Source organism: Capricornis sumatraensis, chromosome 19 (assembly GCF_032405125.1).
Source record: "Capricornis sumatraensis isolate serow.1 chromosome 19, serow.2, whole genome shotgun sequence".
NCBI lineage: Eukaryota > Metazoa > Chordata > Mammalia > Artiodactyla > Bovidae > Capricornis > Capricornis sumatraensis.
In genome coordinates this window covers 11,627,121-11,889,718 of record NC_091087.1, presented here as the reverse complement: position 1 = coordinate 11,889,718, position 262,598 = coordinate 11,627,121, and the positions used below count along the sequence as shown (strand labels likewise).

The following is a 262,598-nucleotide window of genomic DNA, read 5'->3' as shown; positions in this document are numbered from 1 at the left end:
TGTTAAGTAGTCCAGGATCATTCTGATTCATAATTCTTTGTATGTTACCTGCTTTTTATCTCCAGACCCATACAGTGCTCTGAAATTTCATGATTTTGTACCTTGGTGTGGGTCTGTTTTCACACGTTGTGCAAAACATTTGCTGGGCCCTTTCACTCATACAGCACTTATTCTTCAGAGAAGTTTTCCGGAATCATTTTGTTGTTTAGTTCAACACTTTTTTAACAGACTATATTTTTAGAGCAGTTTTAAATTCACATCAAAATTGAACACAAAGTACCCTCCCCTCCGCATACAGTCTCTCCCACTGTCAACGGGGGTGTGCTCAGTCGCTCAGTCATGTCAGACTCTTTGCACCCCCAAAGACTGTAGCCCACCAGGCTCCTTTGTCCATGGAATTTTCCAGGCAATAATACTGGAGTGGGTTGCCATTTCCTCCAGGGGAACTTCCTGACCCAGGGACTGAACCCATATCTCCTGTGTCTCTTGCATTGGCAGGCAGATTCTTTACCCGTGAGCCACCTGGGAGTCTGCTCCCCGGCCCTTGCCCCCAACCCCCCACTATCAGCATCCCACATCAGAGTGGCAAATTTGTTAAAGTTGATGAAGCTTCATTGAAAAACTGTTATTACCCAAAATGCACAGTTAAAATTAGGATTACTTCTGGAGTAGAACGAATATATAATGACACGTATCTACCATTATTGTCATGCAGAATGGTTTCACTGCCCTAAAAAACACCATGCTTTGCCTACTTATCCCTCTCTCTTTGCCAACTCCTGACAACCATAGTTTTGTTTTTTAAGAATGTTGTGTAGTTGGAATTACACAGTATATAGCCTTTTCATGTTGGCTTCTTTAACTTAATAAAATATTTAACATTCTCTCATGTCTTTTCATAGCTTGATAGCTCATTTCTTTTTAATGCTGACTAATATTCCATCATCTTGATGTACCACAGTTTATCTATTCACCTACCAAAGGACAATTTGGTTGCTTCCAAGTTTTGACAGTTATGAATAAAACTGCTATAAACATCCATATGCAGCTTTTTGCATGCACACACTTTTTCAACTCATTTGGGAATGAGAGTTCATGTTCCACATCCTTGACAGCTTTTGGTATTGTCAGTGTTCTGAATTTTGCCTGTTCTAAGAGGTGTGTAGAGGTATTTCAGTGTTTTAATTTACATTTCCCTGATGGCTTCATTCTAGTGGATTATATGGAGCATTTTTGCATAACATCTGAATATCTTCTTTGGTGAGGATTTGTTAAGATTTTAACCATTTAAAATCTGGCTGCTTACTTTCTTTATTGTTGAATTTTAATAGTTCTTCATGTTTTGAGTAACAGTGCTTTATCAGATGTGGGTTTTTTTGGCAAATATTTTCTCCCAGTATGTGGCTTGAATTCTCATTCTGTTAACACTGTCTTTCACAGACAAGAAGTATTCAACTCACTGAATCCCAGCTTATCAAGTATTTCTTTCATGGATCATGCTTTTGGTTTTGAGTCTTAAAAAGGTCACCACCAAACCCAAGATCACTTAGATTTTCTCCTATGTTATCTTCCAAAGGGATCTCCCCTGTGGTATAGTGGCTAAGACTCCATAATCCCAATGCAGGGGGCCTGGGTTCAATCCCTGGTCAGGGAACTAGATCCCACATTCCACAACTAACAATTTCCCCTTCCTGTCCCCCGGTGGCTCACATGGGAAAGAATTGGCCTGCAAAGCGGGAGACCTGGGTTTGATGCCTGGGTTGGGAAAATCCCCAGGAGAAGGAAATGGCAACCCACCCCAGTATTCTTGCCTGGAGATTTCCATGGAGAGAGGAGCCTGGTACGCTGTAGTCCATGGAGTCACAAAGAGTTGGACATAACTGAGCGACTAACATTTTCACTTTCTTCTAAAAGGTTTATAGTTTTTGTTTGTTTTACATTTAGGTCTATCAACAATTCTGAGTCAGTTTTTATGAAAGATATAAGGTCTATGTCTAGATTCATTCTTTTGCATATGTATATACAGTTGTTCCAGTATCGTTTGTGGAAAAGACTATCTTTTCTTCATCCTAGTAACTTAACTCCTTTGTCAAAGATCAGTTAACTATATTTGTGTGAAAATATTTCTGGGCTCTCTTTTCTGTTACACTATCTATTCTTTCACTAATAGCATGCTGTCTTTGGTACTGTAACTTTATAGTAAATCTTGATGTCAGGTAGAGTCAACACTCCAAAATTGTTCTTCTCCTTCAATACTGAATTGGCTATTCTGGGTCTTTTGCCTCTCCATATAAACTTTAAAATCAATTTGTCAATACTGACAAAATAACTTTCTGGGATTTTGATTGAAATTACCTTGACTCTGTAGATCAAGTTGAGAAGAACTGACATTTTGATAATAATGAGTCTCCCTTCGTATCCTAAGAGGTACGAACATGGAATATCATTCATTTAGCTTTGTGATTTCTTTCATCAGAATTTTACAGTTTTTCTCATAAATATCTTATCCCTATTTTGTTAGATTTATACCTAAGTATTTCATTTTGGAGATGTTAATGTAAATGGTATTGAGTTTTAACTTCAACTTCTACTTGTTCTTTACTATTATATAGGAAACTGATTGACTTTTGTGTATTAAACCTATACCCTATAATCTTGTAATAATCACTTATAAGTTCTATGAGTTTTGGGGGGGGTTTCTGAAAATCCAAAATGTATCTCTTTCATCTGATGTCTTTTCCCTAACACAATATTTTTTAGATTCATACATGTATAGCATGTATCTCTAGTTTTATTCCTTTATATTTTTGAGTAGATTCCATTGTATAGCTATGCTTTAGTGTATTTATCCGTTCTCTTGGAGATATTTCCACTGTTCAGCTATTGTATTGGTGTTTTCTAATGAGCAGAGACTTCTAATTTAATATGTTACTTCATGGCTCGTGTTTTTCATGTCCAACCTAAAAATCTTTGTCTGCACTAGAGTTATAAGCATATTTTTGTTTAATTGTAGTTCTATTGTTTTAGCATTCACATTTAAATCTATGGTCCATTTCAGGTTAATTTTTGTCTCTGGTGTGAAAAGGTTTATATTTTTCCCATCTGGTTAATTTTCACAGCATCAATCATTTTTTTAAAAAGCAAGAAAAAGTTCTTTCCCCCATTGAATTGATCTCTCACCTTGATTTTTTAAAGTAATTAACCATATATGTAAGTAACCATGAAATGTGGATACTAAATTTGTCTGGAAGACTCTTCCTCCTCCCACAGCTCTAACGAAGATGAAATCAGCAGTGGGTATCTTCCTTCCTAAAAAGGACTTATGGCTTTCTAGAATTTTGTTCATCTCTGTTTGTATACACAGGCATTTTGATCAGCTTTTTAAAAATCATGGTTTTAAACCATTATTTTGTAGCTTACCTAGCTTCTTCTCATTGTTAGGGTGGAAGTGATGGTCTTTGAAACACTTTACAATTTAGCCAGAAGGGAATTCTCGTAGTTCATGAATTCTTTTCTTGGTGATTGCCTCTCTTTGTTTATTCCGAACATTCTTTATGGAAATCCTACTATTTGGATATTGGACTTCCTGGATTGGTTTTTAGCATTTTCTTAAATATGTCATCCTGTTTTCCAATTCTTTTTACTCTACTTTCTAGAAGATTTCCTTGACTTTATCTTCCAATATTAATGTTTTCATTTCAGCTATTATGTTTTTAACTTTCAAGAACCCCTCCCATTCTCTGAATGTTTCTTTTCTATGGTATCTTGTTCTTATTTAGTCTCTTCTCTTCTGTCTCTAAGATTAATAGGTTTCTTGTTCTTGCACAGTGTTTCCTCCAGTTGCATTTTTGTCATGGTTTCTTTTGGTCCCTATCATCCTATTGTGGGCTGAATTCTGTGCCCCTCAAATTCATGTGTTGAAGTCTTAACACAAATGAGACTGTGTTTAGAGATAGAGTCTTTAAAGAGGATATCAGTTTAAAAGAGGTCGTTGCTGGTGCTGCTGCTAAGTCACTTCATTTGTATCCGACTCTTAGCAACCCCATGGACTGCAGCCTACCAGGCTCCTCTGTCCATGGGATTTAGGATGACCTAATCCAATATGCTGAAGCTGATGCTGATTCTGAAGCTGATGCTGAATCTGAATCCAGACTGATCTTGAAGCTGAAGTTCAGTACTTTGGCCACCTGATGTGAAGAGCTGAATCATTAGAAAGGACCCTGATGCTGGGAAAGATTGAAGGCAGGAGGAGAAGGGGATGACAGAGGATAAGATGGTTGGATGGCATCACTGACTCGATGCACATGAGTTTGAGAAAACTCTAGCATTTGGTGATGGACAGGGAAGCCTGGCATGCTGTAGTTCATCGGGTTGCAAAGAGTTGGACACGACTGAATGACTGAACTGAGCTGAATCCAATACACTGGTGTCCTTACAAGAGATTAAGTTACAGACTTACACTGAGGGAAGATCCTGTGAAGACACAGAAAGAAGATGGTAATCTCTAAGCAAGGAGAAGAGCCTCAGAAGATACCAACCCTACTGACACCTTGATCTTAGACTTCTAGTCTTCTGAATTTGTGACAAGATAAAATTTTGTTGTTTAAGGCACTCAGACTAAACAGCTTTGTTGTGGCAGTATATTAGGAAACTAATATACCTCTCTATGAGGTATTTCTCAGATGTCTCATAATGTTCCCTCATCTGCTCCTAATTAAGAGGAACTAATATGATCACTGAAACTCTGGGTCTGTAGGCAGAACTTGTTGACTTTGAACATCACTGTTCAGTGGTATTACAGGAATATTTGGGGGCAATTTCTGAGGTCAGTATCTTGAAGTCTTTTCCCGTTGGCCTGGTTAGATTCTCCAAAGAAGAATTCTCTGAGACTGTCTGGAGGGTGAGAGTTTGGCTGCCACACTCTGGAGAGAAACAAAGTTTGCCTCTACATTTATCATTCAGTATGCATATGGTCACTTAATCCTTGTTTCGAGTCTGGTGCTCCCTTTCTAGATTTTCTGTTTTACCTGCTCCAGAGAATAAACATGCAGAATTCCATAGGGGTGGGGAGCAGCGGTTGCTTAGGAACATGAACGGGAAGAAGGATCTAGAGATGAAACTGCTCTCATTCATTCATGTTATCCTTATTTTAGGGTAAGATCCTTCTCACTTTTGGGCTTCCCTGGTGGCTCAGATGATAAAGATGCCTGCAATGCAGGAGACCTGGGTTCAGTCCCTGGGTTGGGAAGATACCCTGGAGATGGGAATGGCAACCCACTCCAGTATTCTTGCCTGGAGAATTCCATGGGCAGAGGAGCCTGGCCAGCTATCATCAATGGGGTCTCAAACAGTCAGACATGACTGAGTAACTAACACACACAGTTCTCACTTTCAGCTGCAGAGGTATGCAGAGGTGCCATTTCTTGTGCATTTTAAAGATTCAGCAGGATAATTCAAATCAACTCTTTGTTTTCCCTACTGCTTTCTAGGGGTTCAGTGCTCTTGTTCTTATTGAATCAGTTTTGACTTGTTCATTTGTTTTTCAGCTTCCAAAATGGTGCTGCTATGGACATCTATCTTGCTCTCCCCATCTTATGGGTTTACTTTTTTTTTTTTTTTTAAGAAAACCTACAGCAAACATTATCCTCAATGGTGAAAAATTGAAAGCATTACCCCTAAAGTCAGGAACAAGACAAGGGTGCCCACTCTCACCACTACTATTCAACATAGTTTTGGAAGTTTTAGCCAGAGCAATCAGAGAAGAAAAAGAAATAAAAGGAATCCAGATTGGAAAAGAAGAAGTAAAACTCTCACTGTTTGCAGATGACATGATCCTCTACATAGAAAACCCCAAAGACTCCACCAGAAAATTACTAGAGCTAATCAATTAATATGGTAAAGTTGCAGGATATAATATCAACATACAGAAATCCCTTGCATTCCTATACACTAACAATGAGAAAACAGAGAAATTAAGGAAAAAATTCCATTCACCATTGCAATGAAAAGAATAAAATACTTAGGAAGATATATACCTAAAGAAACAAAAGACCTATATATAGAAAACTATAAAACACTGGTGAAAGAAAACATAGAGGATACTAATAGATGGAGAAATATACCATGTTCATGGATCGGAAGAATCAATGTAGTGAAAATGAGTATACTACCCAAAGGAATCTATAGATTCAATTCAACTCCTATCAAGCTACCAATGGTATTTTTCACAGAGCTAGAACAAATAATTTCACAATTTGTATGGAAATACAAAAAACCTCGAATAGCCAAAGCAATCTTGAGAAAGAAGAATGGAACTGGAAGAATCAATCTGCCTGACTTCAGGCTCTACTACAAAGCCACAGCCAAGACAGTATGGTCCTGGCACAAAGACAGAAATATAGATCAATGGAACAAAATAGAAAGCCCAGAGATAAATCCACACACCTATGGACACCTTATCTTTGACAAAGGAGGCAAGAATATACAATGGAGAAAAGACAAGTGGTGCTGGGAAAACTGGTCAACCACTTGTAAAAGAATGAAACTAGAACACTTTCTAACACCATACACACAAAAAAAAAACCAAATCAAAATGGATTAAAGATCTAAACATAAGACCAGAAACTATAAAACTCTCAGAGGCGAACATAGGCAAAACACTCTCCGACATAAATCACAACAGAATCCTCTATGACCCACCTCCCAGAATATTGGAAATAAAAGCAAAAATAAACAGATGGGACCTAATTAAAATTAAAAGCTTCTGCACAACAAAGGAAACTATAAGCAAGGTGAAAAGACAGCCTTCAGATTGGGAGGAAATAATAGCAAATGAAGCAACTGACAAAGAATTAATCTCAAAAATATACAAGCAACTTACGCAGCTCAATTCCAGAAAAATAAACAATCCAATCAAAAAATGGGCCAAAGAACTAAACAGACATTTCTCCAAAGAAGACATACGGATGGCTAACAAACACATGAAAAGATGCTCAACATCACTCATTGTCAGAGAAATGCAAATCAAGACCACAGTGAGGTACCATTTCACCCCAGTCAGAATGGCTGCGATCCAAAAGTCTATAAGCAATAAATACTGGAGAGGGTGTGGAGAAAAAGGAACCCTCTTACACTGTTGGTGGGAATGCAAACTAGTACAGCCACTATGGAGAACAGTGTGGAGATTCCTTAAAAAACTGGAAATAGAACTGCCATATGACCCAGCAATCTCACTGTTGGGCATACACACTGAGGAAACCAGAATTGAAAGAGACACATGTACCCCAATGTTCATCACAGCACTGTTTATAATAGCCAGGACATGGAAGCAACCTAGATGTCCATCAGCAGATGAATGGATAAGAAAGCTGTGGTACATATACACAATGAAGTATTACTCAGCCATTAAAAAGTATGCATTTGAATCAGTTCTAATAAGGTGGATGAAACTGGAGCCTATTATACAGAGTGAAGGAAGCCAGAAAGAAAAACACCAATACAGTATGCTAATGCATATATATGGAATTTAGAAAGATAGTAATAATAACCCTGTATGTAGACAGCAAAAGAGACACAGATGTATAGGATAGTCTTTTGGACTCTGTGGGAGAGGGCGAGGGTGGGATGATTTGGGAGAATGGCATGGAAACATGTATAATATCATATGTGAAATGGATCGCCAGTCCAGGTTTGATGCATGATACAGGATGCTCGGGGCTGGTGCACTGGGATGACCCAGAGGGACGGTATGGTGAGGGAGGTGGGAGGGGCGTTCCAGATGGGGAACACGAGTACACCTGTGGTGGATTCATGTTGATGTATGGCAAAACCAATACAATATTGTAAAGTAATTAGCCTCCAGTTAAAATAAATACATTTATATTAAAAAAAAGAAATCTGCTATTTTAGTTTCAGTGGACTTTTGAGAAGGAATTAAATTAGATACTTGTGTTCAAGCCAATATTAATACATAAGCTGAGCTCACATTCTTTGTCTTGTATAAAAGGACAGTTTTTAAATACAACAATAAAGTTGATTGTAACTACTACTTATCTTGTTATAAGTGATTCAAATACTGTGCCCAGTGACCAAACCAATCTCATACTACCATGTGGCTTATTTTTAGAATGGAAGATACTCAACAGAGAAAAAAAGCGATCAGAACAAAGGTGTACATAAGTTGATGCATCCGAACATTCCTGAAAAATCTGCATGTAGACTGAATTCTTCCTAACTGAACTGTGCTTTAAAAAGTACAGTGGGACTCTGACCTTTTAAAGGGAAAGCTGCAAGGGAAGTTTTTCTAGAGTGAAGTTTGGAAATTGCCCAGATTTCCCCTTCAGTTAAGTCCCCAGTAGCAGGATTTTCTTCAAATAGAACTCACCTACATTGAGAAAATAAACTTGAAATTTTATTTATCTTCAAATAAAAATATGTGGTGATAGGGATGACTTTGGTGCTATTAGTACAAGCTTCACATGAAATAGGGGAGGTCCTAGGCTAAGTGCTGTCACTTCCGAGCTCAGCTCTGCTATGGAACTGGGTCACTGTATTCATTTATTTCTGACTGTGCTGAGTCTTGCAGCAAGCGGCGGCTGCTCTCCAGTTGTGGCGCAAGGGCTTCTCACTGCAGCGATTTCTCCTCCTGCAGAGCGTGGGCTCTGGGGCACTCGGGTGTCAGCAGATATAGCACATGGGCTCCGTATCTGCAGCTCCCGGCTCCAGAGGACAGGCTCAAAAGCTGTGGTGAAGGGGCTTAGTTGCTTTGCGGGGCCGCAAGTGGGATCTTCCAGGATTGGGGATCCAACCCCTTGTCTCCTGTGCCTCCTGCACTGGCAGGTGGATTCTTTACCATGGAGCCACCAGGGTTTTGAAGAACAGGTGTTTTAAATCTTAACACAGTCCAATTTAAGAAATTTCACTTTTATTAGTGCTTTTCATATCCTCTTAAGAAATACTTGACTATTACCAAGTAATGATGATATAGCCTATGTTTTCTTCTTAAAATCTAGAAAACATTCTGAAAAGCTAGAGAGTGCTCTGAAATCTAGAAATCTTTCTAAAAAATTTATGTTTCCTTCTTATCTTTAACATTTAGATTCATTGCCTATAGAACTAATTTTGCACATAGTGCAGGAATGGGCAAAAATACATTTTCCATATGTATCTGCAATTGAACTGGTACTATTTACCAAAAGTAATTGTACCAGTTATCAGTTCATCGCCTCTCAGCCCCCAGTGCACCTTGCAGTGCACTGCAACAGCAGACAGAGCTCTTTAGGCAGCTCTCCGTTAAGGGGACACCATGGTAACCTTCCAGAGAAGGCAATGGCATCCCACTCCAGTACTCTTGCCTGGGAAGTCCCATGGATGGCAGAGCCTCGTAGGCTACAGTCCATGGGGTCACAAAGAGTCGGACACGGCTGAGCGACTTCACTTTCACTTTTCACTTTCATGCATTGGAGAAGGAAATGGCAACTCACTCCAGTGTTCTTGCCTGGAGAATCCCAGGGACAGAGGAGCCTGGTGGGCTTCCGTCTATGGGGTCGCACAGACTCAGGCATGACTGAAGCGACTTAGCAGCAGCAGCATGGTAACCTTCAGCTTCCCTCATAGCTAATTCGGTAAAGAATCTGCCTGCAATGCAGGACACCTGAGTTTGATCCCTGGGTTGGGAAGATCCCCTGGAGAAAAAAATGGCAACCCACTCCAGTATTCTATCCTGGAGACTCCCATGGACAGAGGAGCCTGGCGGGCTACAATCTATGGGGTCACAAGAGTCCACACAGCTGAGCGACTAAAGAGTGAGAGAGAGGGGGTAACCTTTCTCAGCAGAGAGACAGCTGGAGGGAGACCGCCAGGGAAAAGGGCTGTCCTGTGCCTTCCAGGGGCTGCGTACTGAGTCAGCACTGCGAGGGGGGACACCCAGCAATGCTCACCGAAGCCACACGGCCAGGACGCGTTTTCTTTGGCAACGTGGCAACCCCAGCCCGGCCTGCTTCTCCTCTCCCTGTGGCCTTCTTGGAGACGGCACAGTCCTGGCCTCCCATCTGCGTCAGCACCTCCGCTCCTCCTGCACGCTTCACTCCCAGCTTCAAGCTGTGGCTCGTCTGCCTCCCAGGGTTGCTTTCTGCTGGCTCAGCAACCGTGGTCCAGCTCTGCTCTAGGCAAGGCCGGGAACTACTCCGCCAGGGGTGGGAGCTAGGCTGGGACCTGGGACCCTCTACTGGAGTGCTTGCGCTTGCACACAGATGTCTCCTCCATCTATACTCCAGCAATGGGAAACCGAGAAGCTACAAGGGACTCAAAATAACTGTCTGCAGGCGCAAATGGGGCAATTATGAGCAATACGATTCGAAAAGCCCACAAATCAACTGCCCCTTCTAAGTGCCAGGAGTATGATTCCTGTTTACAGCACCACCAGGAGGGTGTGAGAAGACCACCCAAAGCATTCCTCTGGCCAGGCCCACCAGTGCCCCACCCTCAGCCCATTTAAAGAACCAGCCCACTCTCCTCCAAGACCCAGTTAGGCACCTGTTAACATGTTCTCACGGTGAAGTCTTACCTGAATTGCTCATCAGACCTCTTCATTTCTACTGATTAGAGTCCAAGGACCATGGTTGATAACACTTTCCAGTTTATTCCTCCTTGGGCACTCTTCCTCAGTCCTAGGATTCTGTTGTAAGTTATATTTTCTCTTTTATCATGGCTTAATAGTATAGCTTTATATTAAACTTCCCTTGTTTAAATCACATGTGGTTTCTGTTCCCGACTGGACACTAACTGATATACTACCATCACTTCCTATTGCTGTGTGGCACAGGTCCCTAGATCTGTGTTGGTGATTTCATGGAGTCTGTCCTTGAGCCCCTGCTTTATCATCCATTTTACAATATTTTCAGGGGCTTCCTGGCTGGTCCATTGGTTGAGAGTTCGCCTGCCAATGCAGGGGACACGGATTCAATCCCTGGTCCAAGAAGATCCTGCATGCCTTGGGGCAACTGAGCCCAGGCACCACAATAAGAAAAGCCCCCACAGTGAGAGGCCCACTTACCACAACCAGAGAGAGTCCACACGCAGCAAGGAAGGCCCAGCGCAGCCAAAAATAAACCAACCAGTTAATTTAAAAATATTTTCAAATTTTTGTTTCTAATTTTTCAACCTGGGTTATTTATAACTATAGTCTTTAATTTCTAGGCAGCTGGACATTTTCTAATATATTATAGTTACTGTTTTCTATGAACAAGAACATACTCTGTCCTGTCACAAAGAAATAGACTGTGGCTTTCTTTCTGGCCCAGCATGTAGTTGATTTTGATTTGTGTATTTGATGGGAATGTTAACATTTTACCAGATGTTCTCAGTGTGTTAATTAGATCAAGTTTGTTGATTGTCTTATTCAGATCATCTGTACCTGAATCTTTTTTTTTAAATATTTTGTGGTCTGCTGCTTCTGTTATTAAAAGAGGTGAGTTTTAGTCTTCTACTACAGTGGAATCTGCATTTTAGTTTTGGAAAATTTTTCTGTGGTAAATTATTTTCCATGATTCTAGTCCAAACTTTCTATGTACTTATATTTAAAGTGTATCCCTTGTAAGCAGCTTAGGGATCAGTCTATATCTGGCTCACCTCAGGCCCTAGAATGTAAACATGGAAACTGCTTCTGGCCTTTCCTCTGAGAGCTTGGTGGGTCTTTGTCTCAACCCTAAGGTACTGCAGGAATATCCTCTCCATTTTTTCACTGATTTTTAGCTTAGCATTTTCTTCTGTGCAGTTTAAAAATTTGATCAGTTCTTACCAGGTCTTTCTTCTTGTTGGGCCCTGCTGTCATCATAGGATGTGAGAGCTCCCCCTTCTGGTCTCCTATCCTATTTAATTGAGGTTTCTGTTTATTAATTTTTTTTAACAGAAGATAGGAAAGGAGGGAGAATTCAGCAAACCATAAACAAAGTGAAAAGGCAACCACATATCTGAAAATGAAGTGACCAATAAGGGATTAATCTCCAAAATATACAACAGCTCATGCAGCTCAATAACAAAAACAAACAGCACAATCAAAAAGTGGGCAGAAGATCTAAATAGGCGTGTTTCCAAAGATAGCCACAGAGCACATGCAAAGATGCTCAATATCACTAATTAGTAGCGAAATGCAAATCAAAACTCTGATGAGGTGATCAGCTCACATTGGTCAGAGAGGGTACCTACCTGCTAAGTTGCTTAAGTGTCTGACTCTTTGTGACTCCATGGATTGTAGCCCACCAGGCTCCTCTGTCCATGGAATTCTCCAGGCAAGAATACTGGAGTGGGTTGCCATGCCCTCTCTCTTCCAGGGGATCTTCCCAATCCAGGTATCGAACCCACATCTGTTAAGTCTCCTGCATTGGCAGGTGGGTTCTTTACCACTAGTGCCACCAGAGTGGCCATCATCAAAATATCTTCAAACAATATATGCTGGAGAGGGTGTGGAGAAAAGGGAACCCTCCTAAACTGCTAGTGGGAATGTAAATTGGAACAGCCACAATAGAGAACATTATAGAGATCCCTTTAAAAAACTAAAAACAGAAGTACCATATGACCTCACAATCCCACTATGAGGGATAGATCTAAAGAAAATCGTTATTCATAAAGATACATGTACCCAAATGTTCAGTGAAGCAGTATTTACAGTAGATAGGAGACAGAAGCAGCCCAAATGTCCGTCAACAGAGGAATGGATAAAGATGTACATATATACAATGGAATATTACTCAGGCATAAAAAGAACAAAATAATGCCGTTTGCAGCAACATGGATGGACCTAGAGATTGTCATACTGAGTGAAGGTAGTCAGAGAAAGAGAAATGTCATATGCTATTGCTTGTATATGGAATCTAAAAAAATGTACAAAGTAACTTATTTCCAGAACAGAAATAGAGTCATGATGTAGAAAACAATTTTATGGTTATCAGGGAGGGGAATGGGGGAGAAGGATAAAATGGGGCATTGGGATTGACATATACACACTGCTGCTGCTGCTGCTGCTGCTAAGTTGCTTCAGTCGTGTCGGACTCTGTGCGACCCCATAGATGGAAGCCCACCAGGCTCCCCTGTCCGTGAGATTCTCCAGGCAAGAACACTGGAGTGGGTTGCCATTTCCTTTTCCAGTGCATCAAAGTGAAAAGTGAAAGTGAAGTCACTCAGTCCTGTCTGACTCTTCGCGACCCCATGGACTGCAGCCTACCAGGCTCCTCCATCCATGGGATTTTCCAGGCAACAGTACTGGAGTGGGGAGCCATTGCCTTCTCCACATATACACACTACTATATATAAAATATTGTGGCTTGGCCAAAAAGTTCATTCATTCAGGTTTGTAATATTGTACAAAAACCTGAACAAACATTTTGGCCAACCCAGTAAAGTGAAAGTGAAAGCTGTTCAGTCGTGTCCAGCTCTTTGCGACCCCCTGGACTGTAGCCTACCAGGCTCCTCTGTCCATGGAATTCTGCAGGACAGGATACTGGAGTGTGTAGCCGTTCCCTTCTCCACGGGGTCTTCCCAACCCAGGGATAGAATCCAGGTCTCCTGCGTTGCAGGTGGATTCTTTACCATCTGAACAACCAGGGAAGCCCAAATAGATAACTACCATATAGCACAGGAAACTCTACTCAATACTCTGTAATGACCTGTATGGGAAAAACATCCAAAAAAGAGTGGATATATAAAACTGATTCACTTTTCTGTATAGCAGAAACTAAAATCAACTCTACCCCAATACAAATTTTTTCAAAAACTGAAAATAAGATTACAGAGAATTTATAACAAATATAAATATTATATCAATAAAATAAAAGGAATTAACATGAAATGAAAGTCTTCTGGAAAAGATGGAGTAAGGGCACTTCTCCCTGTTCTTCCCACTAAGCACAGTCATAACCTCTGGATACTATACATCAAATAAGCACAAGAAGACACTGAGAGGTGGAGGAAAGCAGTCAGGCTGGCTGGGACCACAGGACCAAAGAGCAACACAGAGGCAGGTTCCTCGGGTTTCCCTTCTGCCTCCTGTATCCAACAGTGGGAGCTGGAGAAGCCAGCAATCCAGAAATAACGACAACACAGACAGCCCTCCCAAAAGCCTGCTCTGTCTAGAACATGACGTCTAGGTGATAACTCCCCTACTCCAGTCAAGCACTGTGGCAAAAACAAGGGCTTCACCCTACTCCTGTAGCCAAAATATAAGAGGGGCCTAGATGCTCACAAGTTGTGACAAGACACATCCCCACCCTCATTGGGTTGGTGGTGTCAGAGACGCTGGAGTGGGGAGCTGAGACTTTTATAGCCTCCCAACAACAGTGAGTCCTTATCCCACTCTGCAGTGTCAGTGGGAGTATGGAAGCGCCAGGGTGGTGTTTGTGTCAGCAAACATCTAGTGGGGTCCCTGAGCTCTTAGAGTAATGGGGCACCTTCTGTCCCTGGGTGTCAGCACAGGCAAAGTAGGGTGGCTGGACTTCCACCTCCAGCAAGCAGTAAGTAGACACTGATAAGACAGAAGACCTGAATAAAAGCTAGTGTCTCATAACACAGTACTCACAGTGTTCAGGATTCAGTTGAAAATCATTGTCAGAAAATCTCAACTTGAATGAGAAAATACAATTGACAAACACCAATTTTGAGAAGATTCAGAAGTTGGAATTATGTGACAAGGAAATTTACGAAACTAATTTGGGAGAAGATTTACAATACGTAGGGAAAAACGTATAGTACGTCCTCTGTACTCTGTACCCCTAATCCCACAAAGGTAGCATTTTGCGTGACTATAATATCAGATCCATGATACTGACATTAGTACAACCCACAGAGTTTATTAAGGTGTTGCCAGTTGTATAAACAGCCATGTGCATGCATGTGTGTGTGTGTGTGGTTCTATGAAATTTGTCACATAGGAGTTTTGTGCATCTAGCATCTTGAGATCCAGAACTGCTCTGTCACTGCAAGGCTCCCTTGGGCTACGCTTTTGGAGCCACCCCTCCCTCAAATCCTAACTCCTAGAAACCACCCACTTGTTTCTCATGTCTATAATCACATGAGTTTAAGAGACCTGGGTTGGATCCCTTGGGTTGGGAAGAGCCCCTGGAGAAGGGAAAGGCTACCCACTCCAGTATTCTGGCCTGGAGATTCCTGGAGATTCCATGGACTGTATCGTCCACGGGGTCGCAAAGAGTCAGACACGACTAAGCGACTTTTACTTTCAAAAATATTATAGAAATGGAATCATTCAGTATGTAACTTTTGGAGATTGGTTTTTCTCACTCAGCATAATTTCCTTAAGATCTATCCTGGTTGTTGTGTGTAATTTATTCCTTTTTATTACTGAATAGAATTCCATGATACAGATGTACAAATTTGTTTAACCATTCATCCATTGAAGAACTGAATTGTTTCCCGTTGGAGTTATTTTTTTTTTCTTTAAAACATTTTTTATTAAACATCTTTATAGAGCAGCATCCAAACTCCCGATCCAGTGGCCAAGGAGACCGATTTTGCTGTGGGTACCAGCTGGGGCATGCAGGCAGCTCAGGCTTCCCACTCTTCTGTTTAGAGACGAGGGTGGCAGGCAGTGTTTCACCTTTGGCTTCCACAAAGGTGGAAGAGGCTTCTGAGGGCCAGTCTTACCAGTTGGGTCCCAAGGCAGGATGCTCTTTCCCTTGACGCCCAGCACACCCTGTCTGAACAGCACGGGGCGCACGGTAGGCTCAACATAGTAGCTAAGAGGTCCCCACTGTGGCTCATGAGGCCATCTGCATGGACTTAGCCATGCATGGATTCAGCCCTCTGTCCTCAGAGTTTCCCAGACACTACCGCCTCGCAGCCTTTGGCCCCACTCTCCAGGAAGAACTGCAGCGTACCACAGCAGGCCTGCCACACAGGAGGGTGGAGGACCGACCAGTCTGTAACACAGAGACTCTGCCTGGACAATGGCACACAGACCTCCTGTGGCTACCTTTTCAGCATAAAGCTCTACACACTGCCATCAGGGAAGCCAAATCTCTTCTGAACCACAGCAGTCAATTCCCAGAATCCACCGGCCCTTCTCACCAAGAACATTCTGTGTCCTGGTGGCCAAGATAATGATTTCTGTCCTGGTTGGAATAACATAGACCTCACCTCAGCCAGCTCCTCAGTGAAAAACTCATTTAGTTCAGCTTTGAAGATGCCATCAACGACGAACTTCCTCTTCTTAGCCCCAGTTGGAGTCATTATTGATAAATCTACTGTGCACACTTATATATACATTTTTGTGTGAATTGAAGCTTCGATTTCTCAGGGATAAATTCTCAAGTGCAGTTCGTGATTCATATGGTAGTTACCTCTTTAGTTTGTTTTTTGTTTTTTAATTGCTAAACTGTTTTCCAGAATGGATGGTTATTTTACATTCCTACAAGCAATAAATGAGTGATGAAGTCTCTCTGCCTCTTCACTAACATTTGGTGTTATCAATATTTTTTATTTTAATTATTTTGGAAGGTGTGTAGTAATATCTCATTGTGGTTTGAATTTATAAATTCAAATGACTACTGATATTGAACATCTTTTCCCGTGCTTATTTTCCATCTATATATCTTCATGAATAGAAATATCTGTTCATAGCTTTTCCCCATTTTCTAATTCAATTGTTTTCTTGATATTGAATTTTGAGAGTTCTTTGTATATTCTGCATACAAGTCCCTTGTCAAATATATGATTTGCAAAACTTTTTCTTAGTCTGTGGATATGCTTGCCTTTTCATCCTCTTAACAAAGTCTTTTACAGAGAAAATATTTTAATTTTGATAAGATAAATTTATCAATATTTTTCTCTTATGGATCATACTTTTGAGCTTCCCTGGTAGCTCAGAGGTTAAAGCATCTGCCTGCAATGCAGGAGACCTGGGTTCTTGGTGTCAAGTGTAAGAATTCCTTGTCTGAGAACAAGAACCTCAAGACTTTCTCCCATTTTTTTTTTTCCTCTAACAGTTTTTATTTTACACTTTTAAGTCTGTGATTCATATAGACATGATATTTGGGTTGAGGCTCATTTAATGTCTCGTTTCTCTAGCACATTTTCTTGAAAATGCTATCTTTCCTTGTTTGAATGGCTTTTCACCTTTGTCAAAATAAGCTGGACATTTGTGTAGATGAATTTCTGGGATCCCTCTTTGGTTCTGTTAATCTATGTGTCGATCCCCCGCCAGGCTTCCCTGGTGACTCAGTTGGTAAAGAATCCACCTGCAATGCAGAGACCCAGGTTCAACCCCTGGGTCATGAACATCATCTGGAGAAGAGAATGAGAGAGCTAATTCTTAGGTAGGTGGGTAAGGAGTCTGGTGCTCTTGAGGAGGAGTAAAGGACAAACATTTCTTTTCTACTCTCCTTCTCAGTCGAACTTTCCTGGTGTCTCAGACAGTAAAGTGTCTGTCTACAATATGGGAGACCTGGGTTCGATCCCTAGGTTGGGAAGATTCCCTGGAGAAGGAAATGGCAACCCACTCCAGTACTCTTGCCTAGAAAATCCTATGGACGGAGGAGCCTGGTGCAGGCTACTGTCCATGGGGTTGCAAAGAGTCAGACACTACTGAGTGACTTCACTTACCCTCTTACCTCTTCTTAGTCAAGATTTTTTTTCTTAAACTCTGAGTTGTTATGGCAACAATCTATTTCTTCTAAGACTAACTTTCTTTAAGGCCAGAGCTAATGATTACATAATAAAACAACTCATCTTACTGAGGGGTATGTTTTTCCTTAAACTCTGTACCAACAGTTATATAACAACAATGTATCTTGCTCAAGGACACGTTTCTCCTTCTTAAGAACCTTCTGACTAATCCTGTTATCTTAAGATGCATGTTGTGGGAGTGGGTCTGGTAAGACCTTTCTGTTGTTAGTAACCAACTAAAAATTATATAAAAAACCTTGATAAGACAGGCCAGTGGGGCACTCTCCGGCCCCTTCTGATATCTGTGTCTCTCTCTATCCCTTTTTCACTGTGATAAAACTTTTGCCACATGAAGCTCTAAGTGCCTAAAGCCTTGTCTCTGGTCCCAAAGCTAATTTCTCTCCTTCAGAGGTCACGAATCCGACACCGCTCACCGTAAGCTATCAGGAATGGCTCCCCATTCCAGTATTCTTGCCTGGATAATTCCAAGAACAGAAGAGCTTGGTGGGCTATACTCTATGAGGTCACAAACAGTCAGACATGACTGAGCAACTGAGCACACACACACATACACACAGATATCCCTCCACCAATACCACCCTGTCCTGATTACTGTAAAGCTACATAGTAAGCTTTCAGCTCAGTTCAGCTCAGTTCAGTCGCTCAGTCGTGTCTGACTCTTTGTGACCCCATGAATTGCAGCACGCCAGGCCTCCCTGTCCATACCCATCTCCCGGAGTTCACTCAAACTTATGTCCATTGAGTTGGTGATGCCATCCAGCCATCTCATGCTCTGTCATCCCCTTCTCCTCCTGCCCCCAATCCTTCCCAGCATCAGAGTCTTTTCCAATGAGTCAACTCTTCACATGAGGTGTCCAAAGTACTGGAATTTCAGCTTTAGCATCATTCCTTCCAAAGAACACCCAGGACCGATCTCCCTTAGAATGGACTGGTTGGATCTCCTTGCAGTCCAAGGGACTCTCAAGAGTCTTCTCCAACACCACAGTTCAAAAGCATCAATTCTTTGGTGCTCAGCTTTCTTCACAGTCCAACTCTCACATCCATACATGACCACTGGAAAAACCATAGCCTCGACTAGACGGACTTTTGTTGGCAAAGTAATGTCTCTGCTTTTCATTATGCTATCTAGGTTGGTCATAACTTTCCTTCCAAGGAGTCAGCGTATTTTAATTTCATGGCTGCAGTCACCATACGCAGTGATTTTGGAGCCCCAAAAAATAAAATAAAAAGTCTGACACTGTTTCCACTGTTTCCCTATCTATTTCCCATGAAGTGATGGGACCAGATGCCATGATCTTAGTCTTCTGAATGTTGAGCTTTAAGCCAACTTTTTCACTCTCCTCTTTCACTTTCATCAAGAGGCTTTTTAGTTCCTCTTCACTTTCTGCCATAAGGGTGGTGTCATCTGCATATCTGAGGTTATTGATATTTCCCCCAGCAATCTTGATTCTAGCGTTTCTCATGGTGTACTCTGCATATAAGTTAAATAAGCAGGATGACAATATACAGCCTTGACGTACTCCTTCTCCTATTTTTAGTATCAGGTAAAGTTTTTCCTCCCACTTTATTCTTTTCAAGGTTGTTTTACCTACTCTACTGCCATACCTTCCCATATAGATTTTACAAAAAGCTTGTTGATGTCCACAAAAACAAATAAAATTAAGTGGTGGTTTGATAGAAACTTTATTAAAACTAGAGATCAGTTTGCAGAGAATCAACATCTTTACTAAGTTGAGTCTTCCAATCCATGAACATAGGACTTACCTTCTATTTTTAAAGTCTTTCTCTATTTCTTTCTTTGGAATTTTGCAAATTTCAGTATACAGACCCTGAATGTGTTACACTTATAGCTAAGTTTTTCATTTTATTGGAAAACTGGAAATGGCATCATGGTTTCAGTTGGTTTCTACATGTTCATTTTTAATAAGTAGAATTTCAGTTAATTCTTTGTGTGATGATTTTATGTCCTCTGACCTGATGAATTCATATGTGGTAAAATTTTGTGAGGATTTTGTAGATTCATTTTTTACATAGATAACATTATCAGAAAATAAGGAGTTTTTTCCTTCCTTTTTAATCTGTGAGCCTTTTGTTTCTTTTTACTGTCTTATTACAGCAGTTAGAACCTCCAATGCCATGTTGCCAGGTGGTCAGAATAACAGTGCTAAGAGGAGACATCCTTTCCTCGATCAGTTTTAGGGGCAAAGGATTGTTTTTCCTTTAACTATGATGTTAGGTTACTTTGTAGGTGCTCTTCATTAAGTTTAAGGATTTCCTCTATTACTAGATTGATGAATTTTTATAATGTCTTTGATAGATTTTGTCCAATGCTCTTCCTGCATTGATTGACAAATCATATATATTTTTTCTTAACTTGTTCATATGGTTGCTGCTGCTGCTGCTGCTGCTGCTGCTGCTGCTAAGTCGCTTCAGTCATGTCCAGCTCTGTGCGACCCCATAGACAGCAGCCCACCAGGCTCCCCTGTCCCTGGGATTCTCCAGGCAAGAATACTGGAGTAGGTTGCCATTTCCTTCTCCAATGCATGAAAGTGAAAAGTGAAAATGAAGTCACTCAGTCATGCCCAACTGTTAGCAACCCCATGGACTGCAGCCTACCAGGCTCCTCCGTCCATGGGCTTTTCCAGGCAAGAGTACTGGAGTGGGGTGTCATTGCTTAGGGTAATTGATTTTCAAACATTGATCCAGTCTCACATAGTAGGAATAATCACATGTGGTAACGGTATGTAATTAAAAAAACACACAATGCTGGGTTCAATTTGTTAGCATTCTATTGAGGAATTTTGCAACAAAGTCATGGGAGATTTTGATAGATGATTGTATTTTCTTGTACTGTATTTGTGGTAATTTTTGAGGCAATTCTGGTTTCAGAAATGTTTTCACCTTCTTTTCTTGCTGGAAGAGATTGTGTTAAATTGGTGTTAACTTTTAAACATGTTTGGTAATTCTTACAAGTTAAACTGTATGGGATAGCATATTTCCTTTTGGGGGGGCTTTCTAATTAGAAACTCTTATTTCTTTTATAGGTACAGTGCTGCTCAAGTTATCTACTTTACCTTTGCTAAGTAGTAGTAGTAGGTTGGAGAAGGCAATGGCAACCTACTCCAGTACTCTTGCCTGGAAAATCCCATGGACGGAGGAGCCTGGTAGGCTGCAGTCCATGGGGTCACAAAGAATTGGACAGGACTGAGCGACTTCACTTTCACGCATTGGAGAAGGAAATGGCAACCCATTCCAATGTTCTTGCCTGGAGAATCCCAGGGATAGGGGAGCCTGGTGAGCTGCTGTCTATGGGGTCGCACAGAGTCGGACATGACTGAAGCAACTTAGCAGCAGCAGTAGGTTGCAATTTTCAAGGAATTGGTCCATTTCTTCTGAGTTATTGAATGAAATTAAGTTGTTTATAGTATTCTTTTACTGTCTTTTTCAAAGATTCAAGGTCTATAATTGTAGTACCTATGTCATTCTTGATATTGATTATTGTATATTATCTTTTTAAGTCTTTCCATTTTATTGACTCTTTTCAAAGAATCAGCTCATTTCATTGCCTTTTCTTATTGTTTTTGCTTTCACTTTTATTCATTTCTACTTTCATTTTATTATTTGCTTCTTGACAAGCATTTTAAAGCAGTTCTCAATTTTAAAAATGCCTCAAGGAACAGTTACAAACATGCTTGAAATAAATGGAAATGTGAAAAAGTTTCAGCAAAGTAATAAAGACATAAAGGAAAACCAAATAGAAATCTTAGAATTAAAAAATACAATAACCAAAATTTTAAAACTCAGTGGAGTTTTATGTTGTTTCTCTCAACAACAAAATAGAGATGACAGAGTAAAGAATTCATGATCTTGAAATTAATACAGTAAAAATTGTCCAGTCTAAACAACAAAGAGAAAATAGAGTGAATAAAACTAAAACCATGAGCAAACCAAAACCTCAGGGGCCTATGGGAGTCTAATGAAAGTGCTGACATTTGTGTCATTTGAGTTCCAAGTGAAAAGAAGAAAAAGAGGGGGCTGAAAAAGCATTCAAATAAATAATGACTGAAAATTTCTCAGATTCAGTAAAAGACATAAGCATACAGATTTTAAAAGCTAAGAAAACACAATACAGGATAAACCCAAAGAAATTCATTATCAGTACATGTTATAATCAAACTTAAAAGCAAAAAACAAGGGAAAGTTCTTGTAGCAGCAAGACACAAATAATAACTATCAATAGAGTATAAATCATTCAAATCACAGCAGATTTCTCATTGGAAACCATGAAAACCAGAAGGAAGTTGACACAACAGCTTCCAAGTGCTAAAAGAAAATAACTATAATTTGATAGTTATTTAGGTATATATTTATTCTGTAATTCTATATTCAGTGAACCTGTCCTTCAGAAATGCAGGGAAAATGAAAATATTATCAGGTAAACAAAATGAAATATTATAAGCACCTACCCTAAACAATGTTCAAAGAGAGTCCTTGAAATAGAAAAACACAATAAAATAAGGAATCTTAGAATTTCAAGACAGAAGAGAATATAACAAAAAGGGTATGGGTGAGAGCAAATATGTAGCCTTCTTTGTTCAACTTTTCTAAATTAAGTTTGAGGATTGGAGCAAAAATTATAACATTATCTGATGTGATTCTCAAAGTATATACAGGAAATATTTAAACAATTATAAATGGAGGATGGTAAAGAGACAGAGGGAAATAAGATTCTCGCACGTCACTTGAACTTGTAAAAATGCCAAAACCAGTGATCAGTTATGTATGTAAAACGTAATACTCAGAGCAAGCAATAAAAAAAATAAGGGAAAGAGTAAAGTAACAAAGGAGCAAGAAAAGAACCTTCCAAATTTTTCTTTATCAGCTCTACACAATATTTATACAAAGAACATTTAGAACAAAAGTAGAAAACTGTAGAAAAATACTTTAATAAAATTCATTCTAAAATATTTCACAGAATATTAGCAAAAACATATTTTGAGTAAATTTTAAAATAATACATCATGACCAAGAGTTGGTTCCCTGAATGCCAGGCTAGCCCAGTGGTGGTGGTTTAGTCACTAAGTCATGTCTGACTCTTGTGACCCCATGGACTGTAGCTTGCCAGGCTCCTCTGTCCATGGGATCTTCTAGGCCAGAATACTGGAGTGGGTTGCCATTTCCTACTCCAGGAGAGCTTCCCAACCCAGGAATTGAACCTGGCGTCCTGCATTGCAGGCAGATAGCCAGTAGTAAGAAACTAATATGAGATCACATTAACAGAGTAAAAAATGACTAGATCAGCACCCCAAGAAATGTAATTCAATATCCACATCCATCGCTGATTTTTAGGAAGAGCTGAAAATCCATGTCCAAGGAGTGGCGGCTGTGTGGGTGCAGGAGGGCCGAGAGGAGCTACTTCACGTTCAAGGTCAGGAGGGGCGGCCGTGAGGAGATACCCCTCATCCAAGGTAAGGAGCAACAGCTGCGCTTTGCTGGAGAAGCCGTGAAGAGATACCCCACATCCAAGTAAGACGGTGGGTGTTGCGAGAGGGCATCAGAAGGCAGACACACTGAAACCATAATCACACAAAACTAGCCAATCTGATCACACAGACCACAGCCTTGTCGAACTCAATGAAACTAAGCCATGCCGTGAGGGGTCATCCAAGATGGGAGGGTCATGGTGGAGAGGTCTGAAAGAATTTGGTCCACTGGAGAAGGGAATGGTAAACCACTTCATATTCTTGCCTTGAGAACCCCATGAACACTATGAAAAGGCAAAATAATAGGATACTGAAAGGGGAGCTCCCCAGGTTGGTAGGTGCCCAATATGCTTATGGAGATCAGTGGAGAAATAACTCCAGAAAAAATGAAGGGATGGAGCCAAAGTAAAAACAATACCCAGTTGTGGATGTGACTGGTGATAGAAGCAAGGTCCGAAGCTGTAAAGAGCCATATTGCACAGGAACCTGGAATGTCAGGTCCATGAATCAAGGCAAATTGGAAGTGGTCAAACGAGATGGCAAGAGTGAATGTCGACATTCTAGGAATCAGTGAACTAAAATGGATTGGAATGGGTGAATTTAACTCAGATGACCATTATATCTACTACTGTGGGCAGGAATCCCTTAGAAGAAATGGAGTAGCCATCATGGGTCAACAAAAGAGTCCAAAATGCAGTACTTGGATGCAATGTCAAAAACAACAGAATGACCTCTGTTCATTTACAAGGCAAACCATTCAATATGATGGTAATCCAAGACTATGCCCCAACCAGTAACGCTGAAGAAGCTGAAGTTGAATGGTTCTATGAAGACCTACAAGACCTTTTAGAACTAACACCCAAAAAGATGTCCTTTTCATTACAGGGGACTGGATGCAAAAGTAGGAAGTCAAGGAACACCTAGGGTAACAGGTAAATTTGGCCTTGGAATACAGAATGAAGCAGGGCAAAGGCTAATAGAGTTTTGCCAAGAGAATGTACTGGTCATAGCAAACACCCTCTTCCAACAACACAAGAGAAGACTCTACACATGGACATCACCAGATGGCCAACACCGAAATCAGACTGATTATACTTTGCAGCCCAAGATGGAGAAACTCTATACAGTCAGCAGAAACAAGACCAGGAGCTGACTATGGCTCAGATCATGAATTCCTTATTGTCAAATTCAGACTTAAATTGAAGAAAGTGGGGAAAACCACTAGACCATTCAGGTAGGACATAAATCAAATCCCTTATGATCGCTTTCCTCAGCGATCAGTGCAAAGAAATAGAGGAAAACAACAGAATGGGAAAGACTAGAGATCCCTTCAAGAAAATTAGAGATACCAAGGGAACATTTCATGCAAAGATGGTCTCGATAAAGGACAGAAATGGTATAGACATAACAGAAGCAGATATTAAGCAGAGGTGGCAAGAAGTGGAAGTAAGAAATAGATTTAAGGGACTAGATCTGACAGACAGAGTGCCTCATGAACTATGGATGGAGGTTCGTGACATTGTACTGGAGACAGGGATCAAGACCATCCCCATGGAAAAGAAATGTAATAAAGCAAAATGGCTGTCTGAGGAGGCCTTATAAATAGATGTGAAAAGAAGAGAAGCGAAAAGCAAAGGAGAAAAGGAAAGATATAAACATCTGAATGCAGAATTCAAAGGAATAACAAGGAGAGATAAGAAAGCTTTCCTCAGTGATCAATGCAAAAAAATAGAGGAAAACAACAGAATGGGAAAGACCAGAGATCTCTTCAGGAAAATTAGAGATATGAAGGGAACATTTCATGCAAAGATGGGCTCGATAAAGGACAGAAATGGTATGGACCTAACAGAAGCAGAAGATATTAAGAGGTGGCAAGAATATACAGAACTGTACAAAAATCTTCATGACCCAGATAATCATGATGATGTGATCACTAATCTAGAGCCAGACATCTTGGAATGTGAAGTCAAGTGGGTCTTAGAAAGCATCACTACGAACAAAGCTAGTGGAGGTGATGGATTTCCAGTTGAGCTATTTCAAATCCTGAAAGATGATGCTGTGAAAGTGCTGCACTCAATATGCCATCTAATTTGGAAAACTCAGCAGTGGCCACAGGCCTGGAAAAGGTCAGATTTCATTCCAATCCCAAAGAAAGGCAATGCAAAAGAATGCTCAAACTACCACACAATTGCACTCATCTCACAGACTAGTAAAGTAATACTCAAAATTCTCCAAGCCAGGCTTCGGCAATACACGAACCGTGAACTTCCAGATGTTCAACCTGGTTTTGGAAAAGGCAGAGGAACCAGAGATCAAATTGCCAACATCCTCTGGATCATGGAAAAAGCAAGAGTTCCAGGAAAACATCTGTTTCTGCTTTATTGACTATGCCAAAGCCTTTGACTGTGTGGATCACAATAAACTGTGGAAAATTCTGAAAGAGATGGGAATACCAGACCACCTGACCTGCCTCTTGAGAAACCTGTATGCAGATCAGGAAGCAACAGTTAGAACTGGACATGGAACAACAGACTGGTTCCAAATAGGAAAAGGAGTACATCGAGGCTGTATATTGTCACCCTACTCATTTTAACTTATATGCAGAGTACATCATGAGAAATGCTGGGCTGGAAGAAACACAAGCTGGAATCAAGATTGCTGGGAGATATATCAATAACCTCAGATGACACCACCCTTATGGCAGAAAGTGAAGAGGAACTAAAAAGCCTCTTGATGAAAGTGAAAGAAGAGAGTGAAAACGTTGGCTTAAAGCTCAACATTCAGAAAATGAAGATCATGGCATCTCGTCCCATCACTTCATAGGAAATAGATGGGGAAACAGTGGAAACAGTGTCTGACTTAGTTTTTTGGGGCTCCAAAATCACTGCAGATGGTGATTGCAGCCATGAAATTAAAAGACACTTACCCCTTGGAAGGAAAGTTATGACCAACCTAGATAGCATATTCAAAACCAGAAACATTACTTTGCCAACAAGGTCCATTTAGTCAAGGCTATGTTTTTTCCAGTAGTCATGTATGGATGTGAGAGTTGGACTGTGAAGAAAGCTGAGTGCTGAAGAATTGATGCTTTTGAACTTTGGTGTTGGAGAAGACTCTTGAGAGTCCCTTGGACTGCAAGGAGATCCAACCAGTTCATCTTAAAGGAGATCAGTCCTGAGTGTTCATTGGAAGGACTGATGCTAAAGCTGAAACTCCAATACTTTGGCCACCTCATGCGAAGAGCTGACTCATTGGAAAAGATTCTGATGCTGGGAGGGATTGGGGGCAGGAGGAGAATGGATGACAGAGGATGAGATGGCTGGATGGCATCACCGACTTGATGGACATGAGTTTGGGTGAACTCTGGGAGTTGGTGATGGACAGGTAGGCCTGGTGTGCTGTGATTCATGGGGTTGCAAAGAGTCAGACACGACTGAGTGACTGAACTGAACTGAACTGAAAAGCCATTAAGAATACAAGTGGACCGTCAGTCTACACAACTAACATACAAAATTAGTACCATTTCTAAATATTATACATGTGTGTATATATATATACATATATATATATGCCTTTATATGAAAAGGAAGTAAAGATCATATTTTTAATAATAATTAAAAAATATACATTACCTAGGTATAAACCTTAAGGGAAATTTCAGGGTCGATGTGAACAAAATCTCAACTCTACTGAAAGACACAAAAGAGGATTTAACTGAATAGGAATACACACATTACTCCTGGATAGGATGACTCAAAACAGTAACTCCCATAGATAATTATAACTTTAAAGCAATCTCAAAATAGCATACCATCAAGATTTGAAGGGGAGGAATATAACAACAGTTTCTAGCTCGTAATAAAACAAATGTTGGAAATAAAATGGGCCAGTAAATTTTGGAAGTAAAAGAGAAGAGATGGGTCACTGACCCAACCATATTAAAACCAATTTTAAAGTTATTCAAACTAAAACAAGAGAGTATAGGATAAGTACCTCAGAAACAGAATGGAAAGTACACAGATGCAGGAGACACAAAATTTATATGGGAATTTAAGAGTGGCATTTTATACATAAGAAAAAAGAAAATATTCAGCAAATGCCTTGGAAGAAAACCAGCAAGCCATTAAAAAAATATTCCTTTCCATCTTACTTCTTGCAACAAAATAAATGCTAGCTGGGACAGAGAATCAGTGAATCCATGGAAGCTGTAAAAAGAAATATGATTGATTTTTTATGTATTTATGTGTATTTTAATATATTTTTTATGTATTTATTCCTGAATTTTGTTTAGGGGAGACTTTCTAAGGAGGAAACAGATTCCAGAGACTGTTAAGCAAAAGAATGATGTATTTTACTACTGGAAAAATTAAAAGTCATGAATGGACTCCCCCAAATCACCACATATAAAATCATAAGACCAAGGCAAACAGAGAATTTTATGTGACAAATGATAGAAGTCGTTTGTTATCTTTTGTTTTTGGCTTCGTATCTTTGCAAGTCTGTTAGTAGTTTTCAGCATCATTTTCATTTGGGGTTTGATTATTGGCTTGATTGCTCTCTTCTCTTTTGAGTCTTCTTTTTATCTTTTTTTTTCCTTTTTCTTCCTTTTCTCCTTTTCTTTCTCCATGGAAGTGTGTGAATCTCTTTGAGTGGTCTTGCGCTGTTAAGAGTTATTTCACCATTAGTCTAGGGATTCTGTCTTCTATGCTGTGTGGCCTATGGAATCTCGATGCTGTAGGCAGCGGTTGGGCCTGGACCCCAGGGGTGGGAGACTCAACTCCAAGACTTTGGACCACTAGAGAACTCCCAACCCCATAGGACTTTAATAGGCAAGAGCCCTCCCAAAGGTCTCCAACCAAACCCCACCCAAAAGCCAGCAAGGTCTGGGGCTGAATGCCCCATACCAATGCTTAGCAAAACAGGAGCACAACCCTGAACATTAGCTGCCCAAAGCCACACCAAACCCATAGGCACCCTGAAACACACTACTGGATACAACACTGCCCTTCAGAGAGACAAGATCTAACTCAACGCACCACAACACAGGCAGAAGTCTCCCAACCAGGACACCTTCACAAGGCATTGGTCCAACCTCAGCCAAAGGAGGCAGACTCCACAATTAAGAGGAACTACAACTTTCCAGCCTGCAGAAAGGAGACCTCAAACACAGAAAATAAAAGAAAACAAAAAGACAGAGAAGTCAATTTCTTCATAATGGCCTCATAGAAACCTAAGGAAAATGACCCACTAGAAAAATGGGTAAGCAAGTAAAAGAAACAAAAATGTTCCATTCCATTCACATTAAAGAGATGTAAGTCAAAACAACAGTAAGATATTAAAACTTTTAGACAAGAAAAGGTCAAAAGTTGATGATTCCCATTTCAGAGAAATGGCTACTCTCAAACACTGTCAGTAGAACTTAAATTTGTTCACCTTTTTGGAAGGCAATTTGTAACTATTTACATGAAAACTGTGTGTGCCTTGACCCAGCAATCTCTCACTAGTAGAAACTTACCCCATGGGAATTATGAACAGTTGGAAGAGTTGACATTTACTGAGTGCTTATTATGTGAAGGTGGGCTGAAAAATGTCTTATATGTCAAAATGACATAATAAAGAAGGCTCTCTGCACATTTAACAGAGAGGTAAACAAAAGTGAAGACATCAAGAGCCGTGCTCCAGGTTACAGAGCAAATAACAGAGAGGGGGTTTTTAAACCTGAATTAGATATGTCCTCCCAAGGATATTCATGGAAGTGTTATAAGAGCTAGAAACTAGAAGCCATTCAAGTGACCAACAATATAAGACTGGTTAAACACTTGGTAAATTTCTAAGGATTGCTGGCAACTGTTATAGAAATGAAGGAGATCTACATGTGCTGATAGGGAAAGATCCCTACAATGCACTGGTGAGAAAAAAGCAAGGGACAGATCAGTGTGTGGACTTCAGTGCAGACTCTGGTGTTTCAAGAGTATATTTTACAATGCGGCCAACTGCCTATATGGAGCCTTAGTGCAAATTAGTTAAAGGTGCCCCCTCTGGGTGTTCATAGTCTCTCAAGACCCAGCTCAATAGAAAACATCCCGAGATAGTTTAAAAAACTGCATAAAAAATGTATGACTCTTTGAACCCCTCACTCCAAAACCTTTTCCTGCTGCCTTTGACAGTCCTAAACTGTTACATGTGTTCCTTAGCTGATCCTAATTAAGTTTTGGCATAAAAGGACCCATAAAACAATCTTAAAATTCTCAGAAATAATCCGACCTTGCCCTTCCCTCACTGCTCAGTGCCACTCTCCTCTAGGTGCTCTGTCTTACTGCCATGGACAATCAGCTTGGTTTGTCTCAAAAACAGGCTGCATTGGGGATGTTTGGGGAGCTGGCATAGCAAAAAAAGTTCAGGCTAAATACTCATGTTTCTGAATGGAATCATAATGAATGTTAAGAGTGCTTCCTTTTTGCAGAGAGCTTTTCACTTTGCATTTAATATTAATACATATTTACATTATTACTGCATTATTTGAATGCTCTAATTACGTACAGGGACTTTCCTGGTGGCTCAGATGGTAAAGAGTCTGCCTACAATGTAGGAGACATGGGTTCAACCCCTGCGTTGGGAAGATCTCCTGGAGAAGGAAATGGCAACCCACTGCAGTATTCTTGCCTGAAAAATCCCATAGACGGAGGAGCCTGGTGGACTACAGTCCATGAGGTCGCAAAGAGTCGGACACAACTGAGCAACTTCACTTTCACTTTCACATTACTACTGCATTATTTGAATGCTCTAATTATGTACATGTATTACTCATTGCGTGCATGTATGCTAAGCCTCAGTCGTGTCTGACTCTTTGTGAACCTATAGACTGTAGCCTGATAAACTCCTCCGTCCATGGGATTCTCCAGGCAACAATACTGGAGTGGGTTGCCATGTCCTCCCCCAGGGAATCTTCCTGACCCAGGGATTGAACCCATGTCTCTTAAGTCTCCTGCATTGGCAGGCAGGTTCTTTACCACTAGTATCACCTGGGAAGCAATTATTTTAGATGTTAATGGGGATTACATGGTAGTAAGACTATGGGATTTTATGTATATCTTAAGATAGGTACTTGTGGTATTAAAATTTATATTACAAAAGAAGAGACTGTCATCTCTAAACATCAGCTGTCTTAGAAAGGTAAGGACTTAAAAGTAGCTGGTTTCTGCTTTTTCATTTTTAACCACTTTCAAGAAGTTGTAATGTATATACAGAACATCATACTAATCCTAAGTGTACAGTTTGCTGATGGATCAAACTGAATGCACGCATGGAAGCACCACCCGCATCAAGAAGCAGAACATCACCAGCACCCAAAGTCCCTTCAGGCCTCATCCAGGCACCATTCCTCTCTTCTCCCCAGAGGTAACCTCTGCTCTGAGTTTTACCATCATAGATTGGTTTTATCTGTTTTTGAACGTTATAAAAATGGAAATATAAATATTTATTTTCCATTAGAGTTTTTTTGCTAAACATGAAGATTTTAAGAGGAAGCTATACTGTTGTAAGTACCAGTTTGTTCATTTTCATTGCAACACAGCATCCCTTAGTGTAAACAGACCACAATATCCACTTTACTCTTGGTGGACATTTGGGAAATGCCCGTTTGAGTTACTATTAACATTGCTCATGTGAACATTAATGTGCATTCCTTTGGCGCTCTTGTGTGTGTCCTTCTGATATGTACCTAGGAATGAAATTCTTCAGTTATATGTGCCTATGTTCAATTTTAGGAAATGATGACAAATGGTTTTTCAAAGCGGTTATAATGGTTTACACTTCTCCAACAGTGTGTGAGTTTCCATTGTTCCATGTGATTGCCATCTGGTACTATGAGTATTTCTAATAATGAGATTGAGCACCTTTTCATATGCTTATTGGTCATTTAGATACCACATTTCATAAAGTGTTTGTTGAGTGCCTTACTCATTTTTTAATCAAGTTGTCAGTATTGGGTTTGAGTAGGACTTCTTCACATATATTGGATATGAGCCCTTTGTCAGTTTTGACACTCCATGGCTTGACTTTCCCTCTCTTAATACTTTCTTGAGAAATAGAAGATCTTTATTTTCATTTAACCTGCTTCATTAAGATGTTCCTTTAGAGACATTGTTTTCAGTTCAATTTAGTTGCTCAGTCATGTCTGACTCTTTGAGAACCCACGAATTGCAGCACACCAAGCCTCCGTGTCCATCATCAACTTCCAGAGTCCACCCAAACTCATGTCCATTGAGTCAGTGATGCCAACCAACCATCTTATCCTCTGCTGTCCCCTTCTCTTCCTGCCTTCAATCTTTCCCAGCATCAGGGAGTTTTCAAATGAGTCAGCTCTTCGCATCAGGTGGCCAAAGTATTAGAGTTTCTGCTTCAACATCACTCCTTCCAATGAACACCCAGGACTGATCTTCTTTAGGATGGCCTGGTTGGATCTCCTTGCATTCCAAGGGACTCTCAAGAGTCTTCTCCAACATCACAGTTCAAAAGCATCAATTCTTCAGTGCTCAGCTTTCTTTATAGTCCAACTTGCACGTCCATACATGACCACTGGAAAAACCATAGCCTTGACTAGATGGACCTTTGTTGACAAAGCAATGCCTCTGCCTTTTAATATGCTGTCTAGGTTGGTCATAACTTTCCTTCCAAGAAGTAAGCGTCTCTTAATTTCATGGCTGCAGTAACCATCTGGAGTGATTCTGCAGCACAGAAAAATAAAGTCAGCCACTGTTTACATGGTTTCCCCATCTATTTCCCATGAAGTGATGGGACCAGATGCCATGATCTTCATTTTCTGAATGTTGAGCTTTAAGCCAACTTTTTCACTCTCTTCTTTCACTTTCATCAAGAGGCTCTTGAGTTCCTCTTCACTTTCTGCCATAAGGGTGGTGTCATCTGCATATCTGAGGTTATTGATATTTCTCCCAGCAATCTTGATTCCAGCTTGTGCTTCTTCCAGCCAAGCATTTCTCATGATGTACTCTGCATAGAAGTTAAATAAGCAGGGTGACAATATACAGCCTTGACATACTCCTTTTCCTATTTGGAACCAATCTGTTGTTCCATGTCCAGTTCTAACTTTTGCTTCCTGATCTGCATACAGGTTTCTCAAAAGGCAGGTCAGGTGGTCTGGTATTCCCATCTCTCAGAATTTTCCACAGTTTATTGTGATCCACACAGTCAAAGGCTTTGGCATAGTCAATAAAGCAGAAAGAGATGTTTTTCTGGAACTCTCTTGCTTTTTCCATGATCCAGAGGATGTTGGCAATTTGATCTCTGGTTCCTCTGCCTTTTCTAAAACCAGCTTGAACATCTGGAAGTTCACGGTTCATGTATTACCGAAGCCTGGCTTGGAGATTTTGAGTATTACTTTACTAGTATGTAAGATGACTGCAATTGTGCTGTAGTTGAGCATTCTTTGGCATTGCATTTCTTTGGGATTGGAATGAAAACTGACCTTTTCCAATCCTGTGGCCACTGCTGAGTTTTCCAAATTAGATGGCATATTGAGTGCAGCACTTTCACAGCATCATCTTTCAGGATTTGAAATAGCTCAACTGGAATTCCATCACCTCCACTAGCTTTGTTCGTAGTGATGCTTCCTAAGGCCCACTTGACTTCACATTCCAGGAAGTCTGGCTCTAGGTGAGTGATCACACCATTGTGATTATCTTGGTCATGAAGATCTTTTTTGTACAGTTCTTCTGTATATTCTTGCCACCTCTTCTTAATATCTTCTGCTTCTGTTAGGTCCCTACTATTTCTGTCCTTTATTGAGCCCATCTTTGCACAAAATATTCCCTTGGAATGTCTAATTTTCTTGAAGAGATCTCTAGTCTTTCCCATTCTATTGTTTTCCTCTATTTCTGTGCACTGATCGCTGAGGAAGGCTTTCTTATCTCTCCTTGCTATTCTTTGGAACTCTGCATTCAAATGGGTATATCTTTCCTTTTCTCCTTTGCTTTTCATTTCTCTTCTTTTCACATCTATTTGTAAGGCCTCCTCAGACAGCCATTTTGCTTTTTTGCCTTTCTTTTTCTTGGGGAAGGTCTTGATTCCTGTCTCCTGTACAATGTCACAAACCTCTTTCCTAGTTCATCAGACACTCTGTCTATCAGATCTAGTGCCTTAAATCTATTTCTCACTTCCACTGTATAATCAAGGGATTTGATTAATGTCATACCTGAATGGTCTAGTGGTTTTCTCCATTTTCTTCATTTTCAGTCTGAATTTGGCAATAAGGAGTTCATGATCTGAGCCACAGTTAGCTCCTGGTCTTGTTTTTGCTGACTGTATAGAGCTTCTCCATCTTTGGCTGCAAAGAATATAATCAATCTGATTTCGGTGTTGACCATCTGGTGATGTCCATGTGTGGAGTCTTCTCTTGTGTTGGTGGAAGAGGGTGTTTGCTATGACCAGTGCATTTTCTTGGCAGAACTCTATTAGCCTTTGCCCTGCTTCATTCTATAATCCAAAGCCAAATTGCCTGTTACTCCAGGTGTTTCTTGACTTCCTACTTTTGCATTCCAGTCCCCTATAATGAAAAGGACATCTTTTTTGGGTGTTAGTTCTAAAGGTCTTGTAGGTCTTCATAGAATTGTCCAACTTCAGCTTCTTCAGCGTTATTGGTTGGGGCATAGAGTTGGATTACTGTGATATTGAATGGTTTGCCTTGGAAACGAACAGAGATCATTCTGTCGTTTTTGAGATTGCATCCAAGTACTGTATTTCAGACTCTTTTGTTGACTATAATGGCTACTCCATTTTTTCTAATGGATCCCTGCCCACAGTAGTAGATATAATGATCATCTGAGTTAAATTCACCCATTCCCGTCCATTGGTTCGCTCATTCCTAGAATGTCGATGTTCACCCTTGTCATCTTCTATTTGACCAATCTAATTTGCCTTGATTCTTGGACCTGACATTCCAGGTTCCTATGCAATATGGCTCTTTACAGCATCAAACCTTGCTTCTATCACTAATCCCATCCACAACTGGGTGCTGTTTTTGCTTTGGCTCCATCCCTTCATTCTTTCTGGAGTTATTTCTCCACTGATCTCCAGTAGCATATTGGGCACCTACCAACCTGGGGAGTTCATCCTTCAGTGTCCTATCTTTTTGCCTTTTCATACTGTTCATGGCGTTCTCAAAGCAAGAATACTGAAGTGGTTTGCCATTCCCTTCTCCAGTGGACCATATTCTGTCAGACCTCTCCACAATGACCTGTCCATCTTGGTGGCCCCACACAGCATGGCTTAGTTTCATTGAGTTTGACAAGGCTGTGGTCCGTGTGATCAGATTGGCTAGTTGTCTGTGATTGTGGTTTCAGTCTGTCTGCCTTCTGATATCCTCTCTCAGTGTCAGCCTTAATCTTTGGCATTTTTGTTTAAATTTACACACAATACAACGTGTGGGGTTTTTTTTTTTTTTTGCATTTATGTTTGCAATAACAATTTTTATTTTTTCCTTTTGATCCTTGTAATTTTTATTTATTAAATATTATATTGACTTAAATGAAAAATGTAATGTTGAATATATTCAGGATGATGGGACTCCTTGCAGATAATGGACATTTTTGTCTCAGTGATAATAATCTCAGGGAGGGTAAATCTCAATATCTCCCTATTATAGGATTATATGATACTGTGTTTACATTTTGTGAAGATGCTGTTTATCAGATAAAGGAAAATTCTTCCTACTTTTCTGCAAGTTTTTTTTTTAAATAAGTGGGGGTGAATTTTATATAAGCCTTTTGAAAATTTGGCTTTTTCCTTTATTCTTTTTAAATGGTTAACAACATAGTTTTTCAAATAGTAAATAAGCCACATATTCCTGAAATACACCAAACTTGTTTGTCATGTACTATCAGTTACGTTGTTTAGAAAATTTACAGCTATGATTCTGAATGACTTAGCTTATGTTTGTTGGGTCTTTTTCTCCTAATATCTTGTCAGACTTTAGTATCAAGATTATGCTGGACTTGCAAAATAAATGTGGAAGCATTCCTTCCTTTTTTCTCTGGAAAAGTTTCTGTAATACTTGTGCTGACTCTTAAATATTGGAAGAATTCACTGGAAAATCCATCTGGGACTAAAGATTTGGGGGAGTAGATTTTTAAAATTCAGATTTGTTTTGTATAGAAGACTATTTGGATATCTATTTCTTCTTGTGCTCATTTTGACAAATTAAAGTTTTTTAATTTGACAAATTAAACTTTTGACATAAAGTTCTTCATCATGTTAGTTGCTCAGTTGTGTCCAACTCTTTGTGACCCCATGGACTGTAGCCCACCAGGCTTCTCTGTCTATGGACTTCTCCAGGCAAGAATACTGGAGTGGATTGTCATTTCCTTCTCCAGGGGGTCTTCCCAATCCAGGGATCAAACCTGGGTCTCCTACATTACAGAAAGATTCTTTACCACCTGAGCCGCAGGGAAGTTCATTGACATAAAGTTGTTCATGATATTCTTATTATCTGTTGAATATCTACTTAATCTATAACAACAGATCCTTTTGATTCCTAATGTTATTTGTGTCTTAATCAGTCTTGCTAGAATTTTATAAATTTCTTTCACTTTTATGATATTCTCTATCATGTGTTTGTTTCCTATTTTACTCATTTCTGTTTTTGAGACATTCAATCATTGATTTTCAACAGTCTTCTTTATTTATAAAAGCTTTTAATATTATAAAACTTCCTCTAAATTTGTCACTAGTTGAATCCCACATTTTATTATTATGCATTTTAAAATGTTTTATATCCATTGTGATTTCTTGTTTGCTACATGTAGAAGTACATTGCTTAACTTAAAAATATGTGGCTTTTTTCTAGTAATTTCACTGTGATCAGTGATTATACTCTATAGATTTAAAATCTTTGAAATGTTTTGGGATTTGTTTTAAGGGCTGTCATGTGGCCAACCTGGGTAAATGTTCACGTGCACTTGAAGAGAATAACTGTCTGCATTTGCTGGGTACAATGCTCTCTGCATATATCAACTGGGTCAATTTTGTTCATTTAATTTTTCACATCTATATTCTTACTGATTTTTGGTCAGCTGGTTTTATCACATACTGAAAGGTGTGTTAAAACCACCCAAACATGATTATGACTTTGTTATGCCTTTTAATTCTGTAAACTTTATATTTTTAAAGCTATATTATTCAGTATCTACAGATTTAATTTTTAAATATTTTCCTGGCGAACTGATCCCTTTCACTGTTATGAAACATTCCTAATACCTGCTAGTTCTTTTTGCCTTTGTCTGATATTAGAATGGCTATGTCGTTTGGGGGGATAGAGTTTGCATGGTATACCTTTCTCCCTCCTCTGATTTTCAGCATTTCTTTTTGCTTATATTGATAGCATATCTCTTACAAGCAGCTTATAGTTGGGATTTTAAAAAATCTAATCTGGTACTCTTTTTACAATGGATGTATTTATTTTTTTAATTAATTATTTTAATTGGAGGCTAATTACCTTACAATATTGTAGTGTTTTTTGCCATACATTGACATGAAAATGCCACAGGTGTACATGTGTTCCCTATCCTGACCACCACTGCCCCCCCCCCATCTCCCTCCACATCCCATCCCTCTGGGTCATCCCAGTGCACCAGCCCTGAGCTCCCTGTCTCATGCATCGAACCTGGACTGGCAATCCATTTCACATATGATAATATACACGTTTCAGTGTTATTCTCTCAAATCATCCCACCCTCGACTTCTTCCACAGAGTCCAAAAGACTGTTCTCTCCACCTCTCTCTTTTGCTGTCTTGCATATAGGGTCATCGTTACCATCTTTCTAAATTCCATATATATGCATTAATATACTGTATTGGTGTTTTCCTTTGACTTACTTCACTCTCTATAATAGGCTCTGGTTTCATCCACCTCATTAGAACTGATTCAAATGCATTCTTTTAAATAGCTGAGTAATATTCCATTGTGTATATATATCACAGCTTTCTTATCCATTCATCTGCCAATGGACATCTAGGTTGCTTCCTTGACCTGGCTATTGTAAACAGTGCTGTGATGAACATTGGGGTACACATGTCTCTTTCAATTCTGGTTTCCTCAGTGTGTATGCCCAGCAGTGGGATTGCTGGGTCATATGGCAGTTATATTTCCAGTTTTTTAAGGAATTTCCACACTGTTCTCCATAGTGGCTGTACTAGTTTACATTCCCACTAACAGTGTAAGAGGGTTCCCTTTTCTCCACACCCTCTCCAGCATTTGTTGTTTGTAGACTTTGATGGCAGCCATTCTGACTGGTGTGAGATGGTGCCTCATTGTGGTTTTGATTTGCATTTCTCTGATAATGAGTGATGTTGAGCACCTTTTCAAGTGTTTGTTAGCCATCTGTATGTCTTCTTTGGAGAAACATCTGTTTAGTTCTTTTGCCCATTTTTTGATTGGGTCATTTATTTTTCTGGAATTGAGCTGCATGAGCTGCTTGTATATTTTTGAGATTGTCAGTTGCTTCATTTGCTATTATTTTCTCCCAATCTGAAGGCTGTTTTTTCACCTTGCTTATAGTTTCCTTCGTTGTGCAAATGCTTTTAAGTGTAATTAGGTCCATTACTCTGGGAGGTGGATCATAGAGAATCCTGCTGTGATTTATGTCGGAGAGTGTTTTGCCTATGTTCTCCTCTAGGAGTTTTATAGTTTCTGGTCTTACATTTAGATCTTTAATCATTTTATTTTTGGGTATGGTGTTAGAAAGTGTTCTAGTTTCATTCTTTTCAAGTGGTTGACCAGTTTTCCCAGCACTACTTGTTAAAAGTTGTCTTTTCTCCATTGTATATTCTTGCCTCCTTTGTCAAAGATAAGGTGTCCATAGCTGCCTGGATTAATCTCTGGGCTTTCTATTTTGTTCCATTGATCAATATTCTGTCTTTGTGCAAGTACCAGACTGTCTTGATGAATGTAGCTTTGTAGTATAGCCTGAAGTCAGGCAGGTTGATTCCTCCAGTTCCATTCTTCTTTCTCAAGATTGCTTTGGCTATTCGAGGTTTTCTGTATTCCCATACAAATTGTGAAATTATTTGTTCTAGTTCTCTGAAAAATACTGTTGGTAGCTTGATAGGGATTGCATTGAATCTATAGTTTGCTTTGGGTAGTATACTCATTTTCACTATATTGATTCTTCCGATCCATGAACATGGTATAGTTCTCATATTTGTTCATCTCTGATTTCTTTCATCAGTGTTTTGTAGTTTTCTATGTATAGGTCTTTTCTTTAGGTAGATATCTTCCTAAGTATTTTATTCTTTTCATTGCAGTGGTGAATGGAATTGTTTCCTTAATTTCTCTGTTTTCTCATATAGGAATGCAAGGGATTTCTGTGTGTTAATTTTATATCTTGCAACTTTATTATACTGATTGATTAGCTCTAGTAATTTTCTGTTGGTGTCTTTAGGGTTTTCTATGTAGACAATCTTGTCATCTGCAAACAGTGAGAGTTTTACTTCTTTTCCAATCTGGATTTCTTTCTCTTTCTTCTCTGATCGCTGTGGCTAAAACTTCCAAAACTATGTTGAATAGTGTCTTGTTCCTGACTTTAGGGGAAATGCTTTCAATTTTTCACCATTGAGGATAATGTTTGCTGTGGGCTTATCATACATGGCTTTTATTATGTTGAGGTATGTTCCTTCTATGTGTGCTTTCTGGGGGGGGGCGGTTATCATAAATGGATGTTGAATTTTGTCAAAGGCTTTCTCTGCATCTATTGAGATAATCATATGGATGTAATTACTCATAAATTTGGATTTGGTAATTTGGGTTTCCCTGGTCACTCTGTGGTAAAGAATCTGCCTGCTAATGCAGGAGATGTGGGTTTGATCCCTCAGTTGGAAAGATCCCCTGGAATAGGAAATGGAAACCCACTCCAGTGTTCTTGCCTGGGAAATCCCATGGACAGTGGAGTCTGGCAGTCCATGGAGTTGCAAAAGAGTTGGATGCAATTTAGTGACTAAACAAACAACAACACTGCCATTGTACTAACCAGTGTATCACTCTTGTAGTGTTTTCTATTTGCGTTGACTATTCTCAGGTTTCCTTTTCTCCTTTATATTTGGATTTATTTTGGAGTAAATATTCTGTATCATTGTCTATTCTCATTTATTAGCATATGAAACTACTAGTAAGACATAACAGCATGCATGCAAAGTCCACACAGGAATAAAACTAGGTGGGGGTCACACAGAATCCTGATTGCTCTTTAGAAGTACCTGGGCTTGGTTAAAATGCAGTTTTTTTCTCATCCCAAAAGTATGAAATAAAATGTGGAGCAGGCAAGGTGTGTTTTAAACCTCAACAGGTAATTCTGATGGACAGCCAGTTGAACCATCAATAGACCCTATTTCCTCCTCCACCTTTGACGGGTAGGTACAGAAAAGGGGACTGAGAAAACACCTTTAGGGCCACGCTCTTCAGCATTTCCTCAGGGCCTTGCGTCACAGGGCTCAGGCTAGTCTCCAGTCCACAAGTTGTTGTCTGTCTGCACTGTGCACAGCTGAGAGGCTCACCCTAGTCAGGCCTGATCTGCATGTCTCCTTGTCTGGTGTTTGTATCCCAAGGCCAGTGGCCCTCGGTCCTAACTTGGCTCTGGTCTCCTCACTGTTCCTCCTGATTCCCTGCAGGGTGTTTCTAGAAGACTGGCAAGTCTTTGTTTCCACCACTCAATAAGACCAGAAATAATCTCTAGGAAGCTAAGCTGAATCTACTCAATCACCACACACACAGGGCTCTGTCTTTGTTTTATTGTAAATTATTACCATTACAATAATACTGGTGGCACAGTGGACTACATTTTTATAAAGCCATTTCGTGTATAGTATGAGCTTTTGTTTCCTGTAAAAAGAGAGGTCAGCCTTAAAATTAACCACAAAAGCCCTAAAAGATGTTACAAAACATGAATCTCTACCTCTTCGGAGGTAGTTTGGTGCTTCCAGCTTTCCATAGGCAGTTGGAGTTTGCTTATCAATTGTACTTTTGATGTTCAAATAAGAAAAAAAAGAACTGGAGGATAATGCAACAACTAAACACTTTTTTACTTCAAGCAAGAAGATATTTGGTACAGAGACCAAAATAAATCAAGGAAAATGTTTTTGTTAACTGGAAAATAAAAATAATATCTTAGTGTGACCTTTCACCAAAAATATAATAATAATAATAATTCAACAGCTATGCTTGAACAGCTGTAACTGGAGGTATTTGAGATTTATAATATACGCTATACATATAGTGTTATTGTACTCATAAAAGCAGATATTATACAGAGAAACCCGACACATTTTTTCTGTTGTTCTAACAATTCCTCAAAAAGAAATTTTGTTGGGAACGAATTCTGAAGGTTAAAAAAAAATACTTTTACTGGAAAAAAAAAAACAAAAAACTGCCAACACCTTTACCATATACAGTGTCATTTGTGCTGCAGGGGCTGTGGCCCCCATTGGTGGAGTCTGTGTGGGCGTTACTAGTTCCCATGGTCTCAGCTTCCACTTACTTGGCTTTGTAATATGGACCCTCAGCAAAACAGGGTGAAGATGCAAAATGTGACCAAAAAATATGAGAGACTGGGTGGGGGAAAGTTGCATATTCTGCTCAGCTCTTCCCCTGTAAGGTTCTGCCTCTCCTCAGTCAGCCACCTGAGAATGCCTGAGGTGCCTGCATGTGAGCCTTAGGAGAAGCACCCCTGTGGGGGCTGAGAGGTGGCTACTAACCTACCAGCCCCTACCTGTCCTTCCAAAGAGGTAGGTGGCCCAGGAGGTGACGCTGACTCAGGGGCATTCTCCAGACTTTCTCTTGTTCTGCATTACTGCTTTGCACTCTGGTTGGCTTGGATTGCAGAGATTTATAGTGCAGCATCACCTTCTGTTTCCAAGACTTTCTTCACTCAGGAGCTCAGGTGCATGCTGCACCCCAGATGCTGGGCTTCTTGAGTGTTGGTGACTCGGGGAGCAGCCTGACCTGGGTCCAGTGCCCTGATGGACCCCATGGCCTGCTGGGCAGCTCTGCTGGCTGAGGGGGTGGCTCAGAACACAACAGGGACGCATCCCTCTCAGAGAGGAAACGAGAAACCAGCAAAACACAAGGAGTGGGGCCCGAACTCCGTTCTCTTGGCCATGGAGTCTGAGGGACGAGAACCTGGGGGACATGAGAATTACCTTTGGGGAAATAAAAAACAGTCACCAAATAAAGTGGAAACAGCTTTCTGGGTACTTGCATTTCTAGGTGTCTCCAGACACATTTAAAAGGAATTCTTCAAGACTATGCCTTTTGTTCAGGCCCATTCAGTGTCAAGTTTCACCAGGCTGCTCTCCCAAACAGGGCTGGGATCACAGTGAAAGGAGGGCCAAGGCTGGGGTCAGAGTGGAGAGAGGGTCAGGGCTGGGGTCACGGTGGAGAGAGGGTCAACGCTGAGGTCACGGTGGAGAGAGGGTCCGGTAACAGGAACACCACAGCCTACAGTATGCACTCTCATGCCCATTATTATCTCATTTGATCCTTACTCCATCCATGTGAGGGGAAAGGGCATGTCTGGGTCTTCCCATTGGAGAGACGCAGCACACAGCATGGAAGGCTTAAATACTTTCCACAGCAGAAGAGAGCTTGTGAGCCCTGAAGCCTGGCCCCTTAGTTTGGTCCTGCCACCACTGTTCCTTTGGTAACTCTAGCTCACTTTTGGGAAGTGAGTTATTTCTGTGGCCAAAAACACCTGGAAAAGGTGGGTTGCCTTAGCACTTCTCAAATCATCATAAACACAGGCAAGGTGGCAAGGGGAAGGCCCACAACCAAGTTGGCTCCAAGTGTCTCAAATGCATGAACGGGCACAATTAGAACTAGAAGGGTTCTCTGGAGAAATCTTTGAAGCCTGAGTCCTAACTCCAGTAAAATCCACTTGTATGCTTATAGTCAACATTTTAACACAAAAACAACATTTTGTTAAATACATCTTAGGAGAGGGGAAGGTGGTGATAAAGAAGGAAGGGCAAAATCTGTGGTCCCTCTGGGTCCTGAGGCCACAACAGTGGAGGAGGGAGTACGTCCCACTCCCAGCAGCCCTCACGGTGTGCTGTGCACTGGGAGCTACGTGGGCTTCAAGCTAACGGCCATGCTGACTATTGGGGATGAGGTGCCTGTTGGCCCCAAGGCTGTTTCAAACGGTCTGCCTCTTTGCCTTCCGTGGCTTCTTCCTTCTCCTCTTCCTCCTCTTCTTCCTCTTCATGCTCACTCTCAGTATCACTTCTCACATCCCGGATGCTCTGGACAAAGAAAACAATGGGCTGTGAGTAACAACTTTACAGAAAGATTCTTAGGTGAATGAGCAAACAAATGGGGCCAGTTCAGAGGTATGACTCCCTTCAGAGAAAACACATATTCATTCACACAACCAAACATTCACCAAGACAGAACATATAAGGAATCATAAAACAAACCTTAACAAACTTAATCGAAATTATGAAAAGTATCTTCACGTCCTAATGGAATTAAGCTAGAAATCGATATCAAAAGATAATAGGAAAATTTCAAAACATTTGGAAATTAAACAACACCTTATAAATAAATCAAGGGATCAAAAGAGTAAGTCTCAAGGAATACTAGAAAATACTTTTAATTAAAATAAAAATACAACACATTAAACTTGTTAATGTAGTTAAAATAGTGCTTAAAAGGAAATGTGTACCTTATAAATGCTTATATTAGAAAAGAAGAAAAGGCTCTATTGATATGAGCTTCCAACTTAAGAAACTAGGGGAAAAAAGAAATGAAAAATAAGCCCAAAGTGAGCAAAACGGAGGAAATAACAGAGATGAGAAATCAACGAAATTGAAAACAGAGGTTACCTGAGTAGTCTTAAAACCATGAAAAAAAATTAAATATGTAGTTTAAAATCTTCTGAAAAAGAGTATCATCAGGAACAGATGGTTTCACTGGCAATTTCCATGAAACATATAAACGAGAAAAAACACCAAATCTCTTCCAGAAAAAAAGAAGAGGGAACACATCCCAAATTACTCTATGAGGCCAGATTACCCTGATACCAAAACCAGACAAAGACAGTATAAGAAAATACAACTACAGACCAATATCTTTAATGAACACAGACTTTAAAATCCTCAATAAAATGTTCCAAATCAAAACTAGCAATGTATAAAAAATAGTACACCATGAGGTTTGTCCCAGTAATGCAAAGCTGGTTCAATATTTGGAAATCAATGAATGTAACCCATCATATTAATAACATAAAGAAGGGGAAATGATTACATTAACTGATGCAGAAAAATCATATGACAAAATTCAACATCCATTCATGATTTAAAACAAAAAACTTTGAAAACTTCTCTGCAAAGAAGGACTACTTGATGGTGAATGACTGAATGCTTTCCCTCTGAGACTAGGAACAAGTCTGGATGTGCACTGTCACCATTCCTATTCACACTGCATTGGAAATTCAATTCAGTGAAATAAAGCAGGAAAAAGAAATAAATAAAAATATCTTTATCTGTAGAAGACATATTTTTTTTTTAACTTTTTACTTTTTTGCTCATGCCACATGGCATGTGGGATCTTAGTTCCCCAACCAGGGGTCGAATTTGGACCCCCTGCTTTGAAAGTGTGGAGGCTTAACTGCTGGACTGCCAAGGAAATCCCCAGATGACATAATTATTTACATAGAAAATATAAAGAATCAACCCCAAAACTCCTAGAATTAATATATGAGTTTAGCACTAAGGCTACAGCATAAAAGGTCAACATACACAATCTATCCCTCTGTGTGTCTCTGTTTCTTTATGTCTCTGTTCTCTGTCTCACACACACACAATCTTGATTTCTAAACACTAACATAAATGTAGTAAATGTAAGTAAGTTAAGTCGCTCAGTTGTGTCCAACTTTTTGTGACCCCATGGACTGTAGCCTGCCAGGCTCCTCCAACTGTGAGATTTTCCAGGCAAGAATACGGAAGTGGGTTGCCATTTCCTTCTCACATAGTAAGCTGAAAATGTCCTCAAAAATATTATGTCTTAATTCCTGTAATCTGTGACAGCTAACTTACATGGTGAAGGTTTTTGCACATGTGATTAAATTAAGGATCTTGAGATGAGAGATGATCATGGCTTCCTAAGAGGGGCAGAGGGGATCTGACACAGAGGAAAGGAATATGAAGACAGAGGTAGATTGCAGTGATATAACCACAGGCCAAGGAGTGCTGGCAGCCACCAGCAGTTAGAAGAGCCAAACTGATTTCCTTCATGTGTGAACACAGACCTGCCACACAGTTTTGATTTCTACTCAAAACTGATCATAGACTTCTGACCTCCAGAACTTCAGAAAGTAAAGTTTTGTTGTTTTAAGCTACCAAGTTTGTGGCAGTTTGTTACACCAGCCATAGTAAACCAACATGACTAGAAATTTCCAACTAAAACAGAAAGTTAAAAATGAGGAACATTTACAATAGTTTTACAAAACAAAACACTTAGGTACAAGTATAACAAAACTTGTATAGGATCTTCATGTAAAACTCTGATAAAAGAAATCAAAGATCTAAATAACTAAAGAGACATACTAAGTTCATGACTTGGAAGTTTTAATACAGTAAAAATGTTAATTATCCCCCAATTTATGTATAGATTCCACATAATACCAATTAAAGTCTTAGCAAGATTTCTTATAGATAAGCTGATTCTAAAATTTATATGGAGCTGCAAAGGAACTAGAATAGAGATGGCAACTATGAAAAAGAAGAATAAAATTGGAAAACTTGAATTACCCAATTTTAAGACTTGACTATAAAGTTACAGTAATAAAGACTGGATGGTATTAGCAAAGGGGTAAACACATAGATCAATGGAACAGAAAAGAGAATCTAGAAATAGACTCACACAAATACGGCCAATTGAGTTTTGACAAAGGTACAAAAACAATTCAATGGAGAAAGGGTAGTCTTTTCAACAATTGATGCTGAAGCAATTAGAAATCCATAGTTAGAAAGTAAATTTTAACCTTAACAAATGTTAACATAAAATGAATCATAGCTTTAAATGTAAAATATAAAACTACAAAACTTTCAGAAGAAAACATACAACCTAGGGTTGAGTAATGAGTTCTTTGACCTGATACAAAAAGCATATTCCATTAAAAGAATGATAAACTGTACTACATCAAAATTAAAACTTTTGCTTTGTAAAAGAAACAGTTTAGAGAATAAAAATACAAGTTGCAAACTGGGAGATATTATTTGCAAATCTTATATTTAACTTGTAGGATAATAAAAAATTCTCATAACAATGTGAAAAAAAATTTTTTTAATGGGAAAATATATAAAAATAGACACTTCTATGAGGATACAGGCTGTCCACATGAAAAGATGTTCAACATCATGAGCCATTAGGAAAATGCAAATTAAAATCATGATTAAATTAAAAATGTAATTTAAATTAAAATTTAAAATTAGAATTTTATTCTAAAATTAGAATTAAAATTAAAAATTCTGAGAATACCAAGTGCTGACAAGGATGCAGAGGGACTGGAAGGAACTCTTATACATTGCTGATGGAAATGCAAAATGGTATAGACACTTTGTCTCAGCATTCCTACCCCTGAGGATCTATCCTAGAGACAGATACAATATTAATGTTCACACAAAAGCGAATGTTTACAAAAACTCTATTCATAATTGCCAAAAATTGAAAGCAATCCAAATGTTCTTCAACAAGTAAATTAGTAAGCAGTTGTGCGTCCATAAATAGAGACAAACTTCTGATATTTATAAGACACTGGATGAATCCCAAAGGCTTTAAGTTAAAAGTCTGTTTCAAAAGGTTACCTACCAAAAGACATACTAATGTACTTTTCATGACATTCTTTAAAAGACTAAACTGTAGGGATGGTGAACAGATAAGGGCTGCCATGAGCTGGGGTAGAGAGAGTAGCTATTGGAGTGATAGAATTGTTTTATATCCAGATTATAGCAATGGCTACACAAATCTACACTTGTGTTGAAATTCACAGAACTGTACAACAGCACAAAAATATTTTACCGATGATAAGTTTAAAAACAGAACAGAAGTATTTCTTGTTATAAAGCAAACATGATGGTTTTCCCCAATAAACATCTGCTAAGTAAAGTATTACTCATGTGGGCATTTTGGTTGTCAGGATATTTTTACTTTGAGGGATAGGATGTTTCCTGTTTTCTTTATGCAGGAATGTCCTTCCAAGACAGTTCTTAATAAAGAGTTATATGTTTTTCCTTGGCTTTACAGTGTTCTGAAAGGAATTTTGCCAGGAAAACTCCTAGAGGAATAAAATTGTTCCCAAGGAAGGCAGATGGAATTGTCACAGATTAGACTTCACTACAAAAGATAAAAGATGGTGTGAACTATTAAAACAATACCAAGAACTCAAGTTCTGTGCAAGGCCAGCATTGGACATGATCTCTGACTCTCTAAGCTAGTTCACAAATGTATCTATTAATTCTAATCTAGAGCAGAAAAAAAATATGGAAGGTGAGACTGTTTCCTCACACATCATTTTTCAAAATGACATCTATAACCATAAGGGTTTTCCCTTTTGTGACCTGAAGACTAAAATCGACCACCTCTGGAGTCTGGAGATTCTTGGGGTATGTGTAACCAAACATTTCTTTGTGCAAAGGCCTAAACAACACCACCAACAACAATATACACATTCTGCTGTCTTAATCACAGAAATAGAAATACAATTCCATAGGCCCTTTTTCGGTACATTCTGCTCTTTTCTACAACATAGAAAGGGTCTCAAAATAAACAAAGCTCACTGTAAACCCTGAGGAATAAACTTGGCATCACATCAGTTAAGATGCAACAGACAGGGTGAGGGCAGGATGATATGGGAGAATGGCATTGAAACACGTATATCATATGTGAAATGAATCGCCAGTCCAGGGTGCTTGGGGCTGGTGCACTGGGATGACCCAGAGGGATGGGATGGGGAGGAAGGTGGGAGGGGGGTTCAGGATGGGGAACATACGTACACTCATGGCAGATTCAAGTCAATGTATGGCAAAACCAATACAATATTGTAGAGTAAAATAAATAATTAATTAAAAATAAATAAATAAAAATAAAAATTGGGGGGAAAAAAATCGGATGCAACAGAGAAAGGCAAACTTTCCACAGCTGGCTGGGAGTCAGGATCAGAGTGCAGACAGAGTCCTTCAGGGAAGACCCATGCTTGGTTGATGTTTGCTTTTGTGGACAATGCCCCTTGGCTCTCCTTCTCATTATTTAAATGATTTTTGTAGGGAACAAGGGGAAATCTGAATCAGAACAAAGAAACAAATTTCTCCCTGAAAGTGAAAGTGTAAAGTGTTAGTCGCTCAGTCCTGTCCGACTCTTTGTAACCCCCCTCTACCCCCCGTCATGGACTGTAGCCCACCAGCTCCTCTGTCCCTTCGATTCTCCAGGCAAGAATAGTGGAGTGGGTTACTATTCCTTTATCCAGGATATCTTCCTGACCCAAGAATTGATCCTGGGTCTCCTGCACTGCAGGCAGTTTCTTCACCGTCTGAGTCACCACTGACTCCACCCCTAATTTCTTCTTAGAAGGCATACTAGCATCTTTCCACTCCATTAAAAGGTATTTATTTATTTACTTATGGCTGTGTTGGGTCTTCCTTGCTGCACTCGGGCTTTCTCTAGCTGCAGAGAGCAGAGGCTGCTCTCTAGCTGTGGTGCACAGGCTTCTCATTGCAGTGGCTTCACTTCTTGTGGAGCACGGGCTCCAGGCGCACAGGCTCCAGTAGTTGTGGCACGCAGGCTTAGCAGCCGAGGCTCTCACTCTCCAGAGCTTGGGCTCAGGAGTTGTAGCACACGCCCTTAGTTGCTCTGTGGCACGTGGGATCTTCCTGGACCAGGGATTGAACTTGTGTTCCCTGCATTGGCAGGTGTATTCTTAACCACTGGACCAACAGGGAAGTCCATTTCCACCCCTTTCTCAGGACTTGAATATCTGCTTTAGCTGAGAGATAAATTCATCTTGGAGGATGCTCACCATAGCCTGAAGCCACATCCTACATTCAGTACCCTCACCTCTAAGAAGAGGGCTTGGACCAGATAGGGACTTTGGAAATGTATGACATCCTCAGAGTCAGAAAGATTGACTTTCTGAGCACTGCTGACTTTTAGTGAGCATTGGCTAGGGATGCCATACATCTTACAATGTGCATGACACCCAAATGTCCTGCCAGACCTGCATTTGTAATTATCCAGGCCTGGAACCTAACTCCATTTTACATTCAGGCACAGGAATTCTTGCATGGTTGTTACTATATTCTCAATTCTTCAGGAATGCAGCTACATACATAAATCAAAGGAAGACTATACTTTATTTTGTTCAGAACTTTACAATTTCAGAAAGCCATGTCAAGGATGGCAACTCTACCAGTGGCATTTAAGAATGCATCCACTCCAGGACTCTTGCCTGGAAAATCCCATGGACGAAGGAGTCTGGTAGGCTGCAGTCCATGGGGTCGCTAAGAGTCGGGCACGACTGAGCGACTTCACTTTCACTTTTCACTTTAATGCATTGGAGAAGGAAACAGCACCCCACTCCAATGTTCTTGCCTGGAGAATCCCAGGGGCGGTGGAGCCTGGTGGGCTGCCGTCTATGGGGTTGCACAGAGTCAGACAAGACTGAAGCGACTTAGCAGCAGCAGCAGCATCTGAATTTGCAGCTGCTCCACTCACAGTGAGTCTCCATATAAGCAAACACAGCACCTGTCAACACAGTACATTCTCTAGTGCTCTCATGTACATGTTACACATTAAATGCATATTTAAGAGAAATGTCTTTCATCTTATTTCTTTTTTATTACAGTTGTGGCACTATATTGCTTTTTTGAAATTATGCTTTTGGGTGAGTGCTATTACCTAGGAATTTAAATTCAGGCTAGCGAAGGGATTGTGGGTCCAATAGAATGGAGAACCACTGCCCTTGGTGGTGAAGCTCAGAAAGGATTTCCTATTAGTAAGAGTTGTTAGATGAATGATGAATGGTTGCACATTATACAAACTTTAATAATGTAAATTGGAAATTGAATGTAATGTAAATTGGAACTAAATATTAATAAAACCTCATATTTATTCAATTTCATCTTGTATATGCTACCTGTAATACAACAACAACAATGGCATCCATAAAGGGTTATTTTTTCCCACTGCCCTGAAAATCCTCTGTGCTCTGCCTGCTCATCCTTCCCTGCTGCCTAATCACTGGCAATCACTGATCTTTTTATTTTGCCATAGTTTTGTCTTCTCCAGAATGCCTGTTGTTAGAATAATACAGTATTTGGCTTTTAAAATTAGCTTCTTTCACTTAGTAACAAACATTACTAAATAAAAAGAAATGAGCTATTAAGTTTTTTCACAATTAATAGCTCATTTCTTTTTACTGCTGAATTTATTCCATTGTCTGGATGTACATACCACAGTCATGCATCTAGTCATGTATTGGAGGACATCTTAGTTGCTTCCAAGTGTTGGTAATTATAAATGAAGGTGCTATAGACCCCCACACTATAAATGTCCATGTGCCAGGCACCAAACTAAGCAGTTAGTATGAACAATACCATTTCCTCCTCACAGCAACCCTAGGATATAGCACCCTTCTCTTTACTTTAATAGGGAGGAAAATGAGGCTTAGAGGGGTTGAGTAACTTTTTCAAGGTCACACACTCATGAGAGGCAGATAGGATGAAAACCCTGATCTAAACTTAGACACTTTGAACCACAGTGCTCTACAAACCCCTGCTGGAATACTTGGAGAGACAGGGCATCCAGGGGGTCAGACAGACACTGACATACTTTATTCCATTCTATTTCATTTAAAAATGACACAAAACTGATTTGGCAACCTATTAATGATTTTCAACCCACAGTTTAAAAAACCTCGACTAAGGTGTGCTAGAAAAAATGACGCTTTTCTAAATCAGCTGAAATCCGGAAAGTTTAAGATATAAACTACAATCTATATTCTGCAAAGTACCTTCTCACAAGGTAAATCTTTTCCAGAAATTACAATACTTAATAAAAATAAAAAATAAGTCAAGCAAGCTCTAGGGGAACAAGGAATCTAATAATAAATACTTTCTAAAAGTCAAGCCACAGTGTTTTCTGGAACTCTACCTGTCTGCCTTGATGAGATGAAAAGACTGCTTGTACCAGCAGCAGTGAGACTTCTCTTGGAGTCAGCCAGCTTCCTTTCTTGTATTGCCCTTCTCTTTGCTTGCTCTCTGCATACCAGTACCCCTTACTTCCCTATTTCTTAGTTGTCCCTGAGCTTGTAGAACTGGTCTAATGTAACTCGTTGGCTCTAACTCATCCCACAAATCATTAAGGACCCAAGAAAATCCATGCAAAAAGAAGGATCCAAAAATAGCCAAGGATCTCCTTTGAAGAGTAAAGGGTGAATCTGGGCTTCAGCAACTAAAGGACTGTAGTCACTGGGTGCACAACTCTCACATGTGCTAAGCATGTTGCAGCACACACGCTCCTTATTACCTGCTGCCAGCTGCCCTTGTTTAAGGGTTAGTTGTGTCATTACAGACATATTACTACTCTGATAACGTTAGATAACTTTATGGAATTAGCAAAGATATCTAATATTTAACTGGTTGTTTTCCAAAAATGATGTTGGTCCTCTAGAATACATATTAACAATGTTATTCATTCTACAATTGGAACTTCATGAGTATAATTTCTGCAAGGTCTTTTAAAAGTACCTCCTTCCTCTCCTCAGCAACTCCCTTCAGTTTTACAAAGTGATGGTGAAAAGAATGAAGAACAAGTTAGTTGTAAAAAAGAGAACTCATTACTGGTCTTAATAAGGGCTTTGGAACCCCCACATCACCAGTGGCACGAGTACTGGCAAATATCATTAGCCTGGCACTCCAAAAGGGCAGAGAAGACTTGCATTCAGAGGATGGTGTTGAAGTCACAGTCACTGTGAAGGAAGGCATGCAATTAGTCTGTCTGAGAGCATCCCATACCCTGAGAGAAACAGAAACTCTGCAACTAGGACAGAAATGATCTCCCCTAGATTAAAGGCAAATGAAATCAACTTTCCCCTTTGAAAGACATGTTCTAGGAGCAGGGGCACAGAGCTTAACTGAACCATGTTTAAAGACTCATTCACCCAAGCACGGGAGAATCCTAAAGCAATGGACACACTTCCAACTTTTCCTAGTTATTCTTTTTCTTTGGGAGGGGGGCTCACGAAAAAATGGTTGAACCTATAACATCACATAGTAATTTGCTCTGGCTGGTGTCAAATGTCTCAGACACAGAGTACAGGACCAAGGCCATGTCTCAGCTTCCTTGGTCCTGAGTGGGAGTCAAAGCAGTATTGAAAACATACCCTACAGCTGGCTCATTCATGGCTCCCAATTTTTGGTGACTGGTCTGTATACATAGAGTGCCTCTTCTTGATCTTCAGAACTAGGCTCAAAGGTTGCTTTGCTTTTTAAACAGTCCCAACTCACCAGTTTTCCAAATTTTTTCCAAATTTTTCCAAATTCCAGTTGTGCTGTTTCAAATCCTGAAAGATGATGCTGTGAAAGTGCTGCACTCAATATGCCAGCAAGTTTGGAAAACTCAGCCGTGGCCACAGGACTGGAAAAGGTCAGTGTTCATTCCAATTCCAAAGAAAGGCAATGCCAAAGAATGCCCAAACTACCACACAATTGCACTCATCTCACACGCTAGTAAAGTAATCCTCAAAATTCTCCAAGCCAGGCTTCAGCAATACGTGAACCATGAACTCCCTGATGTTCAAGCTGGTTTTAGAAAAGGCAGAGGATCCAGAGATCAAATTGCCAACATATGCTGGATCATGGAAAAAGCAAGAGAGTTCCAAAAAACCATCTATTTCTGCTTTATTGACTATGCCAAAGCCTTTGACTGTGTGGATCACAATAAACTGTGGAAAATTCTGAAAGAGATGGGAGTACCAGACCACCTGACCCGCCTCTTGAGAAATCTGTATGCAGGTCAGGAAGCAACAGTTAGAACTGGACATGGAACAACAGACTGGCTCCAAATAGGAAAAGAAGTACATCAAGGCTGTATATTGTCACCCTGCTTATTTAACTTCTATGCAGAGTACATCATGAGAAACGCTGGACTGGAAGAAACACAAGCTGGAATCAAGATTGCCAGGAGAAATATCAATAACCTCAGATATGCAGATGACACCACCCTTATGGCAGAAAGTGAAGAGGAACTAAAAAGCCTCTTGATGAAAGTGAAAGAGGAGAGTGAAAATGTTGCCCTAAAGCTCAACATTCAGAAAATGAAGATTATGGCATCCAGTCCCATCACTTCATGGGAAATAGATGGGGAAACAGTGGAAACAGTGTCTGACTTTATTTTGGGGGGCTCCAAAATCACTTTAGATGGTGACTGCAGCCATGAAATTAAAAGACGCTTACTCCTTGGAAGAAAAGTTATGACTAATCTAGATAGTATATTCAAAAGCAGAGACATTACTTTGCCGACTAAGGTCCGTCTAGTCAAGGCTATGGTTTTTCCTGTGGTCATGTATGGATGTGAGAGTTGGACTGTGAAGAAGGCTGAGCGCTGAAGAATTGATGTGTTTGAACTGTGGTGTTGGAGAAGACTCTTGAGAGTCCCTTGGACTGCAAGGAGATCCAACCAGTCCATTCTGAAGGAGATCAACCCTGGGATTTCTTTGGAAGGAACGATGCTAAAGCAGAAACTCCAGTACTTTGGCCACCTGATGCGAAGAGTTGACTCACTGGAAAAGACTCTGATGCTGGGAGGAATTGGGGGCAGGAGGAGAAGGGGACGACCAAGGATGAGATGGCTGGATGGCATCACTGACTCAGTGGATGTGAGTCTGAGTGAACTCCGGGAGTTGGTGATGGATAGGGAGGCCTGGCGTGCTGCGATTCATGGGGTCGCAAAGAGTCGGACACAACTGAGCACCTGAAGTGAAGTGAAGTGAACTCACCAGTATAAAATATATTCTATTTCCCACAGAGGGTGTTTATTTTCATTACATTTGCTGCTATCTATATATCTAATTTCCTTAAGAAATTATTTCACTTTTCCAAGGCTTATAGGCTTTTAAAAATGAACTTCTAAGAGAAAAAGTAAGTTTTAGCAATAGATGGATTTTGGAGAACATCTGGTCAGTCACATTTATTTTCCAGAAGAGATTAAAGCTACAGTAGTTGATCCCAGCCAGCTCAGTGACTTGGTTTAGTGGAGTAGAACTCAGATTATAAAATGTGGCTCTTGATAAAAGTGCATGGATTTCTTTCATATTCTCTATATTACTTGAAAATAAATTTAAAAGACTGTGGTAATCATCAAGCTGTGATGTAGAAAATGATTTGATATCATAAACATACTTTGCTTTGGGGATTAAAACCATTAAAATTAGTGTATTTTCTATACATTCTGCATCCTTTCAACACAATTTTAAATTTAATAGCCTGAAAGTTCCACAACTCTAACTGGGCAAAAATATACAAAACCATTTTGAAAAAAATTTTTAGGATTTAAGTAAGCAACATTTAGGAAATAACCATGAAAAGACAGAGGGTTAAGTATACAGCCCAGAAAATGAGTACTAAAATCTAAATGTTAAAGTTTGTTTCAAATGTTAGCATCAAACAAATAATTCATACGCACCATTAAGGGAAAAAATCCAACATGACAGAAAAGCAGACAAAAGATATAAACAGATGATTCACAGAAGAGATAGCTATTGACAATTATACAAAATGCTCAAGCTTAGTAATAAGAAAAATGCAAATTAAAATAAGACAACAATCTCATGTTCATCAAACTGGTAACTACTGAAATGTCTCATGGCGAGGATGTCAGGCAAGAGAGACTCTTGAAGATGGCGGAGGAGTCAGTGGATGTGGAATACATCAGGAATACACTGCAGGAAGCGCGTGCAGAAGACCAGTTGAGAGCAGACAGGAGGACCTGACCAGCAGAAAAGAATATACAGAACCATGCAAAACTCGGTAGGACAAAGGAACTGGGGGAAAAACAGTATTAGCAGGACTGGTGGAAAAGGAAATGGCAACCCACTCCAGTATTCTTGCCTGGAGAATTCCACGGACAGAGGAGCCTGGTGGCTAATTTCCATGGGGTCACAAAGAGTCAGACATGACTGAGCATGTACACACACACACACACACACACACACACACACACACACACACGGTATAATTGGACCAGCCCTCGGTGGGTGGGGGAACTGAAGCAGGGGTCTGATCCCCACATCGGGGCAATTGTCTGAGTCAGAGGAGAAACATTTAAGGCTGAGAGTGAAACAGTTGATCTATGGCAGTGCAAACTGAATTAGAATCAGACAGTCCTTGCTGCAGCCATACCCATGCCGGGCAGGAATGTGGAATGGACAGCGACTGGGAGCTGGAGTTTGGGGATTGTGGCGCAATCCCAGGGCGAGGGCTGCTGTTAACTGCGGAGAGACAGACTGAGGGGATATGAGGGAGGAGATTGTGGAGGGAAATGCCTGTGGAGGAAAGCCAGGCAGCCACGGAAGCAAGACGATACTGCTCAGTCACGTGTAGGGGGTGGAGCCATCACCATAGCCTCTCTTCCCTGACAGGCCAGTAATGGCAGCTGAACAACAGAGAGGCTGGCCCATCAAACTACTGAGGCACTGAACTACAGAGTAGGACCCCACCCAGGGTGCCCCTTTAAGTGCCTGATGTGCAGATCTGCAGAGTAAGACCCTAATCAGGGGTGCCCTCTATGTTCCTGACACACTGAACAACAGAGAAGGACCCTAGACAAGGGGGCCTTCTAAGTGCCTGAAGGAGCAGAGCTATGGAGAAAGACTGGCCAAAGAGGCCTTCTGATCGCCAGCTACAAAAGGCTTGAATAAAGACTCCGATAGGGCCATGACTCCTGCCGCTGAGGCAGTCCGTGTCCCTGCACACTTGGTGCTGCCAAGGCCCCTGCAAGTCAAGCAGCTGTGCCACCTTCATGCTCAATCCTCACTGAGGCAGAGCTGCCACAGGCAAAAAATGTCTTGCATCTATGGGTGCAGGGTCGCTTCTGTCATGTCGACTGTTTGCGACCCTTTGCAACTCTTTGTGGCCTGCCAGGCTTCTCTGTCAGAGAGGAAGGTTCTACAGGCAAGAATACTGGAGCATATTGGCCAATACTGGTTGCCATACCCTTCTAGAGCACTATATTTCCTGCTGCCCTAGCTACCAACTCCCCCTGAGTACCTGGTGCTGCCAGAACCCCTGCGACCTAAGCAGCTGCACCTCCTCCACACCTGGCCCTCACAGGGCCAAACCCAAGTCCTCCAGGGCCACCTCAGGAGTGGACAACCCACATGTAGAGGTGGAAATAAAACCACAATTGAAACCCAGGGGCAGTGTGGCTAGTGAAAAAGACCCAAATCCCTCCCACCAACTGTATAAGCTGCAGATTAAATCCACACAATCAACTAGGAAGACTCTGTGTTTATGGAATACATAAAACGTCATTGAGAGCTGCCACAAAAGAAAACTCACTCACTAGTTCTGATAGCTGTGGACCTTGGAGGCAAGAACACACAGGAGTAGGACCAGATTGGAATCTGAGCTGCCCCACAAGTCCAGAGATCAGCACAGTGTTGGAGGGCATCCTAGGGAGGTGAGGTGGACTGTGACTCCCAGCGAGGGAAAGGACTCTGACAGCAGTGACTCAAGAAAAACATTTATTATTCTTATGTTTTGACTTGTTCTGTAGAATCTTTCGGAATTTTTTTTCATTCCCCTCTGTTGTAGTTTTTGATTTTATTGGCATTATGAAATCCAATTAAGCTTTTTCTTTTTTTTCAGTCACATTTTTTTATTGTTATAAACCTCTGCCTCTGCGTTGGGCTTTTGCAGTTCTGTGGAGTTTTCCTTTTTCTTTTTTTTTTCTCTTCTTGTAATTTTAATTTTTTAAACCTATTATTATTTTGTCTACATTTATTCGTTTGCTTTTCCTACTGTTCTTTTCCCCTTGCAGTTAATCTTAAACATATATAAATCTTGTTTATCTACCTCTATTTAATTTTGCATCTCTTCTTCCTCTTTTCTTTCTCTCCTTTCCACTCAACGTATTTGTTAGTTTTATTTTCATTGCTTTATTCCCCAGTTGGCACCTTGCTTTAGTTTTGCTTTCCAGTTTGTACTTTAGTTAGTTTTGTTCTGGTAGATGTAACTTTTGGTTTCCTATGTTCACCAGGTCAATCTACTATACTTTATTTTCAATGGACTGTTTTGATTTTGCTTATGTGTGTATATGTATATGTGTATATTCAGTCACACTTGTTATTGTTGTTATAAACCTCTGCTCTACACTGGGCTTTTGCAGTTCTGTGGAGTTTCCCTTTTTTCCTTTCTTCTTCTGTTTTTTTCTTTTCTCTTTTTTATAATTTTAATTTTTTAAAACCTGTTATATTTTTTCCACATTTATTCCTTTGTTTGCCTTTCCTACTGTTCTTTTCCCCTTGCAGTTCATCTTTAATGTATATAAATCTTCTTCATCTACCCTGATTTAACTTTGCATATCTATTTTTTATTTCTTTCTTTTCCTCTCAACATATTTGTTAGTTTTGTTTTCAAGGCTTTATTCCCCACTTGGCACCTTGCTTTAGTTTTGTTTTCCAGTTTGTGCTTTAATTTGTTTTGTTCTTAACTGGTAAATATAATTTTTTATTTCCTTTGTTTGCCAGTTCAATCTATGTGCTTTATTTTTGTTGGACTGTTTTGACTTTGCTCATGGGTGTATATGTATACATTTATATTCCATTATTTTAATTATTATTTTCCTGACTTTTTAACTGCCATTTGTCTGGGGATAATCTTTTGTTTCTCATTTTTGGATATTTGTTTTAATCTCACTTAATGCCATAACAAACCATTTGTGGAATCTTCGTTCCTGACCAGAGATCAAGCCCTGAGCTTTTGGAGTGGGGGCACTGACTCCAAGACCCTAGAATACCAGAAAACTAACCCTCTGCTAAGTCACTTCAGTCATGTCTGACTCTGTGCAACCCCACAGACAGCAGCCCACCAGGCTCCCCTGTCCCTGGGATTCTCCAGGCAAGAACACTGGAGTGGGTTGCCATTTCCTCCTCCAATGCATGAAAGTGAAAAGTGAGAGTGAAATCGCTCAGTCATGTCCAACTCTTAGTGACCCCATGGACTGTAGCCCACCAGGCTCCTCCATCGATGGCATTTTCCAGGCAAAAGTACCGGAGTGGAGTGCCATTGAGGGGGTATCAAATAGTGAGAACCCACACAAAGGAAACCACTTGAATACAAGACCCAGCATCACCCAACTACCAGTAGCACCCTGTGCAGGACGCCTCATCTAAACAACAAACAAGACAAAAATATAAACTCAATCATCAGCAGACAGGATTACCACCTCACTCAGCCTTGCCCATCAGAGGAAAAACAAATAAACAAACAAGTCAGCACAAATCTTACCCTATACAAAGCTCACACAAACCACTGGACCAATCTAAAGTGAAAGAAAGTGAAAGTGAAGTCGCTCAGTTGTGTCTGACTCTTTGCAACCCCATGCACTGTAGCCCACCAGGCTCCTCTGGCCATGGGATTCTCCAAGCAAGAGTACTGGAGTGGGTTGCCATTTTCTTCTCCAGGAGATCTTCCTGACCCAGGGATTGAACCCAGGCCTCCCGCATTGTAGGCAGACACTTTACCATCTGAGCCACCAGGGACATGGCCTAAGAAGGGCAGAAACCAAAAGGAAGAAAGAATTCAACCTCCTTCAAGAAAAAATTCAACTTTTCTTGAAGCCTGGGAAAAGGAGACCTCAAGCACAATAAGTTAAAAAAAAATTATGAAAAGGCAGAGAAATACTATACAAATAAAGGAACAATCTAGAAACACAGATGTCCAAATAAATGAAGCAGAAATAGGCAAACTACCTGAAAAAGAATTCGGAATACTGACAGTAAAGATGATCAAAAACCTTGAAAACAAAATGGAGAAAATGCAAGAAACAATTAACAAAGACCTAGAAGAATTAAAGAATAAATATACAGAGACAAACAACACAATTACTGAAATTAAAAATACTCTAGAAGGAATCAATAGCAGAACATCTGAAGCAGAAGAACAAATAAGTGAGTTGGAAGATAAAATGGTAGCAATAACTTCTGAAGACCAGAATAAAGTAAAAAGTATTAAAAGAACTGAGAAGAGTCTCAGAGATGTCTGGGACAATATCAAACACACCAACATTCAAATTATAGGGGTCCCAGGAGAAGACGAGAAAAAGAAAGGGTATGCAAAAATTTTTGAAGAGATTATAGTTGAAAATTTCCCCAGCATGGAAAAGGAAACAGTCAATCAAGTTCAAGAGGCACAAAGAGTCCCATACAGGATAAAGCCGAGGAGAAACATGTTCAGACATACACTCATCAAACTAACAAAGACTAAACACAAAGAAAGAATATTAAAAGCAGCAAGGGAGAAGCAACAAGTAACATACAAGGGAAACCCCATATGCTTAACACCTGATCTTTCAGTAGGAACTCTGAAGGCTAGAAGGGAATGGCAGGGTATATTTAAAGTACTGAAAGAGAAAAATCTACAACCAAGATTACTGTACCTGGCAAGGATCTCATTCAAAATTGAGAGAGAAATAAAAAGCTTTCCAGACAAGCAAAAGTTAAGAGAATTCAGTACCACCACACAGTTTATGATAAATGTCAAAGGGACTTATACGGTCAAGAAATACAAGAAAAGAACAAAGATCTACAAAATCAACTCCAAACAATTAAGAAAATGGCAATAGGAACATATATATCAATAATTACTTTAAATATAAATGGACTGAATCCTCCAACCAAAAGACACAGATTGGCTGAATGGATATGAAAACAAGACCCATATATATGCTGTCTACAAGAAACCCAATTCAGACCTAAAGACACATATAGACTGAAAGTGAGAGGGTAGAAAAATATATTCCATGCAAATAGGAAGCAAAAGAAAGCTGGAGTAGCAATCCTCATATCAGACAGAATAGATCTTAAAATAAAGAAGATTACAAGAGATAAGGAAGGACACTACATAATGATCAAGTGATCAATCCAAGAGGAAGACAAAACTATTGTGAATATCTATGTACCCAACATAGGAGCACCTCAATACATAAGACAAACACTAACAGACACAAAAGGAGAAACTGACAGTAACACAACAACAGTAGGAGACTTCAGCACCCCACTCACACCAATGGACAGATCATCAAAACAGAAAATTAATAAGGAAACACAAGTCTTAAATGATACATTAGATGAGATGGATCTTATTGATATCTTCAGGACATTCCATCCAAATGAAGAAGAATACAATTTCTTCTCAAGTGCACATTCTCCAGGATAGACCACATCTTGGGTCACAAATGATATTTCAGTAAATTTAAGAAAACTGAAATCATATCAAGCATCTTCTCTGATCACAACACTATAAGATTAGATTATCAATTACAAGAAAAAAACTGTAAGAAACACAAACACACGGAGATTAAACAATGTTTCTAAATGACCAACAGATTACTAAATAAAGCAAAAGAGAAATCAAAAAATTTCTAGAAACAAATGATAATGAAAACAAAACAACTCAAAATCTATGGGATGCAGCAAAAGCAGTCCTAAGAGGGAAGATTATAGCAATACACTCCTACCTCAAGAAACAAGAAAAACATCAAATAGACAACCTAACTTTACGTCTAAAACAACTGGAAAAAGAAGAACCAAAAAAAAAAAAAACCCCAAAATTAGTAGAAGGGAAGAAATCATAAAGATCCAAGCAGAAATAAATGAAAAAGAAATGAAAGAAACAAAAGTAAAGATTAATAAAACTAAAAGCTGGTTCTTTGAGAAGATAAACAAAATTGACAAACCTTTAGCCAGACTCCTCAAGAAAAAAAGAGAAAAATCAAATCAACAAAATTAGAAATGAAAAAGTAGAGGTTACAACAGACAATGCAGAAATACAAAGGGTTATAAGAGACTATTATGAACAACTATATGGCAATAAAATAGATAACCTGGAAGAAATGGACAGATTCTTAGAAAAGTTCAATCTCTCAAGACTGAACGAGGAAGAAATAAAAGTTATGAAAAACCCAAGTACAAGCACAGAAACTGAAGCTGTGATAAAAAAAAATCTCCCAAAAATAAAAGCCCAGGACCAGATGGCTTAACAGAGAATTCTATCAAACATTTAAAGAAGAGCAAATGCCTATCCTTCTAAAACTCTTTCAAAAAATTGCAGAAGAAGGAACACTTCATTTCTGGGAGGCCACCATCACCCTGATACCAAAACCAGACAAAGACAACACAAAAAAAGAAAATTACAGGCCAATATCACTGATAAACATGGATGTAAAAATCCTCAACAAAATTTTAGCAAACAGAATTCAGCAACACATCAAAAGCTCATACACCATGATCAACTTGGGTTTATTCCAGGGACACAAGGATTCTTCAATATATGCAAATCAGTTAATGTGATATACCATATTAACAAATTGAAAGATAAACCATATGATAAACTCAATAGATGCAGAAAAAGCCTTAGATAAAATTCAGCATCCATTTATGATCAAAACTCTTCAAAAAATGGGCATAGAAAAAACATACCTCAACATAGTAAAGGCCATTTATGATAAGCCTACAGCAAACATTATTCTCAATGGCAAAAAACTGAAAGCATTCCCCCTAAGATCACTAACAAGACAAAGGTGTCCACTTTCACCACTATTATTCAACATAGTTCTGCAAGTCCTAGCTACAGCAATCAGAGAAGAAAAAGGGATCCAGATTGGAAAAGAAGAAGTAAAGCTCTTGATATTTGCAGATGACATGATACTGTACATAGAAAACCCTAAAGATAGTATCAGAAAATTGCTAGAGCTAATCAGTGAATTTAGCAAAGTTGCAGGATATAAAATCAATACACAGAAATCACTTGCATTTCTATATACTAATGATAAAAAATCAGAAAGAGGAATCAAGGAGTCAATCCCAATCATGATAGCAACAAAAAGAATTATATATCTAGGAATAAACCTACCTAAGAAGACAAAAGAACTGTATAGAGAAAATTATAAGACACTAATGAAAGAAATCAAAGATGACATAAACAGGTGGAGAGATATTCCATGTTCCTGGATAGGAAGAATCAATAGTGTAAAAATGACTCTACTACCAAATGCAATCTACAGATTCAATATGACCCTTATCAAACTACCAATGGCATTTTTCACAGAATAGAAGAAAAAACTTCACAATTTATACAGAAACACAAAAGACCCCAAAAAGCCAAAGCAATCTTGAAAAAGAATGGAGCTGGAGGAATCAACCTTCCTGACTTCAGATTATATTACAAAGCCACAGTCATCAAGGCAGTATGGTACTGGCACAAAAACAGAAATATAGAACAATGGAACAAGACAGAAAGTCCAGAAATAAACCCATGCACCTATGGGTACCTTATTTTTGACAAAGGAGCCAAGAACATATAATGGGGCAAGATAGCCTCTTCAATAAATGGTGCCGGGAAAACTGAACAGCTTCATATAAAAGAATGAAATTAGAACACTTCCTAACACCATACACCACTTCCTAACACCATATAGACCATTCAGGTATGACCTAAATCAAATCTCTTATGATCATACAGTGGAAGTGACAAATAGATTCAAGGGATTAGATCTGATAGACAGAGTGCCTGAAGAACTATGGATGGAGGTTCGTGACATTGTACAGGAGGCAGGGATCAAGACCATCCCTAAGGAAAAAAAATGCAAAAAGGCAAATGGTTGTCTGAAGAGTCCTTACAAATAGCTGAGAAAAGAGAAGCAAAAGGCAAAGGAGAAAAGCAAAGATATACCCATTTGAATGTAGAGTTCCAAAGAATAGCAAGGAGAGATTAAAAAAAAAAGCCTTCCTCAGCGATCAATGCAAAGAAATAGAGGAAAACAATAGCATGGGAAAGACTAGAGATCTCTTCAAGAAAATTAGACATACCAAGGGAACAATTCATGCAAAGGTGAGCACAATAAAGGACAGAAATAGTAGGGACCTAACAGAAGCAGAAGATATTAAGAAGAGATGGCAAGAATACACAGAAGAACTGTACAAAAAAGGCCTTCATGACCCAGATAATCACAATGGTGTGATCACTCACCTACAGGTAGACATCTTGGAATATGAAGTCAAGTGGGTCTTAGAAAGCATCACTATGAACAAAGCTAGTGGAGGTGATAGAAAACCAGTGGAGCTATTTCAAATCCTAAAAGATGATGCTGTGAAAGTGTTGCACTCAAGATGCCAGCAAATTTGGAAAACTCAGCAATGGCCAAAGGACTGGAAAAGGTCAGTTTTCATTTCAATCCCAAAGAAAGGCAATGCCAAAGAATGTTCAAACTACCACACAATCCCATGCATCTCACACACCAGTAAATTAATGCCCCAAATTCTCCAAGCCAGGCTTCAACAGTACATGAACTATGAACTTCCAGATGTTCAAGCTGGATTTAGAAAAGGCAGAGGAACCAGAGATCAAATTGCCAACATCTGCTGGATCATTGAAAAAGCAAGAGAATTCCAGAAAAACATCTATTTCTGCTTTATTATGCCAAAGCCTTTGACTGTGTGTACAACAAGCAACCCTGAAAAATTGTTAAAGAGATGGGAATACCAGACCACCTGACCTGCCTCTTGAGAAATCTGTTTGCAGGTCTGGAAGCAACAGTTAGAACTGGACATGGAACAACAGACTGGTTCCATATAGGAAAAGGAGTACGTCAAGACTGCATATTGTCACCTTGCTTATTTAACTTTTATGCAGAGTACATCATGAGAAACGCTGGGCTGGAGGAAGCACAAGCTGGAATCAAGACTGCTGGGAGAAATATCAATAACCTCAGATATGCAGATGACACCACCCTTATGGCAGAAAGTGAAGAAGAACTAAAGAGCCTCTTCATGAAAGTGAAAGAGGAGCCTGGAATAGCTTGCTTTAAACTCATCATTAAGAAAACTAAGATCATAGCATCTGGTCCCATCACTTCATGGCAAATAGATGGGGAAACAATGGGAACAGTGGCAGACTTTATTTTGGGGGGGCTCCAAAATCACTGTAGATGGTGACTGTAGCCATGAAATTAAAAGACACTTGTTCCTTTTAAGAAAAGTTATGACTAACCTAGACAGCATATTAAAAAGCAGAGACATTACTTTGCCAACAAAGCTCCATCCAGTCAAAGCCCTGGTTTTCCAGTAGTCATGTATGGATGTGAGAGTTGGACTATAAAGAAAGCTGAGTGCCGAAGATTGATGCTTTTGAACTGTGGTGTTGGAGAAGACTCTTGAGAGGCCCTTGGACTGCAAGGAGATCCAACCAGTCCATCCTAAAGGAAATCAGTCCTGAATATTCATTGGAAGGACTGATGCTGAAGCTGAAAACTCCAATACTTTGGCCACCTGATGCGAAGAGCTGACTCACTGGAAAAGACCCTGATGCTGGCAAAGATTGAGGGCAGGAGGAGAAGGGGATCACAGAGGATAAATTGGTAAGATGGCATCACCAACTTTATGGACATGAGTTTGAGGAAACTCCAGGAGTTGGTGATGGGCAGCAAGGCCTGGCGTGCTGCAGTCCATGGGGCCACAAAGAGTTGGACATGACTTGGTGACTGAACTGAACTGAACACCATACACAAAGATAAGCTCAAAATGGATTAAAGATCTAAACATAAGACCAGAAACTATAAAACTCTTAGAGGAAAACATGGGCAGAACACTTGATGACATAAATCAAAGCAAGATCATCTATGACCCACCTCCCAGAGTAATGGAAATAAAAATAAAACTAAGCAATTGGGACCTGATTAAATTTAAAAGCTTTTGCACAGCAAAAGAAATTATAAAGAAGGTGAAAAGACAACCCTCAGAATGGGAGAAAATAATTGCAAATGAAACAACAGACAAAGGATTAATTTCCAATATATACAAGCAGCTCATACAGCTCAATACCAGAGAACAAATACCCCAATCAAAAAGTGGGAAAAAGACCTAAACAGACATTTCTCCAAAGAAGACATACAGATGGCTAATAAACACATGAAAAGATGCTCAACATCGCTCATTATTAGAGAAATGCAAATCAAAACTACAATGAGATATCACCTCATACTAGACAGAATGGCCATCTTCAAAAAGTCTACAAACAATAAATGTTGGAGAGGGTGTGGAGAAAAGGGAATGCTCTTCTACGGTTGGTGGGAATGTAAATTGATACAGCTACTAAGGAAGATGGTATGGAGAATCCTTAAAAAAACTAAGAATAAAACCACCATATGACCCAGCAATCCCACTCCTAAGCATATACCCTGAGGAAACCAAAATTGAAATAGACACATGCATCCCATTGTTCATTGCAGCACTATTTACAATAGCTAGAAAATGAAAGCAACCTAGATGTCCATCGACAGACAGACGAACGGATAAAGAAGTTGTGGTATATACACACAATGGAATATTACTCAGCCATAAACAGGAATGCATTTGGGTCAGTTCTAATGAGGTGGATGAACCTAGAACCTATTATATAGAGTGAAGTGAGTCAGAAAGAGAAAGATAAACACCATATTCTAATGCATATGTACAGAATCTAGAAAAATGGTACTGAAGAATTTACTTATAGGGCAATAATGGAGAAACAGACATAGAAAACAGACTTATGGACATGGGGAAAGGGGAGGAGAGCATGAGATGTATGGAAAGAGTAACATAAATCTCTTTGTAACATATGGAAACACATTACCATATGTAAAATAGATTGCCAATGGATATGTGCTGTATGGCTCGGGAATCTCAAACAGGGGCTCTGTATCAGCCTAGAGAGGTGGGATGGGAAGGGAGATGGGAGAGAGGTTCAAAAGGAGGGGATATATGTATACCTTGGCTGATTCATATGAGGTTTGACAGAAAACAACAGAATTCTGGCAAGCAATTATCCTTCAATAAAAAAATAAATAAAAAAAGAGAGAGACTCTCATACAGTTAGTTTGGCAAATTGTTTGGCAGCATTTGGTAAACTTGACTCAGGTATTCTACTTATAGAGAAACTCCCACACATTTCACCAGGAGACAGATGGAAGAATGCTAACAGGAGGATATGCAGACTTTAGATTATTCCATGATGGATGCTCTACAGGAGACAAACGCACTGATCCACTGTAACACTGGCTTCCCTGGTAGCTCAGCTGGTAAAGAATGTGCCTGCAATGCAAGAGACCCCGGTGTGATTCCTGGGTTGGGAAGATCTGCTGGAGAAGGGATAGGCTACCCACTCCGGTATTCTAGCCTGGAGAATTCCATAGACTGCACAGTCCGCGGAGTGGCAAAGAGTCAGTCACGACTGTGTGGCTTTCACTTTCACAGTAACATTTGTTAGTATGAATCATGTTATAATGAGTGAAGAAAAAAGTTGTAGAACTATATAAACTAAATCATACCATATATGTAAAGTTTAACAACAAAGAAAGCAATAGTTTAATTTTGGCTATATCCAAACACAAGAAGCATTTAAAAACATGAGTGGAAGGACATCAGCTTCTGTGGCTCCCTCTGCAGAGGAAGAAGGGAGAGAGGAGGGGGTGAAATATACTGGGTTGTGCCATCTCCCTCCTCTAGATTTTCTGAGGTGATGCCATCCAGCACTCAGCAAGCACCTGGTGTACAGAGTGAATGAATGAATCTAGTCCCACAAGATGGGAATCTTAAATACCATCTGAATGCAGGTAATCCCAAATTTGTATCCCAGCATGGACCTCCTTTTAGGCTTCAGACCATTTCCTCTCAGCTGCCTAAGGCCTTGTAATACTCTGGGCTCCATTTACAGTACCTTTCTTTTATTTTTTTTGGCTGCACCACATGGGATTTTAGTTACCTAACCAGGCATTAAACTCATGCCCCCTGCAGTGGAAAGGTGGACTCTTAACCACTGGACCACCAGGGAAGTCCCTTCACCACCTTTTTTCTCTGCCTTTCATGTTTCAGCACATGGCACTCCTATCCAAACAGCTGCTCCAGGCAAAACTGCCAGGTCATCCTCAGTCCAGGCCTTTATGGGAGACCTTGTTTCCCAGCTTATCACATGTAGAGGGGCTCTTTGACACAGATCCCTGAGCTCCTGTCTTAGTGGTTTACAAGTTACATCTAATCTCTGCGGTCACATCCAGATGCTGAGCTGAACTGTTCTATTGGTGGGTCCTGGCCTAGGACCTCAAAACTGGAAGGCAGAACAGTCAGCCAAGTCAGGCAGTGCAGCTGACCCTCTGAGATGCAGCTGCACAGGTCTGGGTCCTGAAAGACCCCTGCTGACCCACAGTGTTCTGCAGCGCTACCTTGCAAGATGGTCACTGCAGATACCTCCTGCTGGACAGTGCTGCTTCTATGGCTCAGAGGAACCAGACTGCTGTTGCTGGCAAGATTCCTGAATAAGGAAAAATGTAAAATATCTAGCCCGCCTTTCTCTATGGATAGAAAAATATGATTTACTTTTAGATAACTCCCACCCACCAGCCAAATTTCAAAAGGAAATACATAAGTGGCTCATAGCTGAGCAGTCATAGTGTAATGGGGTTTTTCTATCAATACACTAGTGTTTCCCTAGTGATGTTCCAGGAAAGGGTTAAAAGATATGCTGAAATACTGACCCTCTCAGGCCTTGGGGCAACTAGCAAAGCCCCAGTCTCCTCCTGCTTCGGGTAGTCCTGTCAGTCCCCCACCCCCACCCCCGCCATGTTGTACAAATGTTAATTTCTCTGGTGCCTGAGGTGAGAAAGCTGGGAAGCAGTGTCCTAGACTGACTACAGAGCTGAATGAAATGTTTTCTTAAGTAGCAGCCTTGGAAGACTCCCTCATAAATGCAGAGGCTTGAATTAAAGATGAGAACCCATGTAGCTCCTAGGAGAGAAAGGTGTGTTCCCAGGGCAGGAGGTGAGAACTGGCTGCCTCCAGAACATGAATGATTCTGCTGGGGTAGACCGAGCATTCAGCAAGGTCAAGAGGAGAACAGTAAGGAGAGAGGACTGGTCACTAGGTGAATGAGCACAGATGAGGAACGCATGTCCGTCACGCCCACCCTGCCTCACCCAGAGTGCCCTTCCCAGCGCACCCCGCACAAAGCCAGTGAGGAACAGAAAGGTGTGGCACCTTCAAAGCCATCATTTTTCTCTCAGTTACACCTAAACAATTGAGCTTCCCTGGCAGCTCAGCTCTCCCGATTCTTTGCAATGCGGTAGACCTGGGTTTGATTCCTGGGTTGGGAAGATCCCCTGGAGAAGGGAAAGGCTACCCACTCCAGTACTCTTGCCTGGAGAATTCCATGGACTGTATAGTCCACGAGGTCGTAAAGAGTCAGACACGACTGAGCAACTTCCACTCATACCTGAACAATTAGTGGCAATCTCATTCTCTCAATCCATCAGAACTTTCCAAATGAAGTCGTCTTATTTCTAAAGGAAATGGTTGGCAGCCATCTGTGATTATAACTTGAGTAATCTTAAATTCCCCAACTTGAAGAAATTCTGTATAGTTAATTATGGAAAGCTAGGCACTCGAGAAACAGTGTGTTTGACAGTTCTTACAAAAACCTAACTTTTCTCTGTATAGGATGACACTGTCAGGTTGGAAAGCAAGACAATTTGGGATTAACACCAACTACAAAATGAAATCAACAAAAGGAGAGAGTTTACCTATTCATTCCAGGGATTTCAGCCTGGGTACTCTTGACATTGTCAGCCAGTTAATTCTATAGGGACTGTTCTGCCCATTGTAGGAGGGTTAATAGTAGGTATTTCTGGTCTCTCTGCACTAGATGCTGGTTGTGACCACCAAAAATGTCTTCATGCATGCTCAGTCGCATCCAACACTTTGCAAACCCATGGACTGTAGCCCACCAGGCTTCTCTGTCCATGGGATTATCTAGGCAGGAACACTGAAGTGGGTTGTGATTTTCTCCTCCACGGGATCTTCCCGACCCAGGAATTGAATCTATGTCTCCTGTGGCTCCTGCACTGGCAGGCTGATTCTTTACCACTGAGCCACCTGGGAATGTCCCGGCAGGTGTTGGTGGGGGCAAAATCATTCCAAGTGAGAACCACTGATTCAAAAGATGTATCTTGAGCCCCTGTGCATTGTGTAAGACTTTGGGGATATAATAGTCCGTCTTCAAATAACTTACACTATGTTCAGTGAGCCAAACCCTAAGGTATCAAACACATATTAATATGTAACCACACATCTGTAAGTATTATGAAGTAGAGAATACATACCACAATGTAAATTGGGGACCTCACTTAGATGGGAAGGAAGATCTTGCTAAGGAAATGGAACTCAAAGGCTGTAACTGGAAGGTTAAGGAGGAGCAGTCAGGGAAGATGGGGTAGGCATTTCATGAAGCAGACATAGTATGTACAAAGGCCCTGAGATGAATGGCATGCTCAGAGAGCAGAAATGCAGTACAGCTAAAACGTGGTAAGAAAGACGATGCATGACCTAAGACGAAATCAGGGAGTATGCATGGACCAGATTATGGATTTACCAGGTCATGTTCAAAAGTTCCAAGTTACTTCTATGTCCAAGTGGAAGCTACTGTGTAGCACTGTTTGAAGTATTAGGAACATATATAATACAAAAGACAAGGTCTGTATCCTCAGAAATCTTCTGCTTTCTGTGGAAACTGGTTTATACATAACAGTATTCTCTGTTGCTGTGTGAAAACAGTTGGAAAAAATCCAAGGTGGCCACAAGTGGAGCACTTAGGAGGCTGTGGTCATAGATCAGGAGAGAAATGTCAGTGGCTTGGACTGGAGTGGCAGCATTTGAGGTGTAGAGGGGCAACTGCATAAGAAAGAATGGTGCCCAGAGGCCTCCAGATTTGGAGGGACTTTTAAGCTCATCTAATTTCTGGGGCTTCCCAAGTGGCTCAGTAGTAAAGAATCCACCTGCTAATGCAAGAGACGCAGAAGATGTGGGTTCGATCCCTGGGTCGGGAAGATCCCTTGGAGGAGGAAATGGCAACCCACTCCAGTATTCTTGCCTGGAAAACCCCATGGACGGAGGAGCCTGGCAAGCTGCAGTCTATGGGGCTGCAAAGAGTTGGACATGTTTAGATCTCTAACGTAAGACGAGAAACTATAAAACTCTTAGAGGAGAACATAGGCAAGACACTCTCCGACATAAATCACAGCAGGATCCTCTATGACCCACCTCCCAGAATACTGGAAATTAAAGCAAAAATAAACAAATGGGACCTAATTAAAATTAAAAGCTTCTGCACAACAAAGGAAACTATAAGCAAGGTGAAAAGACAGCCTTCAGAATGGGAGAAAATAATAGCAAATGAAGCAACTGACAAACAACTAATCTCAAAAATATACAAGCAATTCCTGAAGCTCAATTCTAGAAAAATAAACAACCCACTCAAAAAATGGGCCAAAGAACTAAATAGACATTTCTCCAAAGAAGACATACTGATGGCTAACAAACATGAAAAGATGCTCAACATCACTCATTATCAGAGAAATGCAAATCAAAACCACAATGAGACACCATCTCGCACCAGTCAAAATGGCTGCTATCAAAGTCTACAAACAACAAATGCTGGAGAGGGTGTGGAGAAAAGGGAACCCTCTTACACTGTTGGTGGGAATATAAACTAGTACAGCCATTATGGAGAACAGTGTGGAGATTCCTTAAAAAACTGGAAACAGAACTGCCATATGACCCAGCAATCCCACTGCTGGGCATACACACCGAGGAAACCAGAATTGAAAGAGACACGTGTACCCCAATGTTCATCACAGCACTGTTTATAATAGCCAGGACATGGAAACAACCTAGATGTCCATCAGCAGATGAATGGATAAGAAAGCTGTGGTACATATACACGATGGAGTATTACTCAGCCATTAAAAAGAATACATTTGAATCAGTTCTAATGAGGTGGATGAAACTGGAGCCGATTATACAGAGTGAAGGAAGCCAGAAAGAAAAACACCAATACAGTATGCTAATGCATACATATGGAATTTAGAAAGATGGTAATGAAAACCCTGTATGTGAGACAGCAAAAGAGACACAGATGTATAGAACAGTCTTTTGGACTCTGTGGGAGAGGGAGAGGGTGGGATGATTTGGGGGAATGGCATGGAAACATGTATAATATCATATGTGAAATGGATCACCAGTCCAGGTTTGATACAGGATGCTTGGGGCTGGTGCACTGGGATGACCCAGAGGGATAGTACGGGGAGGGATGTGGGAGAGGGTTCAGGATGGGGAACACGTGTACGCCCATGGCAGATTCATGTTGATGTGTGGCAGAACTAATACAATATTGTAAAGTGAAAAAAAAAAAAAGAGTTGGACACGACTGAGCACACACACTGGAGAAGGCAATGGCACCCCACTCCAGCACTCTTGCCTGGAAAATCCCATGGACAGAGGAGCCTGGTGGGCCACAGTCCATGGGGTCGCTAAGAGTCAGACACAACTGAGCGACTTCACTTTCACTTTTCACTTTCCTGCACTGGAGAAGGAAATGGCAACCCACTCCAGTGTTCTTGCCTGGAGAATCCCAGGGATGGGGGGAGCCTGGTGGGCTTCCGTCTATGGGGTCGCACAGAGTCTGACATGACTGAAGCGACTTAGCAGCAGTAGCAGAGCACACACACACACAATCTAATTTCTACATGATGTTGATATGCCTTTTTTTTTTTTAACAACCAGAGCAGAAGATGTACATTCTCCTGCTTGTGCATTTTCAGTAATTCATTACCTGTTCCTTTTACATATGGTGCTAAAATCTGCCTCTATCTAAAAGGGGTCTATGTGCTTCCTTCAGACATTGAAGTTAACCCCTCTTCAAGCCAAATATTCTCACTTTCTTTAGTTTATCCTCATGTGACATGGCACCAAACCCTTCACTACTCTGCATATCTTACAAGTACCTATTCCCATCCACGGCTACCACCTTACTCTGGACTGTCTATGTGTAACAGACAACACCACTCAATTAATACACAACTTATCACTTTCGTATTCACCCAAAAAAAAGTGAGTACAAATTTAAAGTCAAGCCCTGATGATGTCTATACTGTTAGCTTTATTTTTGTGTAATTTTGTTTCTATCTTAAGATTCCAGAATATATACACCTTTAGGAATTAATCATGATTTATCTATTAGTGAAAGTAAGTAGCTGGCCCTGGTGTGCAGGCCTCAAAAATTATTGCAAGTATTACTGAACAAAATAAACTTTGACGATGAGAAAAAATATGCTAAGAGGATAAAATTATGAATAATCTCTTCCACAGCACTTCCATACACTCTGGGAATGACATCTGCAACCACGGCTTCAGTAAAATTGCAGAGCTGTGCTTCTGAAATGCCTTAACTAAACTCTGTGCTCGGGAACCTGTGGCTTTACAATAATGTCAAAAGCCCAGGAGGTCATGAATGACTCATAATGTCCCACTGCTCTTTGAATGGTTCCACATCGAAATCCACAGTTGGCAGTGAAACAAAGAACTCTATAATAAGCACTTTATGCTGTTTTGAAAGAAACTTTTAGCTTTAACTGAATGAAAAAGTGTACTCAATAAAAGAGTTTAATTTTCTAAACTACTATCAAAATACATTCCTTTCTGTTATATTAGTTCTTATTATCCAAGTTGACAAGGTTACAGAAAAAAAAATTGAGTTTTTCCCTTTTCTTTTTTTCTCTTCAAAGGAGTTGCATTAAATTTATATTGGATTCTCTGAAACTTGGCTATACATGGACATTTCTTATCAGTTATCTGGAATATGAAATTTCTAGACCAGTGCTTCTCAAACTTTAATGCGCATATGAATCACCTAAGGTTCTTTATGAAGTACAGACAGTACCTAGTGGGGCTTGAGAGGCTACAAGCCTCATCAGCTCTGGGTGATCCTGTGGCTGACAGTCAGGGACCACACTGTAGTTAGCAGGTGGTTGCTGAGGTCAAAGACCCTCCCTAGATTGCTGCTCTTTGTAGAAAGAAAAAGTTGAAGTAGAGAGTTGCCTAAGGGTCTTTCACATTTTAAAATCCCAAGATTGCAAACAATTTTGATTTCCTTAACTCTGTATGTTGTGAGTCGTTTTAGTCCAGAAAGGCAATATAAAATTACCAGTATGTCTCACTTTATGTAATAGATGGTTGTTTAAAAATAATTAGTAAGCCACCTTATAAAATGACTCATGTCTTTAATTCTCCAGAGACATATACTATATAGAGAACTCTGGTTTTCTACGAAGGAAAGAATCTCAACGTGCTTGGTGCCTTGTTTCAGCTTTTTATTTGTAAGGATTTTTCAGCACAGAAGATCTATGTAACATGAAGTCTACCACTCTTGTCAATTTTTTGCACAATGGGAGTATTTGCTGAGGACATGGGGAAGAGTACAGCTACCTTTGTTTTTTAGAAAACAGATTCTTCAATTGGAGAAATGTCGAGGGACACTAGTGCAGAGTGGAAAGGACACACATACAGCAGCGCTTCCCCACTTGATCTAGTGGCTCTCAACCCGAGAGACAGAGTAGAATCACTTATGATGAAGGAAGAAGAGGACTATCAGAGTCCCCAGTGTCTGAGTCCAGTCCTTGTAGATTCTAGTTTAGTTGCTCTAAATTAGGACCTGGCCATGAATATTTTTCTTAAGGCTCCACAGGTCAGTTTGGTGAAGTTGTAACTACAACTTCATAGTCAGCATGAAGTAAGCTGAACTGAAACAAAAAGTGGAAATCCTGGAGATCTTTTAGAGTGAGGTCCAGAATGATACTTTATTTTTCAATTATCTTTAATTTGATTACAGTCTTCTCCTGAGCCAAAAAATAACTCCCCCCCCCCCCATGAACTAGATTACATAGGACAGTTCTGAATTCTTTTAATACCCCTTTTGGACAAAAGGTCTTCTGAAACATTTAAGCACCTGTCACCAAATGTCATGCTTTCCCATTCTTAAACAAAAGGCTCAAATGATAAGTTGGTCAAGCAAAATGAAGTTTAACAAGAAGGAATATAACTTTCACAAAGGTCACTATCATCACCAGACAATCCTGAGAGGAAATGTGGCTTGGCTTATGTAAAAAACACTTAGAGGTTTTAATCAATTTCAAGCTCAATGTGAATTAACAGCTAATGTGAACTACCAGCAACTCAAAGTGAAATACTATGCATTGATGCACTACAGTTTTCACAGAAAGAGACATCAGACCTTCTTGACCTTGTATTAGTCAGACCATACCTAGAAGAAACCAGTGCTCATTTAAAGAAGAATCTGTAGATCAACTATACTTAAGAAGAGCTAAACCACTAGGTCTATAATCTTAACCACAGCCAATCACCTTATGGCAGTGATCAGAGTTGTAAGTGTAATTTATTACTGAGGAGATTAACCATTATTGATGTTACAATCCCAAAATTCCAACTCAACTAAGTGTCAATCTGCATCATAATAAATAATAAACAGGCTCCAAATGCTTAAAAAAAAAAGAATCTGGATAAAAAAGAAAAAAATTACAAATTCCAGTTAGCTCTCAAAGTCCTCTAGCTTGTTTCTAGGAAGAGAGCAGGAAGAAGAGGTTGGAAAAACAAGCAGCGTGGGAGTACAGGACTTAGAAGAAGCACAGACAAAATTACCCCCAGAAAGAAAAAGTGAAACCATTAACAACCTGGAAGTTCATAGCCTCTGCTAAACAGAAGGAGGTCCCAAAGTACGCAAGATAGGAAATGTTAGCCTCAGAGTAGCAGAACTTGAGAGGGAGAACTGGGTATAGAGATTAGAGTGGTACTGCCTGGAGATGAGCAATGAGGGGAAAGAAGGAAATAGAAGAAGTAAAGTAAGGCTCCTGCAGAAAAGAAAGAAAAATAAGACAAAGCATTGCTTTAAAAATAACGATCCTGAGAATAGTATCTATCTTCCTTCCCTGCTCACAAACTGGAAAGTTTTTTTGAGTGGAAAGAAAGAGGTACAGCCAGCATGTTACAACTGAATATAACACCAAGGGCCCCATGAGGACATATTCCACCACCTGTTGCATATGCAGTGGTCAAGAAGCATAATTGCTAGTCTAAAGCCAGAAGATATAACACCCAATGCAGCAGCCAGCCATTCACGTGTGCTTTCTGAAGTGTGGTCAGCCCAAACTCAGAGATGTTGTATGTGTAAAATACACCGAATTTCAAGGACTTACTATGAAAAAAGGATGAAAAATATACATTAATGATTTTTCTGTACTGACTGCTAAATGACTATATTAGCTTTAGATAAGAATTATAATCTTCCCCTGATTAAAATACATACCAAACAAAATATACTTTAGGCAAAATTGAAACGATAATAGTTTGCTTGTATAATGTTAAATAGAATATATTTTTAACTATTTTTACAATTACATGACTAGGTAACTTAACATTATGTATGTGTCTCACACCATACTTAATTGGACAGCACTGGCCTTGAGGGGAAAATCAGGAAAAAAGAAGGAATCACCAAATAGTTGTACTTATTTGAAAGGTAAAATAGTACATCTCAGGAAGCATATTAGGTATAGCTATTTAGAAAATAAAATACTATGACTTCTGCTTTTGGCTATTATGGAAAAATTGGGACCAGATTATTCTAGCATGTTAAACAAATAAAAAACTGGATAAAATATGCAAAATAGCAGTTTTTAGACATTGGTCAATAAGCTGCTTGGGACTGTGGTTCCTGAGAAAAGGGAAATGAAGCAGGGGAGCCCCTCAGCTGCCCCAGTCACCACCTGGAGGAAGCTTCCAAAAGCTGAAGCATATCAAGGATGCCAAAGGAAGCCCAGTGGTGCCACTGAGGAGAGGAAACAGAGACTGGCATTCACCAAAGCCAAGGACGCTAGAATTCATGGGGCAGAATGCTGGTAAGAAAGGAGTTACACAGAGAGTGTGCTCCACAAATCTTCAGTGGGGTCCCCTTCAGCCTTTGGCTGAATACTGATTGGTGCATGTGTATAAGGAAACTACTGGAGACCAGGCCAAGGACCATCAGAAGGGAGTTGGCAAAACAACCTCTGGAGCCCACGCTGAACTGGCCATTTGTTGTCTTCTCACCACCCAGAGTGGAAAGAACTCTTTGTATACAGGCAGTAAGGATAATACTATGAAGGACTCCACTTAGTAGTCATAGATTAAAGGCTGTTCTACTATCATCTTCATAAAGCTAAAAGCAGGCTTTAAAAGGATCAAACTTATTACAAGTAACATGGCTTAATGCAAAACTAAAACACACTAGCAAAAAAAAAAAACCCCACTATTTGAAATAATACAACAATATCTAGCATCTAACACAGTAAATTCAAAATGTCTGGAATCCAATCAAAAACTACCAGGTTTGCAAAGAAGTTGGAAAATGTCACATAACTCAGAGAAAATTCAGTTAATAGAATCAGACCCAGAACTATTAGAGATGACATAATTAGTGCACAAAGATGTTAAGATAATTATTATAAATTATGCCTCATATTCAAGGAGGTAGAGAAAAACACTAATGAAAGAAATGGAAGATATAAAAAAGATCAAATTGCAATTTATAGAGATGAAAAATAGAACATCTGAAATTTAAAAACACAGGAGAGGCTTAACTGTGGTTAGACACAGTAAAAGAAAAGATTAAAAATTAAAGATGTAGCGATAGAAAAATTTCAAAATAAAACTGATCAAAAATAAAAAAGTTGAAAATGAACAGAACAGCAATGATTTGTGGGCCAGTAAAGTGGTAATTGAAGTCCCAAAAGAACACAGAAAAAGAATGACAAAAGAAATTTTGAAAATGTTGTTGAAATTTGATGAAAATTATAAACCCCACAGATTCAAGAAGCTTAACAAACCTCATGCATAAAAACATATCAAGACATGTCCTAATCATGAAAATTAGAGCTAAAAAGGAAATCTTAAAATCAGCCAGAAGATACATTATTTAGAGTAACAAAGCTAACAGGATAGCAATATCTCACCAGAAAGTATGCAAGCCAGAAGACAATGAAGCAGCATCTTCACAGTAGTGAAAGAAAGGGGAAAAAAGAAAAAGTAAATAAAAAAGAAAAAATTGAAGATTTTTTCAGACAAAAACTGACATAATTAATTACCAGCAGACCTGTATTACAAGAAATGAGTGTCTTCATGTGGAAAAAAGAACAGGAAAAAAAAACAAAACAAAACAAAACTGCTACCAAATGGATACTTATATTTACAGAAAGGAATGAAGAGAGCCAGAAATGACACATATGGAGGAAAATATAAAATACATTAAGCTTTTTAATTTTTCAATTAATTAACTGTTCAAAGCAGAAAACCAATATGTTATTTATAATACATATAACTAGTATTTACATATACTTGTTTTTTATATAAACATTACATAATTAAAACTATATAGAATTCATATAATTATTATATACAATTAAAATGCTTGACAACAGTAACACAAAAAACAGGAGTGAGTAAGTACATAAAACTGTTTCTGTGCCTGAGGAAGAAAACATGATTTACCTCTACAGAAAGGGGAAAAGGATATATGTACAGATAGGAGGTGATTCCCAACCATGGAGATTTTTACCTGGGAACATTTGAGAACACCTGGAGACATTCTTGGTTGTCTTAACTGTGGGTGAGGGTATCACTAACATCTGGTGAGCAGAGGCCAGGGGTGCTGCTAAAACATCCTACAGTGCACAGGACAGCCCCTACAACAATCGCCTAGCCCAGGATGTCTCTAGTGTCTTCACTGCTGAGAAGCTCCGAGCCAGAGACAGACCTGCTAACCTCACGGATTCCTCTGGAACACATGGGGAAGAGAGGCAGTCAGCACTTACAGGACCTTCTGTGAAGACTGGGAGCAGGAGGGCCACCTTCTCTACAGGTGATGAGAGTGAGCAGATGAGGGACCAGATCTACCAGACTCCAGCACTTGCCTCCCAACAGCTTTATGAAACTTCTTGGGAAGGCTCACTCTGACCCCTGACCCCTTTATGGGGCAGTGTCCAGGGGCTCAGGCTATGCCTACTCACCTGTTCTCACTCCAAAAACCCTCATGTGGCAGGTTTTCTCACCAGACACCTCAGCAAAGTGTTTCAATGCTTCCTGGCCATGGGTGGGCCAGGGCTCTGTAATCTATTTTTCACAGCTCAAAAAGTGTATACAACATGAGAGAAACAAGTGTCTTAGGAGTGAGGGGGGAACAGGAAAATATACTGGGGTTGAGACTGACTTGGAATCATTGCAACGTTTGGTTCCATGATCATGACACTACCACATATTTCTCCACATCTCACAGTGTGGAGAGTAATTTCATTTACTTTTGTTGTTGCTAAGTTGTGTCCAACTCTGTGACCCCATGGACTGTAGCACACCAGGCTTCCCTGTCCTTCACTTCTCCTGGAGTTAGGTCAGATTCATGAGCATCTATCTAACCATCTCATCCTCTGTGCCCCCTTCTCCTTTTGCCTTCAATTTTTCCTAGCATGAGGGTCATTTCCAACAAGTCAGCTCTTTGCATCAGCTGGCCAAAGTATTGGAGCTTCAGCTTCATCATCAGTCCTTCCAATGAATATTCAGGGTTGATTTCCTTTAGGATTGACTGGTGTGATCTCCTTGCAGTCCAAGGGACTCTTGAGAGTATTCTCCAGCACCACAATTCAAAAGCATAAATTCTTCAGTGCTCAGAGCTCTCATATCCATACATGACTACTAGAAAAACCATAGCTTTTATACTGATCTTTGCCGGCGAAGTGAAGTCTCTGCTTTTTAATACACTGTCTATGTTTGTCATCACTTTTCAAGGAGCAAGTGTCTTTCATTTCCATGGCAGAAGTCACCATCCACAGTAATTTTAGAGCCCAAGAAAATAAAATCCACTTTCCCCCCTTTTATTTGCCATGAAGTGATGGGACCAGATGCCATGATCTTAGTTATTGAATGCTGAGTTTTAAGCCAGCTTTTTCACTCTCCTCTTTCACCTTCATCAAGAGGCTCTTTGGTTCCTCTTCACTTTCTGCCATTAGAGTGGTATCATCTGTATATATGAGGTTGTTGATATTTCTCCCAGCAATCTTGATTGCAGCTTGTGCTTCATTCAGCCCAGAATTTCGCATGATGTATGTAAATTAAATACAGGGTGACAATATACAGCCTTGTCATACTCCTTTCCAAATTTTGCACTAGACTGCTTTACCATGTAAAGTTCTAACTATTACTTTTGACTTGCATACAGGTTTCTCAGGAGGCAGGTAAGATGGTCTGGTATTCCCATATCTTTAAGAATTTTCCACAGTTTGTTGTGATCCACACAAAGGCTTTAGCATAGTAAATGAAGTTTATGTTTTTCTGGAATTCCCTTGCTTTTTATATGATCCAATGGATGTCGGCAATTAACTCAGCTTGTATATCTAGAATTTCTCGGTTCACATATTATTGACAACTAGCTTGAAGGATTTTGAGCATTACCTTGCTAGCATGTGAAATGAGTACAATTGTGTGGTACTTTGAACATTCTTTGACATTGCCCTTCTTTGGGATTGCAATGAAAACTGACCTTTTCCAGTCCTGTGGCCACTGCTGAGTTTTCCATATTTGCTGACATGTTGAGTGCAGCACTTTAACAGCATCATCTTTTAGGATTTGAAATAGCTCAGTTTGAATTCCATTGATTGTTCATAGCAATGCTTTCTAAGGCCCACTTGATTTTACACTCCAGGATGTCTTGTTCGAGGTCAGTGATCACACTATCATGGTTGTCCAGGTCATTAAGACCTTTTTTGTATAGTGATGTATATTCTTGCCTCCTCTTCTTAATCTCTTCTGCTTATGTCCTGTATCATGCCCATCCTTACATGAAACGTTTCCTTGATATCTCCACTTTTCTTGAAGAGATCTCTAGTTTATCCCATTCTACTGCTTTCTGCTATTTTGTTGTGTTGTTCACTTAAGAAGGCTTTCTTATCTTTCCTTTCTATTCTCTGGAATTCTGCATTCACATGGGTATATCTTCCTCTTTATCCTTTGCCTTTTGCTTCTGTTCTTTTCTCAGCTGTTTGCAAAGCCTCCTCAGATAACCACTTTGCCTTTTTTCATTTCTTTTTCTTGGGGATGGTTTTGGTTACCACCTCTTATACAATGTTATAAACCTCCATCCATAGTTCTTCAGGCACTCTATCAGATCTAATCCCTTGAATCTATTTGTCACTTCCACTGTATAATCATAAGGGATTTGACTTAGGTCATACCTGAGTGGCCTATTGGTTTTCCCTGCTGCTGCTGCTAAGTTGCTTCAGTCGTGTCCAACTCAGTGCGACCCCATAGACGGCAGCCCACCAGGCTCCCCATCCCTGGGATTCTCCAGGCAAGAACACTGGAGTGGGTTGCCATTTCCTTTTCCAATGCATGAAAGTAAAAAGTGAAAGTGAAGTCGCTCAGTCATGTCCGACTCCCAGTGACTCCATGGACTGCAGCTCACCAGGCTCCTCCGTCCATGGGATTTTCCAGGCAAGAGTACTGGAGTGGGGTGCCATTGCCTTCTCCTATTGGTTTTCCCTACTTTCTTCAATAAAGCTTGAATTTTGCAATAAGGAGTTTGTGATCTCAGCCACAGTCAGCTCCTGGTCTTGTTTTTGCTGACTGTGTAGAGCTTCTCCATTTTTGGCTGAAAAGAAAATCATCAATCAGATTTCAGTATTGACCATCTGGTGATGTCAACGTGTAGAGTTGTCTCTTGGGTTGTTGGAAAAGGTTGTTTGCTATGACCTGTTTGTTCTCTTGACGAAACTCTTGTTATCTGTTGCCCTGCTTCATTATGTACTTCAAGGCCAAACTTGCCTGTTACTCCAAGTATCTTTTGACTTCCTACTTTTGCATTCCAATCTCCTATGATGAAAAGGACATCTTTTTTTTTTCTTTTTGGTGTTACTTCTAAAAAGTCTTGTAGGAATTCATATAACCAGTCAACTTTAGATTCTTCAGCGTTAGTGGTTGGGGCATAGACTTGGATTACTGTGATATTGAATACTTTGCCTTGGAAATGAACTGAGATCATTCTGTTGTTTTTGAGACTGCAAGTAATACCACATTTCAGACTTTTTGTTGACTAAGAGGGCTACTCCATTTCTTCTAAGGGATTGTTGCCCATAGTAGTAGATATAATAGTCATCTGAATTAAATTCTCCAATTCCTGTCCATTTTATTTCCTAAGATGATGATATTCACTGATTCCTAAGATATTGACATTCACTCTTGCCACGTCCTGCTTGATCACATCCGATTTACCTTGATTCATGGACTTAACATTCCAGGTTTCTATGCAATATTGTTTTTTATAGCATCAGACTTAACTTTCACCACCAAACACATCCATAACTGAGCATCATTTCTGCTTTGGCCCAGCTGCTCCATTCTCTGGAGCTATTTGTAATTTCCCTCTGCTCTTCCCCAGTAGCATATTAGACACTATCCAGTCTGGGGAGATCACCTTCTGGTGTCAAATCTTTTTGCCTTTTCATACTGTTTATGGGGTTCTTACAGGAAGCATGCTGGAGTGGTTTGCAGTCCCTCTTCCAGTGGACCACGTTTTGTCATAACTCTTCACTATCACCCGTATGTCTTGGGTGGCCCTGTACAGCATTGTCCATAGCTTCATTGACTTACACAAGCCCCTTTACCACAACAAGGTTGTGATCTATGAGGGAAATTTCATTTACATCACAGCATTTTATCCTTACCACAACCCTGTAAGGCAGGTAGGCAGTTATCAACCTGAATTAGAGAATGTAAGGTGGAGATGCAAATCAAGATGGCAGAGAAAGTGGACACAGAACTCGCCTTTCCCCATGAACATATCAAAAATACACCTACATGTGGAAAAATTCTCCCTGAAATCTAACTGAAAACTGGCAGTAAACCTCCTGTACAACCAAGACTGTAAGGAAGACACATGCAGGAAGGAAAGAGAAGCAATTGCATTTGGACCTGGGCCCTGGAGGGGACTCAGAGAGAAAGGAGATGACATGGATGGAGATGCTTCCTAGGGAGTGAGTGGTTTGAGCCACATATTGGCCATCTCAGCCCTGGGGTGCAACAAAGGGAAGGTGAGACCCCTTGGCTAGTAGAAGGACTGGTAACACAAACAGAAGGTCTGAGCGAAAGCTAGACTCTGCTCATGAGAAGCGTGGGAACACTTGCTTGCTCCAAGGCAGGGTAGAAAGACTGGATTGAGACCACATGGCTGTCTGACTGGTTTTCTGTGACTACCCTAGTGTGCCCCTCAGCCCAAGCTGAGCCAATACCCCAGCACTGTTTGCCTTGTGTTGCAATGCCACACGGGAGCATAGGCAACTACAACCAAGGAAAATCTCAACCGTGAGATGCTGTAGCAGCTCAAATCCAAGTGGCAACTGAGCAGGGAGCAGGCAGCCAGTCCTGGCGATTGCAGACACAGTGCCTCAGAGGCAGATTTCATCTCTGATGGTAGCCAGGCTGCCACAACCCCTGTCCTGACCCTCTCTGAGTACCCAGCCCCTCCTACTCCAACTCTGCTACCCTTATGAGCTAAGGGTGCCAGGGCCGGGACAGAGTACACACTTAGACAGAGCTTCTGCTCCAACAACTGAAGACATGAATCATAAATAATGAATTAATCATTATTTACCCATTAGTGAAAGTAAGCAGCTGGACCTGGTGTGCAGGCCTCAAAAATTACTGCAAGGATTACTTAATGAAATAAACTTTGACAATGATAAAAATATGCTAAGATAAAATTATGAATAATCTCTGCCACAGCACTTCCATACACTCTGGGAATGACATCTGCAACCACAGCTTCAATAAAATTGCAGAGCTGTGCTTTTGAAATGCTTTAACTAAACTCTGTGCTTGGGAAATCTGTGGCTTTTTTACAGTAATAGCAAAAGCACCAACAAAGGGGTGACACCCACTGGGCAGAGGTAGAAGCACTACCTCACACACGGCTTTGGTTCTAGCTCCTCCTTCTCCAGGCCCTTCCTTCCAAGGTGGTAACTGCCAGTTCACCCTGAAGAAAGGCATGACTCGTGTTCATGCCAAATCCAGCTCTGCCAACAAGGCCACTGGGTACACGCAGACTGCATAGGGATGCTCCCACATAAGGACACTCCTTTGAGATTGTGATAGGTAATTATTTTACCTCATTTCATAGAGAGAAGAAGACAAGCAAAATAAGACAGAGGAATTTGTCTCAACTGAAGGAGCAAGAGAACCCCCCTGAAAAACAACACTAATGAAACAGTAATAAACAATTTACTAGATAAAGAATTCAAAGTATTACTAATAAGAATGCAAACTGAATTAGGGAAAAGAACAGATGAACACAGTGAAAATATTAACAAGGAACTAGAAAGTATAAAAAAGATCCAGTCAGAACTGAAGAATACAATAACTTAAATGAAAAAACAAAACACTGAAAGGAATGAACAGCAGACTAGATGATATAGAAGAACACATAAGTGAACTAGAAGACAGAATAATGGAAGCACACAATCAGAACAGCAAAAAGAAAAAACCATTTTTCTTAATGGAAATAGTTCAAGGGATCGTTGGGATAACATCAAGTATCCAAGGAGAAGAGAGAGAGAAGGGGATTGAACATGTATTTAATGAAATGATGGCTGAAAACATCTGAAACCTGAAGAAGAAAACAAATATCCAGGTACAGGAAGCACAGAGGGTCCCAAATAAAATGAACCCAAACAGACACACACCAAGACAGACCATAATTACAATGGCAAAAGTCAAAGAGCCAATTCTAAAGGCCAACAGGAGAAAAACAAAGAGATACAAGGGAACCCTTTGTATATGATAAGGATAACAGCTGATTTTTCTGTAGTAACTTAGCAAGCTAGAAGGGAGTAGCATGATATACTAAAAGTGTTGAAAGGGAAACCCTGCAACCCAGGATATTCTACCCAGCAAGGTTATCATTTAGAATCCTAGTACAATTTTGTGGGGCTTCCCGGGTGGCTCAGTGGTAAAGAACCCACCTGCCAATGCAGGAGACTCAGGAGACATAGGTTCGACTGCTGGGTCAGGGAAGATCCCCTGGCGGAGGAAATGGCAAGCCACTGCAATATTCTTGCCTGGAGAATCCCAAGGACAGAGGAGCCTGGCTGGCAACAGTCCACAGGGTTGCAAAGAGTCAGACACGACTGAGTAACAGAGTGCATGTGCACACACACACACACACACCAAGTGTTTGTGGGACTGTAGATTTATGCAGCCACTATGGAAAACAGTGTGAAGTTTGCTAAAAAAACCTAAAAACAGAGTTACCATATGATTCAGAAATTTCATACTGGGGATATATCAGAAGAAAACAAACACACTAATTTGAAAAGATATATTCACCCTAATGCTCAGAGCAGCATTATTTACAATAGCCAAGACATGGAAGCAACCTACGTGCTTATCAATAGAAGAATGGATAAAGAAGAATGTGGTGTATGTATATATACTCAATGGAATATTACTCAGCCATAAAAAGAATGAAATTCTGCTACTCACAACAACATAAACAAACCTTAGTGAAGTAAGTCAGATGGAGAAAGACAAATACTCTACATTATCACTTATAAGTGGAATCCAAAAGATGAAACAAATGAATGTATACAGTAAAACAGAAAAGGTTTCATAGACACAGAGATAAAACTAGTGGTTACCAGTGGGGAGAAGGAAGCGGGAAGAGACAATATAGGGAAATGGGATTAAGAGACACAAACTACTATGTAGAAAATAAATAAGCAACAAGGACGTACTATACAATGTGGGGAAATAAATATAGTCATTATTTGGTTACAGCCTTAAATGGAATATAATCTATAAAATACTGAATCACTCTCTTGTACATTTGAAACTAATATAATATTATAATCAACTACACTTCAATTAAAAAAAGAAAGAATACAGAGGATGAAAAATAAATAACTTCTTTGGGGCCTCACATCTAAGTGTTTGGGAACCCATACCCTCTGATCTCTAGTCTGCCTCCCTACAGAGGGTAGACGTAGTTCTCTTTGTGGGGGCTGGTGTTAGGTTTGGGGCAGGGCAGGCAGAAATTGGAGGCCATGTCGACCCCACGATGCACAGCCCAGAAGCCCATTCAGGACCACAGCTCTGATTTCCCAGCTGTGAGAGCGTCTAGCTGTGTTCTTCTCTGGTATTACCCTTGCTAAAGGGAGCTCCCTTGACCAGAGTCATACCCCTCTCCAGAGGGCAGCCCACATCCAGTGACAGGTTATTGCTGGGGTACAGAGGTCTGGTCCCACTGCTTTACTGAAATATCTCTGAAGGGCCACTCACCTCTAGCATGCTCTAGAGGGTGGGCTGAGGCCTCTGTAGCAACTGCACCACATTTTAATTTCTCCCTCTGCCCAGTTCAGCTCCCTTTTCTCCCTCACAGGTGTGGAATCCCAGAGAACCCCTAAAGCCTTCTGTATATGCATCCATACACATACACACTCATCCTCACACATGATATGGGGAAGAAACAATGGCTACAGAAAGGAGACAAAGTCTGATTGGGTCTCTTCTATGCCTTCACTGAGTTTACCTCCCCTTCATGATTCTTTTTCTGGATAGCTGAGATCTTGGGGCCTCCCAAAGGCTGGACTTTCTCCACACTCTTCACATCATCTTGCACCCAGAGAAGTGGATAAATTGATTGTTGGGGGTGCAGAAAGGTTGACTGGCTTCTATCAAATCATGATGTAAGCAGCCACCTAGTGAAGCTACTGAGTAGGACCAGTATTCACCTTAGCCTGCAACCTCATTGTGGTCAGGCCTCAAAGCAGTGCTCCAGTGATGGGATTGGAGGTCCCAACCCAGCCAACAAGGAAGAACAGCCAATCCCATTTCCTTAGAAGACCTGACCACAGTTTCCAGGTTCACACCAAAAACATTAGAGAAGCACACCTACAGGCCTGAGCTGCTCACGGCAATGTTGAGGAGATGACAGGTCTCAGGGCAGGCCTGCAAGATACACTTCAGAGCCACAGGAAGCGAGCATGTACCTGGTGCTGCTTGCTTTTAAGATTTCCTGAGCCTGACACGTGTGGCGAAGAGATACTAATCGCAGAAAACAGAAAATAGCTCCCCTGAAAGTCAGAGTTCCACAGATGGCATGCTTGCTATTCCTTAAACAGAACTTGGATAAAGCCATCTGCATCATAAATCATTCAAGCGCTAAAGCCCATATGATAAATCAAAATGAAAATGTTTTAAAAATGAGCGAGTTTTCTCCATATCTACAGCAAAATGAATTTTCAGGAATAGGGTTCCTTTTGTGTTATGTAAAGCCTCTCCTGAGTCTTATGCAGTAGGGGCACGGAGGGGTTAGGGCCACAGAAAACTGCGGGAGAATAACAGGCACAGGACTGGTCAGGCACACTCTTCCTCCCATGTGCTGTGAACGATCTCTCTGGCCCAAGAGCCCATTAATAAAACTTTCACATTCTGGTGTGAATGGGTAGATTTATTAAAAGCCATGAATTGTGCTTGTCCCCTTGTCTAGGCCGATACAGAAACCAAAACTTAAGTTCCATATAAAATATTTGTGTGTGTATGTGTGTTTATGTGCATGTACTCATGCACCTGTTTCTCTACTAACAAAATAAAGAATATCTATTCCTTTTAGAAGTATATAAAAAGCCATTCCATTTTGTGAAATTATTTTTTTAAAATAAGAGTACAAGAGATGTCGGAGTTTCTTTTATCTATTTTCACTTCGATCTTCCCCCAGAGCCCCCCTTCCTTTTCAACTTCAGCAATACACTATGAGGGGAACATCAGGTCAACATTTGGGACAGAGGAACTAAAGGCAGGATTTAAACACCCATTGCTGTCCTCAAAAATACTTCATGGGACAGCTCTCACCAGAACCAGAGCCCTCCTTCTACAACAGCTTCAGTTAACCGCTTGTCCATCAAATAACTTATGTGGTCCAGTACCTCCAAGAACAGCATCTTGATAACCATTGTTAGAAAACAGATAAGACAAGAAACTTAAGGGTACATGCATAGGGAGCCAATACCTGATTAAGTACGGAAAACCACTATATAATTACATAGTTCATGGGCAACTGCAGGAAAGGGAGGTTTGTTATTTTTAAACAGACACCCAGCAGCTGAAACTTCCTAGAGAGAACAGGCCCCACTCAGCTACCAGCACCCAGCTGCTTTTTATGCCTGATTCCAAAGGAACAGAGGATAGCTGAAGAAAACTGAAATAAAATCTTGTTTTTACTTATTTAAAAATCCTAATATAATCTTTCTCCCTCAGAGGTCAGTGTGCTTGGAATTAAGAGCTGAAAAGATACAATGCTGTTGTCAGCCACAGGAAGAGGGGTTGACTCCCAGTGACTGGGTGTGTGCATCTTGGTATATGCCTCCCAGTGATTGTTTTGACAGAAACAAGAAACAGTTTAGGAAAAAACCAACAGAAGAGTTGCCAAGTAGCTTAGAAAACATATTGACCCATGCCAGTGTAAGAAAATGCCTGCATAATGCTATCCTAGTGTGAAAAAGAGGTATTCCCTGAGAAGGATGCTGGTGGTTCCAGTCCGGATTTGCATGGCCTTAGGAAGTCCCTTCCTCCGTCCACGCCTCCAATTCCCCTTTGGGCAGGTGATCCTCTCCTTCCAGTTCTGTGCCACTTCCACCTCCACTGTGAATGTGAGGTTGAGGCTTCTCCCAAGCAACCACCTCAGGGCCCTGGCTGTACGTGTGGGCCTACTGCAGAGGCCTCTCAGTAGAGGGCAAAGCAGCAAGGGTTCCGATGGGGGCATGAGGCTTAGAAGAGGCCAGTCTACTTGTGGGCTTGGCCCTAACTCAAGATATGTTCTCTCTTTTATTATCTTTGACTTCTTTAAACAACTCTACACTCAGGTGTAAAATAAATGTATGACTGATTTACACCAGAAAATCTCCCAATGGGAATTTGCCCTCACTGAGATTTTCTGAAGAGCAGCCTCTATGAAGAGCTGGAATTAACTGATTATTTGCCAAGGTAACCAAGCAAAGTCAATGACAAGATCATGAAGTCTGTGGGAAGTGACCATAAGCCACACTAAACACACACACGTACACTGTTCCTGGGGAGGCAGAGAACAGCATTAACCTCAAGAAGCCCCAGTCCTGGGTGACCCTGGGTGAGGTACATGCATTCCTCACCCAGCTCTCCCCTCCTTCAGACAACAGAAACCACCATCCATGTGGACGTCAGGGGTAGGCAGCAGTAGCAGCACCGTGAGGGGACCCTGGCTTCCTGCCAGACACTTAGTGGTCTCTGCTAGCTCCGAAATCCTACGCGATTCTCAATTTGTGGTTGGACTGAACATCAAGTATAGAAGAACATTCAAATTTGAAATTCTTTGAGTCCAGTAACTTTGAAAAATTATTTTTGTTATCAAATTTTCTAGATTCCACTGTTGTTTCTTGAATAGATTGTTAAACTAACTAATCTACATAATACCCAGACATATGGAAATACAAACCGATAGCATTTTTATAACACTGCACTACAATGGTCAGTCTTTGTGATATTTTTATGATGTTTTGTTCAGCTGTTTTTACATCCAGTATCACTGACTAACAAAAGAGAACTGAAGTCTTCTTGGAAGTTACAGATTTTATGTTTCTTCCCTAAAATGCTGATATCTGAGTGAATGTGTCCAAAGTACCATCTAGAATGTGAGTTGTGAAAGTCAACTGGCAGAAGACAGCTTTGGAAACTGTCACTGGAGCCACCGGCAGAAAGCAAATGGAAGACAGAGCTTGACTGCAAGTAAACTGCCAGGTCACTTGAAACTCACAGGGTCTCTGGGATTCAGCACAAGGAATAGTGCTGCTTTATAACAGTGAGAGTGATGATGGCAGCTAACATTTATCATGTGGCCACTGGGTGCCAGACACTCTACTAAGGGCTTGCTCCTACAAGGCAGGCACTAATATTATCAGCCTCATTTTATAGGTGAGGAAACTGAGGCAATGAAGAGAAATAATAATGCTCAGGATATGAATCTACTTAGAGCCATTAGTCTTAGCTATTACCCTAAATGCTTTCAGTTCAGTTCAGTTCAGTTGCTCAGTCGTGTCCGACTCTCTGCAACCCCATGAATTGCAGCACGGCAGGTATCGCTGTCCATCACCAACTCCCGGAGTCTACCCAAACTCACATGCATCGAGTCAGTGATGCCATCCAGCCATCTCATCCTCTGTTGTCCCCTTTTCCTCCTGCCGCCAATTCCTCCCACCATCAGGGTCTTTTCCAATGAGTCAGCTCTTCACATGAGGTGGCCAAAGTATTGGAGTTTCAGCCTCAGCATCAGTCCTTCCAATGTACACCCAGGACTGGTTTCCTTTAGGATGGACTGGTTGGATCTCCTTGCACTCTAAGGGACTCGCAAGAGTCTTCTCCAGCACCATAGTTCAAAAGCATCAATTCTTCAGTGAAAGTAAAAGAGAAGAGTGAAAAAGTTGGCTTAAAGCTCAACATTCAGAAAACTAAGATCATGGCATCCGGTCACATCACTTCATGGGAAATAGATGGGGAAACAGTGGAAACAGTGTCAGACTTTATTTTGGGGGGCTCCAAAATCACTGCAGATGGTGACTGCAGTCATGAAATTAAAAGACGCTTACTCCTTGGAAGGAAAGTTATGACCAACCTAGATAGCATATTCAAAAGCAGAGACATTACTTTGCCAACAAAGGTCTGTCTAGTCAAGGCTATGGTTTTTCCAGTGGTCATGTATGGTTGTGAGAGCTGGACTGTGAAGAAAGCTGAGCACCAAAGAATTGATGCTTTACTAGGAGGTAAAAAAGTAAAGATTAAAACTCATTTAAAAAATAATCAGAAAACTGTTTTATGCTTTTAGAAAGTTCAAAAATAAATTGAAGGATCTATGTTTTAATCTACTATTTTGATTACTCAGTTTGTTTCTGTACTCACTATTTTTTACTCCATACAACTATTTTAAATTAATTTTCTGGTTATTAATCTTCCCTGAAAAATTAGGAAAGGTTAAGTATTATAGGGCTTCCCAGGTGGCAAGTCTTAATGACCCAGATAACCATGATGGTGTGGTCATTCATCTAGAGCCAGACATCCTCGAATGTGAAGTCAAATGGGCCTTAGGAAGCATCACTACCAACACAGCTAGTGAGGTAATGGAATTTCAGCTGAGCTATTTCAAATCCTAAAAGACGATGCTGTTAAAATGAAGCACTCAATATGTCAGCAAATTTGGAAAATTCAGCAGCGGCCACAGAACTGGAAAAGATCAGTTTTCATTCCAACCCAAATAAGAGCAATGCCAAAGAATGTTCAAACTACTGCAACTGTGCTCATTTCACATGCTAGTAAGGTAATGCTCAAAAATTTTTCAAGCTAGGCTTCAACAGTACGTGAACCGAGAAATTCCAGATGTAAAAGTTGAGTTTAGAAAAGGCAGAGGAACCAGAGATCAAACTGTCAACATCCTTTGGATCATAGAAAAAGTAAGGGAATTCCAGAAAAACATCTGCTTCATTTACTATGCTAAAGCCTTTGACAGTGTGGGTCATAACAAACTGGAAGATTCTTAAAGAGATGGGAATACCAGACCACCTGACCTGCCTCCTGACAAATCTGTATGCAGGTCAAGAAGCAAGAGTTAGAACTGGACATGAAACAATGTACTGGTTCAAAACTGGGAAAGGAGTACCTCAAGGCTGTATATTGTCACCTTGCTTATTTAACTTATACACAGAGTACATCATGCGAAATGCCGAGCTGGATGAAGCACAAGCTGGAGTCAAGACTGCTGGGAGAAATATCAATAACCTTAGATATGCAGATGACACCACCCTTTTGGCAGAGAGTGAATAGGAACTAAATGGCCTCTTAATGAAGGTGAAAGAAGAGTGAAAAAGCTGGCTTAAAACTCAACATTCAAAATATAAAAACAATAATGTTTTTCTTGAGTCTCTGCTCTCAGCGTCCTTTCCCACGCTGGGAGTCAGTCCACCTCACCTCCCTAATATGCCCTGCAACACTGCACTGGTCTCTGGACCTGCTGTGGAGGCAGCTCAGACTCTAATCTGGTCCTGCTCCAGAGGTTCAAGAGAGAGGGGACATATGTATACTTATGGCTGGTTCATATTGATGTCTGACAGAAAGCAGCAAAATTCTGTAAAGCAATTTTCTTTCAATAAAAACTAAACAAATTTTTAAAAATATCTCAACATTCAAAAAGATCATAGCATCCAGTCCCATCACTTCATGGCAAATAGATGGGGGAAAAAATGCAAACAGTGACAGACTTTATTTTCTTGGGCTTCAAAATCACTGCAGATGGTGATTGAAGCCATGAAATTAAAAGACACCTGCTCCTTGGAAGAAAAGCTATGACCAACAGCATATTAAAAAGCAGAGGTGTCCCTTTGCCAACAAAAGTCCGTATAGTCAAAAGTATGATGTTTCCAGTGGTCATGAAGTGATGTGAAAGTTGGACCATAAAGAAAGCTGAGTGCCGAAGAACTGATGCTTTTGAACTGTGGTGTTGGAGAAGACTCTTGAGAGTCCCTTGGACTGCAAGGAGATCAAACCAGTCAACCCTAAAGGAAATCTGTCCTGAATATTCATTGGAAGGACTGATGCTAAAGCTGAAGCTCCAATACTTTGGCCACCTGACGTGAAGAACTGACTCACTGGAAAAGCCCCTGATGCTGGGAAAGATTGAAGGCAGGAGGAGAAGGGGACAACAGAGGATGAGATGGTTGGATGGCATCATCAACCTAACGGACATGAATTTGAGCAAGCTCTGGAAAATGGTGAAGGACAAGGAAGCCTGGCATGCTGCAGTCCTTGGGGTTGCAAAGAATCATTCATGACTTAGCAACTGAACAACAACAATTATAAATTTTTGACTCAGGGTCTTCTAGTCTTGATCTTACCATGCAATTACTGTGTGAATTTGGTTGAGCCTCAGTTTTCTCAGTTTCCCTTATTAGAGTGTTCCTTTCTCTAACTGAAATAGTTCTGCATGTGTTGAAGTGTCATTCTGTGAACTTAAGAGACACTGCTTGTCAAGAGCAGATGGCTAGGGCCAGTTGCCAAGGCACTGGCTTCTCCAGCCTGGCTGTAACAGCTGCAGGCTACAGTCCCACCTCCATGTTCTGGCGATGTACCAGTCTAAGATGTCACAGAAACATGCTTGAGTTGGCCAGCATTCAGTATGATATTTAGAAGAAAGAAAATAAAAACTTAAGAATGATCAAGTTCTAAGTAATATCAAACAAAAGCATGCTATGCTTCTTCTAATTTCCTCTGAAAGCACTTCTCATGTTTGCAAAGAGAGTAAGCTTAATATGTCAGCCCATCATAATTCCCTCCATTTTATAGGAACCAGTTAAGTTTCAATGTCAATTCTTGTTCTCAAAAGCAAGCTGCCTGCTAACCATGGTATGTATATGTTAGTGTCCTGAAATTACAACAATATTGTTAAAGTAGCAAATTTATCATAAGCATGCAGCAATCCCATTGCTTAGGGAAAATAAGTTTTTCTTATTCTTAAAAAAATCACGATTTTTTAAAAGAATAACCACTTTTATCTTTTCAGTCTACCATGCAAATTCTTAGAGACCATAAACAGATTCATAAATTATTTTGTAACTTGCCATCCAAAATACCGTGACTTTTTTCCCAAAATTATCTATTCATTTGCATGTTCAAAATTACTTATTAGGGGCCTGTCAGACATAAAGAACTTGAAAAGACAAACTCAATCTCTGTTATAGGATTTTTAAAAATCCTCCTATTTTGGAGTTCTACAGACCTCTGCAATTCCATTTTATAAATATCAAGAATTAGTCACCTTAGTAACAATTGTGTTGTGTGTTAAATGCTAAATATTTATTAAACAGAATTGAAAACTGACTCGTTAGTTGTCCTCTAAAAATTTCAGCTCCTGCCTCTATCCCTCTCCTCCCCTTTGCAATGCAACTACGCCTTCAAACAGCATTCTTTAAAAGGCGGCTTTATGGCTTTGGAGGAAGAAGCTGATTTCACAGCCAGATTTGCCACTGCTGTGGAAAACAGAGTGCACATGCAAGCCAGCTGAAGTCATAAGGGCTGCAAGGATTAGGGCCGCGGGGGCCTCCACTGCTGCTGTCAAACTGCAATTGGAAACAGCTTTTCCAAAGTACAGCATGAGAAATCAGGAATTCCTGTCCACAGCTCCCCAATCCACAGGGTTTTTAATCAGGCTTGGTATTACCCATTAGAGATCAGAAATATGAAAATCATGATGAAACCAAACAAGATTATTTTCTAGGTTTCCAAGTTTTGTTCTGTCTGGATCTCTTCCAAGCCTGTAATCATTGTCACTCACTATGAGATGTGGGTTTGATCCCTGGGTCAGCAAGATCCCCTAGAGATGGGAATGGCAACCCACTCCAGTATTCTTGCCTGGAGAATCCCATGGACAGAGGAGCCTGGCAGGCTACAGTCCATAATGTTACAAAGAGTCTGACATGACTTAGGGCCTGAACAACAACAATGACCAGTTAAAAAGGGAACTTCTTCTGCCTGGGACAGGAGCTCTAGGAAGGCTGGACCCAAAGGCAGGGCAGGCTCAGTTCAGTGACCTGCCTTCCTTCCAACCCCTGGATATACAGATTGTCTTAACTGCTCTAATTCAGTTACTTCATCTGTACCTGTCACTTAGAGAGATAAAGTAAGTTTTGCAGAGATCATAGAAAAACTATTGAGAACTTTAACAAACTAGAATCATTCAATGAAAGGTTTATTTTCTAAGCCACTCAATGGCAACCCACTCCAGTACTCTTGCCTAGAACGGAGGAGCCTAGTAGGCTGCAGTCCATGGGGTCGCTAGGAGTTGAACAAAACTGAGTGACTTCACTTTCATTCACTTTTATGCCTTGGAGAAGGAAATGGCAACCCTTTCCAGTATTCTTGCCTGGAAAATCCCAGGAACGGGGGAGCCTGGTGGGCTGCCCGTCTATGGGATCGCAGAGTCAGACATGACTGAAGCGACTTAGCAGCAGCAGCCAGCTAAAGAAAAGAATTTTTTCTCAGGAAAACAAGTTCGAATCATCAATTTAGTTTAAAAAATATTCAGGATTTGATTTGGGATTAATCCAGATGTAGACTGATTTCCAATACATTTGTCTAGATTTAGAAGACCTAGAGGTCATTTATGGCAACCTCAATTTCATTTGTCAACTTTTCAATGATCTTTGAGACACAAATGCTAAAGTAGGAAAATAAATTAATCAGAGATTCGATTTAAAAGATGAGCTTATCAGATAAACTACAAACACATCTGTTACATATGTCACTCATTCTGATCATGATACAATGCTATGTTATACAGGGATTAGGTAACACCCAAAAGTGGGCCAGATGTAACTTTCACCTTGAAAGATTCTTAATTAAAATTCCCTTATATGTATGACTTCTAGGCAAGGAAGGAGTTATGACTTGATTTTTTTTTAACTTGCCTTAAAAATTCCAGTCAAATTCCATCTATATAACCAAACTTTCCCTGGTCACCTTGAGTCAATTCCTCTTTTGTTTTTCACAGCAAGTTTCTGGGCCCTCTCTTCGGCACAGGACATTCTATACAACAAATATAGTTGCTAGTAGATGAATATTCCCCAACTAGATTCTGGGCTGTTTCCCCAAAAGGAACAATTGTGTCTTATTCATTTCTTTAAGCCATGTCTTCCCCTGTTCTGAAATTAAAAACTAGAATTCTAAATGAAACAAACAAAAAAATTCCCTTCCACTGTCTAAAATGTATTATTCATTTCTTAGGGAAGAAGATATTTTCAGAAAAAGAGTATTGGCAAATAATGGCCAAAATTTCAGAGAGGAGAAGAAAGCTCAGTGGGAGAACATTATGTATAAACTGGACGATCAGCAAAGGTGAACTAAGGATCTGAAACAGCACTTAACTCTCACCATAAAGCCTGCCCCAAACTGGAGCAAACTTAGACTCGTTAGGACTTTCTTCAAGAAGCAGCAATCAATTCTTGAATAAAAATTTTCCAGAAAATCCTTGTCCTCTAATAAAAGCAATTTCTTAAGAACACCTTGGAAATCTACTTAATGACCATAAACAGATTCATAAATTATTTCATAACTGGCCATCTAAAATACTGTGACTTCTTTCCCAAAATTGTTTATTCATTTATATGTTCAAAATTACTTATTAGGGGCCTGTCAGACATAAAGAACTTGAAAAGACAAATTCTCAATCTCTGTTATAATATTTTAAAAAATATTTTGAAGAAATTCTCATCAAGACGATCAAATCAAGAAAAAAAAATTCTGGTTAACTATAAATTAAGTAGAATGTTCCATCATCTGGGCCTCACCTTTGTTCTGGCAATGAAATCTACTTGCTAAGAGCAATAAAACTTGAACGGCCCTTACCTTCGTGAATATACTTCTTTTGAGCATCTTCAGGATTAAGTAACTCCAGTAAAGATTAAGAACTTGCAGGACCATGAGCTGTAGGTTGAGGAAGATGTATGAAAAGAAAGGTTGAAGGTAGTGCAGAGGCAGAATCAGCGTGCAATATAAAATCCTGAAAAACCAAACAAATGAGAATGTTTCGTTATAGTCAAAGCACTTCTGAATTTTCAGTAAGGAAACAAGTACTTTTTCTCTCAAGGCATACAACATTTATTTCATTTCTAATAATGTTCAGGAAAGACTCAAAAGAAAACAATATGGTAATATCACCTTTTATATCATTTTTGGAAAGTCACAAATGTTCCTCTACCTCAGTTTCCTCTCTGCAAAGAGAACTGTATATCCTTATCCCACTTACCTTCCCGGGACTGGAGAACATGAGATAATGCATGTGTGCATGGGGTTATTATTGCCTTTTGGACACAGTCTCATCTATTTGGCATCAAAAGTGAATGGGAAATTTTACATGAGTAAATTTTCTGGATAAAACAGACTTTTAAAGAAGCAAAAATTCTATTATTACTTTTACTTCCACTTTCTAAAGTGAATTGAATACTTCATTAATTTCATAAACAGACTCCTGGACATAATATGAACTGCCCTCAATGACCAGGATGCACAGTGCTTTCAGATACAACTGCAGTATGAAGGCTATCTGTTGTCTTCCCAAACTGCAAACACTGCTGTTTATACATGTTTGTAAATATAGTTTTTTCACACAAAATTGAAAAATAAGAACGCTGCCCATAAAATTACAATTAAAAACAATAAAACTGTAATTTTGTGCATTCTTCTCTAACTTTTCTTACATATATTTAAATTTAGGATTGGGGGCAGGAGGAGAAGGGGACGACAGAGGATGAGATGGCTGGATGGCATCACCGACTTGATGGACCTGAATTTGAGTGAACTCCGGGAGATGGTGATGGACAGGGAGGCCTGCTGTGCTGCAATTCACGGGGTTGCAAAGAGTCGGACACGACTGAGCGACTGAACTGAACTGAACTGATAGTAAAATTGACTATTTGGGGGTGTGCAGTTCTACAAATTACAATAAAAGCATAGATGTGTGTAACCACCACCACAATATAGAGACAGAGTGGTTCCATCAACCCCCAAATCCATCCCCAGCCCTAACACTTGGCAACCACTTATCTATTCCCCATCCCTTTGTCTTGTCAAGAAGGCCATATAAATGGAATCATACAGTGTGTCAGCTTTTGAGATTGCCTTCTTTCACTCAGCACAGAGCCTCTGAGATTCATGTAAGCTGTGTGGGTATCAATAGCGTGATTTTTTAAACTAGTGAGTGGTATTCTATTGTGTGGGTATACCCATTAGTGACCATTTGCATTGTTTCCAGTTTTTGACAATTGTGGACAGACTGCTATAAATATTTATGTAATATATATGTTTTTTTGTACTCATGAGTTTTCATTTTTTAAGGGTAAATACACACAGGTGGGACTGTTGGGTATCACAGTGCCAAGTATACACTTAACTTTACAAGAAACTGAAAACTTATTTTCCAGAATAACTATTTTGCATCCTAATCAGCAAAGAATGAGAAGGCCAGCTGCTGCTCATCTTCAGCAGCACTTATTATTATTCTGTAGAGACTTTGCCACTGTAGTAAAAGTATCACTCGTGGAATCTTACATTCAGTTTCTTTTAGCTTTAAATCAAAACAGTTTACACACAATCCCTAGAACCTTATTTCTGACAAATAGCAAGGAGATCTGGATCCACAGGTAGGGACAATGCCCACGGTCAGCCTGAAGCAGTTACAGAAGATGGACCATCGGCCCCTCTGCCACTTACAAAGGTTTAAGAGTCCAGACTCCTTGAGGCGGAAATCTTACAGCATGCAGGTAGCTAGATATGAGCAGAGAAAAGGTAGCAGGAAATCACACATCTTGTAAACAGCAGGGGTCCATAGACAGACAAAGCAAAGTAGAAACTTTCAGACTGATAGGAAATTGGGTGATAAGGGTCTGAATAGAAGACAAAGAAAGGTGGGGAAAGGTGGCAATCTCCTGTGTTCAAATGTAACCTTTTGCTCATTATGATCTTATTAAAAATAAAATTAGCCTTGTAGATAAGAAGTACCCATCATGCACTGACACTTCTGATTTAAGCTAAATAAGGACAAAAATCCCTCTTCCTCTCAGGAAAATAGAGCTGGCATGAAAATTGGGGAAGATGCCCCCCCCCAAATGACTCCTTAGTGAATATCCTGCCCCTTCATTAGTATGCCCATCATAACCAGCTTACCAAAGAAATCCAGTGTGGCAGCTCCTCACCTGCCTGCTCAATCTCCCTGAGAGCGTATCCTTACTTAAATAAACCCCCACTTTACGTTCTTAAAAAAAAAAAAAAAGTTTACACTGTTTGAACAATTTGGTGTGTTAGGGGAAGCACAGTGACTGAATCCACCAACCCTGGCCAGGCACCATAGTCACCATCTGCATGAGCTGTTTTATGACAGGAGGTCCTGGTAAAGAACACAGAGCTAGTAAGCCACCACCAACCGGAAGAGACACCACGTGTCTGACCACTTCCCAGAATCCTTGTCACTGGCATCCATCTTGGCGGAGCAATGTAGGCACCACCAGGAAGGACTGTGAGTCAGGATGATTGGTCAGAGACAACCCAGAAACTAATCCCATCACCATAAAACCTGAGACTGCGAGCCATGGGGCAGAGCAGTCCTCCTGGGTTCCCTTTCATGACTGCTCTCCACCTGGATGCCCTTTCCCAACAAAACCTCTTGCTCTGTTAGCACATGTGTCTCCTCAGACAATTGGTTTCTGAGTGTTAGACAAGAGCCCATTTCTGGGCCCTGGAAGGGGTCCCCATTCCTGCAACAAATGGTGACTCTGGTGTGGACTCTTCTTCACTACCACTGACATCCTGACTACTTGGGAAACTCAAATGACCTTCTGACCACTCAGAGTGCGTGGGGACCAGCTTGCCCACCAATGGACCAAACCCAGTAGCTCCAACTGGGACCCTTTTGTCCTTGGTCTCCTCCTGACACAGACAACTGGCCAGGGTGCCCTGACAGGATAAGGAACAAGAGACTTTACTGACCTCTCTCACCTTCCCTTTCTCTTTCCTCTCCTTAACCCTTCCTATCCTACCCTTTTTTCTAGTCCCCCAGTCTTAGACACAGGAGTCTGGTCAAAGGGCCTCAGACTGAGCTGAGGATTGGAGGCCAATCACCTTTGCTTGGCAGAGAACTTGAATTCTGGCCCTGTTCTGGTTTCTGGTTTGAATTCTGGTTCTGTTCTGGTCTGGCCTGGTCTCTGGTAGGGCCAATTTCTAGTCCTCCCTTCTCTGGAAGCCCAGTAGTCCCATAACACCTGGGTATCTGCAGGTGGCAAGAGATGTCTGTAAGGTCACCCCTTTTGCTCCCCCATCCCGCCTCCTTCCCCCTTTTCTTTCAGCCTGATTTCCTTTCTTCCCTTTGAAATCTTTGAAGACTTGAGATTACGTTCATTCACTCTGGTAGAATTTGGATCTGAAGTTCTGTGTCTCTATAGGAGGTTTTCTGAGACAATGTAATCTTGTATTTAAGGGAGTGTTTGATTAGGATGGTTGGGTATGTGTATGTGCTCTGTGCTGTGATTTGTGATGGCCATTTTGCTTTGTGTGGCTGCCATTTTGTTTAGACCTGATGCTGTTTTGTTAGAGCTTGATTTTCTCTTCCTTGCCTTGAGATCAGGGCTCTTCAGTGCAGTTCAGTCACTCAGTCATGTCCGAGTCTTTGCGACCCCATGAATCGCAGCACACCAGGCCTCCCTGTCCATCACCATCTCCTGGAGTTCACTCAAACTCATGTCCATCGAGTCAGTGATGCCATCCAGCCATCTCATCCTCTGTCGTCCCCTTCTCCTCCTGCCCCCAATCCCTCCCAGCATCAAAGTCTTTTCCAATGAGTCAACTCTTCGCATGAGGTGGCTCTTAGGAACACTAATCTAGACCACCTCTAATTCTTAAGACTGAAGGGCAAATGGGAAGAAGCTTTTAAAAAATATTATTTATCCCAACTGTTATTTATAAACTAGTGAATTTTATATTGTAATATCTGATTAATGACTAAGTTTAGAAAATGAAGCCAAATCTTGTGTTGTGGCTCTCTGGATATGTGTGTGTCTCAGTATGTGTCTTTGTCTCTGGATAATATTGTTGAGATTAATTTGTAAATGAGCTCTATTTAAACATCTTAAAGAAATGTAAGTGCTTACAAATCAAACAATTCCAAATTAAGCTAAATGAATTTCAGGTTCATGTGAACTAGGAAATATTCAATATTAAATTAATACTTGGTGATATAGACATGTCTTTAGAACCATCAATAAGTGTAATACTTCTGTTGTACCTAGATTTACTAGAGGTCAAATAAGACTGTATTCTATTTGTTACAAATTTGTTAACAAGAAAAGAAACAAACACAACGTGGGAAAAAAACCTTTCAGGGAAGCGTTTTCAGTAAGAAAAGGTGTGAGAAATGAAAAAGTAGTGAAATGAGTGAGTTATGCATGATCAGGATTTTCTAAGACTGGATTACAATTAGCTGGGAAAGTAGATTTTGTTAGGAATGACTTAGCCACAGGAAAACTGGTTGGAACCAACGAGGCCCAAGATGGCAGAATACACTTTCACTAGACCTTGAGCCTTGGTGTGCACACCCACTGTGACACGTGCAAGCTAAGTGATGCACCCAATAGCGGGGGCTGAATCTGACTGACTGTCCTAAGCCCTTTTGATTTTGGGGGGACAAAATTTCCTAAATCAAATTCTATCCAAGTTCTTTTGACCTCTAGTTAACTTTGGGATGCTTCAGAGGGCCCCTGAAACATCCCAAAGTGAGATATATTAAGCTAATTGTGTTTATTTGATTGGTTAAATTACATGGGAATTATTATCAAATGAGTAATAAATCCTCTTGGGTTATATTATCTGATAAATGTTACTAATATAGGTATCCTAGAACTTATATGGAGTTCCTAAAATTCTGTCATGTTCTGGTATTCTAATGGGAAACCTGATGACTTTACAAAGGTTAACAAAAGGACTGAACTGGTGAACATGCTTATAACTTTTATGGTTTCTATCTGAAAAAATTTATGGGTTTGAATCAGTGTTTCCCAGGAGTAGGGTAAATATTCCCCTCAAGCTAATTATGACATTTGGTAAAATTATAAACAAATGGAAACAATTATCTTTTCTATCAGACCCCTTCAGAGATTGGAAACTCTTAGGTTTCCAATAACTTTATCAGACAAGTTAGGAAGGTTATGTCACTAACAAGTACAGAAATCTCAAGGAATTTTTGAGACCTTGAAAAGTGAAGACTTCAGCCAGATTTGTTAGGCAAAATCTGTGATAAGCCTTTGGCACGACTTTCCTAGCCCTGAAAGATTTTATTTTAAAAGTTTTGTCTGAGACTCAATAAAAGTTTCAGCAAAGCAAAAAGTATATGATCAATTATGGTTATATAAATCATCAGGTCAGGTTTATTCACACCAGAACTATTTTGCAAACAAACTAGTCTTAATTTGGTTACATTTGGTAAAAACGAGGGTGATTTTAGGGAAAAAAAGATGTTTCAATAAATGTTAAACCCCAGTTTGTTAATGAAGGTCTGTATCTACTAAGACCCATTTCCTGAATAGTTCTTTGCTGTTATGGTATATTAATGCAAAATTCACTTGAATTATTAAGAGACACCCTAAGTTTATTTCTGAAGCTTATCTCAGTAATTTATCTTTGGACAAAGATCAGATGCCTCGCAATCTACAACCAGAACTGGAAAAGGACATAATTTAAGGGACTGTCTCCAACCTGGATGGAAGGACCTTTCTATCAGGTACTCTTAACTAGCTTGTTCACAGTGAAATTGAAGGTAAACTGACTCTTAGATTAACTCCCACTTCCAAAGGCCCTTACACTGCACTAGTCTATAGAGAGGACAGCTGACCTGATCTCACCTTAAAATGACACCCAGAGGAGAAACTGCACTACACCAGGATGAGAAGAAGACAACATCAGAGATAGTTTGCCTAAGATGATGCACCTGATTCATATGATCATTTATAATGTTTTCTCGACTTCTGGGACCTTTGTGTATAAATCAAATGCTTTTCTATCATAGGCCTGATCCTATGCTAGTTTTAGAAATCAATCCAATTGTTGGCCAATTACCTGTGTCCAGTTCTGGGTTACCTTGGTGAATTTCTTCACTCTAAGGCTCAAATTGGTTGGCCCTGAGAAAATTTACTTTAAAAGGAAAATTGCAGTCATGTTCAGGTCACTACTGATACTACTGGATGGGATCTCCTCACTTGGCCAATTAATAATGCCTGCTTTGACCCTGGTAATAAATTTGAATTCTCTTCTATTACTCAAGCTCAATCAGAGCAACAAGCAAAGTTTCAGCAAAGGAAAAAAATCTCCCACAATTTCTGGATGGATTAATATAGATAACACCAGGCTACGATGATTTAGGTTTAAAGTCTCCTCTATGTTGGGAACAATTAAGTCTACTAAAGATGTGAAAGTTGGACTGTGAAGAAAGCTGAGCACTGAAGAATTGATGCTTTTGAACTGTGGTGATGGAGAAGACTCTTGAGAGTCCCTTGGACTGCAAGGAGATCCAACCAGTCCATTCTAAAGGAGATCAGTCTTGGGTGTTCTTTGGAAGGACTGATGCTAAAGCTGAAACTCCAATACTTTGGCTACCTCACACGAAGAGTTGACTTATTGGAAAAAACTCTGATGCTGGGAGGGACTGGGGGCAGGAAGAGAAGGGGATGACAGAGGATGAGATAGCTGGATGGCATCACTGACTCGATGGACATGAGTTTGGGTGAACTCTGGGAGTTGGTGATGGACAGGGAGGCCTGGCGTGCTGCAATTCATGGGGTCACAAAGAGTCGGACACGACTGAGTGACTGAACTGAACTGAAGGATAATCAGTCTAGTAACACTAGGAAACTGGGCTATATACCTTATAGACAGTGCCAATATATAATTTCCCTGGAAGATAAGGATTCGTATGGAATAGACTAAGTCAGATGACCTGGGATATACTGGGCTGCATCTAATGGAAGCTCTTAGCTTAATTTTTACTTATAACTTTACTAATACTGCTGGCTATGTTATTTGTATTTTGCCTGTTTTACAAAATTGCTGTTTCTTACATTACCAAGTGTGTGACTGAGCCTCTGATAATATATAGTTTCATATGAGATTGATGATAACAGTGTAACTCTAGATATGGGAATAAGCAACAAGAGAGAATGTTTTCCTGGACCAAGAGGCTAGTAAGACAGGTGGTCCAGAGAATTTTGGATACTGTTTTATGGCCTAGTACAGTAATAGCATATTGAATGGCCTATCAGATAAATATTTGCCAGACCTGGGAATTGTCAGCATTCTCAGTACCGTGGGAGAAAATGGTCAGGAGATGTGCCCCCAAAATCATAGTCAAGCTTAAGACCATGAAGGGGCCCTATCAACTGAAAATTGGCACTTGCCATCTACCTCTACAAAGATCAAATAATGGCCACTGCAGTTGCTGACCTTTCACACCCCTGAAAGGAGTTCAGGGTGGAGATAAAAAAATGAAGCGCTCTGGGAAAAACTGGAAGAACAGTCCTTCAGATAGATATTTTCAGGAAAAGACTTTATGAATCCCAATCCTTGCATCTTCTTATACCTAGAAAAACACTAACATTGTTAATTGTAGTATCTGCTTTGGCTATTAAGGAGAATATCACAATTAAAAATCAAAATAGAGTAGCTATGGTTCAGATACCCATGGAAATGAGTAGGTCACAGTATGGGTGTAATTTCAGACTAGTCCTTATATTGCTAAGAACTTGAGTTTTCTGAGCTGTGTCAGACTTAAAGGCCACCAGACATTCTCAGAACAATGTCTGAAAGAAGCTAATAACTGCAACCTTACTTTTTATAAAACTAGGCAACTGGCTACCTGGCTACAAGTGTCCACAAAGTGCCAGGTCCAGACCTGGTTTCATGCTTATTCTTCTGAAAAGAAATGAGATTTATTCTGTCTATTAAAATTCCAGTTGTCTCTCCTCCAATTACTTCTAGTTGGGTCTGTTACACCAAAATGGGAGACCAAGAGATTGACATTTTAATCATACAAAACTCAAATCTAGGACTTGGAACTCAGAAATAGTTCCAATTCAGTGTCTGTTCTCCAAACTGAGGCAGTCCTATGCCCTATTTTGACAGGAAGTTATCAGTCATAGTTTCACACTTCCCTGAATTAAAACTAAGCAGGATTCTGTGGGGCTGTAGAGTACAGATCTGTTCTGTGTTCTGCATTTCTTGTTTGTAGGATCTAGGCTTCATTCAGCATCCCTGACCTTCCCTGAGTCCCAAAAGGCAGATTCAAACAGTTGCTGATCAGGGAAGGGAGGGGATACAAAAACCGAGAAGGAGCAATCAAATGGTGGTACAGCCTTGAGGCAGGATCCTGGTTTTCATTCCAATCCCAAAGAAAAGCAATGTCAAAGAATGCCCAAACTACCACACAACTGCACTCATTTCACACGCTAGCAAAGTAATGCTCAAAATTCTCCAAGCCAGGCTTCAGCAATACATGAACCGTGAACTTCCAGATGTTCAAGCTGGTTTTAGAAAAGGCAGAGGAACCAGAGATCAAATTGCCAACATCCGCTGGATCATGGAAAAAGCAAGAGAGTTCCAGAAAAACATCTACTTCTGCTTTATTGACTATGCCAAAGCCTTTGACTGTGTGGATCCCAATAAACTGTGGAACATTCTGAAAGAGATGGGAATATCAGACCACCTGACCTGCCTCTTGAGAAACCTATATGCAGGTCAGGAAGCAACAGTTAGAACTGGACATGGAACAACAGACTGGTTCCAAATAGGAAAAGGAGTTCATCAAGGATGTATGTTGTCACCTGCTTATTTAACTTATATGCAGAGTACATCATGAGAAATGTTGGCCTGGAGGAAGCACAAGCTGGAATCAAGATTGCCGGGAGAAATATCAATCACCTCAGATATGCAGATGACACCACCCTTATGGCAGAAAGTGAAGAACTCAAAAGCCTCTTGATGAAAGTGAAAGAGGAGAGTGAAAAAGTTGGCTTATAGCTCAACATTCAGAAAACTAAGATCATGGCATCCGGTCTCATCACTTCATGGCAAACAGATAAGGAAACAGTGGACACAGTGTCAGACTTCATTTTTCTGGGCTCGAAAATCACTGCAGATGGTGACTGCAGCCATGGAATTAACAGATGCTTGCTCCTTTGAAGGAAAGTTATGACCAACCTAGACAGCATATTCAAAAGCAGAGACATTACTTTGCCAACAAAGGTCCATCTAGTCAAGGCTATGGTTTTTCCTGTGGTCATGTATGGATATGAGAGTTGGACTATAAAGAAAGCTGAGTGCATGATTTGGAACTGTGGTGTTGGAGAAGACTCTTGAGAGTCCCTTGGACTGCAAGAAGATCCAACCAGTCCATCCTAAAGGAGATCAGGTCTGGGTGTTCACTGGAGGGACTGATGTTGAAGCTGAAACTCCAGTATTTTGGCCACCTGATGCAAAGAGCTGACTCATATGAAAAGATCCTGATGCTGGCAAAGATTGAGGGCAGGAGGAGAAGAGGACGATAGAGGATGAGATGGTTGGATGGCATCACCAACTCAATGGACATGGGTTTGGGTAAACTCCAGGAGTTGGTGATGGACAGGGAGGCCTAGTGTCTACGGTTCATGGGGTTGCAAAGAGTTGGACATGACTGAGTGACTTCACTTTCACTTTTCACTTTCACGAACTGGAGAAAGAAATGGCAACCCACTGCAGTGTTCTTGCCTGGAGAATCCCAGGGACAGAGGAGGCTAGTGGGCTGCCATCTATGGGGTCGCACAGAGTCAGACACGACTGAAGCGACTTAGCAGCAGCAACTGAACTGAACTGGTAAGGACACAAGCAATTTATCAAAGAAGAGGTTTATTGAACCCTCCAACCAGTACCAACTGGGTTTAAAATTTGCTAATTTAAAAAATAAAACAATTTCCGCTTGCATTATTTGGAACCTTCGACAGTTCCCTTAGTAGTTCTACTTCTTTTTGTGAGTTGTTAATTCAAGATTTTATTCAATAATATGAACTCTGAACTCAATATAATAGTCATCTATCCATTTTACTTATGTAACTTTTTTTTTTAGAAACTTAGGAATTACAGAAAATATAAAGAGGTTAAAGTAAAAATCACTTAAAATCTCACAACTCTCAGGTAATCCAGTACATACTATGTCTCGTAAACATAATTCAAAGCATCTTTCTTAAAAATATATTTTAAAAGTGTTTCTCCCTTTCCTATTACCACATGATCTTATATAACAGGGAGTACACTGTGCTTGTGATTTTATACCCTGCTTTTGGGCTTCCCTGGTGGCTCAGGGGTAAAGAATCTGCCTGCCAATGCAGGAGGCAGAGTTTTGATCTCTAAGTTGGGAAGATCCCCTGGAGAAGGAAATAGCAATCCACTCCAGTATTCTGGCTGGGGAATCCCATGGACTGAGGAGCGTGGTGGGCTACAGTCCATGAGGTCACAAAAAGAGTTGGACACGACTTAGCAACCAAACATGTTACAGAGAGCTTTCCATGTCAATGAACATATTTATAAATTAGGGATCAGCAAATATTTTTTAATAGGGATAAATAATAAATATTTCAGGCCTCTGGGCCATTTGGTCTCTGTTGCAACTCATCAAGTGACCACTGCAATGTGAAACTAGCTATAAACAATGTATCAATTAACAGGTATGGCTGTGTGCCAATAAAATTTTACTAGCTGCGCAGGCACAGGAGGGCCTAGAGGAGTTATCCCACGTTGAAGGTCAGGAACGGTGGCGGTAAGGAGATACCCCTCATCCAAGGTAAGGAGCAGTGGCTGTGCTTTGCTGGAGCAGCCGTGAAGATACACCCCATGCCCAAGGTAAGAGAAACCCAAGTAAGATGGTAGGTGTTGCAAGAGGGCATCAGAGGGCAGACACACTGAAACCATAATCACAGAAAACTAGTCAATCTAATCACACTAGGACCACAGCCTTGTCTAACTTAATGAAACCACCCATGCCTGCAGGGGCAACCCAATACGGGCGGGTCATGGTGGAGAGGTCTGACAGAATGTGGTCCACTGGAGAAGGGAATGGCAAGCCACTTCAGTATTCTTGCCTTGAGAACCCCATGAACAGTAGGAAAAGGCAAAATTATAGGATATCAAAAGAGGAACTCCCCAGGTCATTAGGTGCCCAATATGCTACTGGAGATCAGTGGAGAAATAACTCCAGAAAGAATGAAGGGATGGAGCCAAAGCAAAAACAATACCCAGCTGTGGATGTGACTGTGATAGAAGCATGATCCGATGCTGTAAAGAGCAATATTGCATAGGAACCTGGAATGTCAGGTCCATGAATCAAGGCAAATTGGAAGTGGTCAAACAAGAGATGGCAAGGATGAACATCGACATTCTAGGAATCAGTGAACTAAAATGGACGGGAATGGGTGAATTTAACTCAGATGACCATTATATCTACTACTGTGGGCAGCAATCCCTCAGAAGAAATGGAGTAGCCATCATGGTCAACAAGAGTCTGAAATGCAGTACTTGGATGCAATCTCAAAAACAACAGAATGATCTCTGTTCGTCTCCAAGGCAAACCATTCAATATCACAGTTATCCAAGTCTATGCCCTAACCAGTAACGCTGAAGAAACTGAAGTTGAATGGTTTTATGAAGACCTAAAAGACCTTTTGTAGAACTAACACCCACAAAAGATGTCCTTTTCATTATAGGGGACTGGAATGCAAAAGTAGGAAGTCAAGAAACACCTGCAGTAACAGGCAAATGTGGCCTTGGAATGCGGAATGAAGCAGGGCAAAGACTAATAGAGTTTTGCCAAGAAAATGCACTGGCCATAGCAAACACCCTCTTCCAACAACACAAGAGAAGACTCTACACATGGACATCACCAGATGGTCAACACCGAAATCAGACTGATTCTATTCTTTGCAGCCAAAGATGGAGAAGCTCTATACACTCAACAAAAACAAGACCAGGAGCTGACTGTGGCTCAGATCATGAACTCCTTATTACCAAATTCAGACACAAATTGAAGAGAGTAGGGAAAACCACTACACCATTCAGGTATGACCTAAATCAAATCCCTTATGATTATACAGTGGAAGTGAAATAAATTTAAAGGCCTAGATCTGATAGATAGAGTGCCTGATGAACTATGAAATGAGGTTGGTGACAGTGTACAGGAAACAGGGATCAAGACCATCCCCATGGAAAAGAAATGCAAAAAAGCAAAATGGCTGTCTGGGAAGGCCTTACAAATAGCTGTGAAAAGAAGAGAGGCGAAAAGCAAAGGAGAAAAGGAAAGATATAAGCATCTGAATGCAGAGTTCCAAAGAATAGCAAGAAGAGATAAGAAAGCCTTCTTCAGCGATCAATGCAAAGAAACAGAGGAAAACAGAATGGGAAAGACTAGAGATCTCTTCAACAAAATTAGAGATACCAAGGGAACATTTCATGCAAAGATGGGCTCGATAAAGAACAGAAATGGTATGGACCTAACAGAAGCAGAAGATATTAAGAAGACGTGGCAAGAATACATGGAAGAACCATACAAAAAAGATCTTCACGACCCAGATAATCATGATGATGTGATCACTAATCTAGAGCCAGACATCCTGGAATGTGAAGTCAAGTGGGCCTTAGAAAGCATCACTATGAACAAAGCTAGTGGAGGTGATGGAATTCCAGTTGAGCTGTTTCAAATCCTGAAAGATGATGCTGTGAAAGTGCTGCACTCAATATGCCAGCAAAATCTGGAAAACTAAGCAGTGGCCACAGGACTGGAAAAAGTCAGTTTTCATTCCAATCCCAAAGAAAGGCAATGCAAAAGAATGCTCAAACTACCGCACAATCACACTCATCTCACATGCTAGTAAAGTAATGCTGAAAATTCTCCAAGCCAGGCTTCAGCAATATGTGAACCGTGAACTTCCAGATGTTCAAGCTGGTTTTAGAAAAGGCAGTGGAACCAGAGGTCAAATTGCCAACATCCTCTGGACCATGGAAAAAGCAAGAGAGTTCCAGAAAAACATCTACTTCTGCTTTATTGACTATGCCAAAACCTTTGACTGTGTGGATCACAATAAACTGTGGAAAATTCTGAGAGAGATGGGAATACCAAACCACCTGACCTGCCTCTTGAGAAACCTGTATGCAGGTCAGGAAGCAACAGTTAGAGAACTGGACATGGAACAACAGACTGGTTCCAAATAGGAAAAGGAGTGCGTCAAGGCTGTATATTGTCACCCTGCTTATTTAACTTCTATGCAGAGTACATCATGAGAAACGCTGGACTGAAAGAAACACAAGCTGGAATCAAGATTGCCGGGAGAAATATCAATCACCTCAGATATGCAGATGACACCACCCTTATGGCAGAAAGTGAAGAGGAACTAAAAAGCCTCTTGATGAAAGTGAAAGAGGAGAGTGAAAATGTTGGCCTAAAGCTCAACATTCAGAAAACGAAGATCATGGCATCCGGTCCCATCACTTCATGGGAAATCGATGGCAAAATAGTAGAAACAGTGTCTGACTTTATTTTTGGGGGCTCCAAAATCACTGCAGATGGTGATTGCAGCCATGAAATTAAAAGACGCTTACTCCTTGGAAGAAAAGTTATGACCAACCTAGACAGTATATTCAAAAGCAGAGACATTACTTTGCCGACTAAGGTCCATCTAGTCAAGGCTATGGTTTTTCCTGTGGTCATGTATGGATGTGAGAGTTGGACTGTGAAGAAGGCTGAGTGCTGAAGAATTGATTCTTTTGAACTGTGGTGTTGGGGAAGACTCTTGACAGTCCCTTGGACTGCAAGGAGATCCAGCCAGTCCATTCTGAAGGAGATCAACCCTGGGATTTCTTTGGAAGGAATGATGCTAAAGCTGAAGCTCCAGTACTTTGGCTACCTCATGCAAAGAGTTGACTCATTGGAGAAGACTCTGATGCTGGGAGGGATTGGGGGCAGGAGGAGAAGGGGACGACCGAGGATGAGATGGCTGGATGGCATCACGGACTCAATGGACGTGAGTTTGAGTGAACTCCGGGAGCTGGTGATGGACAGGGAGGCCTGGCGTGCTGCAATTCATGGGGTCGCAAAGAGTCGGACACAACTGAGCGACTGAACTGAACTGAACTGAACTGAGCAAAATAGTTCACTGAACTGGATTTTGCCTATGAGCCAATTTGCCAACCCCTCCTATATACCATTCTATGTAATAAATGCACAGAAATCCATTTATACATAATTTATTTAGCTAATCTCTTATTGATAGACATTTGTTTCCAAATTTTTGCTACATTATGAAGAACACTGTGAGAATGTTACTTGTGAAGACATTTTGATTAAATTGTTCACTTCCTCCCAACTTGCTAAAATTCTGAATCAAAGTGTATATTCATTTTATATTTTGGAGTCTATTGCTAAATGCTTTTCATCAAGACTGCACCAATTTATATTCTTGCACCCAGTGTATGCGAGTGTTCCTGGGATCTTGATCAACACTGTAGTCTGTCAGCTTTTACCTAAAACAACATTATACTGCTTATATATTTACTTTTTTATTTCTTGTGAAATGAAGTTATATATGAGTTTTTAAAAATTATTATTATGATGTGTACTTTTGTGAACTGCTTCTTTGTGGTATCTGTCCAATTTTGGGTGGGGGATGTTTACTTCTGATTCCTAAATGCTCTTCATATATTAATGATAATGCATTACTTTTTAATCATGTTAAATAATATCACATGGTCTGAGTTTTACAACTTTGTTTATAATTTTTCTTGACAAATAAAATTTTAAAACACTTTTGTAACCAATATTATCAACTGTTTCCCTTACAATTGCTTTCTCTGTGTTATGCTTTAAAATGTTTTTCTCACCCCTAACATTATAAAATATATCCCCACTGTTTTCTTAAAATCCTGACTCTATGTAAGCTGAGTCACTTCTTTGTGTGTATTCTAAACTGTAAAATGGAAGCAATGAGTACCTACCTTATTCATTCAATAAATATTTATTAAGCACCGAAATGATAGCAGGCACTTTGTGGGAGCCAGAATGAGTAAAACAGACTGAAATTCCCGCACTAGTAGGACTTACATTTTGGTGCCTGCATCCACAGGGATTAAGGGAAATAATATAATAAAGCCTATTTGCTATTATGATTTTCTGGGTCTTTAAGCAACTGAGTGCCTTATTTTGCACTCTCTCAGTCTAGAATGCCCTTCCTTTTTTCATCTGAAATTCCTCACACCTATCAAAGCATGGACTCCACTACAAAAAAAATCTCTCCTGATCACCTCTTATAACTGCCTTCAGGGCTCCTCTGCTATGAACTTCTTTAGAGCATTGGGCTGATTCACTCTGCCTTACAGTGAAAGCTCTTAGATGAGCTGACTCCTCATTAGCCAGCAAACTTTCCACAGGCAGTGGCCATGATGCCTTCATCTCACATGTATTCTCCCATCGCCTACTCCAGGACCTGGTCCCATACAAGGCCTCCTAATGGGAATTTGTCAATGTCAAAATTAACAAAGGAATCTACTCAAAAATACCTCCTTTATACATCCTATCAAGAATGTAAATATCTACCTAACCATACAATTTTACTGTGGTCCTTGCAAAGAAAAAAAGAAAAGAATAAGGGAGAATATTCCAGGATTTTGACTGAATAGAGATTTCCCTCATCTCTCTATAGCTGAAGGGGAGACAGAGTTAGAGGGAGTGACATGTACAAAACTCTCAGGTGGAGGCATTATGGAAAATTCAAGGGCTAAAAAGAAGACTGGTGTGGCAAGGCGGGTGGGGGCAGGGGATGGGATGGGGTGGAGGAGGGGTGACGTGGGTTGGGTGTGCAAGATGAAGCTAGATTGGTGAATGCAGCCATCTCCCACTGGCCTAGAAAGCCAAGGTCAGAGGTGTGGCCTTCCCTGTAAGAACTTTGGGAATCTCTGCAGGTTTGGGGAAGGAGAATAATAGAGGCCCTTATACTCAAAGCTGTGGTTTTTGCAGTAGTTACCTACAGATGTGAGAACTGGACCATAAGGAAGGCTGAGCACTGAAGAATTGCTGCTTTCGAATTGTGGTGCTGAAGAAGACTCTTGAGAGTCCCTTGGACTAAAAGATGATCAAACAAGCCAATCCTGAAGGAAATCAACCTGAATATTAATTGGAAGGACTGATGAAGCTGAAGTTACACTTTGATCACCTGATACAAAGAGCTGACTCATTGGAAAGGACACTGATGTTGGGGAAGACTGAAGGCAAAAGGAAAAGGAGGTGGCAGAGGATGAGATGGTCAGACAGTACCACCAACTCAGTGGACAGGAATTTGAGCAAACTCCGGGAGATAGTGAAGGATAGGGAAGCCTGCCGTGTTGCATGTAGTCCATGGGGTCTCAAAGAGTCAGACACGACTTAGCGATCTAACAACAAAAACAATACTTGGCCTAGCATCATCAGAGTTGGGCTCTGGGACTGAGGCTGCTATTTTTTGCCTAGCAACCTACACTACCTCCTGTTCCTTGGGTGAAACTAACCCCACCTCTCTGAATAAGAGGCTCCAGAGAAACACAGAGTCATCTTTGCAAACTTAAGAGTTCTAGAAATGGAAGAGACTGCCATTGACAAACAGCCCCAGAGACAGAGAAGCCCCTGCAGAGAGGAGCGGTCAGTCAATAGCACGGGCGCTGGAGCCTGCTACATTTGGATCATGGTTTCCTGGGCATCTACAGCAAGTTATTGGCTTCTCTGGGCTTCAGTTTCTTCTGTAATAAGACAGAACTCACCTCATCAGGTTGTTATGAGGATTAAATGAGTTGACAAATGGGAAGAGCTTAGCATACAGTGAGCACTCAAACATGGTAGTTATAGCTTATTATGGCCATCACTATGCTGAGATGGCTTCCACCACCAGCCCCTTTCCTACTGCAAAGTGCTAGTCAACACCACATGGAGGGCAACACAGTGTCCGGGTCCAGTTTGTAGATTCTAGTTTAACTGGTCTGAATTAGAACCATGAATATTTTTTTAAGCCTCCACAGGTCATTCTAGTGAAGTTATAGTTTACATAGTCAGCATGTAACAAGCTGAACTGAAACAAAAAGTGGAAATTGTGGGAGATCTTTTGGGGTGAGATCCAGAATGATACCTGAAGGACAGTCCAATCTCTCAGCCTTAATTCTTCTTTAACAAAAGAAGAATAGGAAGGAAAAAAACAAAACATATCTGCTCATCTAAATGTTGTGTGGCTCAAATACATGTGTATCAAGTATGTGTCCTGAACACACATGTATCAAGTGTGCAGACATGTGTGAACACACAAACACTTGCACATTTACCTTGTGGGGCCTATGGAATCTCCCTTTTCACAGAGAATACTCCTCAGTTCTGCTCTGTACACTGGCTTTTAACCTGTCCAAATGGACACACTACCATGGTGCCTATGGAGGGCAAAGCTTCGCCTTTTCTCTGTTTTGGGTTTTGTTCCCCATCTTTACACTTTCAATTGCTAAAGTTTACATGGTTTGAAAAAATCACATTGTTGGTATAGTTGGTTTTGCTGGGCTGGATAAGACAGTCACCAAAAGTTGTTTTTTTCTAATAAAAATTAAAGGTCTTTTTTTCTTGCTAATTGTGGGTGTAAGCATTGAGCCTTTCAGGATAACAAATATTGGTTCTATAGGCGTTTAATTTGCCTATCTTACATTTTAGAGATGGCTTATATTTCTAAGTGACCAAATAGTTGAAGAAACTTTCTAAAACTTAGGCAAGGCAGCCATGTCTGCTCTTATCAAATTAAGTAATTTAGTTGGAAACATACCTGTTTTGTGTTTCAAATGTCCTATTTCTGGTCTTGATTCTTTCATAACTAGCAGTGCTATCCTAGAACTATCTTAACTTCTCACGTGAAAAATAAACTAAGTCGCAATACTTCAACAATGTCTATGACACGAAAGGCAAGAAGTACCCAGCACAAGAAGGACTATTTCAGGTGGATGACACCTGAATGCAGAATGTGATCCTGGCCAAATCTGGTAATGAGGGGAAAAAAAGCAATGAAAGGCACTATCAGATCAATTGATAAAACCAAAACGCGGATGGTAGATTGCTACCTTTCTTGAAACTGATGGAAGATTCTGTAGAAGACTGTCCTTGTCCTTAGGAAATACACACTGAACTATTTAAGATTAAAAGGGTGTGATGGTTTCAACTTTGGTTCAGAAAAAAATGTGTGTGTATATGTGCATACATATATAGGCACATATACACACACACAGACATGAGCGTGTATGTGTGTGTGTGTATTGAGAGAGAAAAAGAAAGAAATACAGCAAATCAAGGAAATGTTAACTGGTAAATCTGGGTAAAAGGAACAGGTAAGAGTTCTCTGTAATATACTTGAAATTATTCTGCAAGCTTGAAATGATTTCCATACAGAGAAACAAATAAAGGGGTTGCGCTAAATAATGAATAAGGCCCCTCATTCTGAAGTTCTATGGACTGTGGTAGTTGTCTTTCACAAGTTTACAAGCCGCAGCAGAAGTGCCAAGCCTGTGGGGTGTGGCAGGAGCTCCCCAGCGAGTGAGACTCTGAGCAAACACATGCGATGACTTGTGCTGTCTCCTCCAGAAGCCATGTGACTGGAAAGTCTAGTTCTGAGACAGGCATCTGCAGGGCGGTCCCAGGGAGCAGCAGCAGCTACAACAGAGCCCTCTGGCCTGGCGCAGCCCCGCATCTCCTCTGGTGACTGAGGGAAGGACACTGCCATTCCAGGTAGGCGTGGAAGCTGACGGGACCCAGCAGACCCCTGCCTGCCTGCTCAGAACTGAGGCCTCAGACGTTAAAAGGAAAGAAAAAGACTATCATGTCCTCACTCTAGTCTCCCTCTGATGGACATCAGCTGAGAGCACTGCTGGAGGCTTTGGCTCTGTTGTGTCTCCTTAAAACTGTCCTCTTTTTAACAGCCATTTCAAGGGTTTATATTGTCTCATCGCCCACAAAATTCTTTTTCATATGAGGCTTCTCAGGGAACCATTTTTTGATACCAGTGAGACCTGGATCATCAAAAGATGAAGCCCAAGGTCCCATGAACCAGTGGTGGGGAAATAAAGTTACCACTAGCATATGTATCCTTGGAGGTAAGGAAGTTGTTTGAGTATTTTTCACAGTTAGAAATGTTTTCTTTTTTAACCATTTTTAAAACTGAAGTATGGTTAATTCACAATGCTGTGTTAGTTTCAAGTATATAGCAGTCATTCAGCTATATATATATATGTATCTATTCTTTTTCAGAATTTTTTCCATTGTAGGTTATTATAAGATACTGAATACAATTCCTCTGTAGGTCTTACTTAGTCTTTTACCTATTTTAAATACAGTAGTGTGTATCTGTTAATCTCAAATCCCTAATTTATCCCTCCCTCACTTTCTCCTTAGGTAGCCATAACTTTGTTTTCTACATTTGTGACTCTATTTCTGTTTTGTAAGTTCCTTTGTATCATTTTTTAGACTCTGCATATAAGTGATACAATATGATATTTTTCTTTGTCTGACATTTCACTTAGTATGATAATCTCTAAGTCCTTCCGTGTTGCTACAAATGGTATTATTTCATTCTTTTTTACTTCCAAGTAATATTCCATTGTAAATGTGTACATCTTCTTTATCAATTTGTCAGTGGACAAATTATGTTGCTTTCATGTTGTGGCTATTATAAATAGTGCTGCTATGAACACTGAGGTACATGTATTTTTTTGAGTTAGAATTTTCATCTTTTCCTATATGCCCAGGAGTGGGATTATAGGATTACATGGTAGCTCTATTTTTAGTTTTTTAAGAAGCTTCCATATTGTTCTCCTTAGTGGCTGCACCAATTTACATTCCCACTGACAGTGGAGGAATATAGGAGGGTTCCTTTTCCTCCTCATCCTCTCCAGCATTTATTATTTGCAGACTTTTTAATGATGGTCAGCCATTCTAAACAGTGTGAGGAGATATCTCATTGTAGTTTTGATTTGAAAGAAATGTCTTATTATTTTCCTTTTGGAATATCCAAAAAACACAGGTCAGTATTAATACTCTTCAAATATATGAATAAGGTGGTGGATACAAAAAGATCTCTTCTACTGCCGTCATGAACTCCTGCAGGCGAGGAGCTACACCTCATTCATCTGTGAGCTCCTCACAACATCTAGTGATGAGTTCAAGAAGTGGAGCGATGACACAGGAAACATCAACTGCAACACGCTCCTTCCCTTCAGGTCAACCATCTGGGACTAAATCAGTATCTGCTCCTTTTATTTAAGGAGAAAAACTGTCAGGAGTCAGGGGAATCATTTATCGACCTTTGGAGGATCTTTTTCACTGAATGGGCTTCCCTGGTGGCTCAGTTGGTAAAGAATCCGCTTGCAATGTGGGAGACCTGGGTTAGATCCCTGGGTTGGGGAATGATTCTCAGGTGGTATTTGTATAAAGTAGACAAATACATCCAATAATTCACAAATATAGCAGCCATTATTTTAATACAATAGTTGGGAATACAACGTGAAAAACATAGGCCTGAAATTTAAATGCTTTTGAAGAAAAACGCAAATAAATGATTAAAGCAGTTTGGCCCGTGCCAACTGGACCGTCTACCTAATGTTGACAGTAGCAATGTTTAGGAAATCAAAGCAGTTAACTCTTGCTGACATTGACTGAAAAATGGCTGTAAATAAGTTCCCTGAAAAGAACTGGAGGACACGAGAACTGGCAGCACAGTTGTACAAACACATAAGGAAATTCACAAGGGGAAAGCAAACCTGCTTGAGGCTGAGGGAATAAAGGGAAAGGAGAAGAAAGAGAAAGACACATGTGATGTCAAACTCCTGTTCTTTTTCTCAGGGTTTCAGATCCCTTTCAGATAGCAACACCCAGGAGCTTTCTCCACACTCAGTCCTTCATCTCACCACAAAATGCGTAGCAAAAGCAACTGAGAAGAACAGAGCAGCTAGATGGTGAACCGCCTCCCACAGCACCTCTAAAATGTTTGAATCTTGAAATGGGCCTCTTGTCTGCACTGTGTTTGGTTCACGGTAAATTCCCAACAAATCTGGACTAATAAAATGTCCTTAAGAAGTGAGTCTGCAGAGTTACAAATTTTAGACAGATGTCTGGAGCCAGACTAACAACAAGGAACTGACTTTTCCTCTTTGGCACCACAAGATGGTTGTGTAACAGGTTCAAGCTGATGGGATAGCTATTTAAGCCAGAATAATACACTACAACTGATGCTTTTGAAAACCATGAAAAACCTAGCTCCCAAACTTCCAATAGCTTGTTGAGGTTTTCTTTAACCCTCCAACTGAGGATCAGTCAACATCAGTACAGAAAAAATTTTACCCACAAAAAATTTATATAGTCAAGTCTACTAATACTGGCTTATTTGCAGCCCAAACTCTCTGGAGACAGCAAACAGTGGTATTGGCTGCCCTCTGCAGTGAGCTGGTGAATTCAGCAAAATATCAAGATCAAGAACATGCCAAATGCATGTAACTAACTCTCCTTGAAATCCAGAAATGCTGGCAAGAGAATGAGTTCTTATGTCTAGGGTTTTAGAGTTGAGGGTGTGTGGGAAAGTAACACACTGCCTCCCAGTCACTCAACCCTAACATGATGTTCAACTGTCTGTGAGGCTAGGGTAAGCTTGCCTGTTGATTTTGAGATGTTAAAGTAAAGTTCTAGGTGAGATCCTTTGTTGCTGAATCACAAATCAACCACAGCAGCAATACTTAGAAGCTTTTCAGAGAGTTCTCTAGACTGAGAACTTCCATGGTATGTGTTTTTAAAATGTCTATAAATTATTTGAAACTACTCCCAACAAGAACTGGAAGCTAATTTTCTTTCCCTTAAATATGAACTGGCCTTAGTGACCTGGATCCAATGAAGAAAATGAGGTTGGACGTGACATGCTATGACATCTGAAGTTGAGTTACAAAAGGAAACACAGCATCTGTCAAGCTCTCTCTTGAACTGCTCACCCTTAAAATCCATCTGCTGTCCTCGGAAGAGATCAGGCCAGTGAAGGGGCATGGACATGCAATCCAGCTGCCAGGCCCGCAGCAGTCGCAACCAACAACCAGCATCAACCAGCTGATGTCATGGGTGTCACCTGAACCTTGTGCCTGAGGAAGCCTTTAATAAAACTCCAACTCTGACTGCCCAGCTACCATCTGACTGTAACCACAGGAGTGAAAACCATGGAAATGAGGTCAGTCAACTCCGAGATCCATAAGAGGTAATAATAATGATAATAATGTATTATTTTAAGAGAGAAGCCTGACAACTTATGGCTTGTTGATAAAGTCTGGCCTGTAGAGCGTTTTTCTACAGCCAGTGATCTAAGCTGGATTTGGTACATTTTTAAAGGATTGTAAAAGAAATAGAACAAAACAAAGAAAAACATGCAACAGAGACCATATATGGCTCTTAAAGTCTAAAATAGTTATTCTATGGCCCTTTATAGAAAAAATTTGCTCACTACTGTGTTAAGCCACTAAGCTTTTTAGAAAGTTTATTATACAGCTATAGATAACTGGAACACATGGTTCCTTTGAAACAAAATAAGCAGTGGGCATATGCTAGATTCAGAGCACCATGAAAGTCACACTAAAAAGCCACAACTTAACTGCTATCTGCAAGTCAATTCTTATCCTATCAATACTGTACAATATTCTAATTTCACAAACACAGTTGATCAGCCAAAGTGAAAGTGATGGTAATATGATTCATCAACAAAGAAGAGCATCTTAAACATGCATCTCAGATTTGATTCTGGATTAAACTCCAAATTCTCAGAGACTTATTAATAATTTCAGTAATAAGAGCTGGCATTTACTGAGTCTTTACTATGTTCCAGACACTGTTCTAAGCTATTTAATATTTATTATCTCACTTAAGCCTCATGACAATCCTTACATTTTACAGATGAGAAACTGAAGCAGAGAAAATTGATCTGACCTGTACAAGATCACACAGGTAATGTTTGCAGCAAGGACTGACTTGCACCCATGAAATTCATCACTGCACTCTGCTGTTTCTCTCTAGAAAAAGTATCTAATCAAGACACCCAGTCCTGTGTTAAAGAATGCAGCTGGCTTCCACAGAGTGGCCAGTACCCTTTGAACTCTCTAACCAGTCTTCTGTGTGCTCTCCTCTCACAAGGAATCAGGCCTGCAACCTGGGTCTCCATCTCTTTCCCCTGGAACCTAGGACTTCCAACAACGCCAGTTTTTCTGTTGAGAGTATCTGAAACTCCTAGGCTAGCCCCAGACTACAGTTAGTTTTAAGCTGTTCTTTCCAAACCCTTAAAGTCTTCCTCACATTTTTCCTCTGGTTTCTGTCAATCGACACATGGGAAATTACACTTGCTGAAGGAAAGGCTGTCAGGAGAGACACAACATAAGTTCTACACTGCCAGCTCTTGGCTAAACAAAATCAACAGACTGAGCAAGAGCTAGTGGTCCATACCACTGTTAGGACCAGAGATCATGGAGAATGAAATCAGCATCAGTTTCCTCATATGTGAAGTGGAAATGATGACACTTATCTTTATGGTTTGCTGTATAGCTAGTGCCAAGATGTATTAAGGGCCTAATCCAATGCCTGGCATTCAATTAATGGTGGTTATAACTACTGCAATTTTAACACAGAATTGGCCTCTCTTTTAAAAAGCTGATAACTGACCAATGACATTTCACTGAATAACTGGAAAAGTTGTTAATCACAAAAAAGATCCATGTTCATGAGAGCAGACATAGAGTAAGAGATGCTCCCTTCCACTGGTCACACATCTTTTACCTTCCTTTGTAGCAAGCCTTTCACATTAGAAGGTGTGGTTTTAATTATCTATAAAAATGACCCCTTCACATTCTTCTGTCCAGCTAAACTTGGCACAAATAGCTGGAGATCAGTGTGAGAAAGAAAGGGCAATGCTCCAACCTGAACAACATGCAAGGCCACCTCAGCATAGCGACCAAAGGCATGCGCAGCCCCTTGTCTACTCACCAGAAGGGAAAAATAATGAGGCGACTGATCAAAAACACGGCGGAGAAGATGAAAAACAGGGCGTTACAGGTTTGCTTCCATCCGGCATAAGAAAACATCTTAGCAGACTGAGAAAATAGAAAGAAATTGCGTTCAGATAGGGTGATAGTCGTGTAAAATTAAATATCTATAAATTAAATTATATCTGGGATTTGCTTCAAAATCTTGGTGGGAGTTGGGTTATGGATAAAAAGTAGATGATATAAGATTGGCCACATTAATAACTATTAAAGCTGGATGGTGGGTCCATTGGGCCCATTATATTCTTTACCTTGTCATATGTTTGGAACCTTGCATAATACAATATTTAAAAAATTAGTTAGAATGACTGTAATATCACTCTTGTATTACATAAGCACTACAAATTAGCATAACTCCTTTTAGCATGTATGTTAGCTTGACAGTTATTGAAGTCCTCCATTTAACTGGGAGGAGAGCTAGACTGAAGAAAGGCTGGGATATGAGTGAAGCGCTGGGCTGGGCTGGGCATGCTGCAATCAAGGCAGCTACTTTCAGGCGGATGATACAGAGAGTGGAGTTAGGAGGCAGCCCTCAGGGCCCTATCCTGGTTGGAGCAGAGTTTCAAGCACTTAATTTTTCCTGCTTACTTCATGCTAGTCTGTAGTGTTCATATGATTTGTGTTGAGTAAAAAGAATTACAGAAAGTGCTGTTTAATGTGGTATTAATGTAATGAGGATTCTCTTCCATTATCCAGTGTAGCTCAAGGTTGAATGGGAAAGTGTCTGAAGTTGGGGGTGGAAGCTGGGCAGAAGTGTGGCTTAGGCCTGCCAGTTTTAGAACTGAAATCTCCCAGGAAAGTCAAGGTCCATCTAGAACAAGAGAAGTAGCTTATTACATTTCAGGAATGGTTTACACTGCATTTTCCATACTTTTCCCTACCTACCAAGGGGTAGGAATGTGATCAGACTATGGGGTTAGCAGAGGCCCAAAAGGAAGTAGCCTTCACTGCTGAAATGGAAGGCTGGCATGCCAGCGAGGCCCAACTTGGGTATGGGGAGAAAGCCAGAAGTTTACAGGGCATGGAATAGAGGGGGAGCTGTTTGAAGGGTTGGCAGCCAGGCCCGGCAGGAAGCTGGAGATATGCATAGATGTGAAGAGAGCCACTTGAGTTGGCAAAGTAGCACTTCTTTGCACCCATGCACATGCCACCTATCCTGGACTGTGCCAAGATGGATATCAGACAGTAACCTCTCTTCTTTGCAGTCAAGGTACTGTTAAAGTATTGGGTCCTGGATCCAAACTTAACATGTAGAAAAAGAGGATCATGAAGATACATGAAGAAGGCACAAGGCTGCTTATGAATAAAAACTGTAGATGCTGAAGCTGTTCTTCCTTGCAAACAAAGAACTAAGAAATGACCCAATAACTCTTTTGATTAACAGGAAAGATTAATAGTCTCCATCTTTAGGAAGGTCTAAACAGGTCACCTAGGGAACCTATGTCATATCAATGTCAGGGTAGGCAGGGACAGCACAGTGCTTATTCCCGGGGCAGTTGAACTAGAGAGCTAGAAGAACAGAGTAGCACAAAGTTTTAAAGTCATAGCCAATGTGGTCTTAATTTTCAGGAAGGGTTACTGAGATATGATTGGAGGAGGAGGTGATTATAACAGAAATGGCTATGTTCAGAGAGCAACACATGGAAGAACTGGCATAATCCTCCTTCTGCTAAGTCATTTGCTGCTCTGAAGCACATATAATAACCTTTACCCTTAGAACTGGATTTACATGTCTAATTATGGCTACATACAAGAAAACAAAATTCTGTACTTAGCCAATTTTAACAGTAGTCAGTTGCTTTGAAATGTCTTCAAATGACTTCTGGTTACATCTACAACAGGGTTTGGCAAATCACAATTCAGTCTAGGGATTAAAGCTGCTCAGCCCCTTGAGTTAAGAATGGTAAGAACAGTTTTCACATTTTTAAAGGAGTATAAAAGAAAAAGAAAAACAACAGAAAAACAAGAATATGTGACAAGAGATTGTATGAGGTCCACAAAACTAGATTTACTACCTGGCTTTTTGTGAAAAAGTTTGCTAAATCCAGCAAGGCTATGGTTTGTCCATTAGTCATGTATGGATGTGAGAGTTGGACTATAAAGAAAGCTGAGCACCAAAGAATTGATACTTTTGAACTGTGGTGTTGGAGAAGACTCTTGAGAGTCCCTTGGACTGCAAGGAGATCCAACCAGTCCATCCTAAAGGAAATGAGTACTGAATATTCATTGGAAAACTGATGTTGAAGCTGAAACTCCAATACTTTGGCCACCTGATGCGAAGGACTGACTCATCTGAAAAGACCCTGATGCTGGGAAAGATTGAAGGCAGGAGGAGAAGGGGACAACAGAGGATGAGATGGTTGGATGGCATCAACGACTCAATGGACATGAGTTTGAGTGGACTCCAGGAGCGAGTGATGGACAGTGAAGTCTGGTGTACTGCAGTCCGTGGGGTTGCAAAGAGTCAGATATGACTGAGCAACTGAACTGAACTGAAGTTGCTGAATCCTGATCTAGAAGAACAAGATCTTATTAAATTAAACTCTTCCATATCAACTTATATTTAATTATTAGCCCTTCAAGAGGTTATCCTGAATGCAAATATGTTAGTATCATTTCCCCCAGCTTAGGCTTCCCCTGTGGCTCAGCTGGTAAAGAATCACCTGCAATGTGGGAGACCTGGGTTCAATCCCTGGGTTGGGAAGATCCCCTGGAGAAGGGAAAGGCTACCCATGCCAGTATTCTGGCCTGGAGAATTCCATGGACTGTACAATCCATGAGATCACAAAGAGCTGGACCTGACTGAGCAACTTTCACTTTCATTATAAATGAGTATATGTAAATAATGAACAATGTGGCTCTAAGTATAGCAGGACCCACTGTCTCAGGGTAAACAGAACCAAGACACAACAGAAACACGTAGAGAAAACAATCCTAATTTTGCTTTGTTTCTTATATTTTGTATGGCTCAAGATTAGGAAGACTCTTGTTTTAAAGTCTCCTGCTCTGAAACATTGCTTCCTTAGAAAATAAATATCATTTAAATAAACATTAATTCTCATTCCGTAAAGCTGGAGGAGGAACCTGCAGGGCACTGCAAGCATTCAGTGCCTATTTAACTTTGGCTTACGTGAATATATGGGGCCAATCAGCTTTAAAAATCCACAATGCCATAGTCCAAGTTTTCCTTTTAAAAGATGAGAACTCATTTTTTCTTCAGATACCTCCGCTTACTTCCTAAGCTAATATCTGTGTGCAAGCTGCATAAATGGATTCCCACAAAATAACCCCTCTCTCTCGACTACCATGGAGAAAAACAATTAGAAACTAAAAACTGAAAGCTTTCCTTTCTTTGAGCTTGAAAGATCTGGGGACCTAGAGATATCCACAGACTTTAGGTATTTTCAGAACTGAGAGCTCTGCTAAATCACTCACAGAGAGTTCTTCCTTCCTGTAAAGAGTCACAGTTAACCCAGGACATGGTACTGTTATTAGTTTTTTAATGGCAAACATTTACCTCTAGCCAAATATCGGCCACATCATGTACAATCATCACGAGGGTCCCACTGCGAATATAATTAGCACACCAAGAGAAGCTCATCAAACTGACAGCAGCCAGGTGGTGGATGACAGTCGCTAGAAAATCCTACATAATGAGGGCAAACGGAGACCATTAAGTAAATGCAGCTATTTCCCAATCAGTTGAATAGATAATAACAATAATTTAAAAACTAACAACTTACATCTGTGTATTTTGAAATCTGTATAATGCTTTCACTTTCATTCTTAAACACAATTCTTATGAGAGTGATAGAACAAGTGTTATCCTCACTGATGAAGTTATTTAACTGTGAGATAACACTGAATAGTTGCCATCTAAGTCCTAATATCTGCTGTTCTTCCCACTGCCCTACACCAGATATATGTACACTTTACACACATACAAAAGACATATATATACATAAGCATATTCCTATGTACATTTACCTTTATTGTTAATTCCCTGCCTAATTCCAAGAGAGATGTAATAAAATTACACAACCATTAAAATAAGAGTTACTGCATATGAAATAAGTAACAAATAAAAGTAGAATAACTACATTAGTGAAATATTGAAGTATTTTGCTAATACTAAACAAAGCAACAAACAAAAATAAGCACTGGCTAGAATGCTGAGAAGTTGGAACCATTATACACTACTGGTAGGAACGTAAAACGGCATGGCTCCTTTGTTAAATAGTCTGACAATTCCCCTAAAGGTTATACATAGGACTACTATATAGTACAGCAGTTCCACCCCTTGGTATACATCTGAAAAAAATTAAAATGTATGTTCATGTAAAAATTTTCATATAAATGTTCACAGTAGCATTATTCATAAAAGCCAAAAAGGCAGAAACAACCCAGATATCTATCAATTGATAAACAGATAAACAAAATGTAGTATTTCCACATAATGGAATATTATTCATTAATAAAAAGGAATAAAGTACATGAATGAACTTTGAAAACATCATGCTAAGTGAAAGAAGCCAGATATTAGGTTGGTGCAAATGTAATTGAGGATTTTGTTAATTTTAAATCATTATAACTAGGCTCAAACACATCTTTATTAATCAAAAAAGGAAACATTACAATCAACACATTTTTGCCAGTGAAAAATAAGTTTGTTTATTCTTGCAGCATAAAAATCTGTGCTTCAATTTGTCAAACTGTTGGAAAGCATTTCCTGACTCCTGCTGGTTGTGGAAGCATTTTGCCTGCAAAAACTTGTTGAGATGCTTGAAGAAGTGGTAGTCAGTTGGCAAGAGGTCATAGAATACCATGGATGAGGCAAAACTTCATAACTGAACTTGTTAATCTTTTGAAGCGTTGGTTGTGTGACATTCAGTTTGGCCTTGTCATGGAGAAGTACTGGCCCCTTTCTGTTGACCAATGTCAGATGCAGGCATTGCAGTTTTTGATGCATCTCATTAGGTGGCTGAGCATACTTCTCAGATGTAATAGTTTTGTTCAGATTCAGAAAGCTGTAGATCAGACAGGCAGCAGACCACCAAACAGTGACCATAACTTCTTTTGGTGCAAGTTTGGCTTTGGGAAGTGATCTGGGGCTTCTTCTCAGTCCAGCCACTGAGCTGGTCATTTCTGGTTGTCATATAAAATCCACTTTTTATAACTTGTCACAAACTGATCAATAAATGGCTCATTAAAAAATTTTTTTTCAGTCAGTTCATAAGCATAATCCACTTATCAAGCTTTTTCACCTTTCCAATTCGTCTCAAATGCCAGAAGACCACAGAATGGTCGACACAGTTTTATCAGCAACTTCTCAAGTGTTGTAAGAGGATTACCTTCAATGATTGCTTTCAGTTGGTCTTTGTCATATTCCAATGGCCGGCCACTGTGCTCATGTTCAAGGCTCTCATCTCTTTTGCAAAACTTCTTTAACCACTGCTGCGCTGAAGGTTCGTTAGCAGTTTTCTGGGCCAAATGTGTCATTGATGTTGCGAGCTGTCTCTGCTGCTTTACGACCCATTTTGAACTCAAATAAGAAAAAAATGCTCAAATTTGCTTTTTGCCTAACATCCCTAGTCTAAAATATAAAATAGACAGCAAGTAATAAGTCATTAGCAAAAAAAATAGAGTAATGTGCATTAAAATGATGTATAATATTATCACAATTTATTTAAGAATGTATTCCAATATCAAATGGGAAAGTTCAACAATGCAAAACCACAATTACTTTTGCATCAACCTAATACAAAAAAACATATATTGTATGACTACATTTATATAAAATATCCAAAAGAGGCAAATGCATAGACACAAAAAGTAGGTTAGCAGCTGCCTGGGTCTGTAGAGATTAGAACTGAGGAGCAACCATTAAAGGGTACAGAATTTCTATCTGAGCTGATGGAAACAGAATTGACTGTAGTGATGATTGCAGAATCCTGTAAATATAATTTTAAAAAACCACTGTATTATGTATTTAGATAGAAGAGTTGTATGGTATGTCCATATCTTCATTAAAATGTTTTTCAGTTCAGTTCAGTAGCTCAGTCACGTCTGACTCTTTGTGACCCCATGAACTGCAGCACGTCAGGCTTCCCTATTCATCACCAACTCCCGGAGCTTGCACAAACTCATTTCTGTCGAGTTGGTGATGCCATCCAACCATCTCATCCTCTGTCGTCCCCTTCTCCTCTCGCCTTCAATCTTTCCTGGCATCAGGGTCTTTTTCGATAAGTCAGTTCTTTGCATTAGGTGGCCGAAGTATTGGAGTTTCAGCTTCAGCATCAGTCTTTCCATTGAATATTCAGGACTGATTTCCTTTAAGATTGACTGTTTGATCTCCATACAGTCCAAGAGACTCTTAAGAGTCTTCAACACCACAGTTCAAAAGCATCAATTCTTCGGCACTCAGCTTTCTTTATAGAAAGAAAGCTCGCATCCATACATGCCTACTGGAAAAAGCATAGCTTTGACTATATGCGACCTTTGTCAGCAAAGTAATGTCTCTGCTTTTTAATATGCTGCCTAGGTCGATCATAGCTTTTCTTGCAAGGAGCAAGTATCTTTTAATTTCATGGCTGCAGTCACCATCTGCAGTGATTTCAGAGCCCAAGAAAATAAAGTCTGTCACTGTTTCCATCATTTCCCCATCTATTTGCAATGAAATGATGCGACCAGATGCCATGATCTTAATTTTTTTGAATGTTGAGTTTTATGCCAGCTTTTTCAGTTTCCTTTTTCACTTTCATTATGAGGCTCTTTAGTTCCTCTTCACTTTCAGCCTTTAGAGTTGTATCATCTGCATGTCTGAGGTTATTGATATTTCTCCAGGCAATCTTGATTCCAGCTTGTGCTTCATCCAGCCTGACATTTCGTGTGATGTACTCTGCACAGAAGTTAAATAAGCAGGGTGACAATATACAGCCTTGACATACTCCTTTCCTGATTACAAACCAATCTGTTGTTCCATGTCTGTTTCTAACTGTTGCTTGACCTGCATACAGATTTCTCAGAAAGCAGGTAAGGTGGTCTGGTATTCCTCTCTCTTAAAGACTTTTCCAGTTTGTTGTGATCCACATAGTCAAAGGCTTCGGTGTAGTCAATAAAGCAGAAATAGATGTTTTTCTGGAACTCTCTTGCTTTTTTGATGATCCGATGGATGTTGGCAATTTGACCTCTGGTTCCTCTGCCTTTTCTAAAACCAGCTTGAACATCTGGAAGTTCCTGGTTCACATATTGCTGAAGCCTGGCTTGGAGAATTTTGAACATTACTTTGCTAGCATGTAAAATGAGTGCAATTGTGCAGTAGTTGGAACATTCTTTAGCATTGCCTTTCTTTGGGATTGGAATGAAAACTGACCTTTTCCAGTCCTGTGGCCACTGCTGAGTTTTCCAAATTTGCTGGCATATTGAGTGCAGCACTTTCACAGCATCATCTTTTAGGATTTCAAATAGTTCAACTGGAATTTCATCACCTCTACTAGCTTTGTTGGTAGTAATGCTTCAAAAGGCCCACTTGACTTTGCATTAAAAAAAAATTTTTTTTAATGCTTTTAAAAAAAACATAAAATTTCAGTTTCCTTGTAGCCAATGTAAAACTAATAATAAAATAACAATACCAGCCTAATTTATTGAGTACTTTCTATATACCATAAAGTGATTTATATGGATTACCTTGTTTAATCCTCACAACAACTGGAGGAGATAGAAACTATTTTTAACTCTATATATGAGGAGATTAAGTTTAGTGAATATAATCAACTAGCTTGAAATGTTAATGAGTGGTGAAGACGGGATCTACACTTAGACAGTGGACTTCAGAGCCTGTGCTTTACCCAATTCTTAACAGTTTTTTGTCTCTGAAAGTATGTATTTTTAAATATATGATGTATCAGTTCAGTTCAGTTCACTTCAGTCGCTCAGTTGTGTGTCCAACTCTTTGCGACCCCATGAATCACAGCACACCAGGCCTCCCTGTCCATCACCAGCTCCTGGAGTTCATTCAGACTCGCGTCCATCGAGTCAGTGATGCCATCCAGCCATCTCATCCTCTGTCATCCATTCTGCTCCTGCCCCCAATCCCTCCCAGCATCAAAGTCTTTTCCAATGATTCAACTCTTCGCATCAGGTGGCCAAAGTACTGGAGTTTCAGCTTTAGCATCATTCCTTCCAAAGAAATCCCAGGGTTGATCTCCTTGCAGTCCAAGGGACTCTCAAGAGTCTTCTCCAACACCACAGTTCAAAAGCATCAATTCTTTGGCACTCAGCCTTCTTCACAGTCCAACTCATACATGACTACTGGAAAAACCATAGCCTTGACTAAGACGGACCTTAGTCGGCAAAGTAATGTCTCTGCTTTTTAATATGCTGTCTAGGTGGGTCATAAATTTTCTTCCAAGGAGCAAGTGTCTTTTAATTTCATGGCTGCAATCACCATCTGCAGTGATTTTGGAGCCCCAAAAAATAGTCTGACAATGTTTCCACTGTTTCTCCATCTATTTCCCAAGAAGTGATGGGACTGGATGCCATGATCTTCCTTTTCTGAATGTTGAGCTTTATGCCAACTTTTTCACTCTCCTCTTTCACTTTATCAAGAGGCTTTTTAGCTCCTCTTCACTTTCTGCCATAAGGGTGGTGTCATCTGTATATCTGAGGTTATTGATATTTCTCCCGGCAATCTTGATTCCAGCTTGTGTTTCTTCCAGTCCAGCGTTTCTCATGATGTACTCTGCATAGAAGTTAAATAAGCAGGGTGACAATACACAGCCTTGACCTACACCTTTTCCTATTTGGAACCAGTCTGTTGTTCCATGTCCAGTTCTAACTGTTGCTTCCTGACCTGCATACAGGTTTCTCAAGAGGCAGGTCAGCTGGTTTGGTATTCCCATCTCTTTCAGAATTTTCCACAGCTTATTGTGATCCACACAGTCAAAGGCTTTGGCACAGTCAATAAAGCAGAAATAGATGTTTTTCTGGAACTCTCTTGCTTTTTCCATGATCCAGCAGATGTTGGCAATTTGATCTCTGGTTCCTCTGCCTTTTCTAAAACCAGCTTGAACATCTGGAAGTTCACGGTTCACATATTGCTGAAGTCTGGCTTGAAGAATTTTGAGGATTACTTTACTAGCATGTGAGATGAGTGCAATTGTGCGGTAGTTTGAGCATTCTTTGGTGGCATTGCCTTTCTTTGGGATTGGAATGAAAACTGACCTTTTCCAGTCCTGTGGCCACTGCTGAGTTTTCCAAATTTGCTGGCATATTGGGTGCAGCACTTTCACAGCATCATCTTTCAGGATTTGAAACAACTCAACTGGAATTCCATCACCTCCACTAGCTTTGTTTGTAGTGATGCTTTCTAAGGCCCACTTGACTTCACATTCCAGGATGTCTGGCTCTAGATGAGTGATCACACCATTGTGATTATCTGGGTCGTGAAGATCTTTTTTGTACAGTTCTTCCATGTATTCTTGCCACCTCTTCTTAATATCTTCTGCTTCTGTTAGATCCATACCATTTCTGTCCTTTATTGAGCCCATCTTTGCATGAAATGTTCCCTTGGTATCTCTAATTTTCTTGAAGAGATCTCTAGTCTTTCCCGTTCTGTTGTTTTCCTCTATTTCTCTGCACTGATCGCTGAAGAAGGCTTTCTTATCTCTTCTTGCTGTTCTTTGGAACTCTACATTCAGATGCTTATATCTTTTCTTTTCTCCTTGGCTTTTCGCTTCTCTTCTTTTCACAGCTATTTGTAAGGCTTACCTACAGTTAATTTTTTGAAAGGTGCTATGAACATGTAAATAATAAAGAGAAAGCAACTACTGAAAAAAATCAAAGTCTCAAAAGTGGGAAAAGGATGATTATGGGGTCATCCTACCTGAGTCTGTCTATTAATAGCTTCTAAATAATGATGATTTTCAAATCTATCCCTTGAGAAAATGCCTCAATTAAAACTTGATATATTCTTAGCCTAAACTAAGTTAATAATAATTAAACTATAGCGATCAAGTTTTTTCAAAAAGGAAATCATTTCAATCAGATATTTCACACTATGTTCTTATGGTTTATTCTGTAAGTTTCTTTTTAGATCTTCAGTTGAGTAGCTGACTGTGCCCTTTAGTGGTAGATAATGTACACCATCACTTAAACATCATTTAGTCAAGCCAGATTGGTTTTAGCTCCTTAATACGAATCCCACCTAATTTTATCATACGAATTTTGCTACAAACTGATCTTTTATAGAGAGCATAACATATAAAGTACATGCCAAGAGTATCTGTCATTTGACCTGTACTGCTAGTGTACACGAGGAAATCTGTGACTGCACTGAGAGTCTTATATGATTTTCTGTACCAGCAAACAGCAATCAGTAGCAACCAAACACTCCCTAAAAATACCTCACTTTGTGACCTCAGAGGATGTATTTAGCATGCCTGTGACTCCGTTTCCCTGCAAATAAAGCAAAGCTAATAGTGCCTGAAGCAGTATTTCCTAACAAGAATCTTGGATAAATTAAAGCAAAAAAAATGTTTTCAAAGTCACTGAATACATAAAAGAATAAAGTAGTCTGTAATCAACTAAAAGATACGGTTGTAGAATTAAAACTACTAGCACTTTTCTTCTTTGCTCTGAAGAACACAACATTCCCAAACCAAGAGAAAGAAACAGACATCATAAAGGAGAGTCCTTTTCTCATCAAACAAGAATGGAACTTCAAAGTTAAAGTTTTTATAATATTTCACTTTTACAAATACTGATCAAGTCACCAGAGAATGAACATATTTGCACTATTCTATGTGCTATAAAAGTAAAAAAAAACAAAAACCTATCAACTAGAACTAAGAACACAAAAAAATATAATTTAAAGATTAAGATTTGGGGAAGGGGGAATGAACATTTTTTTTTTAAATGGATAAAGCAGCTTTGTAAATAAGACACTTACTTACCTTCCTCTTGATATCAGAGCCAAGGCTAAATAAGAGAGACCAATAAAAACTCATCTCCAAAATGTAGTACCAGTATTGGGATGGCAGCAAGGGCTGAGGAAAACAAGAGTATTCACTACTTTAATGCCACCATATAAACAACTCATTTTAAGGATTAAAAACATTGTTTATACCTATTTGGCTATACAGTCCATGGAATTCTCCAGGCCAGAATGCTGGAGTGGTTAGCCTTTCTTTTCTCCAGAGGATCTTCCCAACCCAGAGAACCCAGTTCTCCCACATTGCAGGGGGATTCTCAGCTGGATTCTGATACCACCTGAGCCACCAGGGAAGCTTATATACCACAAATTTCTCTCAAATAATAATGGTTTACATTTCAACTTCTGAAAAGGAATTAGAGACAATATTTTGAGGCATTTTCTTTCTAAAAAGGGAGACAAGAATTCCAAAATCAAGTTAAATATTTTGTTTAAAATTTAATAAAACTACAACAGGTGTAACTGCATTCTTTTAGCTGGTTGAGAGTTAAATTAGGTGGAAAAGTTGTTTTGCTGGCTCAACAAAATTGTTTTCTGTTTATTGAAAGGGAAAGGGAAGTCGCTCAGTCGTGTCCGACTCTTCGCAACCCCATGGACTGCAGCCTACCAGGCTCCTCCGTCCATGGGATTTTCCAGGAAAGAGTACTGGAGTGGAGTGCCAGTACTACTCAAATCTGATGTCATAACCTCTTTTCTGGTGACAAGCTGGTGACCCAAATTGGCCCATTCTCAAATGGGACAGTAGTAAAATATATACAATTATTTAGGTAGTCTAAAATGGTCTCCTAAAAAACAGAATGAAATTCCTATAGCTAGAGTTTTCTTTAAAGTAAGGGGTGCTGTGCTTCTTTTAGATAAGCTGAGACATTATATTACTTGGTGTGATGGGTTGTAACATTAATGCCCTCAATGAATCTCACCTCATATTCATGTCCTGGTATAGTCGGCTCCAACATGACCAGGAATTTGAATTCCAGGCATTGGTCAAGGGGACATAGCAAATATGATGCAATCAGAGACCTCATAAGCACCAAGTAAGAAACTTGAGGTTAAAGCTTCTGACTGTGTGGATCATAACAAACTGCAGAAAGCTCTTAAAGAGATGGGAATGCCAGACCATCTTACCTGACTCCTGAGAAACCTGTATGCAGGTCAAGAACAGTTAGAAACCTTGTATGGAACAACTGATTGGTTCAAGATTTAGAAAGGAGTACAACAGGGATGTCTGTTGTCACCCCGTTTGCTTAACCTATATGCTGAGCCCATCATGAGAAATGCTGGGCTGGATAAGTTACAAACTGGAATTAGGTAGGTGGGAGAAACATCAACAATCTCAGACATGTGTATGATACTACTCTAATGGCAGAAAGTGAAGAGAAATTAAAGAGCCTCTTGATGAGGATGAAGGAGGAGAGTGAAAGAACCAGCTTAAAACTAAATATTAAAAAAACAAAGATCATGGCATCCGGCACAATTACTTCATGGCAAATAGAAGGGGAAAAGGTGGAAATAGTGACAGATTTCCTCTTCTTGGGCTCTAAAATCACTGAGAATGGTGACTACAGCCATGAAAACAGAAGACAATTGCTTCTTTGCAGGAAAGTTATGAGAAACCTAGACAGTGTGTTGAAAAGCAGAGACATTATTCTGCTGTCAAAAGTCCATGTGGTCAATGCTATGGTCTTCCCAGTGGTCATATATGGTTTTGAGAACTTGACCATACAAAAGACAGAGTGCCAAAGAATCGATGCCTTTAAACTCTAGTGCTAGAGAAGACTCCTGAAAATCCCTTGGACAGGAAGGAGACCAAACCAGTCAATCTTAAGGAAAATCAACCCTGAATATTCATTGGAAGAACTGATGCTGAAACATTCAGTATTTTGGTCATCTAATACAAACAGCCGACTCATTGGAAAAGACCCTGTTGCTGGGGAAGACTGAGGGCAGAAGGAGAAGAGGGTGTCAGAGGATGAGATGGCTGGATGGCATCACCAACACAATGGACATGAACTTGGGCAAACTTTGGGAGATGGTGAGGGACAGGGAGACCTGGTGTGCTGCAGTGCAAGAGGTCTCAAAACATCGGACACGACTGGGCAACTGAACAACAAGAAACCTGAGCTACCCTACTGGAGGCCACAAAGTAGAGAATCAAGATGTCCACTGACAAAAATACGAATGAGGGTACATGTGCTATCCCCTAACCAGCCTGTGAACTAACTGAAAATACATGAATTAACTCAGTTAACACCACATGGAAAAGAACTGCTTGGCTGCACCTAGCCCAAATTGCTAATCCATATCATAAGCAAATACATGGTTGTTGTTTTAAAGTACTAAGTTTTGGTGATGATTTATTATGCATCAGCATAAACTGACACACCTGAGAAGTGAAGAGTAAGGCTAATACATTAAATGGAATAGATTTCTGATCAACTCATCATCCTTGATAAGGCCATAAAAGAAAGAAAACTTCTGCTTTCTTCTATGACAAACAAGTCTGTATGTGACTAACCCTTCTAGTGAGAACTACTTTAAAAATATGGGAAAGTACAGATAATATCTGTTTGAAGGTACCAAGGAACAACCAAAGCATCTTGAAGCATTCCATGGAGCCAAGATTTCAAAGACAAGAAAAATGAATTAAATGAAATCTTTTATTTCTAGTGCATCCTTAATTCAAGAAGTACTACAGACCCCACACAGGATAACTTCAAAGAAAACCACACCTATGTATAACATAAAGTCCGTGTTTGCTGATTTACAAGCACTACAGAGCCCAGAGACTCTATACACTCTATATTCTCTGAGGTATAAACATTCCTTTATCTTAAAAATATAGTGAAGAGAAAATATCTAGATATTCAAACACAATGTTATTTCAAACATAGAAAATGTGCAATTGAAACAAATGAAAGAGAGTTTCTAGAAAACAGCAGCTCAGATTTCTAAGTAGAAGTTAAGTAGGACTTTTGGCAATCTCATAGTGCAAGGAAGCAAACTAAGCAAACTGATGTTCAGGGCCAGCCAAGGGAAAGGAGTCCTTGTAAATACTATAACCTTTTATTTAAAACCACTTTAAGAGAATGCCCTAGAAATACAGATGAGTTATAAATATATCTGCATTACAAGGACTGGAATTCACATAAAATCACTTCAAAACATATAAAACTTAAGATGATCTGTCTCAACTCTAACTGCTTAAAATAAGTCCACTCAGGAGGTAGATAATATCATTCCTAAGTATAATTTTTTCTATCATTCAACCAAAAGTTATCAAACAAAAGGAAACAGGGATAAGAAAAAAAACAGGTGATCAAGATATTGGATTTATCAGGCTATGACTTTAAAATGACTTTTAAAATTAACTAGGTTTTTAAGGTTATTTTTAAAAATTAGTGAGAATTTTTTAAAATATAAGTTTATTTATTTTAATTGGTGGTTAATTACTTTATAATATTGTATTGGTTTTGCCATACATCAACATGAATCTGCCACGGGTATACATGTGTTCCCCATCCTGAACCCCCTCCCTCCTCCCTCCCCGTACCATCCCTCTGGGTCATCCCAGTGCACCAGCCCCAAGCATCCAGTATCATACATTGAACCTGGACTGGCGATTTGTTTCATATATGATATTATACATGTTTCAATGCCATTCTCCCAGATCATCCCACCCTCTCCCTCTCCCACAGAGTCCAAAAGACTGTTCTTACATCTGTGTCTCTTTTGCTGTCTTGCAAACAGCATTTTTATATGAGAACTGGAATCCATGAAAAAGAATTAAGTGAAAATTTGAGAACTGAGAAATACCATAACGAAAATTGAGAACTCAAAGGATGTGCTTCAGAGCAGATCAGACACTGCTGAAACATGTACTAGTGATCTGGAGGATATGAAGTAGAAAATATTCAGAGCTTGAAGTGTCTCAGATTTTACCCTACTTGCAAGTTATCTTGCCACAGTTTCATGAATGCTGGTAGGATATATGAGACTCCTGAGTCAGAGATAAAGGATAGTTTACTGTTCACAGTACTATAGTTGCCAGAATAACAATATTTGGGCCAGTTCTCCCATTCCAATTCCCATGGCTAAACAAAAGGGTTAGTTCATGCAAAGATGGACACAATAAAGGACAGAAATGGTATGGACCTAACAGAAGGATAAGATATTAAGAAGAGGTGGTAAGAATACACAGAACTATACAAAAAACATCTTCAAAACCCAGATAACAACGATGGTGTGATCACTCACCTAGAATCAGACATCCTGGAATGCGAAGTCACAAGTGGGCCTTAGGAAACATCACTACGAACAAATCTACTGGAAATGATGGAATTCCAGTTGAACTATTTCAAATCCGAAAAGATGATGCTGTGAAAGTGCTGTACTCAACATGCCAGCAAATTTGGAAAACTCAGCAGTGGCCACAGGACTAGAAAAGGTCAGTTTTCATTCCAACCCCAAAGAAAGGCAATGCCAAAGAATGTTCCAACTACTGTACAATTGTACTCTCTCACACACTAGCAAAATAATATTCAAAATTCTCCAAGCCAGGCTTCAACTGTACACGAACTGAGAACTTCCAGATGTTCAAGTTGCATTTAGAAAAGGCAGAGGAACCAGAGATCAAATTGCCAACACCCACTGGATCATCAAAAGAGCAAGAGAGTTCCAGAAAAACATCTACTTCTGCTTTATAGACTCTGCCAAAGCCTCTGACTGTGTGGATCACAACAAATTGGAAAATTCATGAAGAGATGGGAATACCAGACCATCTGACCTGCCTCTTGAAAAATCTGTATGCAGGTCAAGAAGCAACAGTTAGAACTGGGCATGGAATAAGACTGGTTCCAAATTGGGAAAGGAGTATATCATCAAGGCTGTATATTGTCACCCTGCTTATTTAACTTCTATGCAGAGCACATCATGTGAAATGTCAGGCTGGATGAAGTCCAGCTGGAATCAAGATTGCCAGGAGAAATATCAATAACCTCAGATATGCAGATGACACCACCCTTACAGTACAAAGTAAAGACGAACCAAAGAGCCTCTTGATGAAAGTCAAAGAGGAGAGTCAAAAAGTTGGCTTAAAGCTCAACATTCAGAAAACTAAGATCATGGCATCCAGTCCAATCATTTCATGGCAAATAGATGGAGAAACAATGGAAACAGTGACAGACTATCTTGGGGGCTCCAAAATCACTGGAGATGGTGACTGCAGCCATGAAATTAAAAGACGCTTACTCCTTGGAAGAAAAGCTATGATCAACCTAGAGAGCATATTAAAAAGCAGAGACATTACTTTGCCAATAAAGGTCCATCTAGTCAAAGCTATGTTTTTCCAGTAGTCATGTATGGATGTGAGAGCTGGACTATAAAGAAAGCTGAGTGCCGAAGAATTGATGCTTTTGAACTGTAGTGTTGGAGAAGACTCTTGATAGTCCTTTGGACTGCAAGGAGATCCAACGAGTCTATCCTAAAGGAAATCAGTCCTGAATATTCATTGGAAGGATTGATGCTGAAGCTGAAGCCCCCAATACTTTGGCTACCTGATGTGAAGAACTGACTCACTAGAAAAGACCCTGATGCTGGGAAAGATTGAAGGTGGGAGGACAAGGGGACAACAGAGGATGAGATGGTTGGATGGCATCACTGACTTGATGCACATGAATTTGAGTAAACTCCGGAAGTTGGTGATGGACAAGGAGGCCTGGTGTGCTGCAGTCCATGGGGCTGCAAAGAGTCGGACACAACTGAGTAACTCAACTGAACTGACATTTGCACATGCAGTGGGTTTTGTTACCACAGAGAAACCCTGAAATAGGGAACCTAATATCTTTCATAATGAACAATAACATGTATATCTGTTGTTCCAGTGGAGAGACTGCATCCACCTTCCAAGCTTGTTTGCCATACAAACATCCTTCAAAAGACAATACAGAACAAAAGTTAGCCTGCGTTTCACTTCATACGACATGCAGAAATGCAAGAGATCTCTGGAGAACTGCGTTCCTATAGACTGAAGCAGTGAGTCAGAGGATAGAAAATATGAGAAAAAGTATGTAAGAGATTTGGGACCTAGTGTAAAAGTCTAGCATATTAGCTCACTTGTAAATTGAAATTCCAGAAAGAGAGGAGAGAGAAAAAAGAAGAGAAGCAACAGCTAAGAATTTTTCAAAATGGATTTAAGACATCAAGCTACATATTCAAGAATTACTATGGACAATAAGCAGGATAAATTCAAAGAAGATGACATTTATGCCTAACACAATCATACTGCTGAAAGACAAATACAAAATGTTTAAAACAGAGGAATAAAAAGGCATCATTCAAAGAAGCAAAAATAAAACGGACAACCGAATTAAAGAAACTGAAGGGATCCAGAAAACAATGGAATGACATTTTTAAAGTGCTCCAAGAAAATAACTAGTAACCTAGAATTCTATGCTCAGCAAAACTCCTTTTAAAAAATAGGGTAAAATGATGACATTTCCAGACAAGCAAACCAAAGGGGCTTCTTCAGCCATAAGGATAATAATGCCAGATGAAAGTGTGGAAATGCAAGATGCCAAATAATATCAAGGAAAGGGCAAACTGACATTTACAAATCAATTATAGTAGTGACTTGTAGGCTTTTAAATATTTGAAGGAGGAGATAGGCATAGTCTGATGACCTTTCACTGACTGGAAAGAGATAAGAGCATTAATTTGTATCAGACTCTAAGAATTGAAGAATGCAAAAGGTAATCTCTTGGAAAACTACTGAAAGAATGTGTGCATGCATGCTAAGTCACTTCAGTCGTGTCTGACTTTTTCAGACCCTATGGACTATAGTCTGCCAGGCTCCTCTGTCCATGGTAAGAATGGTTCAGGCAAGAATACTGGAGTAGGTTGCCAGGTAACCAGGGGAATCGTCCTAACCCAGAGATTGAACCCATGTCTCTAATCTCCTTCACTGACAGGCAGGTTCTTTACCACCAGTGCCTGTATAACTGAAAAGCTAATATTAGGGAAGAAACAGAGTAATAATTTTAAAAACTTCACTGTCCTATAAAAAAGTGATGAGAGTATTATTTTAAAAAGGAAATGTATCCAGTGCTACAAGTAGAAAATAAATAGTAAGATGGTAAATTTAAACTCAAATAGATAATTACATTAACCATAAGCAAAGTAAAGGAATGAGACAAGTGATGGGTAAATAACGAACAAGAATGAGTAAGCTCCAGTAGACAAAGCGCCATGGACTGCATGAAAGTGGACACAGAGCAGGAAAGGACTCAGACCTAACTCAGGGGGCAAGCTGCTGAGGAGGGGAGCGACTACATCAGGGGACTTACCTGTCTGGGATAGCCATTCCAAACTTCCCACAGGTCATAGACCCAAGGTTTCTGAAAAAGCAAGGAACCAAGAGAAACTGTTCAGAGTCAAGGGCTGATTTCAGCAGAAACCTAAGCCCTTCCTGATGTCTCTGACAGGGAGGAAACATGCACAGTAAGATACTTTCATCACATTCCCCCTCCTCCAGCATTATCTCCCTTCTTCCACAGGTATTTCTACTTGTTCTTATATAATACCTCTGTGACATGCAAGAGTTCTATTGAGTCTGGGATCGATAATAGTCCTGATTCTCAAAGGAAATTATTTATTTCAAACAAGTGCCTCTTCTAATGAAATTGTTTCTGGGCCAATTAGATTACTGCTTCTGTAGCAATAAAAAATCTTGAAATATTCATAGCAATAAAATATCTGAAGCGAAAACTTAAAAGAATCTTTAGAGACATCTCCAAAAGCTAGTTATCTTTTTTTCTGTTAACAATTTACTATTAATTTTATACATCACTTAATGAGATAATCATTTAATAATTATTTTAACAGACAATGCAAAGGGAATATGATATGGAGAGATTTGATTTCTGATGGGCAAGTAATGAAAGTCTTCATAAACAAGTGATTAGAGTGAGTAGAGGTTTAAAAGCTGGCTATCTTATTGAAAGTATATCTCAAGGGATTCATAGGCAGGAATTTTTTAAATTAAAGACAAATTACAGTCAAAGATATATCAGAAAGAAAACTTACATCATAAAGAAATGCAATTCCAGCAATGGTAATAATTAGGTAAAATGTAAATCGCCAGCTGCCAAAAGAAATAAAACACTTGTTAAGGTGACTGACATCTGAGGAGAAAAACATTCTGTATAACAGTTTGGAAAGAATGCACATTCTGGAGTCAGAAAAATCTAAGTTAATATCCTGATTCTGCCACTTGTTGGATGGCTAAAAGTTCAAGTATGTCACTTAACTCAAGGAGCCTTAATTTCTTCATCCATAAGATGAAAATAACAAAACTTACCTCTAAATGTAAAAATATTGAAGATAATTTATGCAAAATTATGATATAGTGTCTGGTATGAAGTAAGCAACCAGTGTTAGCTATCGTTACTACTAATATGCCTAGCCTAGTTCCTGACACACAATAAATGATGTTTGATTATCAGTTCAGTTCAGTGCAGTCACTCAGTCGTGTCCGACGCTTTGGGACCCCATGGTCCCAATACAGCTCCTATTGATAGTACATAGTGGAAATGTGTGACTACATAATATGCGTCGTGGAGGACAATATCAAGGGAGGAGTTGACAATATGAGTCCCCCATGGACTGCAACATGCCAGGCCTCCCTGTCCATCACCAACTCCCAGGGTTTGCACAAACTCATGTCCATTGAGTTGGTGATGCCATCTAACTATCTCACCCTCTGTCGTCCCCTTCTCCTGCCTTCAATCTTTCCTGGTATCAGGGTCTTTTCAAATGAGTCAGTTCTTTGCATCAGGTGGCCAAAGTATTGGAGCCTCATATTAAAAAGCAGAGACATTACTTTGCCAACAAAGGTCCATCTAGTCAAGGCTATGGTTTTTCCGGTAGTCATGTATGGATGTGAGAGTTGGACTATAAAGAAAGCTGAGCACCGAAGAATTGATGTTTTTGAACTGTGGTGTTGGAGAAGACTCTTGAGAGTCCCTTGGACTGCAAGGAGATCCAACCAGTCCATCCTAAAGGAGATCAGTCCTGGGTGTTCATTGGAAGGACTGATGCTGAAGCTGAAACTCCAATACTCTGGTCACCTGATGCAAAGAGCTGACTCATTTGAAAGGACCCTGAAGCTGGGAAAGATTGAGGGCAGGAGGAGAAGGGGACAACAGAGAATAAGATGGTTGGGTGGCATCACTGATGCCAATGAGTTTGGAATGAGTCTGGGTAGGCTCTGGGAATTGGTGATGGACAGGGAGGCCTGGCACGATGCAGTCCATGGGAACACAAAGAGTTGGACACGAATGAGCAACTGAACTGAACTAAACTGGAGGCCATTCCTCAGTTCACACAGCCAAGCAGTGACACAGTCAAGTCAGTAACATAGGTCTTTGAACCCTGAATCCAATAGTGTTTTTGGAAAACTGTCACTGCTTCTAAGCTTCATGATGGTTTTCCTTCATGGCTTGTTTTGATTAAGGAAAAACGTAGGGTTCAATTACTCAGAAAGTTGAACCACAAAGTGAGCCAGTTGAGACTCATTCTCACTTATTTCATTTAGTGTTGGTTCAACAAAGCCACGTGCTTAAATGTACAGAGCATTTCCTTGATCCTTAATTATTCTGGCCAAACAAGAAGTACAAAAATGAGATGATGAGATCTGCCAGACCCAAAGGAAGCCATAAGCGTGGCAGCACATCTCGTATCATTTGTGTCTCTAACATGTATCGATCTCTTAAACCTGTTTCAGGAACCATGCTAAGCATACTTGTGTGACGCCATATTTTCTTCTTTACAACAAGCTTATGAAGAAGCTCCTTTTGTGGGTTGTTGCTTGGTTCTCACAACAACACTAAAATGTAGATGAGATGAAGAGTAAAGAATGCTAAACTTGAGAGAGATCACATAATTTACCCAAGACTGTATAGTAACAATCAGTATTATTGTTCAGTCACTAAGTCATGCGACTCCACGGACTGCAGCATGCCAGGCTTCCCTGTCCACTATCTCCCGGAGTCTGCCCAAATACATGTCCATTGAGTCAGTGATACCCTCCAACCATCTCATCCTCTACCTCTTGTTTCTCCTTTTGTTTCCAATCTTTCCCAGGATCAGGATCTTTTCCAATGAGTCAGCTTGCTGCACCAGATGGCCAAAGTATTAGAGATTCAGCATCAGTCCTTCCAATGAATATTCAGGGTTGATTTCTTTTAGGATTGAATGGTTTGATCTCCTTGCAGTCCAAGGGACTGTCAAGGGATTTCTCCAGCACCACAATTCAAAAGCATCAATTCTTTGCTGTTCAGTCTTCTTTATGGTCCAACTCTCACATCCATACATGACAAATGGGAAAAACATAGCTTTGACCATACAGACCTTTGTTGGCAAAGTGATGTCGCTGCTTTTTAATACACTGTCTAGGTTTGTCATGACTTTCTTTCCAAGTAGCACACATCTTTTAATTTCATGGCTGCAGTCACCATTCACAGTGATACCAGAGCCCAAGAAAATAAAATCTGTCCCAAACAGATGCAAGAGTAAAATCCAAGCTTCACATCTTCCCAGACTAGCCCTATCAGGTGTATTATACTATTCCAGGGGTTCTCAAAGTCAGGGATCTCTGACATCAAACACTTCAACAACGATAATGAAATGTTATTTGTCTGATTTCTTACTCTCATTTTCTCCCAAGTGTCCAGTGGCATTTCCCAGAGGCTACATGTCCTGTGATGGTATCTTTGCTCTGATAGCTGATGACATATGTGCTTGTGTAGTCTTATATTTTAATTTCCATTTCTAGTACAGTAGACATCAATAGGTATAACTCACACAAGCAGATGCTCTTTGGGGTCTGTAATAGGTTTTAAGAGAACAAAGGGGTCCTGAAACCAAAAAGCTTGGGAGCTGCTGTGCTTCACTAATTGTGAAGCAATTGACTAATTGTGCTTCACTAATTTTCCTTGCTTCAGATGAACCTAAGGTAGTAAAATGTCCTTTTTTTCCAGGAATGGCTGAGACAAACATAATTGTGAGGGAGGAAAAAAAAAAAACTTTTGGAAAAAAAGAAATTGACTGGTCAGACACAGACAGCAAAGTTGAAAGATGAAGGCCTGCTGAGTGAGATCAGGGAGGAGCTGGACAGCGGAACCTCGGGCAACATGAGACAGGACAAACATGGCTCTCCACAGTGGCAGGGCAGCATGGAGAAGGTGGCGGACCCGCCCAGTGGGCAGCTGGGCAAGTGGCAGTCCACCCAGCAGGACGACAGTGCCTCCCACCAGCACGAGACGCACCAGGCACTTGGAAACTGTGTGTGTGTATGCTTAGTCATGCTGGACTCCTTGTGACCTCATGGCCTATAGTCTGCCAGGCTCCTTTATCCATGAAACTTTCCAGGCAAGAATATTGGGGCAGGTTGCTATTCCTCTTCCAGGGGATCTTCCCATCCCAAGGACTGAACCTGCGTCTCTTATGTCTCCGGCATTGGCAGGCAGATTCTTTACCACTGAGCCACTGGGAAAGCTCACTTGGAAACTGTTTGGTGTTTAATTAAATTTCTCATTGTTAAAAAGAAAAGTGATCAGTTAATATGGAATCTGATTTTTAAATGAAGGATTCACTATGGATTAAAATCCTGAATGCTATAAAACAGGGCTTAGGGGTCACCCTTGCAAAAAGTAATCAAGGAAACAATACACTGAACTTAAGGTGTTCAGAGATTAACCACCCTGGTATCGTGGATAAGTGTTGGCCTGTTGGAGAATAATTTGTAAGAGTTCTTTGTTGGGGAATACGTTTCCTGAAGAAGCGCGCTGGGCTGCGACGGACCGCACAGAAGCGCGCTGGGCTGCGAATGGACCGCGCAGAAGCACGGCCGAGAGGAGCTACCCCTTGCCGAAGGTCAGGGACAGCGATTGAGAGCGCCAGGCTGCATCAGCACAGGAGCGGCCAAAAGAAGCTACCCCACGTCCTAGGTCAGGGGTAGTGGCCGAGAGGAGCTACCACACGCTGGAGGTCAGGGCGGCGGCCAAGAGGAGCTACCACACGCCCGAGGTCAGGGGAGGCGGCTGAGAGGAGCAACCCCACACCCAAGGTCAGGAGGGGCGGCGGTTGGAGATACCCTTCGTCCAAGGTAAGGAGCAGCAGCTGACATTCCAGGTCGGGGAATGTCAGGTCACCGCCCCTGACCTTCGGCGAGGAGTAGCTCCTCTCGCCACGCTTCTGCGTGATCCGTCACAGCCGACGCACTTCTGCGCGGTCCGACGTGACTGTGAAGAGATACCCCATGTCCAAGGTAAGAGAAACCAAAGTAAGACAGTAGTGTTGCAAGAGGGTATCAGAGGGCAGATACACTAAAACCATAATCACACAAAACTAGCCAATCTGATCTCATGGACCACAGCCTTGCCTAACTCAATGAAACTAAACCATGCCGTGGGGGGCCACCCAAGACGGGAGGGTCATGGTGGAGAGGTCTGACAGAATGTGCTCCACTGGAGAAGGGAATGGCGAACCACTTCAGTACTCTTGCCTTGAGAACCCCATGAGCAGTATGAAAAGGCAAAATGATAGGATACTGAAAGGGGAACTCCCTGGGTCGGTAGGTGCCCAATATGCTACTGGAGATCAGTGGAGAAATAACTCCAGAAAGAATGAAGGGATGGAGCCAAAGCAAAAAGAATACCCAGATGTGGATGTGACTGGTAATAGAAGAAAGATCCGATGCTGTAAAGAGCAATATTGTATAGGAACCTGGCATGTCAGGTCCATGAATCGAGGCAAATTGGAAATGGTCAAACAGGAGATGGCAAGAGTGCACATCGACATTCTAGGAATCAGTGAACTAAAATGGACTGGAATGGGTGAATTTAACTCAGATGACCATTATATGTACTACTGTGGGCAGGAATCCCTCAGAAGAAATGGAGTAGCCATCATGGTCAACAAAAGAGTCGAAAATGCAGTACTTGGATGCAATCTCAAAAACAACAGAATGATCTCTGTTCATTTCCAAGGCAAACCACTCAATATCACGGTAATCCAAGGCTATGCCCCAACCAGTAACACCAAAGAGACTGAAGTTGAATTGTTCTATGAAGACCTACAAGACCTTTCAGAACTAACACCCACAAAAGATGTCCTTTTCATTATAAGGGACTGGAATGAAAAAGTAGAAAGTCAAGAAACACCTGGAGTAACAGGCAAATGTGGCCTTGGAATACGGAATGAAGCAGGGCAAAGGCTAATAGAGTTTTGCCAAGAGAACGCACTGGTCATAGCAAACACCCTCTTCCAACAACACAAGAGAAGACTCTACACATGGACATCACCAGATGGTCAACACCGAAATCAGACTGATTATATTCTTTGTAGCCAAAGATGGAGAAGCTCTATACAGTCAGCAAAAACAAGACTGGGAGCTGACTATGGCTCTGATCATGAACTCCTTATTGCCGAATTCAGACTGAAATTGAAGTAAGTGGGGAAAACCACTAGACCAATCAGGTATGACCTAAATCAAATCCCTTTTGATTATACAATGGAAGTGAGAAATAGATTTAAGGGACTAGATCTGATAGACAGAGTGCCTGATGAACTATGGACAGAGGTTCGTGACATTGTACAGGAGACAGGGATCAAGACCATTCCCATGGAAAAGAAATGCAAAAAAGCAAAACGGCTATCTGAGGAGGCCTTAAAAATAGCTGTGAAAAGAAGAGAAGTGAAAAGCAAAGGAGAAAAGGAAAGATATAAGCATCTGAATGCAGAGTTACAAAGAATAGCAAGAAGAGATAAGAAAGCCTTCCTCAGCAATCAATGCAAAGAAACAGAGGAAAACAACAGAATGGGAAAGACTAGAGATCTCTTCAAGAAAATTAGAGATACCAAGGGAACATTTCATGCAAAGATGGGCTCGATAAAGGACAGAAATTGTATGGACCTAACAGAAGCAGAGGGCTGGCGTGCTGCGATTCATGGGGTTGCAAAGAGTCGGACACGACTGAGTGACTGAACTGAACTGAAGCAGAAGATTTTAAGAAGAGGTGGCAAGAATACACAGAAGAACTGTACAAAAAAGAGCTTCATGACCAAGATAATCACGATGGTGTGATTACTCACCTAGAGCCAGATATCCTGGAATGTGAAGTCAAGTGGGCCTTAGCAAGCATCACTATGAACAAAGCTAGTGGAGGTGATGGAATTCCAGTTGAGTTGTTTCAAATCCTGAAAGATGATGCTGTGAAAGTGCTGCACTCAATATGCCAGCAAATTTGGAAAACTCAGCAGTGGCAACAGGACTGGAAAAGGTCAGTTTTCATTCCAATCCCAAAGAAAGGCAATGCAAAAGAATGCTCAAACTACCGCACAAATTGCACTCATCTCACACACTAGTAAAGTAACGCTCAAAATTCTCCAAGCCAGGCTTCAGCAATACGTGAACCGTGTCTTCCAGATGTTCAAGCTGGTTTTAGAAAAGGCAGTGGAACCAGAGATCAAATTGCCAACATCCGCTGGATCATGGACAAAGCTAGAGAGTTCCAGAAAAATATCTATTTCTGCTTTATTGACTATGCCAAAACCTTTGACTGTGTGGATCACAATAAACTGTGGAAAATTCTGAAAGAAATGGGAATACCAGACCACCTGACGTGCCTCTTGAGAAACCTATATGCAGGTCAAGAAGCAACAGTTAAAACTAGACATGGAACAACAGACTGGTTCCAAATAGGAAAAGGAGTACATCAAGGCTGGATATTGTCACCCTGCTTATTTAACTTCTATGCAGAGTACATCATGAGAAATGCTGGATTGGAAGAAGCACAAGCTGGAATCAAGATTGCCGGGAGAAATATCAATAACCTCAGATATGCATATGACACCACCCTTATGGCAGAAAGTGAAGAGGAACTAAAAAGCCTCTTGATGAAAGTAAAAGAGGACAGTCAAAAAGCTGGCTTAAAGCTCAACATTCAGAAAACGAAGATCACGGCATCCGGTCCCATCACTTCATGGGAAATAGATGGGCAACAGTGGAAACTGTAGCTGACTTTATTTTGGGGGGGCTCCAAAATCACTGCAGATGGTGATTGTAGCCATGAAATTAAAAGATGCTTACTCCTTGGAAGGAAAGTTATGACCAACCTAGATAGTATATTGAAAAGCAGAGATATTACTTTGCCAAGAAAGGTCCATCTAGTCAAGGCTATGGTTTTTCCAGTAGTCATGAATGGATGTGAGAGTTGGACTGTGAAGAAAGCTGAGCACCAAAGAATTGATGCTTTCGGACTGTGGTATTGGAGAAGACTCTTGAGAGTCCCTTGAACTGCAAGGAGACCAACCAGTCCATCCTAAAGGAGATCAGTCCTGGGTGTCCACTGGAAGTACTGATGCTGAGGCTGAAACTCCAATACTTGGCCACCTCATGCGAAGAGTTGACTTATTGGAAAAGACCGTGATGGGAGGGATTGGGGGCAGGAGGAGAAGGGGACGACAGAGGATGAGATGGCTGGATGGCATCACCGACTCGAAGGATATGAGTTTGTGTGAACTTTGGGAGTTGGTGATGGACAGGGAGGCCTGGAGTGCTGTGATTTATGGGGTCGCAAAGAGTCGGACATGACTGAGTGACTGAACTGAACTGACCTGAAGTTTCCTGAGATTTCCAAAATGCCTGGGCTAGGTATGTCTTGCTATGTTTCCTGTAGCATATCTCATACCTGAGGGAATAAAGTGCAGTCCCTACACTATTAAAGAGTTTGGCATTTTGCTTTAGTTTATTTGATCCATAATAACTTTTAACAGTTCACTGGCATAGGAAATTTGTGACACTGCTAAACAATAAGGTAAAGCTTAAATTTCATTTGTGGGTTCACTTCAACCGCCTAAATACACCGTACTGTTTCCTGTCTTTGCCTTACTTAAAATATATATGCTGCCCTCAAATCATGCTTTCTTTTCTTGCGGAAATCTGACCCGTCCCTCAAGGTCCAGCTTTGCCTGACCTCTAGAAAGCCTTTGTCTAATGTACCTAGCCCTGCTGACACATCTCCTCTGAATGCCCAGAGTACACCTGAAGATGACTATAGACCATGTGCCATGTATAGACTATGTGTAGACTGTGGGCTCTGTGTAGACCATGTGCTATTGGATGGAATGGAACACCAGATGTTGTAGTTTCGTAAGTGATAGTCTTATCTCCCTAATTAGTTGCTCTGGGCCAGTGACATACTTTCCACTTCTACTTCCCTCTGAAAATCTACATCTCCACAGGATCTAGGATAGTTCCACATACTATGAAGATGGTCCACACAACCCTCTGCACTGCCTGACGATTGATCATGGCAACTCATAATTCCCTTCCCTAACCTGAACTTTGTGGCTGACTCTCGGTGGACTCACTGTTGAACCCTTCTGACCCAGTTACTTGATATGTGGGGGCCCTGCTTCTGAGAGGTCAGCATTAGGTAGCAGGGGCCACACAGGAGTCAGAATATCTGAGGGCAACAGGTCCCCCAACAGCAGGCAACCTTGAGCAAGTACATAAACTAGATAATGTGCAGGTTCTCATTTCTCAACCAAGGCCAGCCCCACTTTCCCTGACTGCCCCACACTGTGAGAGGCAGGGAGGATCAAACCAAGATCATTTATAAACTGTAAGGCACTATGATTTATAAGAAATTACTATACTCCTTCACTGGAGTATGATTCAGCTCTGAGGGAGAGACTTAGTCCCTGCTTGGGACTTCATTTACGATAAGAGTCATTTGCTAGAGAGGATAAATGATAACAGAAAAACAGGAAGATCTAACGTGAAACCAGTTCCACTTTGTAGTGTTTTATAGTGATCATCAAGAGAGATTTACCTGGGCCAAGCTGACATAGTGGCAACACAGTATTAACTAATCTTGCAAGGGCTAAAACTCAGAGATAAACAGTTAGAAAACAAACCAGGTCATACACCTCCAGCTACTGTGGGAAAGGCAATAGAAGCCCATGATGAGAAAAAAAAAAAAGTTTATCTCGAAGACACGATGAAGAATTGATCTGTGCCTCTAAATATACATCACCAGTCTCACAATTGGATGACTGTACACAGGAATGTATACGTAGTTAAAGAGAGTCATTAAAGTTTAGCCTCTCACAGGTTTGATTTCTTTGAGAGTCTTATACCAAATCCCTATCTGTTTCACCATCAAAACAAATATATCTGGTGAAAGTCATTAGGCAATCTGAGGACCATAAGAAACAGGAAAAATGAAGGAATGCTATTGGTGTGTAGAATGTGGTATCACACACAACCCAACTAACATTTATTGGTCTGGATGTAAAGAAGAACAACAAAGTAATAGCAATGACCTAGACCCTCATTTTGGCACAGGTGTCAGTTTTTGCCACCAAGGGAGTGAACTAAAGTACTATAATCCTCTGAAGAAGAGGAAAAAGCATAATTTTAATAAAGTCAAAAATAAGTGTGATACAGTCACACTGCCCTCAGAATGTATCTGAAGTAGCCAGCTATGCAAAAACTCTATGTGGTGCCCAGCCCATCCAGACCTCCTGCTAAACCACAGGGGAAACTGAGAGGAACTGGTTGTCCAGTCCACAAGCAGGAGTAGGGTAAGAGTCGAGTTGAGACAGAAAGAAGTCCTCTCCACCAGTACTGAGAGAAGAGGACAGCGCCCTCTCAGACCTTCTCTGCTCTTATAATGTGACAGAATAACTATAATGTGATTGGAAACAGGCGATAGTCTGGTAGGGCCAAGTGCTACCCTAGAAAAGATAAACACTAGTTAAGACATTTTTATGATTTTTCTGGACTTCAAGGTAAGTACATAATATCTCCTGTTTAAGTGGGACAGTTCATATCTTACCTTGTTTGATAAAGAAGGAAAGTGAAGCACAAGAGGTGGATGAGTGGCTAGTATCAAACTCTTGATTGACAAGTGGTAGAGCAGGCTCAAACCCTTCTGCTGCTGCAACCTCAGGATTCTTTCTGAGATGACTGTTCTGCTCCATACAAAATGGTACCATTTCAAAAGCTTTAACTATCCTTCTTACCAAGATTCCTGGAATTTCTTCATCTTGCAAGGCCTATCTTGATTCTGCCGACTCCTAAACCATCTTTCAACCTGGCGCTCTGTCAAGTTACACTTCTTTGCCAGTCCATAAATATCATTCTGAAAGGGGATGAAACAAATGAGTGAGTGCTTAAGAGCAGAGTAGGCTGGCAGGCAAGCAAGACACTGAGACTGAGTTACAAGCATTTGTGCACTGGAGATGAGAGAGGTTCTGTATTAAACCTTGCACCAGTGCATTTACCCCTTTTCTTCATGGAGTCACACACACCCATCCCAAAACAGAGAGAATGTTAATTCCTAGAAAACTCAGTTGCTAAGAAAGACCAGTTCTCCATAAGTTGGTAGCAACCCATACATTCAAGTTGCATACATGGCCCACTTCTTCAGCCAATTTTATTTAGGGCCTCCTAGGTTCCACATAGAGTAGTATAGTTTAAGATGTCAATCAAACCCAATCTCTGTATTTTTTCCTGTGAGAAAAATGGGACTCCAAGAGTTTTAACAGCTTGTCCAAGACCTAAAACTAGTAGCAAAGTGAGCATATGAACTTAGGCTCCTGCCCTTTCTGTCATTTCATACAATGTTTCTAATAGATTCAAAACTTTCACATTTAATCATATGCACAGCCTATTTTGGATAAGAAAATGGCAACCCCCTCCAGTATTCTTCCCTGGAGATACCATAGACAGATGAGCTTGGCTGGCTACAGTCTGCAGGGTTGCACAGAGTCAGACATGACTTAGCGACTAAACAATAACAACAGCATATTTTAAACCAACCTTAAATAATTCCAATTGTAAAAAATAAGGATTGCAGATTATAATAATGATGACTGCTTCTCTGGAAGGCAGAAGTTGCAGGTTATGGTTTAAACTGAAAACAATGTGGATGATAGATTTGCTCAAAGATCACAAATGTGAAGTTCTCCCAGGGCCAAACAAGAACCCAAAATGACTGACAGAAGCAGACCTGCTTCCTGGTGGTATTTTAAGCTGTGTTCTTTCAACATGGGCATGTTTTATATGCTAAACCTACAGTACTTTCCACTTCCACATGGAAATAAGCTCTATAATTTTTAAAAGATACCGTCTTCTTGATCTTTCATTTTGCAATGCTGAGTACAAGAAATATTTCAGTTTACTCCTAACTTAATGCATGTTCAGTAGCTTCAGTCATGTCTGACTCTTTGCAACTCTATGACTGTAGCCCACCAGGCTCCTCTGTCCATGGGATTCTCCAGGCAAGCACTGGAGTGGTTGCCATTCCCTTCTTCAGAGGATCTTCCCGACCCAGAGATAACTGCAAGCCTATTACTTAATCTGAAGAGAAAGAAAGCAAAACAAAACATAGACAAGACATATTATTCTATTTCCCTGTAAACTGTCATCTCTAATACTATTATTTTATAGGCTAAGGTTTCACCTCCTGTTCGATGTTGTTTTGGTTCGTTTTTGTGTTTTTGATGGCCCTAAATTGGCAGCTATTCATTGGTGAGTATTTCCTGTAGGCATTGTGTTTGGCACCAAAGATCTGAATGAACAAGATTAGTATTTATGGGCCCTCCCCTTCATGAGGTAAAGCCTGTCTGGTAAGGAAGTCAGAAAATGCAACAAAGAATTCTAATAAATTATGATGAGTGCTGAAAGAGGGGAAGGTCAGGGTACCATGGGACCTAACTTTATGTAGGCAATTCCTGGCAGTTACACTATGCTAAACCCTGAAAAATGTCCCAAGAAGGAGAAGATGAAGAAGGGAAGTGTCCTGGCAGCATGTGAAGTCATCTGGGAATGAGAGCACAGAGGAGCCGGGAGTACTCAAAGGACAGAAAGAGGTCTTGCAGGGTAGAAACATACAGACAGGTGAGGAGGAAAGACGTGGCCAGGGCCACAGCAAGGAGGGCCTTGCCTGGAATTTATCTGTAGGTTACAGGATGTTTGCATTTTGAAGGCTTCCTCTTGCAGTGTGTGAAGTATGAAGCACCAGGAATGAACAGAGGTGGAGACAGTGTTTACTTTGCCCTGTTATCCTTGACCTCTCTCAGCGAGGTCCCCACAGCAAGGACCTCGCACTCCAGATGGGACAAGTTTGGAGGTCTGGATACACTCTCCCAGGCAGCACCAAACTTGTCACAGCCCTATCGCAAGAGGAGAGAACAGGGCAGGTTTTGAGGCAACAGAATGCAGTAGCAATGGTAGGGAACTAAAAACAGAAGATTGAATTCTGCTACTTCCTAGCTCTGCAGCCTGGAGCTGTGTGCTCTGACCCACTGTGGAAAATGGGGCATTGACAATGAGTGGTTGCCTCCTGTCTCGTGGGAGTGATTTAGGATCCTGGGGCTCTATCTAATCATCTATCACGTGCTACATCAATGCTAGAGATTATGGCTGAACACAGAAAGGAGACCATAGACTGAAAATCATTTCAAAAAACAATATTCCTCTACTCCTAAAATAATTTGTAAGCATGAATAGATTCCCCCAAACAGAAGATATAATTCAAATGCTATTGCTTGCACCATAGCAGAACATATTCTGAAACGCAGCAGCACTATATTCTGTACCTTCTAAGACTGAAGCGCTCTGGGTCCAGCTTGACTATTTTAGAAGTTTTATTCATCCGATCATTCGCAAATGTTTACTGAGCCTCTACTCACTAGTGCCAGTCACTATTCTAGGCACTGGAGATTCAGCAATGAGCAAAGTCCCTGTTCCCACAGTAGAATTTTCCCAGATCTGAGAACAATACAATTTTACTACCTCATCATTTCTACAGATACCTGATGAATAAATGCATCTAAAAGATGGTGATCAAACATGATTTGAAGCATTTTTCCTGATTTGGAGCACAAATGAATCTGATTCAAAATCTTGACAACTCTGGCCTCATATATCTACAATATTATTGAGATAGAAGTCCTCTTGCAAACAGAAGTCTTTAGTAGTATTTTGTTATTAATATACGAAACAAACATTTATTGAACACCTACTAGGTACAGAAAGTTGTGTTAAGATATTATGGGAATACAAACAAGCATACTTAGGAGACAACTGATGTTCCCTTGGGATAATTAATGTTGGGAAGATATATTTGAGAACATTCCTGTAGAAGTCTACATGATAGGTATAGCCTATGAATAATAAGAGCTGACCTTGAGTGTGTGCCAGGCAGTATTCTAAGTACTCAATTCAATCCCTGAATTGAGAGTCCTATGAGGTAACTGCTGTTAACACACTCAGTTCACAGAGGTGGACACTGAGGCAGAGGGGTTAATCTGCTCACCTTCACACACAGTCTGTTCTCACAATTCATGTTTTTAGCCTGGACACTATAGAGAATGTGTCTGTGGAAGGGAAAGGCTCTCAGGCAGAACCTGGAAGGGAAGCAGTGTGGCCTAAAATGGAGCCATGAGGCCTGGCTACTTGATGCAAAAACCAACTCTCTGGGACCATGGAGAAGCCACTCAACTTCTTTGTCTATCACATGTCTCACCCATTAAATAAACTGGACTAGAGAGCTAGAGAGCCTTTTGCTCTAAAAATGTTTGAATCCATGGTTGAGACAAGCTAGCAACCTGGAATGCCCCTATGGACCCTTCTCCAACTATGGACCACAATACCTGCTTTATGTCAGTCTTATGGCACCACGTTTTCTTTAAATTACCTTTCAGAACTACACATTCATTTGTTCTGCAATAGTTCTCATTGTGTTCTTGCAGAGGAAAAGGGCTAGCTAATAAGTTCTGCTGCTCTTTCATTTTACCAACAGCGGGAAAAATGATCCGTTGGCCAGAGCTATTGGTATGTTATCATGATTCTCTACAATGCAGTTATCATGATTCTCTCTCTGAATTTCATCTTGAAATTGTCATGGAGATACACATAGAGAGAGATATACAGATATATAAACAGTGGACACACAGCTGCACATACACAGTCACAAAGAAGTGTGTGAAACAGAACAAACAAACTCTCAGTGGCAGTTCACATGTATAGCTTTTTGGACCTCATCAATACCATGTTATATCCTCTGTGCTAACCAGCATAGAATTGATACTGTGTATCTAAAAAGTTTTTGTTTTTTTGGTGCAGTCTGTAGCAGCTGAAGAAGAATCCTTGATTTGTGTCCTCAGTTGTCTTAATAAAGTCAGATGTTATGTACCTGTATTACCACTGCAGTGCCCTGTGACTACAGGCTTGGAATACTTTGTTAGAGGTCATACCCGCCCATCCCTTGAACCAGCACAATTTTTTTTAGTCTTCCCAGCAACTTGTCTTACCTCAGCTATAAATTAAGCAAAAACACTGTCTGTGTGATATTGGCCAAGTTAATGTGTGGAAGTATTGCAGTATCATTTTGTTTCCACATCTGAAACCACTATTAAGTCATCTACTTTGCCTTCTTCTACTATATTCTATCTTCCTAAGTTCTAGTACTTTTATTCCATGGGCATTTTACTGGCCAACTTGTTGTCATCTTGATCTGTTATACAAATGCTACCTTGATTTTGTAATCTATGAGCAATATAAATTAGATGTTTTGCTTATGTCCCTTAATCTTCATAGTTTAGTAGAGGAAGCTTTCTAATACTCGGGGGTTGATATATAACATTTCTTCTATTACCTGTTGCAAACGTCCAAATTATAACTACACTAAGCCATACTGTGGAAAATTCTGAAAGAGATGGGAATACCGGACCACCTAACCTGCCTCTTGAGAAATCTGTATGCAGGCCAGGAAGCAACAGTTAGAACTGGACATGGAACAACAGACTGGTTCCAAATAGGAAAAGGAGTACGTCAAGGCTGGATATTGTCACCCTGCTTATTTAACTTCTATGCAGAGTACATCATGAGAAATGCTGGATTGGAAGAAACACAAGCTGGAATCAAGATTGCCGGGAGAAATATCAATCACCTCAGATATGCAGATGACACCACCCTTATGGCAGAAAGTGAAGAGGAACTAAAAAGCCTCTTGATGAAAGTAAAAGAGGAGAGTGAAAAAGTCAGCTTAAAGCTCAACATTCAGAAAATGAAGATCATGGCATCCGGTCCCATCACTTCATGGGAAATAGATGGAGAAACAGTGGAAACAGTGTCAGACTTTATTTTTGGGGGCTCCAAAATCACTGCAGATGGTGACTGCAGTCATGAAATTAAAAGACACTTACTCCTTGGAAGAAAATTTATGACCAACCTAGATAGTATATTCAAAAGCAGAGATATTACTTTGCCGACTAAGGTCTGCCTAGTCAAGGCTATGGTTTTTCCAGTAGTCATGTATGGATGTGAGAGTTGGACTGTGAAGAAAGCTGAGCACTGAAGAACTGATGCTTTTGAACTGTGGTGTTGGAGAAGACTCTAGAGAGTCCCTTGGACTGCAAGGAGATCCAACCAGTCCATTCTGAAGGAGATCAGCCCTGGGATTTCTTTGGAAGGAATGATGCTAAAGCTGAAACTCCAGTACTTCGGCCACCTCATGCGAAGAGTTGACTCACTAGAAAAGACCGTGATGGTGGGAGGGATTAGGGGCAGGAGAAGAAGGAGATGACAGAGGATGAGATGGCTAGATGGCATCACTGACTCGATGGACGCGAGTCTGAGTGAACTCCAGGAGTTGGTGATGGACAAGGAGGCCTGGCGTGCTGCGATTCATGGGGTCGCAAAGAGTCGGACACGACTGAGCGACTGAACTGAACTGAACTGAAGCCATACTGTATTATCAACTGAGCTAGAATAATTACTTACAAACATAGCTCCAGCCTCTGAAATACAGTTTCAACATCCTGTACACAGTTAAAGACATTATTTAGGCATATTAGAAGCAGCACTTGACAGGGAGTCCTGGGCCAGGGTCCAGGTTTGGATTCAGCCATTAATTAGCTGCATGACCTAGGACAGGTCCTCTGTTGACCTTAGTTTCCTCATCTCAATTTGTAAAGAAGAAAGATGACCTAATCTCTAAATTTCTTTCAGCTTTCTTCACTTTTCTTTAACTGTCAGATGTCTAATTTATCTTCATAGCTGAGAAACTTGATAAGAGCCAAAGTTTCTACATAGACCTTGAGCCTTGGTATATACGCCTATCATGACGTATCAACAAGCTAAACGATACACCCGTCAACATTGACTAAATCTGACCAAACGTTCTAAGCCCTTTTAATTGACTTTTTTGACAAAACTTCTTAAATCGAACTGTTTTGAAGTTCCTTCGACCTCTAGCTAACTTTGGGAGTGCTTCAGAGGGCCCCTGAAATATCCCAAAGAGAGATATTAAACTGTGTTTATTTGGTTGGTTAAATTACATGAAAAATATTATCAAATGAGTAATAAATCCTCTCATGTTATAATGTATTATAAATATTACTAATATAGATATCTTAGGAATTATATGGAGGTCTTAACATTCTGATATGTCCTGGTATTTTATGAAAAACCTGATGACTTCACAAAAGTTAACAAAGGACTGAATGAACCAGCAAATATGCTTATAACTTTTACGGTTTCTATCTGAAAAATTACAGGTTTGAATCATGTGTTTTCCGGGAGTAGGGAAAACCTTCCTTTCAAACTAATTATGAAAATAATTTGGTAAAATTATATGTTATAAACAAAACAATTATATTTTTTTATCTGACTCTTCCAGAAATTTGAAACTCTTTGGTTTCTAGTAAGTTTATCAAATGAGTTAGGAAGGTTATCTCACTAACAGGTACAAAAATCTCAAGGAATTTTTGAGACCTTAAAAAGGGAAGAATTCACCTAGATTTGTTAGGCAAAATCTGTGATAAGCCTTTGGTGTTGAGTTTCCCAGCCCTGTTTTATTTTAAAAGTTCAGTCTCAGACTCTATAAATATTTCAGCAAAATAAAAAGTCTATGATCAGTTATGGTTATATAAATCATCAGACCAAAATTAGTGAGAACAGACCTATTTTGCAAACAAACTAGCCTTAATTTGGTTATATTTGATAAAAGTGAGGATAACTTTAGGGAGAAAAAGATGTTTCAATAACTGTTAAATCTCACAATGGAGTATTACTCAGCTGTTAAAAAGAATACATTTGAATCAGTTCTGATGAGATGGATGAAACTGGAGCCGATTATACAGAGTGAAGTAAGCCAGAAAGAAAAACACCAATACAGTATACTAACACATATATATGGAATTTAGAAAGATGGCAATGATGACCCTGTATGCAAAAAAAAAAATAAAATAAAATTATTATCAGATAATAATTATTCATTATTCTCAGAAACAAAGGATAATAAGGATTCTCTAGGAGAGTCCTAACTTTTCATAAACACAACTAAAATAACTTCCCCTCTGCAAAATGTAAAATGATGCTTAAGCATTATTATCACCATAGGTAACAGCAGTATTTAGGTGAATGACTTCAGTCTTTTAGAGCAGGTAGAAAAAAGGACACACAGAGATGGCTTGTCAGACTGTCCTCCTTTTAGAAAAAAAAAGCACATACAGAAGCTGATGGCAGACAAGTTAGAGACAGTGCTGGCTAGCCATGAATAATTCTGAACATGATGCCTGGTGCTACGTGGTCAGATTTCAATATGCTCATTTGTGCAGGGAGCCCGCCAGACCAGTGACAGAAAGTGTCATAGAAGAAGCAAGTGAATTCAGCAGATAAGTTCAGGACCTTAAAAATCTATCTATCCTAAAACCACATTAGTACATATTTTTGACTTAAAATTACTAGTGAAAGATATCTGTATTTGCCAGAGAAAGTGTGCCACTTTTGGAGAAGTTTTTATTTCATCTTATTTAAATGTGAGGTATAATGAAACTAGACTTTCCTGGACACTACGATTTTTACATAACTTTTACATTAAAGTCTCTTTCTGTGGTGTAAACATGCAGTGCACTGTAACATTTCATCAAGTACATCTTGTATAGAGAAGAGAATTGTGATTCTCCTAAGGATTCCATCCCTGGGGAGTGGCCAGGAGCACAGAGTATTTCTGAGTATTTTGAAGCCTTGGATAAAATAAAGGGTTCTGCTCAGGAAAGCCACCCCAAGAGACACTTTTATAATGTGTGCTGTGTGTATTGACAGTGTCACAGTCATCAAAAATGTCAGATATGGGCTACTCTGCCTTAAAAATGACCCATTTTCATTGGCATACTTTGTATATATCCTACCATTGAAAATCAAATTTTGATCTTTATACCCAAATTGTCAGTGTTCAACACTGTTACTTTATATCATAATATATATTTATATATATATTTTATATTGTATATTATTATTGTGTCACTTTATATTATGCTCAGAATGCTTTATAACTTATCAACAGAGGAAAAAATCCAAATGAAACAAATTATTTGCTGCTCAACTGAAACTAACTTTTTGCATAGATGAGGTAAGCAACAGATGATGGAAATATTAAGAAAGCAGATTTTAAAATCCCAAAACAAAGAATTTGAACTTACTTGAGATGGTTTCCTTGTGGAATGTTTGAAAAAATTCTCTAAAACAGCATTTGGTATAATCTTCTTTTGAACTTCCTCTTTAATGCCAAATGTTTTTGCTAGGGGTGAAGCAATAAACCTATGAAAATATAAACAAAAGAAAGAGTCAGACATGGCTGAGAAACTAACACTTGCTTTTCAAGTTCAAAATCTGAGAATGAATCCACAATGTCGTCAGGAAAGTCAAGCTGTAACTTTAGATTCCAAATGAAAGATGAGTCATTAGACTACCTAAAGCCAAAATCTGCCTTACAGAAATTCAAAGAGCAAAATTTGAGATCTTTATACAAGCAATAACTTAAAATACAAAATACACTTGAGTAAACACACGGGGATGAGGGGTGCTAACAGTGCAATGAGAATCCTCCTCATATAGCTTATAGTCAGCCCCTAGGTAAGTGATTCCTCCTTATTCAAGGTTTCACATCCATGGGTTCAACCAACAGTAGATTTAGCACTGTAGTATTTACTACTGTAAAAAGTCTGCTTACAAGTGGACCCTGCAGTTCAAACCCTTGTTGTTCAAGGGTCAACTGTACTTGCATAGTTCTAAAATCCATTCTATGTAAACTCAAATATATTTATATGTAATATCCAGGAACCAGGATAAACCATTCTATTTAGTTTCATGTTTAAGACTACTGAAGATTAAGATAAGTGTTTTGTTATTATTTTCTTTAGTGATATTATCTTAAAGAAATTATTATGTCCCCTATTTAAAGTTCTAACTAATGAAAAATAGCATGACTCTTGGGTAAATATTTAGCAATGGGATTGATAGGTTGTATGGCAAGTATACACTTAACTTTATAAGAACTTAGTGAATGTTTTCCAAAGTGTCTATACTATTTTACACTTCCATCAATAATGTGCCAGAGTCCCAGTTATTCCATATCTCTGCCAGGAGCTGGTATTGCCAGTCTCTTTAATTTTAGCAATTCTACTGCGGGTGTAGTGGCTTTTATTGATTTTATATTCTAATTTCTATTATTTCTTAACTTCTGCTTGTTATAAATTCAGTTTGCTTTTTTCCCTTGTTTATTAAAGTAGAAGGTTAGATTACTGATTTGAGATCCTTTTTCTTTTTAAATATATGTGGTTATAGCTATAAATGTCCTAGTAAGCAGTGCTTTTGCTGAATTCCATAAGCTTTGGTGTGGTGCTTTCTTTTTCATTCATCTTATAGCATTTTCTGATTTACCTGTGATTTCTCCTCTGACCCATAGGTTATTAGAAGTATCCTGTTTAACTTCCATCTATTTGCTAATTTCTCAATTTCCTTCTATTATGGACTTCTAATTTCATTCAATAGTGGTCAGAAAACATACCTTGTATGATTTCAATCCTCTCACTTTTATTGAGATTAGTTTTAAGGCCTAACACATGGTCTATTCTGGAGACTGTTCCTCGTGCACATGAGAAGAATGTGTATTCTGCTGTTATTGGTGATGGGCTCTATAGATGTGTGTTAGGTCTAGTTCATTTATAACACTGATCAAGTCTATTTCTTTGTTGATTTTTTGCCTAGTTGTTCTATCCATTACTGAAAATGGGGTATTGAAGTTTACAACTATTGTTGTTGAATTGTTTATTTCTCCTTTCAATTCTGTTTGCTTCATGTTTTTGGGACTATGTTGCTAGGTACATATATGTTTGAAGCGACTTAGCAGCAGCAGTAGCAGCATAATATATATTTTCTCATTCTTTCACTTTCAACCTATTTATGTCTTTGAACTTAAAGTGAGTGTCTCATAGAAATTATATAGTTGGATCATATATTAATATTTCTATCCAGTCCCTATGTCTTTTAGTTGGAATATTTAATTCATTTACATTTAATGCAAATTACACTTAATTACTGATAAGACAGGATTTATATCTGCCACTTTGCTATTTACTTTCTATTTTCTAGTGTATTCTTTTAATTCTTTCTCTTGTTTTATTATTTTAAAAAATCATCTTCTTAGTGGTTAATCTAGGGATTACAATTAACATATTAATTTATAATTTTCTAATTTGGATTAACAGTAAAACAATTTAAGCACTATACAAAACTCCATTACCTTCCCTCTCTGTGCTGCTACTGTCATATAAATTATGTACTTATTAACTGTGTTCTCATCAACAGACATTTATGATTATTGTTTTATGCAGCTGTCTTTCAAATCAGACAGGAGTAAAACATATTATCAAAACAATGCATTTATTCTGTTTCTCATGTGGGTCCTTTACTGGTGCTCTTTATTTCTTCCTGTGGATTCAAGTTGCTGTCTGCATCCTCTGCTTTCAGGCAGTAGGACTCCCTTTAGAATTTCTCATAGGGCAGGTCTGCTTAGCAACAAATTCTCCCAGTTTTTGCTTATCTAAAACTGTCTTATTTTCTCTCATTTTGAAGGATAACTTTGCTTGGTTGACAGTTTTTTCTTTCTTGTTATCTGTCCTCCTACTGCCTTTGGCTTCCATGATTGCTGATGAGAAATCAACTCAATCTTATCACAGATCACTGTTATGTGATCATATGCTTCTCTCTCATTGCTTTCAATTCTATCTTTCAACAGTTTGCTTATGATATATCTAGATATCAACCTCTTTAATTAAGCTTATTCTTCTTGGAGTTTGGTTAGCTTCCCAAATTACAGATTAATGTGTGTCATCAGATTTGGGGAAATTTTTAGCCACTTATTTCTTCAAATATTTTCTATCCTGTTCATTTTCTCCTCTTCTTCTGGAATTCCCATTATACATAGGTTGTTATGCTTCATCAGGGCCCACAGGTCTCTGAGATTCTTCATTTTTCTATATTCTTATTTTTTGTTCTGTTCCTTAGACTGCTGAATCTTTCTTCTCCCTGCCCAAAAATGCTGTTAAGACCCTCCAGTGAATTTTTAATATGAGTTATTGTACTTATCAAGTCCCAAATTTCTATTTGATTTTTTAAAATAATCTATAATTGTATCTCTTTACTGATATTCTTAATTTAATGAGACATTTCTTTCCTTAGTTTTTAAGCATGGGTTTCTCTAGTTCTTTGAACATTTTTAAAATAGTTGACTTAAAGTCTTGTCTAATAAGTTTAACATCCAGGCTTTTTAAGGGACACACTCTATTGACTGCTGGGTTTTTTTCCCTTCTGTATGAGGTGTACTTTCTTATTTTGTTGCATGTCATAATTTTTGCTTAAAGGCTGGATGGCATCACTGAATCGATGGACGCAAGTCTGAGTGAACTCCAGGAATTGGTGATGGACAGGGAGGCCTGGCGTGCTGCGATTCATGGGGTCGCAAAGAGTCGGACATGACTGAGCGACTGAACTGAACTGAACTGAGACATGCTTACTAATATAATATGGCAACTTTGGAAATCAGAATATCCCCCTCTTCAGAGTTTGTTGTTGTTCGTGCTGTTTGTTGTGGTCCATTTGTTGTTTACTTTTAAAATCTGATCTGTTAAGTCTATATTCTTTATGTGTGGGCACTAAAGTCTTTAGTAGGTTAGCTTAGTGTTCTACTAACGATTAGACAGAGATGTCCTTAAATGCTTGGAACCAATTAAATCTTCCTGTGTTTGCTAAAGGGCTCGTGTACACCTCAGGGCACACCTTCAACACTCAACCAGGCAGTGGACAACTTTGCCTTAGCCTTCACTTTCTGTTTGCACAAAGCCTTAAGGTCATCCAGAGGTGAGAGCTTTGCACTAACTTCTAGATCATACTTTTCTTGATCATGTGGGTGGCTCTGGGCATGCCCAAAGCTCTACAAATTCAAGTGGCCTTCTAACTTCCAAGAGTATGTCAGAGCTTTTCAAAATCCCCTATGGACATATTTCCCAGCTTATCTTTTAAAAAGGAAAGCTTTTTGTTTATTGTTTGACCCACTAGATATCCACTACCCTCAGTTCAGTTCAGTTCAGTTCAGTCACTCAGTTGTGTCCAACTCTTTGCCACCCCATGGACTGCAACACACCAGGCTTCCCTGGCCATCACCACATCCCGGAGCTTCCTCAAACTCATGCTCATAAACTCGGTGATGTCATTAAACCATCTCAGCCTCTGCTGTCCCCTTCTTCTCCTGCCTTCAATCTTTCCCAGCATCAAGGTATTTTCCAATGAGTCAGCTTCCCATCAGGTAGCCAAAGTATTGGAGCTTCAGCTTCAGCATCAGTCCTTCCAATGAATCCTCAGGACTGATTTCCTTTTGGATAGACTGGTTGGATCTTCTTGCAGTCCAAGGGACTCTCAAGAGTCTTCTCCAACACCACAGTTCAAAAGCATCAATTCTTTGGTGCTCTGCTTTCTTTATAGTCCATCTCTCACATCCATACATGACTACTGAAAAAACCATAGCTTTGACTAGACAGACCTTTCTCGGCAAAGTAATGTCTCTGCTGTCTAGGATGCTCATAGCTTGGAGCCCAAGAAAATTAAGTCTGTCACTGTTACCTATTTCCACTGTTTCCCCATCTATTTGCCATGAAGTGATGGGACCAGATGCCATGATCTTAGTTTTCTGAATGTCGAGTTTTAAGCCAACTTTCTCATTCTCCTCTTTTACTTTCATCAAGAGGCTCTTTAGTTCTTCTTCACTTTCTGCCATAAGGGTGGTGTCATCTACATATTTGAGGTTACTGATGTTTCTCCTGGCAATCTTAATTACAGCTTGGGCTTCATCCAGCCTGACACTTCATATGATGTACTCTGCAGAAAAGTTAAATAAGCAGGGTGACAATATACAGCCTTGTTGTGCTCCTTTCCTAACTTGGAACCAACCAGTCTGTTGTTCCATGTCTGGTTCTAATTGTTGCTTGTTGACCTACACACAGATTTCTCAGGAGGCAGGTAAAGTGGTCTGGTATTCCCATCTCTTCAAGAATTTTCCACAGTTTGTTGTGATCCACACAGTCAAAGACTTTGGTGTAATCAATAAAGCAGATGTTTTTCTGGAACTCTCTTGGTTTTTGATGATCCAATGGATATTGCAATTTGATATCTGGTTCCTCTGCCTTTTCTAAATGCAACTTGAACATCTAGAAGTTCATGGTTCACGTACTATTGAAGGCTGGCTTGGGGAATTTTGGGCATTACTTTCTAGCATGTGAGATGAGTACAACTGTGTGGTAGTTTGAACATTCTTTGGCATTGCCTTTCTTTGGAATTGGAATGAAAACTGATCTTTTCCAGTCCTATGGCCACTGCTGAGTTGTCCAAATTTGCTGGCATATTGAGTGCAGCACTTTCACAGCATCATCTTTCAGGATTTGAAATAGCTTCACTGGAATTCCATCACCTCCACTAGCTTTGTTCATAGTGATGCTTCCTAAGACCCACTTGACTTCGCATTCCAGGATGTCTGGCTCTAGGTGAGTGATCACACCATCATAGTTATCTGGGTCATGAAGATCTTTTTGTATAGTTCTGTGTATTCTTGCCACCTCTTCTTAATATCTTCTGTTTCTGTTAGGTCCATACCATTTCTGTCCTTTATTGTGCCCACCTTTTCATGAAATGTTCCCTCGGTATATCTAATTTTCTTGAAGAGATTTCCAGTTTTTCCCATTGTATTGTTTTAATCTATTTGTTTGCACTGATCTCTGAGGAAGGCTTTCCTATCTCTCCTCGCTATTCTTTGGAACTCTGCATTCAAATGGGTATATCTTTCCTTTTCCACTACCCTCAGGCAGTTCCAAAGTTAATCAATTATCTCTAATAGTTTCAGACAAGTACCCCTTCTCTCCCCAAGGGAAAAGGGAAACAAAGAGTTTATGAGTAGTGCCCTTTCAAGGAACCAACAGACAGGTCAGAGAATGACTATTCTCTGGGAATGATGGTTTGAAGGAGCTCCAACTCTGTTCTGCTTCCTTCAGTGGTTACCAGGCTGCTGGTTTCCACTGAAATTGTGGGCTGTTGGTTTTTCAAAGGTATCAGAGAGGAGGGAAGGTAAGGATAGAAATAGGGCAAGTTAAAATGCCACAAAGCTTGCTGCTCTTTCTAACAGTCAGCTGGTTTTTTTTTTTTTCAGTAACACTCTCTGGATTGCTGCAAGCCTCTGGTTAATTCTGAATTCTGAAAAGTTAATTTGACAATTTTTGCTAGTTTCCTGATGTTATGAAGGAGAAAATTTTCAGAGGTCCTTACTGTGACATTTTTGTTAACTTCCAGTGCACAGTGGTTTTACTTTGCATTTTGGTAATGATTAATGGTATTGAACATCTTTTATGTGTTTACTTGCTATTAATATCTCCTTTGGTGAGATTGCTGCTCCAACTTTTGCCCATTAAAAAAAAATCAAGTCTTTTTGTCTGTTATTGAGTTATGAGTTCTTTACACATTCAGACTTTAAGTCCCTCATCAAATATATACAAAATGTCTTGTACAGATTTTCTAAACTGACTTACCGCTCCATTTTATTGACATCTTTTAAAAATAACTATTAATGCATTTTTACATAACATATAATTCATCATATCAAGTATACTATTCACTGATTTTTTAAAAGTAAACTTACCAAGCTGTACAATTATTACCATGAATCAGCTTTAGAACATTTTGATAATTCCAATATAACACCTCACATATATTTACTTTAATCCCTGCTCCCTGTCAATCATGTCACAGGCAATCACTACTCTACTTTCTGTCTTTATAACTGCCTTTTCTGGATATTTAATGTAATAGAATCATATAATTTGTGGTTGCTTGTGCCTGGCTTCTTTCATTGAGTAATGCTTTTGAGATCCATCAATGTATCTGGACGCAACTGAAGTTCATTCATTTTTATTGCCAAATAATCTATTGTATAGATTTATATTTGCATTAACAATGCCTTCTGAAGAACACTTTAGCTATTTACCAGGAGAAGTAAAAGCATATACCTACACAAATTCTTCTACTCAAATGTTCACAGAAGCTTTATTCATAATAGGCCAAAGCTGTAAACAATCCAAATTTCCATACTAGTTAAAGGATAATAAATTTCAGTATAGCAATATGTTGAAAGACTACTCAGCAATGACAAAGAATCACTGATACATATAATGACATGAAAAAAAACCCCTCAAAAGCATTATGCTAAGTGAAAGAAATCAGACACAAAAGACTATAATATATATGATTCCATCTATAGGAAATCCTAGAAAAAAGAAAATTATACCGACAAAGCATTTTAGTGATGGCAAGGAGGCAGTAGGTAGGAAGAGAATTAACTACACAGTGTACAGGGATGTTTTCAGCCAATTGAAATCTTCTACATCATAACTGTGGTGATAGTTACAGGCATTTGTCAAAATGCATCAAATTTCAGATGAACTTTCTTATATGTAAATCATACCTTAGTAAAGCTGATTAAAAATCACATGTCCCTATTTTCCTCTTAGTTCTAACAAAGGCTCCACTGTCTGATAGGTCAGGCTATTCTAGTACTGACAAGTTTCTGTATGTAATTAAATGCTGGAAATTTAGTTATGAATGATCATTTAACCCTTAAATTCATTTTTATAACCATGGAACTGAATAAAAATTTTCCTAGGGATTTCCGTGGCAGTCCAATGGCTAAGACTCCAAGTTCCCAATGCAGGGGGCATAGGTTTGGTCCCTGATCGGGGAACTAAGATCTCACATGCTGCATGGTATGGCCAAAAATAAAAAAATAAATTTTACTAAAATACTCTGATAAAATGTGTTAGTTAGCCTTAGTGTTAGCTGTGCAGTCGTGTCCAACACTTTGCAACCCAGTAGACAGTAGCTGGACAGGCTTCTTTGTCCATGGGATTCTCCAGGCAAGCATACTGGAGTGGGCTGCCATTCCCTTCTCTAGGGGATCTCCCCGACCCAGGGACTAAACCTGGGTCTCCCACATTGCAGGCAGATTATTTACCACCTGAGCCACCAAGGAAGCCAGGATAAAATGTGTATAAGCCAATCTAACTTCCAGATGGCCTAAGTTCTCCTGGAAATGGCCTATACATTTCAAAGCCAAATAAAGTATAACATTTCCCTCTAGAGGGTCATGTGAGAGATAAGCATACACAATGGATAAAAATACATATCTATAACATACTTGCTGATATGAGGAAAACATCTACAGTCAAAGCATTAATTCAAAGAAAGAGAAACAATAGTCCTGTTTGTTAACTTGTTCAGGCTTCAAGAACAGAAATAACATTTTCAGTAAAACAGAGGACGTATATAAGTACAGTTTGCTACTTTAACATTATATTTCTTTTCAAAAGAATCTAGACAGTCAATTCACCTTTTACTTATGTATTCACTTATACTTATGTAAGTATACGTAAATATGAATAGGTACTTAATTAAAAACTTATTTTAAAAAAGGAGAGAATAAAGAAACACAATAAATATTTGATAAACTGAACTTAAAAAAGGAAGGAGATGACAGGTCTTAGACATGAACATGCCTGAACTTTCATTTTATTGATATGGAATACAAGGGAAAAATCTAACAGGAAGAAAAGAGAATGTGAACTTCTACTCCCATGTAAAATGGTTCAAAGTTAGGTTAATTACCAGGACATGAGTCACAGGTTTGCTACTATTGCACAACTGAGCCCTCAGATGGCCTCGTTCAGACACCTCTTCACTTAGCACTACAACAGTTACCTGTGAGCCAAAAGCCAAGCAATCCCAGAGCACTACCCCACACATACTTTTTTTTTCAATATTCTTTTATGGAATAAAAAAGAAGGCAAGCCTAGGCATTTATTAAACATGTGAGGTTGAAATACTTCTCCTAGACTGAAACAACAGCCTACTGCCATTAAGATTGATTCCCAGTTCCTAAGAATTGAAAGGCTCTATGATCAGAGTTTAATCAGAGGGTTTTATATGAAAGAACACAGATCTGAAGCAATGCAAGTCTCAGATAACATTTAAGTCCAACGTATATATTTTGAGACTTTCAACTGAAGATAGTAACAATCCTTTTTCAATTCCTGTAAACTGCTACACCTACTCTTCTTTAAAAAACCCTTGATGTCCTCATGTTGCTCAGTGGAAATGGCAGAGGCCAGAAATCTATTCATTGTATCATTAAAAGTAAAAGAAAAGGGCTTCCCTGGTCGCTCAGTGGTAAAGAATTTGCCCACCACTGCAGGAAAGGCGAGTTCAATCCCTGATCCTGGAAGCTCCCGTATGTTTTGGAATAACTAAGACCATTTACCATGTCTATTGAACCTGTCCTCTAGAGCCCACAAATCACAACCACTGAGCCCATGTGTGCTGCAACTACTGAGGCCTGAGTTCCCTAGAGTCCGAGAGAAGCTACCGCTGCACACTGCAACTAGAGAGTAGCCCCTGCTTGCCACAACTAGAGAAAAGCCCTCAAAGCAAAGAAGACCCAGCACAGACAAAATAAATAAACGAAATTATGAAAGTAAAAGAAAAAAAGCTTACCTTCTGATTTTACCACCCTTACCCTTGCCTTGGACTCTTCCAGGGCCAAAATTTACACTGAGATAATGTGCTTATTCCACGAGTGGTTAAATTTGAGTAGCTTAGACCCCCTCTAGACCATACTTAAGACACAAAGAAGAATGTACAGAAGAATCTGGAGGTACTAGTTAGTAACTGCTATTCTAGACCCCTCCCCCCAAAATATCAAAACATAAGGCACAAATTAAAGCCTGTAAGGGAACGAAATTCTAAATACAAAGCAAATGTCAGTAACTTTCAAATGAGCCACTTATTTGTTCTTTATCTGTCTGCCTCTGTACTCCTTTCTGGGAAGGGCCCTTTTTCATTTTGAATGGCTCCTAGCTAGGATAAAAATGAGCCAGACAAATCAAAACTCCAGGTCACTTCCTAGAATGAGGAGGTATAACGCAAACATAATGCAGGACAAAAGAAAGCAGCGTTCTTGTGACATCACAGGATATGCTGAAACATGGTGTCAAGCTTACATGAAGTTCTGATAGGAAAGTGCACATTTGCTATCATCCCCTTAAGCCATCTCTTCTACATTCCCAAAGGATACCAATTTACTCTCTTTTGCCATCAGGAGTATCACACTGTGAAAGCCCTAGAAGTTCTGGCTCAGGGGGAAATAACAACTCAGCAACCCTGAATCTGGTGTCACAGCATGTGGGCCAAGTTTCAGGTCTGCTCTTTACCCACTAACCAGGTGACCGTGGCCAGCTCACTTCGCTCTCATTTTCTTGACTGAGATCATGCCAACTATGATTTTATATATCTCTTAAGCTATAAGCTTCTATTCAAACGCAAGGTGTAAGTAATATCTTACAATCTAAGCAGTTTAATCTAATGCAAATTACATAAAAGCCCTGAAAAAATATAAATTTCTACTTCAAAAAGCATGATCTTGCTCTCATGTTAAATTTTCCTTCCTTCTTTTGCGTTAAAAGAGATATGAAAAAAAGAGATATGAGATTAGTGGAGCAACACAGTTTTCTGTAGTGTCATGGGATGGAAAAAACTAAGGGTAAGTTATTGGGAGTTAAAGTTGTAAGGAGCTAGGAAAGACTATACTTAAGCCCTTGAGAAGAAGTAAGAATGGCCTTAAGGATTAAAAGAAGATTTAATTGTTAGGGACCAAACGACGGTCTCTAGGACCTGAGTCATGTTTACCAGAAAGAGACAGGATATGCGCACATCCTGCCTGGCCAATCATGTAACGCCAGCTACTCCTGTAACTGAGACAAAGAACTGCCTGTATATAAGCCGCCATACTCCTTTGTTCGTGGCTCTTGTCAGATTCCCTTGTGTGGGATGAGACTTGGGCCCTAGTGCACTAGGAATAAACAAACTCCCTTCTTGCGTTTGCAATACTGTGGTGGACTTGCTCTCTCGGTCAGTTCGGAGATACGGGCTCGGAGCATAACATCTGGGGGCTCGTCTGGGATCTCCATCCCGCCGGGGAGGACAACTCTCCTGGTAGAAGGGAGTAACCTCGTTAGGAGATAAGAGCTCTGAGCACCGGTGCTAACGTTGCAGAAACCCAGATTAAGTCCGGGGCCTAGTATCTTACTGGGGAGGCATCTGGCTGTAAAGTGCAGAGGCAAGTCAGCGTAAGGCTGGGGCCTGGTTTCGTGCTGGGGAGGCAGCTGGCTCTGATACTGGATTAAGTCAGCGTAAGGCTGGGGCCTGGCTTTGTGCTGGGGAGGCAGCTGGCTCTGTGAACATCCTGCAGGTAAGATTGAGTGCATTGTCGGTGGTCACCTTGTGTTTGTTATCTGTTTGTCTATTTGTGGTGTCTGCGCTGCTCTTTGTGTGCTCTGTTGGCTCCCAATGTACTTTTCTGTGATCATGGGACAAACAACTTCTATTCCTTTATCTCTTATGATTAACCACTTCTCTGATTTCAAGTCTAGAGCTCAGAATCTTTCGTTACTGGTAAAGAAGAGCAAACTGGTGACTTTCTGTTCTGTTGAGTGCCCACCTTTGACGTCGGATGGCCACAAGAGGGAACCTTCAATCCCCAAATTATCCAGGCAGTTAAAGAGAGGGTGCTTACTCCTAGTCCTGCCGGGCACCCGGATCAGACTCCCTACATTCTGGTCTGGCAGGATCTAGTGAGAAACCCGCCGGAATGGCTTAAACCCTTTGTTCTCGCTCCTCCTAAACCTCCCCGTCCCTCTTCCCCAACTCCAACCTCACCAAGCCCACAGGTGTTAGTAATGAAGGCTTCCGAAGAAAAAGAAAAAAAAAAGGACGAAAATCGACCAAAGCCGGTATTCCAGGAATCTTCTCTGTATCCTAATCTGATAGATCTGGAGACCGAATTGTTCCCACCCCCATATGCGGATCCACATCTGCCCTTGCTTTCACAGGTTTCATCGGGAGAAGCCAGGAGGAGAACCGAGCCTTCAGCTCATCCCAGAGAAGGGGGCCCCGCCCAGGGAACTCGGGGAAAAACAAGAGAAATGGCCAATGTAGCGGAAGAAGACTCAGAAGTCCCCTCCTCCACTGTTCACACATTTCCGGTCCGGGCAGGACCAGCCAGAGAGGGTGGAGAGCGGACATATCAGTATTGGCCCTTCTCCACTAGTGATTTGTACAATTGGAAAACCCAGACTCCCTCCTTCTCTGAAAAACCACAGGGTCTTATTGATCTTTTAGAGTCTATCCTTTTTACTCATAATCCCACTTGGGATGATTGTCCGCAACTGTTACAGGTGCTTTTCACTACAGAAGAGTGCGAGAGGATCCTGTCAGAAGCTCGAAAGAATGTGCCAGGGGTAGATGGAAGGCCCACAATACAGCCTAACCTCATTGAGGAAGGATTCCCCTTGGTGCGACCCAACTGGGACTTCGAACGCGCTGAAGGTAGGGAGCGTCTCTGGGTATACCGTCAGACTCTTATGGCCAGCCTTAGAGCAGCCGCCAGAAAGCCGACTAATTTGGCCAAAATAAATTCAGTGAGGCAGGAACCAAATGAGAGCCCAGCAGCCTTCCTAGAAAGGATAATGGAAGCTTTTAGACAGTATACCCCTATGGACCCACAGGCAGATGAGTCACGAGCGGCAGTTATGTTAGCATTTGTAAATCAAGCAGCCTCCAATATTAGAAAAAAGTTACAAAAGATAGAGAGGTTAAATGAACAGTCCCTGCAAGATCTAGTGAGGGCAGCCGAGAGAGTTTTTAATCATAGAGAGACCCCAGAAGAGAGAGAGGACCGCATTAGAAGAGAAGAAAGAGAATTTAGAGCTGAAGAAAACCGTAAAAATCAAAAAGAGCTGGCCCAGATATTTTTTGCTGGAGTTGAAAACAAAAAGAGGTTCCAGAAAGGAAAAAAATTGGACTCAAAAACTGAAGAAAAAACAACAAGGCGTAAGCTTGAAAAAAACCAATGTGCGTTTTGTAAAGAGTTTGGACATTAAAAAGATAAATGCCCCAAGAAAAATCTAAAAGAGGGGCCCAAGAACCCCAAGAACGAGACTCCCTCTCCAGACAGTCATATCCTCTACGCGGGTGAGGATAGCGACTAGGGGGTCAGGGCTCGAAGCCCCTCCCCGAGTCCTGGGTAACTATAAATGTGGAGGGGAAACCGGTTGGCTTCATGGTGGACACGGGAGCCCAATACTCAGTCTTAAACCAAAAAGATGGACCCATGTCTAAGAAAAGTAGCTGGGTGCAGGGAGCAACCGGGACTAAGCGATATGGATGGACTACAAAACGGCACGTGAACCTGGGGGCCCACCAGGTGTCCCATTCTTTTCTGGTGATACCTGAGTGTCCAGCGCCCTTGTTGGGAAGGGATTTACTGTCTAAAGTAAATGCCCAAATTCATTTTGACCACGGACAAGTGTCGCTTTTAGATGGGACCGGGCATCCTCTTCAGGTCTTGTCTCTGGCATTAAAAGATGAATACAGACTCTACTTGCCAGAGGCCCCAGCGACAATAAGCCCCGAAGTACAACCATGGGTTCAAAGATACCCTCAGGCCTGGGCTGAAACTGCAGGAATGGGACTAGCCAAACAGAGGCCCCCTATCATTGTGGAACTAAAAGCCAGTGCTTCCCCGGTGAGGGTACGACAGTATCCCATGAGTCAAGAGGCTCGACAAGGAATTACTCCTCATATACAACGCCTCATAGACGCTGGGGTCCTGAAAAGGTGCCGGTCCCCATGGAACACTCCCCTGTTGCCTGTGAAAAAGCCTGGGGGAACTGATTTTAGACCGGTTCAAGATCTATGAAAAGTCAACAAACGGGTGAATGATATTCATCCTATGGTTCCTAACCCTTACACATTGCTAAGCAACTTGCCTCCAAACTACATTTGGTACACTGTTTTAGATTTAAAAGATGCCTTTTTCAGTTTGCCTCTTGCCCCCGCAAGCCAAGAGATCTTTGCCTTCGAATGGCAGGAAGACGGCGGTCAGACCCCTGTGCAGCTGACATGGACTCGCTTACCACAGGGTTTCAAAAACTCGCCCACGTTATTTAATGAGGCCCTGGACGAAGACCTCCGTGAGTATCGGGTTAAACACCCTACCGTTGTTTTATTACAATATGTTGATGACCTTATGCTGGCGGCAGCTACAGAGAAAGAGTGCCAAGAGGCAACAGGTGACCTTCTCCAAACCTTGGGGACTTTAGGTTACCGGGCTAGTGCCAAAAAGGCCCAGATTGCCAAGCAAGAGGTTACATACCTCGGTTATAAGATAAAACAGGGCCAGAGGTGGCTAACACAGATGAAAGAAACCATCCTCCAGATCCCTGAGCCGGCTAACCCTAAACAAGTGAGAGAATTTCTGGGAACAGTGGGATATTGCCGGTTATGGATCTTGGGGTTTGCAGAAAAGGCCAGGCCCCTATATGAGGGGACCAAAGAAAACAAGGACTGGAAATGGACTGAGCCGATGAAAGAGGACTTCCAAGAGCTCAGGTGAGCCTTGCTAGAAGCTCCTGCCCTTGCCCTCCCTGATCCATCTAAGCCTTTCCAATTATTTGTAGATGAAAATCGGGGGATAGGAAAAGGGGTACTAACACAGAGATGGGGACCATGGAAGCGACCTGTAGCTTACCTTTCCGAGACTGGACCCAGTGGCAGCCGGATGGCCACCTTGCCTCCGTATCATCGCGGCCACCGTGCTCTTAGTCCACGATGCTGATAAACTGACTTATGGACACAGACTCTTGGTCTACAACTCCTCATGCCATAGAGAGAGTTTTAAAGCAACCCCCAGGTAAATGGATTTCTAATGCCCGCTTGACGCACTACCAGGCCTTGCTACTTGACACCCCACGGATTCATTTCCAAACGCCCTGCACTCTAAATCCGGCCACTCTTTTGCCCAATCCGGGGGAAAATAGCCCCCTCCATGATTGTGATGAGATACTGGCCGGGGTAACAGCAATGCGAAAGGACTTAACCGATACTCCACTGGATAACAGTGAGCTAAAATGGTTCACAGACGGCAGCAGTTATGTAAAAGATGGACAGAGACGGGCGGGAGCCGCAGTAGTAGATGACTCTGGACAGACGATATGGGCAGAGGCCCTTCCCCCGGATACCTCAGCACAAAAGGCAGAGTTAATTGCCCTGATTCAAGCATTAGAGAGAGCCAAAGAAAAAAGAATAACTATTTTCACTGACAGTCGCTATGCTTTTGGCACGGTACACATCCAGGGCCTGATATATCAGGAACGGGGGTTTTTGACAGCTGAAGAAAAAGAAATTAAAAACTTGCCTGAAATCCGTAGACTTTTAGAGGCTGTACAGGTGCCTCGGGCTGTGTCAATAGTACACGTACCTGGACATCAGAAGGGTGACAGCCCCACGGCACGAGGGAATTGTGCCGCAGACCTGGCAGCTTGAAAAGTAGCTGATAAAGATTTCATCACCCCTGTGTTGGCAATCGGACTTCCACCTCCAGGTATGGGAACTCTGCCCCCAACCCCTGAGTATTCATCCACAGACTTTGCTTGGATCCAAAAACACACCAACCTTCAAAAAGATAAAGATGGATGGTACCGAGACTCAGACGGCTACTTGATACTCCCTGCTCAGTTGGGATGGCAACTATGTGAGCATTTGCACTTGTCTACTCATCTGGGAGAAAAGAAGACTCTGATGCTCTTTCAAACTGTGTGCCTGTGATTTCCCCAGCACCAGACAACTGTAAAGAACATAGTGCATGCTTGTAAGGCGTGTCAACAGATGAGGCCAGGAAAAGGACATGCAAGACTGAGGTATCGAGGAGAAGGACCAGGGCAACACTGGAAAATAGATTTCACCGAGGTAAGGCCAGGTTGACGGTATCGGGCCTTGGGTGCATTGCAACCACGTACGCCCAGCTGCTTCAGCAGAGCAAGAAGATGCTAAAAAAAAATGGGAAGCATCTCTGCACCCGTCCAACCCCTTGAGGCTAGAGCTTTGAAGGCGCCAACAGGACCAGGACAACTTGGCTGGGCCCTCTTGTGGATGACCCAGTTACTCTGCTCTGGAGTTGCCAGCGTGAACCCGCATCAACCCGTCAAAATCACCTGGAAGCTGCAAAATGGACTAACACAAGAGGTGCTAAACTCCACTACCGCAATACATCCACCAAACACATGGTGGCCAGACTTGTACTTTGACCTTAAGCCGATGGTAAATGTGCCTTGGGCTAGGGGTTATCTCCGAGAACAAGGGTTCTGGGCATGCCCAGGCACACCCAGGCATGACTGGAAGACCTGTGGGGGGGCACAAGACTCTTATTGTAAAACTTGGGATTGTGTTACTTCTAATGATGGACCTCAGCGCTGAAAAGTAGGAAATCGAGATTTACTTAATTTTTCATTCGCCAAGCCCCTCCCTAGGGTCCTGGGAGATCCAACTTTTAGCTGTTAAAGTTGCAATTATGCACAAGTCAGAATAAGGTTCAATCCAGAAAAAAGCAAAAAAGAGAGGACCTGGATCTCTGGCCTATCTTGGGGGCTACAGACGAGGGAATCAGGAGGGTTTGGGGTTGATGGAAAAGGGATTATAGTAGTGAGCCAGGTCTTAGAGCCAATTCTTGTACACAGTATCGGGCCCAACAAAGTAGAAAAGCTGACTGTAACCCCCCGCCTAACGACTTCCATGCCAACATCTTTGGCAGTGAGTCCCGAAGCAGAAGCGCTCGCTGAAATAGATCTCCTATGGAGGCTGATTAGGGTAGCTTATGCCACCCTGAATCAAACCCATCCTGAGGCAACTAAATCTTGTTGGTTATGTTACAACTTAATTCCCCCTTATTACGAAGCAGTAGGCCTCAATGCCTCTTATGACTTGGCCAACAGCACCGATCCTCCTCAGTGTCATTGGGGAGACCAAAAGGTGGGTCTGACGATAAAAGAGGTATGGGGAAAGGGCTTATGCATGGGCACGGTGTTACCAGCAAAGTCTCCACTTTGTGTGCATGTCGTCGGGCCTGATCATTTGCCTGTAGCTAAATAGTTAATACCTCAAATGGGGGGATGGTGGGTCTGTTCACACACGGGGCTAACTCCATGCCTGCATAGCTCAATCTTTGACCCCAAAGAATAATTCTGTGTTATGGTGGCTGTCATGCCAAAGATTCTGTACCAACCAGAAAAAGCAATATATGATTATTGGGCCCAGAAATTAACTCTAAATCCTCCAAAAAGAACTTATAAAGTTAAGAGGGAACCTCTTACCGCCATAACCATAGCAACTATGTTCGGTCTTGGAATAGCCGGGGCTGGAACCGGAATAACAGCTCTGTCCCTGCAAGGCCAAGGATTTAACTCCCTGAGAGCGGCCATAGATGAAGACATTACCCATATAGAGCAATCTATTAGTCATTTAGAATCATCTCTAACTTCTCTATCTGAAGTAGTTCTGCAAAACAGGAGGGGATTAGATCTGCTCTTTCTGCAACAAGGGGGACTCTGTGCTGCCCTAGGAGAAGAGTGCTGTTTCTATGCGGATCATACAGGAATAGTTAGAGAATCTATGGCCAAAGTGAGAGAAGGACTAACCCAGCGTAAACGAGGACGTGAGGCTCAACAGGGATGGTTTGAATCTTGGTTTCAACAATCCCCTTGGCTGACCACCTTAATCTCCACCTTGCTAGGACCCCTGCTAGTACTTTTACTAATGCTTACCTTTGGCCCATGCATTATCAATAGACGTGTAGCCTTTGTAAAGGAACGCATAAATACAGTACAGCTGTTTGTGCTTCAACAACAATATCAAACTGTGTCTCAGGACCGAGAGGAAGATTCCTCTATATGATCTAAGGACAGGGGGGAATGTTAGGGACCAAACGACGGTCTCTAGGACCTGAGTCATGTTTACCAGAAAGAGACAGGATATGCGCACATCCTGCCTGGCCAATCATGTAACGCCAGCTACTCCTGTAACTGAGACAGAGCACTGCCTGTATATAAGCTGCCATACTCCTTTGTTCGCGGCTCTTGTCAGATTCCCTTGTGTGGGATGAGACTTGGGCCCTAGAGCGCTAGGAATAAACAAACTCCCTTCTTGCGTTTGCAATACTGTGGTGGACTTGCTCTCTCGGTCAGTTCGGAGATACGGGCTTGGAGCATAACATCAATTCCTTCCTGATAACTGCTGGAGCGGCCAAGACCAGAACACAGCAAGTTGGTCTCCTCAGCTATGCTGCTTTGGCAAGCAAAACACTTTTCTAGTTCACTGTCTGATCAAATGTTGAAAGTGGAGCTGTCCACACCAAAGTAGGAAATCTGCAAGTGTACAACCTGGATGTCAAGTTCAAAGCTCATCAGACACAGTACTCAAGAAAAGCAAATATTTCAGGACAGCAGAGTAATTTGCTAATTTACAAGTGCAGCAGCACAATTCTAATTTAGGCATTCTTTGATGAATCCAAACACGTGAGTAAAAGCGGAGTTAACTGTCAAAAAGGAAAACACTGTCAAACATTCTCAGCTAGAGTTTAGTGGTATCAAGTGTCTTTCTTTTCCTCTCCCTATCAATAGCACATTTCTGGCCAAAGTAAAGTTGTTAATTGTACAGAAACCTCTTGGACAATCCATGAAACAGAGTTGGTCAAACCCTTGGGATGCTGCTGCTAAGTCACTTCAGTCGTGTCCAACTCTGTGCGACCCCATGGATGGCAGCCCACCAGGCTCCCCTGTCCCTGGGATTCTCCAGGCAAGAACACTGGAGTGGGTTGCCATTTCCTTCTCCAATGCATGAAAGTAAAAAGTGAAAGTGAAGTTGCTCAGTCGTGTCCGACCCTCAGTGACCCCTTGGACTGCAGCCTTCCAGGCTCCTCCATTCATGGGATTTTCCAGGCAAGAGTACTGGAGTTGGGTGCCCTTGGGATGAGAACCCTGCAACTGGTTATAAACGTACGATCTGCACCTCAGTTAGTCTTGGACAAAATGATCTTTATCAGATTTTGTCTTGAACAAAAGTGAAAGTGAAGTGAAAGTGCAAGTCACTCAGTCGAATCCGACTCTTTGCGACCCCGTGGACTATGCAATCCATGAAATTCTCCAGGCCAGAATACTGGAGTGGGTAGCCTTTCCCCTCTCCAGGGGATCTTCCCAACCCAGAGATCGAACCTAGGTCTCCCACATTGCAGATGGATTTTTTACCAGCTGAGCCAGAAGGGAAGCCCAAGAATATTGGAGTGGGTAGCCTATCCCTTCTCCAGCAAATTTTCCTGACCCAGGAATTGAATTTCCTGAATCCAGGAGAACCAGGCTCTCCTGCACTGCAGGCAGATTCTTTACCAACTCAGCTACTGGGGATTCTGTTTTAAGTTTATCCAACTCTTGACATTTCAATATTCTTTTTGCTCCAAAAAAAATTAATGTGCTAATAACAGTTTTTTGAAATAGAGACAACTACCAAAATTATAGATGAACATTTATCTTCAGTTACCATGACACTAGTACAGTTTTAATAAAAAGGTTGGATGTAATGTCTATTTAAAGTAAATTAAGAAAAAGAAAAGGTCATTTTTCCTGAGAAAGCAAATTGATATTTTTTCTTTGACTTCCTTATCCTTTGGAATGAAGGCTTGCTATTAAAATTTTCAATAAACCTTTAAACTATGCTATAAAACAATACTGTTTGGTCTTTAATGAGCCATTTCTGCTATTTTATAGCCATTCTAAAATGATAATGCATCTGCTAGTTATACTCTCCTAATACTGCTGACAAAGGACATGGGCACGCATGTCTATTGTCAGACAACATGGTACGTGGAAGATGAGCTAAGTTCTTGTACCATCATTGACACTAATAAGCTCTGTGATCCTTAACCTTTCTTAATCTCAATTTTCTTCACTGTGAAACTAATGTACTGTGGAGACAGAACTTCTGATTTTTATTTGTTCAGTTTCTAGACAACATTTAGTGTGCATCTGATTTCATGAGCGCCCATTAGTGGTGACCTCTGAGCAACAGCTTAAGATTCTTTAACGATCTTAAGACTCTTTAAGGATCTTACCAAAATTCTTTATTCTAGAGGTGAGGCAAAGGGGGATGGAGAGGAAAGACACACAAACATTACTTACTTTTGAAAAAAATGTCTGATAATTATCAAGACAAAAGCATATGGAATGGTCATATATAAATGAGAGGGCTTCACAAAGATGAGTCCATCGTGATCTTCAAGATCTGACCATTTTATTGTCGGAGGAAGCCAGAATCTTTCCAACCAAAACCATTCTTTAAATGTCTGAAACATTCTAAAAAGATGAAACAAGAATATATTAGACTTATAAAACAAATACTTAAAACTGAGACAACACTGACACCTTTACTCAAAATACCTAAGCTAGAGAGTTCTGAACAGAGGGTAAGAACAAAGTACTGTTATTTAATGGATGTCATGGCTCTTCATTGTATTAAACAGGTATCATTCTGCAGAAACTCTCAGAACAGTTTTGGTCATGGCATGGCAAACTGAAGTTTAACACACCACTGTTCATACTCTTGGGACAACATACATTAATACTGTAAGACTGTATCTTCCTCTTATATATTTCTATCATATGAAAACTAGTTTAACAATAATCTCTACAACTTCAATATGCCAAAGGCCAACCTCATAAAATCTCCAAGTAGGTATCCTAAGAATTTCTCTAGCAGATAAAGGACAAGTATATTTAACTTTGTATTACAATGAAGAATTCAAATTACTCCATGTCAACAAATATTTACAGAGATCCACTATTTGTCAAGCCCTGTGCTAGGCACTGAGGATGCAAAGATGAAAAATCCAGTGTTCTTTCCCTAAGGACCTTATATTCTGTGGGCAGAGCAGGCCTGAATGACTGACATACTTTTTTTTTTAGGTGCAATAAAACAGGTTTGTGGTACAATAAAACAGAGTGCTGTGGACTTCCCTGGTGGCTCAGATGGTAAAGAATCCTCCTGCAATGTGGGAGACCTAGGTTCAGTTCCTGGGTTGGGAAGATCCTCTGGAGGAGGGCATGGCAACCCACTCCAGCATTCTTGCTTGGAGAATCCCCATGGACAGAGGAGCCTGGTGGGCTACAGTCCACAGGGTCTCAAAGAGTAGAACACGACCGAGTGACTAAATACATGCACACATAGCAGGTGCTGTGGAACACAACAATCAGCACTAAGCCCTGCCAGGACATGTCAGGGAAAGATCACTGGGACAGGCGACCCTTGAGATGTCTTGAACAGTGAAGTGAAGTGAAGTTGCTCAGTCGTGTCGACTCTTTGCAAACTCGTGGACTGTACCCTACCAGGATCCTCCGTCCATGGGATTCTCCAGGCAAAAATACTGGAGTGGGTTACTATTTCCTTCTCCTGACCCAGGGATCAAACCCGGGTCTCCCACATTGCAGGCAGACACTATACCCTCTGAGCCACCAGGGAAGCCTTGAACAATAAATGGAAATAAACCAGAGAAAGGCAGGAAAATGGGAAAGAGGAAATAGAAGTTCTAAGGAAAGAAAGCACACTGATCAAGTAACTAGAAACACAGAACATATAGATGCTCCAGTCTCATTTGTGCTGCTGCTGCTGCTGCTGCTGCGTCACTTCAGTCGTGTCCGACTCTGTGCAGCCCCATAGATGGCAACCCACCAGGCTCCCCCATCCCGGGGATTCTCAAGGCAATTACACTGAAGTCGGTTGCCATTTCCTTCTCCAATGCATGAAAGTGAAAAGTGAAAGTGAAGTTACTCAGTCGTGTCCGACACTCATTTGTGCTATGAAAGTTTTAATCTTGACATTTTGCTCTTGAGGATGTTTTGACCTCATCATTCAACAGTTAATCAGAGAAAGAAGTAAAAATGTCCTCAGATTCACTACAGGGTAATCAAAATAACTTTATCAAAATCTCTTGACTGATAAATAACCCAGTGCCCATGGAACACCACCAGCAGTGTGGTTCAGCCACACTGTAAGAATCCAAGGTGTGGAATGTTTGGTCACACATAGGTGCCCAGAGCCTCAGCTTGTTGTCCTGCCATAATTACTAACAGTGCCCCTTCCTTTCAGGAGTGTCCCAGTTTGGGTAATTAACCATACGGTGACTGTCATCAAAAGCCTGGTGAGATAGTTCAGACTTGGTCACAGAGGATCTGCAATCCATGCTAAGGAGCTTGGGCTTTAGCTAATGGAACCAATGAAGAGAATTATGCAGAAGAATAAAATGATCAGATATTTTAGAAAGGCTGCTTGGGCACCTAGGTTCTCTGTGAGCCCACGTGGTGTCTTTTTGCTAACTGGAGGATGGTGTCCCCTCTGGGCAGACTCAGCCCTTCTACCCAGCACATGAGAGCTGGGTTTCAGCCCCCTGAGCCCGCCCTCCTCCCACCCCCAGCCAGGCACACACATGGCTGCTCTCTGGCAGTGTTAAACGATGAACATTTCAGGACACTGGAAGACTGGAGAGCAATTCTGAGTTTGAGGTAGCAGATACAGTTAGAAATGGGAAGGTGCAAAGAGCAGTGGCATCAGGGAGCTGAACATGCTGGTAACAATGCTGTTTGCAAGATTACACGAGATCCAAAGTGGGCAGAGAATAAAGAGAGGCCAAGAAAGAAGTGAGAACGAGGCGAAAAACAGAAAATTCAAGCAGCTGGAGGTCAAAGAACAAGTCTGGTGGGAAGGGGACTAAGCAACCAAAAGAGTGTGAAGACTCTGTGAGAGGTGAGGTTGAGAGTGGAGTATTGACATTGCAGATTTCTGATTTCAGATGAAGAGGAATTCCAGAGTGTGGACTCCAATATCCTTCAGAAAAATCCATACCAAAACAAAACAACTGACGCTGGTGAGATACTCCCTATTTTATTTCATTTCTCATCCACTGCTCAGAGACACACACATTCAAAGTAGCAGGAACCCAGTCACACCCACACCTTCAAGGCTTGAGTGGAGAGAGAGAAGGGCTGCTTTCTTTTTCATGTATTAATCATTTTACTATAACTTCTACCCTGAAGGAGGATAAGCACCATTAATACAGTCACAAAATTGTGCAAATATGGTGGAATAAAGATGATCAAGGAAGATTTACTGAATACTTTCCATCAGTTTTGGGGGCTACAGAAAGGAAAAGGATGATCCCAGACTTTAGGGAGCTTAGAACTGAGAACTGACCTGGACTAGGCTCAGGAAGAGACAGTGTGAACTGATGAAAGAGTTGTTAGGAGGAAAGAATTAACACACTTTCATAAGCGAACGGAGGATTCAGGGAACTGGATGCACTGGTTGCCTGGGCCATCTGACATACCTGACCAAAGACGGAATCAGGAGAGGGAACCTATGATGAAGTGCACAGTCAGATACAGCTCAGAACAAGAGCAGGCACAAGTCTTTGAGTCAGACTGCAACTAAAGTTCAAACTTCCTACAGATCTTAGAAATGAGCGCAGGCAACAGGAGTCTCTCTCATCAAAGACAAGCTTTGTTCCAGGCCTGTGTCCTTCACTGCATCAGAATGAGCTACTCCTGCAAAGGCAAATCTATTTCTTCCTAAAAGTTTGCCTCAGCATGTTCATTACATTATTGGCTCCAAATTTAATAAACTATGACTCAGGAAACAAAGAGCAGTGGCAGTGAGTTTGTTTTGGTGTTATTATAACAGTCTTTATACAAAATAGTTTGCTCACTCCTAAAATGCATCTTCAGGCAGTACAGATTATTTTGCCCAGTGTGCTGCTGCTGCTAAGCCGCTTCAGTCATGTCCGACTCTGTGCAACGGTATAGATGGCAGCCCACCAGGCTCCCCCATCCCTGGGATTCTCCAGGCAAGAACACTGGAGTGGGTTGCCATTTCCTTTTCCAATTGTCCAGTGTGAAACATAACTAAAAAATAGCTTTCAATGGTTATATAGGAGCTGCCATGCTAAATAATATGCAAGTAATAAAATGAGATTTGTTGAAAGCCTAGTAACTTTAATACCCAACAACCAAAAAAAAAAAAAAAAAAAAAAACCACAACATATAAAGGGAGAGAGACAGAACTCAGAGTTGCAAATGATCCCCTGGAAAATGTAGCTCAAACTGAGAAAAAAACTACATTATTTACTATTTCTCCATGTACTGCCACCAAATATCAATTATTGCTGCTTCAGAAGAGTTAAGAATCTCTTCTTCACAGAATACACAAAAATTAACTCAAAATGGAAGCACAGACCTAAATATAAGGGCTAAAATAATAACACTCTTTGTGTTGGAGTAAATCTTCATGACCTTGGGTTAAGCAAAGCTTTCTTGCTTATGACACCCAAAGCACAAAAATAAGAAAACAGATAAATTTGGCCTCATTGAGATTTTGGTTTTCAAACAAACTTTTTGGTTCTCAATGGATACCATCAAGAAAGTTAAAAGAAAATCTGTAGAGTGGAGGAAATATTTGAAAATCATAGATCTGATAAGAGACATGTATTTAGAATATGGCAGAAAATGAAGAGAAACTAAAGAGCCTCTTGATAGGGGTGAAAGAAGAGAGTGAAAAAGCTGGTTTGAAACTCAACATGAAAAAAACTAAGATCATGGCATCCGGTTCCATCACTTCATGGCAAATAGATGGGGAAAAAGTGGAAGCAGTGACAGATTTTATTTTCTTGGGCTCCAAAATCACTGCAGATGGTGACTGCAGCCATGAAATTAAAAGACACTTGCTTCTTGGAAGAAAAGCTATGACAAATTTACACAGTGCACTAAAAATCAGAGACATTACTTTGCCAACAAAGGTCCTTCTAGTCAAAGCTATGGTTTTTCCAATAGTCATACATGGATGTGAGAACTGGACCATAAAGAAGGCTGAGCACCAAAGAACCGATGCTTTTGAACTGTGGTGCTGCAGAAGACTCTTAAGGATCCCTTGGACAGCAAGGAGATCAAACCAGTCAGTCCTCAAGGAAATCAGTCCTGAATATTCACTGGAAGGACTGATGCTAAAGCTGAAGCTCCAACACTTTGGCTACCTGATGCAAAGAGCTGACTCATTAGAAAAGACCCTGATGCTGGGAAACACTGAGGGCAAGAGGAGAAGGGGGCGGCAAACAAAAAGACAGTTGGATGGCATCATGACACAATGGACATAAGTTTGAGCAAATTCCAGGAGATAGTGAAGGACAGGGAAGCCTGGTGCGCCACAGTCCACGGGATTGCAAAGAATCTGACATGACTTAGAGAATGAACAACAATAATGCTACTACATACATGGATGGCTCTTGAAAACATGCTCAATAAAAGGAGCCAGGCACAAAAGGCATATATTGTACGATTCTATTCATGTGAAACGTTCAGAATAGGCAAACGTATGGAAATAGGCTAGTAGTTTCTTGCGGTGTACAAATGGGTGTCGGGGGAAATGGGGAGTGACTGCTAATGGGTACAGAGTTTCTTTGGAGTGATGAAACTGTTCACAAGTTGGGTGTGGTGTTGATTGCATAACTCTGTGAATATACTAAAAAACATTAAACTTCACACTTTAAATGAATGAATTGTATGGTGTGTGAGTTACATCTAAAGAAAAAAAATGTTAAAAACTCTCCTTCTAAGCTTCATCCCCTTTAAACCTTTATGTCTTTTAATCCATGGCTCAGCCTGAACTTCACATTAAAGCCTCCTATCTTTTCATTTAAAGGGTTTAAGAGTTATCTCCCTAATTCACCTAAGTCATGATTGTGTCCAAGGGGACTTCCCTGGCAGTACAGTGGTTAGAGCTCTGACCTTTCATTGCCAAGGATGCACATTAAATCCCTGGTGAGGGAACTAAGATCCCTCAAGCCGCACAGTGCAGCCAAAACAAAACAAACAAACAAAAAACCAATTGTGCCTACGAACTCAGAAACTGAAGTAAATGAAGGAAAGACTATATGCAGATTCAGACTTCAGCATGATTTTAAAGTTAATGGCTTTCTGGAAGGAAAAAAGTTCATGCTTTAAAAAGCAAAAATCAACTAACTCCTCTAAGGAGAAGTGGTTCTCCCAGATGATAGCCCTTGGTACAGACTGTTCAATAGATGCCCACAGGCCAACATTCCAGCTCTGGGCAGTGGCTTTACTCATCCAGGCTGTTCCTCCAGCCAGCCCCTCTACCATGCCTGCTCTCGAGATGCGATCTGGGGCTAACCTACAACAAGCACTTTCCTCCCCCTTCCTGCCGTTTCAGTCTAGCAGCAGAAAGCGGGTCGTGTTCTCTTAGCTTCTCAGCAGCCATCTTAGAGCCACAGGACTGTTCCAGGACTGTGGGCATCCTTCACAGTCAGCCTTCCCTGACTCCAGTGTACAGGATGTGCCATTCTGGAGGGAGCAGGGCACCCAGCCCTCATGATAGCAGGGAAGTCGTTACTGTGTGTGGATCTGGTGCCATGCCTTTTCCTCTGTGAAAGTCAAGGTGGACAATTCTCCATCTGCTGGCTGTTGGCCTGGGATGACCTGGGCTTGGCCAAATGGACGCTTTACCCCGGACTTTGAATCTGGAGCAGACAGGGACAAGTGGGAGTGCAGCAGCAGACGGCATTCTACCCAGCTGCTGCTGCTGAGAAGACAGCTGTCATCTCTCGGCTTCCTGCCCTTCTGGATTGCTGTGGTCTCTCGGTTTCTACTGTGGTCCAGGTTTGACCTACCACCTTTTTTTGGTGCTGTGAGTCACTTTTAGTGAAGTCTTTTTTTTTTAAGATAATAAGAAACAGGTGGCTTCCACTGCTTATAATCAAGAGTTATGACTGATAGACCTAGCATTTTCCTTACCCTCTTTTAGGAGAAACTGACAGCTCCAACTCAGCTGTCTGAATCTTAAACTTAGCAACAGTGCCAGTTCTTAGGGTTGCCAAATGGAGCAGGAACTCCCTTGAAAACTGAGGAGGGGCAGGTGGCTTGTTCAGTTCAGTTGCTCAGTCATGTCCGACTCTGTGACCCCATTAATCGCAGCACTCCAGGCCTCCCTATCCATCACCAACTCCTGGAGTTCATTCAGACTCACGTCCATCGAGTCCGTGATGCCATCCAGCCATCTCATCCTTGGTCGTCCCCTTCTCCTCCTGCCCACAATCCCTCCCAGCATCAGAATCTTTTCCAATGAGTCAGCTCTTCGCATGAGGTAGCCAAAGTACTGGAGCTTCAGCTTTAGCATCATTCCTTCTAAAGAAATACAAGGGCTGATCTCCTTCAGAATGGACTGGTTGGATCTCCTTGCAGTTCAAGGGACTCTCAAGAGTCCTCTCCAACACCACAGTCCAAACGCATCAATTCTTCGAAGCTCAGCCTTCTTCACAGTCCAACTCTCATATCCATACATGACCACAGGAAAAACCATAGCCTTGACTAGACAGACCTTAGTCGGCAAAGTAATGTCTCTGCTTTTGAATATACTGTCTAGGTTGGTCATAACTTTTCTTCCAAGGAGTAAGCGTCTTTTAATTTCATGGCTGCAGTCATCATCTGCAGTGATTTTGGAGCCCAGGAAAATTAAGTCTGACACTATTTCTACTGTTTCCCCATCTATTTCCCATGAAGTGATGGGACCAGATGCCATGATCTTCGTTTTCTGAATGTAGAGCTTTAAGCCAACTTTTCACTCTCCTCTTTCACTTTTATCAAGAGGCTTTTTAGTTCCTCTTCACTTTCTGCCATAAGGGTGGTGTCATCTGCATATCTGAGGTGATTGATATTTCTCCTGGCAATCTTGATTCCAGCTTGTGTTTCTTCCAGCCCAGCGTTTCTCATGATGTACTCTGCATAGAAGTTAAATAAGCAGGGTGACAATATACAGCCTTGATGTACTCCTTTTCCTATTTGGAACCAGTCTGCTGTTCCATGTCCACTTCTAACTGTTGCTTCCTGACCTGCATACAGATTTCTCAAGAGGCAGGTCAGGTGGTCGGTATTCCCATCTCTTTCAGAATTGCCCACAGTTGATTGTGATCCACACAGTCAAAGGCTTTGGCATAGTCAATAAAGCAGAAAGAGATGTTTTTCTGGAACTCTCTTGCTTTTTCCATGATCCAGCATATGTTGGCAATTTGATCTCTGGTTCTTCTGCCTTTTCTAAAACCAGCTTGAACATCAGGGAGTTCACGGTGCACGTATTGCTGAAGCCTGGCTTGGAGAATTTTGAGCATTACTTTACTAGCATGTGAGCTGAGTGCAATTGTGCGGCAGTTTGAGCATTCTTTTGCATTGCCTTTCTTTGGGATTGGAATGAAAACTGACCTTTTCCAGTCCTGTGGCCACTGCTGAGTTTTCCAAATTTGCTGGCATATTGAGTGCAGCACTTTCACAGCATCATCTTTCAGGATTTGAAATAGCTCAACTGGAATTCCATCACCTCCACTAGCTTTGTTTATAGTGATGCTTTCTAAGGCCCACTTGACTTCACATTCCAAGATGTTTGGCTCTAGATTAGTGATCACATCATCATGATTATCTGGGTCGTGAAGATCTTTTTTGTACAGTTCTTCCGTGTATTCTTGCCACCTCTTCTTAATATCTTCTGCTTCTGTTAGGTCCATATCATTTCTGTCCTTTATTGAGTCCATCTTTGCATGAAATGTTCCCTTGGTATCTCTAATTTTCTTGAAGAGATCTCTAGTCTTTCCCATTCTGTTGTTTTCCTCTATTTCTTTGCATTGATCGCTGAAGAAGGCTTTCTTATCTCTTCTTGCTATTCTTTGGAACTCTGCATTCAGATGCTTATATCTTTCCTTTTCTCCTTCGCTTTTCGCCTCTCTTCTTTTCACAGCTATCTGTAAGGCCTCCTCAGACAGCCATTTTGCTTTTTTGCATTTCTTTTCCATGGGGATGGTCTTGATCCCTGTCTCCTGTACAATGTCATGAACCTCATTCCATAGTTCATCAGGCACTCTATCTATCAGATCTAGGCCCTTAAATTTATTTCACTTCCACTGTATAATCATAAGGGATTTGACTTAGGTCATACCTGAATGGTCTAGCGGTTTTCCCTACTTTCTTCAATTTCAGTCTGAATTTGGTAATAAGGAGTTCATGATCTGAGCCACAGTCAGCTCCTGGTCTTGTTTTTGTTGACTGTATAGAGCTTCTCCATCTTTGGCTGCAAAGAATATAATCAATCTGATTTCGGTGTTGACCATCTGGTGATGTCCATGTGTAGAGTCTTCTCTTTGTGTTGTTGGAAGAAGGTGTTTGCTATGGCCAGTGCATTTTCTTGGCAAAACTCTATTAGTCTTTGCCCTGCTTCATTCCGCATTCCAAGGCCAAATTTGCCTGTTACTCCAGGTATTTCTTGACTTCCTACTTTTGCATTCCAGTCCCCTATAATGAAAAGGACATCTTTTTGGGGTGTTGGTTCTAAAAGGTCTTGTAGGACTTCATAAAACCGTTCAGTTTCTTCAGTGTTACTGGTTAGGGCATAGACTTGGATAACTGTGATATTGAATGGTTTGCCTTGGAGACGAACAGAGATCATTCTGTTGTTTTTGAGACTGCATCCAAGTACTGCATTTAGGATTCTTTTGTTTATTATGATGGCTACTCCATTTCTTCTGAGGAATTCCTGCCCGCAGTAGTAGATATAATGGTCATCTGAGTTAAATTCACCCATTCCAGTCCATTTTAGTTCGCTGATTTCTAGAATGTCGACATTCATCCTTGCCATCTCTTGTTTGACCACTTTCACTTTGCTTTGATTCATGGACCTGATATTCCAGCTTCCTATGCAATATTGCTCTTTACAGCATCAGATCTTGCTTCTATCAGCAGTCACATCCACATCTGGGTATTGTTTTTGCTTTGGCTCCATCCCTTCGTTCTTTCTGGAGTTATTTCTCTACTGATCTCCAGTAGCATATTGGGCACCTAATGACCTGGGGAGTTCCTCTTTTGGTATCCTATCATTTTGCCTTTTCATACTGTTCATGGGGCTCTCAAGGCAAGAATACTGTGGCTTGTAGCATCTGTCAATTTCTCCCTCTGGTTAGCCACCAATCTCTCTTGCCCACAACAGACACTCACTGGTCCCCTGTCCTTTCTTTCTCTCCCATTTTTGTTCCTGTTCTGCATACTATGTTTCTAAGTTGACAGTTGCGCTCAGTCATTACTTAAACGTTTTTTGGTTGTTCAGCATAACACAGGCTACTGGCCTCCCTAAGCCAGCCTTAAAAAGTTTGGTGAATGACAAATATTATCTACACAGAGTGGAATGGTACCTGATACTGTGTTAACTAAGTATCATAATATTTAAACAATCCTTAGATGGAAACAAAATGAGATGGAAAGATCCCTGTGTTTTTAAAACCGGACAAGTTACTGCTTAAAAAGTCCTAACCGTACAAGTTACTGCTTAAGAGAAGTCCTAAGCATTTGTAACAGTGAATCTCATTCTGGGACCCTGCCCATGACTCACTCACTTTTGAATACTCTGAGAAGCTCAGTAAATATCATATCAAACGCAGCCCACCGCTCGTCTTTATTAATTTGGCTGAAATCTAGGATTTTCTGGCAACTGAAAATTGCCAAGAGTATTGACAACTCTTCAGTCTTGGCTTAGAGTCCTCTGGGAAGCAAACGCTTGTTCATTTACTCCTTGGCCATTTTTAGTCCCTTTTTTTCTCATCAGCTACTCAAACTCCATTTCCCCCATCCTTTGTACATTCTCTAAGTACTGAAATCCCTATTTACATAAAAAGAATATCTGAAGGAACTTCAATTTTTACGTATGTAAAAAATCTGGAGCTATTTTTTAAAATAGGAAATATTTGCAAGAAAAGTACCTGAAGTTATTTCTTTTTACTTTGGGGAAGTAATGGAGGTGGCATCTTAACCCAGCTGTGTTTTCCCACTAATACTGTGGAAATTTTAAACCCATTTTCAACTCCAGCTGTCAGTAGTTTGTAGGAAAACCATCTAATGCATGTAGGTTTTTATGACTCATTATTTTCTGACCTCATGGATATAGAACCCAGCAGGGTGAAAGAAGCCTGCTGAGCCACTTTCTTAGACACACACTATTAAATCTGACCTTAGGACTTGAACAAATAAAATCATTTGGGTTACAAGTTTATCACTATTTGAAGCAACATTTTTGTAAAGTTCTGAAAAAATGTGTTAGTCCAACTATTGCTGAGGTAAGAACTCTAAATCAGGCTGAGGTTTTGGACAGCTTCGGATATCTATCAATCCAATCCCAACTTAAACACCACATTAGTTGAGAAGATAGCTCTACAGAACATATCTCTTGGATACGAGGGGAATGAAAGAAAGTGTCTCTACAGAACAGAAAATATTGCTCAGATAGAGGATGGTGATGAGAAAGGGGAAGTTAAGAAAATAAGTTTAACTGAAGTAAATTCCTGAGCAATGCAAGTGAAAGAGAGACACTCTTGAATCAATTTTCTTGGTCTTTGAGTATTATTATGGTTGGAGGATATGAAAGTTGGCGAGAGATTTTGAGACTGGGTGACCAGCTGGATTAAGTGGGACCAGGGTTTTCTGGTGAAGAAAAGTCAGCTCCAGAAGAGCTTGCCCAGCTCATTCACTGCTGTATACCCAGAGCTTGCCACACAGTAGACACTATGTAAGTGTCTGCTGAATGAACCAACTGAGGGTTTATACTATGGTCAAAAATGATATCTAATTTAACTACATACAACTTCATTTTTATTAGTTGCAAAACAACTTTTACAATTTGGTGCAGGAGGTCAGGCAAACATGTTTATTTACCTTCAGTCTATTTTTTTTTTCCCTTTGGAACTAACTCAGTCAAAACAACTGGTTTATGCCTTTAAGATAAAACAGAAAGAAAAATATGACCACCTAGTTGCTTCCTATGAACTGTGCCAACTGTAAATTCCGATTCCAAAAGCATTTTAAGTTGTGCCTTTTCAAATGGATAGGACAATGCAAAGGACAGAGCAACTTAACTCTGAAGGATATTTATTATGACTAAGTTAGTGCATAAAAAGTTAATAAATACTTGGGCTTATAGCTTTAGAAAACTGAAGAGAAGGGGGGGGAAGTCCTATACTTTAGGTAAAGAATTAACTTACAACAAGAAAAAAACAATTTTAATTCTGTCATATTGAATTTTACAGTTATATCAATTTAAAGCCTTGAAGAAATTCAGAATAGATTTAGAGACTAAAAGGAAAATTTCTGAGGATCTGTAGCAAACATATGGTATCACCTCGAAGATGCCATTGAGGGGTATCAGGTGTCCTAGGTATCCAATCATCCTGACTTTTAGTTACAGATCCCTACCCTAACCCCCAAGTTCAACCTGGACACGTGGCTGCCCTGCCATGCAAGACAACATTTCCCAACCTCCCTTTAGCACGGCTAGATGTGGCCACGCGTGACTATGTCTCAGTCAACGACACAGGAACGGAACTGATTTGGGTAATCTTCCCAAAGACCAAGCTGCATGCCCTGGTTTCTCTCCTGCCCAACAGTTGGAAGTGGGGATGACAGACCTGGAGCAACCTTTGAAGCCAACCAGCACATTAGCCCCAGTCTACCCATATCTGGACTGTTATGTGCAAGAGAAACAAACTTCTATCTCATGTAAGTCACTGAATTTTGACGCTGCTTGCCTGCTCTGTGAAATGATTCAGGTCCCTTCAGTCCCTTTACCTATTTCCCTTTGCCAGCTGGCCCAGTATGGAGTGGTGGAGAGACACTGCAGGAGCAGAAAGTTTTGTTTTTGGCTCTGGTGTGCTTTCAGTGAAGGCTCCAGGAGCCCCCAGCAGCCAGCAGAACCCACCAGCGCCTTCCTGAGGAGTTTTGTGGCCAAATATCTCCAAAGAGACACTCCTCAATTGACAGCACCCTGGAGAGCAAATTTCTTGCAAGTTCCTGAGGGCTGGTTCCATAGCCAGCCAGTTCTCCTGGTTCCATTAGCAACCCTGTATGCTCTTTCAACTCCGGGAGTTGCTGATGGACAGGGAGGCCTTGCGTGCTGCAGTCCATGGGGTCTCAAAGAGTCGGACATGACTGAACTGACTGAACTGATGCTCTTTCAACAGGGTCTGCACATCAGCCTTGGGGGCTACTTCCTTGTGTACTCTATCTCAGCCCCAGGGGTTGTGACTACTTCCTACAGCTATGATTCCAATAATCTTTAGAGTTCTTCCTACTGGCCAAACCTTAATTTTTTAATGCTTCCTGACTTGATGGAAAAGTCTAACAAACTTTATGTGCTTACTCTAATACCAATTAACAAAAGCTAAATTTATACTGAACAAAAGGCCTCTGAAATTGAAATGAGAAGAAAGAGCCTTCTCATTTTCCCCTTCTGATGCTGTACATAGTTTGCTTAGAGATTAAGGGTAGACTTGAGATTTCAGGAAGATGTGCTTCTGCATTTTTGCTTCCACTGATTCCAAAGCATAGGTTGATGTCTCCATGAGCCAGCTATCACTTTCTACTAAGACAATACTTTTTCACTGCTAGTAAACATTATGGAAAAGTTTCCAGCAGAGCTAATAAACCCTTAAAATGCCAACAGGGCACCTGGCATCTGTACAGGGTCACTCGCTCTCTCAAGCCAAGCCCCTTCCCTGGCGCTGTTCTCTTCAGGCCAGGTTTCTCTTGGCTCTAAGAAAACTGCACAATGCGCCATGATCTAGGCTCCTAACTTAAAGAGCCCCTTCCTAACTCAAACAATGAGCCAGTAACATATAGTTCCTAGAAAAGTACAGGCAGGGTCGCCATTTGCTGTTGTGTGCAGAAGAAACCCCACTTGGGGATGGCTTTGCCTGTGGCTTATTGTCCAAAGCAACTCCAGCTGTGTTTGGAGGCAGCTCTCACTGCCCTTCACCAGTGTGCACTCTCTCAGTGCACACTCTCACACTCTTCCCCAGTGCACACTCTCTCAGCGCACAGTCTCACATTCTTCCCCAGTGCATACTCTCACTGCCCTTACCCAGTGCACACTCTAACTGCCCTTACCCAGTGCACAGTCCCTCAGTGCACCCTCTCACACTCTTCCCCAGTGCACACTCTCTCAGTGCACTCTCACTGCCCTTACCCAGTGCACACTCTCTCAGCGCACAGTCTCACACTCTTCCCCAGTGCACACTCTCCCCCAGTGCACACTCTCACTGCCCTTACCCAGTGCACACTCTCTCAGTGCACACTCTCACACTCTTCCCCAGCATGCACTCTCACTGCCCTTACCCAGTGTGCACTCTCACACTCTTCCCCAGTGTGCACTCTCTCAGTGCACACTCTCACACTCTTCCCCAGTGCGCACTCTCTCAGTGCACACTCTCACACTCTTCTGCAGTAGGCACTCTCACTGCCCTTCCCCAGTGCACACTCTCACACTCTTCTGCAGTGTGCACTCTCAGTGCACACTCTCACAGTCTTCCCCAGTGCACACTCTCACACTCTTCCCCAGTGCGCACTCTCTCAGTGCACACTCTCACACTCTTCCGCAGTAGGCACTCTCACTGCCCTTCCCCAGTGCACACTCTCACACTCTTCTGCAGTGTGCACTCTCTCAGTGCACACTCTCACAGTCTTCCCCCATGCACACTCTCACACTCTTCTGCAGTGCACACTCTCACTGCTCTTCCCCAGTGCACACTCTCTCAGTGCACTCTCACACTCTTCCCCCATGCACACTCACACTTTTCCCCAGTGCACACTCTCTCAGTGCACTCTCACTGCCCTTACCCAGTGCACACTCTCTCAGTGCACACTCTCACACTCTTCCCCAGTGCGCACTCTCTCAGTGCACACTCTCACACTCTTCTGCAGTGTGTACTCTCACTGCTCTTCCCCAGTGCGCACTCTCTCAGTGCACTCTCACACTCTTCCCCCATGCACACTCACACTCTTCCCCAGTGCACACTCTCTCAGTGCACTCTCACTGCCCTTACCCAGTGCACACTCTCTCAGTGCACACTCTCACACTCTTCCCCAGTGCACACTCTCTCAGTGCACACTCTCACACTCTTCTGCAGTGTGCACTCTCACTGCTCTTCCCCAGTGCGCACTCTCTCAGTGCACACTCTCACACTCTTCCCCCATGCACACTCTCACACTCTTCTGCAGTGTGTACTCTCACTGCTCTTCCCCAGTGTGCACTCTCTCAGTGCACACTCTCACACTCTTCCTCAGCGCACACTCTCACACTCTTCCTCAGCGTGCACACTTCTGTGAGTGAGAAACCTGTAGCATGGCCCTGGACCACTGGACCCCCAGTCTGCTTTTCTAGGCTGTCTTCTGCTCCCCTTCCCCTCACTTTCTGATTCCACAAGCAAGCTGGTTGACTTTATGACCCTTAGAGCAAAAGGCAAGCCAACTCCTTTCCTGCCTCAGGGCATATGCATAGACTGCTCCTTTGGCCTAGCATGCTGGCTTCATCCATCTTCACACTACTCTTGCCTCCTTATCCTTCAAGTCTCAATTTAAGTGCCTCTAAGATCTTTATCGAAACTTTCCATGACCCCTAACCCCATCACTCCTACAGCTAGAAGAAACATTCCTGTTTGATTCTTCTATTACTGCATTCTTTTTCTTCATAACACGTATCAAGTTTGTAACTGTATATATGTTGTTTTGATTAAAGTCTGGTTCCCTCCCCAGACTTCACGGTCTACTAGAGCAAGGACTACAGTTGTTTTGCTCACAATAGTATCCGTAAGTTGGCCTACAGAAACTGAAGCAACAGTACGTTCTCAATAGATATTAACAGAGCCAGTATAACACAGTGGTCAATCACATGGATTTTGGAGACAGACTGTCTAGGTTCTGACACTTTAACTAGCTATGTGCCCTTGGACAACTAATGACAATTTCCTTATCTACAAAACAGAAATAATAATAGTACTACACAGATGAGGTTGTTAAAATGACAAAGTGAATAAATATTTGTAAATGACTGTATTATATGCCTGTTAAATTGTAAATTGGAGTCGTTATTAAATACCATGTTGCCCTTCTAAAGAGAACTAAATGAACTTTCACTTCCTAAAATTCTATACATGACACCTATTAAATTAGAAGACAATTTAAAAATAACACTCAGTGCTAACGATGCTGTACATGTTTTATATACATCATTTACATGTAAATATAAAACCATTACATTCCTATGTTACTGGTGGCAACATAAATGATACCATCATCCTGGAATGGAATAATAAATTTTAGGAGTCATTAAAATGTTCAAGCCTACCTAGAAATATGTGTTATCTGAGCAAATAATTTAAACCCTGGTTAATAAATAACACTTATAGTGTTATTAAAAATGGATTTTAAAAACCTGAAATGTTTAAATACATTTTAAAATGTTAATTTTATGTAATAATACACAGTTAATGCTAAAATTTGTGAAATTTATTGGAGAAGGCAATGGCAACCCACTCCAATACTCTTGCTTGGAGAATTCCATGGACAGAGGAGCCTGGTGAACTACAGTCCAAGGGTTGCAAAGAGTCAGACACGACTGAGCAACTAACACACACATGAAATTTATAAATATAAAAAGTATTATAACATGCTTAAAAAAAGAAAATTCAAAATTACATCTATACTATGAGCACATGATAGTGTATGGTCTATATAACGTACTATTTTAATCATATACATATATGTGTGTGAGCATGTTTGTAGAGACAAAATCTAGATGGAAACATGAAAACAATAATTGAAAACATCAAAATTCTGGGTATTTCAGAGTTTTAAATTATTGCTTTCCCAGCAGGCACCCAGCTTCCTATGACTAAACGATGTTATTAAGGTGATTTATTTCACCTTATTTTTTTAAGGGGCTAACTTTTAAGCTAATGTTTCAAACACAAAAACTAATAGCTGATTTGAAATAAGGCAAGTTTGTTACCTAGATAAAACTTATCACAGCCTTTCTATACACACAAACAGGTAACTAAAATTTTAAAGTGTGCTTATTTGGTCAACAGGAAGACAGATTCTTGAGGTCAATAAACTGACTTTAGATTCTGGAGATAATAAAGATAACACAGCAAAAGGCATTTAAGGAGGCAGTAGTCATCAAAAAGTAATTCTCCTGGTTGCCTTTTCACCTTAATCTGGTTCATCTCTGACCTAGTCATTAACTGACAAAGACTGCCAAAGGCCAGCTCAGGACAGAGAGAGGCAAGTTAGTGATGAAGTGTTTTCAGACTGGTGATATGGATAGGAGCTCACACAAACACAGCTATGGCTGAAATCATAAGGATGTAAAGCAACGTTACACAAAAGGTAAGCTTTAGAAAAATGCACATCCTAGGATTCAAAGAAAAGGGGTCCAGATGATTGAGAAGAAATCTATGAGAAAGCAATACAGATTTGAGAATTTTGCCTTCAAAGGTAGAATTCCCTTCCTCTCTTCCCCCTGCCCTGCCCCTTTTAGCTAACTTTAGAAGCCTAAAATACAAATTAAGAGCTGGGTAACCAGAAAATGGTGTTGCAATGGAAAGAAATCTTAACTCAATTAGCATCATGTCAGCCATTTCCTTTCCAGTTGCTGTTAAATATGTTGCTCTTCTCCTCCAAGTCCTTCCTTACAGGCTCTCCTCCCTTGTCTGGTGAGTCACACATCTTGCTTCACAAATTACCCTGTTATTAGTCCCAAGCACAAGTGAGTGATGTAGGCAAAAGCAAGGGAGCTGAGAACCTTGTTGCTGCTAGAGACTCAGAGGAGTCCAAGGCAAGGCCCTCATTCTGTCTCAAGTTTTCCCACTGGAGAAACTGGAGGACTGGCTGGGTGCAGAGCCTGCAGAAGCTCCCGGCCCACTTAGTCTCAGGTTGGGAAGACTACCATACAAATCACAAACCTGCAATCGAAGAATTAAAAAAAAAAAAGGAATGCAGTGCTACATACACCACCTCAAATAGCTCACTGTCTTTCAAATAGCTGAAAAGAAAGAACCTTGGATCTAGAGTCAGATGGCCTGGGTTCACTCTGTCATTTAATAGCTAAATGGTCTTGGACAACTCAGCCTCTCTGAATCTTCATCTGAATTACCGTTAAATGGTGCTAATTCTACAAGGACCTGTTGTGGATTAAGAGTGATTAGGTATGTAAAAAAATACCTGAATACAGTGAAGTACAGAATCAATGTTATATAATGATACTATCTTATTATCCTGACCTTATTGGGTAAGGGCAAGAATCCTTAAATCCTAAGGATTCTTAATAAGATTAAATGGTAAGTTTAAAAAGATTTTCCAAGGGAGAGGAATGGGACACCTCCTGTCCTTCATAGCTGCCTTCCTGCCATGAAGTGCACATCTCTCACTACTGAGAAAAGATAACTGATTTCATATTTTTCTTCCAGTAAAAGAAGCCCATGTAACAGACACAAACTGTGCTAAACAGACAGCCTGAAGACAAGCCCTGAAGAGGCTGTACTGTGTAGCGTCACCTGGTTCCAACCTCCCCAAAGATCACAAGGGGGATGCCCAAACCTCCCCACACACAACACACTGGGACAGAATTTCAGGACAGGATGTGTAGGAACCCAAGGCCTACTGGCCTGTCAAGAATAAGTGTTTGGGAATCTGAACACACATCCTCATCCCTTTAAAGCTATATGATCTCATCTGTAATAACAATTTTTATGTCTGTAAAATCTAGGTCAGGATTAATGAGGCCGTGTGTCTAAATCACTTTGCATAATGCTTGGTATATAGTAAGTGCCCAGTAAACTGCAGGTGTTGGTACTATGGTCACTATTTACATTTCCACCTCAACAGTATTGTGGACTTTCAGCTGGCACCACAGCCACCCATCATTCATTGATTTCCTACAATACCTTGATTGGTATTGAGGTTACTCGACCAAGTGTTAGTTGGGAAATGCTTTTCTGAGGGATAATTCATTTCCTTGACAGGGTAGGTAACTAATTTTCTCAGCATCAGCAGGATTTCTTACATCATGGTACTTGTCCTGTGCAGTATCAACAAAGGAATCTTCTATGACAGAGAGTGAAACCTATAGAAGGGTGCACAGCCACATCTTGATCAAGATGGAATTTGAGGATTTTCCAGGCGGTCCAATGGTTAAGAATCCATCTTGGTCCAGGAAGATCCTACACACCATGGAGCAACTAAGCCCATGTGCCACAACTACTAAAGCCTGCACACCACAGAGTCCTGCTCTGCAATAAAAGAAAGCCCAAACACTGCAATGAGAAGCCCAAACACCGCAACTAGAGAAAACCTGTGTGGAGCAACGAAGACCCACCACAGCCAAAAATAAACAATTATTTTAAAAGGAAGGAATTTGGAACATCTGCCTTTACTCACTGATAAAGAGGAGGCAGGTTACTTTTAGGGAAGGACTTAGTGGCTCACCAGGGAAGGCTTCAACAATCCGCCTGCAATGCAGGAGACCTGGGTTCGATCCCTGGGTTGGGAAGATCCCCCTGGAGAAGGGAATGGCTATCTACTCCAGTATTCTTGCCTGGAGAATTCTGAGGACAGAGGAGCCTGGCAGGCTATAATCTATGGGGTCGCGAAGAGTCAGACTTGACTAAGCGATTTTCACTTTGGTGTTATCAGGGCAACATGATGAAGCAAGCCCCCAATTTTAATATTTAAAATATTTGCTTATGAAATATTTTCTGCTGCTTCTGAAGAAGGAAGCATCCCTTGGAAAAGAACAAGATGACAAAGATTCCCATACTCTTCAGATAAGGGTGGCGTGCGTGGGTGTGAGGGCCTATAGCACAGGACAAGGATGCAGTGAAGAAGTGCAGAAAAATAACCTCAATTACACATTCCCAGCAGCTTTCTTGACTCAGAAATCATTAAAAAAGAACAATAGAAAGGGAGATTTGCCCCTAGCAAGTAGTGCTGGCATGAGATTGGGAAACTGGGCACCGGCTGGCATAGTCACTGTTTCCTCCTTTGAGCAAAAGGGATGGGTCATGTCCCTTCCTCACCCAGAGCAACTTCACTGTCTATGGCCGCCAGCTCTTGCTACTTACTCACCCAAAGGAAACAACTTGTAAGATCTCAAAACTGAAAAGAACTAGTCATTCCTGTCCAGGTCTATCCAATGCAAGCAGTCCCTTAACGAAAAAAAATGCATGTAACACCCAGGTTTTAAGTAGATGGGGGAAAGACAGAGACAGAGAGACGGAGTCAAAGAGAGACATGGGGCGTATTTGCAAAGTCTAGAATACAGAGAAAATATCTCATCTATTAATTATACTTTTGGGAGAATTAATGATTAAAACCATGGCTTTAAATTTACGGATCTTTTGCCTGCAAAAGCACCTGGAGGGAAAAACATCCTGGGTATACTGTATGAAAATGGAACATATTATTTAAAAATAAAAATTTCCCTAGGTTTCTACATGTCTCAAATATATATTTTTTTGAAAAGGGCATCCTTAAATTTCTTTCCAATATATATTTATATGATTTTCATTTGTCTCTTTGATTTCTGCCATTAGCTGCTGTGAATCAAAGAAAATACCACGCTGACACATACCAAGGTCCCAAGTCAGTGCCGTATCAGGTACAGCACCAACGCCTTTTCCCTTGCTGGGGAAGCGCCAACATGTGCCAATTCAACTCTGTCGAGGCGGGAATCCACAGGTTTCTAAGCCTTTTAAAAATTCCTTCCTCTCTAACCTAAAATTTATTGAGTATGTCCTCAAATTTTTTTTTTCTGCTAAACCATACAGTAACCTGATTCTGTAAAGCAGGAGCACTCGGGAACCTAGAGAAAAGTGGTGGAACTGGGACCGGGCTGACCCACGGGCAGGTTGCTGGTTCCATGCGCTGTAAGAGGGGATTCCAAGTTCCCCTGTGTCATCACGTTGGTGAAACTTAATTATAAACGTCTTAAGGTTGAACAAAAAGGAAAAGATACTCGGAAAGTAAACAAAATAATCATGATACTCAATTCCTACTGCACTGAAGAGCACAGGTCCAGAACTTTATTGTTTTACCTGTTACATCCATATTAACACTTAGCTCTTTATACAGTTTGAGTTTAGAAACAAGATTTTGTCCATATAGATATTCAAATGGTCATTCTTTCCTTATAGTATCTATAATGTTATAAATCAAAGGTCCAATATGTATTGGAGTTACTGTATTGTGTCTGATATGTAAAGCAGAGGTCTATTTTTGGAATTTCTAGTCTTTTTCATGGGTCTAGTGTGATTTTGATTTTAATATATATATTTTAAATTCCCTAGTTAAGTCTTCCTTTCAGCTAGTATTGAGAATCACTACCTGCTACAAAGGCTTCCCTGGTGGCTCAGTGGTAAAGAATCTGGCTGCAACGCAGGAGACACAGGAGACTCAGGTTTGATCCCTGGGCTGGGAAGATTCCTTTGAGGAAGGCATGGCAACCCACTCCAGTATTCTTGCCTGGAGAATCCCATGAACAGAGGAACCAGGCAGGCTACAGTCCATAGGGTGGCAAAGTCAGACATGAGTGATACACGCATCAGCTACAAAATTACTAGGTCAGGCCAGAAAGGTTATGCAGTGGAATGGAATAGAAGAGAAAACATCAATACGTATCAAATATTGTTTCGGAAACTTTTTCCAATTAATGTGTGTGTGCATTCTAAGTGGAGATATGAAAGTATTTATCATCAGTGACCATCAAAAAACAAACAAACAAAAAAAAGGTTTGAAAACCACTACTAAAATGTAACCTGTGAAAAAATTACTTAGGAAAACCCAACCTGAATATTATTTCACAGTCATCATCTAGCAAAGTTCCGAAGTTTTTCTCTTCCACAGGTGGTTGTAGACCAGAATTCACAGAAAGCAGATATACTGGAAACAAGCAAGGGAAAGCCAAGCTAATGGCACAGGAGGAGCTCATTACAAGTCCGTAATGCTGGCCCAAGGTCAGAGGCAACAGTGAGCCTGTGATGGGAACATCACACATGAAAACTGCTCATCTGCACAGTTTGAGATTTGTTCAGCATATTTCACAGTTTAAAGTTTTAATCAGATGTCAAGCAAGAAAACAAAAATTGAGGGGAAGAAATAAATTGAAGCCAATTTAGTTATTAAATGATGTTAAGGAATCTTTATTATTGAAGAAAAGGCTCTTGGAATTTTTGCTTGAATCTTGAAATAATTATTGTTCAGCCTGTCAGTCTAACCAGTGAGTATTTATTGACTATCTGCTAAAGTATGTCTGGCCAATGAAATCAAATAAAAGAAATGGGCTTTGTTTTTAAACATAAGGACTTTATAAAGAACAAGTAGATTGTGCCATATGATTTTCCCTTCCTAATTACTTCACTTTAGAATATGGAAATGTAAATAAAAATGATTTATAATCCCTCAATGTAATATTTTATCTTTTCAAATAACCTGAATATATGTATTAGCTGTGAATTTTATAGTTTTCCCATTAATGAGAATTGTATTTGGTAATTATTTCACAATATACACAAATATTAAATTATTATGTAACAACATCTGAAACTAATATGTAAATTATATCTCAGTGTTTTAAAAAGCTAGAAAACTGCTTCCATTTCTCCTTTCTCCAGGCCCAGTGACGACACAGCACATGTTTCAGAGGGCAGAAGGCCCAATTTTTCGCACTCTATGACATGAGAGCTAAACTTTTGCTGCACACACAAAGTATGTATCTTTTGATTTTTATATTATGCACATGAATGTGTGTGGATGTGTGTGTGTCTGTGTCTATGTCATGCGTGTGCATGTGTGTGTGTGTCTGTGTGGGGTATGTTTGTGTATACCAATCCTGACCAGAGGGATTTGGAAATTCTGGTTAAGCATCTCAGTTTCCTGGTATTTCCTGAAGATATAATTCAGGGAAAAAAGGGAACCTTCTCATTGAGTTGGAGTTTCTGTACACTAAACGCCAGCTACACATCAGGTCTCTGGCCAGCTCAGCTCACACTCCTTAGAACACTACACAACTGCTCTCCAAAGACTTGCCAGCGACCACGTGGACAAAAAGTGAATAAATACAGAGAAAATGGTTTTTACAATACAATATTGTAAAGTAATTACCCTCCAACTAAAATAAATATATTTATATTTCAAAAAAAAAAAGAGAAAATGATTTTTAAAGTGAACCAAAACATTTTCTATTTGAGCAGCCTGGGAAATTCTCACTCTCTCACTGCCTAGGAAATTCTAAATCCTCCTACCTGGGAAAGAAGAAATGTGTCCCAAGGTCACATCCCCTCTTACACAGCTCTCTTTCATTTGTTAGTGGGTTCCCACAGACTTTAAGGTCTGATAATAATGAAATTTCAAAATAATTTAACTGTTTTAAAACACAGTGATTGCTGCAGTCCACTTACAATCAAACATCTGTCCCCCATTCACAGAAATCCCTGGAGAGAATCCAGGCTATTATAGTATTATATAAGGTTAAAGATTCTTAATCTCTCCATCCACCTGCTGTTTGAGGGTTTATTACCTAAGCCTGAACTTCATTAGGCTTTTAACTTAGTTTATATTTTCATCCTTTAAAATCCTTGCTACAAGACACAATCTTAAGGCAACATGACCCATAAAATGATGAGACTGATTGTTGCACTGGGCTTACAAAAGTAAGTCTTGCCACTTTAGAAAGCCTTCTTTCATAGTGCCAACTCTCTGGTCTGGGCTGACAGAGTTGTTCAGTCATTTTGGGCCTACCAACTACATAAAAAAAAAAAAAAACCTCAGGGTGTATTAAACCAACAAGGTCAGTGGTATTGGGTATGCAGGTGTTGCCAGGAAAAGGAAGAATACAGTTGCATTGGATTCCAGAGGGAGCTTCCCTGTGTCCCTCTCATCTCTCTTGGATATGATCTGCAGTTTATTGGGATTCAAAGTTAGGGACAGATGCCAAAATACCATTCTTGATGCCAACCAGCCTACTTAACTCCAGGCTTTTAGCTGGTAAGTAAGTCAGTTTCTCTTGCCCCTAGTTTTGTCTTTATAACTGTATATTATCTCCAGTTTAAGCTTTGTCCCTAAATTTACGCTGGGAAGGCCCTGGAAAGCCCAGGGCTCTTGAGTAGATGGAGGACCTAAAGCAAACGAATGGCTGCCACACTACACTCTGTTCCATGAGTTCTTGGAGCCAGACCCTCCTCCCACACCTATCCTGTCAGTAATGCTTCTACTATGGTTTTGTGGGCCCAGGAAAACTCACATGAATTCTGTGTGTGTGTGCGCGCGCGCGTGTGTAAATGTTTGCATAAAAGCACATCCTTCCTGACCTCTAACTCTGAAATGATTAGCAGAACAAACTGACTTTTGTAAAAGAAGTATCTGATGTTCTTGCTTTTTGCTGGATTTTACTATATTTTAGGGGAATCTTAGCACAGGACTTTCATTACCCTGTTTCAGAGGCTATGTCAAAGCCAGACTGTATCCACCATAAAGGGTCTCAATAACCATAATGTGATTTTCACAGAAAGCCAGTCACATGATAATAGAATAAATAAGCACCAGTCAGCTCCATGAGGGAAGGGTCTTGCCTCTGTTGTCACTGCTGATATCCAGCATGTCAAAGCCTCAACAAGTTATTGGAGAAATGACGACTATTACTGATCGAAAGTCTACCATTTTTCAGTCATGCAGATGGCACTTTCATTATTTGTCTCTCTAGTCCTTATAACAAGGCTATGAGATGGACATTATTATAATTAGCTTATAAATAAGGAAATTGAGCTTTGCAGAATTTCACTAACTTGCCTAGGTCACATAGCAGGGATTCAAATCTAGGTCTGTCTAGCCCATGTTCAGTAAACTTCATCATGATTTCACTCCCAGGGCAGAAGCAAATATGGATTGACGCTTGGTCTTTTGCTCTATCAGATATCAAAATTTGCGTATTATTATGGATTCATAAACTCCTCCATGTGACAAGGACTCATAAAGGGCTGATGGAAAAGGATACAGAGGGCTCCAATCATACATATATTCTGTGTGCAGAAAGGCAACAGAGTTCTGGCTCTCTCACTTCCCTACTATGCTGCTATAAATCTCACTGAGACTAAATTTCCTTATCTGAAAATGGCATGAGTCTTGTCTCATTGAATTAAATGTGAAATGCATAAATACACAATAAGGACTCAATTAGTGCAGTTTACTGCTAAATCCAGAATTATCTTCAAACTTATGTAAATTAATGTGATTGCTTTTAGAAATGACAGAAATTTTTTCATGGGAAGACCATACAATTATTATCTGTATCTATTTTCCTCTTCAAGAATCTGTCCCTTTGTCCAGGATTTTACTGATGAAATTTTAAGTGAAAACCCGAGAGAAATGAAAGGTGTTGTGAAAAGTCTGAACCCTCACTTGTAGTGGAGAAAGACCTTGTATTTTACAGATTAATGAATGAATCATCATCCGGCAAGTTCCCCAAATTTCTTTCCCTTGCTCTGTATAAGGCTTTTCAGGAAATAAAATTGCTTAAAAGAATACCCTCACTAAACATGGGTTAGAAAAAAAATAAAGTTTTGCTTTAGTTTTTCTGCACAAAGCTGGAAGTTTTAGAATTAATCAGCTAATGTCTTCTGGACATGACATTATCTCCCTCAAGATGGAACAAGCTTAAAAAAGCCTGTCACTATGAGATGAGCAAGTTCTGCCTTGTTCCAAATTTATGACATTCTTAGGTAGTCTGAAATGGCCTTTTCCATGCTACCTGGAGATCCATGGGCACCCTTTTCATTTCAGCTTAAGTCGAGGCTTTCCAAATAAATCAAGCTACACTGACGGAGCGTTTTGCCTCACGTGATTTCACTCTCTGAACAATTCTTCCTGTGCCTTCAATGAAACAGTTTAAACTTGCCAAGAGCAAGTAATACAGGTTAGAAGTAGAAGTTTGAATTCACCATTTACTCTTCATTACTAAAAACTTATCAAGCAAATGGCTTTGAACTTCGGTTTTCTGTCTCTCTCCTGCATCAGGCCAAAAAACAAACATTTTGATCATCTCTCTCCCTCTCTCATGCACACACACATACACAGAGTCAAGGCCAACTTGGTTTTGAAAGTGCTCAAATAACAACAACATCCATAAGATGGTGCCTACCTTTCTGAAACTTCAGTGCACAACGATGCCCCTGGCTTGTGAAAGCAGTCAGAGCCAGACTCCCAGTGCTCTAGCCAGCTTCGTTCTCATCAGAGAGCAACACACCTCACTGCTGTGTAAGCTCTGACATTCTTTCAGAGACCCACCCTCTAAAGTTGCAGGTCAAGATTTCTGACTGAGGGCAATCAGTGACGTGGGGCACGGCTCCTGGAGGACACCTTCAGGTTCTTCCTGATGCGATGCTGTTTCCTGTTTCACCACTTGGAGAGGAGAAAAGTGGAATCCATTGAGACAGTGAATCACAAATGCATCACTTGCTTCATTGTAATTGCGTTTCGGTGCCCACAGTCATTCGTCAACTACTACACAGGGTAGTCTTGCTCTTTGTATTAAAAGGAAGGGGTTTAGTGGCGGAGAGACACCCAAAACACTGCTGACAGCCCAGTCCTCTGAGCTGTTCTGACAGTGTATTACTCTCCAGAAGCCTGAAACGTGGGCATGGATTTTGCTAGCTAAATCACTACCACACTACAAAACAGTAACTAAGGAGCATCACTCTTAGAAATGCAATTTTTCCACCTGTTTCCTAGCAATTGAAAAAATCCCCTTTCTGAACCATAAAATGACCCCAAAAATCAGGTCACCTTTTTTTTTTAAGAATAGTTAGATGTGATTTGCTTTGTTTTGTGTCTCAAAGAATAATCATCACAGACAAGGAAAGACAAACTTAGTAGCACGATATAAACATTGTTTGCCTGCTTCAGATGCTTCCATTTTAAAGGCAGGTGTCCCTTATTTTACAGAGCTTGAGATGTTACACCTTTTGGGACCATTTTCACTTTCCTTTGTCTGAAGATGAAACAGCTGCAACTGTGGATTATTTAAAGGTGCTCTGACAAGTAAAAAAGCTTCAGCAAGTTGATTCCTGTCCGTCTCATAAGCCGAACCTTGCCTCCCAAGAGGTCTGGGCAGTGCTGCCTCCCCGAAAGCCTGGTTTGAAGCTCTCCTCATTGGCTGACTCCAACCGCTGAAAGACAGCTTTCTTCTTCTGTCAGCTCAATAGCCGACAGCACAATAAAAGTTGACTAGTGGCAGAGAAGGGGAAAATGCCAGTTTGAAGTTCTCTGAAACTTTACAGTTTCTCAAATTTCCCTAATGAATTTAGTTCAAAGAAGGAAAACTGGTCAAGGCCCTTTCATTCAACACTTGCTTATGCAATTCTCCTAGTCTGGTTTTCTCTTCTCAGATTTTTTCTATTAAAGGGTTCATAAATTTTAAAGCTCATTTGGCAGGCAGTGATCTGTGAGCAGAGTGGGCAGTGAATGCACAGACTGTGGTTCAGATCTTACCAGATTTTGCCAGGAGACTATGCAGAATTACCCCACACTGTACATTTCTAGTCTGTTGTTCAGTCGCTAAGCTGTCTCTGACTCTGCAACCCTATGAACTGCAGCACACCATGCTTCCCTGCCCTTCACTGTCTCCTGGAGTTTGCTCAAACTCATGTCCATTGAGTAGGTGATGTCTTCCAACTATCTCATCCTCTGTTGCCCCCTTCTCCTCTTGCCCTCAATCTTCCCCAATGAGTTGGCTCTTTGCATCAGGTGGCCAAAGAACCGGAGCTTCATCATCAGTCCTTCCAATGAATATTCAGGACTGATTTCCTTTAGGATGGACTGGTTGGATCTCCTTGCAGTCCAGGGGACTCTCAGAGTCTTCTCTTGCACCACAATTTGAAAGCATCAATTTTTCGGTGCTCAGCCTTCTTTATGGTCCAACTCTCACATTTGTACATGATTACTGGAAAAACCAGAACTTTGACTATATGAACCTTTGTTAGCAAAATGATGTCTCTGCTTTTTAATACTCTGTCTAGATTTGTCACAGGAGACAACCAGTCCTTTAGAAGCTCCTCTTGCCCTTTCCCACTGCTTTCCAGGCAACAGAAGCAGTCAACGTCCATGCCCGTCCATTGGCTGCTTTCTGCTCTCTCTTGCCTGATGGAAGTCTGACTCCCCTGCCAAGTCCCACGGCTCTCAGCCCACCCTGTTGTGTGTTTATAACGATATTACAGCACTCTACTATTACAACTTAGCTGGTTTTATATCTGCTTCCCCATTACACGGGCTTCCCTAGTGGCTCAACGGTAAAGAATCTGCCTTCAATACAAGAGACACAGGAGATGCAGGTTGGATCCCTGGGTTGGGAAGATCCCCTATGTCTTGGAAGGAAGACATAGCAATCCACTCCAGTATTCTTGCTGGAATAATCCCGTGGACAGAGGAGCCTGGCAGACTACAATCTGTGGGGTTGGAAGAGAGCTGGACTCGACCGAGCATGCTTGCAGTCCCCACTACATTGGGAATTCCTCTGGAGTATGCCTCACACATCCTTATATCCCTGGAGCTTAGCACCATGCTGAGCTGTTCAATACATGTCAATAGTGAACACCCCAACTTGTGGGCAACCAACACTCAGTTTCACTCTGCAGATATCTGGGGAAAAGGATACTTCTGAACTCTACTCTGGCTTCCCTTTGTAAGAATTAAATAAGCCAAAACAGTACTGTAGGACCACATGTTTGTTTGTCAATTGTATAACTAAATATATGTCATCTACTGATAAGATATATGTACAAATCAAAAATAAAGTATTTATACATAGCTCATAGCTTCTCTATTATCAAAAGAATCTCACATCTGCTATATTTCTTGAGTCAAGGACAAGGTATAGTTCCTCTTTAAGAGACAGGTGAAAAACCTGTACAACAGAGGAGAGCGGCTAGAGGGACAGAAGTGAGGAATTCTGGAGGTTTGCTGGTTGTGACTTGGCGGAGTTGTTAGCCTGAGTTCCTCTGAGGAAAATGAACACAAACATGTTCCTTCCAGGACTCCTAAGGTAATGCTTTTCTTTTTCCTTTTTTTTCCTCTTTCTTACTTGTGCCTCATGATAAGTGTATCAGTTCACTGCCAACAGAAAACAGAGAATGCAAAAGAAGCATGACAGAGCAAGACGCATGTGTGGGTGTCACTTCCAGGAAATACTGTTTCATTTTATTAGAAAACTTCAGGACTTAAGACATTAAATCAGTTTTATATATTTGAATCCCCATTAATATATATTAAATCATTTATTAAAATATTAATGATTCACTACATTTTAAAAAGTGAATATTATCTCTGACAATAAAATGTAATCAATTAAGCCTGATAAGAGTGGAGAGATTTCGAGGGGAGTAATAAGACATGTGTTACAAAATGGATGAGTTTTTGTACACAGAGCAATCTTGTCACTAAATGTTACTGAAGTAAGAAAGAGTGTAAAGAATAGTTCACAGTGTAAAAGAGGGGCAGAGGATAAAAGCAGGTAAATCCAATCAGGACTTGGGAGGACTACTTGAGAACTCAGAGGAGGAGCACAGAGGAAGCAGGACATAGGAAAATGGCCTGTAGGCCCTAGTGGGAAGCAGATCCCTAGATATGGGGCCACAGCTCCACTAGCAAGGACCAGAAGGCACCCAGCTGCACATGGTATGGACGTGGAGAAAAGGGAAGCAGGGCAGCTTCTGATATTCTAAGCTGTGTGTTATATTTGAGACCAAACCTTAATTTTCTAGAGAAGAAAATATAAGTTTAATAGAGTTTATCTGCTTTTTTCCTCAAAGGAGAGAATCTCTTTCAAGAAACAGTTATCTGGCTATGTGAGCAGGCTCTCCACAGCCTTGTTTACCAGCCCTGGTGAGGGCCAACCAGACAGTCTCTGCCCTGGTGATGGGGCAGGCCATATCTTAGCTCGTCTCCTCCAGAAAGATTTTGCTGCTGAACCCAGTGCCTCTTTGTGCTCATTGTGTGATCTTACTCTTACTGACTGTGTGACTCCAGACGTGTCACTTAAGTCTCAGTTCCTCGGGTGTCTCAGCTGCAAAATGGGGAAGATAACAGCAATATCTTACAGAGTTAGGAAAACATTAAATTAGTTAATATCCATCAAAGCTCTCAGGAGAGTACCTGACACATAATAAGTACTTCATAGATTTTAGCTATGATTATAATAACAAATATTATTAATATATTTAATCTATATGCTTTATTCCTATGTTTATTCCTAATTGACTTTATTTTTTACACATAGACTTAGAGAAATCCAAGTAAGATGGTAGGTGTTGAGAGAGGGCATCAGAGGGCAGACCCACTGAAACCATAATCACACAACTAGCCATTCTGATCACATGGACCAGAGCCTTGTCTAACTCAATGAAACTAAGCCATGCGGTGGGAGCCCATCCAAGACAGGAGGGTCATGGTGGAGAGGTCTGACAGAATGTGCTCCACTGGAGAAGGGAATGGCAAACCACTTCAGTTTTCTTGCCTTGAGAATCCCATGAACACTATGAAAAGGCAAAATGATAGGATACTGAAAGGGGAACTCCCCAGGTCAGTAGGTGCGCAATATGGTACTGGAGATCAGTGGAGGAATAACTTCAGAAAGAATGAAGGGATGGAGCCAAAGCAAAAACAATACCCAGTTGTGGATATAACTGCTGATAGAAGCAAGGTCCGATGCTGTAAAGAGCAACATTGTATAGGAACCTGGAATGTCAGGTCCATAAATCGAGGCAAACTGGAAATGGTCAAACAGGAGATGGCAAGAGTGAACGTTGACATTCTAGGAATCAGTGAACTAAAATGGACTGGAATGGGTGAATTTAACTCAGATGACCATTATATGTACTACTGTGGGCAGGAATCCCTTAGAAGAAATGGAGTAGCCATCATGGTCAACAAAAGAGTCCAAAATGCAGTACTTGGATGCAATCTCAAAAACGACAGAATTATCTCTGTTCATTTCCAAGGCAAACCATTCAATATCATGGAAATCCCAGCCTATGCCCCAACTAATAATGCTGAAGAAGCTGAAGTTGAATGGTTCTATGAAGATCTACAAGATCTTCTAGAACTAACACCCAAAAAAGACGTCCTTTTCATTATGGGGGACTGGAATGCAAAAGTAGGAAGTTAAGAAACACCTGGAGTAACAGGCAAATTTGGCCTTGGAGTACAGAATGAAGCAGGGCAAAGGCTAATAGAGTTTGCCAAGAGAATGCACTGGTCACAACAAACACCCTCTTCCACCAACACAAGAGAAGACTCCACACATGGACATCACCAGATGGTCAACACCATAATCAGACTGATTATATTCTTTGCAGCCAAAGATGGAGAAGCTCTATACAGTCAGCAAAAACAAGACTGGGAGCTGACTGTGGCTCAGATCATGAACTCCTTATTGCTAAATGCAGACTTAAATTGAAGAAAGTGGGGAAAACCACTAGACCATTTAGGTATGACCTAAATCAAATCCCTTATGATTATACAGTGGAAGTGAGAAATAGATTTAAGAGACTAGGTCTGACATACAAGAAAGCCTGATGAACTGTGGACGGAGGTTCACGACATTGTACAGGAGATAGGGATCGAGACCATCCCCCTGAAAAAGAAATGCAAAAAAGCAAAATGGCTGTCTGAGGAGGGCTTACAAGTAGCTTTGGAAAGAAGAGAAGTGAAAAGCAAAGGAGAAAAGGAAAGACATAAGCATCTGAATGCAGAGTTCAAAGGAATAGCAAGGAGAGATAAGAAAGTTTTCAAAGTGATCAATGCAAAGAAACAGAGGAAAACAACCGAATGGGAAAGACTAGAGATCTCTTCAAGAAAATTAGAGATACCAAGGGAACATTTCATGCAAAGATGGGCTCGATAAAGGACAGAAATGGTACGGACCTAACTGAAACAGAAGATATTAAGAAGAGGTGGCAAGAATACACAGAAGAACTGTACAAAAAAGAGCTTCAGATAATCATGATGATGTGATCACTCACCTAGAGACAGACATCCTGGAATGTGAAGTCAAGTGGGCCTTAGAAAGCATCACTACAAAGCTAGTGGAGGTGACAGAATTCCAGTTGAGCTATTTCAAACCCTGAAAGATGATGCTGTGATAGTGCTGCACTCAACATGCCCGCAAATTTGGAAAACTCAGCAGTGGCCACAGGACTGGAAAATGTCAGTTTTCATTCCAATCCCAAAGAAAGGCAATGCCAAAGAATGCTCAAACTACCACATAATTGCACTCATCTCACACACTAATAAAGTAATGTCAAAATTCTCCAAGCCAGGCTTCAGCAGTACATGAACTGTGAACTCCCTAATGTTCAAGCTGGTTTTAGAAAAGGCAGAGGAACCAGAGATCAAATTGCCAACATCTGCTGGATCATGGAAAAAGCAAGAGAGTTCCAAAAAAACATCTACTTCTGCTTTATTGACTATGCCAAAACCTTTGACTGTGTGGACCACAATAAACTGTGGAAAGTTCTGAAAGAGATGGGAATACCAGACCTCCTGACCTGCCTCTTGAGAAACCTATATACAGGTCAAGAAGCAACAGTTAGAACTGGACATGGAACAACAGACTGGTTCCAAATATAAAGGAGTACGTCAAGGCTGTATATTGTTACCCTCCTTATTTAACTTCTATGCAGAGTACATCATAAGAAACACTGGGCTGGAAGAAACACAAGCTGGAATCAAGATTGCCAGGAGAAATATCAATCACCTCAGATATGCAGATGACACCACCCTTATGGCAGAAAGTGAAGAGGAACTAAAAAGCTTCTTGATGAAAGTGAAAGAGGAGAGCAAAAACGTTGGCTTAAAGCTCAACATTCAGAAAACTAAGATCATGGCATTTTGTCCCATCACTTCATGGCAGATAGATGGGGCAACAGTGGAAACAGTGTCAGGCTTTATTTTGGGGGGCTCCAAAATCACTTCAGGTGGTGACTGCAGCCATCAAATTAAAAGACGCTTACTCCATGGAAGGAAAGTTATGACCAACCTAAATAGCATATTCAAAAGCAGAGATATTACTTTGCCTACAAAGATCCATCTAGTCAAGGCTATGGTTTTTCCAGTGGTCATTTATGGATGTGAGAATTGGACTGTGAAGAAAGCTGAGTGCTGAAGAATTGATGCTTTTGAACTGTGGTATTGGAGAAGACTCTTGAGAGTCCCTTGGACTGCAAGGAGATCCAACCAGTCCATTCTAAAGGAGATCAGCCCTGGGAGATCAGTTCTTTGGAAGGAATGATGCTAAAGCTGAAACTCCAGTACTTTGGCCACCTCATGCAAAGAGCTGACTCACCGGAAAAGACTCTGATGCTGGGAGGGATTGGGGGCAGGAAGAAAAGGGGACAACAGAGGATGAGATGGCTGGATGGCATAATCCACTCAATGGATGTGACTCTGAGTGAACTCCAGGAGTTGGTGATGGACAGGGAGGCCTGGCGTGCTGCGATTCGTTGGGTCGCAAAGAGTCGGACACGAGTCAGTGACTGAACTGAACCGGACTGATGAGTTGCACCAGCACTAAACAGGTGTGAAGAAAGAGGAGGTAGGAAGGAGATGAGTGTTTGAATAAATATCTGGGCCACTGACACCATGTTATTTATACCATACAATCAGGAAACAAAATTCCCCTTATCTATCCGGTCATCATTCATTCAATACATGTATTGTATAAGTTGCTTGAAAGACAAAGATGAAGGCAAGACCCCTGAGCTCAATGAGCTCCCTGTCTATCTTTTCCCTCTCACTCGCCTTCTCCTCTTATCCCATACACTACACACTATGTGCCAACAAAGAAGCAAGAGAAGATGTGCTTGGCAACCTGAGACTACCAAGGATGGGCACCTCTCTTCAGCTTGTGAATTCTTGGGAGCAAGTTTTTAAAAGGCAGGATGGAGTCCTTGATGAAAAACAAGCTGGACTAAATTTCATGATGACAGCAACTAAGATTCATTCCCAAGAATAAGAACTCACACTTCTCTCTCCTTATTTGACTTTGTTACTCCACAGGGCATTAGAAATATAGACCAGGCTTGAGGCAGAGACTGAGCATGTGTGGGTTTGTGGCTGTTGAACAGGTGTGGTCATTTCCAGACCCTCCTAAAATGAAGTTCTAGGACAAATGCATTTCCCCTCATTGGTTGCTTTTGTAAGCATCCACAGTGACCAGAACATTGTGGTGTGACTGAAGGTAGTACTGAAATTCTAGTCCTGGGGTCTGTGTCCTATCTCCGTCTAGTCTCTGAGGGAAAGCTGCCCTCCTCCTTTAGAGCACTCTAAAAACACAGCCTGCAACAAAATACTTCCTTGCTCCAGAACTTACAGCTTCTTTATGCTGGTTACATGAAATCTAACTTCCATGACTGTCTATTTCCTAGCCTCTCCTCCAAAATATGACCCCCAGGCAGCCTATCCCACTTTGCTCCCCACTGTCCCTCAATATCAATCTCCCCTTGGGGTGAGCCAGTGGCTATGCTCATGCCCTGCCTGCCATCCCTCCTTATCCAAGCCCCACCCACTTCCTCTGGGAAACTGCCTCTCAAAGCAACTTGAATCAACCTTTCTCTTTACATTTATCATCCAAGTCACACCATCAGGCCCATTTTGTGTGCAGTCCCATTCTTTAATAGTACAGCACAAAAATCCTCTTGTAACTCAAATTGATCAGTATATTCCTTGTCTCCCCTAGGCTGTAAACAGCCCGTGAGCCCAGATCTCACCCAGAAACACCACTAGGTTCATAGGAGACCCTCAGTAAATACTAGTTAAAGCTTTCCTCTTATGTTTTAAGCTGTATGTACCGTCTGCTGCTGCTCTTCCTCCTTCCATGGTATTTCCATTACTTCAACGATTATTTATTGAGCACCTCCTATGTGCCTGAAAATAGGAAATCACAGTGAACAAGGCAGCGATGGTCCCTGCTTTCTAGTTACTTAAGGATCTCAAACTTTGGCTATTGCTAGAAAAAGCAAGCACATTCCCTGAATGTTAGCAGTCATTTGCTCTATTAACAGATCAACTGAACTACACATTGAGTGCTGGAGTCTAACACTTTGGAAGAGACTAAAGGGATATGAGCAAAATACCACATACCAGACTGATTATAAAGTGCCCCTCACAGGTATCTACTAAGATCTCAATTGAGGAAAAACAATCCCCCGCTCTCTTAACCTCTTTTGTGTTAGGCTGGTTTTGAATTAGAAATTTAGGTATCACTTTACTTGTTTCACTGTTGGGTGTGGTTTGAAAGCGTCCAATAGGACAGGATGATTTCCATTCACTTATCTCTTTTTAAAATAGATGTCTTATCATTTCTCTGGAATAAAACTGCCAAATATTAGTTCCTCTTAAAATAAATCAGGTATAAAAATTGTTTTGCTAAAAACTAATAAGATGTATCTCCGAATGTTTACATGAATAATTTATGGTTATAATGTTCATTAATTCATACATTTGTGAAATTCCTATCATAGAAGTTACCAGTAAGTACAGTTAAAAAAAATAGGTTGCTTGATGATGGTAAACTGTTTGCAAGGTCCATTTGCAAAATAAAATATTAGCCAGTTACAATTAAATGTCTGACTGACACATTAGAGAATAAATTATACACTGGGAAATTAGTTTCATCAACTATAGTCCAAACTTTAAGTTATCTAAATCCTTAAAATAAAAATCAACCAACCAACTAGTCAACAAATAAACACAAATACAAAATGTAAAAATAATTATTATAGCAAGCATCACTGACTGAATGGACAAGAATCTGAACAAACTCCAGGAGATAGTGAAGGACAGGGAAGCCTGGCATGCTTCAGTCCATTCGGTTGTGAAGAGCTGGACATGACTTAGTGACTGAACAACAACAACCATTAAGAGCTTTAAATTTTAGTTAAAAAATTTAAAAAATCTCTTATCAAAGCTGAGAAGAAAAACATCTTTCAATAGCAAAACCCCTTTGACATCAGATATGCTCTGCATCAAGTTTTCAGAAAAAGCAACATCATAATTAGGACAGACCAGAAAACTCTTGGATTATTTAACTTCATTACTGATTTTTAGCAGGGAAAATGTAAAGCAAAGATCTTCATATGGACACACATGGCAACAACAGACATAACCTATAAATCATGCATATTTTCACAATAACAATGATGGTTTATGGTTTCTATTATCAGCAACCACTAGAGTGACTGATCTCATATATTGGAGCAATTTTACCATTCCATTCCTTACACATCAACAACCATCTACAATGAACGTGATGGATCAGATACCCAAATACATGCCATGCTAATCCCATGTAAAGTAATTATAAAATATGGAGCTAATTAGGGCAGAAATACCATCTGACTCTTTCATAGTTTCAATCTTTGCAAATAATTATCAAGATAAATTATTATTACTGCAAGGTTACTTTCTATACATGTAACATATCTGTCCTGATCTAAACCTGTAACAATTTTTAAGATGTAATCCACAATAAGTATACTTTACATTACAACCTAGTACAAATATACCTATTAAATATACATAACTGAAACCTTACTCAATAGTTCAGTGGGTAAAGAGTCTGCCTGTAATGCAAGAGACTCAGGAGACATAGGTTTGATCCCTGGGTTGGGAAGGTCCTCTTGAGGAGGAAATGGCAACCCACTCCAGTATTCTTGCCTGAAAAATCCCATGGACGGAGGATCCTGGTGGGCTACAGTCCATGGGGCCACAAAAGTCAGACACGACCAAGCATGCTTGCTCAACTCAAAGTTTCACAAAACAGAACTTATCCATACTATTTATAATGTACTCTATTGACTATTCTAATCTTAAAAATGCTGGTCTGGACCTACTAAATTTGTTTACTGAAGAATTAATGGAAAATTTGGCACAATTTACAGTAGGCAAACCAACCTAACTGGATCAGTTTACCCTTTCTACAACTTCACATTCCACCTGCCCTCCCATTTCACTTGATTTAAATTAAAATGATTTCTTTTACCCCTCCATTTTCTGATGGGGTAAAAGAAAAACTGGAATAAACATCAAAAATCACAGGGTGATTCAGGCCTACAAGCTATGACTATGAGGAATAGGATGGGTGCCTATCTCATCTTTAAGGTCCCAGCACCCAGATCTCACAACTGGGTGTAAACACATACTGGGTCCTTGATACATTTGGTTGAATTTTAGAGTAAAAAAAGTGCATTGTTAAGAGGTTCCTTAAAGTCACACAGGGATAATAACTTTCACCTGAGAAAAACGAAGCCCCCACAGAAGTGCTGGCCAGGGGTACAGAGGGCACAGCGGTCTGTGAATCGAGTTTAGGCGAGTCCACTTCTGGACAGTCTCCCGGGCTCCCTTACCTTGAACTCCGCAGAAATGTGGGCTTGACCCCTAGTCACCCGAGTGAAAAGATGGAGCCAACCCAGCAATTCACCAAAACCCATGAGGGCAAGACAAAGAGGGAAACCCGCTTCGCACTGGAGTCCTGGGACGAGTCTTACCGACTTTGCCAAGGCCGGTAGGTGGGCTGCACCAAGACGACGGAGACTCGGCCCAGGACTGGGGCCGGACCTGGCCTCGACCTGCGCCTGGAAGGAACCGGATCTGGCCTCGACCTGCGCGGGAAGGGGCCTGGTACACGGCTGACCGGCGGACGGGGCAAGGCCTCGGCCTGCGTCAGCACAAGGGCCCGACACGGCCTGCGCAGGGACCGGACCGGGACAGACCTCAGCCTGCGAGGCACCGGCACGCAGGAGGCCGCGGGCCCCGAGCCACAACCTCCACGCACCTTTCTCTCTCGGGCCTGAGGCTGGGCTCCGTCGCCAAGCCGAGCCAGCCGTTTAGTGCAGTGGTGCATGCTGGGACGCGGGCCAGGCGGCCAGTGCGGCGGTGCATCCTGGGATACGGGCGGCTCGTGGTCGCTGAGTGCTCAGCGCCCCGGCTGGGCGGGGGCTGGGGCCCGCGCAGGCCGCCACCCACCAGCAACGTGCTGCCGGTGGCAGGGACTTCACCTGGGGTGGCACCTCCTCCGACATGCACACTGACATGGTAACAGGGGCTAAGTAACTTGTCCACAGCCGCCACATAGCACAACTGGGCTTCGAATCTGGGTTTTTCATAATTTCAAACCCGGTGCCCTTGCTACTCAACTACACAACCTCTCCAGGGGGCAAATACCACTGTAACTGGCCTACAGACTGTTCACAACTTGGAGCGTAGGGACAGGAATAGGACCCGCATTTGCAGTGATCTCTCATTACAAGGTTGAATGAAGACATAGATCGGAACTGGTAGACAGATAAAATGGGGAGTGAAAAAAAAAAAAAAAAGCTCCAGTAAAAGGGGAGTGTTATTCTTTTGAATATTTTATTAAAATATAATTCTATGACAGTCATTTATAGAGAAGATAGTATAGTGAGGTTAGGAAAATGGGCTTTGGAGCCAGAGAGTCCTGGGTTTAAACTTTAACTCTTCAATTTATTAATTTTGGTTTGTGTGACCTTGCACTTTTTAATATTTTTAAATGCTTTTTTAGACACAGCTGTGTATAACGGACTTTTGGACTCAGAGGGAGAGGGAGAGGGTGGGATGATTTGGGAGAATGGCATTCTATCATGTATACTATCATGTAAGAATTGAATCGCCAGTCTATGTCTGACGCAGGATACAGCATGCTTGGGGCTGGTGCATGGGGATAACCCACAGAGATGTTATGGGGAGGGAGGTCGGAGGGGGGTTCATGTTTGGGAACACATGTAAGAAATAAAGATTTTAAAATAAAAAGAAAGAAAGAAAGGAAAAAAAAATAAATGCTTTTTTCCTCATGAGTAAAATAAGGATAATAATTACTCCTTGCAGGGTGCCTAAGGATTAAATGAGAAAAAAAAGTCTGGAAAGTATTTAGTATAGTATGTGGTAAAAATTAAGCACTCAGAAAATGACAGCTATTTTTACTATTTGAGTGCACAAAAAAATGTAGAAAATAATGTTTTTAATAATAATTTAATTATTGTCTTATTAAGTGTTAAGTCTTATAAGTTCTCCAGGAAATAAAAACAAAAGGCATCAAGGAGCACTCAGGATGAGATAAAACAAGGAGTTGGAATGCAGGTAATATACGAATAGAGATGGATTGAAAGATTACAAGGAAGTAGAAAAATGATAATAATTTAAACCTGCTTTGGAGGTGATGATGAGTTGAACAGACGTTGGAGAAAATCAAATCAGGTATGAATAAGGGCTGCTGCTGCTAAGTTGCTTCAGTCGTGTCTGACTCTGTGCGACCCCATAGACGGCAGCCTACCAGGCTTTGCCGTCCCTGGGATTCTCCAGGCAAGAACACTGGAGTGGGTTGGCATTTCCTTCTCCAATGCATGAAAGTGAAAAGTGAAAGTGAAGTCGCTCAGTCGTGTCTGACTCTTCCCGACCCCATGGACTGTAGCCTACCAGGCTCCTCCATCCATGGGATTTTCCAGGCAAGAGTACTAGAGTGGGGTGCCATTTCTTTCTCCAGTAGAGAAGGGCAGAGTTCAGACATTCCACCAGAATACACAGAAAAGAGAACAAAGTTGACGGTGTTAAGAGAGGAAGTTAAGCACGGAGAGTAGAAAGCAGAAGCTCAATCTGCAAGTAAATGATGATTTAAAAATGAAATGTAAACACTTGCTATGAAGGCACGGCAAAAGGGAACCAAGAGAACATATCTGGGATAATATGTAAGACTCATCTTGTTCCAAGCAAGAATACTCAAAATAGAGCCAGACCTAGACAGAACCTCAGGAAGTTCTTGAATTTCAAGGACAATGTATTATTTTGGACACAGCCATCAGAAAATCAGATAACCTAAAAATAATCAAATAAGGATGGTTTCAGCTTTCTCTTCCAGAAGCTAGGGATAGAAAACAATAGAACAAAAATGGCAACAGTTTAAGAAAAGTTGCAACACAAAACTATTCCCAAACAAGTTGTCATTCAGGTCAACAAAATGAATGGTAATCAAGACATTCTGATACATAATATATGAGGTCTCAGAAAATATATTCCTCTTCCTAGAAAAACTGCTGAGAGGTACCCTAGACTTTCCTCTTGGAAACATTACCCAAGAGGAACCAAAACTGAGATTAGTTCATTGGATACAGTGTGAAACAGAGTTAAGACTAACAAATAAAATGGTGACAATAAAATGGCATCTAAAAGGCAAAAGTAAAATTTGTATAAGTTATATATTCTAGAGGAAGCTAGAAGCTTCCTAGAACTTTTGGGGGAACAGTGGTTAATGAATTCAGATGAAATTAATAATGGCCAGAAAACTAAATGGGGCAAGAAAAGGAAAAGTGGACTAAATTTGGCCCATAATGGAGTCTAGGCTTATGGCTTCAGTCTTGGCTTTGATGATAAAGGAATTTTCAAACATGTTTTTTGAAAGCATAAAAGGTAATGATTTGTATAGTTTAAAAGTAGGTATGTTTTCCAAATAACTACAAGACATAAGTACAAATTACTAACAATCCATTTGCAAGCCACAAGAAAACAGGAAATATTAAGGAAGAATAAACTATCATGGCAAATATGTAATTTATGACAAGAAAAATCATTTTAAGATAAAAACTATGCTACATTTTAAAAAGGAACAACTTTTCAGCTATTAAAAGGGAACAAATTTTTGATTGTGTTTACAATATAAAGTCCATTTATGTATTATCTCCTGATTACAGATGATCAGACCAAAGAACGCACACCCAAAGTTTTAGCTTCTAAGTCACAGAATACATTTGAAACCTCAAACCCTGATCTTGGATGGTCCCAAAGCACTTTTCTTCAGATACCACAGTGATTTTTTCTCATCAACTGGTTCACAAATCAAGTTAGCACAGCCCGGGTGGAAAACACAGATGGCATGAGTTTGAGTGTCATGTATTCTACTTATCCCGCTGCTGTGCTTGTGAGTCCAGCCTCCTACGGTGGGTATGTCACCACTGACCTACAACAACTGGGATGACATTCGTTTGCTGCAGATGGCCCTTTAACCACCCTCCATAACAGACTATTAAAGAACAAAACAAACAATACTGTTAATTAACTTTTTCAATGCTGTTAAAAGAAATACTTCTGATGGAATCTTAGTGGTTTCTTCACTCTGCAGGCTGATCCAGGAAGTGCAGTGCTGTTCAAGGTCCATTCCCAAATTCTCATGCTCACACTGACATACTTTTTACCCAAACAGACATTTCAGAGAATGAGGCTGTTTGTAATTACTCCTAAATGTTACTCTGGTTTCACTATTAGTTTGTAATAAAACTCATTTGTATAGGGAAATGCAGTTGCCAATCAATCTTGTCTCCTAGTCCACCACTCATTTCCCTTACATATAACCATCAAACCATTCATTTCACACATTAAAAGCGACACACAAGTAAGAGGACATGTGCCATATTCAAGCGGAGAATGCTACATGATACCAAAAATGATTTACTTGTCAACAATCTAGTGAGTAAGGGAAATCTTTCCACTTTATTACAGAAAAAAAAAAAATAACTAAACCAGAAAAAAATTTTTAAGACAATTTACAGGAAAATTGGCAGTCAAAAACTCAATTCTATTTTACAACAGTGGGCTATACTACTCTTGTGTTTTACAGACATGAACAAAAAAAAGTCAGCAATTCAGAAATGAAAAATAAACTTCCCTTCTTAGCAAATTAAAAAAAAAAGTTTGGCTGCAGGAAAACTTGTTCAATAAATTAAAAAACAAAGTCATAAGCAATCATAAATGTGCTGCTGGCGTGTTCACTCTGTGGGCCTCCAGAGAGGTGTGTCTGGCAGGAGGTCTAAAGCACTTTTTAAAAAAACGTATGCTGTCATAATGCCACAGACAACCCCAATCCCCACTCCTAGACAATATCTGTAATATAAACCCATATTTTAAACTCTACAGCTTTCAATGATTAGGGAGACACTTATCTCAAACCAGACTAAAAATGCTTAAACTTTTCTCACTGGTAAGGAAATCATACCCTGATAACATTCCATTTCTCAATTCCTCTAAGTATTAGGAAACTATCCTTTCCTTGAAAAAAAAAAAAAGAAATAGCAAAAATCCCAAAGAGGAAAAAAAAAATGCAAGCAATCCATGGTATATATAAATATGTATTTTACCCAATGTGGTGAGTAACTGCACTACAGTTTAGTCAATCTACTTGGAAAGGTTAATGTCATGGCAAATGTAGAAGGGGACCCCTGTTTTTCTATATCTTAAAAAATGTACTAGTGAGATGAATAATTAGGAGGTTAACTGTGAAGGCTTTGATCTGCTTTGTTCAGCTTCACTTTCCATAGAATAATCAGAAAAATTTACAGTTTATTTGCTAGTCTGACCTGTTATTAATAATACAGTTAGAAAAGGCATTTTATCGACCACAATTTTCAAATGAGTATTTTAATATAAAGCAAGATAACTCTATATGGTGTCAAAATTATATAAAAGACCAATTAAAGTTCAGTGTTTAAGGTCACGTTCCCACACCCCTGAGCAGTCCAAGTGGGGTGCCTGGGCTCTGAGGAGGGAGGTGAGAGGCGAGTCCGAGCCCCAGACGGGCTCGATGACCAGACGCTGCCTCTGGGGACAGTGTTCAGATCCATGCCGACAGAGGCATTTCACAGACACCATGACAGATCCTGGTGTTTGGAGGGACAGAGAACACAGATCAGTTGAAAACCACTGTCCTCGTGGTGTCCACCTCCTCTCCCAAGCACGCCTGGGGCCACACATGGTCTCTCACAAGTGACCGACAGCTTCCTGATGGTTAAAACACCCAGAGTCTTCTTCTCAGATACTAAACTCTACATAAACTTCTCTGTTCAAGCCCCACCTGACCTGAGTTTCCGCAAAGCATTTCTTGTTTTCCTGCCCCTGGAATTCTCTCCACTTTCCTTCTTCATCCAGGCCTCTTTCTTCTCCTCTCTCCAGTCTCAGGGAGATCAGACCTTCTCCCATGAATTTCATAATGCTCTACACAAATGACTCCTGCTGTAATGTGGATCTTCTAATTTTCAACACGGGATTTCTGTCTGCTGGGTGTCAACACGTGCTGAAGACTGCCTGAGTCACTCAGCTGAGAGCAGAATGCATTCTCCTTTATGGAGACTGTGAGGTTCCACTTCCCTGTTTATGGGAATAGCAGCAGGAGCATCTCCCACCACACAAATGCAAGTGAGAACGCAGCGCCTGTCTCAGGCTCTCTTCATCCTTTATAAAATTGTTTGTTTGTTTTTTTCTTTTCCCAGTTTTATGTTCATATATGGTTTAAAGACTCAGCCTTTCAGTTCTGGAAATTTTTCCTGGACCACTTTAGTACTTCCCCCTCTCTGCTCCTCCTTTTCTATCTAGAACTTGTGCTATTCAGCTATGGAATCTTGTGAGCTCTCCTCAAATTTTGTTGTTACTATTTTCCAATTTTTTTTTGTCCTGCTGTTATACTTTTCGAAGATTTCCTCAACTTACTACATTTCTATTGAGTTTTTCATTTCTGCTATTATTCATTTATGTTTATTTCTCCTCCTGAATATTCTAAGTATAATATCTTTTACAACTATTTCTTTCTGAAGATATTACTAGATTAATTTCCTCCTTGCTTAGTCTGTCTTGTTTTAGGCTCTGTAATGTTAAGAGACTTTCCACAAATGACTCGTGTTCCTTGGCTACTCACTCCTATGTAAGAATTGGACACATAAATGCCAACTAGAAACTCTCCCCATAGGTGAAGTTTGTGACTGTGGACTTCAGGGTTGGCAGGCTTGGTGGAATAATTTCTTTGAGGAAGCCCCCAGACCAGTCAGTCCTAAAGGAAATCAACCCTGAATATTCATTGGAAGGACTGATGCTGAAGCTCCAATACTTTGGTCACCTGATGATTCACTGGAAAAGACCCTGATGCTGGGAAAGACTGAAGGCAAAAGAAGTAGGCAGAGAATGAGATGGTTATAGTATCACCGACTCAATGGACACAAATTGGAGCAAACTCCCGGCAATAGTGAAGGACAGGGGAGCCTGGCGTGCTACAGTCCATGGGGTTGCAAAGGGTTGGATATGACTTAGTGACTGAACAACAACAGTGAATCTTTAGATCTTTCTCTTAGGTTGGTCAGACTCCACAGACATTTCGTCTAATTTTCTGGGGGAAAATGTAATGGAGCAGGTTGGAAGTTGGCTGTCAACATTGAGATGTGCCTAATTAATCCCATTGCAGTGTGGTATCCCTGTCTTCAGGTGGGTTTGGTGTCCCTCCATCCAAAGACCTGCTAAGACCTTGGCTTTCTTGGACTGTAAATCAGTCCTTGCATGGCGCACTGCTCCTTACTCATGTTTTAATGAGTCTGTGGACGGAGGGGCCTGTTGCTGGAATTCAGCAAGAAGGCTTTGCCCCCCTCCTCCATTCTCATTGTCCCTGACGCCAGCGGGATGTTCCCAGGACTCCTTCCAGTCTTTTCTACTTGTCTGCCTAGCCACTGGTACTATATTGCTATTTAAGTCACTTTCTTCAAACACAAAACCAGTCACTGAGTTGAAAACCACATGGGCTCTCCACTGCCCACAAAACAGTCAAAACTCCTTAGCACAGCACACAGGGTCTTGGATGAACTGGCCCTAAGCTAGCCTGCCAGCAGGGCTTCTCTTCGTACCACTCACTGCACTCACAGCAACAATGTTAATGTTAATAGTGATCACCCCCTGCTTGAAGACAGTCAGTTATGGAGAGGTCGGAACTAGACTGACTAAATCCATTATTTTGATTCTACCACCTTACCAAGTTAATCTCATCTGCAAAACAGGGATCATAACAGTACCTGCCTATTATTATAAGGATAATCCGGGCACTTGGAACAGCAGCTGACATGTGGAAGTGTAACTGATGTACAAGTTAGAGACTTTAGGTTTCTGCACACCTGTCTGCCCCAGGAGACTGCCAAGTCCTTGGAGAGGATCTCTTCTCGTGTATTCAGCACCTGTGGTTGTGTTCATTATAATGGGGCAGACACACTGCTATTCACAAGGGATAATGTAAAGAACAAGGCAAATGGAGGCTGCTGAACAGCTAATAAAACCTAGTGTGATGAATGCTGTGATACAGGAAAGAACACAGTGAAGAAAGTACAAAGTAGGCAGGATCTAATGGTTCAAAATCTAATGGTTCAGGCGGAGGAGTTTTCGCAGGTCCAACATTTAAGATGGGGCTTAACTGAAAACTAAAAAAATAAAAAGACCCACGACAAAAGAAAAAAAGATGGGGCTCGACAAATTTATAAGGTGGTGTTCCTAAGACAGGGGATTGGGGGAGAACCACAGGTGAGGCTAGAGAAACAGGTTGGGGCCAATTACACAAGGTCCTGTATAACCTGTTTCAGTCTCTATTTTGTTTCAACCACTATCAATTTCACCATCCTGGCACACTGGGAGTGCCATATACAACTTTAAGGTGTTATAAGTATTTTGTTTGCTAGTAACAGCTGAAATGCAACTACTTGGCAATTATTTAAAAAACAAATTAGACCATGCTTCCAAATATCATTGAAGAAGCCATATATAAAAGAACATATATTCTATGATCCATTTACATAAAAGACAAAACTAGGCAAAATTAATCTAGTTGTCTCATTTTAGGGTATAGTTACCTTTACCAGTGAGTTATGACTAGAGAGGGTTCCCAGGGGGACTCCTGAGTGTCAGTAATGTTGTTTCTTGAGTTGGGTACTGGTTTCATAAACATGCTATTAGTGAAAATTCAAGTCATATATGTATGTATTTTGCTGTATCTATTTTAAGTTAAAACACATTCATAATTTATTGATTTATAAATTTAAATTAAATAAATCATGCTCACTTGAATGGACATATGTATTTACTTGGAGAAGAGGTGGAGTTACAGACCAGGAACTCATTGTGTATCACTAGTTTTGTGTTCTCCCTTATGGACTAACTCAGGACAGCTCTGGATACTCTGAACAGCCAGGAAAGTTATCACACTGCTGGCGTCAGTCATCCTCACCAATACTAGGGCTTCAGTGAGGGTAGGACAAACTGACTTACACCTAAAGGTTAGTTATACATGTAGCATCTCTGAAATCCCAACACTCAGCATACACATGAGATTGCCTTTTTCTCATTTTACATATAACAAGGGGTTGACGGTTCCTTATTAATCTTATAGAGAAACACAGGTAAAAACCACATCTATATAAGTAGGGCTTTAGTGCATTCAGCATTTATGTACCCCCAGAAACAAAAGAATCAAGTTTATTTTAAAAAAGTAATCTTAACTTAAAAAAAAAAAAAGTATTCAGTTAAAAAGTAAAACAAGATATATGATGAGAAGTCAAGCTTTCTACTCCAGATCTGTTTCCCTGGGTAACTGCTATTAGTATTTTCTTATATGCTGTTACATATTTTACAGACACACAAAAGCATATATAAATATGTTAAGTGTGTGCATTACTCCTTCCCTGCCTTCTTTCCTTCAACAAATGGGACTCTGGTATATTTACTTCTGTTTTTTATTATAGGTGTTTCATTTAACATGAATATAGCCCATTCTTTCCATAAGTATATATATAACTTAGTATATATACGAGTATATATATTTTGACATTTAACCAGATTATTTCTAGTCTTTGCTTTTATAAGTGGAAGATACATTTTTTCACATAGAAGCCGCCCCAATGTATACCCCCAACTCTATTACCAAACTTTTTGACCTCTGCATTTTTCTTTGGTTAATATTAGCATCTCACTTTTATAATGATTAACCATCCTCTATTTAGTTCCATTGACTTTCCTATTTCTACCTGAATGAGTACTAATCTGTTTTATTAACACAGCCTTTAAAATATATTTTAGGCATTCCTGGTGGCTTAGATGGTGGTGAAATTGCTTGCAATAGACCCTGGATCTATCCCTGGGTTGGGAAGACACCCTGGAGGAGGAAAGGGCAAACCACTCCAGTATTCTTGCCTGGAGAATCCCATGGAGAGATGAGCCTCACAGGCTACAGCCCATGGGGTAGTAAAGTCAGATATGACTGAGTGACTGTTTGGTAGGTTCAGTCTCCTTATATTTATCTATAAAAGGATCATTTAAAAATGCTTTAAGGATGACATTTTAGACTGCCTTAATGACAGACTCACCAGCAGAATACAGTTACACTCTCAGTATACAAATCCCTCACAGGGAGACCTTGGAGATACTCTGGACTCAGTTCCAAATTATCACAGTAAATCAAGTATCACAGTAAGGGGAATCACACAGACTTTTTGGCTTCTCAGTGCATATAAACTAGTTATAGTTTGCATTATACTGTAGTCTAGTAAGTGTGCAATAGCATTATGCCTACATACTATAAGAAATAAATATTTATTGCTAAAAAAATACTAACCGTCATCTGAGCCTTCAGCGATGCTGAAGATGTTAAAGCCACTGCTTTATCAACTAAGCTTATAAAATATTTTTAAATCCTTTGTTGTCATTTCAACTATCTTAAGAGAATCTTCACTGGGAGCAGATTTTATCTTAAGAAACCACTTTCTTTGCTCATCCATAAGCAGCAACTCCTCATCCATTAGAAGTTTTATATTTGTAACAAATATAATAATGAGAAAGTGTGAAATATTGCAATTAACAAAATATTGCAATTACAAAAGTGTCACAAAGTGAGCAAATATTTTTGGAAAAATGGCACCAAGACTTGGATGACACAGGGTTGCCTCAAACCTTAAACCTGTAAAAAATGCAGCATCTGCAAAATACAAAGTGAAGCACAATAAAATGAGGCATGCTTGTAATGACGTGAAAACCTGAATTTACTGCCTCCTCTCTAAAAGACAGAATTATTCATATCACAACAATTTTAAACAGGAAAAAATTTTAAATGTCTTTAAAAAATCTTAATATACTTGTGTTCTCATAGATCACATATATACATACACATGAAGCTAATCACTTTTCTTTAAAAAACCACTAAGATGTAAGTTTTTTACACATCACATTACATGTAAACACCTCAAAGGGAAATAATAAGGGTACTGGCTTACAGTGTCCCTCCCAAAATTCAGGGCTACCAAGACCTGTGAATGCAACCCTATTTGCAGAGAGGGTCCCTGCTGATATAATTAAGCTAAGATGAGCTCATACTGGGGCTTCCCTGGTGGCTCAGCGATAAACACTCCACCTGGCAATGCAGAAGGCTAAGTTTTGACCCCTGGGTTGGGAAGATCCCCTGGAGGAGGAAATGGCAACCCAATCCAGGATTCTTGCCTGGAGAATCCCCACGGACAGAGGAGCCTGGCCGGGCTACAGTCCACGGGGTCACAAAGAATGGGCTATGACTTAGTGACTAAACAACAGACAACAAGAGGTCATACTGGATGAGACTGGGCCCTAATCCACTGACTGTATACTTAAAAAGAGGGAAACTGGATGCAGATGGACACACAGGGATGGAGAAGGAAATGGCAACACACTCCAGTGTTCTTGCCTGGAGAATCCCAGGGACTGGGGAGCCTGGTGGGCTGCTGTCTAGAGGCTGTACAGAGTCGGCCACGACTGAAGTGACTTAGCAGCAGCAGCAGCACCAGCAGACACAGAGGGAAAACGTCATGTGAGAACAGAGAAGGAGATTGAAGTGATGTGGCTACAAATCAAGGAATATCCAGGACTGACAGCAATGGCCAGAAGACACAAAAAGGCAGGGAAATCTTCTCCCCTAGAGCCTTAAGAGGAAGTGCAGTCATGCAGACACGTTGATTTTGAACTTCTAGCCTCCAGAACTGAGAAAGAATAAATCTCTGTTCTTTTAAGCCACCAAGTTTGTCAGAATTTGTTACAGTATCAATAAGAAATTAATACAATAACTATCCCAAATTTGAGGAAGTCTGAACTACCATAGATTTCAAATGTTGTACAACTGTATCAAGTGACTTGTTACTTGATGTGTTTTTCAGTCACTAGGCTGCTCCCAAAAGGCAAAAGAAAAGCATGGTTTAGAGAACTCTTTTGAGGTTTATTTATTATTTTTAATACTGTTATCTCAGTAAGGCACAATTATATTGAGGAAAAATAGTTCCTGGAAATAAAATGTCAGTGTTTTACAAAGGGGTCATACTTTTATTATATATTGTCTCAATATGTTTTAACAACTTCAAAAGTGCTGTTGGATTATATGGGAACAGACTTTTCTTCTGCAAACGGGAAATGGCACCTTGTAGCTCTTCAAAGCACTTTACTGTTCTGTAAGACATTCCCACTTCAGAAGCAGTGTTATTTGGGGCTCCATCACAATAAACAGAGAACAGGGTATTAGATTCTTCAGTAACCAGAGGCCTTGACTGAGACTCTGGGCTAAGTTCTTTTTTATCCCCACTTACTCCAAATGTGTCCTGAGTTTTCTTCGTTGCTTCTTGGTGTGAAGATGTTAGTCTACTGTTTACTAAACACAGGCTTGTGGATCCTTCTTCAGAATCATCAGAGCTGTCATAATCTACCAGACTTTGAGAAGCTCCTGGGGTAGAAAGACAATTAGCCTGGAGCTTGGTGTGGGCCTTCTCCAACGTTACATCATGGTTCAGTGGTTCAGAAAAAGCAGCAGAAGTCCAGGAGACCCAAGAATGAGCATTTGTGTGACTACCAAGAACAGCCAAAGGACTAGCTTCTGTTGAGTTGCTGTTTCTATCTTGGACAAGTGAGGAGGTACAACAACAAATATGTATGTTATCTTTAGACTCAGTTACATCAAAATATTTGCAAATGGTGAAAAAATTATCCCAGTCTTTTCGCAATAATTTTAAGTATCTAACAAAATATTCAAGAAAACAAGTTTCTGATGAAATCAAAAAATCAAGAAGAACGGTAGAATCAAATCCTATATTTTTTAATAAAAATAAAAAAATACAGTGTGGATTATAGCCATTTTCATGTGTGTGATGGCTCCACATTTCTGTTTCTTGGGTCAAGCTTTCAGTAGCTTCACATTCTCTGAAAATAACAGACACTCCAGATTAATGACTCTATAAATTTTGACAGATATAATTCACATACCATAAATTCTGCCACATTATTTTTTAATCTATGCTTTATTTTTGAAAGAAAAAAATTCAAAACAATCTCTTTCTCTACAAACTCTATACAAACCTGATCCAATAAAATAAATACCCTTTGACTTTGGTAGTTCTAGTTTGTATCCGTCCAACAAACGTCCTCCATCTTCCTGTCTATTGACATCAGAGTCTCTTATTCCTACAGGTAACTAATTTTACACGGTAAGGTGAGAATTAACCTCCTTCCTTTCCTTCCACACTTGTCTTAAGAGGGGTGGGCATGTGACCCAGGCTAACTAATCAGAGTACCCATGGTCCTAGCCACCATGATTTCAACATGAATCTGTGACTCATGCAGGTTAATCAGATCTCCTCCGGGATTTCTGCTGGCACTATTAAAGATCTTAATTGTAAGGTTGCTGTCAGTCTGGCACTGCTGGTTGCCCTGCTTGAGAATGAATTCAATGCTATGAGACAGAAACAAAGAGAAATAATCAGTGACATGATTTAAGTCATGCACAGTTACACCTGATGCCAACTTGATTCCTTGGAATTCCCAGGAAGTAAATTCCTTTTTTGGCTTAGACTAGTTTATATCGATTTTTATCATTTACAACCATCTTAACCAATTCAGTTACTAAAAAATACATATGACATGAGCACAGGCCTCTGTGATCACACGAAATTCAAGAAAATTAGAAATTCACGTGCAAAATGAATTTAATTCAGAAGCTTCCTCTTTTCCTGAGGCGTAAGAAGTCAGCTTTGAATATGACTATATTCTTCAAGGCATGTGTATTCAGACTGAATTTGTACTTGACCGTTTCTAAGCCTAATTCAAATCACATGCATGCATTCTGTGTTCTTGATTAGAACCTTTTGAAAATTGGCCCCAAACACTTATAGTCTGAAAGCAGTCATTGCCAGAAGTGTCATAATACAAGTAAGAACTGGCAGCACAACACTACACCGACAACCATTAGTAAGAAATCCCTTTCTCTGAAGCCAAGAAAGAAATGGAAATAAAGCAAATACTTTACGGTTTTAATAAAGCAGAAGCAGAAATACTGTAAAAGGTCATCAGTTATTAACTTCATAACCAATTACAGATATTTGCCATAACATATGACCCAAGTACAGATCTTTTAATAAACAGAAATAGGATCAGTATAAAATGTCATCAGTAACATAACTTCACAATCAATTTCAGATATCTGCCTCAAGATATTAGTACCAATTCAAATGTATATTAAAATGAAAATTTACAAGTTCCTTTGATTACTGACAAGTTTGAATTCAGCTTTACAAAGGCAAAAATCACCTTACAGAAGTTCAATACAGACAAGTTAGTCTTAAGGGTGAAAAGAGTTTCAAACATCAATTAAATTGTGACTTAGACAATGGTATTAACTTATTCTTGATCACACAGGTAAAGCAAAGATGGAGACTCAGCCAGAATCCATATTGTCTAATCTCAGTTTAGTGCTGATTCCTAGATCTGCTTAGCCATTCAAGTTTTCATAATGAGAACTCAAATGTAATCAATTTTCATGTAGGGCAGTGTTAAAGGAATTGGAACTTATAAGGAAACCACAAAATTGTTAGGGATTTTTTTCCCCTAATGATGGAAAGTAAACTGTAAGTCCAATACATTATTAAAAATGTTTTCTGCTTTCCTGGCCATGTTAGTTAGTATAATTATTTTAAAATATACAAACCTGGTCAACTTCAGGTAGATGCCCAGCAATGCTTTGGCAGCCTCCAGCATGTCATCATCTTGTTCTATGAAGACCCTAGACAACCACTCACAGAGATTGTGTGATTGCAGAGAGGGCTGAAGGTGAGGCTTTAAGAAGGTCAGCAACTCAGACATGAACCTCTGGTAATCAACTTCAAAACCCGAAAAATTTAAAGAGAAAACAACAGTTTATGAATGCATTTATAATAACTTACCTATTCACATACATTTGTAACATCTAGAGTACTTTAAAATGTATTATCATATTTCACATGTTCAAAAGTTTAAGTTAGGGATTATCTCTACTCTGTATATTAGGAAACTGAGCTTCAGAGAAAAAAGAAAAAGACCTACTTGGTAGGATATAGTTAAAATGTATAGCCAGATCATCTGTTTGCCACAGTGTCAAATAGCTAGTATCTCTGAGAAATAAAAGTTACATGAATTCTTGCTAAAAACATATAAATGGATAAATAGTAGACAACAGAAATTGCTTCACTGGATGCCACAATGTTTGTACTAGAGGCAACAATACAACCAAACAAAAATAATTTGCCTTCAAAATACTAGCAGAAAAAGTTTTTGTTTAAAGTTTTTTAAAGCATTAAAAGAAAGTACTACTATTAAGCACAAAAGTCAAAAAGGTTTTGAGGCGTTTTAACTGCAATTTAAAACTCTTGATTTATGTAACCAACGCCATCTAGTGTTGTAAATGACAACTGCACAGGATTACACCCTGCTTCTGCTGCTGCTGCTGCTAAGTCGCTTCAGTCGCGTCTAACTCTGTGCAATCCTATAGATGGAAGCCAACTAGGCTCCCCGATCCCTGGGATTCTCCAGGCAAGAGTACTGGAGTGGGCTGCCATTTCCTTCTCCAATGCATGAAAGTGAAAAGTGAAAGTGAAGTCGCACAGCCAGTGTCCGACTCTTAGCAACCCCATGGACTGCAGCCTACCAGGCTCCGCCACCCATGGGATTTTCCAGGCAAGAGATTACACCCTACATTAGTTTAATTCAACTCCTAATTATCAAAACTCTGTATTAGTAGATATACCAATTTTGTGAAGGAAAATATGAATAATATACCACAAATATCTGAAAATGAATTGACTAACACTGCTTACTTTGAAGAGACTCAATAATCTGTTTCTTTTAACTACAGTTATTAACTATGTTATGCAAATTCAGTTTAGCACACAAAAATGAAACTTTTTAAAAGACAATTTTTATCTTTATTGGAAGAGAACTTAATAAATTATAACTAGAATAAGATATAACAAGTTACTGAAATTACAGTTCTGAGCTTTGATAATTATGAATAATTTTACTTCAGTAAATAATTATCCATTGCTTTACATACAAAAGGCATTCAGAAAGTTACCTTTCATTTCATTTGCTGAAGCACAATTTTGAAACTTGATTTCTAAGGATCTTATGATAAGTAAGCTCAATGCTCTAAGAATCACATGATCTGGACCAGGGGCATGCTCATATCCAGCTAGGACTTCACCACCTCCAAAGCAGGAATGTTTTCCATGGACAGACAACATCCTCAACAAGCCCAAATCCACAGCTTGCAGAACAGCACTGGCCAAAGCCAACAGGTCCACATCCAAAGGATTATCTGGTGGCATGAAGACAGGGACAGATCCCCGACAAAGGTCTTCACCCACTTTGCACAGAAGGCACTTTTTGATGAAGACGATCAACTTCCTTTTGACAAAAGCCTGAATAGGCCATGTAATAACAGCAAACACACAAGAAGGTTTCAAAAATAAAATCCTCTGGCAAGTGAAATGTAACTTCAGGTAGATTCTAGAGGCTATAAGAAGTTCAAGCAATTCCAGGAAACATATCAAACTGTTTATTAGTTTATTAGAAGCATCTTGGTGGTTTTCAAAATGCTGAGAAAATAAGGAATTGTAAAAGACTTCAAAAAGAGTGTCAAAAGGAGTCAGGAACTGTTTTAGAATTTCTGCAATTATAAAAATAGTAATTATAAGCAACAGGAAAAACAAAGTTTTCTTAAAACACAATTTTACAATTTTTAAAATTATCATTTTGGAAGATGAGAAAATGGATTGGATTATTTACCTCTAACACAAACAAATGAAGATAAACATGCTAACAGCTAATAATCATGGCTAATATCCAGTTTACAAATAGCAGTAACATCAGACTATGCAAAGGACATATAAAAATGAAAAGCTTTAATTTCAATTTTTAATAATAGTGAAAATAAAGTGAAGTCGCTCAGTCTTGTCTGACTCTTTGCAACCCCATAGACTATAGCTTACCAGGTTCCTCAGTCCATGGGATTTTCCAGGTGAGAATACTGGAGTGGGTTGCCATTTCTTTCTCCAAGAGATCTTCCGGACCCAGGGATTGAACCCAGGTCTCCCACATTGTAGGCAGACAGTTTATCGTCTGAGCCACCAGGGAAATCCAGTAATAGTGAAGTTTTACGTTTTTCCTTTTAAAAAGGTACCCTCAATCAAAGACTATTGGGCATGGTTTTCTAGTTTTTCATGCTTCAAAACAATCAGAGGTTGTAAAATAAGTTTTACTCACAAAAATATAATGCTCCCTGGGAACAAGACAATGACAATTGTTTATTGGGGAACACAGTTCATACCTGTTTTTTGTGAAGATGTATCTTTAAAGATTTCTTTAATTACAAAGGTAAGTATCCAGAGGCAGTATACTACTTTATTACTTTCAGAATATTCAGAAATATTTTTTTGGCAAAAAGAAATCCAGGAATTACTCAATGTTATCTATAAGTGAGAAAAAAATTTTTAAGTAGTAAGCTGTAATACAACATTTTCTTTGCCATTACAAATTATCTATTATACACAATTCTACACAACATTGTTTACTTTGTTTCAAAAAAAAAGTATAATATTTGCTATAACAAGGACATAAATATCCCAGTATTCCTTAAGTCAAGAAATTTAATACACCATAGAAATAAAAAACCAAGAAGGAACATGAAATATAGCAGTGGTTATTATCTTTGGCGGCTGGAATGATATGAAATTTTTATTTTGGTCTTTATACATTTTCCCTTTTTCCAAATGTTCTGTTGTACATACCACCTTTTTGTATTCATGAAAGAATGCTGTTTTAAGAAAGGAACAAGCAATTACAGCTAAAAGAAGTCAGGAAATGTTTAGATATATTTACTAACTACTTCAGAGATAAGAGAAAAATGATTAATTTGTTCATATTTTTTCATTATGCTGAGGACCATTCTTAGAATTTATATTAAACCTATGAAAATGGTCTTAGTCTCAAGCAGGGGCTCCTAAGCCTTGTTTTTGGAAAAGAGGAAGGAGGCCCACCTACTCCTTTGAGAATCTGAACAGTTATGGACTCTGTGACTTGCAGTCTATCTTTTGAGTTGAGAATCTTATCTGTAATGATTTATAACGTATTTTAAGACTCTAATCCTTGAAATAAGTCACCAACATACTATTCTATTCTTACATGTTTCTGGATTTACACACTACATGAGCAAATATTTTATTGATAAAAAACTGAATGCCAGAGATCAATTTTAAAGAAAACATAAAAGTAATAGTAACATAATTTGATTACTTATCTTACCTTTTCCTTCAGTTGGAAATACAGAATTAGTGCAAGGCACTTTGCAGCCATGTGAGATAACAATTTTTCCGAGTTTTGGAACATACAGGTCTATAGGAAAATAAATACATTTACCTACTGTTGCTGACTGTTTTAAAACTTTTATTTTAAAAATATAGACCTTAAAAACACACACACACACAAAGTAAATGGGCTTACCAATTGAGATTCGATGTCAGATGATTTTAAAAGAATTCTAACTATATCTCTGTATTTCTCCTTTGCGTGGAATTCAGTTTCCACAGCCAATATTCGGGTTATCATCACTTTGATCACTGTTAACTGAAGGAGCATTATTTCTCCAGTACTGCTCATCTGAGAATGTCTCTGCAAACACACAGGTGCTACAGAAAAGGTAGGCAAACTGACAGAGGATGGCTCCTGCTTGTCCTGAACATCAAGGGCGTTTGAGCAGTCTGAGGAGGTGGCTGTAGAACAACCTTGATCTGAAAATGCTGGGTAGAGATAAAAGACGTAATCATGGCTGTCATTTTCAAGTGTGGCTCCGAGAAGTACCTTCTTGTATAATTGTTCTAAAACTTCAAATGAAGTTTTCATTTTGATGGCCCAAATCTTTCTTCTAAGAAGGTCAACAACTCCAAATTGTAAATGTTAAACTTGGAAATGTGATGGATCTCTAAGATGTTTCTTCGGTAAAACCTAAAATAGGAAAAGTAATTTTAAAAGTGCAAGTGTTATACACATTACAAAGGAAAGGCACCTGTTTCTTTAATTGGAGGATAATTGCTTTACAAGGTTGTGTAGGGTTCTGCTGTACAGCAGTGTGGATCAGCCATTAAGTATACAAATATCCCCTCCCTCTGGAACCTCCTACCCCAGCCACCCCTCTAGGCTGCGTTACCTAGCAACTTCCTGCTAGGTGTCTATTTTACATATGTTAATGTAGGTGTTTCAATGCCACTCTCTCAAGTGTCTCACCCTCTCCTTCTAATGGAAAAGCATCTCTTTCTATTTATTTAGTCTCTCAAGTTAAAGGTAATACTGACTGCGTAATTTTTAAATATGGAAAATTGGTAATAACATTATTTTTAATGTATAAAAACAAAATGTATGTTTTTCATATAGATTTAAGACCATAAAATTATTTTCAGTTTTATCATAGCAATCAGCTTTCCTCTAACCTTCTTCAATGGGCTATTAGGGTTTCTCAACATTGGCATGATTAACAGTAAGAACTGGGTAATTTTGCTTTGGTGGGCTGTCTTATGCATTGTAGGAAGTGTAGCAGCATTTCTGGCCTCTACTGATTAGATGTCAGTAGCAGGCCCCGGGGGTTGGGAGTAGGGCAAAATTGTCTAGGTTGAGAACCACTTGGCCCATAACACAAATTCATTAACTTTAACCTTCAGCTTACAGAGGAAAACCTAATGTTAGAATGCTATGTGGCTAAATTATTGTTATGTTGATTAACTCCCAACTTAAAATTAGTAACATGGTTGTTCAGTCTCTAAGTCATGTCTGACTCTTTGGGACCCCAGGATTGCCAGCTTCCCTGTCCTTCACCATCTCTCAGAGTTTGCTTAAACTCATGTTCATTGAATCAATGATGCCATCCAACCATCTCATCCTCAGTCACCCACTTTTCCTCCTGCCCTCAATTTTTCCCAGCATCAGGGTCTTTTCCAATGAGTTGGCTCTTCTCATCAGGTAGCCAAAGTACTGCAGCTTCAGCATCAGTCCTTCCTATGAATATTCAGGGTTGATTTCCTTTAGGATTAACTGGTCTGATCGCCTTGCTGTCCAGGGACTCTCAATATTAATTTTCATAACATTAAGTTAAAAAAGTTTAAATGCCATCTCAAGAAAAAGACAGGATATTAAGCAAAAGCAATCCAAACATGAGGAAACTAGATTGTATTTGTAGTTGGTTATAAATTTATATATCCTGGATATCTCAGGCTCCTTTGACCTGATGGAGACCAGAAAGGAAGGAAAAAATCAGACATGGCTTTTAAGGAGAAAAATGGGTAAACAACTGACAGATGACTATTAGAGAAAGCATGTAGTTACTACAGAGCAGGCATGGCTACGAAAAACTAAAGACCACGGTGTGACCAAGAGAGACTACTGAACAGCCTTTCAATGGGAATAATGGGGCCTCTGGGAATTACTTGATCCAATGGGCCTTGGTCTTGTCACTGCCTTTGAGCTGTTTTGTTGTTGTTGCTTAGTCGCTAAGTCATGTCAGACTCTTCTGTGACCCCATGGACTGCAGCCCACCAGGCTCCTCTGTCCATGGGATCTCCCGGGCAAGAATATTGGAGTGGGTTGCCATTTCCTTTTCCAGGGTCTCTTGCCAACTCGGGGATCCAATCAGTGTCTCCTGCATTGGCAGGCATATCCTTTACACTATTTTACACCTTGGTAAATTGTAGGTAACTAATAGCAATGCAAATAATTCTTGTTTATGGACATGCCCATAACTGTCTGGTGAAAGGGCAACCCTCCCTGTAGTGGGAAAATCCAGTTTTGCTTCCATCTGTAAACTCATTTCAATACTCCTTCTCTATATAAATTCACAGTTCATCAACTTTTAAAATGCTTGTGACATTTGGCTAGTTCTTTAGTTAGTTAAATAAATTCATTCCACATTCATTTTATATGGGTCATGATTTTGTCCTTTTAAAATGCATCCTTTAACAAAATCCATGGAATTCTCTCCTTTAGCCTGGCCCACTGACAAATGCCCATCTTTCACCCCTTTCCTGCTCACCAGATGCAGTCTTTGAGGGAGCACCGTCACCTTCATTGGGTCCCACTTTGACTACGGTCCGCTGGCTTGCCCCTGGTCTTCCGCTCTCCCTCTGCAGTGGGTTCTTCCCCTTGCTTTGTTTCAAAGGACTTCCAACTCCTGGTCACCCTTATAAGGCAAAGCTGCCCTGTTCTAGTCCTTTAGTGCAGAAATATTAAGAATCCTATAGATTTTAAAGTTATAAATCAAACGTCTATGGTGCTTATCTCACACAGTTTATAAACATAACTATGGTAATAGCAGTAACCTTGTTCCGTCCGGCAGTGTTAAAACTGACCTGAGCTTTGTGCTTCCAGAAAGCAGTCATGGTTAAGAAGCACTACACCTTCTGTGTTCTAAGGAAGGGCTGACCACCGGTGATAGGACCCACCTCCACCTTTCCTTACTGACCTCCCAGTTTTATAAACTCCATATTTTCTCCTTCTTTGAGAGGCTCCCCATTAATAAACATTCTCCCTGTTGCATCAGCGTGAATAAAATAATCTCATTAATTATCTGCTGTATTTTGTCTGCCACACAGCAGAAATTAGTTTTCACATTCTCCTTCAAAGATGAATTCCATTGTGCTTATTTTACTTTTTAGTGTAGTTACAACATTTCTTCCCAACAAAACTATTGAGATTTTTATATATAAAATATCCTGTGATAATATTTCTATACATCTTAAGTTCTTAAATTTTACCACAAGTGAGAATAAAACTGCTATTTCAACTATTTTCAACCTATAAAAAGGGCCATTGCAAATGGTTCAATCATTTCAACACACAAAACTAAAACGTGAATGCCAATAAATTTAGGTAAACAAACAACCACTTCGAGGGGTTAGGGGTGGAGAGAAGTACTGGCTGTTTTCTATCACAGAGTGACCTATCTGCCACAAATGGCAGGCAGATAACGAATGAATGAAGATAATAGGTGCTAGGCGGCTTCTACTCTATCATAAACCTTTCCTAATTTTAGTGTCTTTTAAGATAGTAATACTGGCCAAACAAAATTGCATTGAAACAAATGTCTATGGCAGCCCATTGAGAATTGAGAATTGCAGCTGTTTTCAAGCAATTATAACACTAACGGCAAGGAAGAACAAATCTTGAAAAAACAAGCTAGGGGATTAAACAGCCACACTTTTTTTCTGGAATGGTTGTTACAAGATGGGGACATCTCAAGCTGCATTGCCATACTGGTCTGGAGAAAGACATACCCCTCAAATACCAGGCTCTTAAGAGATTCCAATAAAGCAAAGTGTCTGAGAAAAGATGCTCAGAATGCTGACAGGCTGTGGATCCAGTTATCATGGATAAATGACAAGAGATCTATAGCCTTGAAAGGACACAAATGTTAGGAGGGACCTAATTAGGACAAGTGAATGAGTAGTGTTTTTTGAAGTTTTTTTTTTTTTTTTTTTCCCCAGAAAATGACTCATGGTAGAGGACCGTGAATTCCCACATTAGGGGGCTAAAGGCATGCCCATTACAAGCACAAAATTTGCTTAAAGTCTCTCTTGTATTGTTTAAGGACTATAAACTATTTGAATTTTGCAGTCAAATCTTAATAGTACTATGTTAGTCTTAATATAAAAAAGACAGTCCCCACAATTTTCAAATAAAAAAGATGGTCCCCACCCATCCTCACACAAAATTAATGATTTAGGGATAATGGTTGCTAAAGTTTATTGAGTGCCCACTATGTATCAGAAACTGTTTCAAGTGAGTGATAGCTTCACAACAGCTGTTAGAGGTGGATACTTAAGTACTACAGCTGTTTTACAATAAGGAAACTAAGGCACAAAGAGATCAAATTATGGAGCCAGTTAAGTGGCAGAATCAGTATTAGAACCCAGAAAGCCTAATTTCAGAGCCAGTACCCTGTCTCAAATTTCCTCTGATGCTCCAAAAGCCTCAGGATAATGGCTGAATAGAAGCTCTCTAGTAAACTTCGTAAGTAAAAGGAGTGACTCCCACAACCCAATCTTTAATGGTTTCTGTCTGTGCTCCTGTAATACTGTAAAATGGAATACTGATCCAGAGAGTTACTTCTACCATGTTGCACTTCCCAGTGTAAACTACAATTACTTTTTTCAAAAAATAGCAACCAAAGGTTGAAACATTAATTAGGACTCCCATTTGATTGACTTTTACATTAAATTACTTTTAGTACCTACATCAAACCCAGGGTGAAAAGCCAATCTACTGATCATACTTTGACATCAGCTCATGAGCAGTTTAAAGGCAGTACAAATATGTGACGAAGACAGTGATTTAACTTCATTTAGAATAATGTCAACCATTCATAACAATTAACTCAAGATGGATCATGGGCTTAATACTTAAAAATAACCTTTTAGAAAAAAAAGAAAACCTTTGGGATCCAAAGCTAGGCAAAGAGCTCTTAGACTTGGCTCCCAAAGTAAAAAGTGATAAATTGGACCTCAACAAAATTAAAAACTTTTGCTCTGTCAAAGACCCTGCTAAGTCACTTCAGTCGTGTCCAACTCTATGTGACCCCATAGACAGCAGCCTACCAGGCTCCTCCGTCCCTGGGATTCTCCAGGCAAGAACACTGGAGTGGGTTGCCATGCCCTCCTCCAGGGGATCTTCCCAACTGAGGGATCCAACCCAGGTCTCCTGCATTGAAAGTAGATTCTTTACCAGCTGAGCTACAAGGGAAGCTCCAATCACATGACACCCTGGAAAAGGCAAGACTATGGAGACAGTGAAAAGATCAGTTGCCAGAAGTCAAGGGATGAAGGAAGGAATGAATACGTGGAGCACAGGGCTTTAAGGGCAGTGAAACTACTCTGACTGATACTACAATGATGGATACATGTGACTACGCACTTGTCTAAACCCACAGGAGGCACAACGCTGAAAAGAAACCCTAATGCGAACTATGGATTTGGGTGATTATGATGCGTCAATGTAGGTTTATCAACTGTAACCCAGGTACCACTCTGGTATCCCATCTGGGGACGCTGATAATGAGGGAGACTATAATGATGATGATACATGATAATGATATATGATAGATATATATATGATAATGAGGGATGCTGGTAATGAGGGAGACTATATATGTGTGCAGGCAGAAGATATATGGGAAACCCCTGTACCTTTCTTCCAATCTTGCTGTGAACCTAAAACTGTTCTAAAAAATACACAGTCTTTCAAACAAAACAAGAACTAAGTATGCAACTACCATATGATCCAGTAATTTACACATTTGGGCACTTATTCCAGAAAAATAAAGACCTATATTCACACAAACACCTGTATGTGAAAGTTCACAGTAGGTTTATTCACAGCATAAAACCAGAGACAATCCAGATGCCCTTCAATGGATGAACAGTTAACTATGAATGATGAATAGTTAACTGAAAATGGATGAATAAATAACTATGGTATATCCAGACTGCTCAGTAATAAGAAGGAACGAACTACAGACACATGCAGTGATTTGGATGACGCTTAAGGGGATCATGCTGAGAGGAAAAAGCCCATGTCAAAAGGCTGCATACTGTACGGTTCAACCTTGAAACACCCAGAACTAGAGCAATGGAGAGATCAGTGGCTGCCAAAGGTCAGGGAGGGTCGTTTCCACTTGGTGAGCAGGGTTATAAAGGCCCTATGACAACCGAGTTGACAGGGAACATGCTAATCTATATATGTAACAAAACTGCACTGAACTAAATATACACACACAGAAGTGAATACAGGTAAAAGGAGAGTCCAAGAAGGAGCAGTACACTGGCTGTATCAGTATCAATCCTGGTTGTGGTACGGTACCAGTTTTGTAAGACACTACCATTGGAGGGTACACAAGATCTCTCTTTTTTATTTCTTACAACTTCAAGTGAATTTACAATGAGCTCAGATTAAAGCTAAATCAAAAAAAAACAACTTGGCTATAGACATCAGCCTTCTGATCCTTAGCAACAATATGCATAGGACTTCATTAATATCAAGGAATTAATATCAATACTAATATAAACATAAACATATTAGGGCTTCCCTCAGTTCAGTTCAGTTCAGTTGCTCAGTCGTGTCCGACTCTTTGCGACCCCATGAATCGCAGCACACCAGGCCTCCCTGTCCACCACCATCTCCCGGAGTTCACTCAGACTCACGTCCATCAAGTCCGTGATGCCATCCAGCCATCTCATCCTGGGTTGTCCCCTTCTCCTCCTGCCCCCAATCTCTCCCAGCATCAGAGTCTTTTCCAATGAGTCAACTCTTCGCATGACGTGGCCAAAGTACTGGAGCTTCAGCTTTAGCATCATTTCCTCCAAAAAAATCCCAGGGTTGATCTCCTTCAGAATGGACTGGTTGGATCTCCTTGCAGTCCAAGGGAATCTCAAGAGTCTTCTTCAACACCACAGTTCAAACGCATCAATTCTTCAGCACTCAGCCTTCTTCACAGTCCAACTCTCACATCCATACATGACCACAGGAAAAACCACAGCCTTGACTAGACAGACCTTAGTCGGCAAAGTAATGTCTCTGCTTTTGAATATGCTATCTAGGTTGGTCAGAACTTTTCTTCCAAGGAGTAAGTGTCTTTTAATTTGATGGCTGCAGTCACCATCTGCAGTGATTTTGGAGCCCCAAAAAATAAGTCTGACACTGTTTCTACTGTTTCCCCATCTATTTCCCATGAAGTGATGGGACCGGATGCCATGATCTTCGTTTTCAGAATGTTGAGCTTTAAGCCAACTTTTTCACTCTCCTCTTTCACTTTCATCAAGAGGTTTTTTAGCTCCTCTTCACTTTCTGCCATAAGGGTGGTGTCGTCTGCATATCTGAGGTGATTGATATTTCTCCCGGCGATCTTGATTTCAGCTTGTGTTTCTTCCAGTCCAGCGTTTCTCATGATGTACTCTGCATATGTTCAATAAGCAGGGTGACAATATACAGCCTTGACGTACTCCTTTTCCTATTTGGAACCAGTCTGTTGTTCCATGTCCAGTTCTAACTGTTGCTTCCTGACCTGCATACAGGTTTCTCAAGAGGCAGGTCAGGTGGTCTGGTATTCCCATCTCTCTCAGAATTTTCTACAGTTTATTGTGATCCACACAGTCAAAGGCTTTGGCATAGTCAATAAAGCAGAAATAGATATTTTTCTGGAACTCTCTTGCTTTTTCCATGATCCAGCGGATGTTGGCAATTTGATTTCTGGTTCCTCTGCCTTTTCTAAAACCAGCTTGAACATCAGGGAGTTCATGGATCACATATTGCTGAAGTCTGGCTTGGAGAATTTTGAGCATTACTTTACTAGCGGCTCAGATAGTAAAGAATATGCCTGCAATGCAGAAGACCTGGTTCTGATCCCTGGGAAGATTCCCGGGAGAAGGGAATGGCTGCCCACTCCAGTATTCTTGTCTGGAGAATTCCATCGACAGAGGAGACTGGTATGTTTTAGTCCATGGGTTGCAAAGTCAGACAAGACTGAGCAACTAATACTTTGGGCTTTTCAGGTGGCACTAGTGGTGAAGAACCTGCCTGGCAATGCAAGAGATAACCCAATGGTCTGATAACTCACCTAGAGCCAGACATGCTGGAGTCCGAAGTTAAGTGGGCCTTAGGAAGCAAAACTATGAACAAAAACAGTGGAGCTGAAGGAATTCCAGCTGAGCTATTTCAAATCCTAAAAGATGATGCTGTGAAAGTGCTGTACTCAATATGCCAGCAAACTTGGAAAACTCAGCAGTGGCCACAGGACTGGAAAAGGTCAGTTTTCATTCCAATCCCAGAGAAAGGTAATGACAAAGAATGTTCAAACTACTGCACAATTGCACTCATTTCACATGCTAGTAAAGTAATGCTCAAATTCTCCAACCTAGGCTTCAACAGTATGTGAATGGAGAACTTCCAGATGTTCAAGCTGGTTTTAGAAAAGGGAGAGGAACCAGAGATCAAATTGCCAACATCTGTTGGATCATGGAAAAAGCAAGAGAATTCCAGAAAAACATCTGCTTCATTGACTATGCTAAAGCCTTTGTGTGGATCACAACAAACTGTGGGAAATTCTTAAAGAGATGGGAATACCAGACCACCTTATCTGCCTTCTGAGATATCTGTATGCAGGTCAAGAAGCAATAGTTAGAACTGAAACATGGAACAACAGATTGGTTCAAAGTTGGGGAAAGAGTACATCAAGGCTGTATATTGTCACCCTGCTTATTTAACTTATATGCAGAGTACATCATGAGAAATGCTGGGCTGGATGAAGCACAAGCTGCAATCAGATTGCTGGGAGAGATATCAATAACCTCAGATATGTAGATGACACCACCCTTACAGCAGAAAGCAAAGAACTAAAGAGCCTCTTGATGAAAGTGAAAGAGAGTGAAAAAGCTGGCTTAAAACTCAACATTCAAAAAACTAAGATCATGGCATCTGACTCCATCACTTCATGGTAAATAGATGGGGAAACAAGGGAAACGGTGAGGTTTTATTTTCTTGAGCTCCAAAATCACTGCAGATGGCGACTGAAGCCACAAAATTAAAAGATGCTTGCTCCTTGGAAGAAAAGCTATGACAAACTTGGACAGAGTATTAAAAAGCAGAGATGTTATTTTGTTAACAAAGGTCTATACAGTCAAAGCTATGGTTTTTCCAGTAGTCATAAATGGATATAAGAGTTGGACCATAAAGAAGGCTATCTTTGAAGAATTGGTGCTTTTGAACTGTGGTGTTGGAGAACATTCTTGAGAGTCCCTTGGACTTAAAGGAGATCAAAGCAGTCAATCCTAAAGGAAATCAATCCTGAATATTCATTGTAATGACTGATGCTGAAGCTGAAGCTCCAATACTGTGGCCATCTGATGCGAAGAACTGACTCATTAGAAAAGACCCTGATGCTGATGCTAAGAAAGACTGAAGGCGGGAGGAGACGGGGACAACAGAGGACCAGATGGTTGGATGGCATCACCAACTCGAGGGATGTTAGTCTGAGCAAGCTCTGGGAGCTGATGGTAGACAGGGAAGCCCGGCGTGCTGCAGTCCATGGGTTCCCAAAGAGTCGGACATGACTGACAGACTGAACAACAACAGTGCAAGAGATGTAGGAGACACGGGTTTGATCGCGAAGAGTCAGACAGAACTGAAGCAACTTAGCATGCATGCGTGTAAACACATTAGTACTCTGCTCTTAAATATTTCTGGACTGAAAACTGAGGATGGTTATTTAAAAATATTTTCTTAAAAAATTCCTAAGAAATAGCACCTTTAACTGCAGTCTATTTACTATACAACATTCTCCCACAACTTAATTTTAAAATTATCAAAAAAGAAGCTGTTAGTAATTTACACCTTGTCTTGTAATAAAAAAAGATGACCACTTCTTTTAGAAAGTTTTTATATATAATCTCTGCATTAAATTTGGAATACAGGAAAATAACTACTTTCATGATCAATATATAAAGTAAAAAAAACTTTTCTATGAGAAGCTAATAGTTTCCTAAGTGACTGGAATTTCTCAATATGGAGCAACAATATGCCTAACACAACAAGTAGGTTAAAATCTGACTGAAGGCTGAGAGCTACTTTCTCTCTCTCTCCATTTACAAGGATACTGTGATTCTTAAGGTAGAAGCTGAGGCACACTAAACAAAGGCTGCTTCTGAGATTCCAGTCCCTCCCCTTCAACTAATACAGCATTTACTTTGTCCAAAGAAATAAAATGGGTCTGGGTCTGGTTAGACTCTACAGAAAGTTGGGAGGGGGAGGAGACTCTGGGTGGCAGTGCCAAGGTCTGGAAAGGCTGAAAAGGTGGTGAAGGACTGAGAAGGCCCAGAAAATGAAAGGACAGAGGTTCCCATCACCCATGTCCACCGCCAGGGCCACCACCGCTGGTCAACTCCAATTTCAAGAGCACCTCCCTACCCCAGAGGCAGAAGGAGAGGGAAGGGTATGTTCCCACACCGTGTCCTGGGCTAGGCACCTTCCCTTCGCCCTACTGGTTCTACCCTTCCCCTTTCTCCGCGCCCATACATGCCACAGAAGGAGACCTGTGGTGTGGCTGGGTGGGGACAGGCTGTTCTTTCCAGGTTTAGGAACTGTTCCTTCCACCTACCTCCAGGCTGAGAGCACTACTGAGAGTTACCAGGCCCCAGGGAACGCCATCCTTTGCTCATTTCCTTAAACAAGTTTTAGCTGCCTCAGAATCACTTCCAAGGCACATAAGAGCAGATGCATGCCTGGGAGTTTCAGATACAGTAGTTCTGGGATGGGGGCCCCCAATTTTTATTTCTAACAAGTTTCCAGGTTACTGCTAAAACACTAAGAACACTCAGACCCTGTCTCATGTTTGTAAATTGACCTCCTATTAAATTCTTGTTGGGAGAACTGATACAAGTCAGGTGATTTTTTTCTTTTTTTTTTTTTTTAGCATAAAGGAAAAGCCTGATAATTAACTTATAAAGACTTAAAATATATGATCAAGGCAATACTTAACAGTGTTTTTCTCCCAAAGTGCTATACTGGTAAGAGCCTGGAATCTGAGGTCTACAGTCACATGTCTCTACCACATCAGGGTTACCAGAGCTACTAACTAAGCCTCATTCTCCTTCCATGTTCAAGGACATGACGACACTGGCGGGGTTAAGTGAAGTGCGACTGTCTCCACAGTAATCCCCAGTGCACATCTGTCAGTGTTGCCTGCGCCCCAGCCGGAAACAAGACAACACAGGGCGGGACGGACTCCAGGCCCTGTCCCCCGACTCCTTTCTGTTACATCCTTTGCACTTCTATTTACGGTGTAAAATGGCTAAAAGAGAATGAACATGATGGGAGAAAAAACAATGCTCCTCCCCCATTTTTAAGGGGGCGGCAAGTTAAGAAAGGCACAAATAGAAGTCACTGTTTACTAGATTTTTTTTATCAAGGTATAATTGATATATTAATACATTATATTAGTTTCAGGTGTACAACATGACACTCATCTATATATTGCAAAATGACCACCATGATATATCCAGTTAACATCCATCACCAAAATTTCAAAAAAGTTTTGTGTGGTGAGAACTTTTAAGATATGCTCTCTTAGCAACTTTCAAAGGCAATGGTATTGACTATTAACCAAGGTGTACATCAGCAGTCCCCAACTGTTTTGGCACCAGGGACTGGTTTCATGGAAGACAATTTTTCCACAGACTAGGGGCTGTGGTGGAGAAGGCAATGGCACCCCACTCCAGTATTTACCTTGCCTGGGAAATCCCATGGCCGGAGGAGCCTGGTAGGCTGCAGTCCATGGGATCACTGAGGGTCGGACATGACTGAGCGACTTCACTTTCACTTTTCACTTTCATGCACTGGAGAAGGAAATGGCAACCCACTCCAGTGTTCTTGCCTGGAGAATCCCAGGGACGGGGAAGCCTGCTGGGCTACCATCTATGGGGTCGCACAGAGTTGGACACGACTGAAGTGACTTAGCAGCAGCAGCAGGGGCAGTGGGGAAATGGTTTTGGAAGAATTCAAGCTCATTTACTGTGCACTTTATTTCTTTTATTATTACATGATATATAATGAAATAATTACACAACCCACCATAAGGCAGAATCAGTGGTAGCCCTGAGCTTGGTTTCTTGCAACTAGAGTCCCATCTGGGGGTGATGGGAGACAGTGATGCCCAAAGTGTGCTGCTTATGTCTGTCTACTCCATAATCTCGTCGTGGTTGCTGTCATTGCAAAACACCCCGCTTCACAAAGAGAGAATGCTGGAAATGGAAGCAGGCGTTTTAGTGCTTCTGTGGCAATCTCAGGATATTCTGCCTTGAGTTTAATCCAGAACATATGGAGATCTGCAGTTGTCTCAAGCATACTTTTAAGGCCACTGTAATTTGTGATCTCAAGCAGTTGATCCTCTACTTGCACAAACTAGATTCACCTGGCTTATTCACAAATGGGTCACAGATCTGTTCCTTCCCAGTTGAGAGGTCTTTTGTGGTTGGGAAGTAATGCTGACTCTTTTGAAAGCTGACACAGGTGATCATGCACCAGCTGGGACAAAGACCCTGACTCAGTCTCTTTCAAAATCTCTGCTAATGTTCAAAATATGTCAAAACCCCCAGTGTTCACTAATCAACCCGTAATTCCAGTTTGGCTTTGAATACAGCCACTTTTTCTGCCAGCTTGAACACACTGGTCCTTTTCCCTATAGTGATAGATTGAGTTCACTGAGCAGGCTGAATATGTCACACAAGTAAGCAAGGTTTGCAACCCATTCTGTGTCACTGAAATGTGTTGCCAGTGGTGACTGTTTTTCTAAAAGAAATCTCTGGAGCAGCTCTCATAACTGAAAAACTCTGGCCAGTGATCTACCTTTAGAAAACTATCTGTGTATAAGAGAAGACATGTAAGCTCTGCATCCATCTCCTCACACAGCTATGTGAACAGACATGAGTTAAGGGCATGTACTTTAATGTGGTTAACAATTTTCATCACATCCTATAAAACACTGTTAAGCTCAGGTGGCATTTTTCAGCTAGCCAGCGTTTCTCTATGGATGATACCGTGTGAAGGCTCACAGTCAGAGGCGACCTCTTTGACCTGATTAGTGAAGCTAAACAGTCGTCCAGTCACGGCAGGCGCTCCATCCGGGCACATACTAACACAAAATGACCAATTCAGTTTCCCCGATAAGTAGTCGTTCAATGACTGGAATAGTTCTGCAGCTGTGGTGTTGGCTGGCAACAAAAATGCACATAATATTGTTATGCACACCCTCCTGAAAATATTGCACGAAGACACGCTTTGTTGCCTTGTTGTCCACACTGGTAGACTTGTCAACATGGATTACATGCCACAGCGACTCATTAATCCTAATAACTGTGCCTCAGGATCCTCTGCTGTTTCATCAGTTCATCTAGTTAACGGTGTTGGTCAAAAGAGGAACACGTGTCACCTTTTGAACTGAAGCCTCTCCTAAAAGTTCAGGACAATGTCCTTAAGTGGCGGGCAGGATCAGCTCTTCACCAACAGGAAAGGGCTTCTTACTTAGCTTTATAGATGCTGTCAGCCACTAAGAATGATGCTCTCACTGCAGACACAATGGATGAAGTGGTGGCCTTCAATAACTGCTTCTGTTTTTCGTATTCATGTCTTTTTTCTTTTGGAAAACTCCAAAGACTTGTCTTTTAATGCAGAGTGCTTGGTCTCCAAGTGGCAAAGCATTTTCAAAAGTTTCATGGCTTTGTTGGATAGCCAGTGTCTCCACATATGATACAAACTGAGCTTGGAGAATATGATGCAATGAACCCATAATTTAAGTGGAACTCAGTATTTCTTTTATATGCAGCTTTCTTTTTGCTGACAGTCTTAAGAGTTTTCTGCTGTCTCATCATTGAATGTTGCCCTCTTTTCAAAGAAACTCTCCAGTGACGTTTGTTTTTCACTCATGTTGGCTAGGGTTAGCTTGTGGGCTTACCAAAACTGTGACTAAGACACGTGTGTAGAGTAGGAAAGAGGGCACAGACAGAAGTGGTAAATAAAACAATGGGCAGGCCATGCACAGACTAAAATAAGTATCAGATTCTGACTTAAATCCTGCCACCAGATACAGCTGTACAGTTGAAGTACATCAGCTCACTTATCACTAGAAAGCCTACCACCAGATGTAGCTTTATTGTCACTTGCCACTCACTGCTGGGTTTTGATGAGTCTGCAAGCAGCTCATTTATTATGGCTCTGTGCAGTCAAACCTTTCTGCTAATGATAATCTGTATTTGCCGCCCCTCCCCAGTTGGAGGCATCACCACCTCAGCTCCACCTCAGATTGTCAGGCTTAAGACTCTCATAAGCAGTGTGCAACCTAGATCCTTTCATGCGCAATTCACAGTAGGGTTTGCTCTGTGAGACTCTAAAGCCGCAGGTGATCTAACAGGAGGTGAAGATCAGTGGCAAGGTGAGAAATGAGGAGTGGCTGCAAATACAGATGGAAGACAGAGAAGCTTCCCTGCTCATCTCCTGCAGTGCAGCCTGGTTCCTAACAGACCACGGACTGATGACAGTAATGGCTCCTGGCCCAGGCGTGGGGGACCTCTGCTGTACATTACAGCTCCACGTCTTATTTATTTTATAACTGACCATTTGTAACTTCAGATCCCCTTCACTCATTTGTCCTCCACCTCCACCCACCCCTCCAATCTCTAACAAACACCAACCTGTTTTCTGCATCCAAGAGCTTGGTGTTTTTGTTATTTTCTTTATCCATTCATCCATCAACACACACTTAGTTTCTATAAACCACACAGCAAAGGAATCAAGTAGTAAAATGCAAAGATAACCCACAAAATGGGAGAAAATATTTGAAAGCCACATATCTGATGAGAGGTTGATATCCAAAACATACAACGAATTCACATAAATTCTACAGCAAAGAATCCTCCCAAGTCAAAAAACAAAAAGCTGATTAAAAAATGGGTAGAGAATCTGAACAGACATTTTTCCAAAGACATACAGATGGCCAGCTGGTAATACTAAAAGATGCTTAACATCAGTAGTCATCAGGGAAATGCAAGTCAAAACCACAATGAGGTATTACCTCATTAGATTGGCTGTTTATCAAAAAGACAAGAAATAACAAGTCTTGGTGACGATGTGGAGAAAATGGAACCCTGTGTATTGCTGGTAGGAATATAAGTGAGTGCAGTCTCTATAGAAACCAGTATAGAGGGCCTCAAAAAACTTAAAACTAGAACTATTACATGAAACAGCAGTTTCAGTTCTGGCTATTTATCCAATGGAAATAAAAACACTAACTTGAAAAGATATATACTCCCCTATGTTCAATGCAACATTATTCACAATAGCCAAGACATGGAAGCAACCTGAGTGTCTATTAAAAAGATGAATGGATAAAGAAAATGTGACTTTTCTATAGATACAGATATTATCGTTCAGTCCTTAAAAAAAAAAGATGAAATCTTTTCACTTGTGACAACGTGAATGGAACTTGAGGGTAGTATGCTAAATGAAATAAGTCAGATAAAGAGAAATACCATATGATCTCTTTGACATGTGGAATCTTAAAAAATAAATAAATAAAGCTTCCCAGTGGTGCTAGTGGTAAAGAATCCTCTTGCCAGTGCAGGAGATCAAGAAAAGTGGGTTGGATCCCTGAGCTGGGAATCCCCTGGAGTAGGAAATGGCAACCCACTCTAGTATTCTTGTCTGGAAAATGCCATAGACAGAGGAGCCAGACAGGCTACAGTCCATAGGGCTGCAAAGAGTCGAAAAAGACTGAGCATACGCACATACGAAAACAACAAATTCATAGATACAGAGAACAGACTGGTGTTTGCCAGTAACAGGGGGTGGCATGTGGGCAAAACAGGTGAATGTAGAGTACAGTGACTATACATTCATGGGATGTAATGCACAGTGCAGTGACTGTAGTTAACAATGCTGTATTGTACACTGTTCCCATTGCTAAGGGAGTAATCTTAAAAGTTCTCATCACACACACCAAAAACCTATGTGAGGACACGCATGCTAACTAGACTTCTTGGGATGATCACTTTACAGTATATACAAATACTGAATCATTATGTTGCTCATCTGAAACTAATATGGGCTTCCCTACTAGCTCAGCTGGTAAAGAATCAACCTGCAATGCAGGAGACCCAGTTTGATTCCTGGGTTGGGAAGATTCCTGCTACCCACTCCAGTATTCTTGGGCTTCCCTGGTGGTTCAGATGGTAAAGAATCTGCCTGCAGTGCAGGAGACCTGAGTTCGATCCCTGGATTGGGAAGATCCCCTGGAGATGGGCATGGCAACCCACTCCAGTATTCTTGCCTGGAGAATCCCCTGGACAGAGGAGCCTGGTGGGCTACAGTCCACGGGGTCACAAAGAGTCAGACACAACTAAGTGACTAAGCATAGCTCAGCTTCAAATATAATGACTTTCTCCAGCAAGGTTAAGTCCTCCTGAGATACCTAGATTCAGTCTTCTAGAATTACTATCCTCTTACAGAATATGTCATAATTGTACTTTAAATGATCTGTGCAATGATTTCTAAGACTCCTGCTTTAAAGTGGGGGTCTAGTTCATCACTTCTTCCCCAGCTCCTAGCACAACGCCAGGTACACAGTAGGCATTAAATATTTATTGAATGTTTTGATAGCTGAATATTGTTTCAGTCAAGTTCTCAGAGATCTACTAACTTCATTCATTTGGTGTTCATTAGTAATATTTATGTCTGAAATAATCCTAAAATCAGCTACAAAGTTCATTTTAGTACTGTTTTAATCTCAAAAAAACCTTTCAACTGCTGTGTAACTTTTAACTTCTGAATTTTAAAATACAATAAAACTTTCATGTCAAAAAATAAATGTTATACATAGCAGTACTATCCACAGTAGGGCTTGAGTTCTGAGCTCATTCAATCTTTACTGTGTTACCTAACAGTGTGCTCAATGTGCTGGAGCTGCACGCGTTGAGTCACAATAAAGGGCGAATTAAAACTACCCTGAAGGGAAAAAAAGTCTGATCAGGGTTATAAGGAAGCTCAAGAGCCAGTAGTTAGCTTCCTTCCTTTCAGCATTTTTTTTGTTGGGACTGTAAGGTCAAAGTCTATAAAGAGGAATTTCTATATCCAGCCCCTTCCCCCTTTCCTGCCAGGTACTGCTGAACAAAGTTATGCTGGAAGGCAGATGATAAGACTGTCTGGTGGCCATATCAACAACATGTAGGTCTCAATTTCCCTGTAGTCACAAAAACGGTATCTGCTGTCATTCACGGCATAACCTGCTCTCTCTCTGTATTATCAACACCGCCTCATTTAAGGGCTGAGACAGTCTGCTGGGCAGTGATTCTTGACTTCAGTCACATAGTCAACTCACTGGGGCACTAGGAAAAATGCCTGAGCCCTGTGCACCAAGTAAGTCAGAGTTGCTGCATTGGGGCTTGAACATTTTTCCAATGATCAAGCTCTCTTCTATATGGGGTAGAAACTCAATTAAGACTGAGTCAGGGTTTTATGGGGGCTTCCCTAGTACCTCAGCTGGTAAAGAATCTGCCCGCAATGCAGGAGACCCTGGTTCGATTCCTGAGTTGGGAAGATCCCCTGGAGGAAGGCATGGCAACTCACTCCAGTATTCTTGCCTGGAGAATCCCCATGGACAGAGGAGCCTAGCCTAGCGGGATCAAAAGGTTGCAAAGAGTTGAATACAACTGAGCAACTAAGCACAGCAGGGTTTTATGAACTAAAACATCATAAACGCTGATCTGGAATTACTTCATTTATATGTTGTAAAATTAGTGTTTCCATTTGTGTGAATTTGATATCACCTAATTAAATGCAAAGTGAAGTATGTCTGGTGAAATCTAATCAAGTTTAATTTGCTAAATGTATTATGCAATCTAAACTGCTAAATCAATGAAAAGCTATAGTTTAAGAATTATCAAATTTGAGATCAACAACACAATAAATCAATTTAGAATTATCTAGCAGAACAGTCTATGAATGCATGGTATGCTATGTTCCCTGGTTGTGATATAATTATCTCTCAGTAATCTTGCAAACTGTTGCAACCTGAACAAAGGATTTCAAGTGAAAAATAAATGACCAGAGAAAAGGAAAAGCTAGGAAAAGTTAGGACACAACTCAGATACCAACTTCTGTTAAGAAGCTCACAGACCTTCATGTCTTGGTTAAAGCAACATTTAGCAACACACTGAAATGCATGGGGCTGACAATGCTGTGAGACTGAACATGCAAAACTGCCTGATTCTATAGTCAGTAAACTCTGTAAAACTGAACTTACAACCTACATTCATACTGGTGAAATACCACTGTCAACAGAGTTTCTTTTTTTTTTTTACACTGAAGTCCCATTGCTAAGAAACCTGAAAATCACTGGCCCAGATAATTCATAAAGCCTCTATGCAATTCCAGAACCCAAGAGTGCTAGCAGACATCAGGTAGCAATCTGCGTTTCCAAGAAGGAGGCACCAATTATTTAGGCAAAATGTACCAATAAAAGTCTAGAAACTCATAACACAAGTTTTTTTTTTTTTCTTTTGGCCATGCCATATGGGTCATGGGATTTTAGTTCTCCAACCAGAGAATGTATAGTCCAAATCCCTTGACTGCCATGGAATACCCCAGGGCACGTGTATTGTCGAAAGTGTGTGAAATGTCTGAAGACAAAAAAAGAGTATGCAAAAATAAAGTTGGTAGTTGTATTGAAGTTTAGGTATTATAAGCTGTTGTTCAAACTTTCTGTGATATTATTTGTTTTTATAATAAATCAGGAAGAAATCATGAGAGAATTGAAAGATCAGAAGTAGCTAATGCATCATACCACTTAATATGTCTGAATATAACTGGTTTCTAGTTAAAATTCAGTTATGTATTTTAAGGATAAAGAGAAATTAAATTTTTTAACATTGGAAATTATACATGCAAAAATATGTAGTAGCCTTCAAAGTTGTTTTTTTAGGAAGTGTAATCTCCAAGTAGAGTACCATTGTTCCACGCTCCTGTTGAAATCCCTTTGGAAACTGCTTGCAGTCCTGCACATATTCCTTTGAATATACAGTTAGATACTACACTTCCTGGGTGGGTTTGGTTTAAAAAAACAGAAGTTTTTAAAAACTTCTCCTGTATAATTTGCAGCCTGGCTCTTAGTAGTATAAAACTTCTATTTTTTTCTAACTTAAGCAAATGTTTAGTAAGAATGTTCTTTCAAGAATTTGTATTTTCTGAAAAGCCTTACGCAGAACAAAAGAAAGAAGTCTTTAGGGCTACCAATGTGACTATTAACACTGATCCACACTATTTCAGTGCCTTCTCTATCATGTATGATGGCTCTCAATTTATAATACATTTTTTCACTCTCCTACCCCTGCCAAGTCTTTAAGGCTTTTTCCTAAAGGGAGTTTCTGATTACCAACATCATCAGAACTGCTGGCCAAAGGGGTATATTCTTTAAAGGAAAAATAGGCACATGTTCACATAGATAATAATTGTGTAGTCCCTCCATTAAAAAATATTTTGCTTTGGGATTTCTCTGGTGGGCCAGTGGTTAAGAGTGTGAGTTCCCACTGAAGGGGGCATAAGTTTGATTGCTGGTCTGGGAACTAAGATCCCACGTGGCGCTTGGTGCTACTAAAACAATAAGTTAATAAATTTGCCTTTTTCTGAACACAGGGAAGCCTGGCACACTGCATCCACGTGGTTGCAAAGAGTTGGACAGGACTTAGCAACTGAACACCACCACCACACACACACACAAATTCCTAACAAGTCAGTCTCTCTTGGAGCCCGTTCTCCCTCTCTGGAGATTCCTTCTCAGACATCCTTGCTCAGTTCTTCTCCTCCTACGGTCATTTCTGGGTAGAAACTGGTTCTAGGACCCCTCAGGGGTACCAAAATTGTAGACGCTTAAGTCCCTTATTTGCATATAATCCAGCCACATCCAACATTTGTTGGATCAGAGAGAAAACAAGGGAATTTCAGAAAAACACCTACTTCTGCTTCACTCAAAAGCCTTTGACTGTGGAAAATTCTTAAAGGGATGGCAATACCAGACCATCTTACCTGTCTCCTGAGAAACTTGTATGCAGGTCAAGAAGCAATAGTTAGAACTGGACATGGAACAACAGTCTGGTTCAATATTGGGGAAAGGAGTATGTCAAGGCTGTAAATTGTCACTCTGCTTATTTAACTTATACCCAGAGCACATCATTCAAAATGCCAGGATGATGGAACCACAGGCTGCAATCAAGATTGCCAAGGGAAATGTCAACAACCTTGAATATGCAAAGGACACCACTCTAATGGCAGAAAGTGAAGAGGAATTAAGGAGTCTCTTGATGAGGGTGAAAGAAGAGAGTGAAAAAGCTGGCTTAAAACTCAACACTGAAAAAACTAAGATCATAGCATCTGGTTCCATCACTTCATGGCAAACAGAAAGGGGAAAAGTGGAAGACTTTATTTTCTTGGGCTCCAAAATCACTGCAAATGGTAACTGCAGGCATGAATATAAAAGACACTTGTTCCATGGAAAAAAAGCTATGACAAACTTAGACAGAGTATTAAAATGCAGAGACATCACTGGCCAACAAAGGTCCATCTAGTCAAAGCTATGGTTTTTCCAGTAATCATGTATGGATGTGAGAATTGGACCATAATGGCTGAGCTTCGAAGAATTAATGCTTTTGAACTGTGGTGTTGGAGAAGACTCTTCAGAGTCCCTTGGACTACAAGGAGATCAAACCAGTCAATTCTAAAGGAAATCAATCCTGAATATTCACTGGAAGGACTGATACTGAAGCTAAAGCTCCAAGACTTTGGCTACTTGATGCGAAGAGCTGACTGACTTGAAAAGATCCTGATGCTGGGAAAGATGGAAGGCAAAAGAAGAGGGAGGCAGAGGATGAGATGGTTAGATAGCATCACTGACCCAATGAACATGTATTTGAGCAAACTCTGGGAAATAGTGAAGGACATGGAAGCCTGGTGTGTTGCAGTCCATGGGGTCTCAAAGAGTCGGACACAACTTAGCGACTGAAGAACAACAATAACAACAATGCACATCCCTCCCCTATACTTTAAATCATCTCTGGCTTACTTAGAATATATTATACAATGTAAATACTATGTAAATAGTTGCTAAGCTGGTGGCAAGTTCAAGTTTTGCTTTTTCTAACTTCCTGGAACTTCTTTCTTTTTACAAATACTTTTGACTGGAAGTTGGCTGAAACCACAGAAGCAGAACCCACGAATACAACAGAGAGCTGACTGTAGTCTCCTTAATGTTTCACAGTCTCTCAATGTCTTGAATTAGTATCTCCACGCTAACAACTCCAGAACCCACAATTAAGTTTAGGTCTCTTCTGGGGTCCACTCTCAAATATCTAAATGCCAGTGGAGAACTCCACTTGGAATTTCCACAGCACCTTCAGCACAAACTCAACTCACTCTATGGTCTCTCAAAGTTGCCATCTCAGTATATGGCACCTATATCTCCTAGTCACCCAAGCAAGAAAACTGGCTATCTTTCCAGACCTTCTCTCACCTCACTTCTTTCCACCCTTATGGCCACTGTTACAGTACACCACTCCTACCCTGGACAACCACAACAGAGTCCTTGCTAAGTAGTTGTTTCCTGACACACACTTCCTTCTGAGAAACATTTCCACTTTGATTCGGATAACGTACAAATTCCTGAACATAGCTTAGCATGCCCTTCAAGATCTGACTCTTGGGGTCTTCTTACATCTGTGCCCCACAAATTTAGCTCCAGGTTTTCTCTGAGGGCCTCAGAAACTCTGCGCACTTTAAGGATTACTTTTCTAGGCCCATTCTCCCTAAAATCATTTTCAGCCTTCCCCCTCCCACTCTCAACCTTCAAGGAGGAAACCTCCAGTCTTGGGGAGCCTACCACATATCCAAGTCAGGATTAAAGGGCCTAGCCAAGTGCACCTCAGCCTATACATAGTATTTCTCTCACTGAATTGTGTGTAATAATTTTCTAATTTGGTTTCCCCACACTTGACTATGAGCTTCCCTGGGTAGGCCTGAGCCCAGTTTGCCTACCTAAGCCAATAAATAACTCATGTAGAAGGCAGAATAATGAATATTCTTGATAAATGAATGATAATGTACAATAAAATACCAGGATATCAATTTGAAATGTTTGTAGTGACCATTATCTGCCACAAAACGTCGTAACGCATTTTATTACATAAAAGTAGTTGATATGTTGAAATACATACTTTCTTTATACAATTAGATAGGCCTTTCTTGAGGACACTGGTGGTAGCCAAACCTCTGCTGTACTGGATGACTAAGTTTATGATAATGTCAACTCTTGCCTGGACTACCACAACAGTCTTTCACATCTGCAGTAACCTTACTCTCAGCTACAGTCTTCTCCACTGAGCAGCCAGTGATCTTTTCAAAACATAAATATATCTTCCCGACCACCTGCTACAAAGTCCTGCAAGATCTGAAGCGTGTCGTACACCCTCCACTCCCACAACCAACTTCATTATCAATCAGTTTCCCTGCTTGACTAGCTGGCCTTCCTTCTTGCAGTCCCTAGCAACGGCAAAGATTATTCCAGTCAGACTTTGGACTTTGATGTCTCTGCCTGCAAAATTCGCCCCCCGCCCCGATCTTGGCATGGCTAAGTCTTCCTCACTCAGATGACGAGTCAAATATCACTTCTTCAGAGACCCTTCCTAGCACAAAGAGCCATCACGTCCAAGCCAAGCTCGACCCCATCCCTATCTGGTAAATAATTTCCTGTCTGTCAGTCTCTTTGCTAAAGCGAAAGCTCCACGAGGGCAAAGTTACATGTATCTTGAACGCTGTTGTCTCCCTGACGGCTAGGACACTGACTAGTTTAGGGTAAATACCTGGTAAGTGAAAAAACGCACTTAATAAACACGGCCATCTCCCACATTTTCCACTCTTTTCCCTTTCATTCGCAGGAATTCTCAAGGGCCGCTGTCCTCGCAGGAAAGCCCTGGAAGCGTCACCGCCAAGCCACAGCGTCCTCTTCCGCGTGAGGCGAGGCGTGCCCAGCCGGGAGCTAACGGCACCTCAGGCCCTGGAGCGCAGCCTAGGAGCCGGCGCTCGCGTCCGAAAAGCACCGAGGGCGGCGGGACGAGGAGAGCCTCCCCTCGCTTCCTGGGGACTGACACCTGCTCAGTCCTAAGCCCCGAAAACAGCCTCTCAACGGCCACACAGCCGCTTCTCCCGTCGCCGAGCGTAGCGACCTCTTCCAGTTACCTGCTGGAGATCCGCCCCAAGCCACGCCGCCTCCGCATTGCCGTTCGAGCAGGCGCCAACCCCTTCCGGGCCACCGTAGTTCACAGAAAGTACAAGGCGCTGCCTCTTCCCGCATGCGCAGAGGTCCTGTTCGGTATATAGTGTTTCTTAGCAACCGCATGGAGTCCCTCTGCCAGGGGCGGAGCGTCGGGTGCCGCGAGGTGGAGGTGGGGAGTGAATGTGGCCAATCAGAGGCGACTCCTAGCCTCGCTCGGCACGCCTCCTCTAACTGTCGCGAATACGCAGGCCGCTTTACGGCAGGCAAGGGGTGGGGGCCGCTGGGGTAAGGAGGAGAGAAGGAAGCTACCAACCAACCAAGTCGCCCCCACCCCCCACCGCCCCCCCCCCCACCTCAGACCTGGTTTACGGCTCCGGGCTCCGGCTCCAGTGTGGCCGCTGATTGGCTGCTGAGGGTTAGGTCCCATCCCAGTGACCCCAAAGTGCTGGAGGGAGGGGGCGGGGGTGGCCCGGTGCAAAGTGCATCCCGAAAGCCCCCTGCCTGGCGCCCCGGCGGCCGGCACTCCGGGTTCCGTGAGAGCTGGGCCCTCGCCGCCCCGAGCCCTCCTGGGCCCCTCAGTGGCCGGGCGCTCCCAGCCAGGAGCGCGGCAGCCTCCTGCCCCGAGCGCTCTGACCGGGGCTGCCCCCCGCCCGCGCCGGGACTTCCTCCCTGCACCCCTGCCCCAGGCCGCCCGGCGGCCACCGCCGCCGCCTCCGCCCGGCCGGGCCATCTGGATGCTGGCAGGCTGGGGCCGGGAGGCGCCGCGGAGGAGCAGGGACAGCCGGGTCCGGCCCTGCCCGGGCTGTTTCCTCAATGGAGAAGTTGGTGAGTGTGGAGGCGGCTGGAAGAAGGAAGGGAGGCAGCAGCTGAGGAGACAGGTAAAAGTCGGTTACCCCCGCTGAGGGGAAAGGGCCGGCCCGGGACGGAGGGGAAGCCTGCCGCTTCCTGCCGGCCCGCCCCGCTCTCTGCCCCGGGGCCCCGTCCGCCCCGGCCCCGGGGCTCTGCCCCGCTCACGGGTCTCTGATTTCCAGGTGTGAGCTGGCTGGGGGGCGAGCGACGGCAGGAGAGGGTCTGCCCACCCGCCCGAGCAGCCGCAGAGCTCTGACCAGCTTCCACCGTCAAGGTAAAGAGCCACCCCTCCCCTCCCCCATTGTTTATTCTTGGCCCCTACCTCATTAATCGGTGCTTTCTTTTCTGAATAGTTACCTGGCAATGCATCCCTTTCCTGGCTTCTAGCTTTACAGCAAAAACAAAAACGCCGCCCGTGCCCCAGTCTTTAACATTTTAATAACTTCTCTTTCCCAGGACCTTATTTTCCGCCTTTCCCTCTGAACAGTGTTTCCATGTGTTGCATTTATCTTTTGGTACACTCCACCATTTACCTTGCTCAGAGACTTTGAGACCTTTTTGTAGCTCCCCCAGCCCCTCTTATTCTCATAGGAATTCCCCAATTCCTTATTAATTGCTTGTTAATTCTGGATGACTCTGCTTTTTAATTAAACCACAATTTTCTGTTTTCTCCTCTTCTTTACTATCATTCGTCTACCTCCATCAGAATATCTTTTGAGTTACCTCACAAGAGTTCCTGAAGGAAGGTTCAGTGATAGCTTCGAATTTGTGAGTTTCAGAAAATAATGTGATTTTTTTTCCTATAGCAAAAAGTGAATCTGTGTACCTTAATAATGTGGATGATATGAAAGCAATACTCTCCTGAAGCACTTATGTATAATTAACTCTTTGGGCTTTTGTGTGTTTCTGTGTGACAGATGTGTAAGGGCTATGAAACTCTTATAAAAAGATAAATCATATTTGTTATATTTCAGATTTTCTAGTACTTATAAAACTTTATGCAGTATCTTATCAATCATTTGACTCTCAGGAATTTAAAAGCAAAAGAATGTTTTGGTGTGTTTAGAATGTAGGGTTTTATTTTGGCACTTTTCATAAGATTTATCATTTTGAAACCCTTATAGAGAATTTGTTAGATGGAAATTTAAGCATCTGTATTTTGTTGCCACCTTTGAAAATGCACTAAAGGTAAGTTTAGGACATTCATGTAAGTCCTACAGAGGGGATATGAACAGGGAAATCATGTAAGAGTTAATTCAGAAATGAGCCAAGTGAATAACTTCTCTGACATCCAATAACAGGAGTATAAAGTCACTTGTTAATCAGAGTTATTTTAATATCGCAGATTTTTTAGGGAATTTTACATGCAAAGAAGTGCTTAAAATAGCAAAAGTTGTTAGGAAATCTTTGACTTGTTCTCTTCCTCTGGACTTTCTGCCTTCCGGATAAAGAAATGAATCTCCTACCTGATTCTTCTAATTGTCAAGGTGCAGCTAAAGATACTTTTAAAGGGCTTTGAGGGTTTGCATATTCTTGAGACCTGGAACTGGATACCAAAATGAGAATGTATGCTACTGAATGGGACTTAGAATCAGTACTGACTAATGACTATTCCACAGTGAACATTTAGGGCACCTTTTATATGTACATGTAGAGTGCATATATGGCCAGCCATGTCCGGCTCATTGCGACCTGATTGACTGCAGCCCACCAGGCTCCTCTGTCCATGAAATTTTCCAAGCAAGAATACTGGAGTGGATTGCCATTTCCTCCTCGAGGGGATCTTCCCCACCCAGGGATCGAGCCCACATCTCTTGTGTGTCCCGTATTGGCAAGCAGATTCTTCACCAACTGGGAACCTGGGAAGCTCCCTCTCTACATGTAGGGTTCACTGCATTTCAATAAAAGCTAGGTAGAAGGCAATATTCATTATTTAAATATGTGAATCACCAGAGATATGCCTAATGATTACACCGTTTTAAAAATTGCTAGAATATTTAAAGCATGTTTTTAAGGTAAAGATGAATTATGTATATTTTCTATTCAGGCCTTCTCAGTTAAATATTTTTCTGCTTTAGATTGAACTCTAGCATGTTTTCATTTCTGAGGGGTTTTATCACCTGTGCTGAGTCAAGTATGTAAGGTAAAGAGAGAACACTACTTTCCTCTCTGTTTATTCTAATTTCTTAACTAATTCATTGATCCTCTCAGCTTTTAGTGGTTTTTCTAAGATTATGGAGTATATATAAATTGTCAACATCTGTTCCTAATATTAGCATGATTGAGAGTATTTGGTCTAGATTTTGCCAAACATTTAATGTGAATACTGTATTACCAAAAAAGCCTGTTGACTGATTTATATTCTTCAGTCTGGTAGTTAACTTTGTGTTAATTCTATTGTCAGTCACATGGTTTTGAAAAGAAAAAAAAACAAAACACCCAGCTTTTTTGGTAACCAAGTAAGATATATGAGCCCATAGGGAGAATCACTGATTTTAATTGAAGTGATGCATTTTGAGTATGCTGTGGCCAGTACTTACTGTCTTCATACCTAAAGTGATGCCATTCACAATTATATTATGACACATAAAATACTGCTTTATTTTGGTCACATTTAACTTTGATAACACAGAAGTACATATGATTCCTAAAAAGTCTGTAAAATCAGGTCATTTCTGTAAGCATACCTAATACCTGACTTTCAGCCTTTTCACTTCATCTTCAACAGAAAGTATGCCCTACATAGAAGACTCATCTCCTTTCTCATAAACTTAGGTACTGATATGAGGCTGCTAAGATGGTAAGGCCAGACATACCTTAAAGATAAGGTTGACAAGATTTCATCGTTTATGATACTTGTGATTTACACTTTGAATTGAGTCGAAGTAAGTGAACTACAAAATTTCCTCTGTTTCCTTGTCCACATTCCATGAAAATTGTTGGTCTTTCTGTTAGAACTTAGGAAGCTTGTAGAAAAGTTGTACATGATAATAAATACTTGTTATATGGAGGCCTAGTAATTTGGAGGAAATATGAATACTCTCCCTTGTTTTGAAACAGAAACACTGTGGTGCTCAGCCGAGTGATACTAAAATAACACTGCTACTTCATTTTGGGTTCCAGGCTCTTGGTTATATGAGTTGACCTCATCAACATCCATCTCAGCCATGTTACATGCTTTGGGCATTGTAGTGTTTTTGCATCTATCTTCCCTCTTGGGATTTGTGAGCTATTCATGTTTTTTGGTTTTTTTTTTTTTTTTTTCCCCCTTAGAGCCAGTATCCTTGGAGTTGCTGCTTTTATTTCCTTACAGCCTGTATCTCTGTTTATTCTGCAAAGAAATGCTTATTTCTTTTTTTGAGTAGCAAGCTGTTACCTTGTTTCTAATTTGTGTGAAATCTGAAAGCACAGTTCTAATTTGTGTCCCTTAATCAAAAAATATGTGGCCTTTCAGTGAAAGTAATATGCAAAAGCTATTAATGACTAATCATTTATGCCAAAGGAAATTGGGGACATGTGGGCAAATTTGGTGCAAGTTATGTAATTTTAGACAGATCTTAAATATATTTTGCTTTATAGCTAGTTTATTCTATGAATATAGATTTCTTTTAATTATATGAAGCAAGAAGCTTTGGTTTTAACTTAATGAGGTTCGCTTGACATCTGTATGGAAACTAGATGGCATTTAATTCCTAAATTTGTAGTTTCTAATATGGTCAACATTGTGAAAGCTCCGAGGCCTAGATTGTTTTCTTTTTTAAGAAAAGTGTAAAGTAGAAAAGATGAATTTGTAAAATTTAAACACTATTAACATTGGGCAGTAAAATGTTTTATAAAAGTGATACACATTGGGAAGCAGTTCATTTTGATATATAATTCTGAAGTCTTCCTTGTTAGTATGTTTTTTTTTTCCTTTTCTGACTGAAACCTAGAATGGAATTTCTAAAGATTGCACCCTCAGAGTTTTAGTCATTCTGAGTCAACTTACATTGTACATATGTTTACTTAGAAAATTGCCTCCTTCACCGTATTCTTTTATATGTGACTCCATGAGCTATCAGATTTTCAGACCTGCACTTTTTGAGGGGAAATAAACTTTTTTCCATCTTATCTCTGGACTTCCTCTGTAGTTTTTAATGGTAACTTTACCACTGAATATCACGTTAACTTTCTAAGTTCAGTAGCCTTTTTTCCCTTTACTTACACATGCGTAGATGGTTATACTCTATTAAGTGCAAACTTTCATAAAATTACACGGTGATGAAATGAAGTTGCTTGATGCTTTGGACTATTAGGATATTTTGGTAATAGGTCTTTGGCCTTTGTAATTTAAGTGGACAGAAGTCGTGTGTGTATGGTATGTGTGTGTGTGTTTTCCCATAAAGACTGAAGCACAAACTGCTTTTTTGCTTTAAACCTGTGTTTTTTATTTATAGAGCTTAGTATTGTCAGAATAAAGAAAAATGATCCTAACCATTCTATGAGTATTTGATACATTCGAAGTATGTGAAAAACTCTGTAAGTTCTCTCCAGAGATAATGCCAGTGGCCAAAGACTCATACATAGTATGCCAGGCACTATAAGGTACTCAGTAGACTTTCGTTTGTCTGATTGGAGTAGATGATGTGGGATTATCACGAGTTACTGTTGTTTGTGCATCTTGCTTATAGAGAGAAATAATTGAGTCCCTTTGACTTTTAACACAAAACCTTTCTTGATATTATTAATAAATTAATGCCAGTTAATATTCTCTTCAACTCCCACCTCACTTTCCGTCCCCCACCATTTCTGCTGCCTTCATGGAAGTAGTGATGGGTGTATGGAAGGTAACAATGACAAAAACAAGGACTGTTAAAGGCTCAAGACTGAAAAGTCATCTTCATTTTTCTCAGGAGGACAGGGGTTACCGAGGAAATACTTAAAAGTAAGGCATCCGGTGGTTCATTCTTGAAATGGAGGTGTGGATCACATGGAGAATAATGACATGTTCTGTGTGGAAATGCTGCAAGCTCATCATTGAAGACATTAGTTTGCATTTTTTATTTTAGTACAATTTTATAGATTTATAGAAAAATGTTGAAGGTGATACAGAATTCCCATGTATTACACACTCATCTTTCCCTAACTAACCTCTTACATTAATAGACATATTTCTCACAATTATTGAAACAGTATTGAATAGTTTTATTAACTAAAATCCATACTCTATTCAGATTTCTTTAGCTTTTACTTAACAACTATTCTCTGTTCTAGGATCCCATCCAGGATATCACATTCCATTTTAGTTGCCCGGTCTCTTTAGGCTCCTCTTGACTGTGACAGTTTCTCAGATTTGTGTTTCCTTATTTTTGATGATCTTGACATTTTGAAGAGTTTCAGATATTTTGTAGAAAGCCCCTCAATTGGAATTAGTCTGGTATTTTCCTCATGATTAGACTGTGGCTGTGGGTTTTGGGGAGAAAGCACATTCTCATCAAGTCGTACTAACAACATGATTTGGATGGCGCTCTTGATATTGACCATAATTATCTAGCTGAGGCATTGTTTTTCAGGTTTCCCACTGAAAAGTTCATCCTCTTTGAAAAGAGGTTCATCCTCTTTGAAATGAAGTCACACTTAAGGAGAAAGGGGAGTTGTGTTCCACCTTAAACGCAAGGGGAGGGGGTGAATCTACACACATTATTTGGAATTTTGCACAAGAGATTGATTTATTCTCTCCCTATTTAATTCAATCAGTTGTTCATTATCAATACAGACTTACTGATACTTATGTGCAGTTTGGGTTAGTATCTAATAGTACTTTGATTATCTTGTTCCATTTGTTCCACCTTGGCTATTGAGAGCTCTTCTAGTTGGCTCCTGTATCCCCTTGACATACCGCCACCCCCATCTTTGCATTTTTCTTGGAGTACTTCCTTTTCTTTTGGCACTGTAAGATGCTCTAGGCTCATCTTCTATATTTCTGCCCAGTTCCAGCATCAACCATTTCTGTAAGGATTGTTGTTGTTCCGTTGCTAAGTTGTGTCTATTTGTGACTCTATGGAGTGCAGCACACCAGGCTCCTCTGTCCTCTACCGTCTCCCAAAGTATGCTCAGATTCATGTCCATTGAGTCTGTGATGCTGTCTAACCGTCTCACCCTCTGCCACCCTCTTCTCCTTTTACCTTCCATCTTTCCCAGCATTAGGG

The 262,598-nt window shown here is 40.5% G+C and overlaps 2 protein-coding genes and 1 pseudogene across 3 annotated transcripts; all 3 read right to left on the bottom strand.

Moving 5' to 3' along the window:
- Window positions 1–14,393: 14,393 nt before the first annotated feature.
- On the bottom strand, window positions 14,394–16,236 carry LOC138095449 (small ribosomal subunit protein uS3 pseudogene; annotated as a pseudogene).
- Window positions 16,237–42,329: 26,093 nt separating this feature from the next.
- Window positions 42,330–176,899, bottom strand: CERS3 (ceramide synthase 3). Its single transcript, XM_068991540.1, has 10 exons — window positions 176,727–176,899; window positions 156,720–156,837; window positions 148,251–148,369; window positions 138,243–138,300; window positions 137,504–137,554; window positions 130,126–130,218; window positions 122,691–122,819; window positions 119,115–119,221; window positions 94,865–95,018; window positions 42,330–42,473 (listed from the first exon to the last, which is right to left on the bottom strand). Exons 1-10 carry the CDS (start codon window positions 176,897–176,899, stop codon window positions 42,330–42,332), a joined length of 1,146 nt encoding a protein of 381 aa, XP_068847641.1.
- A 48,741-nt stretch (window positions 176,900–225,640) lies between these two features.
- Window positions 225,641–232,568, bottom strand: LINS1 (lines homolog 1). Of its 2 annotated transcripts, none has more exons than XM_068991340.1 (6): window positions 232,170–232,568; window positions 231,972–232,061; window positions 230,998–231,139; window positions 229,744–230,337; window positions 228,343–228,514; window positions 225,641–226,562 (listed from the first exon to the last, which is right to left on the bottom strand). In XM_068991340.1, the coding sequence occupies exons 1-6, from the start codon at window positions 232,566–232,568 to the stop codon at window positions 225,677–225,679; spliced, it is 2,283 nt and encodes a 760-aa protein (XP_068847441.1). In that variant the 3' UTR covers window positions 225,641–225,676. The 2 variants fall into 2 exon arrangements, with proteins under 2 accessions (XP_068847441.1, XP_068847442.1); XM_068991341.1 differs by having other exon boundaries at window positions 228,343–228,406; window positions 232,212–232,568.
- Between the last annotated feature and the right edge of the window lie 30,030 nt (window positions 232,569–262,598).

Coding starts and splice junctions, on each gene's coding strand:
- LINS1 (XM_068991340.1), bottom strand. CDS start 232,568: ATGAAAACTTCATTTGAAGTTTTAGAACAATTATACAAGAAGGTACTT. Junction 230,338..230,997: donor TACATCTTCACAAAAAACAG/GTATGAACTGTG, acceptor TTATAATTGCAG/AAATTCTAAAACAGTTCCTG. Junction 226,563..228,342: donor ATCTACCTGAAGTTGACCAG/GTTTGTATATTT, acceptor TGTTATTTTCAG/AGAATGTGAAGCTACTGAAA.
- CERS3 (XM_068991540.1), bottom strand. CDS start 176,899: ATGTTTCAGACATTTAAAGAATGGTTTTGGTTGGAAAGATTCTGGCTT. Junction 137,555..138,242: donor GAATTGCATTTCTTTATGAT/GTAAGTTTTCTT, acceptor TTGCTTTTTCAG/AAACCTTGGGTCTATGACCT. Junction 95,019..119,114: donor CTCATTATTTTTCCCTTCTG/GTGAGTAGACAA, acceptor TTGGTTTTTCAG/GATTTTATATTGCACGCTGA.